The following is a 286,239-nucleotide window of genomic DNA, read 5'->3' as shown; positions in this document are numbered from 1 at the left end:
CCAGTGTGAGAACACCAGCCCTGATGCGCCCCCTGCCCCAGTGTGGAGAACACCAGCCCTGACGCGCCCCCCCTGTCCAGTGTGGAGAACACCAGCCCTGACGCGCCCCCTTCCCAGTGTGGAGAACACCAGCCCTGACGTGCCACCCATTGTGGAGAACACCAGCCCTGACGTGCCCCCATTGTGGAGAACACCAGCCCTGACGCCCCCCCGTGTGGAAGAACACCAGCCCTGACGCCCCCCCAGTGTGAAGAACACCAGCCCTGATGCCCCCCCAGTGTGGAGAACACCAGCCCTGACGCCCCCCCCAGTGTGGAGAACACCAGCCCTGACGCCCCCCAGTGTGAAGAACACCAGCCCTGCCCTGACGGCCCCCCAGTGTGGTGAACACCAGCCCTGACGCCCCCCCCCAGTGTGGAGAACACCAGCACTGACGCCCCCCCGTGTGGAGAACACCAGCCCTGACGCCCGCCCCCCCAGTGTGGAGAACACCAGCCCTGATGCCCCCCAGTGTGGAGAACACCAGCCCTGACGCCCCCCCTGCCCCAATGTGGAGAACACCAGCCCTGACGCCCGCCCCCCCTAGTGTGGAGAACACTAGCCCTGATGCCCCCCCAGTATGGAGAACACCAACCCTGATGCCCGCCCCCCCGTGTGGAGAACACCAGCCCTGATGCCCGCCCCCCCAGTGTGGAGAACACCAGCCCTGACGCCCCCCCCCCAGTGTGGAGAACACCAGCCCTGACGCCCGCCCCCCAGTGTGGAGAACACCAGCCCTGATGCCCCCCAGTGTGGAGAACACCAGCACTGACGCCCCCCCTGTGTGGAGAACACCAGCCCTGACGCCCGCCCCCCCAGTGTGGAGAACACCAGCCCTGATGCCCCCCAGTGTGGAGAACACCAGCCCTGACGAACCCCCTGCCCCAATGTGGAGAACACCAGCCCTGACGCCCGCCCCCCTAGTGTGGAGAACACTACCCCTGATGCCCCCCCAGTATGGAGAACACCAACCCTGATGCCCGCCCCCCCGTGTGGAGAACACCAGCCCTGATGCCCGCCCCCCCAGTGTGGAGAACACCAGCCCTGACGGCCACCCCCCCAGTGTGGAGAACACCAGCCCTGACGCCCGCCCCCCCAGTGTGGAGAACACCAGCCCTGACGCCCGCCCCCCCAGTGTGGAGAACACCAGCCCTGACACCTCCCCCAGTGTGGAGAACACCAGCCCTGACGCCCCCCCAGTGTGGAGAACACCAGCCCTGACACCTCCCCCAGTGTGGAGAACACCAGCCCTGACGCCCCCCCAGTGTGGAGAACACCAGCCCTGACGCGCCCACCTGCCCCAGTGTGGAGAACACCAGCCCTGACGCGCCCCCCTGCTCCAGTGTGGAGAACACCAGCCCTGATGCGCCCCCCTGCCCCAGTGTGGAGAACACCAGCCCTGACGCGCCCCCCTGTCCCAGTGTGGAGAACACCAGCCCTGACGCGCCCCCCTTCCCCAGTGTGGAGAACACCAGCCCTGACGTGCCACCCATTGTGGAGAACACCAGCCCTGACGCGCCCCCATTGTGGAGAACACCAGCCCTGACGCCCCCCCGTGTGGAGAACACCAGCCCTGACGCCCCCCCAGTGTGAAGAACACCAGCCCTGACGCCCCCCCAGTGTGGAGAACACCAGCCCTGACGCCCCCCCAGTGTGGAGAACACCAGCCCTGACGCCCCCCAGTGTGAAGAACACCAGCCCTGACACCCCCCCAGTGTGGAGAACACCAGCGCTGACGCCCCCCCCAGTGTGGTGAACACCAGCCCTGACGCCCCCCAGTGTGGAGAACACCAGCCCTGACGCCCCCCCCAGTGTGGAGAACACCAGCCCTGACGCCCCCCCCAGTGTGGAGAACACCAGCACTGACGCCCCCCCCAGTGTGGAGAACACCAGCCCTGACGCCCCCCCCCAGTGTGGAGAACACCAGCCCTGACGCCCCCCCCAGTGTGGAGAACACCAGCCCTGACGCCTCACCCAGTGTGGAGAACACCAGCCCTGACTCCCCCCCAGTGTGGAGAACACCCGCCCTGGCGCCCCCCCAGTGTGGAGAACACCAGCCCTGGCGCCCCCCCAGTGGGGAGAACACCAGACCTGGCGCCCCCCCAGTGTGGAGAACACCAGCCCTGGCGCCCCCCCCAGTATGGAGAACACCAGCCATGGCGCCCCCCCAGTGTGGAGAACACCAGCCATGGCGCCCCCCCAGTGTGGAGAACACCAGCCCTGACGCGCCCACCTGCCCCAGTGTGGAGAACACCAGCCCTGACGCGCCCCCCTGCCCCAGTGTGGAGAACACCAGCCCTGACGCGCCCCCCTGCCCGAGTGTGGAGAACACCAGCCCTTGACGCCCCCCCCATTGTGGAGAACACCAGCACTGACGCGCCCCCCCAGTGTGGAGAACACCAGCCCTGACGCGCCCCCCAGTGTGGAGAACACCAGCCCTGACGCGCCCCCCCAGTGTGGAGAACACCAGCCCTGACGCGCCCCCCCAGTGTGGAGAACACCAGCCCTGACGCCCACCCCCCCCAGTGTGGAGAACACCAGCCCTGACACCCACCCCCCCCGTGTGGAGAACACCAGCCCTTATGTGGATGACATTTAAATGCAGCTGAGGTTATTGGGAAAAGTGTGTGTGTGCTGAAAAGACTGTACTCCCTGTCCATGTAGCACAGTATGATCAGGCAGGAAGGCGAACACCAGCCCTGACTCCCCCCCCCAGTGTGGAGAACACCAGCCCTGACGGCCCCCCAGTGTGAAGAACACCAGCCCTGACGCCCACCCCAGTGTGGAGAACACCAGCCCTGATGTCCCCCCCCAGTGTGGAGAACATCAGCCCTGACGCCCCCCCCGTGTGGAGAACACCAGCCCTGACACCCCCCCGTGTGGAGAACACCAGCCCTGACGCCCCCCCCCCAGTGTGGAGAACACCAGCCCTGACGCCCCACCCCCAGTGTGGAGAACACCAGCCCTGACTCCCCCCCGCCCAGTGTGGAGAACACCAACCCTGACGCCCGCACAGTGTGGAGAATACCAGCCCTGACGCCCGCCCCCCCTCCCAGTGTGGAGAACACCAGCCCTGACGCGCCCCCCCCCCCAGTGTGGAGAACACCAGCCCTTATGTGGATAAATTATTTAAATGCAACTGGGGTTATTGGGAAAAGTGTGTGTGCTGAAGAGACTGTACTCCCTATCCAATGTAGCACAGTATGATCAGGCAGGAAGGCGAACACCAGCCCTGACTCCTCCCCCCAGTGTGGAGAACACCAGCCCTGATGCCCCCACAGTGTGGAGAACACCAGCCCTGGCCCCCCCAGTGTGGAGAAAACCAGCCCTGTCGCCCCCCCCAGTGTGGAGAACACCAGCCCTGTCGCCCCCCCCAGTGTGGAGAACACCAGCCCTGTCGCCCCCCCCAGTGTGGAGAACACCAGCCCTGACGCCCCCCCAGTGTGGAGAACACCAGCCCTGACGCCCTCCCAGTGTGGAGAACACCAACCCTGACTCCTTCCCCCAATCCCCCCCCAGTGTGGAGAACACCAGCCCTCATGCCCCCCCAGTGTAGAGAACACCAGCCCTGATGCCCCCCCCAGTGTGGAGAATACCAGCCCTAACACCCCCCCTCCCAGTGTGGAGAACACCAGCCCTGAAACCCCCCCTCCCAGTGTGGAGAACACCAGCCCTGACGCCCCCCTCCAAGTGTGGAGAACACCAGCCCTGACGCCCCCCCTCCCAGTGTGGAGAACACCAGCCCGGACGCCCCCCCTCCCAGTGTGGAGAACACCAGCCCTGACAACCGCCCCCCAGCACCAGCCCGGATGCCCGCCCCCCCCCGTGTGGAGAACACAAGCCCTGACGCCCCCCTCAGTGTGGAGAACACCAGCCCTGACACCCGCCCCCCCGTGTGGAGAACACCAGCCCTGACGCGACCCCCCCCAGTGTGGCGAACACCAGCCCTGACGCCCCCCTGCCCCAGTGTGGAGAACACCAGCTCTGATGCTCCCCCCCCAGTGTGGAGAACACCAGCTCTGACGCGCCCCCCCCAGTGTGGAGAACACCAGCTCTGACGCGCCCCCCCAGTGTAGAGAACACCAGCTCTGACGCGCCCCCCCAGTGTAGAGAACACCAGCTCTGACATGCCCCCCCAGTGTGGAGAACACCAGCCCTGACGCGCCCCCCCCATGTGTGGAGAACACCAGCCCTGACGCCCGCCCCCCCAGTGTGGAGAACACCAGCCCTGAAGCGCCCCCCCTATTGTGGAGAACACCAGCCCTGACACACCCCCCCCAGTGTGGAGAACACCAGCTTAGAGGCGTCCCCCAGTGTGGAGAACACAAGCTCTGAAGGCGCTCCCACAGTGTGGAGAACACCAGCCCTGACCCGCCCCCCAGTGTGGAGAACACAAGCCCTGACGTGCCCCCCCCAGTGTGGAGAACACCAGCCCTGACGCGCCCCCCCAGTGTGAACACCAGCCCTGACGCGCCCCCCCCAGTGTGGAGAACACCAGCCCTGATGCGCCACCCCAGTGTGGAGAACACCAGCCCTGACGCCCCCCCCAGTGTGGAGAACACCAGCACTGACGCCCCCCCAGTGTGGAGAACACCAGCCCTGACGCCCACCCCCGCCCCAGTGTGGAGTACACCAGCCCTGACGCCCCCCAGTGTGGAGAACACCAGCCCTGACGCCCCCCCAGTGTGGAGAACACCAGCCCTGACGCCCCCCCAAGTGTGGAGAACACCAGCCCTGACACCCCCCCAGTGTGGAGAACACCAGCCCTGACGCGCCCCCCCAGTGTGGAGAACACCAGCCCTGACGCGTCCCCCCATGTGGAGAACACCAGCCCTGACGCGCCCCCCCAGTGTGGAGAACACCAGCCCTGATGCGCCCCCCCACTGTGGAGAACACCAGCCCTGACACGGCCCCCCCGTGTGGAGAACACCAGCTCTGACGCGCCCACCCAGTGTAGGGAACACCAGCCCTGACGCCCGCCCCCCCAGTGTGGAGAACACCAGCCCTGACGCGCCCCCCCCCAGTGTGGAGAACACCAGCCCTGACACGCCCCCCAGTGTGGAGAACACCAGCTAAGACGCGTACCCCAGTGTGGAGAACACCAGCTGACGCGCCCCCCCAGTGTGGAGAACACCAGCCTTGACCCGCCCCCCCAGTGTGGAGAACACCATCCCTGACACGCCGCCCCAGTGTGAACACCAGCCCTGACGCGCCCCCCCCAGTGTGGAGAACACCAGCCCTGACGTGCCCCCCCAGTGTGGAGAACACCAGCCCTGACACGGGCCCCCCGTGTGGAGAACACCAGCTCTGACGCGGCCCCTCCGTGTGGAGAACACAAGCTCTGACGCGCCCCCCCCAGTGTGGAGAACACCAGCCCTGACACGGGCCCCCCGTGTGGAGAACACCAGCTCTGACGCGGCCCCTCCGTGTGGAGAACACAAGCTCTGACGCGCCCCCCCCAGTGTGGAGAACACCAGCTCTGACGCGCCCGCCCAGTGTGGAGAACACCAGCTCTGACGCGCCCCCCCAGTGTGGAGAACACCAGCTCTGACGCGCCCCCCCAGTGTGGAGAACACCAGCCCTAACACGCCCCCCCCAGTGTGGAGAACACCAGCCCTGACGCGCCCCCCTAGTGTGGAGAACACCAGCCCTGACACGGCCCCCCCCGTGTGGAGAACACCAGCTCTGACGCGCCCCCCCCAGTGTGGAGAACACCAGCTCTGACGCGCCCGCCCAGTGTGGAGAACACTAGCTCTGACGCGCCCCCCCAGTGTGGAGAACACCAGCTCTGACGCGCCCCCCAGTGTGGAGAACAACAGCCCTGACGCGTCCCCCCCCGTGTGGAGAACACCAGCCCTGATGCGCCCCCCCAGTGTGGAGAACACCAGCCCTGACACCCACCCCCCCAGTGTGGAGAACACCAGCCCTGATGCCCCCCCCCCCCAGTGTGGAGAACACCAGCCCTGACGCGCCCCCCCCCAGTGTGGAGAACATCAACCCTGACGCGCCCCCCCCCCAGTGTGGAGAACACCAGCCCTGACGCACCCCCCCGTGTGGAGAACACCAGCCCTGACGCACCCCCCCGTGTGGAGAACACCAGCCCTGACGCGCCCCCCCAGTGTGGAGAACACCAGCCCTGATGCCCCCCCCAGTGTGGAGAACACCTGCCCTGACGCCCCCCCAGTGTGGAGAACACCAGCCCTGACGCCCCCCCAGTGTGGAGAACACCAGCCCTGACGCCCCCCAGTGTGGAGAACACCAGCCCTGACGCCCCCCAGTGTGGAGAACACCAGCCCTGACGCCCCCCAGTGTGGAGAACACCAGCCCTGACGCCCGCCCCCCAGTGTGGAGAACACCAGCCCTGACACCCCCCCTAGTGTGGAGAACACCAGCCCTGACGCCCCCCCCCAGGGTGGAGAACACCAGCCCTGACGCGCCCCCCCCAGTGTGGAGAACACCAGCCCTGACGCGCCCCCCCCAGTGTGGAGAACACCAGCCCTGACGCGCCCCCCCAGTGTGGAGAACACCAGCTCTGATGCCCCCCCCAGTGTGCAGAACACCAGTCCTGATGCGCCCGTCCCCGTGTGGAGAACACCAGCCCTGACGCGCCCCCCCAGTTTGGAGAACACCAGCCTTGACGCGCCCCCCCAGTGTGGAGAACACCAGCCCTGACACGGCCCCCCCAGTGTGGAGAACACCAGCTCTGACGCGCCCCCCCCAGTGTGGAGAACACCAGCTCTGATGCGCCCCCCAGTGTGGAGAACACCAGCCCTGACTCATCCCCCCCAGTGTGGAGAACACCAGCCCTGACGTGCCCCCCAGTGTGGAGAACACCAGCCCTGACACCCGTCCCCCCGTATGGAGAACACCAGCCCTGACGCGCTCCCCCGTGTGAAGAACACCAGCTCTGATGCGCCACCCCAGTGTGGAGAACACCAGCCCTGACGCACCCCACCGTGTGGAGAACACCAGCCCTGATGCGCCCCCCCAGTGTGGAGAACACCAGCCCTAACACGGCCCCCCCAGTGTGGAGAACACCAGCCCTGACGCCCCTCAGTGTGGAGAACACCAGCCCTGACGCCCGCCCCCCAGTGTGGAGAACACCAGCCCTGACGCCCCCCCTAGTGTGGAGAACACCAGCCCTGACGCCCCCCCCCAGGGTGGAGAACACCAGCCCTGACGCGCCCCCCCCAGTGTGGAGAACACCAGCCCTGACGCCCCCCCCAGTGTGGAGAACACTAGCCCTGATGCCCCCCAGTGTGAAGAACACCAGCCCTGACACCACCCCAGTGTGGAGAACACCAGCCCTGATGCCCCCCCCAGTGTGGTGAACACCAGCCCTGACGCCCCCCAGTGTGGAGAACACCAGCCCTGACGCCCCCCCCAGTGTGGAGAACACCAGCCCTGACGCCCCCCCCAGTGTGGAGAACACCAGCACTGACGCCCCCCCAGTGTGGAGAACACCAGCCCTGACGCCCCCCCCCAGTGTGGAGAACACCAGCCCTGACGCCCCCCACCAGTGTGGAGAACACCAGCCCTGACGCCTCACCCAGTGTGGAGAACACCAGCTCTGACTCCCCCCCAGTGTGGAGAACACCCGCCCTGGCGCCCCCCCCAGTGTGGAGAACACCAGCCCTGGCGCCCCCCCAGTGGGGAGAACACCAGACCTTGAGCCCCCCCAGTGTGGAGAACACCAGCCCTGGCGCCCCCCCCAGTATGGAGAACACCAGCCATGGCGCCCCCCCAGTGTGGAGAACACCAGCCATGGCCCCCCCCAGTGTGGAGAACACCAGCCCTGACGCGCCCACCTGCCCCAGTGTGGAGAACACCAGCCCTGACGCGCCCCCCTGCCCCAGTGTGGAGAACACCAGCCCTGACGCGCCCCCCTGCCCCAGTGTGGAGAACACCAGCCCTGACGCCCCCCCCATTGTGGAGAACACCAGCCCTGACGCGCCCCCCCAGTGTGGAGAACACCAGCCCTGACGCGCCCCCCAGTGTGGAGAACACCAGCCCTGACGCGCCCCCCCAGTGTGGAGAACACCAGCCCTGACGCGCCCCCCCAGTGTGGAGAACACCAGCCCTGACGCCCACCCCCCCAGTGTGGAGAACACCAGCCCTGACGCGCTCCACCCCAGTGTGGAGAACACCAGCCCTTATGTGGATGACATTTAAATGCAGCTGAGGTTATTGGGAAAAGTGTGTGTGTGCTGAAAAGACTGTACTCCCTGTCCATGTAGCACAGTATGATCAGGCAGGAAGGCGAAAACCAGCCCTGACTCCCCCCCCCAGTGTGGAGAACACCAGCCCTGACGGCCCCCCAGTGTGAAGAACACCAGCCCTGACGCCCCCCCCCAGTGTGGAGAACACCAGCCCTGATGCCCCCCCCCAGTGTGGAGAACATCAGCCCTGACGCCCCCCCCGTGTGGAGAACACCAGCCCTGACACCCCCCCCCCGTGTGGAGAACACCAGCCCTGACGCCCCCCCCCAGTGTGGAGAACACCAGCCCTGACGCCCCCCCCCCAGTGTGGAGAACACCAGCCCTGACTCCCCCCCGCCCAGTGTGGAGAACACCAACCCTGACGCCCGCACAGTGTGGAGAATACCAGCCCTGACGCCCGCCCCCCCTCCCAGTGTGGAGAACACCAGCCCTGACGCGCCCCCCCCCCCAGTGTGGAGAACACCAGCCCTTATGTGGATAAATTATTTAAATGCAACTGGGGTTATTGGGAAAAGTGTGTGTGCTGAAGAGACTGTACTCCCTATCCAATGTAGCACAGTATGATCAGGCAGGAAGGCGAACACCAGCCCTGACTCCTCCCCCCAGTGTGGAGAACACCAGCCCTGATGCCCCCACAGTGTGGAGAACACCAGCCCTGGCCCCCCCAGTGTGGAGAAAACCAGCCCTGTCGCCCCCCCCAGTGTGGAGAACACCAGCCCTGTCGCCCCCCCCCCAGTGTGGAGAACACCAGCCCTGTCGCCCCCCCCCAGTGTGGAGAACACCAGCCCTGACGCCCCCCCAGTGTGGAGAACACCAGCCCTGACGCCCTCCCAGTGTGGAGAACACCAACCCTGACTCCTTCCCCCAATCCCCCCCAGTGTGGAGAACACCAGCCCTCATGCCCCCCCAGTGTAGAGAACACCAGCCCTGATGCCCCCCCCAGTGTGGAGAATACCAGCCCTAACACCCCCCCTCCCAGTGTGGAGAACACCAGCCCTCAAACCCCCCCTCCCAGTGTGGAGAACACCAGCCCTGACGCCCCCCCTCCTAGTGTGGAGAACATCAGCCCTGACGCCCCCCCTCCCAGTGTGGAGAACACCAGCCCGGACGCCCCCCCTCCCAGTGTTGAGAACACCAGCCCTGACAACCGCCCCCCAGCACCAGCCCGGATGCCCGCCCCCCCCCGTGTGGAGAACACAAGCCCTGACGCCCCCCTCAGTGTGGAGAACACCAGCCCTGACACCCGCCCCCCCGTGTGGAGAACACCAGCCCTGACGCGACCCCCCCCCAGTGTGGCGAACACCAGCCCTGACGCCCCCCTGCCCCAGTGTGGAGAACACCAGCTCTGACGCTCCCCCTCCAGTGTGGAGAACACCAGCTCTGACGCGCCCCCCCAGTGTGGAGAACACCAGCTCTGACGCGCCCCCCCAGTTTAGAGAACACCAGCTCTGACGCGCCCCCCCAGTGTAGAGAACACCAGCTCTGACGTGCCCCCCCAGTGTGGAGAACACCAGCCCTGACGCGCCCCCCCATGTGTGGAGAACACCAGCCCTGACGCCCGCCCCCCCAGTGTGGAGAACACCAGCCCTGACGCGCCCCCCCCATTGTGGAGAACACCAGCCCTGACACACCCCCCCAGTGTGGAGAACACCAGCTTAGACGCGTCCCCCAGTGTGGAGAACACAAGCTCTGACGCGCTCCCCCAGTGTGGAGAACACCAGCCCTGACCCGCCCCCCAGTGTGGAGAACACAAGCCCTGACGCGCCCCCCCCAGTGTGGAGAACACCAGCCCTGACGCGCCCCCCCAGTGTGAACACCAGCCCTGACGCGCCCCCCCCAGTGTGGAGAACACCAGCCCTGATGCGCCACCCTAGTGTGGAGAACACCAGCCCTGACGCCCCCCCCCAGTGTGGAGAACACCAGCCCTGACGCCCCCCCAGTGTGGAGAACACCAGCCCTGACGCCCACCCCCGCCCCAGTGTGGAGTACACCAGCCCTGACGCCCCCCAGTGTGGAGAACACCAGCCCTGACGCCCCCCCCAGTGTGGAGAACACCAGCCCTGACGCCCCCCCAAGTGTGGAGAACACCAGCCCTGACACCCACCCCCCCCAGTGTGGAGAACACCAGCCCTGACGCGCCTCCCCCCAGTGTGGAGAACACCAGCCCTGACGCCCCCCTGTCCCAGTGTGGAGAACACCAGCCCTGATGCCCGCCCCCCCCAGTGTGGAAAACACTAGCCCTGATGCCCCCCCAGTGTGGAGAACACCAGCCCTGACACCCGCCCCTCCAGTGTGGAGAACACCAGCCCTGACGCCCACCCCCCCCAGTGTGGAGAACACCAGCCCTGGCACCCCCCAGTGTGGAGAACACCAGCCCTGATGCCCCCCCCAGTGTGGAGAACACCAGCCCTGATGCCCCCCGTGTGGAGAACACCAGCCCTGACACGCCCCCCCAGTGTGGAAAACACCAGCCCTGACGCGCCCCCCCAGTGTGGAGAACACCAGCCCTGACGCCCGCCCCCCCAGTGTGGAGAACACCAGCCCTGACACCCCCCAGTGTGGAGAACACCAGCCCTGACGCCCCCCCCCCAGTGTGGAGAACACCAGCCCTGATGCCCCCCCGTGTGGAGAACACCAGCCCTGACATGCCCCCCCCCCCAGTGTGGAGAACACCAGCCCTGACACGCCCCCCCCAGTGTGGAAAACACCAGCCTGACGCGCCCCCCCCAGTGTGGAGAACACCAGCCCTGATGCCCCCCCCGTGTGGAGAACACCAGCACTGACACGCCCCCCCAGTGTGGAGAACACCAGCCCTGACGCGTCCCCCCATGTGGAGAACACCAGCCCTGACGCGCCCCCCCAGTGTGGAGAACACCAGCCCTGATGCGCCCCCCCACTGTGGAGAACACCAGCCCTGACACGGCCCCCCCGTGTGGAGAACACCAGCTCTGACGCGCCCCCCCAGTGTAGAGAACACCAGCCCTGACGCCCCCCCCAGTGTGGAGAACACCAGCCCTGACGCGCCCCCCCCAGTGTGGAGAACACCAGCCCTGACACGCCCCCCCAGTGTGGAGAACACCAGCTCTGACGCGTACCCCAGTGTGGAGAACACCAGCTCTGACGCGCCCCCCCAGTGTGGAGAACACCAGCCCTGACCCGCCCCCCCAGTGTGAAGAACACCATCCCTGACACGCCCCCCCAGTGTGAACACCAGCCCTGACGCGCCCCCCCCAGTGTGGAGAACACCAGCCCTGACGTGCCCCCCCAGTGTGGAGAACACCAGCCCTGACGCGCCCCCCCCAGTGTGGAGAACACCAGCCCTGACGCCCCCCCAGTGTGGAGATCACCAGCCCTGACGCCCACCCCCCCCAGTGTGGAGAACACCAGCCCTGACGCCCCCCCAGTGTGGAGAACACCAGCCCTGACACCCCCCCCAGTGTGGAGAACACCAGCCCTGACGCGCCCCCCCAGAGTGGAGAACACCAGCCCTGACGTGCCCCCCCAGTGTGGAGTACACCAGCTCTGACGCGCCCCCCAGTGTGGAGAACACCAGCTCTGATGCGCCCCCCCGTGTGGAGAACACCAGCCCTGACGCGCCCCCCCAGTGTGGAGAACACCAGCCCTGACGCGCCCCCCCAGTGTAGAGAACACCAGCCCTGACACGGCCCCCCCGTGTGGAGAACACCAGCTCTGACGCGGCCCCCCCGTGTGGAGAACACCAGCTCTGACGCGCCCCCCCCCCCAGTGTGGAGAACACCAGCTCTGACGCGCCCCCCCAGTGTGGAGAACACCAGCTCTGACGCGCCCCCCCAGTGTGGAGAACACCAGCCCTGACACGCCCCCCCCAGTGTGGAGAACAGCAGCCCTGACGCGCCCCCCTAGTGTGGAGAACACCAGCCCTGACACGGCCCCCCCCGTGTGGAGAACACCAGCTCTGACATGCCCCCCCCCCCAGTATGGAGAACACCAGCTCTGACGCGCCCGCCCAGTGTGGAGAACACCAGCTCTGACGTGCCCCCCCAGTGTGGAGAACACCAGCTCTGACGCGCCCCCCCAGTGTGGAGAACAACAGCCCTGACGCGTCCCCCCCGTGTGGAGAACACCAGCCCTGATGCGCCCCCCCAGTGTGGAGAACACCAGCCCTGACATCCCCCCCCCCAGTGTGGATAACACCAGCCCTGACGCGCCCCCCAGTGTGGAGAACACCAGCCCTGATGCCCCCATGTGTGGAGAACACCAGCCCTGACACGCCCCCCCCAGTGTGGAGAACACCAGCCCTGACACGCCCCCCCAGTGTGGAAAACACCAGCCCTGACGCGCCCCCCCCCAGTGTGGAGAACACCAGCCCTGACGTACCCCCCCATGTGGAGAACACCAGCCTTGATGCGCCCCCCCCAGTGTGGAGAACACCAGCCCTGATGGGCCCCCCCAGTGTGGAGAACACCAGCCCTGACACCCCCCCAGTGTGGAGAACTCCAGCTCTGACGCCTCCCCCCCAGTGTGGAGAACACCAGCCCTGACGCGCCCCCCCCCCCCAGTGTGGAGAACACCAGCCCTGACGCGCCCAACCCCAGTGTGGAGAACACCAGCCCTGACGTGCCCCCCCCAGTGTGGAGAACACCAGCCCTGATGCCTCCCCCCAGTGTGGAGAACACCAGCCCTGACGCGCCCCCCCCCAGTGTGGAGAACATCAACCCTGACGCGCCCCCCCCCCAGTGTGGAGAACACCAGCCCTGACGCACCCCCCGTGTGGAGAACACCAGCCCTGACGCACCCCCCCGTGTGGAGAACACCAGCCCTGACGCGCCCCCCCAGTGTGGAGAACACCAGCCCTGACGCCCCCCCCAGTGTGGAGAACACCTGCCCTGGAGCCCCCCCAGTGTGGAGAACACCAGCCCTGACGCCCCCCCAGTGTGGAGAACACCAGCCCTGACGCCCCCCAGTGTGGAGAACACCAGCCCTGACGCCCCCCCAGTGTGGAGAACACCAGCCCTGACGCACCCCAGTGTGGAGAACACCAGCCCTGACGCCCGCCCCCCAGTGTGGAGAACACCAGCCCTGACGCCCCCCTAGTGTGGAGAACACCAGCCCTGACGCCCCCCCCCCAGGGTGGAGAACACCAGCCCTGACGCCCCCCCCAGAGTGGAGAACACCAGCCCTGACGCGCCCCCCCCAGTGTGGAGAACACCAGCCCTGACGCGCCCCCCCCCAGTGTGGAGAACACCAGCCCTGACGCGCCCCCCCAGTGTGGAGAACACCAGCTCTGACGCCCCCCCAGTGTGCAGAACACCAGCCCTGATGCGCCCCTCCCCGTGTGGAGAACACCAGCCCTGACGCGCCCCCCCCCAGTGTGGAGAACACCAGCCTTGACGCGCCCCCCCAGTGTGGAGAACACCAGCCCTGACACGGCCCCCCCAGTGTGGAGAACACCAGCTCTGACGCGCCCCCCCAGTGTGGAGAACACCAGCTCTGATGCCCCCCCCAGTGTGGAGAACACCAGCCCTGACTCATCCCCCCCAGTGTGGAGAACACCAGCCCTGACGTGCCCCCCAGTGTGGAGAACACCAGCCCTGACACCCGTCCCCCCGTGTGGAGAACACCAGCCCTGACGCGCCCCCCCGTGTGAAGAACACCAGCTCTGATGCGCCACCCCAGTGTGGAGAACACCAGCCCTGACGCACCCCACCATGTGGAGAACACCAGCCCTGATGCGCCCCCCCAGTGTGGAGAACACCAGCCCTAACACGGCCCCCCCAGTGTGGAGAACACCAGCCCTGACACGCCCCCCACAGTGTGGAGAACACCAACCCTGACGCGACCCCCCAGTGTGGAGAACACCAGCCCTGACCCCCCCCAGTGTGCAGAACACCAGCCCTGACGTGCCCCCCCAGTGTGGAGAACACCAGCCCTGACTCACCCCCCCAGTGTGGAGAACACCAGCCCTGACGCACCCCCCCCAGTGTGGAGAACACCAGCCCTGACGCCCGCCCCCTCCACATGGAGAACACCAGCCCTGACACCCGTCCCCCCAGGGTGAACACCAGCCCTGACGCCCCCCCAGTGTGGAGAACACCAGCCCTGACACCCCCCCCAGTGTGGAGAACACCAGCCCTGACGCGCCCCCCCAGTGTGGAGAACACCAGCCCTGACGCGTCCCCCCATGTGGAGAACACCAGCCCTGACGCGCCCCCCCAGTGTGGAGAACACCAGCCCTGATGCGCCCCCCCACTGTGGAGAACACCAGCCCTGACACGGCCCCCCCGTGTGGAGAACACCAACTCTGACGCGCCCACCCAGTGTAGGGAACACCAGCCCTGACGCCCGCCCCCCCAGTGTGGAGAACACCAGCCCTGACGCGCCCCCCCCAGTGTGGAGAACACCAGCCCTGACACGCCCCCCAGTGTGGAGAACACCAGCTAAGACGCGTACCCCAGTGTGGAGAACACCAGCTGACGCGCCCCCCCAGTGTGGAGAACACCAGCCTTGACCTGCCCCCCCAGTGTGGAGAACACCATCCCTGACACGCCCCCCCAGTGTGAACACCAGCCCTGACGCGCCCCCCCCCCAGTGTGGAGAACACCAGCCCTGACGTGCCCCCCCAGTGTGGAGAACACCAGCCCTGATGCCCCCCCCAGTGTGGAGAACACCAGCCCTGATGCCCCCCCAGTGTGGAGAACACCAGCCCTGACGCCCACCCCCCCCAGTGTGGAGTACACCAGCCCTGACGCCCCCCAGTGTGGAAAACACCAGCCCTGACGTCCCCCCAGTGTGGAGAACACCAGCCCTGACTCTCCCCCCAGTGTGGAGAACACCAGCCCTGACACCCCCCCCAGTGTGGAGAACACCAGCCCTGACGCGCCCCCCCAGAGTGGAGAACACCAGCCCTGACGCGCCCCCCCAGTGTGGAGAACACCAGCCCTGACGTGACACCCAGTGTGGAGAACACCAGCCCTGACGCGCCCCCCCAGTGTGGAGAACACTAGCCCTGACGCGCCCCCCCAGTGTGGAGTACACCAGCTCTGACGCGCCCCACAGTGTGGAGAACACCAGCCCTGATGCGCCCCCCCCGTGCGGAGAACACCAGCCCTGACGCGCCCCCCCAGTGTGGAGAACACCAGCCCTGACGCGCCCCCCCAGTGTAGAGAACACCAGCCCTGACACGGGCCCCCCGTGTGGAGAACACCAGCTCTGACGCGGCCCCTCCGTGTGGAGAACACAAGCTCTGACGCGCCCCCCCCAGTGTGGAGAACACCAGCTCTGACGCGCCCGCCCAGTGTGGAGAACACCAGCTCTGACGCGCCCCCCCAGTGTGGAGAACACCAGCTCTGACGCGCCCCCCCAGTGTGGAGAACACCAGCCCTGACACGCCCCCCCCAGTGTGGAGAACACCAGCCCTGACGCGCCCCCCTAGTGTGGAGAACACCAGCCCTGACACGGCCCCCCCCGTGTGGAGAACACCAGCTCTGACGCGCCCCCCCCAGTGTGGAGAACACCAGCTCTGACGCGCCCGCCCAGTGTGGAGAACACTAGCTCTGACGCGCCCCCCCAGTGTGGAGAACACCAGCTCTGACGCGCCCCCCAGTGTGGAGAACAACAGCCCTGACGCGTCCCCCCCGTGTGGAGAACACCAGCCCTGATGCGCCCCCCCAGTGTGGAGAACACCAGCCCTGACACCCACCCCCCCAGTGTGGAGAACACCAGCCCTGATGCCCCCCCCCCAGTGTGGAGAACACCAGCCCTGACGCGCCCCCCCCCCCAGTGTGGAGAACATCAACCCTGACGCGCCCCCCCCAGTGTGGAGAACACCAGCCCTGACGCACCCCCCCGTGTGGAGAACACCAGCCCTGACGCACCCCCCCGTGTGGAGAACACCAGCCCTGACGCGCCCTCCCAGTGTGGAGAACACCAGCCCTGATGCCCCCCCCAGTGTGGAGAACACCTGCCCTGACGCCCCCCCAGTGTGGAGAACACCAGCCCTGACGCCCCCCCAGTGTGGAGAACACCAGCCCTGACGCCCCCCAGTGTGGAGAACACCAGCCCTGACGCCCCCCAGTGTGGAGAACACCAGCCCTGACGCCCCCCAGTGTGGAGAACACCAGCCCTGACGCCCGCCCCCCAGTGTGGAGAACACCAGCCCTGACACCCCCCCTAGTGTGGAGAACACCAGCCCTGACGCCCCCCCCCCAGGGTGGAGAACACCAGCCCTGACGCGCCCCCCCCAGTGTGGAGAACACCAGCCCTGACGCGCCCCCCCCCAGTGTGGAGAACACCAGCCCTGACGCGCCCCCCCAGTGTGGAGAACACCAGCTCTGACGCCCCCCCCAGTGTGCAGAACACCAGCCCTGATGCGCCCGTCCCCGTGTGGAGAACAACAGCCCTGACGCGCCCCCCCCAGTTTGGAGAACACCAGCCTTGACGCGCCCCCCCAGTGTGGAGAACACCAGCCCTGACACGGCCCCCCCAGTGTGGAGAACACCAGCTCTGACGCGCCCCCCCAGTGTGGAGAACACCAGCTCTGATGCGCCCCCCAGTGTGGAGAACACCAGCCCTGACTCATCCCCCCCAGTGTGGAGAACACCAGCCCTGACGTGCCCCCCAGTGTGGAGAACACCAGCCCTGACACCCGTCCCCCCGTATGGAGAACACCAGCCCTGACGCGCTCCCCCGTGTGAAGAACACCAGCTCTGATGCGCCACCCCAGTGTGGAGAACACCAGCCCTGACGCACCCCACCGTGTGGAGAACACCAGCCCTGATGCGCCCCCCCAGTGTGGAGAACACCAGCCCTAACACGGCCCCCCCACTGTGGAGAACACCAGCCCTGACGCCCCTCAGTGTGGAGAACACCAGCCCTGACGCCCGCCCCCCAGTGTGGAGAACACCAGCCCTGACGCCCCCCCTAGTGTGGAGAACACCAGCCCTGACGCCCCCCCCCAGGGTGGAGAACACCAGCCCTGACGCGCCCCCCCCCAGTGTGGAGAACACCAGCCCTGACGCCCCCCCCCAGTGTGGAGAACACTAGCCCTGATGCCCCCCAGTGTGAAGAACACCAGCCCTGACACCCCCCCAGTGTGGAGAACACCAGCCCTGACGCCCCCCCCAGTGTGGTGAACACCAGCCCTGACGCCCCCCAGTGTGGAGAACACCAGCCCTGACGCCCCCCCCAGTGTGGAGAACACCAGCCCTGACGCCCCCCCCCAGTGTGGAGAACACCAGCACTGACGCCCCCCCAGTGTGGAGAACACCAGCCCTGACGCCCCCCACCAGTGTGGAGAACACCAGCCCTGACGCCTCACCCAGTGTGGAGAACACCAGCTCTGACTCCCCCCCAGTGTGGAGAACACCCGCCCTGGCGCCCCCCCCAGTGTGGAGAACACCAGCCCTGGCGCCCCCCCAGTGGGGAGAACACCAGACCTTGCGCCCCCCCAGTGTGGAGAACACCAGCCCTGGCGCCCCCCCCAGTATGGAGAACACCAGCCATGGCGCCCCCCCAGTGTGGAGAACACCAGCCATGGCCCCCCCCAGTGTGGAGAACACCAGCCCTGACGCGCCCACCTGCCCCAGTGTGGAGAACACCAGCCCTGACGCGCCCCCCTGCCCCAGTGTGGAGAACACCAGCCCTGACGCGCCCCCCTGCCCCAGTGTGGAGAACACCAGCCCTGACGCCCCCCCCATTGTGGAGAACACCAGCCCTGACGCGCCCCCCCAGTGTGGAGAACACCAGCCCTGACGCGCCCCCCAGTGTGGAGAACACCAGCCCTGACGCGCCCCCCCAGTGTGGAGAACACCAGCCTTGACGCGCCCCCCCAGTGTGGAGAACACCAGCCCTGACGCCCACCCCCCCAGTGTGGAGAACACCAGCCCTGACGCGCTCCCCCCCAGTGTGGAGAACACCAGCCCTTATGTGGATGACATTTAAATGCAGCTGAGGTTATTGGGAAAAGTGTGTGTGTGCTGAAAAGACTGTACTCCCTGTCCATGTAGCACAGTATGATCAGGCAGGAAGGCGAAAACCAGCCCTGACTCCCCCCCCCAGTGTGGAGAACACCAGCCCTGACGGCCCCCCAGTGTGAAGAACACCAGCCCTGACGCCCCCCCCCAGTGTGGAGAACACCAGCCCTGATGCCCCCCCCCAGTGTGGAGAACATCAGCCCTGACGCCCCCCCCGTGTGGAGAACACCAGCCCTGACACCCCCCCCGTGTGGAGAACACCAGCCCTGACGCCCCCCCCCCCAGTGTGGAGAACACCAGCCCTGACGCCCCCCCCCCCAGTGTGGAGAACACCAGCCCTGACTCCCCCCCGCCCAGTGTGGAGAACACCAACCCTGACGCCCGCACAGTGTGGAGAATACCAGCCCTGACGCCCGCCCCCCCTCCCAGTGTGGAGAACACCAGCCCTGACGCGCCCCCCCCCCCCAGTGTGGAGAACACCAGCCCTTATGTGGATAAATTATTTAAATGCAACTGGGGTTATTGGGAAAAGTGTGTGTGCTGAAGAGACTGTACTCCCTATCCAATGTAGCACAGTATGATCAGGCAGGAAGGCGAACACCAGCCCTGACTCCTCCCCCCAGTGTGGAGAAAACCAGCCCTGATGCCCCCACAGTGTGGAGAACACCAGCCCTGGCCCCCCCAGTGTGGAGAAAACCAGCCCTGTCGCCCCCCCCAGTGTGGAGAACACCAGCCCTGTCGCCCCCCCCCAGTGTGGAGAACACCAGCCCTGTCGCCCCCCCCCCAGTGTGGAGAACACCAGCCCTGACGCCCCCCCAGTGTGGAGAACACCAGCCCTGACGCCCTCCCAGTGTGGAGAACACCAACCCTGACTCCTTCCCCCAATCCCCCCCCAGTGTGGAGAACACCAGCCCTCATGCCCCCCCAGTGTGGAGAATACCAGCCCTAACACCCCCCCTCCCAGTGTGGAGAACACCAGCCCTGAAACCCCCCCTCCCAGTGTGGAGAACACCAGCCCTGACGCCCCCCCTCCTAGTGTGGAGAACACCAGCCCTGACGCCCCCCCTCCCAGTGTGGAGAACACCAGCCCGGACGCCCCCCCTCCCAGTGTGGAGAACACCAGCCCTGACAACCGCCCCCCAGCACCAGCCCGGATGCCCGCCCCCCCCCCCCCCGTGTGGAGAACACAAGCCCTGACGCCCTCCTCAGTGTGGAGAACACCAGCCCTGACACCCGCCCCCCCCGTGTGGAGAACACCAGCCCTGACGCGACCCCCCCCCAGTGTGGCGAACACCAGCCCTGACGCCCCCCTGCCCCAGTGTGGAGAACACCAGCTCTGACGCTCCCCCTCCAGTGTGGAGAACACCAGCTCTGACGCGCCCCCCCAGTGTGGAGAACACCAGCTCTGACGCGCCCCCCCAGTGTAGAGAATACCAGCTCTGACGCGCCCCCCCAGTGTAGAGAACACCAGCTCTGACGTGCCCCCCCAGTGTGGAGAACACCAGCCCTGACGCGCCCCCCCATGTGTGGAGAACACCAGCCCTGACGCCCGCCCCCCCAGTGTGGAGAACACCAGCCCTGACGCGCCCCCCCATTGTGGAGAACACCAGCCCTGACACACCCCCCCAGTGTGGAGAACACCAGCTTAGACGCGTCCCCCAGTGTGGAGAACACAAGCTCTGACGCGCTCCCCCAGTGTGGAGAACACCAGCCCTGACCCGCCCCCCAGTGTGGAGAACACAAGCCCTGACGCGCCCCCCCCAGTGTGGAGAACACCAGCCCTGACGCGCCCCCCCAGTGTGAACACCAGCCCTGACGCGCCCCCCCCAGTGTGGAGAACACCAGCCCTGACGCCCGCCCCCCAGTGTGGAGAACACCAGCCCTGACGCCCCCCCCCAGTGTGGAGAACACCAGCCCTGACGCCCCCCCCAGTGTGGAGAACACCAGCCCTGACGCCCCCCAGTGTGGAGAATACCAGCCCTGACGCGCCTCCCCAATGTGGAGAACACCAGCCCTGATGCCCGCCCCCCCAGTGTAGAGAACACCAGCCCTGACGCCCCCCCAGTGTGGAGAACACCAGCCCTGACGCCCCCCAGTGTGGAAAACACCAGCCCTGATGCCCCCCCAGTGTGGAGATCACCAGCCCTGACGCCCCCCCAGTGTGGAGAACACCAGCCCTGACGCCCGCCCCCCAGTGTGGAGAACACCAGCCCTGACGCCCCCCCCCCAGTGTGGAGAACACCAGCCCTGACGCCCCCCCCAGTGTGGAGAACACCAGCCCTGACGCCCCCCAGTGTGGAGAATACCAGCCCTGACGCGCCTCCCCAATGTGGAGAACACCAGCCCTGATGCCCGCCCCCCCAGTGTGGAGAACACCAGCCCTGACGCACCCCACCGTGTGGAGAACACCAGCCCTGATGCGCCCCCCCAGTGTGGAGAACACCAGCCCTAACACGGCCCCCCCAGTGTGGAGAACACCAGCCCTGACACGCCCCCCACAGTGTGGAGAACACAGGGCTGGTGTTCTCCACACTGGGGGGGGGCGCGTCAGGGCTGGTGTTCTCCACACTGGGGGGGGCGTCAGGGCTGGTGTTCTCCACACTGGGGGGCGTCAGGGCTGGTGTTCTCCACACTGGGGCAGGGGGGCGTCAGGGCTGGTGTTTTCCACACTGGGGGGCGTCAGGGCTGGTGTTCTCCACACTGGGGGGGCGTCAGGGCTGGTGTTCTCTACACTGGGGGGCGGGCATCAGGGCTGGTGTTCTCCACATTGGGGAGGCGCGTCAGGGCTGGTATTCTCCACACTGGGGGGCGTCAGGGCTGGTGTTCTCCACACTGGGGGGGGCGTCAGGGCTGGTGTTCTCCACACTGGGGGGGGGGGCGTCAGGGCTGGTGTTCTCCACACTGGGGGGCGGGCGTCAGGGCTGGTGTTCTCCACACTGGGGGGCGGGCGTCAGGGCTGGTGTTCTCCACACTGGGGGGGCGTCAGGGCTGGTGATCTCCACACTGGGGGGGCATCAGGGCTGGTGTTCTCCACACTGGGGTGGCTTCAGGGCTGGTGTTCTCCACACTGGGGGGGCGTCAGGGCTGGTGTTCTCCACACTGGGGGGGGCGTCAGGGCTGGTGTTCACCCTGGGGGGACGGGTGTCAGGGCTGGTGTTCTCCATGTGGAGGGGGCGGGCGTCAGGGCTGGTGTTCTCCACACTGGGGGGGGTGCGTCAGGGCTGGTGTTCTCCACACTGGGGGGGTGAGTCAGGGCTGGTGTTCTCCACACTGGGGGGGCACGTCAGGGCTGGTGTTCTGCACACTGGGGGGGGGTCAGGGCTGGTGTTCTCCACACTGGGGGGTCGCGTCAGGGCTGGTGTTCTCCACACTGTGGGGGGCGTGTCAGGGCTGGTGTTCTCCACACTGGGGGGGCCGTGTTAGGGCTGGTGTTCTCCACACTGGGGGGGCGCATCAGGGCTGGTGTTCTCCACACGGTGGGGTGCGTCAGGGCTGGTGTTCTCCACACTGGGGGGGCGGGCATCAGGGCTGGTGTTCTCCACATTGGGGAGGCGTGTCAGGGCTGGTATTCTCCACACTAGGGGGCGTCAGGGCTGGTGTTCTCCACACTGGGGGGGGCGTCAGGGCTGGTGTTCTCCACACTGGGGGGGGGGCGTCAGGGCTGGTGTTCTCCACACTGGGGGGCGGGCGTCAGGGCTGGTGTTCTCCACACTGGGGGGGCGTCAGGGCTGGTGATCTCCACACTGGGGGGGCATCAGGGCTGGTGTTCTCCACACTGGGGTGGCTTCAGGGCTGGTGTTCTCCACACTGGGGGGGCGTCAGGGCTGGTGTTCTCCACACTGGGGGGGCGTCAGGGCTGGTGTTCACCCTGGGGGGACGGGTGTCAGGGCTGGTGTTCTCCATGTGGAGGGGGCGGGCGTCAGGGCTGGTGTTCTCCACACTGGGGGGGGTGCGTCAGGGCTGGTGTTCTCCACACTGGGGGGGTGAGTCAGGGCTGGTGTTCTGCACACTGGGGGGGGGTCAGGGCTGGTGTTCTCCACACTGGGGGGTCGCGTCAGGGCTGGTGTTCTCCACACTGTGGGGGGCGTGTCAGGGCTGGTGTTCTCCACACTGGGGGGGCCGTGTTAGGGCTGGTGTTCTCCACACTGGGGGGGCGCATCAGGGCTGGTGTTCTCCACACGGTGGGGTGCGTCAGGGCTGGTGTTCTCCACACTGGGGTGGCGCATCAGAGCTGGTGTTCTTCACACGGGGGGGCGCGTCAGGGCTGGTGTTCTCCACACGGGGGGACGGGTGTCAGGGCTGGTGTTCTCCACACTGGGGGGCACGTCAGGGCTGGTGTTCTCCACACTGGGGGGGGATGAGTCAGGGCTGGTGTTCTCCACACTGGGGGGGGGGGCGTCAGAGCTGGTGTTCTCCACACTGGGGGGGCACGTCAGAGCTGGTGTTCTCCACACTGGGGGGGCCGTGTCAGGGCTGGTGTTCTCCACACTGGGGGGGCGCGTCAAGGCTGGTGTTCTCCACACTGGGGGGGGGCGCGTCAGGGCTGGTGTTCTCCACACGGGGAGGGGCGCATCAGGGCTGGTGTTCTGCACACTGGGGGGGGCGTCAGAGCTGGTGTTCTCCACACTGGGGGGGCGCGTCAGGGCTGGTGTTCTCCACACTGGGGGGGGCGCGTCAGGGCTGGTGTTCTCCACACTGGGGGGGGGCGCGTCAGGGCTGGTGTTCTCCACTCTGGGGGGGGCGTCAGGGCTGGTGTTCTCCACCCTGGGGGGGGCGTCAGGGCTGGTGTTCTCCACACTAGGGGGGGGCGTCAGGGCTGGTGTTCTCCACACTGGGGGGCGGGCGTCAGGGCTGGTGTTCTCCACACTGGGGTGCGTCAGGGCTGGTGTTCTCCACACTGGGGGGCGTCAGGGCTGGTGTTCTCCACACTGGGGGGCGTCAGGGCTGGTGTTCTCCACACTGGGGGGGCGTCAGGGCTGGTGTTCTCCACACTGGGGGGGCTCCAGGGCAGGTGTTCTCCACACTGGGGGGGGGCGTCAGGGCTGGTGTTCTCCACACTGGGGGGGGCGCGTCAGGGCTGGTGTTCTCCACACGGGGGGGTGCGTCAGGGCTGGTGTTCTCCACACGGGGGGGTGCGTCAGGGCTGGTGTTCTCCACACTGGGGGGGGGGCGCGTCAGGGTTGATGTTCTCCACACTGGGGGGGGCGCGTCAGGGCTGGTGTTCTCCACACTGGGGGGGAGGCATCAGGGCTGGTGTTCTCCACACTGGGGGGGGCACGTCAGGGCTGGTGTTCTCCACACTGGGGTTGGGCGCGTCAGGGCTGGTGTTCTCCACACTGGGGGGGGGGGCGCGTCAGGGCTGGTGTTCTCCACACTGGGGGGGAGGCGTCAGAGCTGGAGTTCTCCACACTGGGGGGGTGTCAGGGCTGGTGTTCTCCACACTGGGGGGGGCCCATCAGGGCTGGTGTTCTCCACACTGGGGGGGGCGCATCAGGGCTGGTGTTCTCCACATGGGGGGGTACGTCAGGGCTGGTGTTCTCCACACTGGGGGGGGGGGCGCGTCAGGGCTGGTGTTTTCCACACTGGGGGGGCGTGTCAGGGCTGGTGTTCTCCACACTGGGGGGGGGCGTGTCAGGGCTGGTGTTCTCCACACATGGGGGCATCAGGGCTGGTGTTCTCCACACTGGGGGGCGCGTCAGGGCTGGTGTTCTCCACACTGGGGGGGGTGGATGTCAGGGCTGGTGTTCTCCACACGGGGGGGGACGCGTCAGGGCTGTTGTTCTCCACACTGGGGGGGGCGCGTCAGAGCTGGTGTTCTCCACACTGGGGGGGCGCGTCAGAGCTGGTGTTCTCCACACTGGGCGGGGCGCGTCAGAGCTGGTGTTCTCCATACTGGGAGGGGGCATGTCAGAGCTGGTGTTCTCCACACGGGGGAGCCGTGTCAGGGCTGGTGTTCTCCACACTAGGGGGGGCGCGTCAGGGCTGGTGTTCTCCACACTGGGGGGGGCGTGTCAGGGCTGGTGTTCTCCACACTGGGGGGGCGCGTCAGAGCTGGTGTTCTCCACACTGGGGGGCGCGTCAGAGCTGGTGTTCTCCACACTGGGGGGGGGCGCGTCAGAGCTGGTGTTCTCCACACGGGGGGGGCCGCGTCAGAGCTGGTGTTCTCCACACGGGGGGGCCGTGTCAGGGCTGGTGTTCTCTACACTGGGGGGGCGCGTCAGGGTTGGTGTTCTCCACACTGGGGGGGCGCGTCAGGGCTGGTGTTCTCCACACGGGGGGGCGCATCAGAGCTGGTGTTCTCCACACTGGGGGGCGCGTCAGAGCTGGTGTACTCCACACTGGGGGGGCGCGTCAGGGCTGGTGTTCTCCACTCTGGGGGGGCGCGTCAGGGCTGGTGTTCTCCACACTGGGGGGGGTGTCAGGGCTGGTGTTCTCCACACTGGGGGGGGCGTCAGGGCTGGTGTTCTCCACACCAGCCCTGACGCCCCCCCAGTGTGGAGAACACCAGCCCTGATGCCCCCCCGTGTGGAGAACACCAGCCCTGACACGCCCCCCCAGTGTGGAGAACACCAGCCCTGACATGCCCCCCCCCAGTGTGGAGAACACCAGCCCTGACGCGCCCCCCCCAGTGTGGAGAACACCAGCCCTGACGTCCGCCACCCCAGTGTGGAGAACACCAGCCCTGACACCCCCCAGTGTGGAGAACACCAGCCCTGATGCCCCCCCCAGTGTGGAGAACACCAGCCCTGATGCCCCCCCAGTGTGGAGAACACCAGCCCTGACATGCCCCCCCCCCCCAGTGTGGAGAACACCAGCCCTGACACGCCCCCCCCCCAGTGTGGAAAACACCAGCCCTGACGCGCCCCCCCCAGTGTGAAGAACACCAGCCCTGATGCCCCCCCGTGTGGAGAACACCAGCACTGACACGCCCCCCCCAGTGTGGAGAACACCAGCCCTGACACGCCCCCCCCAGTGTGGAAAACACCAGCCCTGATGCCCCCCCCAGTGTGGAGAACACCAGCCCAGACGCCCCCCTTAGTGTGGAGAACACCAGCCCTGACGCCCCCCCCCCCCCCCCCAGTGTGGAGAACACCAGCCCTGACGCCCCCCCGTGTGGAGAACACCAGCCCTGACACGCCCCCCCCCCAGTGTGGAGAACACCAGCCCTGACGTGCCCCCCCCCCAGTGTGGAGAGCACCAGCCCTGATGCCCCCCCCGTGTGGAGAACACCAGCACTGACACGCCCCCCCAGTGTGGAGAACACCAGCCCTGACACGCCCCCCCCCCCCAGTGTGGAGAACACCAGCCCTGATGCCCCCCCCCAGTGTGGAGAACACCAGCCCTGACGCCCCCCCGTGTGGAGAACACCAGCCCTGACACGCCCCCCCGTGTGGAGAACACCAGCCCTGACACGCCCCCCCCCCCCAGTGTGGAGAACACCAGGCCTGACGCGCCCCCCCCCAGTGTGGAGAACACCAGCCCTGATGCCCCCCCGTGTGGAGAACACCAGCACTGACACGCCCCCCCCAGTGTGGAGAACACCAGCCCTGACACGCCCCCCCCCAGTGTGGAGAACACCAGCCCTGACGCCCCCCCAGTGTGGAGAACACCAGCCCTGATGCCCCCCCAGTGTGGGGAAGAGCTAGAAAGTCTCTCATTATGTGATTACTGAGAGTTTGGGTGCATGTTGAACTCAGGAAATGTCTGACATCACCACCGTGTGTAGCTGGAATAAGAATGTGAGGTGTAACATTTGCATACAGAGCGGGAGCTTGTGTACGCTTTGAAGAGGAGGGCTTAGGAAACTTCCTTATTTCTTGCCAATTACATAGTGACCTGGGTGTTTTGTAAAATGCTGATTAGGCCAGTGCTGACAGGTCCTACTTTAAAAGGCATCTTTCAGGATAAAAATACAGGATCTTGCACTGCCAAATGGCTTTTAAAATAAACCTTTTGCAAATGTGAATAATTGTTGGTGAACACATGAAGAATCGCATACACTGGGAATATGATCCAGAAATACAGGCAGCAGATCTCCTCCACTTCTTCTGTAATTGGCCCCAAACCTTTTCCTCCTGATTTCCCCTCCATCTCTTCCTGAGCTTGGATTGGCTGATTACAGAAAGCAGTAGTACTACACTACATGGTTCCTTGTATCCACAGCAGTTATGGGTTTTTCATATTTCAGGAACACAGAGGCTGTATTGGTAAACAAAATCATCTCAAGAGATTGATAATGGACAATAGCTCCCCAAATCTGTCAATAACCAGACTTGTGTCCTGTTAGCTGTTTTATATCTATAATACTTTGCAGAAGTAATAAAAGATTGAAGAGAGAGAATGTTAGAAACACTGCACAGCCTATGGAGAGCAACACGGTGTACTGACTAAATAGAAGTGAGCTTATTCAGAATCATCTTTCATGCAGCCTGTTCATTCTAAGTTGCTCTCCTACAGATGCATTCAGGGAGAAGTGCAGACATTCTTGGTGTAGGGAAAACCGCCTTATAACTGTATTCTATGTAGCCATGTCTGCTATATTATTCTCTAACTCTTGTCATTATACAGAACTCGCTCTGATAAAATCACTAGTTTCAGGCTGGGTTCACACTATTGCGAATTGGATGTTGGTTTGACCGCATCCAATTCGCATAGCGGGAGATTGTGACCGGCTCTCTATGGAGCCGGTTCACACATCTCCGCAGTGGCTCCGGTGCGAATTACCAGGAGCCCTTTTGGTCCATTTCAGGTCTGAATTCAGCCAAAAATCCGAGCTGAAATGGTGAATGGAGACGCTCCGGACCCCTGCTGTGAGTCGCTGCGTTCTTCAGTGTGAACCCAACCTAAACGTTGTAATCATTCATGTCATGTTCCCTTTAAGGAACTTTTTTTTTTTTTTTTTTTTAATTTTGATGGTTTTAAACAACTGCAAATGTATTGATGAACTGGAATCTGGAAATCTCACTAATGGAGGTGGTTTAGGTCAGTGGTCAAGGAAAAATTCTTCTCTGAAAGACAAACAATTGATAAAGCTATTTTATTTGATGCCGTCAGTCTCTGATGTGTCAGAAGGTGGCTCAGAGCTATCGACGTCCACAGGGTGAAAAATTGACGCTCGTCACTTCAGCGTGATTAGAGATTTACATGATACTGTTTAATGCCATGCCGTAAATCCCATTTTATCACTGCTCTGCTTTTTTTTTTTTCCCCGTGAAGGGTGGAGTAAGAGTGTTGCCATCATGCCAGTCACTAATCTTAAAGGGAGATTAAACCATAACTGCATGACCCTGCAGCTTTAGTGGACTACAAGCCACCCTTGATGTAGCCATTTTGTGACCTAAAGTAATATTAAACCTTTGTGTTTTTTTGTTTTTTTTTTTAAGCACTTTCATCAGCTGATTTAATCACTGGCTGAGTATGCAGCTTCTTTATATTTTAATCCTTGCCTATGTTCCAATTTAAGCTGCTGCCCCAGGTTTCCTGTTTCAGGGTGGCCCCTTTCTTTTGCAATGTCCTATGGAGTCACCCTTGCATTCCTCTCCCTACATTATGTGCATCAAGACAATTCTAAAGGCTGAAGGTTTTTACTATGCATGGAGGTTAAAAAAAAAAAAAAAAAACTGCATGCCTGCCCCCCCCCCCCCCATACGTACCTGAACCTGATCTCAATCAAGCGATGTGCACAAGAGCAGTTGCTCTCCTGGCTCTCCCTCCACATTGGGTCAGACACAGCAGCGGGAGCCATTGTGTCAATCATCAGTGCTATGTGTCAGTGGACACACAGAGCCGGCTTAAGTATGACATGTTTGGGAAAATTTCCTTTGATATCACTTTAAGCCTGAAATATGTATCAATAGGCAAAAGGCGTCAGAATGATGGGCTAAGTCTCAGTAGGTGAGTACTATAGAATACAGCGTTCTCTGTCTCCTCCAGGCTCCTAGGTGGGAGTTTGAATATTCCGGTGTACGTGGTTATTAGGGTTTATCCAACCAGATGAACTCAACGCTCACCTTCAGCAACCATGAGTGAAGCATAGACCCTGGAGCCTTATGGGAAAGGGACACATGAGTGGGAAGTTTACTTAAATGATAAAAGTTACTACAAATATGAGAATGTAGTCTGATATCTGGTTATGTTATCCAGACAAGAATCTAATGAAATGCATGCCATGCTGAAAATCCTTTTAGCTGGAATTGGACATCTTACCAAATGAAAGGCTTTTCCACTTTGTGGCTGATGTGACACACAATGATCAGACCACCCGTGGTATGAATGTGTTCTGGGGATGGAGAGTGAGTGGCACATGCTCTGGATTTATGCAGTGTTAAAGAAGACTCTGGTACATACGGCCACCAGACCATAGACTGGCCTATAAGGTTTTCCTTCTTTTTTTGTTTTCTTTTTGTTTTGGGTGACTTCCTACAAGAACCAACCCTGTATATATTGTTTTATTTATTTAGGCAATCTAAAAACCCAAATGAAATACAAATTTGAGCTTTTTAACCTGGAAAAGGTTTTTTGTATCTTTATCTTTATCTATCCAGTTCTTACACTTAGACTTACACAGCAAAGCCCTGCCTGTTCTCTGATACAGCCAGTACCACGTCTTTTTAGCCATGCTGCTGGGCATTTCATGGATATATGTTCAAAGTAAACTTGCTATAGCTGTCTTTATGAAAATGCCAAGAGCCTGGCTGTTTTACTGACTTTCTGGCTTCGATTACCTCTGTATTGCTTACTTATAACTATGCAGCCCCAGCAGGAAAAGGAGAAGTCAATACTCTGGATCTGCATACTTTGTGAATCGGTGTTTCCAGAAATGAATTAAATCAGCCCAACAAAGCCAGACAGCGTTTTTCGATGGCGATGTTCTCAATGGCTTTCTCTGCAAATTTCTCCCAGCACGGGTTTCTTTTTACCTCAAGTACCTCTATTGTGTGCGAATTTATTGACGGCACGTTCCAAAGGTATATTCGTTTCCAAGCAACCTGCTGTGTTTTTTTTAACAATGAACAAGCATCCACCTGATGCTCTGCATTGCATAAAATTTATCAACTGAAAACGTGGATCTGTTAATTGAAGGTAGTTTTAAAGGGAACCCGTGAAATCACCAAATGCATCCTTTGGAAGTTTCCGGCACCAACTGACCTCCTGTCCTGTCCAGGCCCCACAAGTTAGTTCTGGAGCACTGATATCACTTGCAGTGATGCTGATGAGGTTTAGCACCCAATCCATGGAGTCAATATGTGACTTTTTACATGGGTGATGGATTTCCTTTTAAAACACACTGGAAAAGTCATGTCAAATATGGGCCCCATGCATCCATCTTTCTTTCTCTGTGGCCCACCACGGTTAAAGGATAGGAAAAAAATGCATTTTTTTCCATTCCTTAAATCATTTTGCAGCTACATAGAATGTCTTATGATAGGTTCACACCTATGCATTTTTGTGGGCTGCATTTGCACAGGCATGGCAGCCCATTCAAAAACGCAGCTGCAGGGAAATCACATGGTCTTTTTTTAGAATGAATGGGAGCTCTGTGCGTTTTCAATGCAGCAACCAAGTCATAGGCCTCGTTCACACAGGAGTATTATAGCATAGGGCAGGGTTTACCCACACAGATATGCACAAATCTTCTGTGCAATCCCATGTAGACAGTCACTCATTTCAACTAAGATGCAAGCGGCTGCATCATCACCCGCACAGCTGTCAAATTGGGAACAGCAGCTGTGTCTTTGCAGCTGCTGCGTCCCAATTGCCATGAATGGGACTGTCTGCATGGGAATGCACAGCCCTTGCACAGGTGTACACTGTAGTTCAAGGTTTTATGCCCCTTTCTCTGAGATTAAATACGTGACTTTTTTTATACTATAACGTGATGTTCCGAAGTGCCCTAATCTTTATCTGGAAAGAAGTCAGTGTGGCCCTCAGTGGACATAATGTGCCCTTTGAAGCGTTAGTCCTGCTGGGCCCACTCTGTCCTGTAAGTGTGACATGCCTGCTGTAGCCATCACTTGGTCATTTTTTTTTTATTAGCCGTTTTAAAGGTGAGCACAATATAACAAGTCAGTGATGCTATCCTATGGTAATACGGGTAACTGTTAGGAGATCAGACAAGAAAGGTCATCCTGAGATTTTCAATTTTGCCACTGCTGGAAAAATGTTCTGCAGGACTTGGTACCCCCAGGACCCCCTCTGACAACCTGTCCCCCTATAAGAGATGCTGCACATGTGCTCTCAGAGGCTGATGGAGGCAGCTTTGTGTTTTTTAGAAAGCTGCTGTTTGATGCAAGAATTTAATCATAGCCAGGCAGGTAATCTAATTTACAATGGTTGTTATAAAATCCTAGCTCGTTGGTACATCGGCTTTGCCCATGTGTTTCTAGCAGGAGAAAGGGTTAATGATCTGCCTGAGCTGTAAGGATTTGAGTTTAAAGCTGAGGCTAAGAGCTGCTGTAATCCATGGGGGGCAGGGGCAGGCTGAGTCTCACAACTAGTCACATCCTTTGTGTCCTGTACACCTGGCCTTGACCTGAACAAGACCCAGTCACTGTGCATACTGACATTCTGCCCATCTTTGACCTGAACTTATCTCTGACTTGTTCCCACCCCTGATATGTACTCCTCTCTGACCTGTTCCCATCCCTGACCTGTACTCCTCTCTGACCTGTTCCCACCCCTGATCTGAACTCATCTCTGTTCTATGCCCATCCTTGACCTGAACTCATCTCTGACCTGTTCCCATCCCTGATCTGTACCTGTGCCTGACCTGACCTGTTCCCATTGCTGACCTGAACTCATCTCTGACCTGTTCCTATCCCTGACCTGAACTAATCTCTGTTCTATGCCCATCCTTGTCCTGAACTCATCTCTGACCTGTTCTCATCCTTGATCTGTACTCATCTCTCACCTGTTCCTATTCCTTACCTGAACTCATCTCTGGCCTGTTTCCATCCTTGATCTGTACTCATCTCTCACCTGTTCCTATCCCTTACCTGAACTCATCTCTGGCCTGTTTCCATCCCTGACCTGTGCTCCCCTCTGACCTGTGCCTGACCTGACCTGTTCCCATTCCTGACCTCAACTCATCCCTGATCTGTTCCCATCCCATTTCCTGAACTCATCTCTGACCTGTTTCCATCCTTGATCTGTACTCATCTTTCACCTGTTCCTATCCCTTACCTGAACTCATCTCTGGCCTGTTCCCATCCTTGATCTGTACTCATCTCTCACCTGTTCCTATCCCTTACCTGAACTCATCTCTGGCCTGTTTCCATCCCTGACCTGTGCTCCCCTCTGACCTGTGCCTGACCTGACCTGTTCCCATTCCTGACCTCAACTCATCCCTGATCTGTTCCCATCCCATTTCCTGAACTCATCTCTGACCTGTTTCCATCCTTGATCTGTACTCATCTTTCACCTGTTCCTATCCCTTACCTGAACTCATCTCTGGCCTGTTCCCATCCTTGATCTGTACTCATCTCTCACCTGTTCCTATCCCTTACCTGAACTCATCTCTGGCCTGTTTCCATCCCTGACCTGTGCTCCCCTCTGACCTGTGCCTGACCTGACCTGTTCCCATTCCTGACCTCAACTCATCCCTGATCTGTTCCCATCCCATTTCCTGAACTCATCTCTGACCTGTTTCCATCCTTGATCTGTACTCATCTTTCACCTGTTCCTATCCCTTACCTGAACTCATCTCTGGCCTGTTCCCATCCTTGATCTGTACTCATCTCTCACCTGTTCCTATCCCTTACCTGAACTCATCTCTGGCCTGTTTCCATCCCTGACCTGTGCTCCCCTCTGACCTGTGCCTGACCTGAACTCATCACTGATCTGTACCCATCCCATTACCTGAACTCATCTCTGACCTGTTCCCATCCCATTACCTGAACTCATCTCTGACCTGTTCCCATCCTTGACCTGTTCTCATCCCTGATCTGAACTCATCTCTGACCTGTTCCTATTCCTGAACTCATCTCTGACCTGTTCCTATTCCTGAACTCATCTCTGACCTGTTCTCATCCCTGATCTGAACTCATCTCTGACCTGTTCCTATTCCTGAACTCATCTCTGACCTGTTCCTATTCCTGAACTCATCTCTGACCTGTTCCTATTCCTGAACTCATCTCTGACCTGTTCCTATCCCTGACTTGACCTCTACTCATCTCTGACTTGTTCCCTTCCCTGACCTATAACACATCTCTGACCATCCATGTTCTGTGCCCATCTCAGAACTTTGCCCATTCATGATCTGTACTCGTCAGTGATCTGTGCACATCCCTGCTCTTTGATTGTCCCTGACCTGAGCCCACAGGGGGTGGTGAGAGGGCTCAGCACATGCTTTATCTATTCCCAAGGACAAACTCAGCCAGAGGTGCTGGACTGTGGGGGGTGATGTTTCCATGGTAACACCTAACCGTTCTGCATCTCAACATCACTTAACCCCTCCCCTGCCAGACATCCACAGAGCCCCCTGCACCCAAACAGTGTGACAAGCTGCACAGAGACACCCTTTATCCCATAGAGCAAAATAGTATTTTCTATGGTAATTCATGTCAAGACACTTTCTCATTGTGGGAGCCCAGATTTTGTGGTATAAACTGCCTGTATATCACTATACTAGGGTCTTGCCAGAGCCACAAACACACTTTCACCAGCAGAGTGCAATGGAGCACCACTTAACCCTTTTTATTTACCCTATACCTGCCCTAATCTGGCATAGCTAATTACCTAGACTAAACCCTTCCTATGCTGCAGCACAGAACAATCCCCCCTTTTACCTGTGTATACATGGCTGCCCCTAGACTAAGCACTCATTGTAATCCAATACAAAACCCCTTCCCTGCCAGAATCCAACACAGTATCATTAAAACTGCCTCTGCTAGAGCCCAGCACCCAACACTTACCCCTCTCACCTGCAGAAGCCCAGCACCCTGGTCCTCTCTGCCATCAGAATCCAAAAAAGCAGTTTAACCCATCACCTGTCGTAATACAGCACTGTGATGACAATACAGACTTGGCACCTCAAAACGCTGTGTGAAAGGGCAAAGCCGCCATGTTGTTCAGAATTCCTAAGTCAGCTGTGACAATAGGAGACACATAACAGCAGTGATCCCCTTTACATCATCCCAGGAAGGTGTCTTGTTAACAACCTTTTAGCTGCATTCCAAAAACCCTTATCACTACTTATCAGGATAGGATTAGCAGAATGTCTGATCCAATACACATCTCACTCTCTGCCCCTCATGAAACGGTCAAACTTTCAGGCTTGAGTAACTAGAAGCTTAACAGGCATCCCTAGGGTTGCCACGTTTTCTGCAAGCCAAACCCGAACACTTTACTGGCGCACAGCAATTTCTTTTGTAGTATACATTGTAAAAAACCTTGGACACTTTTGGGTGGCTTAAATCGGCTGCCTGAGGAAGGGAGAGTATTGAGACCTGTCATGTGAAATCGATGTATACCAGACTGGCTGATTTTAATAGTGGGGCCTTCACTCTCGCTAGCCTTCTTGGGATCCCTTAGGAAGTCTGTGTTCCAGGAATTCATCCCTGGGCACAACTAAGTACTGCACAGTGCACCACCCAGCCCCAGCAGTTCTCAGCCTCTCATAGAGTTTGACAGGCAATCTGCAGTGGGGTTGGTTGGCACATCTGTGCCCGATACCCACAGCTAAATGTCCAATGTGCACGGCGCCTCAAACTACCTTGGAGAACCCTAAGGATACCCCCAGCTGATAGTGAGCTGCTTGAAAATTTACATCTAAAGTCAGATACTTCTTGCTTTGGGTTCAGCACTCTACCAACACCCTGACTGTCCAGAATAAATACCAAAGGCAAAATTAAAGTGGCAGCAGGAAGGATAGGGGGGTAGAGGGGTGGACTAGGGGGCAGCGGGATGGACAGGGGGACAGTGGAGTGGACTGGTGGCTAGCAGGATGGACAGGGGAACAGTGGGGTAGACGGCAGCAAAGGGGTGGACCAGGAGACAGTGGAGTCGTAGGCAAAGGATGGACTGTGGGGCAGCGGAGTGGACTGGGAGGCAGTAGAGTGGATAGGGGAGCAGTGGGATAGACTGGGAGGCAGCGGAGTGGACAGGGGGGAAGTGGAGTGGACTAGTAAGCAGCGGGATGGACAGTGGGGCAATGGAGTGGACTTGGGGGCAGCAGAGTGGACAGAGGGGTAGCATGATGGACAGAGTGCAGTGGGGTGGACAGGGTGGCAGCGGGATGGACAGGGTGGCAGTGGGGTGGATGGGGGCAGAGGGGTGAACGGGTGGGCAGCAGAGTGGACGGGGCAGTAGAGTGGAGTGGGAGGCAACGGGATGGACTGGGGGGCAGTGGAGTGGGCTGGTAAGCAGTGGAATGGACAGGGGGGCAATAAAGTGGACTGGGGGGTAGCGGGATGGACAGGGGGGCAGCGGAGTGGCCAGAGGGGTATCAGGATGGAGAGGGGCAGCAGGGTGGACTGGGTGTCAGTGGGGTGGAAAGGGGAGCAGCGGGATAGACTGTGGGGCAGTGGAGTGGACTGGCAAGCAGCGGGATGGACGGGGGCAATGGAGTGGACTGGGGGGCAGTGGAATGGACCGGTAAGCAGTGGAATGGACAGGGGGGCAATAAAGTGGACTGGGGGGTAGCGGGATGGACAGGGGGGCAGCGGAGTGGACAGAGGGGTATCAGGATGGACTGGGTGTCAGTGGGGTGGAAAGGGGAGCAGCGGGATAGACTGAGGGGCAGTGGAGTGAACTGGCAAGCAGCGGGATGGACGGGGGGCAATGGAGTGGACTGGGGGGCAGTAGTCAGGTGGACAGTGGGGTGTACAGTGAGAAGACAGTGGTGCTCAGTGGTAGATGTATACCTGTCTCCTGCTGTCTTGGTCTGTAGGTTGTGAGGAGCTGCCATTACAAGCAGTGAGTGATGGGCTGCACTTGCTGCTCCTTCTACTGGGCTCCTGTGAAGCTGGACGATCCTGTCAGCACAAGGAGACACACAGACAGCGAGAAGAGGGGTCCTTTAGCTGCCGGTGGTCTGTCCTGAGAGGCGCCTCCTGTTTTTGGACACCTAAAGCCTTGAAGTGTAAACTCTGAAGTTCGGTGAGGGGGACAGAAGCCAGCAGTAGTAAACAGAGAAATGCGTGTTATCACTGGACTGGGAACAGAGATGAGGGGAAGACACATTGGTGGCAGGCACTGGGGACATCTCACTGACAATTATGCTGTCAGAATAATGTATCCGAGTGTCTGGCTGTTGGAAACCCGGACACATGATACAAAAACCAGACAGGTGGCAACCCTAGGCATCCCTCTTCCTAAGGGAATCAGATTTATCACCTGTCATAGTTTAGCTGGAGTAGGTGACGAATACACATTACTGTCTATCTTTTCTGGCAGAATCAAAACTTTAGGGTATCTCCTAACTCCTGAGATAACAGTACAACCGGGATAAGGACATACTGTATTTACCCCTATCAATCAATTAGCAGCCTTTTAAGGCCAAACACCGCTATGCCAATTGGACACATTAAATCTCCTAGGTAAAATAGCCATCTGATACTCATATTTAGATTCATTTAAAGGTAATTTCATGCTGGACAATAATATACAAGTTACTAGACTGTAACCCATTTATATTTAAAGATATTAATACCTACAGAAAACTGTATCTTTAGGAGGGCAGCTGCATGGTCATCAACACTGTGACATCCTATTGGCCAAGGAATCAGCCAAGATCTATCAGAGCTATTGATCTATGTTACCTATTGACTGGACTTTTTTTCTGTTGCATTATTGACTCTTTCGTTTGTAGTAACTTAATTCTGTAAATTCTTTTGTTTGCACCAGTTTACCTGCTTACTTATTGAACAGTATTTTTTTCTGTAAAATTATCTCTGATGGACTAATGCAGAACTTGCCGACCAGCCATTGTCAGTATACTGCGGCAAAGTGGCACGATCCCGCAAATCGCCGTAGGTGTACGTCGGCTCGGGAAATCGCTTTTGTGGGCGCGCGCCCCCGCCGGAGGCACGCCCGCACTCCCATTGGCCAGCGGGGGGGCCAATCAGCGGGTCCGGCGGACTCGATGTCCACTGGCCACCCGCAATTGTTCCCTGCAGTGACAGAATGGGCATCTGCCTCTGTAAACAAGGCAGATCTCCGTTCTGACAGGGGAGATTACACCTAAGCAGAAAGATGGATCTGTGTGTTTCCCTAGTCACACAGTCCCCCATACAGTTATAAAACACCTGCAGGGAACACATTTAACCCCTTAATCGCCCCTGATGTTAACCCCTTCCCTGCCAGTGTCATTAGTACAATGGCAGTGCAATTTTTTTGCACTGATTACTGTAATAATGTCACTGGTTCCCAAAAAAGTGTCAAAAATGTCAGCTAGGTATCCGTTCTGTCTGCTGCAATGTCGCAGTCCTGCTAAAAATCACTTTTTTTTTTTTTTTTTTTATGTTTTATAGCAGAAAGTAAAAAAATATTGTCACTTCTTTTTTGTTTATAGCGCAAAAAATAAAAACCGCAGAGGTGATCAAATGCCACCAAAAGAAAGCTCTATTCTGGGAAAAAAGGACATCAATTTTGTTTGGGTATAGCGTTGCACGACCACACAATTGTCAGTTAAAGCGACGCAGTGCCGTATCAAAAAATGGTCTGGTCAGGAAGTGGGTAAATCTTTCCGGGGCTGAAGTGGTTAAAGAATCTTGAAGAGCACTGCTATATGGGAAATCTCTGGATATGCCTGTCCTTGGTGACATCGTGTATTACAGACCTTTATGTAAAGTTATAATTGCCAATATTGTGAATGTTTGATATTTTATGATAAAAACATTTGGTGGCATGAAGGGTTACTTGCTTAGTTACCAAACCCAGGGACAATCACGCTCAGTTGGCTGGCACTTGATTGTGGCCCCACAAACTGGAAAATCTTTCTGCAGGGTGAGGCTAAAAGTGTCATTGTCACGTACCAGTGACAGCGTGGCATGCGTTTATCCAGCCTTTTATCACACATTGATGAAGGTGGCTGGGATCTGTCGCCACATCCATCACAAGCAATTCTGGCCATACCATATACAATCTGATTGTACAATCTCATTGAATCTCTATTCACACCTATGTACGCCAAGGGAATTTGTACAATTTTGCTTGTGTTTCTGCAGCGCACAAATGTGAACAGAGCTAGGCTAGGTTTACAATATTGTGTTTTTTGGGGACGTGTGCAGAATCGCACATGCTCCTGACACCCGAGAGAAACAATCTGCTCTTTAGCAGACGTGTCGAGGTGTTGTTAATTCTTAATTGCACCCCCATGCACCAAAAAAACTTCTGCGTTTTTGCGTGTGAAACCACAAGGTGCCGCAGCACCATGAGGTTCTGTGCAGAATGGTTTTATTAAAAAGGGGGTCCGGGGCTTGCTGGTCATCCTTATCTGTCAATATCAACGAGGAATTTCTTAGATCCCTTTCACACTGGGGCGGTTTTCAAGTGCTTTAGCACTGGAAATAGCCTCTGCTAAGTGCCTGAAAACCGCCTCCTATTCATTCAAGTGTGACTTTACACACTCGGGCAGTACGCTTGCTGGACGTTACGAAAAATCCTGAAAGCAGCATCTTTGGGGTGGGTTGGGAGCACTGTATTTAGCGCTCCCTAAACACCTGGCCCACTGAAATGAATGGGCAGTGCTTCCGAAGCGCGGCAACACACAAGTTTTTACCCCTTCTTTGGGGTTAAAAGCACCCCACTAGTGCCCAAAAAGCACTGCTTAACCACTTGCCGACCGGGCCATAGTCGAAAGACGTCTGCAGCGCGGTCGGCTAGTTCTGGGTGGACGTTCATGGACGTCCTCCCAGAATACTGCTCTCGCGCGCCCCCTGGGGCGCGCACCCGAGAACTTCCGTGACCGCCGGGTCCATAGGACCCGGCGCATCACGGATCACGGTAAACGGCCGCTAATCGCGGCCGTTTACCATGTGATCGCTCCGTCAAATGACGGAGCGATCACATGTCAACAGACCGGCGTCATGTCATGACGCCGGTTCATCCCTCCCCTCTGTGTACCGATCGGTACAGTGTGAGAGGAGAGGGGGAGGGATCGGATGGCAGCACCGCTGTGGGCTGCATGTGTAGTGCCCACAGCGGTGCTCAGTGACAATTGCTGTCACATCCATCCATCCCTCCATGCTCAGCCATCCCTGCAATACTCTGCATAATACTCTGCATAATACTCTGCATAATACCCTGCAATACTCTGCATAATACTCTGCATAATACCCTGCAATACTCTGCATAATACCCTGCAATACTCTGCATAATACTCTGCATAATACTCTGCATAATACCCTGCAATACTCTGCATAATAGCCTGCAATACCCTGCAATACTCTGCATAATACCCTGCAATACTCTGCATAATACTCTGCATAATACTCTGCATAATACTCTGCATAATACTCTGCATAATAGCCTGCAATACTCTGCATAATAGCCTGCAATACTCTGCATAATACCCTGCAATACTCTGCATAATACCCCGCACTACTCTGCAATATACCCGGCACTACTCTGCAATATACCCGGCACTACCCTGCAATATACCCTGCAATACGCTGCAATTTTTAACCAGTTCCCGCCCACAGTCATATGACGTCCTTGACTTTGAGCGGGGATATCTGAATGATGGTTGCAGCTACAGGCATCATTCAGATATCAGCTTTTTCAGCCGGCGATTTCCTACACCATAAGAATGATCATAGCAGCTGTTCCACTGCTTGATCGTTCTTATGGGAGGCGAGAGGGGACGCCCCCCCCCTTCCCGCCACCCTCCGGTGCTTCTACCGACTCACCGCTAGATCGAAGCCAAGATCGTTTTTTTTTTTTGTTTTTTTTTCAGGCTTCCCAGCCTAGAGGTGAGATGTGGGGTCTTATTGACCCCATATCTCACTGTAAAGAGGACCTGTCATGCCATATTCCTATTACAAGGATGTTTACATTCCTTGTAATAGAAATAAAAGTGATCAAAAAATTTTTTGGGGGGAAAAAAGTGTCAAACTAAAATAAATAAAGTAAAATAAACAATAAAAAAAAAAAAAAATTGTGCCCCTGTCCGTGTGCTCACATGCAGAAGCGAACACTTACGTAAGTCCCGCCCACATATGAAAACAGTGTTCAAACCACACATGTGAGGTATCACTGCGAACGTTGGAGCGAGAGCAATAATTTTGACCCTAGACCTCCTCTGTAACTCAAAACATGTAACCAGTAAAAAATTTTAAAGCGTCACCTATGGAGATTTTTAAGTAGCGACGTTTGGCACCATTCCACGAGCGTGTGCAATTTTGAAGGGTGACATGTTAGGTATCTATTTACTCGGCGTAACTTCATCTTTCACATTATGCAAAAACATTGGGCTAACTTTACTGTTTTGTTTTTTTTTAAAGCACAAAACTGTTTTTTTTCCCCAAAAAACGCGTTCGAAAAATTGCTGCGCAAATACCGTGTGAGATAAAAAGTTGCAACAACCACCATTGTATTCTCTAGGGTCTTTGCTAAAAAAATATATATAATGTTTTGGGGTTCTATGTAATTTTCTAGCAAATAAATGATGATTTTTACATGTAGGAGAGAAATGTCAGAATTGGCCTGGGTGCTCCAGAATGCCTGAAGGTGCTCCCCTGCATGTTGGGCCTCTGTACGTGGCCACGCTGTGTAAAAGTCTCACACATGTGGTATCGCCATACTCGGGAGTAATAGCAGAATGTGTTTTGGGGTGTCATTTGTTGTATGCATATGCTGTGTGAGAGAAATAACCTTCTAATATGACAATTTTGTGAAAAAAAAAAAAAAAGAAAAAAAAAAATCTTGATTTTGCAAAGAATTGTGGGAAAAGATGACAATTTCAAAAAAACTCACCATGCATCTTTTCAAATACCTTGGAATGTCTTCTTTCCAAATAGGGGTCATTTGGGGGGTATTTGTACTTTTCTGGCATGTTAGGGTCTCAAGAAATTTGATAGGCCGTCAGTACTTCAGGTGTGATCAATTTTCAGACATTCGCACCATAGCATTTGGACTCTCTAACATTCACAAAGACCAAATAATATACACCAAGTTGTACTTATTTTTACCAAAGATATGTAGCAGTATAAATTTTGGCCAAAATTTCCAAAGAAAAATTACTAATTTGCTAAATTTTATAACAGAAACAAAGAAAAATTCATTTTTTTACCAAATTTTCAGTCTTTTTTCTTTTATAGTGCAAAAAATAAAAAACCCAACGGTGACTAAATACCACCAAAAAAAAGCTCTATTTGTGTGAAAAAAAGGACAAAAATTTCATATGGGTAAAGTGTTGTATGACTGAGTAATTGTCATTCAAAGTGTGAGAGCACCGAAAGCTGAAAATTGGTCTGGTTAGGAAGGGGGTTTAAGTGCCCAGTGGTCAAGTGGTTAAACAGCGGTAAACCATCGCTTTACAGTGAATGCGGCCACGGCCCCAGTGTGAAAGGGGTCTAAGCCTTTCTCCTACCAGAATCCCCCATCTGCTAAAGCCCAGCACCACTAGGCCCAACTTCCCAACAGAATCCAGCAAAGCACAACGTAACCACTCGCCTGCTGGAGCCCAGCACAAAACCATTTAACCCCTCATCAGCCAGAGCCCAGCACAGTTCTACTTTACCTCCTACCTGCCAGAATCACGCACCTGCAGGGCTCTAATGAAGAATTGGCAGGTCTGCATCCTTTTAGACGTCATTTCCTTTTAGAGCCCTTGCACACTGGGGCGGTTTGCAGGCGCTATTGCGCTAATAATAGCGCCTGCAAACCGCCCCAAAAGTGCCGCTGCTGTCATCCCAGTGTGCAAGCCCCGAGGGCTTGCACACTGGAGCGATGCGCTGGCAGGACGGTAAAAAAAGTCCTGCCAGCAGCATCTTCGGAGCGGTGAAGGAGCGGTGTGTATACCGCTCCTTTACCGCTCCTGCCCATTGAAATCAATGGGACGGCGCGGCTATACCGCCGGCAATGCGCCTCTGCAGAGGCGCTTTGCGGTGGTATTTAACCCTTTCTCGGCCACTAGCGGGGGTTAAAACCGCCCCGCTAGCGGCCGCATACCGACGGTAAAACGCCGCTAACAATAGCGGCGTTTTACCGCCGACGCCACCCCCCGCCCCAGTGTGCAAGGGCTCTTAGGAGTATCTCACCAAAAATGACATATTTGTTGCAGGGGATGCCAAAAATCTGACTTGTATCTTAGTGCAGACGCCTGGGAAAATAAGTGAGCCAATCACACAAGCAGGAAATGACAATTCTGGGGGGCGTTCTTTATACCATCTGGGTACAGAACACCTTCAGGTAGCCATATTGCATTTTACAGAAAATGACAGCACTACAGATTGAAAAGGAAAGGTCATTTTTAATAACATTCAACTACAATGATCTGAAAATGCCCTAAATTAGTCCGCTAAACTAGTAAGATCCCGAGAAACCCCCTTGTGTGTCTGCTGGGTGCCCTGGAAGAGGAATCCCTAATGGCACAAGCTCACACTGCGGTTCTTAGACTGCTGTACACTGCTCGGAAATCGATTGCCCAATATCGGATTGTCTCCTGGGGTACCTACCAGACGGCAATGGGTGGAACAAGTAAATCATTTGTTAATACGTGAAAATCTATCAACGTAGAAATGTCTCCCGCAAATTCTACACTATGTGGCAGCCGTGGTTAGATGTCCCTGGCCTTGCACCCCCCCAACTGGTTATAGATAGACTTCTTCAGGGATAGGTTCCAGACAGGGACTGCAAGACTTTCAATGATGGTTCTGATCCAGGTATTGAAGCTCCATACTACAATTGTCCAAATGGGTCGCTCTTTGTTTTTTCATTCTTTTCTTCTTTTTTACTGAAGTAAATAGGAACATGCTTGGTTTTGTTCTTTTTTAGTACAGGTTACTTTTTTCATGTCATTTTGTGTATATTACTATTTTTTTATGTCAGTTTGAGATACATGTATTTACGTCAATATTGTCTCAGTTTGTAAAAAAAAAAAAAAATGTAAAAATGTTTTTGTGATGTTTCTTGTATTTACATACTTCTGTTTGGCATTGTTATTTACTGACACGTACAGATATATGCAATAAACATACTTTTCTTGATTAAAAAAAAAAAAAAAGCAAAAAACATTCAATTACAATATGACTTGTGTCGCAATTGTATACGATATATTTTTTTTTCCTCACACAACAGTTACCCTTTAACACACTCTCATCTGCTACACTACAATGTGATAATGAATGTTAATTGTTTTCATCACTTACAGCAACTGATTTGCAGAATAGCTATTCAATGCAGTTCTACCGCACCTGGTGTGATCACTGTGACAGGTTTGCCGTCATAGGGTGGCCCCTTTCTTTTTACAGCATCCTATGGAGTCACCCAGAGCCTAGAGTTGTGTCTTCCCACATTGTGTGCATCAATAGAAACACACAGCCCCATAGCCTACCATGGCAAGGCACATTGCTGCTCCTGTCAAACAAAACCAAGGAAAATTCCCAGCTCAACTCCCCGACCAGCCTGCAACCAACCAAATAATCATAACAGGGGTTTAGTTTGCACACATTTGCAAATACATGCGTAAGCTGCAGAGGCACTCCCCGGTACCCCAGTATAATCTGCAGTCCTAACTCTAGGGCCAGTTCACACCACATGTAGTTCAGTGCATTTTTTTTCTGCATCAAAAATGCATGGAAAGTAGGTTATATAGTTTCCAATGGCATAGTTTGCACCAGTGTGGTCAGTTCCAGAAGAAAAAGTAGAAAGCGCTGCATTTTTATTGCACTAGACTCTACAGAAACGTGGAAAAACACATCAATAATGCACTGGAATGCATCAAAAACACACTGGACTCCGGTACAGTAAAAAAGAAAAACAGGATAAACAAAGAAAAAAGCATCAATAATGCGTTAAAAACATGCATGCAAAAACGCATCCGGAATGGATCTGGGGTGCGTTTTTGTGTTGTGAACCAGCCCTAAATTTTGAGAGCCTCCACCATGGAAGCACATTCATTATAATGGATAGGCAGAGGGCAGGTGAGCCTAGAGGGAGCCCACCCAGGGGCACGCTGGACACCCCAGCATATAGCACAATGGCAGTGAAGGGGTCCAATGCGTCCCGTCATCAATATTCCAACAGTACAAATAAATGGCCCCTGCCCCCCACCTATAACTGACCTTCCCAGCAAGGAGCTTATGGAAGGGCGATGCATGTCAAACAAAACCAAAGATAATTCCCAGCTCAACTCACCAATCAGTCTGCAACCAACCAAACTATCCTGACAGTTTGTGTCAAAAACAGGGGTTTAGTTTGCTTGGTGTCCAGTGCGCCCCTGTGCCTTTAAGGAGGGGTGGCGATGTTTAACCCATTACCTGCCAGTTAGAGGTAGGGGTTGTGGCCATTTGTTTGTACATTGCTGCTCCTCCCTTCTCCAAGCTAACAGAGCTCTGTTCACACGTGCGATTTCACATGTGACCTGTGTGCGCAATTTTGGAAAAGGTTCCCGTACTACTTTGGGGTGATTCCAACGTGATTTGGGCTCTATAGAATATGTAACCACATCCAAGTTACACTACATAATAATCACACTGAAAATCAGATAGCGGCAGTGTGAGCCTAGATACTGCCTGTCCACTGTTAACTCTTTCTTGTAAAGACCAGAATTTATGGGAAGCAGCACTGAGGGAGCAGAAGCCAGCAGCATTGAAAGCTGTAAACTGCAACTGCTGGGGTAAGAATTGTATCAGTTTACCGGAATATTTATTTTATTGTACTTGGTGTGTTATAGTGAAAACACTGAGGGTTTAATACTACTTTAACCCTCACCTGTCATAATCCAGCACAGCAACCATCCCTGCTGGAGCCCAGCACTTCATCTCTTAATCCCTCTCCTGTCACAATCCAGAATATCACAATTTAACCCTATAATCAGAAATATAACCAGAATCAAGATCACCGCCAGCTCTCTTCTCCTGTGTTCTGCCAAATCCCAACACAGTACCATGTAACCCCTCACCTGCCAGGATTCAGTACAGCATGATTTAACCCCTCACCTGCCAGGATCCAGCGCAGCATAATTTAACCCCTTACCTGCCAGGATCCCTCACAGCATGATTTAACCCCTTAATTTCCAGGATTCAGTACAGCATGATTTAACCCCTCACCTGCCAGAATCCATCACAGCAGGATTTAACCCCTTAATTTCCAGGATTCAGTACAGCATGATTTAACCCCTCACCTGCCAGAATCCACCACAGCAGGATTTAACCCCTCACCTACCAGGATTCAGTACAGCAGGATTTAACCCCTCACCTGCCAGGATTCAGGACAGCATAATTTAACCCCTCACCTGCCAGGATTCAGTACAGCATGACTTAACCCCTTACCTGCCAGGATTCAGTACTGCAAGATTTAACCCCTTACCTGCCAGGATCTCTCACAGCATGATTTAATCCCTTAATTTCCAGAATTCAGTACAGCATGATTTAACCCCTCACCTGCCAGAATCCATCACAGCAGGATTTAACCCCTCACCTGCCAAGGATTCAGTACAGCATGATTTAACCCCTCACCTGCCAGAATCCATCACAGCAGGATTTAACCCCTCACCTACCAGGATTCAGTACAGCATGATTTAACCCCTCACCTGCCAGGATTCAGGACAGCATAATTTAACCCCTCATCTGCCAGGATCTAGTACAGCATGATTTAATCCCTTTCCTGCCAGGATCCAGGACAGCATAATTTAACCCCTCACCTACCAGGATCCATCACAACAGGATTTAACCCCTCACCTGCCAGAATTTGGTACAGCATGACTTAACCCCTTACCTGCCAGGATTTAGTACTGCATGATTTAACCCCTTACCTGCCAGGATCCAGCGCAGCATAATTTAACCCCTCACCTGCCAGGATCCCTCACAGCATGATTTAACCCCTTAATTTCCAGAATTCAGTACAGCATGATTTAACCCCTCACCTGCCAGAATCCATCACAGCAGGATTTAACCCCTCACCTGCCAGGATTCAGTACAGCATGATTTAACCCCTTACCTGCCAGGATTTAGCACAGCATGATTTAACCCCTCACCTGCCAGGATCCATCACAGCAGGATTTAACCCCTCACTTGCCAGGATTCAGCGCAGCATAATTTAACCCCTCACCTGCCAGAATCCCTCACAGCATGATTTAACCCCTCACCTGCCAGGATTCAGTACAGCATGATTTAACCCCTTACCTTCCAGGATTTAGCGCAGCATGATTTAACCCCTCACCTGCCAGGATCGATCACAGCATGATTTAACCCCTCACCTGCCAGAATCCATCACAGCAGGATTTAACCCCTCACCTGCCAGGATTCAGTACAGCATGATTTAACCCCTTACCTGCCAGGATTTAGCGCAGCATGATTTAACCACTCACCTGCCAGGATCCATCACAGCAGGATTTAACCCCTCACTTGCCAGGATTCAGTACAGCATGATTTAACCCCTCACCTGCCAGAATCCATCACAGCAGGATTTAACCCCTCACCTACCAGGATTCAGTACAGCATGATTTAACCCCTCACCTGCCAGGATTCAGGACAGCATAATTTAACCCCTCGTCTGCCAGGATCTAGTACAGCATGATTTAACCCCTCACCTGCCAGGATTCAGGACAGCATAATTTAACCCCTCATCTGCCAGGATCTAGTACAGCATGATTTAACCCCTCACCTGCCAGGATCCAGCGCAGCATAATTTAACCCCTCACCTGCCAGGATCCCTCACAGCATGATTTAACCCCTTAATTTCCAGAATTCAGTACAGCATGATTTAACCCCTCACCTGCCAGAATCCATCACAGCAGGATTTAACCCCTCACCTGCCAGGATTCAGTACAGCATGATTTAACCCCTTACCTGCCAGGATTTAGCACAGCATGATTTAACCCCTCACCTGCCAGGATCCATCACAGCAGGATTTAACCCCTCACTTGCCAGGATTCAGCGCAGCATAATTTAACCCCTCACCTGCCAGAATCCCTCACAGCATGATTTAACCCCTCACCTGCCAGGATTCAGTACAGCATGATTTAACCCCTTACCTTCCAGGATTTAGCGCAGCATGATTTAACCCCTCACCTGCCAGGATCGATCACAGCATGATTTAACCCCTCACCTGCCAGAATCCATCACAGCAGGATTTAACCCCTCACCTGCCAGGATTCAGTACAGCATGATTTAACCCCTTACCTGCCAGGATTTAGCGCAGCATGATTTAACCACTCACCTGCCAGGATCCATCACAGCAGGATTTAACCCCTCACTTGCCAGGATTCAGTACAGCATGATTTAACCCCTCACCTGCCAGAATCCATCACAGCAGGATTTAACCCCTCACCTACCAGGATTCAGTACAGCATGATTTAACCCCTCACCTGCCAGGATTCAGGACAGCATAATTTAACCCCTCGTCTGCCAGGATCTAGTACAGCATGATTTAACCCCTCACCTGCCAGGATTCAGGACAGCATAATTTAACCCCTCATCTGCCAGGATCTAGTACAGCATGATTTAATCCCTTTCCTGCCAGGATCCAGGACAGCATAATTCAACCCCTCACCTACCAGGATCCATCACAATAGGATTTAACCCATCACCTGCCAGGATTCAGTACAGCGTGATTTAACCCCTTACCTGCCAGGATCTAATGCAGCATGATTTAACCCCTTACCTGCCACGACTCAGTACAGCATTATTTAACTGCTCACCTGCCAGGATCCAGTATAGCAGGATTTAACCCCTCACCTGCCAGGATCTTGTACAGCATAGTTACCCCTACCCTGCCAAATCTTACACAGCACTGCTAAACTCATCATCTGCCAGAATCCAGCACTACTTTAACCCCTCATCTGCCAGAATCCAGCACTACTTTAACCCCTCATCTGCCAGAATCCAGCACTACTTTAACCCCTCATCTGCCAGGATCCAGCACAGCCCAGGACTGCAGACATTAAGACCTAACCCTCTTCTACAAGAATCCAGGAGAGCAATGCTTAACCCATTACCTGCCATAATGCAGCACTTTTCCCTGCACCACCTAACCCTTTCCTCCCTTGTGCCCAGCACACCTTAACTCTTTCCAGCCCAGTACTAGATCTTACAAACTCCTCTCCTGGCAGAATCCAGCAGAACATATTTTCTCCCCAGTGCCAGAACAGCCCAGGGTGGGATCCCTTCATTCCGCTGCCCAGCCGATTAACCCCTTAGCTCCCAGAGCCCATCACATAACCATGATCCCCCCATTGCAGAACATACGCTGCCCATTCACTCCCCAGCATAGACATGTGGCAGCGCTCTGCTGGCATCTGTGAGCAGCGCTGGCGGCTCAGTGCTGCCGCTCTGTGGGGAGAGGAGGGTAGAGCAGGCGCTGTGTCGGGTGGGGGGGCAGCCGAGTATACGCATTCTCTCACTCTCCTCCCTCCTGCTTGCTCTCACCTCTCCCTCTCCCTTCCATTCAGTATCACACTTTTCAGCACCTCCTGGATTCTCCTCTTCCTTCCTAAGATGTACCTGTGCCCTCATCCTCTGCTCTGACACCTGTGCCCTTCCCTGCCCACCTGCCTGTGCCCACCCTGACCTTTGCCTCACCCTCTACCACCCACCAGGCTGGCATCTTCAGCTGCCAGGACCCGGGCTCAGGTAGGTCAGACTGTCACTCCAAACTCTTTCCTACCTGGAGGGTTGGCTCTGGGCTCCTCTGATCCACTCACAAGTGATGATGAGCTGTGGCTGGGTCCATGGACCAGCAGGGAGAGGTTCTGGATCCACATACTTTATGTCCTGCACAGTCCACAGCAGGTAGATACAAGCGATGTAGGTCAGCCTCAACGTGCTCAGATCATGCTCTACAGGTTGTGGACCCAACATTGGAGATTGAGGCTCTGCTGGGTCTGGATGTAAATGAAGTGCTTCAGGTTCTGCAGCCTTCGGATCTGTAAGAATGTTCTTCATGTTCTCAGTCCAGCCTGGATAGAGGAAGGGTGTTCTAATGTTCTGGACCACCCACAGGAGAATTGTGTTCTCCAAGTTTTACATTCGAAGTAGGTGGATGTTGTTAGCTGCTAACACATGCAGGAGATGATGTGCAGTTGCATATCCACAATGAACAGAACATTCTCTGCAAGGTCTGTATGCACATCCTAGGTAAAAAACTGTTTTCAGGTTTTGGATCTGAAAGTTCTGGACCCTCTGTGAGTAAGTAGCAGGTTCTGATCGTTGTTAGAAGCTAGATAACTGCTCTGTCCTTATTAAAGGGGAACATCATCTGCAAGTTCTAAACAGATGCTGCTATGCAGGTGCAGGTTCAGTCCAGATAGATGACGCTTTGCATGTTCTGTTCCAGTCTAAATAGAAAATGCTCTGCAGGTTCTCTTCCAGTCTAGTTAGGTGATATTCTTTAGGCTCTTCCAGTCTAGTTAGATGATGTTTGCAGATTCTGCTTCAGTGCAGGTGGATGCTGCTCTGCAGGTACTGGTTCCAAGCTAGGTAGATGATGCTCTGCCAGTTTTGTTCCAGACCAAGTAGATAATGCTCTGCAGGTTCTGTTCCAGTCTATGTAGTTGATTCTTTTCAGGTTCTGTTCCAGTCTAAGTTGATAATGATTTGCAGGTTCTGTTTCAGTCTAGTTATATGAGACTTTGCAGATTCTGTTCCAGTCTATGTAGATAATGTTCTGCAGGTTCTGTTTCAGTCTAGGTAGATGATGCTCGGCAGATTCTGTTCCAGTCTATGTAGATAATGCTCTGCAGGTTCTGTTTCAGTCTAGGTAGATGATGCTCAGCAGATTCTGTTGTAGTCTATGTAGATAATGCTCTGCAGGTTCTGTTTTAGTATAGGTAGATGAATGCTCTACACTACAGGTTCTGTTCCAGTCTAGGTAGATAATGTTCTGCATGTTCTCCTCCAGTCTGATTAGATGAAGCTCTGTAGGTTCTGTTCCAGTTTAGGTACAGTAAATGGTACTATGCAGGTTCTGGTCCAGAATAGATAGATAATACTCTGTAGGGTCTGGTCCTAAATTAGGTAGATGAAGTTCCGAAGGTTATGGTTGCAGTCTAGGTGGCAGATTATCTGCAGGGTCTTGTTTTTGTGTAGGGTAGATGCTCCACAGGTTCTGGTTCTATTCAAGGCAGATAATATTCTACAGCAGCCATTCTCAACCAGGGTTCCGTGGAACCCTGGGGTTTCTAGGGGTTCCTTGAGCGGTGGCTGATGAACCACCTTTTGATGGTGCCTACAGAGTTCAAGGTTCAATATCACTTAGCAAAGCCAGCAGCATGACACAAAATATCTTTTTAGCTGTCTTTAAGGGTGGCATTCTGAGCACCACTTTAGGGGAACGTTCTTCCTATTGACCACCAGTATAAGGAACATTTTCCCTATTGACCCCTAATGAATTGGTTTTAGTAAGGGTTCCTCGAGACCTGAAAATTATTTCTGGGGTTCCTCTAGGGTTAAAAGGTTGAGAAAGCCTGCTCTACAGTTTCTGCTTCCAGTCTAGGTAAAGCTCTGCAGGTTCTGGTACAGACTAAGTAGATCATGCTCCACAGGTTTTGGTTTCAATCTAGATAGATGGTGCTTACAGGTCTGGTTCCAGTCTAGATAGATGATGCTTTGCAGGTTCTAGCTCCATTCTATACGGATCATGCTTTAAATGTCCTGGTTCTAGACTATGTAGATAATGCTCTGCAGGTTCTGTTTCAGTCCAGGTAGATGATGCTCTGCAGATTCTGTTCCAGTCTATGTAGATAATGCTCTGCAGGTTCTGTTTCAGTCTAGGTAGATGATGCTCAGCAGATTCTGTTCCAGTCTATGTAGATAATGCTCTGCAGGTTCTGTTTCAGTCTAGGTAGATGATGCTTAGCAGATTCTGTTCCAGTCTATGTAGATAATGCTCTGCAGGTTCTGTTTCAGTATAGGTAGATGAATGCTCTACACTACAGGTTCTGTTCCAGTCTAGGTAGATAATGTTCTGCATGTTCTCCTCCAGTCTGATTAGATGAAGCTCTGTAGGTTCTGTTCCAGTTTAGGTACAGTAAATGGTACTATGCAGGTTCTGGTCCAGAATAGATAGATAATACTCTGTAGGGTCTGGTCCTAAATTAGGTAGATGACGTTCCGAAGGTTATGGTTGCAGTCTAGGTGGAAGATTATCTGCAGGTTCTTGTTTTTGTGTAGGATAGATGTTCCACAGGTTCTGGTTCTATTCAAGGCAGATAATACTCTACAGCAGCCATTCTCAACCAGGGTTCATTGGAACCCTGGGGTTCCTCCACAGGTTTCTAGGGGTTCCTTGAACTGTGGCTGATGAACCACCTTTTGATGGTGCCTACAGAGTTCAAGGTTCAATATCACTTAGCAAAGCCAGCAGCATGACACAAAATATCTTTTTAGCTGTCTTTAAGGGTGGCATTCTGACCACAACTTTAGGGGAACGTTCTTCCTATTGACCACCAGTATAAGGAACATTGTTCCTATTGACCCCTAATGAACTGGTTTTAGTAAGGGTTCCTTGAGACCTGAAAATTATTTCTGGGGTTCCTCTAGGGTTAAAAGGTTGAGATAGCCTGCTCTACAGTTTCTGCTTCCAGTCTAGGTAAAGCTCTGCAGGTTCTGGTACAGACTAAGTAGATCATGCTCCACAGATTTTGGTTTCAATCTAGATAGATGGTGCATACAGGTCTGGTTCCAGTCTAGATGATGCTTTGCAGGTTCTAGCTCCATTCTATACGGATCATGCTTTAAATGTCCTGGTTCTAGACTATGTAGATAATGCTCTGCAGGTTCTGTTCCAGACTAGGTCAATTATGCTCTGCAGGTTATGGTTCTTGTCTATCTAGATAATGCTTTGAAGGATCTGCTTCCAGATGAAGCTTAGCATGTTCTGCTCCAGACTAAGTAGATGATGCTCTGCAGGATCTGGTTACAGTCTAGATAGATGGAGCTCTGCAGGTTCTGGTTCCAGTCTAGATAGATGATGCTCTGCAGGTTATAGTCCCAGACTAAGCAGAGGATGCTTTAAATGTTCGGGTTCCAGACTAGGAAGATGATGTTCTGCAGGCTAATGTTCCAGTCCTCTAGATAATGCTCTGCAGGTTCTGTCCCGGTCTGGCTAGGTAATGTTCTGGTTCCAATCTAGGTATGTAACACTCTGCATGCCAGGGATTCATTCACTGAATAATGCTTTTTAGACTTTCAGCACTTTCATCTAGCTGCATTCACATTAGTGAGAAGATGCTAATGTTAAATATAGACCAGCTGTGAAAGACTCTGGAGTCCCTGAGTCCAGGACTGGATCCAGAATTCATGGTTAATGCTCTGCAGCACCTGGGTGAATATTAGATCTCAGTATGGATTTGCAATAGTGGAGAAATATGTGACAGGTCTATGAGCCTCCAAATGTTGGGTAATGTTCTGCATCTGTATGGTAATGTTCTACAAAGCCTGTACCTACTCATAAGATAATAGCTTGTGCATTGCCAATAGATGAATAATGCTGTGCTGGCCTCCAGCACAGATGATTTGGTTCTGCGGGTTCTGGATCTGCAATAATTGCCTGTTCTGAAGCCAAACCATGATAGAAATACAATGTTCTGCAGTTTGTAGATAATTCTCTGCATTTTGTCTATTCAGCCTTGGTGGACACTGTACAACTGATTCTGGAATCATGTGGATTAGATAATACTCTGGCCACACAAATCACAAGCAGATCATACAATCTAAATTCAGGCAAAATGATACAGAAATCTCCATTTGTGTAGAGACACATCACATCCAATCCTAAAAACGGAATGAGGTTTCGGGACCAAGGCTGGTCATACACATTATACAATTTTCTTGTACAATTTTCCTTTAGATTTACCAAAACCATATAATAGGAGGTCAACCCTAAACACTTTCAACTTGTAAGCAATCAGGCAGGCAGGCTGCATAGTTGAAGGTAAATTTAAAGGAAATTGATCAAGAAAATTGTATAATGTATGGCCAGCTTAAATGCCCGTACACACGCTTTGATTTTCGGACATCAATTGTGTTACAATGACCAATCGTCTGCAAATTTTACTGTTAGTACCATGCTTTCGATAGCCAATTTCACTTTTTTTGTCAGACAAAAGCTGGATGTGCAGACTATAAAATTTTTGTCAGATGTGAACTCAACGTCTGATTTTCGTTTCATTAGTACGGTTTTGGTATGAAAAAAAAAGTGTAAGAGCAAGACTACGCATGCTCAGAAACGAAAGAATACATACAAAACTATTCAACACGTGACGTCACTTCTGACGTATTCTGTCAAACAAAAATTCTCGTATTGTTAGTAACCTTTTCACTATCGACAAAATACCGCAAAAATCGGACGTTTGGTCATCCAAAAATCAAAGCATGTGTACGAGGCTTTAGACAGGAAAATCTGGGAAGATATTTGTTTGTTCTAAGCAGATTGTATTGTGTGTGGTGTTCTTGTACAACAAAATGCATCAGGGTTGTGCATTCAGAACCTTAATGTGTGTGGGACAATCTTACATTCGTTTATGTGTAGTTTCCACTGATATGTATCATTAGTTTTAGGGCCTTGCATGAAAATTGTGCATGAAAAGACTCCACGATAAAAAAAAACAATTGTAAGAAGAGATAGCGTGTGATCAGTTTTCTACTCAGGTTACAGAAAACCTCTTCTTTGTGTTTCCATTCCTGTGTTTCCCTAAAATGGGTCAAATACTTCCATATTTGTTTCCATAATCTTCCCTGGCAGAAGGAGTTCTGTTCATATTTTTATTACAGGTATTTATATAGTGCCAACAATTTATACAGCACTTTACACATTGACATCAGAGTCCCTGCCTCAAGAAGCTTACAATCTAAAGACCTTAAATCACATGTATTCATACACATACTAGGGTCAGGTTAGACATCAGCTAAATAACCTACCAGCATGTCTGTGGCATGTTGGAGGAAACTGGAGTACCCAGAGGAAACATGCAAACTTCATGCAGATAGTGTCCTGGCAGGGATTTGAACCGAGTACCTGAGTCAGGAAGAACATGCAAACTTCATGCAGATAGTGTCCTGGCAGGGACTTGAACCGAGCACCTGAGTCAGGAAGAACATGCAAACTTCATGCAGATAGTGTCCTGGCAGGGATTTGAACCGAGCACCTGAGTCAGGAAGAACATGCAAACTTCATGCAGATAGTGTCCTGGCAGGGATTTGAACCGAGTACCTCAGTCAGGAAGAACATGCAAACTTCATGCAGATGATGTCCTGGCGGGGATTTGAACCGAGTACCTGAGTCAGGAAGAACATGCAAACTTCATGCAGATAGTGTCCTAGCAGGGATTTGAACCGAGTACCTGAGTCAGGAAGAACATGCAAACTTCATGCAGATAGTGTCCTGACAGGGATTTGAACCGAGTACCTGAGTCAGGAAGAACATGCAAACTTCATGCAGATGGTGTCCTGGCGGGGATTTGAACCGAGTACCTGAGTCAGGAAGAACATGCAAACTTCATGCAGATAGTGTCCTGGCAGGGATTTGAACCGAGTACCTGAGTCAGGAAGAACATGCAAACTTTATGCAGATAGTGTCCTCGCAGGGATTTGAACCGAGTACCTGAGTCAGGAAGAACATGCAAACTTCATGCAGATAGTGTCCTGGCAGGGATTTGAACCGAGTACCTGAGTCAGGAAGAACATGCAAACTTCAGGCAGATAGTGTCCTGGCAGGGATTTGAACCGAGTATCTGAGTGCCACAAGACAGAAGTACTAATAGACAACGATCTGGTCACTGATTTATAAGCTCTGTTCAATACAGATCCACATGTATTAAATAATTCTAACTGCACTCTGGCTAAATTATTTTTTAAAATATAAAAGCCATCTTTGGGCTAAATATTTTTTTAAAGCTGCCCCATGAGTTAAAAAAGAAAAAAGCAGCTCAGGCTACAGTATTCACCTTCCCACCTGCTGCTATGTCCTGCAGTGATTCCATTTTGCCACAAGATGTCCTCAGTCTTTTGTGTTGAATAAAGCCCAGTGTCACTCTACCCAGAAGACTGAGGAAATCCTGTGAGTACAGGGCATCATGGTTCCTACCCTGGAGGTGGTGCCACCATGGCATCCTGCACTCACAGTGTAAAGATCTAAAGAGTGGCTCTGACATCACCACCACGACTGTAGAAGATCTAAAGAAAAAGATGACCCAGCTCATCACATGACTAACTTGAATACATATGGAATAGGTAATTATTGAGAAAAAAACATTACACACATGGGGTGGGGCATCTATGGTCAAGTGGGGGGTGTCAAAGCACAGAGTTTAGCTTTAAGAATTCCAATGCAATAGCAAGGTAGATCAGGCACATGATAGGGTGAGCCACTAAAAAGGGAGAGAGGGGAGGACTGTAGGTTCTGGTAATGGGTGGAAGTGTTGTTGCTGAAGGGGAGGAGTATATTAAGACAACAAGGGATCAAAACGAGCATTAAAGGAACTTTGCCCCCACCCCCCACCTTATTTCATGGGTTAGAATTTGTTGGGTTTGCTGTCATACTGGTCAGTAGGAATTGGATTTTGGGTGACGAGTTATTGTATACAACCACCACATAAACTATGCTTGAGTTTCATTGGAGTTGAAGGAGGACTGTCATAGTATGGCAAGGTTTTGTCAGTGTGGTGTGTGCCCACTGAGCTGGTGTACAAAGGCTGGCGGCTGGTAGGGGGGTACGGGTGACCAACGGATCATCATTTTGGGGACACTGTCAAAGACCTGCTTCATTAGATATAATGGGGGGAATTTAATAAAGCAGCTGTGCTACTTTTCTGGTTTTAAACTCTCTTGTTCATACATTGCGCTAAATTCATGAAGCTTTTCAGACACTTTTGGTTCTGACAGCGACTCGTGCACTGAATTCAGGTAGCTCTAAAATGCGCCACTTTTACCTTGTGTTGCATTAAATGCGACAAAATCAAAATAAAATATTGACAGTTCGTCTCTAACGAAAGTGAAGCTAATCAAGACCTTCTTTTGACAAACAGAGAGAGAATCAGGAGCAGAAAGATTTTTCAAAAGTGTCTTGCGTGCGTTCTAGAAGTAGCACAGCATGTACCACAATCAATTTTGGCTACAGGTACATGGATTTAGTGTATGACGCATCACTTTTAGAACGCACGAGAGACACTTGTAAAATCTGATTGTGCCTGTCTTTAAGAATTCCAGGGAATGTTTTTTCTTTGATGTTTTTGTGTTCGTTTTGTGATGTTAATATCTTAATATTGGGACATGTGAACCTTATTTCTTGTATTAAAGCCATGACCAAGAAATATTACGAAGAAATAATCTGTTTGTGTTCATTTATGGAATATTGTTGGGGTGGTTCCAGTGGGGTGGAGTTGATAGTTTTGATACCCAACTCTTGGTATTCAGCCCTACCCAAGTCCTTTGAATAAGGATACAGTAAAACCTTGGTTTGAGAGTAACTTGATTTGAGAGCGTTTTGCAAAACAAGCTAAATTTTTAAATGCATTTTGACTTGATATACGAGTGATGTCTTGATATACAAGTAGTGTGATGTCACAACTAAGTATAAAAGAGAAGAGCGGCGCCTCTAAATTTAGCAATATGGTTACATTTAATGAAGGTACAACATTTAGCAACATATTGCTACACTTAGAGGCGCCTCTCTTCTCTTTTATACTCTGGAGCTCCTGCTGGATTTTTCTTCTACCTTCTGGAGGCTTCCATATGTAGATGGACATTTTATGGTTAGACAACCTGATCACATTGCTATAATCTTTTTATATGGACTATAAACTGAAGGACTTATGAATAAATGGTTGTGGAAGGAATCATTTGAGTTCCATTATTTCTTATGGGGAAATTTGCTTTGATATACAAGTGCTTTGGATTACAAGCATGCTTCTGGAACGAATTATCCACACAATCCAAGGTTTTACTGTACAAAGGATACAAACTCAATTAAAGCCCATATCCAGACAAATGTTTAATTCCCATGCAGTGGAGCTGTGCCAGCACTGCATGGGTCAACTGCTCGTTTTTTCTAGGGGTGAGCACAAATTTTATACTCACCTGATCCGCCTATCCTCCGGGAAAACCGCACTCCCTCATGGTCTACCGGTGGACTGTTCCTGTCTATGGAGCGTGCTGACATCAGGAACAGTCTATTTTTTAAACCGCTGGAACGCAATGGTGCCAGCTAAGTCTTCGGAGGATTGGTGGATCACGTATATCAAGTATATCTCCGCTGTCCTCTCCCCTAGAATAAAACAAAGACTGGGTAAAGCTGAAAGCGCCTGTCAGCGGTGACAGCACAGCGATGGAAGGCTTCGCTTTAAGGTAAGTATTTCATAATGTGCTAGTATGTGATGCACATTATGCCTTTACCTTGCAGAGTTTAAAAGAAAAAAAATAGGTGAGGTTTACTACCGCTTTAAAGCTGAAAAGCTGTCCAGGCACATCACAGTCAGGGCCAGAGCTACCACTAGATAAACTAGGCAGCCGCCTAGGGTGCACTACTGCCTAGGGCGCCCAACCACTGGTGTTCCTACTCTCTTCTCTCTGCCCCTCTCTACTGGAACAAAGGGGAATATTATAGAAAGCTCAGAGTCAGCTCGCATGCAAGATGGAGATGTCCAGCAACAGTCTAAGGCAATTTGGATGTTTACACAAGGGAGGCTTTTCCAGGTATAATTATAGAAATAAAATATGGTAAATGCACATATAATCTTATGGGAAGATTATTGTTGAAATGGATGGTCAGTTGATAGGGGCTCTTTAAAGTAGGTTAAAGTATATGTAAACACAATCACTAAAAATACCATATAAGCTTTAATATATTAATGTTTTTTTCAGCGTTTTTTTCAGCGTTTTTGAGTCAGCAGTTTTCATTAAAATAATGGTGATCCTGCCACGAAAGTCCTTATTTAGGAACTTCCTGTTATGGAGTGACAACACTCTGCTCTTGTCTCTCAATTATTTTCCTTCATTGTCACCTGTCACATGTCCACCTGATGGAGATTATAAGTAAACATGCCAATGCAAACTGCGTGGGCATGTTCTGCCATAGTCACCAGCAGTCCTCCCTGTTATTGTTTTGAGGAGGGGGGGGGGGTTATGCTCGTCCATCACCCCCCCCCCCCCCCATTTCCTGGAAAATCCTGCAATTAATACATTTGATGTCTTTGGGTGACTACGCTCATTCCTCCATTGTATCCATGGAGAGAGCCATGGCTGTTAACACAGGCACTCCATTAGCTTTAGTAATTGACCACTGATGCTTGATTGAGGAGAACCTGTCTCCTACAAGATACAAAAAGAAAGTTTAGTGGTAAAAAAAAGTTTTTTAAAAAAAACAAAGTTACATCCAAGCACCTACCCCCCCCCAAAAATTTTTTTTTTAGCCCCACCCTCACACACATACAAACTTAAACACGTGTGCCAGGGACGCCACATACCAAAACACCTATTGTGCCACACATTACATATTGCCATGTACATCAGAATGAGAGTAATAACTCTAGGGCCACGATTCACAGATAACAATAAACTGATGACCTGTAGGGGCTTTTTAAATTGTCTCCTATGAAAAATTTAGAGTACCGATATTTTGTCATCTTTTCACTGGCACACGCAATTTAAAGCTTGACATTTTGGAAATCTATTTCCTTGGCACAACCTCTTCTTTTATATTTTACAAAAAAAAAAAAAAAAATTGGGTAATGTATTGCGTTTTAACTTTTTTACTGAAATGTTTGTGCTTGATAAACATTTGCACTAATATTGTGACTTAAAAAAATGGAAACTATCACCATTTTATTCACCAGGGTGTCTGCTTTTAGAAAATGTATAATGTTTGGTTATAAGTAGGGCTGAAACAACTAATCGATTAATCGACAACTAATCGATTATGAAATTAATCGATTACTATTTTCATAATCGATTAATCGGCCAGTAACATAATGGGGTTAAAAATAATAAAATTAGCCCTTTATAGTACAAAAAGAGCAAATAATCGCTACTGTAAATATTACTTTCACAGTTCTACAGTAAAAAAATCAACCCCTTACAGTAGTGATCATTTGCTTTTTTTGTACTATAAAGGGCTCATTTTAGTTTTTTTTAACCCCATTATGTTACTAAACATTTTAGACCTGGTTTACATCTTTGTGTTTTTAGGTGCTTTTTGCAGAAACACACTACAGTTCATTTAACATGGTTTTCTATGGGACACGTTCACAACTATACTTTTTTTCAGCCGCTGCGTATTTGGAAAGGGTCAGGGACTTTTTTTTTTTTTTTTTTTTTTTTAACGCAAAACGGTGCTTTTTTGGTTCAATATACTTCAATGGAGAAGCTGCAGAAAAGCATGTAATTCGTTTTTGCAGCAATTTGTATTTTTTAATCTGCCCAACAACAAATTGGCCAAAAAACTGTATTTCTCTTCTAATAGTGTATATATAGTATATCTCTTCTGTCTGTTATTCTCAGAGTGGATTTAATATTTTGCTCCCTAACCATATAGTTGGTTATTTATATTTACCACTGCATAGAGATATTTAAGAATACATTGTTTTTTTTAAAAAACTTTACATACTAACTAAATTACACACCACACTTTTTTTTAAGGTTATTAACCGATTAATCGATTAATCGAAACAATAATCGACCAACTAATCGATTATGAAAATAATCGTTAGTTGCAGCCCTAGTTATAAGTCATCTTCAGAACTAAAATTATTTTTTTTAAAACATGTCTAAAAAAAAAAAAAAAATGCAAAAACAGTCCAGGCAGCGAAGGGGTTAATGGCACAATTACACTTCTGCAGTGTGATAACGCATGGTAATGCACAGTACATGCTTTGCTGCTTGTTGACATTCATTGAATGGGTCCCTAATGCACAAAGGTGATGCACCTACATTATAACATGGAGCAACACATTGGGGTTGGTTTACTAAAGGCAAATCCACTTTACGCTACAAGTGCACTGCAAGTACACTAGTAAGTACAGTAACTGTAGATCGCTGTAGATCTGAGGGGTAGATCTGAAATGAGGGGAAGTTCTTCTGATTTTATCATCCAACCACATGCAAGCAAAAATGTTGTTTTTTATTTTCCTTGAATGTCCCCCTCAGATTTACAGCGACTGCACTTCTACGTCCACTTGTAGTCCAGAGTGGAGTTGCCTTTAGTAAATAACCCCCATAGTGAGTAGAGCCTTGCTGTGTGCTGTGCTAGAAAGAAATGGTCACATTTGATCTTCAGAGTGTATTGGCAGCCCATTCATATCAGTGGCCGGTCTTAACACATTGCACATTAACGCACTACAATTAAACGGGCTCTGATTTTAGTAGCTTTGCCTTAATTTTAAACCAGTATCCAGCTTTAGACCTCATAAATAATGTGTTGAAATTTTGAATTGTTAATTTCCTGAATTCTCTGTGACTGCATTTTCTACTGTAGCTTTGACTTTTCAGCAGCTGCTGTAACTTGTAGTTCTCCAACAGCTGGAAAAGCACAGATTGTCCCGGAGTGTTAATTTTTAATAGCATGTAATTCCTCTCCCTGCATGTAGGAGGCACTTTATTCTCCAGAAGACACTGAACCATCTCCCTTCTGGAGTGGTCGGCTTCTCTTCTGATCAATATAAATTGCCTCTAAAAGGTTTCTTTAGCAACTTATGATTGATTGCAAGACTAATAAAAGAGACTGGATGAGTAAGATTATACTCAGCGCATAATTTATCTTAACGGATATCAAACAGAGCTTTAATAATCACTTTCCTGGAGGGCATCTAAGGCAAGAATTTATCAGTGTCATATGATAAGCGGACAGAATATCTGCATTCCGTGAACAGCAGCCAGGTCTCATTCCTGAAAACCATCTGATTGTATTATTAAAGGGTCACTCCATCTAGAAGTGATATCTCTGTTAGGTTGAGTTCACCTGCACATTTAAATCCTAGCTTGCTAACGCTAATCTAAAGAGCTTCACTTATGGGGAGATACTTGGTTGTAGGTGAGAGAGTCTGCCCAAAAGTGGCTTTTGTGTACTTCTCACCCATCCCATCACTGACTCAATAATTGAAAGCTCAGGTGAACATTCAGCAGAAAATTGTGGCAGGAGGTATCGTTACTGGCTGCAAGTCTGATTCTTCAGCTTGAAGCCTCTATTGTCGTATGACCAGGCGTCTGATTTTTGTCAAAAGCGTGTGTGCAGGATTTTGTTTAGCATACTAACTATATGCAAATTGTCGTTCGACAAACACGAACGTAGTGACCTACTACGAGAGTATAAAGAGGAAGTTCATTTCTCGAGCGCCACCCTTTGGGCCCCTTCTGCTAATTTCGTGTTAGTAGAAGTTTGGTGAGCTTTGATTCGCAATTTTCAGATCGTTCCTGATCTTCAAATGAAGTCCTGCCAGGGAGGACTCGGTGCGTGATTTACCCAAACACTATTTGTATCTAAAGAGAACCCCTTGACTTGACTGCGATATGTTCATTTGCCACCACTAAATTAGCAGCATCTTCGAGTTCAATCCCACTTACAAACCTCCAAGTTCTCTATCCTTACATCTTCTCTTGGGAAGCCCTGAAAAGCCTAGGATACTACAGAAAGTGCTCCAGGTCTGGCTCTCCTCGGGACCCTACCAGAGATATCTTGTTTTTGTTTCTGTGCAGACGTCATCTTCGTACTTGTACTTATGCACATATATGCGTGTATATTTATATCTCTGCCAATTTACTGGCAATTTTTAAACGCAGACCTCATTGAATTGGTAAGTCTTTTCTCAAACTGATCTACGATGCTTATTTCATGTCTCAGGCTTTTTTGATTCTTAGGCCCCTTTCACACTTGTATGACTACGACTTGGGACTGCAAAGTCGCATGACAAGTCATTCCCCATGATTTCCAATGACAACAATTCATATTAAGAAGGAAGAAGCAAGTGGGTGGGACTTTGAATGAAGCTTTCCCCAGGTTATCTTTTTTAGTCCTTATTAATTGATATCAAGCATTCAATTTAATTCTGTTTTTTTAATTTTGCATATTCGTCAGGCACCTTATAATGTTTTAACTGTGCACATGATGGCGTATGTCTTGGTTTGTGGTGTCGCCCGGATCTCGTCCACTTTCCCTCCTTCGCCTTCTTGGCACTCGGGGGTTCAACGTGCCGTCACTGCGCATCGACGTCGCGTCCTATGCGCCGGATGTACGGCGTCCTTGTGGCGCTGCTCCACCGGTGGGATTTTCCATCTCCATGAGCAATAGAGTGAGGTTGTGATGGCGCAGATTGCCGGGCAAGTGGCCCTCCAGGTCTCAGCGCCTCCCCCTCATTCTGCTCGTGTGCGTGATGTTGGGGGTTGGTCTGGTTCTCCTGTACACTTGACTCCATGTCTCCTTCAGGTGTGGTCTTTCTCTCCCCCTCTTCAAGCACCAGGTAACCACTTGAACCTTCCAGTCACACCTCTCCCCTGTTCCCCCATTCACTTTAGATTTCAAGTGTCCTGGTGGTAACCTCTCGCCATGGTTTTTCACCTTCACCCCTGTCTAGTCACACTATCATTAGTTTATATTTCTTGCACACTTTATCCCCATCATTCAGTCTTCACTAATAACCACTTAATTATTTACATAGTCTTCACACTAGGTTACTTGGTTTATTTGCTGATTACCAATATCTCTAACGCTCACACCAGGAGTGCTCTGTATGCCCAGATCCGCCCGGATTGTTGCCTATGATGGTTGCCGTCACTGATCATGCCACTTCAGCTCCCGATACTGATGCCCTCGGGTGGCCCACGGTCCTTGACATTGCGCCATCAAGTGCACATATACCTGTGATCTTTAGAGGGGTTGTCACTGATCTATCCTCCCCTTTATTGATACAAGTTAGCTTACCTAGACAACATATTTTCCATTTCAGATACAACACGTGCTTGCTCCTGAAGAGCGGCTTAAAGCCGCGAAACGTGTCGAGCTATCAGATTACGGTGCCAATACACATATACTTTATATATCGTGACAGGAATTAGAAAGATCATAGACCATGCAGAAGCTATTGTACAATATATGTATATCCAATCATGAATTTTGGTGGAATTCTTAACTTTATCATGCGATTATTTTTTAATCATATTATTCAGTTACCACTGTTTTAGAAATTGACAATATGCAAATGTGCATTTCTGTGTATATGGTTATTAACGTATGTAAATATGTGTTTATGGAATATTAAATAATTTTATACCCACCACTGTACTCAATTGCTACCACGTGCTTCATTCAAAGTCCCACCCTCTTGCTTCTTATATTGACAGGGATGGAGGCACATGACTTTACCAGGCCATGGCTTCATATAAAGTCCCAATTTCCCCCTTTCCCCAAATTATAGTAACCATTCATATTAGTCTGACTTCAAGTCGTGCCAACTTCAAAGTAGTCTCTGCACTACTTTGGTCCGACTTTGATCCTACTTCAGCCCATTGACTAAGTTGGATCAAAGTCGGATCACCGTCTTAACTGATCCGACTTTGGCATGCGACTTGTGCTCTGATGATCTTGCAGGGGAACTCCACGTCAAATTAAAAAAAAAAATGGCATGGGTTCCCCCTCCAAGAGCATATCAGGCCCTTCAGTCTGGTATGGACTTTAAGGGGAACCCCACGCCGAAAAAACTGGGTGGGGGTACCCCCAAAATCCATACCAAACGCTTATCCGAGCACACAGCCCGGCAAGGAAAGGGGGTGGGGATGAGCGTGCGCCCCCCCTCCTGAAGCGTACTAGGCCCCATGCCCTCAACATGGGGGGGTGGCTGCTTTGGGGCAGAGGGGCCCTGCGCCCCCAACCCCAAAGCACCTTGCCCCCATGTTGATGAGGACAAGGGCCTCTTCCCGACAACCCTGGCTGTTGGTTGTCGGGATCTGCGGGCGGGGGGCTTATCAGAATCTGGAAGCCCCCTTTCACAAGGGGGCCGCCAGATCCCGCACCCCCCATCATATGTGAATGTGTATCAGGTACAATGCTGAGTGTGCCACTACCTATATTGGCATGGGGCGGGGTCACCGGGTGACGTCATTCAGAGGCCTGCCCCTTATGATGTCACCACCCGGGGCATGATGGGCAGTGATGTCATAAGGGGCGGGTCTCCGGTGACCCCGCCCCATGCCAATATAAGTAGTGGCACACTACGCACCCAGCATGAGAGCGGGAGAGAGCATCCAAACAACATCAGAAGAAGAACAAAGGGAGAAGACAGCGGAGAAGACCCGGCAGAGGCAGAAGACAGAGGACAGAGGGAGAAGAACCGGAGAGTACTAGAAGACATCAGCGGAGAGCGGAGAAGACCCGGAGAGGGGAGAAAAAAATCGGAAGCTACGCCGGAGCTGATTTAATAAATTACTTTAAAAACCTAGATTACGAGTGGTAGTTTACAAGACTGAACTATTTCAGGTCGTTCCTTGATTCCGATCATGCGTGTTTGTACTTACGACTTCTGTGTGACGATTTCTGTACTGATCATCCGAAAATCGGACGTTGAGCACTAGTCTGCTCATCCAGCTTTTGTCTGAGGAAAAAGTGAAATCGGCTGACGAAAGCACCGTACTAACGATCCGAAAATCATCAGACAGCTCGTCGTACGAATTTTCCCATCTGATTTTTTTGTATAGCTTGTACGGGCCTTGAGAGTCGGGGTCAGAAGCCACCTTAAATTAAACCCATGTTCAGAATATGCACACAAAAGAATTTACATATTCTAAACAAGTAGTGAAAGCACTTAAAGTAAGCCCTTATTCACCTCTGTAGCTGTAGGCAGTGTGAAGAAATTTGTTTTCAAATTTCACAACAAAGGCACTGAAATGTTAGCACTTTACCTTTTTATTGCAGCATAATCTTGGTTGCCTGCCAAATATAAACAGGCAGCAGGTGTTTCTATGTTGTTAGAAGAAACCAGTTTTAGAGTTGGATACACACTATACAACTTTTGTTGTTAGATTTCCTTTAGATTTAAGCTGGATACACACTATACATCTTTTTTTGTTAGATTTCCTTTAGATTAAACCTTCAACTATGTAGGTGCAAGGGCCTGCCTGATTGCATACAAATTGAAAGTGTTTAGGTTTGACCTCATATTATATGGTTTTGGTAAATCTAAAGAAAGTTGTATAGTGTGTATCCAGCTTTAAGCCTCGTACACACGCTTAGATTTTCGGACGACAGAACGTCCATTTTTTGTGGCATGCTAGTCGCTTGTCGAAAGTGAAGTGGTTACTCACAATACGAAAATTTTTGTACGAAAGAAATCAACGTCGGAAGTGACGTAATGTGTTGAATAGTTTTGTATGTATTCTTTTGTTTCTGAGCATCCATAGTCTTGCTCTTACAAATTTTTTCATACGAAAACCGTACTAGTGAAACGAACATCTGACGCAGTGCTCACATCCGACAAAAATTTTATAGTCTGCACATCCAGCTTTGTCAGACGAAAAACCGGAAGTGTCTGTCAAAAGGACCATACTAACGATCCGAAAATCGGCAGATCGTTCATCAGATAAAATTTTACTTCCAATTTTCGTATCGTGTGTACGGGCCTTAAGCCAACTCTAAAGTTGTGCAATTTTAAGTGCACCTTTGTATTTCGATTTTGAGGTGACTTTGATAAGACTTTTACACTCTCTGGCATTGTTCCGTGTCAAAGTCAGATCAACGTAGTGCAGGAACCTTTTCTGAAGTAGAAGCGACTTCAGTAGTGTTAACTGGAACGGCTCTCATAGAGACACGTGGCATTTTAGATGTCCTGCGACTCTGGGTCTCACAAGTCGGATCCTAAGTCACAGGTATGTGAACCGAGCCTCACTGATATGATCTTTAAAGCCCTACCCTGCTCCTCAGTCTTGATTCCAAAGCCCTTTTTCTAAGCCATGCTGTGCAGTAATGGATAATAGGTAACCGTTTCCCCTATGAGCCAAGCTAATATCCTTCTAAAGACCAGATATTTTCCCCTGCTTGTTATCTTCTTGGGCTCTGATCCCCTCACCATCACTGTGAGTTCTCCTGCCCTTGGAGCTTATGAGAGAGGACCTGGCAACTAGAAGTGTCTCCTCCACCAACAGGAGATGTCCACATTATGCAGGCACCTGAAGAAGGACCCCATGAATTAAACAGAAGAGAGAACTATCATGTGACCGTGGCTTAAGGTATGTAAAATTGGCATTTTGTTCATGCCAGTGGTTTGAGGGTGCTCACTAAGAAGATGGAAATAGTTTAATGTTCATATTCTGGGTGCAGGTGCACTACAATTCTAACAGATTCTGCTCTATAAATTGTATGAAAGTAGGTGCCACTACCTCCCAGTATTATAATGCGGATTTTCTGTGCTTATTCTGCTCTATCAGTGGCCTAACCTTACTGTCTTCCAGCTCCTGAATGTGCAATACAGTGCCCAATATTTAACATTCTTCTTCTAGGCTGTCATTTAATAATGTTAAGCAGAAGGTAGGTCACAGTCTGAGGATCTCTGACCCCCAAGCTAACAAGTCATACTTAGGACAAGTCAAGCTGCATAAAAGGCCAGTTCTGAAAAATACAGTCAGGTCCATAAATATTGGGACATCGACACAATTCTAATCTTTTTGACTCTATACACCACCACAATGCATTTGAAATGAAACGAACAAGATGTGCTTTAACTGCAGACTTTCAGCTTTAATTTGAGGGTATTTACACCCAAATCAGGTGAACGGTGTAGGACTTACAACAGTTTGTATATGTGCCTCCCACTTTTTAGGTACCAAAAGTAATGGGACAGATTAATAATCATCCATCAAACTTTCACTTTTTAATACTTGGTTGCAAATCCTTTGCAGTGAATTACAGCCTGAAGTCTGAAATGCATAGACATCACCAGACGTTGGGTTTCATCCCCGGTGATGCTCTGCCAGGCCTCTACTGCAACTGTCTTCAGTTCCTGCTTGTTCTTGGGGCATTTTCCCTTCAGTTTTGTCTTCAGCAAGTGAAATTCATGCTCAATCGAATTCAGATCAGGTGATTGACTTGGCCATTGCATAACATTCCACTTCTTTCCCTTAAAAAACTCTTTGGTTGCTTTCGCAGTATGCTTCGGGTCATTGTCCATCTGCACTGTGAAGCGCTGTCCAATGAGTTCTGAAGCATTTTGCTGAATATGAGCAGATAATATTGCCCGAAACACTTCAGAATTCATCCTGCTGCTTTTGTCAGCAGTCACATCATCAATAAATACAAGAGAACCAGTTCCATTGGCAGCCATACATGCCCACACCATGACACTACCACCACCATGCTTCACTGATGAGGTGGTATGCTTTGGATCATGAGAAGTTCCTTTCCTTCTCTATACTCTTCTCTTCTCATCACTCTGGTACAAGTTGATCTTGGTCTCATCTGTCCATAGGATGTTGTTCCAGAACTGTGAAGGCTTTTTTAGATGTTGTTTGGCAAACTCTAATCTGGCCTTCCTGTTTTTGAGACACACCAATGGTTTACATCTTGTGGTGAACCCTCTGTATTCACTCTGGTGAAGTCTTCTCTTGATTGTTGACTTTGACACACATACACCTACCTCCTGGAGAGTGTTCTTGATCTGGCCAACTGTTGTGAAGGGTGTTTTCTTCACCAGGGAAAGAATTCTTCGGTCATCCACCACAGTTGTTTTCCGTGGTGTTCTGGGTCTTTTGGTGTTGCTGAGCTCACCGGTGCGTTCTTTCTTTTTAAGGATGTTCCAAACAGATGATTTGGCCACACATAATGTTTTTGCTATCTCTCTGATGTTTTTTTTTTTTTTTTTTCAGCCTAATGATGGCTTGCTTCACTGATAGTGACAGCTCTTTGGATCTCATATTGAGAGTTGACAGCAACAGATTCCAAATGCTCCTTGTAAATGGGATAATGAGGGAATAACACGCAGCTGGCCATGGAACAGCTGAGCAGCCAATTGTTCCATTACTTTTGGTCCCTTAAAAAGTGGGAGGCACATATACAAACTGTTTTAATTCCTACACCGTTCTCCTGATTTGGATGTAAATACCCTCAAATTAAAGCTGAAAGTCTGGAGTTAAAGCACATCTTGTTTGTTTCATTTCAAATCCATTGTGGTGGTGTATAGAGCTAAAAAGATTAGAATTGTTTCGATGTCCCAATATTTATGGACCTGACTGTACATAAGCTGGGGTTTACCTTTACATATATCAAAATGATCCATAGATTCTGAGATCTAAGCAGTTAAAATCATATGCAAACTTCAACTTTTAATGTAAAAACTGAGTTTGGAGTTACCCACTTACTGGACTTGTATAAAAAAAAGACATCAGGTGTCTCCTTATTGATCATATAGTCCAATCATTGTATTAGGGGTTCCCCTCCTTACTGATTATGTAGTCTAATCCTCACATTAGCTGTCACCCCTGTTTATTAATCATGTCTAATCATTGTATTAGGTGTTACCCCACTTTATTGATCATGTAGTCTAATCAGCGTATTAGATGTTCCTCCCCCTCATTGATCATGTAGCCTAATCATCATATTAGGTGTTCACCTTCCTTATAGATCTAGTTTAGTAATCCTCACATTAGGTGTTACCCCTCCTTATTGGTCATGTAGTCTAATCATCCTATTAGGTATTACCCCTCCTTTTTGGTCATGAAGTCTTAAGCCTAGTACACACGATAAGATTATCGGACGAATGATCGTCCGTTTTGTTTTTTGCATGCTAGTCCCTATATCAAAAACGAATAGGTTACTAAAGTACGAAAATTCTCGTATGACAGAATAAAAATTCGGAAGTAATGTAATGGGTTTGTATTGTATTTTTGGACTAAAACTGTACTGTTTAAACAAAAACCATACGATCTGGTATTGTACAAGAAAAATTTTCGTGTTTGTCTCTTCGAAAAATTGCAGATGAAAGCTGTGTACTAACGATCAGCTTATCATACAATCGCGTCAAAAGCGGTATTTTTTGTACAATATTCTGATCGTGTGTACGAGGCTTAACCGTTATACTAGGTATTACCCCTCCTTATCGGTCATGTAGAATAACCATCACCCTTGGGTGTTTCCCCTCCTTATTGGTCATGTAATCTAACAATCGTATTAGGTGTTAGACCCCTTTCACACTGGGGCGGTTTGCAGGTGGTATTGCGCTAAAAATACCGCCTGCAAACCGCCCCTAAACAGCCTCCGCTGTTTGTTCAGTGTGAAAGCCCGAGGGCTTTCACACTGAAGCGGTGCGCTGGCAGGACGGTGAAAACAGTCCTGCAAACCGCTTCTTTGGAGCGGTGAAGGAGCGGTGTATTCACCGCTCCTAAACCGCTCCTGCCCATTGAAATCAATGGGACAGCGCGGCTATACCGCGGCTATAGCCGCGCTGTACGAGTGATTTTAACCCTTTTTCGGCCGCCAGCGGGGGTTAAAACCGCACCGCTAGCGGCCGAATACAGCTGCAAGAACGACGGTACAGCAGCGCTAAAAATAGCACTGTTGTACCGCCGACGCCCCCACTGCCCCAGTGTGAAAGGGGCCTTATCCTTCTTTATTGATCATGTAGTCTAACAATCGTATTAGGTGTTATCCTTCTTTATTGATCATGTAGTCTAACAATCGTATCAGGGGTTATCCTTCCTTATTGATCATGTAGTCTAACAATCGTATCAGGTGTTATCCTTCCTTATTGATCATGTAGTCTAACAATCGTATCAGGTGTTATCCTTCCTTATTGATCATGTAGTCTAACAATCGTATCAGGTGTTATCCTTCCTTATTGATCACGAAAATCCAATTGCCTCTCTGGGATCAGGAAGGAATATTTTTCCCTGCTGTAGCAAATTGGATCATGCTTTGCTGGGGTTTTTGCCTTTCTCTGTATCAACTGTTTGTGAAGGATTGTGTATATGGGATTGTATGATATTATTTTGTCATTTATTTATTTATTTTTATGGTTGAACTGGATGGACTTGTGTCTTTTTTCAACCTGATTAACTATGTAACTATGTAGTCTAACAATTGTATTAGGTGTTGCCCCTCCTTATTGATCAGGTAGTCTAACAATCGTATCACGTGTTATCCTTCCTTATTGATCATGTAGTCTAACAATCATATCAGGTGTTATACTTCCTTATTGATCATGTAGTCTAACAATCGTATCAGGTGCTATCCTTCCTTATTGCTCATGTAGTCTAACAATCGTATCACGTGTTATCCTTCCTTATTGATCATGTAGTCTAACAATCGTATCAGGTGTTATCCTTCCTTATTGATCATGTAGTCTAACAATCGTATCGGGTGTTATCCTTCCTTATTGATCATGTAGTCTAACAATCGTATCGGGTGTTATCCTTCCTTATTGATCATGTAGTCTAACAATCGTATCGGGTGTTATCCTTCCTTATTGATCATGTAGTCTAACAATCGTATCAGGTGTTATCCTTCCTTATTGCTCATGTAGTCTAACAATCATATCAGGTGTTATCCTTCCTTATTGATCATGTAGTCTAACAATTGTATTAGGTGTTGCCCCTACTTATTGATCATGTAGTCTAACAATTGTATTAGGTGTTGAACCTACGTATTGGTCATGTAGTCTAATGCCCCGTACACACGGTCGGATTTTCCGATGGAAAATGTCCGATCGGAGCGTGTTGTCGGAAATTCCGACCATGTGTGGGCTCCATCGGACATTTTCCATCGGATTTTCCGACACACAAAGTTGGAGAGCAGGAGATAAAATTTTCCGACAACAAAATCCGTTGTCGGAAATTCCGATCGTGTGTACACAAATCCGACGGACAAAGTGCCACGCATGCTCAGAATAAATAAAGAGATGAAAGCTATTGGCCACTGCCCCGTTTATAGTCCCGACGTACGTGTTTTACGTCACCGCGTTTAGAACGATCGGATTTTCCGACAACTTTGTGTGACCGTGTGTATGCAAGACAAGTTTGAGCCAACATCCGTCAGAAAAAATCCTAGGATTTTGTTGTCGGAATGTCCGAACAAAGTCCGACCGTGTGTACGGGGCATAACAATTACACTGAGAGGCCAAAAGGTTGACTCAGAGAAGAGGAATCAGGGCTAGGTTCAGCTTTTCCAGGAATATTTTCCAGGAGCGGAATATTTCCAGGATAAGCATATGACTTTAGCTGTTTATATCTCTGGATCTGCTAATCGTTCTGAAAAGCGGTTTTCAAAAAGCGGTTTTCACTGAAGGTCACCTCTGCTTATGTATTTTTTTCATCATATGCTCAGTTTGAATTGCCCAGGTTTTGTGACAGATTTACCTTCAAGCTAGACATTCAAAATCCTACAAAGATCATTTGTGACGGGCTCTCTTTAAGGGTCATGCATTTCCTAACAATGCTAGTCAGTGTCAGCAGGGGGCTACAATGCAAAGGTATTCCTCCCCATAACATTAAGATACAAAATAGCTTTGGGAAGTATCACATGTTACATACAAAAGAGGAGTTTTCCTTTAATAGTTCACCAAATGACTAATTGTCACCTGGAGTTACTCCTTAATTAGCATTAGTCCGTCTTCGTTAGCGATCAGAAATCACCGCATGCTCAGGTGTCATTGTGCCTCTTTACGAGTCTTGCACAGCAGTCAGGTCTCGCTCGGTGACATCTCTTGCTCTATTCACTCAATTAACCTGACTCAAGCAACCCGCGTTATAGACGACGCTATCAGCTAATTAGTGACACTACAGCTACCTGATATTTGTAGCGCACTGGAAAGTGACAGGCCATTAAGACACTGGGAGACGAGCTATGTGGTAACTGCTTTAGCTGAAAGACTTAAACAGCAATAATTGACTCGCTCTGTGCCTTCGTTATAGTGGCATTTAGATAAAAATATAAATAAAACACGATTCTGACAATAACGGTCCTTTTGAATTTTTAACTATCTGTGCCTTATTTATCAGAGCAATATAGTTACAGTGTAACATCTGCCATGGATTGTCTTCAGCAAGACAGTTTTCCAAATTAGGAAAAGATCAAATGTGATACATATAGCACAACTGTCACTTTTCACTATGTATGTTTTGTTACTCTTAACTCATGGGCAGGGGTCCTAGCACTTCAAAAAGTCATGTCGATCCTTTATGCCCAGGGTGGGCAACCTTAAGCACCTTAATACAGGGCAGTTACACCCCCTTCCTGCCCAAGACAATTTTCAGCTTTCAGCGCTATCGCTGTTTAAATGACAATTGCGCAGTCATGCTACACTGTACCCAAACAGGATTTTTATCATTTTGTTCCCACAAATAGAGCTTTCTTTTGGGCGTATTTGATCACCTCTGCGTTTTTTATTTTTTGCTAAACAAATAAAAAAAGACCTAAAATTTTGAAAAAAAAAAAAGTTTTTCTTTTGTTTCTGTAAAATTTTGTAAATAAGTAAGTTTTCTCCTTCACTGATGAGCATTGATAAGGCGGCACCGATGAGGTGGCACCAATGAGGTGGCACTGACAATGGGCACTGATAGGCGCCACTGATGGGCACTCATGAGTAGCACTGGTAGGCACTGATAGGCGACACTGTTGAGCACTGAAAGGCTGCACTGATGGATACTTTTGGGTGGCACTGATAGGCAGCACTGATGGGCACTGATGGGCACTGATATGCGGCGCTGATAGATGACATTTTTAGGCATCACTGATGGCACTGGCAGGCATTGGGGATGGGCACTGATTGTCAGCTGCCTGGGCACTGACTGGCATTTCCCTGGTGGTCTAGGGTGGCATACCTGGTGGTCCAGTGTGGTGGCCATCCCTGGTGGTCCTGGCGGCATCCTGGTGGTCCTGGGTGGGCGTCCGAGGGGGGGCTGCGCTGATAAACAATCAGCACAGACCCCCCCCTGTCAGGAGAGCAGCCGATCAGCTTTCCTCTACTTGCGTCTGTCAGATGCGAGTGAGGAAAAGCCAATCAATGTCTTTCTTGGACACGACTGATCACGTGTTAAAGAGCCTCCATCAGAGGCTCTTTACTGAGATCGATGTAGCAGTGTGTCAGACTGACACACCAGACCACGATCGCCGCGATGTGCGCCCCCATGTGCGAGCGACAGTGGTCATTCTGGGTGGACGTCATGTGGCGGCCTCCCAGAATGAGAGCCGCACCACCCAGCCGTCATTTGATGGGCGGCGGGCGGGAAGCGGTTAAAGAGGTGAAGATCTACCTGAACAACATGGGAGAAGTCAAGGGGCACAGTGTCACCTTCTCTCACCTGATTTAAACCTCTAATTGTCATACTACCATGTCACAGTTGTGTGCATTGCATGGCAATCATGGGTTTAAATCAGGTGGTGAGGAGGCACCATACTGCGACATGTGTACACCCCTGGCCACTGTAGCTAAAGGGGATGCGGTTGGGGCATGGGTGGTAAAAACACATCTTAACTATGAGGTTTTAGCACCAACCAAACTACAAATGTAAATGAACCCTTACTGTTCTGAGCCCCCTATAAGACTGCTTTCACACTGATGTGCTGCGGTTTACCTGCACCACAGTGCATCTGCGACTTTCCAGGGCTAATGCGCTTTGCCATAGACTTCTATTATATCCTGCAGGTGTGGTGCTCTTTCTTAAAACGTTATACTAGGTCAAATACACGGCTTGCAATTAAAAAGGACGCTTAAAAGAGAAATGTGATAATCAAAAATAGTCATACTCACCTAGATGGCTTCAGCACCGATCCCAGCTGCAGCTGTCCCCCGCCGCCTCTATGCCAAGAACTGAGTGATCAAAGACTGCGGATTGCTCAGTTCTTGGTGTTCAGTCTGCAGAGAGCCAGTGGCTGTCAGTCACCGGCTCTCTGCTCTGCCCCTCCAGCACTCATTGAAAAGCTGAGCTGTGGAGGGGGTGGGAGAGGCTGGCTCATTCTCCCAGCAGCTCCCTGAAAAGCTGAGCCAGCTGCAGGTCTGGGCATCTGAGTGGATCCCAAATGTAAAGTCAGAATCGATCCAGAACCTGGACCAGGGGCGGATCCGGGGGGGGGCAACAGGGCAATTTCCCCTCCCGCCCAAAAATACCACACTGACATGTCTCTGCCTCTGCCCGAGTCTCTCTCTCTCACATCAGCCGATCAGCAGCGCCGAGAAAGAGACTTGTCTAGTGTTATTACGGCTACGCCGCAATGACCAGGAGCCGGAGGAGGTGGGTGGAGCCTCTTCCCTGCACTCGTTGCTAGCACCTGGGCCGCCTGGCGTCTAGCAACGAGTGACATTAGAGTCATGTTGGACTCGAGTCTCAGACAAGTGACGTGAGTGAGTCAATTCGGACTTGAGTCTCAGAGCCGACGTGACAGGAGCTGGAGCCATAAATAGGGGAACAGTTGTTGCTGCAGACCTGCAGTTTAGAGTTTAGACAGACTAGTTAAAATGTCCAGCGTCCACTGTCAGTGGCAGAGCGCCAACATTATTCCTTCTCCGCCCCCAATTTGTGGCAAGTGACAATCTGCAATGTGTGGCAGGTGACGTGGCAAGTCGACAATCCGCAATGTGTGGCAAGTGGACAATCTGCAACATGTGGCAGGTGACGTGGCAAGTGGACAATCCGCAACCTGTGGCAGGTGACGTGGCAAGTGCACAATCCGCAACGTGTGGCAAGTGGACAATCCACAACGTGTGGCAGGTGACCTGGCAAGTGGACAATCCGCAACATGTGGCAAGTGGACAATCCACAACATGTGGCATGTGACATGGCAAGTGGACAATCCTCATCGTGTGGCAGGTTGATTGAAGCTCCAACACCAGCCATTTCCCAGATAAATTGCCCGCAAAAAAAAATATATTTTTCTGGCAGTGCCCCTCCCGAGACTGGACTCTGGATCCGCCCCTGACCTGGACTGGTTGAGTGGCATCAGCTGACAGCAGACTTTAGCCCGCTGTCAGCTGAAAGCGGGTCACAAGAGTACAGAACCAAGTGCACGCCTGTGACCCACAGGAGAAGTATAGCCAAAGTAGCTTTGTCCCTACTACTCCTCTACGGATGTATTCATGATCATGGTATGGAAGAGCCCTGGGGCCATCCTAATATTTTTTAAACATAATTCTAAATTTCAAAGTCAGATTTCTGAGATTGAAACTCAGCATTGTGTTTACATTTTTTAGAATGGCCCCAGGGCTCTTTCATAAGTTTTCCCCTACTCAGCTAATTATCAGAATTTTTATTGCTGATTTTCCCTTATTTTTTGTGGTATTCCCAGAACAGAAAATGAGGGGAAATCTCTCTGCAATAGGATTTTTAAGCCTTCTCCACTCTATCCAAAACTAAAAAAAAATGAAAATGGTTAGGTATACAAATTATCAAAAAGAAACATAATTAAAATAAAATGTTTCTAAGTACAAATTGTTATCCACTGATGTTAGCGGTCTCCCACAATGCAGGAGGAGGGGGGGCGGGGCCGAGCCGCAGCTCTGTGTGTGAATGGACATGCAGAGCCGTGGCTCCGGAGCAAGCCTGCTTGGGTACCTCCATTGCAAGCTGCTTGCTGTGGGGGCACTTGGCAGGAGGGATGGGCCAGGAGCACCGTCGATTGACCTGGGAAGAGGAGGATCGGAGCTGCTCTCTGCAAAACCGACGCACAGAGCAGGTAAGTATAACAAACTTTAAGTGTATTGCTACATTGCATTTTTTAAATGTAATTGTAGTAAATCAAAGGTGTGACCTTTAATCTGCATATGTCATCAGTTAAATTACCCCTCCTAATTTAAAGTATGGCCAAAGCTCTTTTGACCATACCTCTCCTGTGCAGAACTACTATAAGTGCCCTCCTGTGACCTAGATTCAACTGACAGCAGGCTTTGCTGTCAGCTGACATCACAGAGCTGGCCCAGGCTCTGCAGGGATCCTGGCAATAATGTCAGGGACCATCCATATGCCTGACCGGAGGCTGGCTCAGCCCCTCATCGTGCCACTGAGAGCCTGAGTCAGCCACTCCTGTCCCTTCACAGTCCGATGCTCCAGTGAGTGCTGGAGAAGCTGTGCTCAGAGCAGACCTGAAAACTGAGTAATCAGCCATCTTTAATTGCTCAGTTCTCAATGTAGAGCCCATGGGGGACAGCTGCAGCATTGGATCGATGCTGCAGCTATTTAGGTGAGTATGTATATTTATTATTTTGGTTTCCCACATTTCTCTTTTAACCCCTAGTAAACCCTAATCAGCTCTAATTAACTTTTTCCTCCCCTTTTCCCTTTAACTATTATAGGAAGTGCCGGTTCACACAGGGGCGGCACGACTCACCGAGGCGACCTGCACACGACTTCAGCGGCGACTTGCACAACGACTTCTGTATAGAAGTCAATGCAAGTCGCCTGAAGTCGCCCCAAAAATACTACAGGAACCTTTTTCTAAGTCAGAGCGACTTGCATCGCTCCTATTAGAACGGTTCCGTAGTACAGAATGGGAGGCGACTTGTCAGGCGGCTAAGTGTGAACCGGCACTTATGCTTTTTTTTTTTTCTCAATTTTTTACCATTAATGTGACACTCAAGTTTGTTTACAAAATTTTTTTATTAACCACTTGACCCCAGGAAGATTTACCCTCCTTCGTAACCAGGCCATTTTTTGCACTACGGCACTGCGTTACTTTAAATGACAATTGCGCGGTCCTGCAACGCTGTTCCTAAATAAAATTGATGTCATTTTTTTCACACAAATAAAGCTTTATTTTGGTGGTATTTAATCGCCTCTGTTTTATTTTTAATTTTTTGCGCTATAAACCAAAGAAGACCATCAATTTAGAAAAAATCTAATTTCTTCAAAAATTTAGGCCAATACGTATGCTGCTACATATTTTTGGTAAAAAAAAATCCCAATAAGTGTATATTGATTGAATTGTGCAAAAATTATAGCATCTACAAACTATGGCTAATATACTGGAATTTTTTTTATATACTAGTAATGCGATCGCGATCGGCGACCTATAGCAGCACTGCGATATTGCGGCGTACAGTTGGACACTAACTGCCACTTTTGAAACCATTGACACTAATACAGTGACACTGGCTGGGAAGGGATTAAACATCTAGGGCGATCAAAGGGTTAACTGTGTGCCTAGCCAGTGTTTTAGTGTACTATGTGAGGTGCTTTTACTCAGGGAAGTAATGGATTTTATTCCCTACTTTGCAGGAACACAAAATCCATTCCCCCCCCTGTCAGAATGTAGATCTGCCTTGTTTACATAGGCAGAGCTCCATTCTGTGTCTCTGCCTGATGATTGGCAGGTGCCAGCCGACATCCAGTGCTCGGGACCTGGAGATCAGCTGTGAGTAATCCCAGCAGAATCGGCCTGCCAGCGGCGCGCGTGTGCACCGTCTAGGCGGAAATGCAGAATCACATATATATATATATATATATATACACGTGATTCTGCACAGGAGGACCGCCCTGTAGCAGAAAATCTGCTATAGGGCAGTCCTTAATTGGTTAAAGTATGTACTCTTAATTAATGAGAGTACCTTCTACTGCTTTCAGCCTCCTCCAAATCCCTTTTTTTTTACTACTACTGTGATTCGGGTTCCTGTTTGTTCTCCATGGTCCCACTGTATGTAGGGATGTTTTGCCCCGGTTCACAGAGCTGCGACTTATCATGCAACTTACGACACATAAAGTCACATGACAAGTCAAAACACCTTCATTTCAATAGGTGCTATCTTAATCAAAGCAACTCAAGTCACAGGGATATAAAAAGGTACCTGCGCTACAATATTTCTGCGGCTTTGGCGCGACTTGAGTACCATTGACTGCAATGTTGAATCACAAAAGTCACAAGGAAGTCGCAGGCAAATCACGTGACTTTGGGGTTGCAGCCTTAGGCAGGCCATGAATTATGCGATTTTCTTTCCTGCAATGGGTTGCAGGAAAGAAAATTGCTTGAATCCCGCATCAACACTGTCTCTCCTGTGGAGCCATTGTGTTCTCTTGGGAGGGGGGGCATGGGGAGTTGTCCCTGCCAGGTGAGCACAGTGATTATTGCTGGCGTCTATAGCCGCTGGCAATAATCGCATGTGAAAATCCAACATGCTGGTTGTACCCAAGTCAACCAATGGATCGACTTGGGTGCAATCAGCCTGCCCATAGATGGTTTGAATTTCGACCAGTCCCTGCGGAAACGACCGAGATTCAAACCAACTATGTCCGGCTTTAGTGTCACTTTAATTTTTACATTTTTTTAGCGTTCCCTTTGTTTTGTTTGTTATTTTTGTCAGTGTTGCATTAGAAAAATGTGCATAATTAAAAAGAAATACATTTTATATTTGCAAATAACTTTGCCATGCTTTGTTACAGAATCATCATTTTAGGGTATTTTTGCAAATTTTTCCACCCAGGACCCGAATATCATTCACCCAGGATCCACACATTTTGTAATTGAACCAACAAGTACATAAGTACATACCAATACTCCAACAGTTCGACACCTACAGTACGAGGTCTCTTGTCGGCATCTTCTCCCCATTTTCTTCTGGGTAGCAGCTATTTTGATTGGCCAGTGTGGGTTGGCGTCACTCACTGTACGGGAGATAAAGTCATCCCAGCATGCTGCCAGTGTGCCAAAAATGCAAACTGAGCTGCACATGCACAGCTCAGTGTTCATTCTGCAGGGGATTGCAAACAGGCAGGTAAGTGTATTTTATTGCAGAAGAGACATTACATGTCCCTTCTTCACTGCTTTCGGACCGCCCCACACACATATACTGCGGCAGCGTGGCCCTTCAGCGCGAAATCACGTACCTGTACATGTGATTGGACACAGCGGGAGCCAATCAGCGGGTCCGGCGATCGTTTCCAAGAGAGGCAGAACGGTGGTCTGCCTATGTAAACAAGACAGATCGCCGGGAAGATGGAGATCTTGTGTTTCCGCTAAGCAGGAACACAGATCTCTGTCTTCCCCCAGTTAAAGCATCTCCCACACAATAAGCAAGCACTCCCAGGGAACACATTTAACCCTTTGATCGCACCAGAAGTTAATCCCTTCGCTGTGTCATTAGTACAGTGCATTATTTTTAGCACCGATCACTGTATTGGTGTCACTGGTTCCCAAAAAGTGTTATGCCGCGTACACACGAGCGGACTTTATGGCAGACTTTGCCCGGCGGACGGGATTTGGTCGGACGATTAGATCGTGTGTGGGCTCCAGCGGACTTTGTTTTCTCAAAAGTTGGACGGACTTAGATTTGAAACATGTTTTAAATTAATCCGTCGAAATCGAGTCCGGTCGAAAAGTCCGCCGTCTGTATGCTAGTTCGACGGACATAAACCCACGCTAGAGCAGCTATTGGCTACTGGCTATGAACTTCCTTGTTTTAGTCCGGTCGTACATCATCACGTACGAATTCGACGGACTTTGGTGGATTGTGTATAGGCAAGTCCGTTCATTCAGAAAGTCCGTCGTAAAGTACGTCGAAAAGTCTGCCGTAAAGTCCGCTCGTGTGTACGCGGCATAACTTAATGTCAGATTTGTTTGCCGCAATGTCGCAGTCCCACTTAAAATCGCTGATCGCCATCATTACTAGTAAAATAAAAATAAAAAATTCCATTAATCTATACCATAGTTTGTAGATGCTATAACTTTTGCGCAAACCAATAAATATAGGCTTATTGTACCAAAAACATGTAGCAGAATACATATTGGCCTAAATTGCTGAAGAAATTACATTTCTTACATTTTTTTTAATTGAATTTGTTTTATAGCAGAAAGTTAAAAAGATTGTTTTTTTTTGTAGTTTTTTTTTTTATAGTGCAAAAAAGAAAAAACACAGAGGTGATCAAATACCACCCAAAAAAAAGCTCTATTTGTGGGGAAAAAAAGGACATACATTTTATTTGGGTACAGTGTCGCACAACTGCTCAATTGTCAGTTAACCACTTCAGCCCCGGAAGGATTCACCCCCTTCCTGACCAGGCCATTTTTTGCAGTACGGCACTGCGTTGTTTTAACTGACAATTGCGCGGTTATGCGTCATTTTACACAAACAAAATTTATGTCCCTTTTTCCCCACACATAGAGCTTTCTTTTGGTGGTATTTGCTCACCTCTGCGGTTTTTTTTTTTTACGTTATAAACAAAAAAAGAGCGACAATTTTGAAAAAAAAAAAAACAATATTTTTTTACTTTTTGCTGTAATAAATATCCCAAAAAAATGTAAAAAAAACAAATTTCTTCATCAGTTAGGCCAATATGTATTCTTCCACATGTTTTTGGTAAAAAAAAAATCGCAATAATATATTGATTGGTTTGTGCAAAAGTTATAGCGTCTACAAAATAGTGGGTATATTTATGCCATTTTTATTATTAATTTTTTTTTTTACTAGTAATGGCGGTGATCAGCAATTTTTAGAAAGACTGTGACATTGCGGTGGACCAATCGGGCACCTTTGACACTTTTTTGGGACCAATGCCATTTTGCTAGTGATCAGTACTATAAATAACCACTGACTACTATATAAATGTCACTGGCAGGGAAGGGGTTAACACTAGGGGACGATCAAGGGGTCAAGTGTTTCTATTTTTTTTTTTTCAATACTTTATTTTTGCAAAAAGAGAGAGAAGGGAGGTGTTTCTAACTGTGGAGGGAGTGTACTGACAGGGAGTAGAGAGAGATCGCTGTTCCTGATCAGGAACAGCAGATCTCTCTCTACTTCCCTGACGGAACAGGGATCTGTCTCTTTACATTGACAGATCCCCAATCTGGCTCTCTGAGGAGCCATCGTGGACGCCGGTCATGCGCATCGGTGAGGCGCACATGCCCCCTATAGCTCTTAAAGCAGCCGACGTACATCTACAGCGGTTTGCGCAGCCGTGCCAACCTGCCATAGTATAATAACGGTGGCTGGTCAGCAAGAGGTTAAAGTAACGCAGTGCTGTGTATCACAAAAATGGCCTGGTAATGAAGGGGGGTAAACATTCTGGAGCTTAAGAGGTTAAAGAACCTGTCTGTTCAAAATTTTTTAATCTTTTACTTTCAGTTCCAATTTAAATTCACAATCCACGGCTCCCCTATTTTTCCATTTGCTGCCAGGCGTAAAGAGAAATACCTGGTCATTTCGGGTATGTAGTGGCATGTTACTCTCTACCCTTCCTCCCCCTGGCAATTGTCTACTCAAGAACCAGCATTGTGATAGGCTGAGAGTCCTCAACCTTGTGTAAGCTCTGACTAGGATTGGCTTGTAGTTTATAAAGGGTCTCTTCTGATGGGACAGGTAAGTGTAGCACTTACCCCCGAAGGAGCTGCTGATTAGATATTATATCCGTAAATCACGTTTTCCACCTAGCCCATCGCAGCCCATAGAAATAGAAACAGTCCATTTTGTACTTTTCTCTTGCTTTATTAATATAACATAACTGGGATAGGAGAAGGGTTTGCTGAGATGCTCTTTTGCTGCTTTATAATCTTTTCTTTGCCTTCTTATGCAAAGACTTAGAACAATGAGGACTATAAGAAATCACTCTCAATGATTTCTTCAGTGGGGAAGACGGAAGTAGATTTACTAGAGAATATATGGTAAAGAGTCACTCTGAATAACTTCTTCAGCTGCAGAACTTTTTAAGAACAGTCTGTATCTCTACTTGTGCTGGGAGCTTTACTGCTGCCTTTTGACCACTACTTCCCATGTGTATGGTGCTTCCAAGTTGAGCTAAAGAAGAGATTACTCTGAATAATTCCTCCCGCCTGACTGATTGGAATCCCGGGGTATTGTTGAACCCAAAGTCACAGGCCATCTCCACCTGTCTCACTGACTTGCATACCAACATCCCTCAGCCTCTAGTAGTACCCTTCCCCTGGGCTTTCACTCACTTGATCAACAGTCCATGTGCCACTCATAAACGATCGATCGCCCAGTTGTCTTCTGCTTAGTTGCTACTTCTGAAATGGCTTCTCCATCCCTTCCCTCCGGTCTGGCACGCTCCCTTCCCCGCAGGGGCATCCAGTGACACCAGCGCCTACATGCTGTCCGGTGTCATTAACTTTTCTGCAGGTCCCGGTCCCCCCTCCCTCTCCCCTTTCTGGGCACCAGACTGGACTACGCTCTAACCACGTGACCCCAGCTTTTATGAGAGTCCCGCCTCCTGCCAAACAAATGAATGATTGGCCAGAACTCACACACAAGCTGCCTGTCACTCAGATCCCAAGTTCAACCTCTCTTCCAGAACCATGTCACTGAAAGCAAGAGGAGGCATCTCTGGGTCCAAGTCCAAAATAAACAACCAGGCCTGTTATAATAGTACAAGCCTGCCTAAATTTTACCTGAAACTGCACTTTGTAATCTGAACACAGAAAAAGGTCACCTCCATGAAAGTAGGTGGCCGCTACATAAGTATAAAATTGCCAGCTTTAAAGTGAACGTGTTGCTTTAAAAAAAGCTTTAAGGCATGCAGAGGAAAGTCTCTCTCCTATTTATTCCTCTTTACAAAAAAAGGAAGTTGTACAACAATGCGTAGATTACACAGCTGGCCTGGCGCGTTGTGTTCCTGCGCTCTGTGTTGGTGCCCGTCCCTTGGTATTTGGGCTCTGATTTCCAGATTATTGTTTTAGATTGAGCTAGATTATTTTCCACCTGTTGCTGTCCCCCCAAAGGTCTTGGTGTCTCTTATCTGCAATAATCTAATTATAGAATGTGATATGTTAGAAAGGAGACAAGGAATTTTTGTTCATTTTGTGGCGGCAGAAGAGACAGTCCTGCACATACTAATTGCTCCCCGGTGGCCGTAGGTAAATCATGAGAGTGAGATCGAAGCTTCTTTCAACTGGAGCTGAAAACATTTCTCTAATTAGAGCAAGTGGGAATTGAAAGTCACTGTAGTTTATATGTTACTATATGCGGGAGAAGGACACAGCGTTCTGCCCATCCAGTCTAATGACATTTGCCTTTTTTACATTCTGCGATGTGCTTTTCATTTCAAATTATGATCCCGCATCTAACCGTCTTCTCTGTTCCGGGGGTAATTATAGAAATGTAGAGGAGGGTGCTGGAACTTATGTTTTATCTATCTGGGTCTTAAAGGTATCTGATACCCTGATCACAGTATTTTCAATGATGGATAATGTCTTTTTTTTTTTTTAAAGCCCAACTTTGGGCAGAAAAACAAACCTCCTCCCACCAGTCCTTCCTACTACACTTTAGCTCAGGGATATGCAATTAGCGGACCTCAAGCTGTTGCAGTCCCATGAGGCATATCAAGACTCTGACAACCACAAGCATGACACCCAGAGGCAAAGGCATGATGGGACTTGTAGTTTTGCAACAGCTGGAGGTCCGCTAATTGCATATCCCTGCATGTAGCTAAACACTGGAATACAAAAAAAAAAACTTTCTATCTACCCAAACCTGTGGTCAAGTGACTTTTGGGTCTTGATCCTACACTCTTTTTCTGTTTTCTTCCAGCGGGGAGGTTCTTTAGGTGTACACATCACTACTCACATCAGTGGTTCTCCTGTCCTCAGGACCCACTAACAGGCCAGATTTTAAGTACAGTAAAACCTTGGATTGCGAGCATAATTCATTCCAGAAACATGCTTGTAATCCAAAGCACTTGTATATCAAAGAAAATTTCCCCTTAAGAAATAATAGAAACTCAAATGATTCGTTCCACAACCATTTATTCATAGGTCCTTCAGTCTATAGTCCATATAAAAAGATTATAGCAATGTGATTGTGTTTTATGATTGTGGTTGTGTAACCATAAAATGTCCATCCACAAATGGAAGCCTCCACAAGGGGATTAGAAGCAAAATCCAGCAGGACCTCCAGAATATAAAAGAGAAGAGAGGCGCCTCTAAGTGTAGCAACAGGACCATAGATAATTTTTTGTGCTGGGGGGGAGGGGTTCAGCAGCAGGTACTAAGTAAAAGTATTTTTGAATAAAATAAATTGTGCCAAAATTATAAAGACTGGAAAAAGGAAAAACAATATGTGCTGCCCCTAGTAAGCAATCACATCCTTAATTGTATTTTATCAGGTTCTTTAGAAAATCAAACCTGATTTCAGTTTTTTCCTTCTTCCAGTTTTGACTGTTGGCTATTGTCCAGTATTAGGCCCCTTTCACACTGGAGTGGTTTTCAGGCGGTATTGCGCTAAAAATACCGCCTGAAAACTGCCCCTAAACAGCCTCCGCTGTTTGTTCAGTGTGAAAGCCCGAGGGCTTTCACACTGAAGCGGTGCGCAGGCAGGGCGGTGCAAACCGCTTTTTTGGAGCGGTGAAGGAGCGGTGTATTCACCGCTCCTTCACCACTCCTGCCCATTGAAATCAATGGGACAGCGCGGCTATACCGCGGTAATACCGCGGCTATAGCCGCGCTGTACGAGGGATTTTAACCCTTTTTCGGCCACCAGCGGGGGGTTAAAACCGCACCGCTAGCGGCCGAATACCGCTGCAAGAACGACGGTACAGCAGCGCTAAAAATAGCGCTGTTGTACCGCCGACGCCCCCACCGCCCCAGTGTGAAAGGGGCCTTAGTGTCCAAACTGAATAGGTGCAAAGTGAGTGTGCTGATTTCACTGCCTAGAACAGGATGGTGCACTGTAAATGCCAATCTTTCTGGGCAGGTACAAAGGGCACCATCTTGTGGAAGGCAGCACACTCATTGTGTTCACATTAGCTTCATTTTCAATTAATCACAGAATGAAAAAAAAAAAAACAATCAACTAAAAAATTACCAGCCTTGAATACACTGACTTGTCTTTAGGCTAGGTTCACATCTAAGCGGGTGTGAGAAGGTGTGTAATTGCACACCTTCCTACACTGGCAGAGGATAAACACACTACTGCACACTACACACTAGGAGATTTGTGGAGGTACACTACAATGCGGGAAATCCTCAATCCACACATGTTTCATGCACCTCATTCAAATCGCACCCCCCTTGCAATCTGCAGTGGGTGTCAGTGTTATCTTAAAGTGGTTGTAAACCCCCCCAAAAATAAAAACTTGCAAGACAAAGACATAATGAGCTAGTATGCATAGCACACTAGCTCATTATGAATTACTTACCTTAGATTGAAGCCCCCGTAGCGGTCCTCGTACACCGCTTCGGCCGGTGACATCGTTCCCAGAGTTACTTCCGGGTATCGCGGGCTCCAGCGCTGTGATTGGCTGGAGCCGCAATGACGTCACTCCCACGGGTATGCGCACGGGAGCCGCCGGTAACGGCACACTAGGTAAAGTAATGGCACGGACGTGCTATTGCTTCAGTGCGCATGTGCCGATGACATCGGCACATGCTGATACAGGGGATATCTTCTAAACTGTGCAGGTTTAGGAGATATCCGGGGTAGCTATAGGTAAACCTTATCATAGGCTTACCTGTAGCAAAAAGTGGTTGTAAAGGGTTTAATACTTTAACGACACCCCAAGATAAGGTTGCAAAACAGTGTGTTTGCCTGACAGATCGCATTCACAAAACGACCATGCAAACCGGTTGCAGTGCAGTTCCAAAATTGGTGCATGCATGACTTTGGTGCGATTTGAGCTAATTTAAAATGAATGGGCCTTGATTGCACCGCAATCAGCACAGTAAGCCTGGTTTCACACTATAGTTTGCATGTAAATCGCACAGGAACTGCACCGCATTCCTGTGCAATTCACATGAGATTCTGTGTGGTGTGATTTGAGCCCATTTTGAATGGGCTGAATCGCACCGCATCGCACCAAAGAAGTGCAGGCACCTTTTTTTGAAAACCAACATTGCAATCTGGTTCAGACTGCATTTGTGACCTTCTTTTGGTGAGTTGTTAACCTTGAATTGACACCTGCAACAGATTTATTTATTTATTTTATTTATTTCAGGTACTTATATAGCGCCGTCAATTTACGCAGCGCTTTACATATACATTGTACATTCACATCAGTCCCTACCCTCAAGGAGCTTACAATCTAAGGTCCCTAACTCACATTCATACATACTAGGGACAATTTAGACAGGATCCAATTAACCTACCAGCATGTCTTTGGAGTGTGGGAGGAAACCGGAGTACCCGGAGGAAACCCACACAGGCACAGGGAGAGCATGCAAACTCCAAGCAGGTAGTGTCGTGGTTGGGATTCGAACCAGTGACCCTTCTTACTGCTAGGCGAGAGTGCTACCCACTACACCACTGTGCCGCCCCTATCAAAAACACAGTGTGATTGTAATGCAGTGCGGAAACGCACAGGGAGCAGAACGTTTCCTGTACCACATATGTATGAACCAGGGGTAAAACAGGGCCAATGCATGCCACTGAGGAAAGCAGAAAGTCCAGCCTGGCTCTGGCATTGGCAAACATGTTGTGGTGCCAACTGATGAATCAGTAAGCCGGTGAGCACCACAACAAGCTTGACAGTGCCAAGCTGGACTGTCAGTAACACAAGCAATAGAAAACTCAGCTTAGCCTCAGTCAACTGTCAGTAACACAAGCAATGCAAAGTTTAGCCAGCCAGCCAGCCTCAATCACATACTTTGCCAGTTACCACACAGAATCACAGAGTCTCTCACTGACTCACGATTACCTAGTATGAACAGCAGAATGCCAGCAGCAGCAGCACAGCAGTCTGAGCAGTGGTAAGTCTGAGGACACTCTCTGAGACTAGGACAGGACAGCAGCATTTCATCAATGTGGGGGGCCGGCGGCTACACAGCACTTTACAATCACTCTGCGCTCCAGGGCCCAGGCAAAGCTCCTCTCCCAAGCCCAAGGTGGGAGTGGCACTGCAAGCCAACAGGAATACATGGTGTGCAGTGGGCAGGACTACACGCACCACCGGCTCCCACTGTGCTGCCTGGTGATAGATCTGTCAGCCTTCAGCCGAGCCCGATAGGCCGGCCTGGCGGTGTACCACAACATGCGTACGGGTATGCCTAATGATCTATTACACTTGCTGCAGCGGCATTATTACACTCTGTGTGCCACTGACTGCAGTGCTGCCTGTCACTGGTGCCATGTGCGGCTGCAGAGCAGGGACACCATACATTTCATTTTGGCCCTGGGGGGGTTTGAACACCCCAGACCCCCCCTTATCTACGCCCCTGTTTAGCAATATGGTTACATTTAATGAAGGTACAACATTTAGCAACTCACATGGTTGATGATTAAAACAGGCACATCTAAGTATGCAGGCATCCGGGGTAAAGCTGTCCACATAGACCATCCCCCGCACCGCCGTCTCTCACCGCGGTCAGTCTGCAATCATGACCAGGAAGACTACCCTGCAACAGAGCGATCTGAAAGCGAGGCTTGAACCGCTCGTGGAGTGCAGCGTGGAAGAGATGATGAGGATGGCAGTGAGGAGGATGGTTTATGTGGACAGCTTTACCCAGGATGCCTGCATACTTAGATGTGCCTGGTTTAAGTGGGAGATGTACGATACTCTGGATCAGTGGGAGATGTACAGTACTCTGGATCAGTGGGAGATGTACAGTACTCTGGATCACTGGGACGTATGGTGTACCATAGGTCACTGGGACTTGTTGTGCACTCTGGATCAGTGAGAGATGTATTGTACTCTAGATCAGTGGGATATGTTACAGTCATGTCCATAAATATTGGGACATCAACACAATTCTAATCTTTTTGGCTCTATACACCACCACAATGGATTAGAAATTAAACAAACAAGATGTGCTTTAACTGCAGACTTTCAGCTTTAATTTGAGGGTATTTACATCCAAATCAGGGGAACGGTGTAGGAATTACAACAGTTTGTATATGTGCTTCCCACTTTTTAAGGGACCAAAAGTAATGGGACAGATTAACAATTATCCAAACTTTCACTTTTTAATAGTTGGTTACAAATCTTTTGCAGTCAATTACAGCCTGAAGTCTGGAACGCATAGACATCACCAGACGCTGGGTTTCATCCCTGGTGATGCTCTGCCAGGCCTCTACTGCAACTATCTTCAGTTCCTGCTTGTTCTTGGGGCATTTTCCCTTCGGTTTTGTCTTCAGCAAGTGAAATGCATGCTCAATCGGATTCAGGTCAGGTGATCGACTTGGCCGTTGCATAACATTCCACTCCTTTCCCTTAAAAAACTCTTTCGTTGCTTTCGCAGTATGCTTCGGGTCATTGTCCATCTGCACTATGAAGCGCCGTCCAATGAGTTCTGAAGCATTTTGCTGAATATGAGCAGATAATATTGCCCAAAACACTTCAGAATTCATCCTGCTGCTTTTGTCAGCAGTCACATCATCAATAAATACAAGAGAACCAGTTCCATTGGCAGCCATACATGCCCACGCCATGACACTACCACCACTATGCTTCACTGATGAGATGGTATGTTTTGGATCATGAGCAGTTCCTTTCCTTCTCCATACTCTTCTCTTCCCATCACTCTGGTACAAGTTGATCTTGGTCTCATCTGTCCATAGGATGTTGTTCCAGAACTGTGAAGGCTTTTTTAGATGTTGTTTGGCAAACTCTAATCTGGCCTTCCTGTTTTTGGGGCTCACCAATGGTTTACATGTTGTGGTGAACCCTCTGTATTCACTCTGGTGAAGTCTTCTCTTGATTGTTGACTTTGACACACATACACCTACCTCCTGGAGAGTGTTCTTGATCTGGCCAACTGTTGTGAAGGGTGTTTTCTTCACCAGGGAAAGAATTCTTCGGTCATCCACCACAGTTGTTTTCCGTGGTCTTCTGGGTCTTTTGGTGTTGTTGAGCTCACCGGTGCGTTCTTTCTTTTTAAGGATGTTCCAAACAGTTGATTTGGCCACACCTAATGTTTTTGCTATCTCTCTGATGGGTTTGTTTTGTTTTTGCAGCCTAATGATGGCTTGCTTCATTGATAGTGACAGCTCTTTGGATCTCATATTGAGAGTTGACAGCAACAGATTCCAAATGCAAATAGCACACTTTAAATGAACTCTGGACCTTTTATTTGCTCCTTGTAAATGGGATAATGAGGGAATAACACACACTTGGCCATGGAACAGCCGAGCAGCCAATTGTCCCATTACTTTTGGTCCCTTAAAAATTGGGAGGCACATATACAAACTGTTGTAATTCCTACACCGTTCACCTGATTTGGATGTAAATACCCTCAAATTAAATCTGAAAGTCTGCAGTTAAAGCACATCTTGTTTGTTTCATTTCAAATCCATTGTGGTGGTGTATAGAGCCAAAAAGATTAGAACTGTGTCGATGTCCCAATATTTTCGGACCTGACTTTATGTACTCAGTGATCAGTGGGGACAAGCTGTAAACCCAGGAACAGAAAACTTTTATCTCTGTGTCATTTATTTTGCACCCCCTTCCTCTGCTGTCCTTGATTTTATTTATTCTTCAGTAAGAATTTATTTTCTCCGATCTTTTCCCGTATCCTTTATTGTTCCTGTGTGCCTCCCCTCTCTCCTGTCTGACATTGCGCAGTCCTCCCGGGAGAGTGGAAATTGCCTGAAGCAAAACACTTCTTCCACTCGGAGAGGCTGCAGCTGCTCCACCCTAACACCGTACAGTGCCGGAGACACAGACCAGGGAAGAGGGGGCTGCCATACTCCATTCACTGGTTGCTTCCTTATAATGGGAATAATGTATCAACACAGCAAGCTGCTACATATACTGTATATATTAGATATACACTGGTTATTAACAGGCCAATGTTGTATGATGTTACTGAACGTTTAAAGTATAACTAAATTTAAATATTAAGATTTGGATAGAGTAGTGAGGGGTTAGAACCCCTGGCAACTTTTTGTTGCTGTCTGTGCCCTCATAAGAGGAGATTCACTCTCCCTAATTGCCCTGATTACCAGTGTTACCAGAAATAAAAATGGCAAATCCAAAATTTTAAGTTGATACCAGAACAGGAATTGGGGAGGAATCTTCCACTGGGGGATTTGTTGCCATGACAACTGTCTAAGAAAGGACTTCCATCACATTGGAAAGATATCTTCTCTTTTCCTGTAGCATCTTCATGACAGAAACTGATTTGAAATCTCCCCAGTGAGACACAAATAAAAAAAAAAAATATTGACAGTGGTTTAAACCCTTCTAAACTCCATCCAAAATGAAAAAGGATTTGAACAATAGTAAATCTCCTTTATACTGCGAATGTATAGACAATTGAAAGGGTTTTGTTATAGCTGTGGGCAGAAAAATGCCAGTTAATTAGTGATGGGCCAAACACCCCCTGACCCGAGCTGTGAACTCTATTAAAGTCAATTGGACCCGAACTTAAAAAATCAGAAGTCCCCATCTTGAGGGCTTATGTACAAGTTATTGGTCATAAAAAGGCTATGGGGTTCCAGGTACTGCCATGGGGACATGTATCAATGCAAAAAATGTTTGTTTGTTTTTTTTTTATGTTTTTAACCACTTGCTTACTGGGCACTTAAACTCCCCTCCTGCCCAGACCAATTTTCAGCTTTCAGCGCTGACGCACTTTGAATGACAATTGCGCGGTCATACAACACTGTACCCAAATGACATTTTTATCATTTTTTTCACACAAATAGAGCTTTCTTTTGGTGGTATTTAATCACAGCTGGGGTTTTTATTTTTTGCTAAACAAACAAAAAAAATTGAAAATTTTGAAAAAAAAAAATCATGTTTCATAGTTTGTTGTAAAGTTTTGCAAACAGGTAATTTTTCTCCTTCATTGATATGCGCTGATGAGGCTGTACTGGTGGGCACTGATAGGCTTCACTGATGGGCACTGATGGGAACAGATAAGGAGGCACTGATGGGCACAGATAAGGAGGCACTGATGGCCACTGATAAGATGGCACTGATGGGCTCTGATGGGTCGCACTGATGAGTGGCACTGATGGGCTCTGATAGGTGTTACTGATAGGTACCACTGATAGATGGCACTGATGGGCACTGACAGGTGGCACTGATGGGCACTGGTAGGTGACACTGATGGGCACTGGTAGATGACACTGTTGGGCAGCACTGTTGATGAGGCACTAATTGGTGACACTGATAGGTGGCACTGTGGGCACTGATGGGTGGCACTGTGGGCACTGGTAGGTGGCACTGGCAGGTGGCACAGATGAGCTGGTGGCAGCTCTCCTTGACTGGGACCGATGTCCCTCTGAGAGCCGCCGGTGGTCGGCTTTTTCTTTTTTGCTCATGCTATCAGCGCGAGGAGAAAAAATAGCTGATTACCGGCTCTGTTTACATCACATGATCAGCTGTCATTGGCTGACAGCTGATCATGTGGTAAGGGGTCAGGATCAATCTGTGATCAGTGAATCTCATAGACTCGCTGATCACAGAGTGCGCCATTCACGCCCTGCAGGGGGCGCGCAGGCCGCATGGGAAATGGGAGGATGTCTATTGACGCCCTCCTGGCAAAGTAGGTCCGCGCTGTAGCCGTCATTCGGCTATAGCGTGGATCTGAAGAAGTTAAAGGAGCAGTAATTTTAATGATGCTTAAAGTGAAACAATAAAAGTGAAAAATTCCTTTAAATATAGTGCCTGGGGGTCCCCTTAGTCTGCCTGTAAAGTGGCGCATCTGTACTGTTTAGTAAAGAAAAAAAGACATTTAAATTGACTCGTGGTTGCAAGTTATTGTACTGTATTATACAACAAAAAAAAGGCATGGGGTCCCCCCATGCAAGTAAACACCAAGATTAAAGAATAAAAAAACCTGTTGGGTCCCCCCTCAAGATCCATACCAGACCCTTCTCTGAGCACGCAGCCTGGCAGGCCAGAAAAGGGGGGCTGAGTGAGCGCCCCCCCCCCCCCCCCTCCTGAACCATACCAGGCCTTATCCTTCGTCACGGGCAGAGAATTTCTTGTTCTTTTTTCGGGTCCGGTGGTGTGACTGACAATGGATCTACATCGGGGGACATCTTAGCATAGGGTTGTTGGGAAGAGGCCCATCAACATGGGGACAAGGTGCCTCGGGGTGGGGGGGCAGAACCCCCCTGCCCCAAAGCACCCCCCATGTTGCGGGCATGTGGCCTGGTATAGTTCAGACGGGGGGGCGCTCACTTGCCCCCCCCCCCCTTTCCTGGCCTGCCAGGTTACATGCTTGAATAAGGGTCTGGTATGAATTTTGGGGGAGACTCCACACCAATGTTTTTTTTTTTTTCATTTTGGCGTGGGGGTTCCCCTTAAAATCCATGCCAGACCCAAAGAGCCTGGTATGCATGGGGGGCCCCGCGCTGTTTATTTTCCCTTTTTTTTTTTTTTTTAGTATTGTCGGCAATAACTTGCAGCTGGGAAAATCTATTCAATTGCATTTTTTTTTTACATATGTCAGTTTTGCTGCAGCAGGTTCTACACAGATGCACCCCCAGGCACTATATTTAAAGGAATGTTTCATTTTTATTGTTTCACTTAAAAAAAAAAAAAATATATATATATATATATATATATAGTTTGTAAAGGTGATTTTAATGTTGCTTAAAGTGAAACAATAAAAATGAAAAAAATTCTTTAAATATAGTGCCTGGGGGTCCTCTTAGTCTGCCTGTAAAGTGGCGCATCTGTACCATGTATACAACCTGCTGAATCAAAACTGGCATATATAAAGGAAAAAAAATGACATTTTAAATTGATTTGCCCGGCTGCAAAAAAACCCCAAAAAACATTGCTGGCAATAGATAAAAAAAATGGCGTGGGGGTGCTCCACAATTTAAAAAAAAATATTGTGGGGTCCCCCCAAAAGTTATACCAGACTCTTCGGTCAGGTATGGATTTTGAAGGGAACTCCCATGCCATCATTTTTTTTTTTAAATGGCGTGGGGTCCCCTTCAAAATCCATACCAGACCCTTATCCAAGCATGCTGCCTGGCAGGCCTGGAAAGAAGGCGGGGTCAAGTGAGCACCCCCCCTCCTGAATTATACCAGGCCACATGCCCTAAACATGGGGGAGGTGCTTTGAGGCGGGGGGCTCTGCCCCCTCCCACCCCAAAGCACCTTGTCCCCATGTTAATGGGGACAAGGTCCTATTCCCAACAACCCTGGGAGGTGGTTGTGGGAGTCTGCGGGCAGGAGGTTTATTGGAATGTGGAAGCCCCCTTTAACAAGGGGGCCCCCAGATCCCAGTGCCCCCCCTATGTGAATGAGTATGGGGTACATTGTACCCATACTCATTCACCAAAAAAAGTGTCAAAAATAAATAGAGGAGGCAGTTTTTGACAATTCCTTTATTAAAAAAATGTAAAAAAAATGTCCCCTTGATGTAGAGCCATCGTCAATCACGACGCCTGCTGCACCACCAGTGCTAAGGTTAACTGTCGAATACCTGCTCTGCCCTGTGACAGTTCTTAAATAGGTAAGGGGCAGGGCCACCTGGTGACATCACAAGGGGTGGTGTCACCAGGTGGCCCCGCCCCTTGTCTATTTAAGAACTGTCACACAGCGGAGCAGGCATTCGGCAGTTAGCCTTCATCGTAGGCGAAGCTTCTTTTTTTTTTCGGGTTGGTGACGTCACAAGGGGCGGGAAAAAAAATGTCTTTTTTTTTTTTTTTTTTTTTTAATATTCCTACTTCGGCAATGTTTTGTTTTTTTTTTACATTATGCTGTCAGCGGGAAAGCCCCCTGACAGCTGATGACTCATCTGTTGTTAAGGATGAGGCAGCCGGCTTCCCTGCCCCGCTGCTTAGCAACCTATTGACTGTGCGCTCCACAGGTGAACATCCCGCCAAGCGCACAGAAAATTTGGGTGTTCGGCGAACAGCCAAACAGGCAATGTTAGGGCCAAACTTATGCGTGGCCCGAACCGTTCGCCCATCCCTACAGTTAATCATCTCAGAAATTCAGAGCTGCCCGGTGTTATCTTATGATGAGTAATTAGGCCTTCCAGTTCTTATCTTGAATTACAGAGCAAATAGACCTTATGTTGTGGAGATGAGGACAGTGGGAGGGATTAAGTAGTTTACCAAAAGACAACTAGGCAGGGCTAACACCACTCAGTCCACAAAATCGCTGTGTGATGTCAGCCCACAACAGGGCTTAGGATTGAATTCCTTCCAAATCAACAGATATTTTTCTGTACAAACAAATGCTAATGCACCATCCACATGAGTTAGCCTCTACCCCTCTAACTAGATTGTGAAGATACGCTTGTGTGGCTTGGTAGTTCATAAAACGTTCATATGGAGTTCATAAAAATCCCATAGGAAGGGTGTTGTACTGCAGCAGGCAGCTCTACATGAGACAGGAACAAATCTCTGAAATTACAAAAAAGGAACACAAGGGGATGCCAGCTATATGCAGCATCAGTAGGTTTATTATCGATTAAAAAGTCTAATGCAAACTCACAGGTAATATAAAATCAAAATGCTTATCTTCAGCCATGCCACAATAGATGGAAGCTGTCCACTGAAAGAGCCAAACAGACAGCAAACAGCGCGTTGTCAGCTGGGAAACAAAGTCCAGTGTTCCAGGAAGTGAGGAGAGCCACTGTGGGACACAAAGCAGGATGTGATGTCAAACCATTCATGGGTTGAGAAAGGAGCCAATTGGAGTTCAAGTGTTACCATAGCAACCAGCCCATCCCATGTGTGACATCACAATCTGCCTTGTGTCCCACAGTGGCTCTGTTCACGTCCGGGAATGTTGGACTTGGTTTCCCCACTGACAACACACTGTTTGCGATTTGCTCTTCCGGTGGACGGCTTCCATCCAATGTGGCATGGCTGTAGATAAGCTCTTTGATTTTATATTTCTGTGAGTTTGCATTAGGCTTTTTAATTGTAATAAACCCATTGATGCTGCACTTAGTTGGCGCCCCCTTGTGTTCCTTTTTTTTTAATGTTTTTTCTGTACTTGCAGGCTCTTTAAAGTGTAACTAAAGGCAAAACACCTGTAAAGTCTTTATTGTTGTCTGTGCCCCCATTAAGGAGATTCACACTCTCTATTTGTCCTGGTGACCGTTATTGCTAAAAGTGAAAGTAAAAGAAAATCCCAAATTTTGGGTTTTCTTCAGAACAGGAGTAGTGGGGATATCTTCAAATGGGAATACTAGTTCTGGTGACACCCCAGGATTCCCTCAGCGTGGAAGGATTTTCTCTCACTTCCTGTTTTGGTTATGGGACAGGAAGTTAAGGGAAATCTCCCCAGTGGAACACAGATGGAAAAAATAAACCTTACAGAGGTTATAACCCTTTCCTACTGTATTGAAAATGAGAGAAAAAAAGTTTTGCCTTTAGTTGTGTAAATGTAAGTTCAGAAAAAAATGAAAAGGTGAGCTAACACACTACACCTTTCAAAACCCCTGGTCCCTGCTGTTCTTAACCCTTTAGGTCAGGGATATGCAATTAGAGGACCTCCAGCTGTTGCAGAACTACAAGTCCCATGAGGCATAGCAAGACTCTGACAGCCACAAGCATAACACCCAGAGGCAGAGGCATGATGGGACTTGTAGTTTTGCAACAGCTGGAGGTCCGCTAATTGCATATCCCTGCTTTAGGTGATTAGCTATCATTACCCAGGCAGCCAAGGTAGCATTCCGGGGAATGAAAGTCCTAGCTCTTCTTCCTTTTCTTTTTGTAGTGCCTCGGGACTGATCTAAGCCATTCTGATTGGTCAGCGCCAGCATGTGACCGCATTGACAAATCAGGATTGCTCTGATCCGTCCCGGAAGGCCTACAGAAAGAGCAGGGGGGATTTCAAGTTTTTAAAAACTGCGGACAGTCCGCTTTCAGATAAAAGTGATCTCTGCGGCAGATTTGCCACCAGATCACTTTTATCGGCAGCGGGAGACGTGCCCATCCCCCTCCCGCAGCACCCCGGTCATCTTCGCCGCTTACCGGAGCCATCAGTAGCGGTGCAGACGATCTGGTCCTTTCCCCTCAGAGGCCGGAAGCCGAGAGAGGGAATGATGGCCCCCACTTGAATCCAAAAAGTGACGTCACTTCCGCCCAATGGTCTTAAAGGAGAAATTTTATTTAATTGAATAAGAATGTAAAGTGCCCCGTCCTGCCGTGCTCGCGTGCAGAAGCGAACGCATACATAAGTCACGTCCACATATGTAAACAGTGTTGTTATCTAAAGCCATTATGCATACTTCCTACTAATCCAGGGATAGTGTTGGAGGTCAGGAAGCTGAGAGGGCAGAAACTGTCCCCTGACTCACAAAATCTTCCCATTTGACTGGAGTCAAAAAAATAAAAAAATAAAGGAAAACAAATATTACAAAGATTACTCTTTCTAAAAAAAATGAAAACATTTAGGAGCAAATACCTTTTTTCCAAGTCTGTGCTGAAAAAAGAAAATCTAGTTAAGCAACAGAAAATCTATTTTGCACACCAGCAGTTCACTTAAGCCTTATAAAAAGCGGCGTCACTAAACGTTTACAGGTCTCGCCATCAAGCCAAACCTGAACACTTAGCGGCCTTGTAGGTAGATATTTATAGGAATGATGGGAAGAGACAATTTATTGTGGGCGTCACGGTTAAGCTGTCATATCCTGGGCGCAGAGAGACTTTCATTGCTAATTGGAAACGTTGCACAGCTGGACAGAGTTTTAATAGCGGATTTTAGAAATTGATTAAAATAATCAGGTATCGTGTACAAACAGTTTTCAACTTGCTGGCTGAGCCTGCTGCTAGCACTGCGCCTAACGAGCCGGGAACGCAAATCTGAGTGTGAATAATGATGGAGCTGTGTGAGAGAATGGAGTGGGAACCATTGTGCTACATAAAACGTGGCTCTGATACATGAAAGCTAGGATAGATATGGTACCCGTTAGCATGTCTTTAAAAGCGCCGTTATCTCCCTGAGAATGACAGGCAGGAATAAATCTTCCAAAGAGATGCATGAGCATCGGAACCCATCAGTGGTGGTAAAAGCACGTGTCCTACTGCGATCCTTTCCTCTGTTCCCAATCGCAAGCGCTCGTTATCATTCTTCAGAGTGCAGAGAAGGCGCAGTATAAGTGATGTTTGTAATCATTGGACCACCTATTTCCACCATTCCTCCAGGAAAGACAACTTAAAGTGTAACTACAGGCAATATTATTTTTTAGGTTTCAATAGTGGAGAGGGATTAGAACCCGTCAGGTTTTATTGCTATTTGTGTCCCAGTTAGAGAATTTCACCCTCTCTATTTGTCGTGGAAACACCAAATATGAAAATGAATGAAAATCACACGTGCTGGTGCACTGAGTCAGATTAGATACAGATCGGGGACTCTCTTTTCCCCAGTTCTATCTGATTGTCAAGAAGAAGGCATCAGGGATCTAATAGACCTTTCATCAAACCAAAAAAAAAAATATTAAAAAATATAACTCTCTTTTCAGATCCTTCATATTCCTTTACTGCACATACTCCCCCATGTTGGGCCATTGGACCTTTCCCACTCCTCTTCTTTGCATACTGCCCACCCTCATACCTCCCCCACTCCTCTCCTGTACATACTGCCCACCCTCATACCTCCCCCACTCCTCTCCTGTACATACTGCCCACCCTCATACCTCCCCCACTCCTCTCCTGTACATACTGCCCACCCTCATACCTCCCCCACTCCTCTCCTGTACATACTGCCCACCCTCATACCTCCCCCACTCCTCTCCTGTACATACTGCCCGCCCTCATACCTTCCCCACTCCTCTCCTGTACATACTGCCCACCCTCATACCTCCCCCACTCCTCTCCTGTACATACTGCCCACCCTCATACCTCCCCCACTCCTCTCCTGTACATACTGCCCACCCTCATACCTCCCCCACTCCTCTCCTGTACATACTGCCCACCCTCATACCTCCCCCACTCCTCTCCTGTACATACTGCCCGCCCTCATACCTCCCCCACTCCTCTCCTGTACATACTGCCCGCCCTCATACCTTCCCCACTCCTTTCCTGTACATACTGCCCACCCTCATACCTCCCCCACTCCTGTCCTGTACATACTGCCCACCCTCATACCTCCCCCACTCCTGTACATACTGCCCACCCTCATACCTCCCCCACTCCTGTCCTGTACATACTGCCCACCCTCATACCTCCCCCACTCCTGTCCTGTACATACTGCCTACCCACATACCTTCCCCACTCCTCTCCTGTACATACTGCCCATCCTCATACCTCCCCACTCCTGTACATACTGCCCACCCACATACCTCCGCCACTCCTCTCCTGTACATACTGCCCGCCCACATACCTTCCCCACTCCTCTCCTGTACATACTGCCCACCCACATACCTCCCCCACTCATCTCGTGTGCATACTGTCCGCCCACATACCTCCCCCACTCCTCTCCTGTACATACTGCCCACCCACATACCTTCCCCACTCCTCTCCTGTACATACTGCCCACACACATACCTTCCACTTGTTTTAGTATACACTATAGGATTGTAACAGACCTGGGACGCCTTTGGGCACTCCAAAGAGAAGAGTAATGCGGTGCACATAGTGCCCCCTAACTCTCCTGTCAAGCCCTGTTCCAAGCCACATTCCTGCCTGAAAAATGTGTCTGGGTTTCAGGTGGACTGAAACCCGGACACATGATTCAAAACCCGGACTGTCCGGGTGAATCCTGGACAGGTGGCAGCCCTATCTTCCACACACCTGTCCTATACATACTGCCCACCCTCATACCTTCCCCACTCCTCTCCTGCATATACTGCCCATACCCCTTGAAATGTTCCACATTTTGTCATGTTAAAAACCAAAAACGTAAATGTATTTTATTGGGATTTTATGCGATAGGCCAACACAAAGTGGCACATAATTGTGAAGTGGAAGGAAAATGATAAATGGTTTTCAAAATGTTTTACAAATAAATATCTGAAAAGTGTGGCATGCATTTGTATTCATCCTCCTTTACTCTGATAACCCTAACTAAAATCTAGTGGAACCAATTGCCTTCAGAATTCAATTTAGTTTAGTAAATTAAGTCCACCTGTGTGTAATTTAATCTCAATATAAATACAGCTGTTCTATGAAGCCCTTAGAGGTTTGTTAGAGAACCTTAGTGAACAAACAGCATCATGAAGGACAAGGAACACACCAGACAGGTCAGGGATAAAGTTGTGGAGAAGTTTAAAGCAGGGTTATGTAAAGTGACTGGTGCTATGCAGCTACTAATAATACAATAACTACATAAACATCTGAATATAACTGCAACAAATGGTAAAAATCAATGAAATAGGAAGTATATAAAAATATATGAAACTTCAGTGATAATAATGATAGCTTGTCAAAAGTGAAAAAAGTATCTTGTGCAAAATACAAATATCAAATTGACATATAAGTGGGTGTCTTTTCTTTCTTGTGTGCTGGGTGGCCTCTCACCTTACAGCTGTAAGGTAACATCGTGTAGAAAACAATAGATGTCCTGGATGATGTAAACAATCTTGGGAGTTCCAGATAGTGTAATAATGTAAAAAACAAATATACTTTATTCAGCTTAAAGCTGTTGTACTCACATGAACAAAGCAAGTTAAAAGCATGTATACTACGAGCAGCGAGCTTGTGCATATAACGTCACCTCCGGTGTGCCTGTCTGTCCCGAGGCGTAGGCCGCCGCAATACATTCTACGGAGAGCTACAAGAAAATGGCTGCCCGACTAATTCCATAGCCTGTTTAAAGACACTTTCGGTGCTAGTCTTTATCCCCTGATGAAGTCACATGGGCGTGAAGCTACGCGTTGGGACAGACAGGCACACCGGAGGTGACGTTATGTGCACAAGCTCGCTGCTCGTAGTATACATGCTTTTCCTTGTCAAAAGACGTTTATTGAGTATACAATGTTATAAAGATACATAAAGTAAGTTTACAAGGATCTATAAAGTAAGCTCATTGTTTTACAGGAGGGTTTATATAGGTAAATATCATGAAATTTCAAATATTAAACATTGGGTTCACGTAAACCTAAATTAAAGATATATATCATTTCCTTAGTTACTTTTGTAGGTATTTAAATGATTTATACCTACTATACATATTGTTTACAAGTAGAGTGTATATAGGTCAAATAAATTCTGATAATGAGCTTTAATCGTAAGGTGGAGAAAAGGAAAGAGAAAGAAGAAAAAGGGTAGAAAGGCAGAGGTATGGTCCACAAGGTTGTCCCGCTCGTCAGTTTATTATTCTTTTTAGTTCTCTTTGAAGCCTTAGAATGGGTGTCTCTGTAAGTTATTTAATCTGTTACCATGGAAACAGGACAGAGTCATTGAAGTTTGACAGGAACTGTTGTTTTATCCAAGGATGCCAAAGTTTTTCAAATTTTGGAATTTGATTTTGATCGATGGCTACCATCTTAGCATGGGACATTGTATTATAGTATACATGCTTTTAACTTGCTTTGTTCATGTGAGTACCACAGCTGTAAGCTGAATAAAGTATATTTGATATTTACGTTATCACATCTGGAACGCCCTTTTCTTCCACATATCTACATGGGTGAACCCGGGAGGGGTACCTAAAACATACATTCGATTTAAGAAGCATACCCTTATATTCTATCTCTGCAGGGATTTTAGATTAAACGCCACCCTGAGGAAACTGTTGATATCTACCCATAAAGGCTTGTAACAAGTTTACATCATCCAGGACATCTATTGTTTTCTACACGCTGTTACCTTACAGCTGTAAGGTGAGAGGCCACCCTGCACCTAGGCGTCACGGCACAAGAAAGAAAAGACACCCACTTATATGTCACTTTGAGGCTTTTTTCGCTTTTCACTTTTTATAAGCTATCATTATTATCACTGAAGTTTCATATATTTGTATATATTTCCTGTTTCATTGATTATCCCCATTTGTTGCAGTTATATTCGGATGTTTATATATTTATTGTATTATTACTAGCAGTGCAGCACCAGTCACTTTACATACACAATTTTTTGGTCACAGATTGCTCAATCGATGACTGCAGTAGCTACGGCTCAACTCAATTGTTGACAATGCGGGAATGTCACTTTATTTATTACAGCAGGGTTAGGTTATAAAAAAATATCCCAAGCTTCGAACATCTCACGGAGCACTGTTCAATCCATCATCTGAAAATGAAAAGAGTATGGCACAACTGCAAACCTAGCAAGACATGGCCATCCACCTAAACTGACAGGCCGGGCAAGGAGATCATTAATCGGAGAAGCAGCCAAGAGGCCCATTGTAACTCTGGAGGAGCTGCAAGGATCCACAGCTCAGGTAGGAGAATCTCTCCACAGGACAACTATTAGTCATGCGCTCCACAAATCTGGCCTTTATGGAAGAGTGGCAAGAAGAAAGGCTTTGTTGAAAGAAAGGCATAAGAAGTCCAGTTTGCAGTCTGTGAGAAGCACAGCAGGGGACACAGCAAACATGTGAAAGAAGGTGCTCTGGTCAGATGAGACCAAAATGGAACTATTTGGCCTAAAAACAAAACACTATGTGTGGCGGAAAACTAACACTGCACATCACCCTGAACACACCATCCCCACCGTGAAACATGGTGGTGGCAACATCTTCTTTTGGGGATGCATTCCTTTAGCAGGGAAAGGGAAGCTGGTCAGAGTTGATGGAAAGATGGATGGAGCCAAATACAGGGCACTCCTAGAAGAAAACCTGTTGTTAGAGTCTGCAAAAGACTTGAGACTGGGGCAGAGGTTCACCTTCCAGCAGGACAACGACCCTAAACATACAGCCAGAGCTACAATGAAATGGTTTAGATCAAAACATATTCATGTGTTAGAATGGCCCAGTCAAAGTCCAGACCTAAATCCAATGGGGAATCTGTGGCAAGACCTGAAAATTGCTGTTCACAGACCATCTCCATCCAATCTGACAGAGCTTAAGCTATTTTGCAAAGAAGAATTGGCACAAATTTTACTTTCTAGATGTGCTAAGCTGGTAGAGACATCCCCAAAAAGACTTGCAGCTATAATTGCAGCGCAAGGTAGTTCTACAAAGTATTGGCTCGGGGGGCTGAATTTACATTTGTAAAAAATTTTGAAAACCATTTATAATTTTCCTTCCACTTCACAATTATGTGCCATTTTGCGTTGGGCTATCACATAAAATCCCAATAAAATAAATTTTCATTTTTGGTTGTAATACAACAAAATGTGGAAAACTCCAAGGGGTATGAATACTTTTTCAAGGCACTGTACATACTGCCCGCCCACATACCTTTCACACACCTGTCCTATACATACTGCCCACCTTCATACCTTCCCCACTCTTCTCCTGTATATACTGCCCGCCCACATGACTTCCACACACCTGTCCTATACATACTGGCCACCCTCATACCTTCCCCACTCCTCTCCTGTACATACTGCCCACCCTCATACCTTCCCCACTCCTCTCCTGTACATACTGCCCACCCTCATACCTTCCTCACTCCTTTCCTGTACATACTGCCCACCTTCATAAATTTCCCACACCTGTCCTATACATACTGCCTTCCCACATACCTTCCCCACTCCTATGAACATATTGCCTGCCCACATACCTTCTCCACTCCTCTCCTGTACATACTGCCTGCCCACATACCTTTCACACGCCTTTCCTATACATACTGCCCACCCTAATACCTTGCCCACTCCTCTCCAGTACATAGTGCCCACCCTCATACCTTCCCCACATCCCTCTTGTACATACTGCCCGCCCACATAACTTCCACACACCTGTCCTATACATACTGCCCACCCTCATACCTTCTCCACAACTCTCCTGTACATACTGCCCACCCACATACCTTCCACACACCTTTACTTTACATACTGTCCACCCACATACCTTCCCCACTCCTCTCCTGTAGATAATGCCCACCCTCATACCTCCCCCACATCTCTCATGTACATACTGCCCACCCTCATACCTTCCACACACCTTTCCTATACATACTGCCCACCCTCATACCTTCCCCACTCTTCTCCTGCACATAATGCCCACCCTCATACCTTCCCCACACCTCTCCTGTAGATAATGCCTACCCTCATACCTTCCCCACATCTCTCCTGTACATACTGCCCACCCACATACCTTTCACACACTTTTCCTATACATACTGCCCAGCCTCATACCTTCCCCACTCCTCTCCTATACATAATACCCACCCTCATACCTTCCACACACCTCTCCTGTAGATAATGCCCACCCTCATACCTTCCCCACATCTCTCCTGTACATACTGCCCACCCACATACCTTCCACACACTTTTCCTATACATACTGCCCACCCGCATACCTTCCCCACTCCTCTCCTGTACATAATGCCCACCCTCATACCTTCTCCACAACTCTCCTGTACATACTGCCCGCCCACATACCTTCCACACACCTTTCCTATACATACTGCCCACCAAATAAACAGGAGAAAGGGAATGTGAGACTTTAAATTAGGTAGTTGACTCGTAGAGGTAAGTGTGTGAGATCAAGTTTTAATAATCTAGTAAAATTATAAATGCATAACAATAATACAACTCATGTAAAAAAAGTAAATAAATAAGTAATATCATATTTATACATATGTATATTGATAATGACATCATATTCATAAATATATACATAATCAGCACATAGCAATGATGAATAATATTGTAGATTCAACTTGGCAGCATCACTATCACGCATCTCAATGTAGCAATGTTGCCAACCCCCTAAAGTGAAATTTACTGGCAGGATGCCAAAATTTACAAACGGCACTAACTTTTTTTACTGACAGAGCCATTTTTTTTTTTCTACTGACACTGCAAAAAAGTACCTAAAATGGCCGTTTTCGGTGCTCATATACAACCTCTGGATATGACGCTGAGCACGTGCACTCAACTGCTTTGGTCGACCATGGCGCGGCCTGTTATTATTATTTAAGGTACTCATATAGCGCTGTCAATTTACACAGCGCTTTACATATACATTGTACATTAACATCAGCCCCTACCCTCAAGGAGCTTACAATCTAAGGTCCCTAATTCACATTCATATAGTAGGGTCAATTTATACAGAAGCCAATTAACCTACCAGCATGTCTTTGGAGTGTGGGAGGAAACCCACGCAGGCACAGGGAGAACATGCAAACTCCAGGCAGGTAGTGTCGTGATTGGGATGTTCTGAGTGGAACCTGTCCTGTTAAACTGCTGTATGGTCTTGGCCACCATGCTGCAGCTCAGTTTCAGGGTCTTGGTAATCTTCTTATAGCCTAGGCCATCTTGAACTTCCAGTGACCTGTATGAGAGAATGAAAGTGATAACACCAAATTTAACACACCTGCTCCCCATTCACACCTAAGACCTTGTAACACTAACAAGTCACATGACAACGGGGAGGGAAAATGGGGCACTCTTTATGTCTAGAAGAAAAAAGATTTCATCTCCAAATATGGAAAGGTTTCATCACAGTAAGAGCTGTGAAAATGTGGAATAGACTCCCTCCAGAGGTGGTTCTGGACAGATCAGTAGATTGCCTTAAAAACGGCTCCTAAATGTACATATTATAACTGGGTACTGACATTTATAGGTAAAGTTGATCCAGGGAAAATCCGATTGCCTCTCGGGGGATCAGAAAGGAATTTTTTCCCCTGTTGTAGGGAATTGGAGCATGCTTTCCTGGGGTTTTTCGCCTTTCTCTGGATCAACTGTGGGTGAAGGATTGTGTATATGGGATTGTATGATTTTTTTTTCTTGGTTGAACTAGATGGACTTGTGTCTTTTTTCAACCTGACTAACTATGTAACTATATACCAGACTAGATCTTCTGCGGACAGCCTCCCCTCAGTCAGCTTTCTTTACTTTCAGGGTCTCAGCATCCAGGCCTTCAGGTTGCCCAACTAGGACATTACAACAGCAGCAGCAGATATAACAGCAGTGCCTGGGAGGGCAGAGTGCCCCCTCCAGGTGTTAGCGAAATTTGGTTGTACGCAAAGCACACAGCCAAATTTCCTGTTTCTAATCATAATAACAATTTCGTCTAAATGATATAATACCATCTCACCTTTTGATCGTATCCATCCTCTGGTGTGTGCCCCAGCCATCCAACAAGACAAAACACATGGTTCTTACATTCTCATCTCAGCAAGACTGGCCTTTACAGCTCTGTCTGCCTCCTTTATTCAAAAGACCACCAAAGCAATCACAAACAGGAAGCCCTGGCCCCAACAGCCAATCGTTTCCTTCACAGGGTGTGACCTCAGCCTCACAGGATGTAAGTGACCATATAAGGATTTAACAACAGAATACAAAACAACCAATGAACAATGACTACAGGACATGATACAATATACTAAATGACGATGACTAAAGTTCCTCGTGCATGGGAGATTATCTGCAGGTATACGTCATGGCACCCCAAACATGTTGATCAGGCATACCAGGGGTGACAAGAGCAAAACACCTCTAAACCGATAATGTCTTTGCAGAGTGAACGCATTCCCACCAGACGATCGTTCTGTGCATTGCACAGGGGCCCTTTGCTGGCGGACATGTCCTCCCTCCGCAAACACTTCTCTCCAAACACCAGGAAGTTTTCCACTACCTAACAGGTCTCAGCCAGCATCGGACTGCTCCAGTCAGTTCTTTAGAACGGGCTGTGGTTGATCAGACACTGGGAGATTTATGACAATACATTAATATAACATTTTCCACAACACAGGCTGGACCAATCCATTCTGGGAAAAGACCCTGAGCTCAGTGTGCTCACAGAATATTTACAATCTCCCAGCATGTCATCTGGGATAGGCTGGATCAATATTAATGCTGTCATCTGCATAGCTCTACACCTATCATCCAGAAACTCATCAAGTTCTCTAGATGCAGAGGGAGCTATTAGACCAGACTGGCAGAAGATGAGCACACTGGGCAGACCTAACTAATTAATCACAGCTTCACTGAGCACAGTGAGCAAACTATGTTTTTACCTAACAAACATTACAGCCACACTGACTACAGTGTGGCAACTAAATTTACCTGTCAAAACACATTCATCGGGTCGCCATTTCCTAAATATCTTGCAGGACAATTTCATGAGTCAGTTGATGAATGCACCAACAAGAGATGAAGCATTACTAGACCTACTGATTACAAACAACACTGATCTGATCACAGTTGTGGAAATACGGGGCAACCTAGGAAAACAACGATCACAAGGTAATCAGTATAAATCACAGGAAAAGGAAACACAAGAGTAACACAAGTACACTGAATTTCAAAAGAGCAAAATAAACTGCGCTCTATACTACACAATATTAAATGGGATAAAATCCTTGGAATATGGAACATTGAGGAAAAACGGGAGTGGTTTAAGAACATATTAAACAAAGATAATATACAGTACGTTCCAATGGATAATAACTATGAAAGAGCTAAGATTAAACCTGGGTGGCTAAACTATAATGTAAACATGCATATAAAAGAGAAAAAAAGGGCCTTTAACCACTTCCCGCCCGCCCTATAGCGGATTGACGTCCTGGAAGTGGTTCTGTTATCCTGACTGGACGTCATATGACGTCCAGCAGGATAACATGCCGCCGCGCGCCCCCGGGGGCGCGCATTGCGGCGATCGGTGGAGCGGTGTGTCTGCCTGACACACCGCTACACCGATCTTGGTAAAGAGCCTCCGGTGGAGGCTCTTTACCACAAGATCAGCCGTGTCCAATCACGGCTGATCACGCTGTCAATGGGAAGAGCCGTTGATCGGCTCTTCCTCACTCGAGTCTGACAGACTCCTGGCAGGGGGGGTCTGCGCTGATTGTTTATCAGCGCAGCCCCCCCTCAGATCACCACACTGGACCACCAGGGATCGCCACTAGGACCACCAGGGAATGGGCAACATGTGGATGGCCAGGTATGTACCCCATGGCCATCCACATGTGCCCAATGTGCCCAATCTGTGCCAATCAGTGCCCACAAATGGGCACTGATTGGCACCATTATGTCCAAGATCTGCCCAGCAATGCCCCCAATGTTTTATCAGTGCCACCTGTCATTGCCCATCGGTGCCACCTGTCAGTGCCCATCTGTGCCACCTGTCAGTGCCCATCTGTGCCCATCAGTGCCCACCTATCAGTGCCCATCAGTGCCACAAATCAGTGCCACCCATAAGTACCCATCAGTGCCACCCATATGTACCAATCAATGCCACCTACGAGTGCCCATCAGTGCCGCCTACGAGTGCCTGTTGGTGCCACCTATGAGTGCCCATCAGTGCCACCTATCAGTGCCGCATACCAGTGCCACCTATCAGTGCCACCTATCAGTGCCCATCATCAGTGCCCGTCAGTGCCACCTCATCAGTGCCACCTCATCGGTGCCCATCAGTGCCGCTGTATCAGTGCCCGTCAGTGCAGCCATATCAGTGCCCATCATTGAAGGAGAAAACTTACTTATTTACAAAAAAATTTAACAGAAACAAATAAAAACTTGTTTTTTTTTGAAAATTTTCGGTCTTCTTTTATTTGTTGCGCAAAAAATAAAAACCACAGAGGTGATCAAATACCACCAAAAGAAAGCTCTATTTGTGGGAACAAAATGATTAAAAATCTGTTTGGGTACAATGATGGATGACCGCGCAATTGTCATTCAAATTGCAACAGTGCTGAAAGCTGAAAATTGGCCTGGGCGGGAAGGTGTCTAAGTGCCTGGTATTGAAGTGGTTAAAAAATATACAGCTGAGATGTCATTGTCAGCATTCCAACACTACAAGGAACGCAATAATAAATCTAGATAAAGAGCGCATTTAGGGCTGCTAAAATAGACCAAGAAAGGCACATAGCATCAGAGTGTAAAAACATTTTTTAAATATGTAGCAAGGTCTATTACCTCTTTGGTCTAATGAGGACCTCCAAGGCCAAAGATAGCTGACATCCTTCAATATGTGGTGGGTTGTGAGGCATAGTGGGTGCAAAGATGGTGAAAGTCATGGGGCGCCAGACACTTCTTGGATGTAAAAGAGATTTTATTTCTTTTGACAATCCTTTTTACATATTTTGGGGATAAGAGGGTTAGGGCCAGGATACCCATATATATATAGTTGCAAACTCAATTAGCAGACTCAGAGACTTCAATAGGAGGACAGCCGTGCAGGGAAAGGCCCCAGCAAGAAGCCACATCTGCACTTGCAGGAATGCTATCTTAAATGGTAACAGTTCTTTAACAGTTCCTAACTCAAACGTAACAGTTCTTTCAGCTCCACTACAACTGCTCCTTGTAGTTCTTCAATACTGAGCTCCTGGACTCTCACTGGACCCTCTGATTCACTGACTATGAATCCCTTGAGCTCCTCCAAGGATTGTGGTGGTATACCCTCAAGCATCACCCCACTTCTCTGCTGGGTCCCTAGCTTGGCACTCCAGATACTTCTCAAGCTTCACCCCTGCTAACCGGCTCAGTTACTCACTGTGGTCCCTGGTAAAGGCGATTGGGCCCTTCATGGCGACAGCTTCCCTTCTACCTCCGACCACTGACAGGTTCTCCGGCCAGAAGAATAGTCACTTCTGGTTGAACTGCAAGCCGCAATCCAAACACTGCGCTGCTCTCTCACTTCTGGATAGGCCCTCACACAGCCTAGGAGCCAGATGCCCCCGGATAGGCCCAATCTCTGGCTTAGCAGCCCGGGGCGTATGACACACATCCACCCAGACAGCTGTCCAGGTGGCACAGAACATAGATCACCTGACCTCACCCGAATATATAGGCTCTCCCAGCAGTCTAAGGGATTCAAGAAAACACCTGCCCATTGGCTGAGATACTCCATATACCCATAATCTGACCTTGGTTTGCCCTTCTCATATCTAGCACCACCAAGTACCCGGCCACCTGGTGGCAGAAGAGAAAAGTGCAACAAGGCCAAACTTAGGGAGAAATCAAGAGATCTCTATCAATCGACCAAGATAACTACTCTTGGCAAGTCAATTTGTGAGGAGCTCCCTGAATAAACACCATAATGCTACAAATATATTAACAGTAAGAAACTGAGGCCAGAGCATATTGGCCCCATAAAGGATGGTTACAAAAGACAAGAAAAGGTTTTAAATGCATTCTTCTCCTCAGTTTTCAGAAAGGAAAAGGGGGGGGGATATAGTAACCAAGACTGTAATGCTAATAAAATATCACAGAATGTACCTTTGTGGCTAACAGAAATCAATGTCAGAAATAGACTTGAAAAACTTAACATAAATAAATCACCAGGACCAGATGGCTTACATTCAAGAGCCCTTAAGGAACTCAGCCAGGTTATAGCTTGAACGTTGTTCCTAATTTTTATGGACAGTTTACGGACTGGAATGGTACCAGGTGAGAAAAACCAAGGTGGTACCAATTTTTAAGAAGGGGCAGAGACATATACCTGGAAACTACAGGCCAGTCAGTCTAACATCAATAGTTTGTAACTTATTGGAGGGGGTGATAAGGGACTATATCAAAGAATTTGCTGATGAAAACAGTATCATTAGTAGTAACCAGCATGGATTCATGAAAGATTGTTCTTGCCAGACCAATCTGTTAACATTCTCTGAAGAAGTGGGCTGCCATCTAGATAAAGGTAGGCCTGTGGATGTGGTATATCTGAATTTTGCAAAGGCACTTGATACAGTTCCCCATAAACGTTTACTTTACAAACTGAGGTCTGTCAGCATGGACCATTGGGTATGTACCTGGATTGAAAACTGGTTACAGGGGTGTGTCCAAAGAGTGGTGATAAATAGTGAGCACTCAGAATGGGCTGATGTGGTAAGTAGGGTCCCCCAAAGATCTGTCCTGGGACCAAATCTGTTTAATTTATTAATAAATGATATAGAGGTTGGTATAAATAGTTAAATGTTAGTATTTGCTGATGATACAAAGCTCAGCAGGGTGATAACTTCACAACAGGATGTCCTGTAAGTACAGGAGGACCTCAATAAAATAATGGATTGGGCAAATACATGGCAAATGAGGTTTATTGTTGAAAAATGTAAAGTAATGCATTTGGGTGCTAAAAATATGAATGCAAGTTACTTGCTAGGGGGAGAACCTCTGGGGGAATCCAGGATGGAAAAAGATCTGGGGGTCCTAGTAGATAACAGGCTCAGCAATGGCATTGTCATGGTTATGCAATAGAGTTTTGCCTGTCAGCTTACCTGTCTCCATGTGTTCATCTGTAGAGACCAGCTGACTCTCAACCTGACTGCTTTTATAATCTCTCCTCTAGCATGGCTCCACCCCAGCTCTTATCGGAGAACTCTATATTAACCTCTGCACTGCAGGCCAGCCCTGCTAAACAACATTTGTGTGTTTGGCTTCCTGTTTCCTGCCTGCCGTGTGCTCTACGTTTGTTTCTGTTACCGACCTTGGCGTGTTCGCAACTATTCCTGTCTGCTCGTGACCCTGACCTTTGGGATGTCCCCGACTATCTCTGTTTGCCTGGGACCCTGAACCTTTGGCGTGAACTCTGTTGTCCTTTTCTGCTTGTGGCCCCGACCTTGGCTTATTTCCTTACTATCCCTATCCTCCTGTTGCCTACTGTGGGTGTGAGCTGGGGGACCCTGGGGGTCACGACCTGGAGCCAGTTGCAGCCCAGTCCATCCTCATCACTAGAGGCTCTGGTGAACACCTGCTGGCTCTTAGACTCCACGCCCCAGGGAATCTTTTCAATTTTTTTTACAAATAAATATCTGAAAAGTGTGGCATGCATTTGTATTCAGCCCCCCTGAGTCAATACTTTGTAGAACCACCTTTCACTGCAATTACAGCTGCAAGTCTTTTTGAGGATGTCTCTGCCAGATTTGCACATCTAGAGAGTGAAATCTTTGCCCATTCTTCTTTGCAAAATAGCTCAAGCTCTGTCAGATTGGATGGAGAGCGTCTGTGAACAGCAATTTTCAAGTCTTGCCACAGATTCTCAATTGGATTTAGATCTGGACTTTGACTGGGCCATTCTAACACATGAATATGCTTTAATCTAAACCAGTCCATTGTAGCTCTGGCTGTATGTTTAGGGTTGGTGTCCTGCTGGAAGGTGAACCTCCAATTCCTAGCACCTACCTTAGAGGGTGCTACATCTATTTCAGGGGTCTCCAAATATTCTAAACAAAGGGCCAGTTTACTGTTCTTCAGCTTGGAGACAGACCATGGTCAGCGGAAGTAGAAAATTACCTGGCGTCAGTGGCAGTAAAAAATGACCCATCTTGGTTTTAGTAGAAGGAATAGTGCCACATTGTTGGTATCACTGGGAGGAATAGTGCCCCATCATAGGTGTCAGTGGATGGAATGGTGCCCCGAGGGGCCGGATAAAGGCAAGCTAAGTGCCACATCCAGCCCAGGGCCTTAGTTTGGAGGCCACTGCTCTATTTGTATACAACACTGAGATCTCCCCTACCTGTATATAACAATGGGCTGTCCTCTTCCTGTATATAACACTGAAATTTCCTATATCTGTATATACAACTGAGGTCTCCTGTACCTCTATACAACACTGGGCTCTCATCTACCTGTTTGTAACACTGATATCTTCTCTACCTGTACAGAACAGTAAGATAAGATGAAGCATTTATATAACAGAGGAGGAAGGCCCTTGCACTGGCCTGTAGCACGCAGCTGTCCTGCTGATCTGGGCTCACCTGTGGAAGTCATCTACCCCCTCAGGGTCACTTCCAGCATCCTTCATGCAGAGTGAACACATCACATGAGTGCTCAGCACCCTCTTCCCCCCTCTCAGTCAGCTTTCCTATAGCAGTCAGGGCAGATGGCAAGGAAGCGATGCCAGCATATGCGAAGCTGAGTGTTTGTAAATGTTTCAATGTGTTTATGTATGCACATGTCTGTCTGTTTATCTACATTAATTGTGCATTAACTAGCTGCTACTCACTATACTCCGGGGTACGTGAAGTGGATACACAATGTACATCTTGCAAAACCAGGAGCATCCTTGTTGCTTTCTCTCACATACAGAAAACCTAATGTATCAAAATGTCAGGACTAAAGCCAAGAAATAGAAAACTCATCTGATTCTGGCTGAAACGTTGTTAAATCCTGATTGCCAGCAAGAGAGAAACCGCAGAGCAGACTGTTTGCTGCCCCCCCCCAAAAAAAATTACCCCGGCTGCCACTGGTAGCAGGGTGTTAGGACCCCAATATATTTGCACCTAGGCACTTCTAGATTTCCACAAATGTTCACAATTAATTTGTCTAGCAACTTTTTTTATAGGAAGCCCAGCATAGAACGAATGTGTCCTCTGCTGTGGGCTCCAGGTGCCATCTTCAAGAGGTCTGTGTCGCAATTAGACACTGCACCCGCAATGAGATTACAGTGCTCGTTTTAGTTCGGATATGGTATATAAATACCATGTGATGTGTAGTGCTACCCTCAGGCCGCTGGATTTTTGGGTCCTCCCTCGCGTACGCAGCTAGGCATCAGGAATTTTCCAACACTTGTACATACTTAAAGAACCAGTCCAGGGTGTTTTGATTTTGGTTTATTAGGGGATGAACTTGGATTGGTAGGGGAAGGCATGGGATGCCAACGACTGTAACTTGATGGCAAACTGAGGACTTGCTATCTCGCTATGGCTGCAAATAGTCACTATGTTGTCCTCCAGTAGGATAAACGAATCAGCTCAAATAATAGCAAAAACGTTCCAAACACTGAATGCAGATGCTCTTTCACTGTACAAAATGCTGATGCACCTGGCTGTTCCTTAGATCCCCAAGCTTTACTGGCTTTAAGAGGCTCTAAGCTGTCCCTTGGTAGTAAGCAAACTGGGTATTGCACCTTGCTGCTTCTCCTCTATCAGGCTCTGGGGTGTAAAGGTTGAAGTTGCTCACTAAGGCTGGGTTCATACTTATGCTGCATGCGGCTTGCAGCAGGGGTCCAGTGTGCCCCTGTTCTCCATTTCAAGGACGAATCAGGCCCGAATTTTAGTCTATATTCGGACAGAGCCAAAGATGCACAGGGCTCCTTTGCAATTCGCTCCACAGCTGCTCTGGAGATGCAAGTCATGTCATGCAAATTGGACGCGGGCATAAGTGTGAACTCAGCCTCAGTCCCCTTGGAGATTCCTCAAGCTCAAGCGACTACTGAACCGACCTCCTGCTGAGCAGGTCCTGACCTTAGTTTTCAAGATGGCTTCAGCTAATCCTAGCCGAGGCTGGAAAGGGAGATGAATCTTCAGCTGCTTCTGACTTTTTCTCTCTCGCTTGTTCACCTGCTCTGTCTTCTGCCCAAGGGCAGAGCACCCCCAGCACAGGGATCCCCTCCGGGCAACTGGACTCTGCCCCCATATGGCCAGGCTCCATAAATATTCAGGCCTAATCTCTGCTCCTTCTCCCTCAAAGTTCTAGAACCCTCCAGCAGTTTCAGAAGCCAGGGGAGGTAACAGAGACTCAGCCCTTGGATCTTTGCCAAGACTCAAAACCAATTTATACCCGGCTCCTCTGCCTCCAGAGGAGTCCAACTAAATTTTCCTACCCTGTACACAGAGGGTACTACAACTGCATCACAAAAGAACAATCCTGGATAGGAAAGCAGAGAGATTAGCCACCATTATAAAAAAATGAGAGTTTGCTTCATTTAGTGGACCCTTCCAGGAAGTGAGTCTGTTTCCCAGCAAAACTAGAGCCTTTTTATAGAGAAGAGAGTGAGACTAGAAGCCACGTAGCAAGGTCTCTGGCCTTGTCCAGTCTAATGAGAACCTCCAAGGCCAAAGATAGCTGACATCCTTCAATATGTGGTGGGTTGTGAGGCATAGTGGGTGCAAAGATGGTGAAAGTCATTGGGCGGCAGACACTTCTTGGATGTAAAAGAGGTTTTATTTCTTTTAACAGTCCTTTTTGTATTTTTGGGGGGAAAGAGGTTAGGGCCAGGACACCCTTAGGTAGTTGCAATTTCAATTGGCAGACTCCGAGACTTCAATAGGAGGACATCTATGCAGGAAGAGGCCCCAGCAAGAAACCACATCTGCACTTGCAGGATTGCTGTCTCCTATGATAACAGTCTTTATCCGTTCCTAATCCAAACGTAACAGTCCTTTCAGCTTCACTACAACTGTCTCTTGTAGTTCTTCAACACTGAGCTCCTGGTCTCTCTCTAGACCCCTTGATTCACTGACTTTGAATCCCTTGAGCTCCTCCAAGGTTTGCGGTGGTATCCCCTCAAGCGTCACCCACGCTTTCCTGCTAGGTCCCTAGCTTGGCACTACAAATACTTCTCAAGCTTCACCCCTGCTAACCGGAGAGGTCCCTGACTAGACTCACAAGGCTGCTCTGCAAGCGTCTCCTCCACAGGCCAAGTCCCTGACTTGATCACCGCCTGAAGTTTCCCGATTCTCCACTGTGCCCTTTCAGTGAGAATGTGGTTCCGATACTTGCTTCAGTTACTCACTGTGGTCCCTGGTAAAGGTGGTTGGTCCCTTTGTAGTGACAGCTTCCCTTCTACCTCCAACCACTGACAGGTTCTCCTGTTCTCCTCTTTCTTCTGGATAGGCCCTCACACAGCCTGGCAGCCAGCTTCCCCCCGGGATAGACCCAATCTCTGGCCTAGCAGCCTGGGGCGAATGACACACGTCCACCCAGCTAGAAGTCCAGGTGGCACAGAACACAGATCACCTGACTCCACCCGAATATATAGGTTCTCCCAGCAGCAGGCCAAGGGATTCAATAAAACCCCAGCCCGTTAGCTGAGATACCCCTTATACTCATAACATGACCTTGGGTTGCCCTTCTCGTATCTAGTACCACCAAGTACTCAGCTCCCTAGTGGTAGAAGGCCACAAACCACAAACTTAGGGAGAATTTAATAGATCTCTATCAATCGACCAAGAAAACTACTCCAGGAAACTACATTTGTGAGGCGCTCCTTGACTAAACTCCAGGGCTGCTACAGCAATATGTGAGGTTCCAGTGTATCATACAAGTACACCAGAAAAGAGCCTGCAAAGTGCTGTGTGTACCCATACTGGAAAGAGCTTTACCTTTAGGATGAAAATAGATAATCATCTGTTGTCATCCGTTTTTCCATTGGAATACATTGATGTCCGTTTTTCGTCATTGGATGGATGAAAAATGGACAAACAGAGGGGGGCAGGAGGCGGAGCCTAGCGGAGCAGACATGCATTGTTAGAGCTCCACACCGCTGAGGAGAGAAGAGAAGGACAAAGCGGAGCCTGCAGGCTCAAAAGGTATCCATTTGAACCTTTTTGCCCCAGGGAACAAACTGTGAAAGTTTGGGCAGGAAATATGGTACTGGGAGGAAACCGTGGCAGAAATAAAAATCACCTCACAAAGAGCTCACAGGCACTCACTGCAGCTGAAGCAGCTCCAGTCACCTCACAAGATACAGCATCAGGGCGCTCTCACAGACAGAAAATGTCACAGCAAGACTCTCCATTTGAGTCAGATACAGAACAAATCCTCTCACAAACTTCTCCACAAGCCTCCTCAGTATCCCCAGTAATATTATTACAATTTGAAAAGATGCTTCATAAGGCTTTAAAACAAACCTCAGACCAAATAACAAACAGCCTAACCAAAGAAATAAGAGAGCTGGGAAACCGCACCGCAGCCTTAGAAATAAAAATGGATGAAATTGAAATTACAACCCAAGAAAATATAACAGAATTGGAACAATTAAAAAAAGAGAATTTAATACTTCAAACTAAGCTCGAAGATTACGAAAATAGAGCCAGACGTTCAAACTTGCGCATAAGGGGAATACCTGAAACTGTGACAGACCTGCAATCTACTATTACTGCTCTATTACAAGAACTAAAGCCAGATATCCCTATTGAACGTTTAGAACTGGACAGAGTACACAGAGCCCTCACAGCCAAAAAGAAAGATGGACCCCCACGTGATATAATCACAAAATTTCATTATTACAGAACGAAAGAACAAATACTAATTGCTGCAAGAGAAAAAAAGGAACTTAATTTTCAAGGACACAATTATCAAATTTTTGCTGACCTATCCCAACTTACTATTACTAAAAGACGATCCATGAAACCCCAACTAATGGAACTGCAACGCCACAACATTATGTATCAATGGGGCTTCCCCTTTTCAGTCAGATTTAACTACCAAGGTACAATTTACAGAAGCAGATCAGCAGATGAACTACAACAAACCCTTTTAAAATTAAATCTGACAGAACCCACAAGCAGCAACACTCCCACACGCAGAAGAATGGCATCATCTTCACCTTCAGGCAGCACCCAGAAAATTCCAGAACAAAATGGGAATCATCATTCTCACAAAAGAGGCCGTTATGCCACATCATCCATGGACCAAGAAGATTCAATGGACTGACATCCTAATTCCTGATATCTCTTCATTTATTATACTAAGAGATGGTTCTCTATAAAAAACCTATATTTATAACTGAATGTAACTGCATTCTGATAGTCACACACTGTGTGGGATCATGTTACATTCCAGTTATATTTCTTATTACTTCTGATTCATATAGCCTTAGAATATATAAGTGAAATAAGGAAATTCTTGTTCAGTTATATATTATCAGGTAATAACAATAGATTTATTACTTTTTAGGACAAATATGTTCAATAATCCAGAAGTAATGGAAGCTTTTTTTTTTTTTTTTCTTTCTTTTCTTAAAACAAATATATTATTACCTAACTAGTTCCTAGAATTATGTTTTTGTTTATTCTAATCTGAAGCAATACAACCTCAATTTTATGAATTAACATATCTAAACAGTTACATATGAATAAAATATGTAATTGTTTACTCTAAAAGGGTTAAAATCCCAAAATAATTCAAACTATCTTCATCAATACCAAAGTTATTAACAGTACCTTTCTAAATGAATTATTTAGCCTAGGGCAAGACTAACCATATACAACCACCCTGGAATAAATAATTTCAACAAAAACTATATTTTGCACTCCAACTAATGAAACATCATTTTGATGTCTTTTGACATAGCACTTCTCTCCTGTAAGCGGAAGATCCGTGTACCCCCATTAGCCCTCCTCATTCTCCCAACCATATTATGTGGGAGTGTGACGAAGGCACTTATTCCCCTGAGAGAGATATTTATTCTCTTTCACGGGTAAATTGTGATTACTTGCAAAAAATAATTTATACAATGTATCATCTAATCTCATATGTTTTTTGTTTACTCCTTACTCCAGAATTCACTGGTTTCTTTTCTATCTATTCATCTCTTCAGTCCACACAGGTTGATCTGCGCAGTCAGCTCTGCATAACAAAAAGTAAGTCAAAACTATTTGATCTGTTGCCATGGCACCACTGAATATACTTTCCCTGAATGTTCAGGGAATAAATGTCCCTCAAAAAAGGACCAAAGCCTTCCGTACTTTCCATAACAAGAAGGCTCACATAGTATGCCTCCAAGAAACACACTTCACCAAAGATTCTACTCCAAAATATATTTCTCCTTTTTATCAACAAATTTACACGGCTTCTGCCTGTACCAAGCAAAGGGGAACTCTAATTGCATTTCACCGATCCACACCATTCACCTTATCATCAGAAATTAAAGACCCAGAAGGTAGATACCTGATACTCATGGGTTATATAATGGATACAGCAATCACGGTGATTTCCTACTACGCTCCTAACAAACAACCTACACCATTCCTCTCACATATATTACAAGTGATTAATACACACAAAATAGGAACAGTGATAATGTGTGGGGATTCGAACCAGGTCCTCCTCCCATTTCTAGATAAATCACCTTTTACACCATCCAAAATAACCTCTAGATTACCTTTTTCTCAACTTCTTTCCAAATACAATCTGGTAGATTCATGGAGAGAAAGTAACCCAATGAAAAAGAAATTCACTTATTTCTCGCACCCTCATCAAACCTTCACCAGAATAGATCATATTTTTCTAACAATAGGAATGATACCAGAAATTATTGCATCAGATATAATTCCGATTCCGTGGTCTGATCATAATGCAGTATACACTACTATAGCCTCAGCCATACCAAAAGCGCATGACCCAACGTGGTACTTACCGGACATAATGCTCAAACACCCACTACATCAGATGGCCATTGAACAAGCTTTAAAGGAATACATATCAATTAATAATACAACAGACATCTCCCCAATAACACTGTGGGAAACTCATAAGCCTGTCTTGCATGGTACAATACAAAGACAAATGGCACTATTTAAACGGGAACGCAAAAATCTAGCAAAAAAACTAGAACTCAATTTTAATGCAGCCTACATATCATTTCAAGATAATCCATCTCAGAGTACAAAATCTCATCTGGAAAAATCTAGATTGGAATACGATCTATTTCTCACTGAGTCAGTTGATAAATCCCTCAAACGCTCCAAACACAATTTCTACATGAATACAAACAAACCAGGTACATATTTGGCTCGGGCATTAAATTCAACTAACAAATCTTTCAAACCAATACGTTTGAAATTATCAAAAAATGTTTACACTTGTAATCCAGTTAAAATAGTCCATAAATTTCACTCTCATCTCGCAACTTTATACAAGACAAACAATGAATTTAATCCTACAGAGGCTGAATCCTTCTTCTCAAAAATAACCTTACCTGAGTTATCTCAGAATCAAAAAAGCAGTTTGGATGAGCCTATAACTATAGATGAAGTTGCTAACGCCATAAAAGACCTAAAACTTAACAAAAGACCAGGCCCAGACGGCTACTCGGCTTTATACTATAAAACATTCTCAGAAATACTCTCTCCCATTCTCACTGAAACTTTTAACAAACTTCTAGATGGACATTCTTTTCGGCAAGAAACACTAATGGCAATTGTTTGTATGATCCCAAAACCCCTTTCTGATGATACTTCCTGTGTGAATTATCGGCCTATCTCTCTGTTAAACCTCGATATTAAATTATTAGCAAAAAATAATAGCAAAACGCCTCAATAGCATTATAGGAAAATTAATACATAGAGATCAAGTAGGCTTCATGCCAAATAGACAGGCAGGCGATAATATACGCAGGGCAGTGTTATCGGCACATATTGCTAAAAAATGGAAAATCCCTTTATGTTTTCTATCTCTCGATATTAAGAGGGCATTTGACACAGTATCCTGGCAATATATGCAATATTCATTACAAAAATGGGGTTTTGGACCCCACTTTTTAACATGGATCAAAGCATTATATAATAAACCCAAAGCCTATATAAAATATGCTGGATACAAATCTGAAGCCTTTAATATCGAAAGAGGTACCCGACAGGGTTGCCCATTATCTCCCTTATTATTTGCCCTTATACTCGAACCCATGGCCCAATATATCAGAACAAACCAAACTATAACTGGCATTGAAGTAGGAGGTATTACACACAAATTATGTATATTTGCAGACGATATATTACTTTTTCTATCATCACCACAGGTCTCTGGTCCTAACTTAATACCAGCTCTTGATGGATTTGCAGCCCTATCCGGCCTTATGATTAATCCTAAGAAATGCCTAGTGCTTAATATTTCACTCACAAACATGGAATTGATCCCGGCTAGGGCTGCACTCCCATTCACATGGGCAGAAAAATCAATCCCATATCTTGGAATTCATTTAACAGCCTCTCATTCTGACTTATTCTCAACCAATTATCCTCCTGTATTAAGACAGATCACAAATCTAATAAAACAATGGTCGCAACTTCCTTTATCCTGGATGGGGAAGATTAATGCAATCAAAATGACTATTCTACCCAAATTGCTTTATCTATTCAGAGTCCTCCCTATTCCAATTCCTTCCTATTTTTTGAGAATAGTACAAAAAAGAGCAACTTCGTTTATATGGGGCTCTTCTAAACCACGTATACCTATACACACACTACAGCTTCCCAAAAATAAAGGAGGCCTGGGATACCCTAATTTTACTAACTACTACAGAGCGGCACATTTGGCCAGTCTGTCCAAATACCATGCAAAACAGGAAATCCCATTATGGGTATTTATAGAGGCTTCAGAAAATGACCCTCTATTAATATCAAATTTATTATGGCTTGATCCTAAAGACCGCTTTAAAATTTATAATCCCATAACTAAACACTTCTTATCTCTCTGGGATAAACTAAAAACCAAATATCAGTTACAATCTCCACACAATCCTCTCCTTTCTTTTATCAGAAATCCGGCCTTTTATCCGGCATGGATCTACCCAAATTCTTTTAAAGCTTGGACAACATCAGGCATTCAGACACTAAATGACTTCATAGCATCTAAATCATTCCTTTCATTCCCATCGCTTAGAGAAAAATATGATCTACCAAACTCTGAGATATTTAGATATCTCCAAATCAAAAATTTCTATACACCATTCCTAAAGGGGGATACACCATTATCCCAATTATCCATTTATGAATCAATCTGTACAAAAGATCCATTTGCTAAAGGTACAATTTCATCACTTTATAATCAATTATATGGAGTACCAAATCTTAATAGACCCTCTTACGTTCAGAGGTGGGAGGAGGACCTGGGACGAACTTTAGAAGACACGGACTGGTCTAACATATGGCTCACATCTAAGTCATCTTCACCCAACATCTTAGCACTGGAGACAAATTATAAAGTCCTAACTCGCTGGTACCTTGTACCCGCTAGAGTGGCAAAATATTCACCTAATACCTCAGCTCTTTGTTTTCGAGGATGCCCAGAAATAGGCACATATTTACACATATGGTGGACGTGCCCAGTAATCCAAACCTTCTGGAAGGAAGTCTTCGTGATTGCATCTAAAATATTTAAAAAAATAATACAACCAGATCCATATTTAACTTTACTTAATCTAAAACCGGAATGGTTAACACTCTCTCAATTCAAACTTATGATCCAACTAATAACGGCTGCAAAACAAACAGTGGCCAAGGCATGGAAATCTCCTACATTGGTACTAGCAGAAACAATTCACAGAATGAATAATACAATGTCCCATGCTAAGATGGTAGCCATCGATCAAAATCAAATTCCAAAATTTGAAAAACTTTGGCATCCTTGGATAAAACAACAGTTCCTGTCAAACTTCAATGACTCTGTCCTGTTTCCATGGTAACAGATTAAATGACTTACAGAGACACCCATTCTAAGGCTTCAAAGAGAACTAAAAAGAATAATAAACTGACGAGCGGGACAACCTTGTGGACCATACCTCTACCTTTCAACCCTTTTTCTTCTTTCTCTTTCCTTTTCTCCACCTTAAGATTAAAGCTCATTATCAGAATTTATTTGACCTATATACACTCTACTTGTAAACAATATGTATAGTAGGTATAAATCATTTAAATACCTACAAAAGTAACTAAGGAAATGATATATATCTTTAATTTAGGTTTACGTGAACCCAATGTTTAATATTTGAAATTTCATGATATTTACCTATATAAACCCTACTGTAAAACAATGAGCTTACTTTATAGATCCTTGTAAACTTACTTTATGTATCTTTATAACATTGTATACTCAATAAACTTCTTTTGACAAGGAAAAATGGACAAACAGACAGCCTGTGTTAAAAGGACCTTAGTGTTGGAGAACCTTTTGGGGACAGACAGGACAGAAGTTCCATCTTTTAAGAGACTAACTGAGCACCCATGACACTGTAAGCACCTGGATACTAGCAATCCTGAAATATGTCTATTATACTGGAAACGCTTCTTTGTGAGCAAAAGATTGTTTATTAACAAGTTATGTTAAAGTAAAGCTGTTAAAAAATGTAATCTGCATTTGCATCTGATATTTTGTGTGTGTAATGGACTGGGATGAAGAGTAAGAGTGAACGGGAAGTAAAATAAGGTATTTGACACCATCATAGGTTCTGGTTTCGAATGGGATATGTATCACCAAAGAGATCCCTCCAGTAGCTTAACCCCTTCCCACCGCTTCCTAGGGACCCTTTAACTCGGCATTAACACTGGGAGGGGGCATCCCGATTACATGGTTGGTTCTTAAAAGGTTACTAGATCAGGAGCCTGACCAACTGGCCCCCAATCACAAACAGAGATAGAAAGCTGTCAGCAAAAGCTTGTTCACTGTGCACAACACACAACCTCGAACCCCCCATGAACGCGTATGTGCGGCAGCTGGACATTAAGGCTCACCCACCCTGCTGTTTGCCTTATGGCAGCAAGTTAAGGTTAACAACAACAACCTAGTGGAAGGGGCGGTAACATGTTTGCAAAGTTGTATCTTAGCCAATGGTGGAGCTTAACCGCTCACACAACACCCCTCCATCTCACATGTGAACAGCTCTCTGGAAGCTGGCTGCAGTGAAGTACCTAAAACTCAGACTATGGTGAACTGAGTGGACTTTATGACTTTAGCCCAGCTGCAATGTTTCTTGTGTAGCATTACTATCTCATTAAATTTCAGCAATGTTCCTTAAGATAGCTTTTTAAGTACTGCCTCAGGAGGCCAACAGGCTAAAAATGCTTTGGCTAGCAGCATACGCCAAAATCATACGCAAGCAGAATCCATGCAAGGAACAATAAATCTGAGCAAAGAGTACAAGATCTAATAATGTTGAGACCCGATAATGTTGCCCGGGAGGGTCTGGCACAATGTAAAGTCATTAAGGACATTTGCAGAACCTGGAAATTGACATAGGAAGGTGTGAAATAAATAGCAAACAGATGATTTACAGTGCTCATTAATCCATAAAAAACAGACTTCACTTCACTATTAGAGTCTGCAGAAGCCCATTTCTGACTGGTAATTATTTGTTTACTTTATTCGCCTATATATTCCTCCCCATCAGCTGCAGAGGAAGAAGAGCTTGCAGTCTAATGTCAGAACTGCAGCCTCATAGATACACATACATGCAGTATAGGGCCGTTTCTTTTAACCTTACAGTATGTTCTTGGGTTGTAAGTTACTGCGCTCTGGCCATCTGCATTGATCTCTGCCCCCTTTTATTGAATAAACCGCGAGAGGTAGATTGCTGGTTTGCGGTAAATATCATTATATAACTTGTTTTCCTTCAGCTGAGCATTTCCTGATGTAATTAGCAGTACAGTGGTCACTAAGGCAGATTTCATGTATCCTCGATTGTTATAAGAGCTGTAAGCCATTATATGGAAGACAGGAGCTACTGTGTTCAGCATGGAATAAAGAAGACTTAATTTATCCTGCTGTACAGTTATTCCACACCTTCCCTTATTAAGATGTTTGCTGTGTATCTGCCAGGGCCAGATGTGTTTGTAGTGGCGGGGAGCCTGGAATCATATCTGTTAGTCAGAACATCATTTGGTTGAGGGGGGATTATAGTGTGGGGTTGTTTTTCAGGGGTTGGGCTTGGCCCCTTAGTTCCAGTTAAGGGAACTCTTAAAGCGTCAGCATACCAAGATATTTTGGACAATTTCATGCTCCCAACTTTGTGGGAACAGTTTGGGGATGGGCCGTTCCTGTTCCAACATGACTGCACACCAGTGCACAAAGCAAGATCCATAAATATATGGATGAGCGAGTTTGGGATAGAGAAACTTGACTGGCCTGCACAGAGTCCTGACCTCAACCCCCTAGAACACCTTTGGGATGAATTAGAGAAGAGACTACAAAGGGCCACAGGGGGCTTAAACACCTGTGGCCCTGGCAGATGACGAGAGGTGATAGTGGACATCCTTGTCTGGTTCCACAAAATAACAAAAAAAAAACAACACTCTCCCGTTGATTCGAACAAAAGCTCTAGGACATATAAATGCTTAATCTAGTTGCAAAAGGTATTACCAACACCAAAGCACCTGAGCACCTCCCATTCTATGCTGTCAAATGCCTTGGCGGCATCTAGAGACAGTATTACTCTGTTCACTGAGTTATCAACCGAGATTTTGATAATTTAAAAAGTATGTGTTATATTCACAGCAGTCGAAGAATTGGGCATAAATCTGGTTAGTTTTATTCAGCCTATTGGCTTAAATTTTAATATCTGAAGCAAGCAGTAAAATTGTTTTTTGAGATTCAGGAGATAATAGATCCTTTCCCTTCTTAGGTTGTACTACAATAGCAGCTTCCATCATGGACAAAGGGAGACTGCCAGTCTCCAAGGCTTCATTAAAGACCTGTAACAGAAGAGGTCGAAGTATATTGCCGTATTGTGTATAAACGTCATTTGGGAGACCATCCCTCCCAGGAGCCTTCCCTTTAGAAAGGGATGCCACGGCAGCCTCAAGCCCCTCCATGGTCATAGGTGTGCACAGCCTCTTGCATTAGGGTGTGCACCCCAAAGCTCAAATACATATGCATGTGTATATGTACTGATGGTGTCAGTAGGGCAGTGGACAGTGTAATTTTGTTAATTTTCTTTTCCAAAAAATTTTTTTGTTTTGTAACATTTTTTGGGGGGATGAAATATCAGTGGTCTAAACAGGGGGGAATATGCACCACACAATGCAGTTAGGGTGTGCCCAGGCACACCTGGCACACCCTGTGCACACGCCTATGTCCACGGTTATAGGAGCATCCAACAGATGGCTATCCGATAGAGATACAGCGGTAGGATTAATATCATCTAAAAATTGAGACAAGTCAGCACTAGTATAAGTTGCCTTGTAAAGCTCCTGATAAAAAGACTTGAAGACTGCCGTTATATAAGGAGTTTTAGTTTGTGAATGGGCAATAGCAGCCAGAAGTTTACCTGCCCTCGCCCCTTCTACCCAAATGAGATGTTTGGAAAAAAACTGTTCGTTTTGTGTTCTTTTCTGCATTAGGGATTTAAGTTGAGATTGTGCTTCTACCCAGGTTGAATAATTTGCAGGAGTTGGATCTAAAACATAAGCGGTCTCAGCCACAATCACTCTTTCAGTTACTTGATTTATCTCTCTCCTGCTGTCAGATTTAACCTGACTATTTTTTTTTTTAAAAGGAGACCTCTCAAATAGAACTTCATGGTGTCCCACACCATCGTAAGAGAAGCAGTATTTAAATTAATTTCCAGAAAAGATGTCACAGCATATTGTATAGATTTATGGGTATTAATTATCCTTATCCTTTGGTGTCTCACTAATACAGGAGATGTGTTACTGGCCAGATCACCAAGGCATTGTCAGGGGAAGTGCGATGTGAGAAGTGGTAAATACTTGAAGTGTTACACTTACACAAAGTGTATGTAAAACTATACCAATGAACTTCTCTTATTTGCTCTCTTTTGATCTGCTAAACATACTATTGAAAGAATTCTGTTTTATTCTGTTTTATCTGATCATTACCACTTGCAGACCACACTATAGCCTGATGGTCAGTGCCCTGATTATGAGTAACTGTGCTCTGTCACAGGATTGCCGGTTATTGGCTTTCCTTTCCTCAGACAGTGACAGTGCTAAGGAAAGGAAATGCTGATAGCCGGTATTTGTTTACAAGTGATGAGCTGTGATTGGACACAGCTAATCACATGGTAAATGTGTGCCCATTACCTCGATAAAAGAAGACAGTGGTCTCAGCATATCCTTCTGACGCGTTTCGACTTAGAAGTCCAGATGATGACTTCTAAGTCTAAAACGTTTCAACTTAGAAGTCCAGATGATGACTTCTAAGTCTAAAACGCGTCGGAAGGATATGCTGAGACCACTGTCTTCTTTTATACAAGCGCTTGATTTTACTGCTAAACACGTGAGTATATTTCCTTTGCTTTTCATGTATTAAAATTTCCATACGGAGTTACGCTATATGCTTTCCTCTTTCTTTTAATGGTGGGGCTGACTGCCTATATCTACTGAGTCCATCCATACCTTACACCTGTTCGGAGGTCCATCTGGAGGTCATATCTGGATAGAGCATCTGATCCCCTTGGTATATTATACCACAAAGCTTGATTGACTCTCTAGGTGTACACCTATTTGAGTTCAATCCCTCTGGTTATCAGCTTCTGGTGTCTTTGGTGGTGGATCTACTATCAACTGTTATTACATCATACATATTTGAAGTATAAGACTGTCACTATATTATATCCACATGTGGTTGAGGATTATCATCACACATGATTGAAGCTTGTCACTGACTTTTTTCTTTTTTGGACATCACACGTCCAAGTTCCTCTGTTTATAGACATCACATGTCATAATAGAGGACTGCTTGGAGTATTTTTGAGCACATCATTTATTATTCACGTTTTTTGTACTCATATTATTTGTTATGGTTTTTATGATCACATAAGCGCTGCACATTTCACCCAATTTGTCATTTTTGCAACTTTATCCACTGCTGTGCTGGCTGCATTAGTTCTTTTTTTTTTATTTCTTTTATAGACAGCGTGGTATATATTTGTTTATAATTTGCATCAGTGCAGCATACCTGTGTCAACTAGTGCAGCATATCAGTGCCGCTTATCGGTGCCCATCAGTGCAGCTTATCAGTGGCCATCAGTGCCGCCTCATCATTGCCCACCAGTTCAGCCACATCAGTGCCCATCAGTGCAGTCTCATCAGTGTCCATTAGTGCGGTCTCATTAGTGCCCATCAGTGCAGCCTCGCCAGCACACATTACAAAAGAAGAAAAATTACCCATTTGCAAAATTTTATAACAGAAACAAATAAAAAGTTTAGTTTTTTTTCAAAATTTTTGGTCTTTTTTTATCTGTTTAGTAAAAAAAAAAGAAAAAAAACCTGTGGTGAATAAATACCACCAAAAGAAGCTCTATCTGTCTCAAAAAAATGTTAAAATGTCATATGAGTAGAGTGTTGCATGAGCATGCAATAGTCATTCAAAGTGCGACAGCACTGAAAGCTGAAAATTGGCCTGGGCAGGAAGGGGGTGAAAGTGCCCAGTAGGCAAATGGTTAATGGAAATATTACCTGTAGATTCTGCCAGAAATCCAGTGAGCGCAAAACTTCTTGTGGACTCTGCCTGTGCAGTTATCATCAGCTATTGTTATCAGTTTTCTCTGTTATGGAGAAGACGGTGGGGGGTGTTCTGTAATTCTAATACTGCTACTGCCCTAAGATGATAGATACAACACAGTGAGTGATTCCTTCTGAAAATGCAAGTTGTCTGGCTGTCATGCTGATCCACTTTCTGAGATGTAGACCCAGATGGAGAGTACAGATCAATAGTTTTACTTCAAGCCATCCCACTGCATACTCATAGCTCCCAACTGTCCCTGATTTCGATGGACTGTCCCTGATTTGGAGCAAAGTCCCCCTGACCCTCATGCCTCCTCATTTGTCCCTCATTTTGGTCTGATCTATATAGTTGTATATATAATGCACTTTTTATCTTTCAAAAGGTGTTTTCCAGTGCTAAACCTTTCATACAGTTTCAGATTGGTGCATTTTTACATTTCAAAACCCAAAATTAAGGAATAATAGTGGTAAAAAAAGCACCTGTGGGTTTAACTAATCTTTTTTTTTTTTTTATAAGTCCCCTTTAAGTGGGCGTGGCAGAGGGTGTGTCCTATACCTACATAATTTTGGTAATAGGTGTCCCTCATTCCTATCTCAAAAAGTTGGGAGATATTCATTCTTGTTCCTGGTTAGTGAGTCAAAGTATTAGGCTGGGTTCACACTAGTGCGAATTGGATATGGAGAACCCGCATCCAATTTGCAATAGCAGGAGATTGGGACCGGCTCTGCTGTGCGTCTTTTGGTCCATATCAGGTCCGAATTCAGCCAAAAATTCGGGCTAAAATCAGATCTGAAACAGTGAACGAGGATGCACCGGACTCCTGCTGTGAGCCACTGCATGTTCTAGTGTCAACCCAGCCTTACAGGGGTCCTGTCACAAAAAGAATTAAGTGGACTCCCTTCTCCTTGTAAAAGAAAACTCTAAATACTCACCTACTGGTGCTCACGTTGCCAAACACTGTTCCTTTCACAAGTTCTTGTCTCTCAAAGTCTGCACAGAAATAGAGTCTCCTGTTTATCTCCTTAGTTCCTCCTCAGCTCTCACTGGTTCCCCCCGACCCTCTCATTGATAGTGTGCCTTCTGGAGGTCAGCGGGAGGTACCCACAAGAGCTGCTGGGGACCTAGGAAATTGACACACCAGGAAGTGTCAGTTTCCAAATAGAATTCAGGGGATGGGAAACTCTTTAATGGAGCGGTGTTTGGTAATGCCTAATGCCGGAACAAGGAAAGGTGAGTATTTACAGACTTATTTTACAACTAGAAGGGGGTTGCCTAAATAATATTTGTGGGAGGGCCATTTTAAAGCCAGAGACTGCCAGAAGGAGGACAACATGCTTTAATGTGTGTGTGTATCAGCTGAATAGAAGAGTTTGTGTGTTTGTGCACTGACTGTATAGTACAAGCTGTATGCGTGTCTGTGCAGTGGCTAGATGAAACAGGCTGTGTGCACTGAGCTGTACTTAGTCCATCTGTTCCACACTTGCTCATACTGTGCCACATCAAGCTTTTGGTTTGAGCACCAGATCTGAAGCTGCAGTAAATATCATGACAACTGCTGCTCACTCTTCCTGCTCAGCAGATACATATACTCCCAGCACATCATCCATCGCAACCCTCAAGGCAAGATCAGCATGAGCAATTTGTCATGCCATATTATCTGATATGACATAACAATATTGTATCAGACATCTGAAAATCTTTGTGTATCCTGGGTGGTATTTATTACTGATGTCAAAAGACAGCGGAGGCATGTCAGAAGGGTCATTGAGGATCTTAAAGAAAAATATCACTTTAATTTATTTTTTTTTAAAAGCCTACCTACAGTTTCACAACCATATTCTAGTAAGATTCAGGCAAGTGTTAAAGCAGAATTCCATAGCTCCCACCTGTCCCTGATTTCGAGGGAGTGTCCCTGATTTGGAGCAATGTCCCTCTGCCCCTCATTCCTCCTCATTTGTCCTTCATTTTGGTCTGATCCATATAGATGTATATAAAATGCACGTTTTATCTATCAAAAAGTGTTTTCCAGCGCTAAAACTTTCATCCAATTTCTAAATTGCTGCATTTGTAAATTCCAAAAGCCAATATTAAGGAATATTAGTGGATAAAAAAGCACTTGTGTGTTTAACCAATCTTGTTTTTTTGTACAGTTCTCCTTTAAGGGGGCGTGCCAGCGGGTGTGTCCTATGCCTGCATACTTTTGCTGATAGGTGTCCCTCATTCCCATCTCAAAAGGTTGGGAGGTATGGAATTCCAGGCATAAAACTTTCATTTGAAGTATAACTGAAGGCAAAACTGTTTTTCTTAGTTTGGATGGAGTGGATAGGGATAAGAACACCTGCCAGGTTCTATAGCTGTCTGTGTCCCCATTCAGCCTCTCTATCTGTCCTGTTTACCATTATCATTGAAAGTACAAGAAAATCCCAAATTTTGGGGTTGTCCCCAGAAAAGTAATAGAGGGGAAATCTTCCAATGGGAACACTAGTTCTGGTGACCTGGGGGTCCCCAAGAAATTCCCTTAATTTTCAGGGATTTTCTCCCACTTCCTGTTTGGCTATGGGACAGGAAGTGAAGGGGAATCTCCCCAATGGGACAAAGATGGCAAAAATAAACCTTACAGGGGTTATAACCCTCCCTTACTCTATCCAAAATGAAAAAAAGTTTTGCCTATAGTTTTACAGTGAGGGAAAAAAGTATTTGATCCCCTGCTGATTTTGTACGTGTGCCCACTGACAAAGAAATGATCAGTCTAGAATTTTAATGGTAGGTTTATTTTAACACTGAGAGACAGAATAACAACAAAAATATCCAGAAAAACAAATTTAAAAAAAGTTATAAATTGATTTTAATTTTAATGAGTTAAATAAGTATTTGATCCCATATCAATCAGGAATATTTCTGGCTCCCGGGTGTCCTGCAGGATTTCAGTCCTTCACGGCGTATTGTGTTACCAGTTGTTTTCTTGGTGGCTATGGTTCCAGCTGCCTTGAGATCATTGACAAGATTCTCCCGTGTAGTTCTGGGCTGATTCCTCACTATTCTCATGATCATTGAAACTCCATGAGGTGAGATCTTGGATGGAACCCCAGACCGAGGGAGATTGACAGTTATTTTGTGTTTCTTCCATTTGAGAAAAATTGCACCAACTGTCGTCACCCTCCCACCAAGCTGCTTGGCGATGGTCTTGTAGCCCATTCCAGCCTTGTGTAGATCTACAATCTTGTCCCTGACATCCTCAGACAGCTCTTTGGTCTTGGCCATGGTGGAGAAATGGCAATCTGATTGATTGCTTCTGTGGACAGGTGTCTCCTATACAGGTAACAAGCTGAGATTAGGAGCACTCCTCGGCTCATTACCTGTATAGAAGACACCTGGGAGCCAGAAATCTTGCTGATTGATAGGGGATCAAATACTTATTTCACACATTAAAATAAAAATCATTTTATCACTTTTTTGAATTGCGTTTTTCTGGATATTTTTGTTGTTATTCTGTCTCTCACTGTTAAAATAAACCTACCATTAAAATTATTATATTATATATTATTATCATTTCTTTGTCAGTGGGCAAACGTACAGAAGAAGCAGGGGATTAAATACTTTTTTCCCTCACTATACTTTAAATATATTCCTGAATAATCACAAAGAATATATATACAGATTGTGTGCACCAAATGCCTTTTGCAAACCCAGTTATTACTATATAAAGCATTGACATCATCACTGTGCAGTACACAGCCTGTGCAGACAGCAGAGCTATGGGAGGGACCCAGCAGACCCCACCCAATACAGGCTGCCTGCAGAAAACTACATGAGGGGGTGGAGACAAGACCAGTCACCCTGCAAAACCTTTAATGACCAATCATCATTACAGGAAGCTCCTGCACAGAGGAAAAAGTTCACACTGGATTGTTGCACGGATCTGGAAGAAAAACACAAAGCACATTGTAATTCAAGGAAGAATAAGCATGACTCTTGTATTTAGACAATATTTGTTTATCCTGGAGTTCAGCTTTAAGGCCCCTTGAACTGTCCTTATATACAGATGAAAACCTTTAAAGGGTTTGTAAACCTTCGTGTTTTTTCACCTTAATGCATTCTATGCATTAAAGGTTGTCTCTCTGCTTGGGGTTCTCCGCTCTTGATTGGATAGATTGATAGCAGCACAGCCATTAGCTCCCGCTGCTGTCAATCAAATCCAACGACGCGGGGGGGGGGTGAGGCCGGGGCCGAGTCCTGCATTCGGCCTCTATGGGCGCCGAATGCTGGACTCGGGAGCGTGCCCGCAAAGTAATCTCCTAGCGCTTCTCCTAGGGGGTTATCTGATGTGGGGAGGAGCCGCAAGAGCCTCTGGGGGACCCCAGAAGAGCAGGTTCAGGGCCACTCTGTGAAAAACGAGCTGCACAGTGGAGGTATGATATGTTTGTTATTTAAAAAAAAAAAAAACGAACTCTAAGCGCCGGTTCACATTAGAAGCGGCACGACTTGCAGGTCGCCTCACCGAGGCGACCTGCACACGACTGCCGCGGCGACTTGCAAGACGACTTCTGTATAGAAGTCTATGCAAGTCGCCCCCAAAGTAGTACAGGAACCTTTCTTCTAAGTCGGAGCGACGCAAACGGTTCCATTGTACAGAACGGGAGGCGACTTGTCAGGCGGCTAGGTCGCCTGACAAGTCGCCCCCGTGTGAACCGGCTCTTACAATCACTTTAATGTTTCTGTCTTTGTAATATGGCATACCCCACAATGCAGTGTTTCAGTAATGGTCAGGTGTGCATGCAGTGACTGTCAGTTCAGAGACAAGCTGTAGAAGGAAAGGTGGAGGGAGAAGACATGTGGTCTACAGGCAACAGAGAAAAACATAAAAAATTGCCACATCAGACCTCAACATTTTATGGAAAGTTCATCAGAAAACACAGGCAATTTATGTGCTTCATAAAAGAGAAAAAACATATGCTCTTGTGGTCAGATGTCCTATTGCCCCCCACACCATCAATCCACTGCCAACCTGCACTTTGCTTGAAAACAATTCCTCAAGCGCTGGTAAGTCTCTTTTTTTAATGAGCATTGCTTCAGAACAAGAGACGGCTCTGTTGTGCCTAGAGGCAAGATGCTACTGAAATACGTTCTACCTGTTTCCACACGTTGCCAAAGTAACAAAGGCTTAACAAAAAATCACAGATACAAAATTTATACTGCCCAATTTATATCATAAGGCTTACACTGTCCTGTTCAGCCCTTCAGGTACCCAATTTAAAAAAAAAAAAAAATCCTGTAAAATGTGACCTTTTTCTAATTTTATAAGCTTAGTGGATGATTAAACGACAGACAACAGAAGAAAATATGAGACAAATAAAAGGAAAATGCTGTTTATTGTGTACAGGTGATGCATAAAGAGTTGTAACAGTCATTGGGAACCCTGAATCATGGGCCCAGTAGCGATTGTCCCCCCAGTACACCTTCCTCCCCCAGGGTTCCTTCTCCTCTTCTCTCAGATTTCTTCATTTCTTTCTAGTGCAGCTGCCATGCCTTTTGGATGCATCAGTGTCCGCAATGAGAAAACCTACAACTGTTTCTCTGACATCACAGACAAATATGAGATTGGCCAGCTTCTCTGTGCGTGAGTATTGTGTTTCCTTCGGTTGTCATTGAGTGTGGTTTGCTGTCTTTACTCTGTATGGGCCTGTGAGGTGTAGCACAATAATGTTTTCACATTGCGCAGGAAAGAGTTCTGTGAAATCTGCTTGGCCCGGGAGATGCAGACCGATCGTCTCTACGTCTGCAAAAAATTTCTGAAGAAGGATGGCCGAAAAGTGAGGAGGGCGGCAAAGAATGAGATCATGATTCTAAAAATGTAAGTAAATAGCAAAATAGCAATCTTTTGTAGCAGCCTAGCAGCTGACCCTGAGTTCTGCTGAGGTTCAGGGAGGAAACTCAACAGCAACAGCAAGGTATTCTAGTTATAATTGGGAAATGGTAGCAGGGTGTAAAAAAAATGAGGAAACCGTTATTTTTTGCTGTTCTATTTGTTTACACAAAATTGAAGATTTGTAACCATCAAGTTTCATGAAAGTCGTAAAGTAGTGGTTACAAATCTGCACCAACCACATGCTGTAAAAACACAACTGAGATATCAACTGTGATGTATGGGTCATCATTGATGATGAGCGCTTTGGAGCATTACTAATATTTGTTGCCGAACATAGAAATTTTCATCTAATTGCAGATTGTTTCCCCTTTTGTGGGAAGAAAAGTATGAAACCTTTACCAAACACTTAACATATGTTCACCCAAGTCTGGAAAATCCTTGTTACCATGTGGACTTAAAAATATCCTTCACCGACTGGACAATCATCCCCTAAATTGGATTTAAACTCAAATTTTTTTTTTAATTAAGGCTTGCACCTTGTACAGGATAGGATTTCATGTAATCTGTGCCCAGTTGGGCCACAAAGAGTTAATCCAGCTCTGAGCAATCCTTCAGTGAGATAAAAATGGAGAGACAGGGAAATAGGAGTCCATTTCTCCCCTTGCTGTGAGTGACAGGTGATTTACATATCTCATGCACAAGCCTGAGAGAGACATTCTGTGTACATCAGATCCCCTCCTCCTTTCTTCTCCAGCTCTCCCAGGATTGGGTGCTCCACCCCTCAGCATGACTGGGCATGCTGAACTCATGTGGTGACTTTTCTGGGTTTTGACTGGATGTTAGTGATCATAGCAGAAGTTCAGTGTAAGAAATACACAGGAGAAAATGCATGTTGACAAAGGGAGTGTAGAGGTGGGCGGGGAGTCTACTGACATCACAACTCCACCCACCGAGCTCCAGACAACAGAGCCACCCACAGAATTTGCATTTTTTCGGGTCTCATAACAGACAGAGGGGAGACATTTGACAGGCAAGGATATGCAGGAGGCATGTATATCCTTATAGATAACCCCTATGGCAGTAGTTTAGAAGGGATGAGAATGGGTTTACATCCACTTTAAGCTGCCATGCCCAATAGTTGTAATAATGAAACCACTAATAATGACCACTGGAGCCAAGGATTCTATGGGAAACAGCTTTGGGGGGCATTAAGAGCACTGTATACATTGTTGTTGGCCCCACCCAACTTTTTGGAACAGACTTCTTGTTTTCCAGAGGATTTTTCAAGGTCTGTTTTCATCAGCTGTTCAAGAAAAATATCCCAGTAGGTTGCAGTGGAGCAAAAAATTGAGGGCAGATCTTTTACTATCCTCAGTGACAGATCAGTGACAGATCTGTCCATGGATGAGGCAATGAAACTAAATGCTGATTGGCCGTTATGCCTTTAAATAGGTATTCTAGCATTGTGCATACCTGGAATACCCGTCTGTCGCCTTCCTGGGTGTTAAAACCCATATGGTGGCCTTGCTGGTTTAGTATCCTGAAGGATTCCTCAAGGTTTGGGGACCTTGGAATAACTATTTCTTCTTCTCTCAGATTTTCGCCAGCAATGGTAATTTATAATTGTTGCCTTTGCCGATCCCGAGTCTGTGGTCTTTTTTGCACTCTTCCTTTTCTTTTTACGTTGTTAGTTTATATATATATATATATATATATATATACCTCTGGGGGTACTGTTGCCCCTTAGAGGACTGCCTTGCAATGATTGGAATATATAATCTGACTTCCTTGCTGGTCCTCCTTACTTTTGGACTGAATTCCTGATGTTTTGACTATTTCTGATGCCTGTCTTCACATGAGAATGTTTAGCTCAGCCCCTGCATGGGCTGACTGTGTGCTTGTTATATTTTATCAGAAACCTGCAATAAACATATTGAAACAGATTTAGGGATGGTAACTTTTAGCATGTTAGTAAAAACCTCTTGATGAGTTTGATGGAAGTATCTGTCTCCAGTTATACCGAAAGCCTGCTCCAGAAAATGATATTCTTTGTTTTACAGATTAACCTTTTAAAGTACCCAAGGGAAACCCCTTCTGCTTGGAAAGTTGATAATATTGACTAACACATCATTTTTTATCTGTTTTAGTAGCAATATAAGCTCTGAGCTGAAGCTGAGAAAATAACAGGCTCAGGGTTTCTAAGTCAACCCTTGAGAAGATTGGATTATGGTCAGTTGAAAACCAGACGGCATTATAATGTGTTGTGCTCTGAAGTCCCGTGAGTTTAGCTGTTATAGATCTAATAAGCCTGGTAGCTTTAATAAAATGCTACCATCTTCTTGCTCGTAAGGGTAGGTTTTTCTTTATAAACAATAGATGAAAATATTTTTTGTATGGAGAAAAGGCAACGACAGTGCCTATATACGGGCAGAGAGAATGTATGTATCTACATCCTAAATGCAGTCTTGCTGGAACTTTTCTTTACCTTTTCTTTACTCACAGTGACTTATCACTTCAAGAACAAAAAAAAGCAAAAGATGAACAAGGCATGAATCAAAGAAGTAAATCCTGTCTACTCATACCAGTACAGTTCAGTCATATAGCCTCAAAGCATACTAGGAAAGAATAGACTTTCTCCCCAGCCCAAAGAGAGGAGAAAACCGAAAAGAAAGGCTGTAAATGACTGAGAGTGTGGACCGCTCAATGAATATTAATAATAAGGTTTAATCAAAATTAATTATCTAAAATCATGTTGCTGCTTGACAGCCACAAGTGTGGGGAAACATAAAATCTGCTAGACTATGCAGGGTAATGCACGCTAGTTGTGTCAGGGACACACAACCACAAACAGGGTACAGGAACATGTAACACAATGTTACATGTTGCCATTCTTGGGTCATTCATGGTCCAAAATGGCCAGATCTATGTTGGAAATAGAGAGTTTTGTCTAAAGGAAGAGTGGAAGATGACTCAACTTGCCTGACCCCTGGAAACAGAACTAGAGTACATCTATAGAATAAATAAATTGTTACCCCAGCTCTACTGCTAATGTGGAATTCCATGAACTTTGATCTGGTGCTCTAGCCAGGGCATTCAGGTCCCATAGGTAAAATTCTTGAATCAGGAAGGCTAGCAACTCAGATACTCTTAAATAAAAGTACTTTATTTGTTACATGGGTACAAAGGTACAGGCTATATGTTGACACGTTTCGGCTATGGAGCATTCATCAAAGCAAAAAAAAAAGAAAAAATACATCTATAGAATATCACACACAGTGACAATCCTGCTTCAAAACTAGCAACACTAGGGAATGGACCAAGGCAGCTTTCATTGCTGGATGGAAGCTTCGGTTGTGACAATCATCTAGACAAGTTTCCTTTAAAATTACAGAATGGCAAATGAAGCCATAAAAGCTTAACATTGCGTTGTGACTAATCATTGTCAGGTCTGACGCTTTTATGGCTTGGAATGAGATTGATTAAACTATATGCCACAAGAGAGTTTTGTATGTTTCATGGATTATGGATCCCATAAGGGAATGTCAGTCCTGATCCATATAGTGACAGAAGATCCAGATAGGTTCGTTTCTAGGCAAAGATAGTGGCTGTAGGGGTATGGATGGATCCTGGGATGATGTTCTTACATAGGAGGCATGGAGTCAGAAAGCCTCACTAAAGCTGCCAGGTGCAGGTAAGTCTTCTGTGGCTCTTCTGGGAATAGCCCCCATGATCAGTATATCTCTCTGACTGCAACTGCAGTGATGTCCATCACTCAATGATGATTAGATGAGTAGCAGGTCAGGTAGGAGGGGTATGTGGGTATCAGCCTGGGGAGAGCTGTGGGTTAATATTATCACTTCTAGAACCCTCCAGATGCAATGTCCATTAGCCAGGACATGAATGCAGGAGGGGACGTCAAAGTAAAATAAACACACTATCTTGGTTTATTTTTAGGGTGTCCCAGGGGACCTAATATGCATATTCTGACCAGAGCCTGGACTAATAAGGTCTGCCTCATCCCTAGTATTATCTTTGGGCTATTAAGTTGATGACCTCAGGAGTCATTATGGAGGTGAACGAGGGCAGAACTTTGCAGTTGTGCCATACTCTTTCCATTTTCGGATGATGGATTGAACAGTGCTCTGTTAGATGTTTAAAGCGTGGGATATTTTTTTTATAACCTAACCCCACTTTAAACCTCTCCACACCTTTATCCCTGACCTGTCTGGTGTGTTCCTTGGCCCTCATGATGCTGTTTGTTCACTAAGATTCTCTAACAAACCTGTGAGGGCTTCACAGCACAGCTGTATATATACTGAGATTAAATTACACACAGATGGACTCTATTTACTAATTAGATGAATTCTGAAGGCAATTGGTTCCACTAGATTTTAGTAAGGGGCATCAGAGTAAAGTAAAATACAAATGCACACCACAATTTTCACATATTTATTTGTAAAAAATACATTTATGTTTTTGGTTGTAACATAACAAAATGTGGAAAATTTCAAGGGGTATTAATACTTTTTCGAAATATTGTACCTGGGGTGCTGCGATGTTATAACATCCTAAAATTAAACACAGGTTTGCTTTAAGATTGCAACCTCAAGTTGGCTTTGGTGCTATAGAAGTGAAATAACAGTTGCCATATACAAGATGTATGGAACACACTGCAGAAACTGTGACGTGAGGGAAGCAGATTGTAACTGCATGAATGGCCATGCTCTCAAGGCTGTGGAAGCTATAAAGCAGACATCACAGCCCTATAGCCTATGTCCTGTCAAGCTTTTTATCCTGACCTCACTATAAACTGAAACCTATTTGCTTTTGGGTACAGCATGCATTATCGTTTTGAACTCCACTCTATGCTAGGGGTTACCATCCTCAGGAGATTATGTACGTCCTTCCCAGCAAATGTTAGAAATAGAGGATGAAAGGGAGAATCTGATTGGGTGACAAGAGTAACAAGAAGTAAATAGAAGTAAAGGCAACAAGAATGCTTCTTTCTCATGTTTCTGATCTATGGTTGTAGTTCCAAAACATCCAAATATAAATGTAATATAACAAAAGACAAAATATATTGACCACAAAAATGGTTTTTGCACAGTGACGTGTGTGCATTCTTGTAAGTATAGTTTCAGTACATTTCTCAAAGTGGTCCAGGTATCCATACCTAATGGTCTTAAAGTGCTAATCAGTCAAATAGACAGTGGGTAGAAGTGCATGAATATTTCATAGCATTCAGTAGTCTGTAGTCTGCTTCCTTTTCGGTAAAAGCGCTTGTGGCCATTTTTTAGCCCACAACGACTGCCTTCTAAAAGCAAATTTCATTCTTCAAGCAAATAGTGCCAACTAGCTTTCCGGAACAAACTTTAACATATTTCTCCAGTATGAAGGATTTCAAGAAGGTAAACATATCATTTTGGACATTTGCCCATTAGGGTTGCCAACTCATTCCTTTTTAACTGAATGTGTATGAATAGCACAGTAACTGGCTGATTAAATGTCGGTAAGGTGCTGAATTAATCTCATTACCACATTAAAGGGTATGCAGTCCCTATCAATGAGCTTCTCCTATTTACTCCCTTTTGGTCTGTTAGATACACAGATAAAAGTGTTTCGTTTTATCTGCCTGATAAGTGTAAAAAATGTGCTTTTGGACCTGCCTGAGATCTTGTGAGCTGATAACTTCCTATCCTTTCTGCAGTGTTTTCACAAGCAGTGTTATCAGCGCCGCCCATGTCACATATTGAACTACAGAACACCTCCACCATATGTATTGGTATTGAAGAGAGAGAAAGGTGCTCTATAGTCCTAACATACTTCCTGTCTTAGGGTGACAACACTGCTCTTCCATAGGTACATTACAGTGAGTGAGTGAGTGTTGTCACCCTAGGAAAGGAAGTGTGTTACTGGCAGAATCACCAGGTGAAAATAAAGGACTTCAAGATGGCGGACATCATTTTTAGGATATTTTCCCATTAGAGATGCCAACCCATCTCTTTAATAATGAATGTGTATGAACAGGGACAAGGGGTGGGCAGGAAAGGCGGCTGCCCTGAGCACTCTGGTATCATATGAGGTGAGGTGGAGGGGGGGCAAGACATGGAGATTGGGGGGAGGGAATTTGTGCTGGGAGGGGGAATTTAGGGGGCGGTGTCAGGGGATAAGAATTATTCTAGGAGGGAAAATTTGAAGAGGTGTGCTAGGAGTGGTGATTTGGGGGGGGGGGGGTTGTGTTGGGAAGGGGGATGGGTGAAGAGGATTTGAGCTAGGAGGGGAGATTTCAGGGATTTGTGCTAGAAAAGGTAATATGGTAGGGGGGATTTTTCCTAAGATCGTACATTTTTTTGTGGGGGGGGGGGGGGTTGTGCTAGATGGGATGATTGGGGGGTATTTGTGCTAAGAGGGGACATTTGGGGGGAATGTGTGCTAGGATGGGAGATTTGAAGTGGCAGGGAGGATTTGTTCTCACAGGGAAAATTTGAGGGGTAAAGGATTTGTGCTAAGATGGGGACATTTTTTTTTTTTTGGGGGGGGGGGGATTTGTGCTGGGGATATATGGGGAGAGAGAGGATTTGAGCTTAGGGGAATGGGGGGGGGGGGCAAAGATTTTTTCCAGGAGGGGGTTTTCAGCAGGGGGCAGACTTGTACTGGGAGGAAGGGGGGATTTATGCTTAGAGGGTAAGCATGCAGATTAGTGCTTAATCTTTTTTTTTTTGGGGGGGGGGTATTTTTGCTAACACATACATCTTTGGGAGGGGGGTACAATTTGGCTCTGGGCTCTAGATGTCCTTGTCCCTGCACTGTAACTGGCTGATTAAATGAAGGCAAGGCAATAAATCTTATCACCACGTTAAAGGGTATGCAATCCCTATCAATGAGCTTCTCTAATTTGCTCCCTTTTGGTCTGTAAGATATATAGATGAAAGTGTTTTGTTTTATCTGTCTGAAAAGTGTAAAAAAAATTCCTGCTGACTCTGCCTGAAATCTTGTGAGCTGATGCCTGCCTGCCCTCTCTGCAGTGTTTTCTCAAGCAGTGTTATCAAGCCCTGCCAATTTCATGTATTTGAACTACAAAACACCTCCACTTTATGTTTTGGGATTGAAGAGAGGGGAAGGTGCTCTGTGGTCCTAACACACTTACAGACAACACTGCTCCTCCATGGGTACAGTTCAGTATAAGTAAGTGAGTGTTGTCACACTAGTATAGGAAGTGTGTTCCTGGAGGAATCACTAGTTGAAAATAAAGGAAAGAAAGCCCAAAATTAGAAAAAAAATGCAGCCATCGAAGGACTGTTAAGCTGCAATATAATACATTTTGTTCTTGGGTTTAGATACACTTTAAAGGAGAAGTTTGGGGTACAAAAAAAACCCAAAACTGTCAGTAACCACCCTCTGCTCTGCCCCTTCAGTGCTCACTGGAGCACCAGGCAAGAGAAGGGATGAGCTGCACTGAGAGTCACAGCCAGCTGTTAGTCAAGCAGCTGGGTGGATCCTGACAATACAGTCGGGATCCTTCCAGAGCCTGGAGCGGCTCTGTGATGTCAGCTGATAGCGGGCAGTAACCAGCTATAAGCTGACTTTGGGTGACTGGAGAGCACAAGTAAGTGCATTCCTGAGACACATAAGAGAAGTATGGCCAAAAAAGGTTTGGCCATACTTCTCTTGAATTAGCTACAGATCCAAAGAAACTAATTTGATATTAAAGGTATTCAGTGGAAGCCCCGCTTCTCCTTAAATGCCCCACTCTCTTAAATGAAGCTTCTGAGCATTAAGGAGTCTCTGCAAGCAATGTAAAATTGGGGACAGCAATTTCCATTTTTGGGTCATTCATGGTCCAAAATGGCCAGATCTATGTTGGAAATAGAGAGTTTTGTTTAAGGAAGCAAAAAACGTTCAGTTTGTTCAGTGGAAGATGACTCAACTTTCCTGACCCCTGGAAACAGAACTACAGTACATTTATAGAATAAACAAATTGTTACCCCAGCTCTACTGCTAATATGGAAGTCCATGAACTTTGATCTGGTGCTCTAGCCAGGGCGTTCAGGTCCCATAGGTAAAATTCTTGAATCAGGAAGGCTAGCAACTCAGATACGCTTAAATAAAAGCACTTTATTTGTTACATGGGTACAAAGGTACAGGCTATATGTTGACGCTTTTCAGCTATGGAGCCTTCATCAAAGCAAAAAAAGAAAAAATACGTCTATAGAATATCACACACAGTGACAATCCTGCTTCAAAACTAGCAACACTAGGGAATGGACCAAGGCAGCTTTCATTGCTGAATGGAAGCTTCGGTGGTGACAATCATCTAGACAAGTTACCTTTAAAATTACAGAATGGCAAATGAAGCCATAAAAGCTTATCATAACGACTAATCATTGTCAGGTCTGACCTGAAAAACGCCCGCTTTTATGGCTTGGAATGAGATTGATTAGACTATATGCCACAAGAGAGTTTTGTATGTTTCATGATTACGTCTTCAACAGTGGAGCTGTGTTTGTCAGTGAGCGATCTGAGGCTATTCTCGGCACCGTGACCATTTTCTGCGTATCGCTGTGACACACCACCGTGATCAGCGGGGAGTTTTCCTGTCATACATATTTATCAGCTACATTGCCCCAGTTTACTTTATGACATGGTGCCCAATTGTCTCTCTGCGCGCTGGAAAATCTGCTGACAGAAGCAGTTAAGGAAGGTGGAACAATGGTGTATATGGAGCAGATTAAATAAAGTTTAACTGGAGGAAACTTTTGAAGTAGGTGCTGGAATTATTAATGACTGACACTGGTTATATAACACATACCTACATGCAGACATGCTTGCCAGCTGAATATGTAATAGGTCAACACTCCATGCAAACAGCCTAATACAAATTCTTATAATATGAATATTATTTTGTCTTTAAATTATTTTTAATTCTGTTCAGTCACTTATGTGGTTTACAAACCCCTGTAATGCTATATAGCCAGAGGGCGAAACTGGTTTTTAGAGCTCACGGCTCCTGCGTGCTTGTTGGGCTAGAAAAAAACATTGCCACGTTGGTGAGGTACTCCATTGCTTTTTTCTGTCTTATATTCTGCCTAAATACCATCCCATTCCATCTCCAAGAACCCAAAACATGTTTGGATGAGAATGCAATAGAGCCACTTTCTTAAGTATTTTTTGCTAGGACTAATTACTTAGAACCCCCACACATTATATATATATTTTTTTTAGCAGAGACCCTAGAAAATAAAATGGCAGTTGTTTTTTTGTTTTTTTTTGTCACATGCTTTTTGTCCAGCGGTTTTTCAAATGCATTTTTTTTTTTGGTGAAAATACACTATAATAAATTAAAAAAGGAAAATGAAACATAATATATACCCCATTTTTTTTGTATAATATGAAAGATGATGCTACACCGAGTAAATAGATATCTAACATTTAAAATCTCTTGGAATGGCACCAAACTACGGTACTTAAAAAATCTCCGGTTTAAAAATTTCTACAGGTTACCAGTTTAGAGTTACAGAGAAGGTTCTGTGCCAGAATTATTGCTCTCCCACTGACATTCGTGGCGATACCTCACATGTGTGGTTTGAATACCGTTTACATATGTGGGCGTGATCTACGTATGCGTTCACTACTGCGTGAGAGCACGTGAGGATAGGGGCGCTTTAAAAATATATATTATTTATTTATTATTTATTTTATTCCATTTTTTTTTTTTTTTACACTTTTCCTTTAATTTTTCATTCTTTTTTTATTACTTTTATTGTTGTCGCAAGAAATGTAAAGATCCCTTGCGATAGCAATACAGCATGACAGGTCTTCTTTATGGAGAGATCTGGGGTCAGTAAGACCTGGGGTAATTTCTCCTTTACCTTTAAAAGTAAAAGATGTTTTTTAAATCTTTTGCTTTAAGAAAAAATAAAAGCCATGTTTACATGGCCTGGAGAACCGGAAGTGACGTCACACTCATCACTTCTGTGGGGATTACTTTTAACGAAAAGTCTGACTCCTGAGGGAAAAGAAAATACCGGGGTTATGGAACCTAGTTGCAGCCATAACCCCCCAGTATTTAAAGTCAAACAAATGATACATTTTCCCAGTTAGGTGGTTGGCAAGTGGTTAGGAGGAGAATGAAAAGCTATATGTCCTTGGGAAGCCACAACCCATATCACATGTACAACCCCAATTCCAAAAAAAGCTGGGACGCTGTGAAAAATCTACATAAAAACAGAATGCAATAATCTGCAAATCTCATAAACCCATATTTTATTTATAATAGAAAACATATCAAATGTTTAAACTGATAAAATGTACAAAGAAAGAATTTTGAAATTAATGACAGCAACACTTCTCAAAAAGTTGGGACTGGGCAACAAAAAACTGGCAAAGTAAGTGGTACTAACAAGGAAGAGCTGCAAGAACATTTTGCAACTAATTAGGTTTAAGTGGTATTAAAGGTTCTGCTTTTTGAAATGGCAAACAACAAACATGTCATACTTACCTGCTCTGGGCAATAGTTTTGCACAAAGCAGGTCTGATCCTTTTCTTTTCGAGTCCCCAGACCAGTGCTCCTGGCTTCTCCCCCTTGACCAGTGCCCCCATAGCAAGCTGCTTGCTATGGGGGCATTGATGTGTGCTCACTCCTGAGCCCTGCTCTATGCGTCCATTAGACACATAGAGCTGTGGCTCGCCCCTAACCTTCATGCATAGAATGCATGAAGGTAAAAAACCTTCAGCCTTTACAACCACTTAAAATGGCAACACCTCACTAACATGACTGGGTATAAAAAGAGCATCTTAGAGAGTCAGAGGGGTTGATTTACAAATCCACTTTGCACTACAAGTGCACTTGGAAATGCAGTCGCTGTAGATCTGAGGGGGACATGCAAGGAAAATAAAAAACAGCATTTTTGCTTGTACATGATTGGATGGTAAAAATCAGCAGAGCTTCCCCTCTTTTCAGATCTTCCACTCAGATCTAAAGCGACTTCACTTCCAAGTGCACTTGTAGTACAAAGTGGATTTGCCTAGTGAATTAACCACAGAGTGTCTTATGCCCCGTACACACGGTCGGACTTTGTTCGGACATTCCGACAACAAAATCCTAGGATTTTTTCGGGCGGATGTTGGCTCAAACTTGTCTTGCATACACACGGTCACACAAAGTTGTCGGAAAATCCGATCGTTTTAAACGCGGTGACGTAAAACATGTACGTCGGGACTATAAACGGGGCAGTGGCCAATAGCTTTCATCTCTTTATTTATTCTGAGCATGCGTGGCACTTTGTCCGTCGGATTTGTGTACACACGATCGGAATTTCCGACAACGGATTTTGTTGTCGGAAAATTTTATCTCCTGCTCTCCAACTTTGTGTGTCGGAAAATCCGATGGAAAATGTCCGATGGAGCCCACACACGGTCGGAATTTCCGACAACACGCTCCGATCGGACATTTTCCATCGGAAAATCCGACCGTGTGTACGGGGCATAAGAAGTAAAGAGAGGCAGAGCCTAATCAATCTTTGAAAAGCTGTGTCTACAAACGTTCAAACAATTTCAGAATAATGTTCCTCAACTAAAGATTTCAAAGACTTTAAATACTGTATATCATCACCTATAGTACATGGGCGGCACAGTGGCGCAGTGGGTAGCACTCTCGCCTAGCAGTAAGAAGGGTCGCTGGTTCGAATCCTGACCACGACACTACCTGCCTGGAGTTTGCATGTTCTCCCTGTGTCTGCGTGGGTTTCCTCCGGGTACTCCGGTTTCCTCCCACACTCCAAAGACATGCTGGTAGGTTAATTGGATTCTGTCTAAATCGGCCCTAGTATAGGTATGAATGTGAGTTAGGGACCTTAGATTGTAAGCTCCTTGAGGGTATAGGGACTGATGTGAATGTATAATATATATATATGTAAAGCGCTGCGTAAATTGACGGCGCTATATAAGTACCTGAAATAAATAAATAAAATAAATAAATTATATCATCAAAAGATTCCAAGGATCTGGAGAAATCTCTGTGCACAAGAGACAAGGCCGAATTTCAATATTAGATGCTCGTGATCTTCGGCCCTCAGACGGCACTGCATTAAAAACACGGATGTTTCTGTGATGGACTTTACTGTATGGGCTCAGGAATACTTAAAAAAAAAAAATACTGTATGTGACAATTCGCTGTGCCATCCAAAAATACAGGGTAAAGCTCTATCATGCAAAGAAGAAGCCATATATGAACATGATCCAGAAACCCTGCCATCTTCTCTGGACCAAAGCTCATTTAAATTGGTCTGTTGCAAAGTGGAGAACTGTTCTGTGGTCAGAAGAATCAAAATTTGACATTCTTTTTGGCAACCTCCGGACTAAAGAAGAGAGGGAACTTCTGGTTTGTCACCAGCACCCAGTTGAAAAGCCTGCATCCCTGATGGTATTGGGGGTGCATTAGTGCGTATGGAATGGGCAGCCTGCACATCTGGAAAGGCGCCCTCAATGCTGAAAAATATATGCAGGTTTTAGAGCAGTGTATGCTCTCATGCATTAAACATTTGATATGTTTTCTATTGTGAATAAAATATGGGTTATGAGATTTGCAAATCATTGCATTCTGTTTTTATGTAGATTTTATACAATGTCCCAACTTTTTTGGAATTGGGGTTGTACTACATTTTGTCTTTAAATACTGAACTCCAAGGAAACAGCTAATACACAGATGAAATACACATATGTGAACTATCTTGTGTACCAAAGGATTTGTATTTCTGTTCAGACACTTTTGTGATTTATACACCTCTGCCAACCAACAGGGTGAGACACCACTTTGTCTAGAGTTAAAGTGATTGTAAGGGTTTTTTTTTTTAAATAACAAACATGCCATACTCACCTCCACTGTGCAGCTCATTTTGCACAGAGTGGCCCCGATCCTCGTCTTCTGGGGTCCCCCGGCAGCTCTTGCGGCTCCTCCCCACATCAGTTAACCCCCTAGGAGAAGCGCTCTCCCGGGGGGTTACCTTTCGGGTGCGATCCTGAGTACAGCTCCCGGCGTCCATAGCTGCCGAATATATGACTCGCCCCTGCCCCCGCCACCCGCATCATTGGATTTGATTGACAGCAGTGGATGCCAATGGCTGCGCTGCTATCAATCTATCCAATCAAGAGCCAGGATAAAGTTCCAGGGCTCAGGTAAGTAAGACAGGGGGGGGGGGGCTGGGGGGCCAGTCACAGCCAGATGTTTTTTCACCTTAATGCATAGAATGCATTAAGGTGAAAAAACACGAAGGTTTACAACCATTTTAAGGAATACAGTGGTGGTATCGCCTCTAGCCCTCAGCCTGCTGACAGGACCTTGAAAGAAGACCTGAACACTCCAGACGTCAAGTCTGCTCATTCCGGTCTCTTCTGTCAGCACGGTTCGGTCATCACGTGTGCATACAGCACAATCCGATTGGTTCTTCATGCGTGCTGCTCCCTCGTCTCCTGGCCTATAGTACAAAGGAAGGCATGGGCCTAATATATAGACAATTTAAGTTACCTATGCTATTTGTATGTAAAAACCGAAATATTTCACATGAACACACATCAATAAGTGGTGTCTTTTCATCTGCCTGGAGTTCAGTGTTAAGTGAATGTGTCACACGTGAAGCAAAACCACATTTGTGTAGAACAGAAAGCAGAAACAAGTTTTCCCTTTTCTTCTTTATTCCTTCTGCCTATAAGGTGGTCAAGATACAGCATTGATGCCTGATCACCATCAAGTGGTGCGGTGGGGTGGAGAGTAGCTACAGAATAAAGACATCCTCAGAATCACTTTAGCTATGATTTCCCCAGATGATCCTTGTCTGACAATCCTGAACTAGCCAGAAAAGCAGAGATGTCTATTTTGGTATAACACCGGAGGCACAGCGCAGGGCCTTCTGCAGTCAACTTAGAATGAATGTATGAGGATAGAAGAGGTAACTGTATGTCCCGTGTTTGCCAAGTATGCTGTTAGCAACTTCCTGCATCTGCTATATCCCCAAACCACACCTCATTTCACATGCAAATTTTGACCTTCCATGTAGGTCACCATACCCTATAGGCTCAGCCCCTACAGCTGCCTATAACACAGCGCTTCTGTAGGTTCGCACAAGCTGTCAAGTACTACATCCTTGCAGGATGGTCCATGCAGCACGAAGGGACTAGCTCTGACTGATGGCCCAACTGTAGCACAACACTGCATAGTAAGAACAAAGGTGGCAGTGCCCAAAACCAATATCTTCCACGTAGGGCAGTAGATCTGCCCAATGTTATGTTCGATAAAATTGCTAAAAGAATGACACTTTCACAACGTTTTCAATATGGGGAAGCCAGGCATAGGTTTCGTTTAAAAGGAAAACAGTGTTTTAATAGAGCAGGTTCCTCTAACCACTTCAGCCCCGGAAGGATTTACCCCCTTCCTGACCAGAGCATTTTTTGCGGGTCGGCATTGCGTCGCTTTAACTGACAATTGCACAGTCGTGCAACGTTGTACCCAAACAAAATTGACGTCCTTTTTTTTTTCCTCAAATAGAGCTTTCTTTTGGTGGAATTTGATCACCTCTGCGGTTTTTGTTTTTTTGCGCTATAAACAAAAAAGAGTGACAATTTTGGAAAAAAAACTATTTTTCTTTACTTTTTGCTATAATAAATATCCTCAAAAATATATAAAAAAAAACAAAAAATTTTTTCCTCTGTTTAGGCCGATATGTATTCTTCTACATATTTTTGGTAAAAAAAAAAATCGCTATAGGTGTCTATTGATTGGTTTGCACAAAATGTATAGCATCTACAAAATAGGGGATAGATTTATGGCATTTTTATTATTCTTTTTTTTTTATTAGTAATGGCGGTAATCTGCGATTTTTTGCGTGACTGCGACATTATGGTGGACACATCGGACACTTTTGACACTATTTTGGGACCATTGTCATTTATACAGCGATCAGTGCTATAAAAATGCACTGATTACGGTGTAAATGAAACTGGCAGTGAAGGGGTTAACCACTAGGGGGCGATGAAGGGGTTAAGTGTGTCCTAGGCAGTGATTCTAACTGTGGGGGAGAGGGGCTACTACTCACATGACAGCGAGAGCAATGATCTCTGTCCTGTCACTAGGCAGAATGGGAAATGCTTTGTTTACAAAGGCATCTCCCTGTTCTACCTCTCCGTGACACAATCGCGGGCACTCGGCGGACATCGAATCCGCTGGATCCGCGGTCATGGAGAACATGGCACACAATGCCGCTTCTTAAAGGGGACGTACCTGTATGCCCCTTTTGCCCATCCGTGCCATTCTGCCAACGTATATCGTCGTGCATCAGTCGGGAAGCGGTTAATTTTTTTGTAAACCTTTACATATACCCAGTGAAGTGACTAATATCTCTGTATCACCTGAGGCTAAACAAATGCTCCTACATACCTTGTACCCATTTATCTGCTGCCCTCTCTTCACTATAGCCCTTCAAAGAACAGAATTTAGACAGCATTTCTCAGCTTACAGAGGCAGGAGGGATCTGATAACACACACTGCACTGCATAGAGCAGAAAACTGAGTGTAATCTGAGACCCGATTGAAGGAAAAGGACACACCTCTCTCTCTACAGTCTCAAATAGGAACATTCACAGCTGAGGCTGTCAATCTACTGCAGTGTGCTGGAGAGGGGGCAGGGTGTTCTCTCAGGATTGTCTGGTGCCCACATAAACTGTCAGAAGTGTCTCATGCAGATAGCAGAGGAATGAGAGAGCAGATAGAAATCACACTCAGTGCTTTGGATAGAGGCAAGTACAAACTATAGAAGGATATTCTTTGTTCATTTTCATTTCAGAGGTTTGCAACCACCGTAAAAGGGAAGTATAGACTTTTTTACATATGTGTTGAAGAGTTTAGATTCATGTTGATAATTCCTATCAGCGTGTATAAAAGTATTAAAACCTTATTTCCACATACAATTTGTAATTATATATGTACACAAGGACAAACTTGTTTGCTTTTTGCATATCTAGGTTTTGTTTCTTGCTCAGTAGCACCGCACAAAGGTTGTGCCTTGAAGGTCCTCCTGTTTTGGTCTAAATCTATCAGATACAATATCCCTGAAAGAAATCTATGGACTCTCTGCAGTCTCTAACAACTGGAAGTGCTTCTGATAGCCAGAGACCTCGTGATCAGGTTTTAGGTCACACGAGGGAGCTCAGGAGCTTAAAGTGATTCTAAAGGTTATCCGCTTGCCGACTGCCGCACACAGATGTACAAAGAAGATATTTGGGGGGCACACCCTAAAAGATGCATTAAAGATGGTTGTTTCTAAAGGTTGTTTTTTTTTTTAATAAAAACTTGTTATTCGCTTACCGATGAACATCGTCAGAATGGCACAGGCAGGCAAATGGGCATACCCGTACGTCCCTTTAAATTTGCCGCCTATCAGGCGCACGCGCCCGCCGCACACTGTGGTAGCATGCCTGCGGGTCCCGGGAACGCGCTGTTCGCCGGTGGCCCGCAGTTGCAGTGTGCAGAGGCAGAACGGGGAGATGCCTATATAAACAGGGCATTTCCCTGTTCTGCCTAGTGACATGACAAAGATCTACTGCTCCTCGTCATTGAGAGCAGTGATCGCTGTCATGTCAGTGGTAGCCCACCCCCCTCACAGTTAGAATCACTCCCTAGGACACACATAACCCCTTGATCGCCCCCTAGTGTTTAACCCTTTCCCTGCCAGTGTCATTTACACAGTAATCAGTGCATTTTTATAGCACTGATCGCTGTATAAATGACAATGGTCCCAAAATAGTATCAAAAGTGTCCGATGTGTCCGCCATAATGTCGCAGTTGTGATAAAAATCGCAGATCACCGCCATTACTAATAAAAAAAAATATTAATAAAAATGTCATAAATCTATCCCCTATTTTGTAAACGCTATAACTTTTGCGCAAACCAATCAATATACATTTATTGCAATTTTTTTTTACCAAAAATATGTAGAAGAATACATATCGGCCTAAACTGAGAAAGAAATTTGTTTTTTTATATATTATTGGGGATATTTATTATAGCAAAATATTGCTTTTTTTTTTCAAAATTGTCACTCTTTTTTTTTTTTATATTGCAAAAAATAAAAACCGCAGAGGTGATCAAGTACCACTAAAAGAAAGCTCTATTTGTGGGAAATAAAGGACGTCAATATTGTTTGGGTACAACGTCACATGACCGTGCAATTGTCAGCTAAAGCGACGCAGTGCCGAATCGCAAAAAATGCTCTGGTCAGGAAGAGGGTAAAATCTTCCGGGGCTGAAGTGGTTATACTTACCCGCTCTGTACAATGATCTTGAACAGAGCAGCCCTGATCCTCCTCGTCTTTTTGGGTCCCCCACCTGGTTTCTTCCCCCTGCCTCTTGCTATGGGGCCACTCAAGCAGGCTCGCTCCTGAGCCATGCTCCTGTGAATAGACATTGTCTACTCACACACAGAGCGTGGCTCGGCCTCTCCCGACTCCTCTCATTGGCTCACTGGCTGTTATAGCTGTGTGAGCCAATGAGGTGAGAGAGACCTGGGAGAGCCGCTGCTCTCTTGCACATCCCTGGATCAACATGGGGCTCAGGAAAGTGTGAGGGGGAGCTGCACCCAAAACCCTTCTGCTTTTAGAAACACTTTAAAATAAATCTGCCCTGAAGGAAATAGAGAGGCTGGCATTCCTGACCTTCTGTAAATGCAAATTCCCCACCTATTATGCTGGTCCCAAGGCTTCAGTGCTTTCTATGTTACCAGCTCAGAAAAAAATATGAAGATAAGGAGTTTTGACTACTTCCCGATCTAAATGCTTGTTCTGGGCCAGTACTTCAAAATAATAAAGCCAAAGACAGCCAGGCAACTCGTTTTTTTCTGAATGAGGTCAGGCATGGTGCAATCTGTATTTCTATAAGTACAGGTTTCCTTTAATTTCACTGTAAAGTGCATTTTCTATTCTGCTTCCTTGTAACCCTTTGTTTACTAAGCCTTTCACACTGTATTTGTTTTATGTCTCCCTTTTCTTGCCCAGGGTCAATCATCCCAACATCTTGCAGCTAATCGATACATTTGAAACCAAGAAGGAATTCTATATTATTCAAGAACTGTAAGTTTGTGTTGCTAAGAATATACCGGACCTGTGCTGCTGTGCGTAGACAAAGAACAGGAGAATAGAGATTAGGGTCAAACTCCACGGGAGATTTGCAGTTATGCAACTAAAAATATTCTGTGATTGAGTGCAGATTTCCACAGTCATTATCTAAAAACTGAACACGGTTCTTTCTTCTGCATTATTCATCGTGGACAATTGGCAAAACCTTGCAACCGCTGCAAAAAAAACTGAGCAGATCTTAGTTATTGATTATAGGAAGCTGCAATCAAAAATTTATTTTATTCACCTGCTTGTAAAGAAGATTCTTTTGTTAAACTGACCCTACAGCTGGCAATTTTCCCACAATTTCAACCACTTTCGATTGAGTTGATGGGATGGGATTGAAATTGCCTTGATCGAACCCTATGGCAAATTTCAATTACTTTTGACAAAATGACAGCTGTCAATTTATAGCCCAGTTCAAAATTATTGATTGATTATGTGAGTGGTAAATTGCTTGTTTTCACAAAAACACTTTCAAATGTATGCTCGAATCCTGGTCAATCCAATTTACCCTAAAGTTGCTACATGTATGGCTAGCTGTTTTGGCCATACTTCTCCTATGGGTTACAGAAGCGCACGTAATTCTTCACTCCTGTGCTAAAGCCCGTCTGACATCACAGAAACCATGCAGGCTCTGCAGGGATCCTGACAATAATGTTGGGATCCACCCAAACGCCTGACCAGCAGCTGGCTCACCCTCTCAGTGCACCTGTGAGAGCCTGATCCAGCTGCTGCTCCCCCCCCAGCTCCAGCCTGGCGCTCCAGTGAGTGCTGGAGGGGCAGAGGAGAGAACAGTGACTGACAGTCTCTGCTGTCTGCTCACTGAAGACCAAGAACTGTGCGATCAGTAGTGATGTGATCTTTAAGTTCTCTGTTTCAGAGCCAGCAGGGGATAGCTGCAGCAGCCATATAGGTGAGTATACAGTTTATAGGCAACTCACAGCGCCTGAGCCCGCGATCCCAGAAGAAAGGGCGGGAGAAGATGTCAGCCCTCTCAACGGTGAGTGGACGCCGCTGAGAGGGCTTCATTCTAAGGTGGGTATTTCATACTAGCACATTATGATAACAGAGCAATGAAACAGCATAAAGACAGGGGACTTAGTGGTTTGGAGAGAGATAAGAAAACACTACAGATATATGTGCTTTGGTCAAATTTCATTAATCGGGCTTACATCTACTTTAAGGTGCCCACTTTTCAGTTTACCGTCTTTTAATATTTGGATCAAATCTAAGAAAATCAAGACATAAATAGTCTTTTTTAATCGTATACAATACATTTTTAAGATCAATTTGAAGAAGCAAATGGACAGCCAAGACAATTCCAATTTATTTTAGTTAGGGTTTTAACAGGTATGCGTAGGCTGCAACTGTGCCTTATTTGGAGGGACTCGCAATGTTTTGGAACCAAATCCCTCTGTATTTTTTTCCACCTAAGTTGTCTGATGCATAGACACTAGGGTTGTCACCTGTCCAGGATTCACCCGGACAGTTCGGGTTTGGAATCATGTTTCCGGGTTTCAGACTGCCTGAAACCCGGACACATTATTCAGAATGGACTATGGCTTCCCAGCAGGGTTGCTGGCTGCAGTTGTCTAAGCTGAGAGTGTCTGTTACACCTCTTCACACTGCCCAAAGCCAGCACTAACAGTCCCCCCCCCGCCCAAACACACACACAGACGGGAGAGGAGAGAGGGCTCAACCTGCACCCCTTCCCCCCATCCCTACCCCTGTTTCTGCCCACACTCCAATCCCCAGTGCTGTGCCTTTAGAAAAGGAAAGTGGGGACGGGGACAGCAGCCTCAGATAGATCTGGATGAGAGGTGCTAACTGCCAAGGGGTGAATGAGCTCACCATCCATCCCTGTCTGTGACTGAAGTCTCCCCCCTTCTCACTCCTGCCTCTGAAGTACACTAAGGTAAATCAGGGTTCTCAGAGCACCCCTTACATCAGAGTTCCCCTTTACACCAGAGGCCACAGTGTTTCCCCTTACTTCAGAGTCTTCTCCCTGCATCAGAGTTCTCAGTGTTATTTAATAGCAAAATATATGTATAGTTTATACAATAAAAAAAGATTGCTGTGAGCTGCTAAAGTGTTCAGGTTCGACTTGCAGAAAAGGTGGCAACCCTAATAGGCACCTATAACAATGTTTAGCAGCCAAGAGTATCATACTGCACTAAAACATCTTAATGTGTGCATTTATCATTTTGAAAAACCAATATAAAAAGAAACGTAGTGGTTAAAAGAAGCTCTTGTCGGTTGAACCATTAATTGTTTCTATATTAATTCTTTACAGGTCATGTAACTGGGGGTGTGTCCATTATCTACATGCTTTGCGCAAACAGATATCCCTCTTTTCACAAAAATGGGAATATTGGTGTGATCAAACATTTTAACTTTTAGACCATGCACAGGCAAACTAATAAAAATTGTAGTATGTTTTACAGCAGCTTTTGCTGTTGTCTTGTAACACAGAGGTACATTTCCTACTGTGAACTGTATCATCCAAAGGCTTGTATCTGTGCGGGTTTCCTCTAGGTATTTAGGGAGACTTTTTCCATATGCCATTCTGTCTAAATGTCAAGCCCTCCACGAGTGTTGTGACTGGAAGCGTTGCTCAGTGCCTGAGTTGTGATCTGAACAGACAGACTTGGTGCCTTGGTGACTTCGGGTATCACATTTTATCTTGTAGAGCCACAGGAGGAGATGTCTTTGACTGGATCCTGGAGCAAGGATATTACTCTGAGAAAGATGCCAGTAATGTGATCCGCCAGGTCCTTGAGGCTGTGGCTTATCTGCACAATCTCCACATTATTCATAGGAACTTAAAGGTAAGATGACAGGCTACGAGAGAGACATTGATGACATTAACAGCGAGCAGCGACAGATACATTGGCTAAAGGGACCTGTAGACATCGTATGGCAGCCAAAAGTGATTGACTGAGTGTGCATGTTTATACCTGTAGAAGAGGCAGGGTAAAGAAGCAGTGTATCCTGAGAACTTTGAACTTGAGGCACCCAGTGGAAGAAGAAAGGAGAATGAAATAAGGGATTCCAGGAACCACGTAGGAGTAAAAATGGTAAATTAGGTGGGTATCCCAGGCACCTTGTGGAAGAGAGTGGGTGAAAAAATGGAGGCAATGCCAGGCATCCTGTGGAAGAGGCAGGGCGAAGATGGGTATGCCAGACACCCTGTGAAAGAGGAAGGACGAAAGAAAAATGTATTCCAAGACACCTTGTGGAATAGGCCGGGGGGGGGGGGATGCTCTACCAAATACCAAATCCTGCATATCAGTTTTGGGTGGATTAGTCCTTTAAATGGCAAGTCCACTCATTCAGATGTAGCGTTAAATTTCACATCACTGATGTGTGATAGCTGATAGCCCTAGCCAAGGCATATAATACAACACTATCTTAATTTTTACAGGTAATCATAATATGCAAAGATTCATTATATGATTGGCATCACAGCATGATGTGAATATTACTTGCAGCCTAGTGCAGAAAATACAAAGTCTACTGCAAAGGGAGAAGGATGGTAGCTAAAATAAGATAAAATCTTAATGTCCATTGAGGGACACGGGAATTTAAAAACATTCAGATTATACTGCCACCTACAGGAGATTGGGACACTGGCAAACAGGGAAGTTGTAAACCAGTCCCAGTATAAATGTGTCCCTCAATGGACTCAAAGAAAAAGATTTTACAGTAAGTACAAAAAAATCAATTTTCTCCATTACTATGTAACATTATCTATTGAGGAACACAGGAATTCAGCGACAGTTGGGACATCCAAAAGCAGTCCATCTGAGGGGTGGCAACATCCACTGACAGGCTCCAACAGTTTTGAGAACCAACATCAGCATTTCAGAGGTATCTGAAGGATTAGTGAAGGCAGGTGAACTGTCACAAATAAAGGGAAGACACAGAGGATCATCCTGGTGCTCCAGACCAGGACAGTCACCAGCGAGGGGAAACTTCTCCCTTAAGGAATAATGAGCCTTCACCAGCAAGAGACTGGAAGACCAAGCAACAATCAACCAAAAATAGGTGGAAAGAAACACACTACCCCATCGTGAGGAAACTAGACCAACAATGACGTGGCAAACAAAAAAATTCACTGTAAAGTTCCAGTAAAAAAAACAGACCTGTAGAGGCAAGTTTGGACAACCAAAAATAAGTCCAAAACAAAAAAGGATGCCAGCAGAACTTCGAGGCTCAAGTTTAGCATGCTTAATCCTTGGAATTTTAGGAAAGGCGGATCCACGATGAGGCAGGGAGTTGGTAGATCAGACAACCGATCTTGCAATAGGATCTCAATATGTAATAATAATCCCCTGCACAAAATCAAGATTTATAACCAGAGCTGCATGTCTTATAAAAAGCTGGCTAGATGAACAAAATATGATGACCAACTGCGCTCCCACAAAATCCATAAAAATATTATAATCCACAAAAGCAGTCCCTATTAGTGAAATGCCTAAATAAAAATTTTAAATGCTATAAATTCATGAATAAATATAAGTTCCCAAATCTTCCTATGCCCCGTACACACGGTCGGATTTTCCGATGGACAATGTCCGATCGGAGCGTGTTGTCGGAAATTCCGACCGTGTGTGGGCACCATCGGACATTTTCCATCGGATTTTCCGACACACAAAGTTGGACAGCAGGAGATAAAATTTTCCGACAACAAAATCCGATCGCGTCAATTCCGACCGTGTGTGGCCTGTTCCGACGCACAAAGTGCAACGCATGCTCAGAAGAAATTCCGACACGGGACAGCTCGTTCTGGTAAACTTAGCGTTCGTAATGGATAAAGCACTTTCGTCACGCTGCAATGTTCAAAATGGTTTAATACAGCGCACTCTCTTCTTCTTTATAATGTGACAAGAATTAAGTCGTTTTGATGCTCATATTCACACACACTTCTCACAAACTTTTTTCGTTACTATTTATCGGGAGTCCCTCAATATATTTTGATTTCTCACATCTGACAACATATTTTTTTTTTTTTTTACTTTAATGTAGAATCTTTTTTTGTGTTTCTCTTTTTATTTTTTTTTTTTTTGGTGATTTTGATTTGTACTCCCGAAAATGTTTGTGTGTTTTTTGTGACAAGTTCCCACAACACCATTGATATGTTGTTCTATTTAATCTGTAGGAGGAGATTGTTTGGTGTTGTTGTCCCTTGTTAATTTCACATTGTACTTTAGAAATGTACCTGAATACTCACCAACAAACTGTCCTTTTTGGATGAAAACACACACAGGAGAGTAGAATTTACCTAAAAATATTTTATTAAGGGGTCACAACTATAAACCAAGAGGGAGGCAACGCTGGAGAAACTGCAGAAGTGGGCGAAGCCTTGGACTCCCAGGGCAGACATCAATTATTTAAAAGCAAAATTGGTGGCCTGAGGAGTCCATATCTAAGGGAGGGCAGTCTGGTCCAGAAGTCCCAGAGATCCGGAAAGCAGCAGATGACATCTGTGTCCCCAGGCTGTGGTCATACGAGAGACTGCATCTTCTGTCAGACCAGACTGAACCCAGGGCAATCACTCTTTGGTCTTCCTTCCACGCTTCCTTCCAGCCTTTGGCTGTGGTGGTGGAGTTGTGGCAGCAGGAGGAGGAGGAGGATGGTCCATCTCAATGACATCCGTCTTGGGTGTCAGTTCCCCACTCTCCCCCTTACGAAGGACTTTATAAATCAGGTCCTCAGAAATCTTGCGTTGGCCCTCCTGCATGCCCTGCAATTTGGTGGCAGCCATGCAGGCAAAGGCCTCTTCAGGACTGGGGAAGGCTCTGAGGGACGCCGAAGCCTCCTGGATCAGCCTGTACGCTGAATCCTGCACAGGACTGGGAGTGGCCTTCCTGGCCCTTTTATATGGCAGGCGGAGGGGAGGGACCTGAGACTCAGTCAGGCTGCGACTTGTCCCTGGCTTCTCTTGGCTGACACTTAGCCCCGCCTCCTCCTGGCTGCCACTAATCCCCGCCTCCTCCTGACTGCCACATTCCACAGCCTCCTCCTGGCTGAGGTCTTCCTGTGTATGAAAAAGGGACATAGTTTTAGTATTGTTTTCATCAATCACACACAATTTTCACCTCCTGACTGCTGCAAATTCAATGTTAACAAATATAACAGACTATCCTTCTGAGCCCAGCATTTTGCATTCTTGTCCCAATTTTGGGTGCCCACTACTGTGTATTGATATGTAAAACACTTTCAAGCAGCAATTAGTGATCAATAATAACATCTAGTAAACATCATTTCTTTATTGCCCAGAAATCTGTAGAAGAATGCTATACCTGACTCCAGCCTGGCAGGCCTAGGTTGGACATCAGAAGCCTCAGCTGGTGTGGAAGGAAGCGTGGAAGGAAGAGTAGAGAGGGATTCCCTGACTTCAGTGTGGTCTGACAGAAATCGCAGTCTCTCATAGTACCACAGCCTGGGGACATAAACGTCATCTGCTGCAGCTCCGGACCTCTGGGAATCTGTGACCTTCTTGCGCTCCCTAAGATAAGTGCTCCTCAGGCCACCAATTTTAGCTTTTAAATAAGGGATGGTTGCTGTGGGGACCACCGGCTTCACCAACTCCAGCAGTTTCTCCAGCGCTGCCTGCCTCTTCTGTTTGTGGTTATAGTGGGGGTGTCTGACCTGCCACAGACAGGGCAGCTCTCTGTACTTGTCAATAAACAGGGGCAGGAAATTGTGGTCGTTGAACCCATCCATTTTCTCTGCAAGACACAACACAAGACAAACCCTAATGTCAGGCCAAACTCCCCTAATCTTGTTACAATATAGGCTTCAATTTCGAAGCAGTATAGGCCCAAGTTTAGATCCTACCTTCGTTAGCACGATCGGCGTCTCCGATGCTCCTTCCTCCACTCACAGATCGTACGTAAGACGCGCGCGTTACGATTTATACACACTGCGCATGCGTATAACTCCGCCCGCCCCTGACGTTCTTTCTATTCCCCGCCCCTTTTTGTTCGGCGCAGTGGAGGAAGAGCACATGGCGGATAGACAGCAGGATCGTGCTAATTACAGCAACGAGGAGGAGGAGGAGGAGGAAAGGCCGGAGCCTGAAACGTCCCGATCCAGAAGGAGATTAAAGGACTCAAATATGTCCTTTGGGGAGATGTTGGAAATGGTGGACATCCTGAAGAAGGCCGACTATGATGGAAAGTATGGGCCTTACCCCAACCACAATGTCCGAAAGGCCAAGATCATGGCGAAAGTGGTCAGGAGTCTGCACCGGAAATTCGGGGTACGACGATCGAAAGATCAGCTCAGGAAGCGGTGGTCGGACCTGAAATTACGAGAACATGAGCAGTACAGAAAGATCCGGAGAGTGCTGCAAAAAAGTAAGTAGTTGTGCTGTGTTCCTATTGTTCTTGTGTTTATTACGTTCGTGCTGCTCCATGTGCTTTTAGGAACTGTTGTACAGTTTAAAATGGCAACTTTCATGTTCATGGGCACATTATTCGTTCGGATCACACATTTTTTTTTCGGACTATAAAATACCATTGTTTAGCCCATATGCATTTGGCCACCATTTTGAGGCCCTATACTTGTCTTCAAAGAATTGGGTTGTGTAGATGGCTTTGTTACTAGAATGAAATGCAAACTAGATTGTGTGTAAGGAGAGGACACTGAGCAGCTGTTTTCACATCTGGACACTGGAGCACTAGTGTGGGACCCCAGAACACCCTTTTTATTAGGGGGACCACACAGGTGCTCCAGTGTATACTATAGGGGGGTCTCCACCTGTGAAGCTTGTACAAAACAGGTAAAGTATTGCAGCTTGACAAAGGACACTAAAAAAGCTACATCTTGGAACTCTGCTAAAATAGACAATTGTACCCCACTTCCAAGCAATGTTTCATCTTTAGAGTTCTGACATCAAATATCTGTGTGCTAATTATACCATTTTTGTTTTACATAGGGGAGAAAAGACACGGAGGACACCCCTCATCCGAGGAGACCAGAGCCCCCCCCCTCTGGAAGAAGGGGAAATCCCCCCAACACAAGATGAGCAGGAGGATGAAGACGTGGTGGAACTAGTCACCACAACAGGTGAGTGTCTGCGACCACAGGCTCAGATAAGAGATGGATGGCGGCATTTTTTTTAGACCTAATTTATTTTGGGTTTCCTTTCTTTTTAGGTGATCCTGAGGTTGTGGATGAAGATCCTTTCACATCCGAAAGTGCCCAGATCCTGATCGGGGAGATCATGGGGTGTAATTTACAATTGGAAAACATCAAGCAAAACATCAATGATGTTATTCCAAAATATAAAAACATCATTGATGTTTTGGGGCGAGTTTAAAGCCCCCCAAAATCACTTTCTTCTTTTGTCTGCTACAATGTGCGAAATGTTTTTGTGATTTTTCCCAAAGCCAAATTTGGAGGATGCACACAGTGTGCCAACATGTGCTATCTGCCATCACGGGAGATCAATGGACGCGTTTTGGGGGTGCAACCCCTTCCTCAATAATAAAGTAACGGTGAGGAAGGGCTTTCTCCCCAAAAACACGTCCCTTCATCCCCCGTGATGGCAGATAGCACATGTTGACATTGGGAAATTTGTGTGCATCTTCCAAATTTGGCTTTTCCAGGGGTGATTTCCCCCCATCTGAACGCAATATCAAACACAGTTCCTAAATACTCATGTCTGATATTGCCTTCAAGTTCTACCAAATGTGAACTTTGTAAGATCAAGATTTGTGTCTTTCTTGTGGGTTTTACACAGGCCTGTTTTCTATAAAATGCACATTTTGATTTTGGATAATGACACCACAAAAATTGTTATACAACAAACATGTTGGTTTGTCAGAAAAACCTTTGGTAAATGCACATGTGATTGTGCTGGTATTAAAAAGATTGTTCATCAAGAATGTGTGGATTATTGTCTCAACGCTACAACACTTTTGGGGTGATGTAATTGTTGTTTGATGAGAAAATGGGGGTAATTTCCTAAGGGCAAATCCACTTTGCACTACAAGTGCAGTTTCAGTGCAGTTGCAAGTGCACTTGTAGTGAAAAGTGTCTTTGCATTTAGTAAATAACAGCCAACAGTGCTTTGTATAAGGTTACACAATCACGACATTTTCTGGACTCCACACATTCCTGTCAGGGTCAGCTAAAACAAACACAAGCAGTAAATGTCCACAAAGAAGAGCCTGGGGGGAGATGCCTGTCGAGAACTTGAGGTCCTGCAGGCTTCTCCCTGTCGCCAAATACCGCAGGGTAGCGACCAACCTCTGCTCCGGAGTGATGGCTTGCCTCATGCAGGTATCCTGCCTGCTGATATAGGGGGTCAGCGAAGCCAACAAACGGTGAAATACGGGGTCAGTCATCCTGAGAAAATTCCTGAAATCACCAGGATTATTCTCACGGATCTCACGGAGCAAAGGCATATGACAGAACTGGTCTCGCTGAAGCAACCAATTCTTGGTCCATGAACTCCTCCTCGCCCTGTTCATGGACTGGACTTGTGTCAAGGTCAGGACCCCAACACCAAGCCCCCGCACAGCACGAACTGTACGAGGAGTACGCATACGAAACATGGCTAGAAAACGGTCGGCTGCTCAGAACGAAGTAACAGAACGCACTGAAGAACAGCAAGGCCTGTGAAGAGCGACCTGAAAAACAGCAACGAGCGGACAAGATCGCACAGAAAACTCCGATACGAACTGACTGCACGCACTGAAGAGCAAATACAAACCCACAAGCACAAACTGAACGGCAGAAAACGATCTGAAAGCCACGAGTCTGAAAAAGCGCGAATCGTCTCTCACCAAACTTTTACTAACACGAGATTAGCAAAAGGAGCCCAAAGGGTGCCGCGCTTGGTTCTGAACCGGCCTTTTCTAGTCTCGTCGTACGTGGTGTACGTGACCGCGTGGTTGTCGATCGGAAATTCCGACAACTTTGTGCGACCGTGTGTAGGCAAAACAAGTTTGAGCCAACATCCGTCGGAAAAAATCCTAGGATTTTGTTGTCGGAATGTCCGAACAAAGTCCGACCGTGTGTACGGGGCACTAGAGTTGAAAGCCTCAAGTAATGTTCAATAGAGAGCAGATCAAAATACCAACTCACAGAAGGAACCTCCAATGAATGGGGAACTGCTTGTTCTGGGGAACCAGACAGAAGACCTTAGCAGGAGGATACACCCATCAGAAAGTTCCTTTCATTGTGGGGGTCTTCCAGAGACCTTTAGATTGTACCCAGAAGTTCAGGCTCCCAGACAGAGGAAAAGGCTGAAAAGGACAGAGAGTTCACATGACCAGAAAAAATCATACCAGAGAGACATCTTCCAACCACCTTACAAACCCCAAGGTGGTAAGGCAGGATTTTTTTGTGACAAATGCTTAAAGTGGAACTATAAGCAAACTTTTTTTTATTTTGGATAGAGTAAGGGAGGATTATAAACCCTGTCAGTTTTATTTTTGTCATCCGTGTTCCATTGCGGAGGTTTACCTTCATTTCCTGTTTCGTAGACAACACAGGAAGTGAGGTGAAATCCCTGCAAATTAAGGGCATCCCCTAGGGCCCCCAGGTCACCAGAACTAGTTTCCCCGATGGAAGATTTCCCCTCTATTACTTTTCTGGGGACAACCCAAAATTTGGGACTTTCTTTTATTTTCATTCTTTCATTTTCAATGTTGACGGTAAATAGAACAATTAGAGAGGGTAAATCTCCATAATGGGTGCAGAGACAGCACTGACAGGTGTTCTAATGCCTCCATACTCTTCCCTATAGTGACACTTTAAGGGATTGAATCTCCATAAGGAACTTTTTATCCCAAAGTTACACCTAGACACCTGGGAAGATATTGGGCCTAACAGAAAGGCTTTGAAGGGCCAATGGGCACAGGTTGTCTTAGGGATCCAGAAGGGTCAGGGATAGACACTGTCAGAGTTGGCACCAGAGCATGCCTAGAGCCTCTGTGAGGAGATGTTCATGTGCATGGAAGGCTTTGACCCCAGCTCATGAAGCAAACCAAGCGATCCCTGAAGCAAAGATCGATCCAGCAATGCTAAGGTTAAATAGCACCCAATGCTTCTGCGTGACCGGCCTTACTCTTGTAGTGAGCCTTCACCTACTGGGTTACACCTGAGGCTGTGCCTTGACTCTGGACTCGGAAAGCGCTCTGTGGCTAACACACCCAGCACACTCAGGTCTGGAAGGTACCACAATCCATAGCCCTGTGCCCCAAGGTCACATTACAGGCTAGCTCCGCAATTATCTAGTGCAGCGGAGTCTCGGTACAACCTCCAAAGTTATTGCTGAGGATGTGCTGATTTGCATAGTTGTTAGGTAGACACTAGCTTCAAGCAGCAACATGGAAATCTTGATTGAAGTCACGAAGGAAAAAATATCAGCTGTTTCACAAGAACTTTGATTTAAGTCACTAAGGAAAACATATCATGAAGATCGAATAATAGCAAAAAACAAATTTACTTTTTTTCTGCAGAGCTGAAGAAAAAATCTGTAACTTCCTAGAACAGTAGCAAAAAGCTGATTCATGAGCCATACGATTTGTCAACTTTATGTTCATATATTCTGGCACCTTTTCACCTAGGCTTCTAATATCCCTATAAACCATGAGAAAGTGAATTTTTACCTAAATGTATTAAAAAATAGAACTTCAAGGGCTACACCGGAAAACAGAGTTTTGAATGATACATTAATTGACTATTTTGTATCTTGTTAGAACAGGACAGGGACTCTGCAACACAAGTGAATACAAATATAATTCCCAGACATACAACCCTCTTTGGTAAAATCTAGGTTGCCAGTCTAGGCCTCAGATTTTTCATATCCTCGCAGCAGGAGGCGTTAGACTTCACTGGCTGTAGAGGTGTAGAATATCGGTCATACAGATATTCTTAGAGAACAGAGAGAGATCTATGAGAAGCCTGCGGATGATCTAATATAATGCGTTTGTGTGATTCTCACTCCCCCAGCTGGAAAACCTCATGTATTACAATCAAAATAATCACTCCAAAGTGGTCCTGCGGGATTTCTACTTGTCCTGTTTTGAGAGTGGAGAAATTACAGAGCCATGTGGGACTCCAGAATATCTGGGTAAGTATCTGGAAAAACAGTCTTAAATGTAAGATACAAATGGACTCAGAAGACAGTCTCTAGTGGTTATAGAATTCATATTGTATGTCTTGCTAGCTTAAAGAGAATCTGTCATGTCCATCTAAGTGTATTAACTACCATTGATGGTAGAGTAGAAATGCTTTCAAGCACCGTCTTCAGCTAAGTTTCATTTTTTTGCCTGGGAAGGTGCCTGAATCTTTGACCTTGGCAGTATACCTGACTATTACCAAGATTTGACCCTGCCACCTCATGGCACTAAGTACTGCCCCCTCCGCTGTCATTACCTGTCAAAGATCAAAGCCTCTGTAGCTAAAGGAAACTCTGACATGTGATAGGGGATGGGCATATTCCAGACTTAGTGAATAGTTGAAGCCTTCCTTCCCTGGTAAACAAATATCTTTTGATGTAATTATTACGCTAGAGTTTGGTTTAGTCAGTGCAGGGAGAGGTGCTGAGTATTATCCTTCTAAAATTTTCAAAAGGGTATATCTAATGTAAAAAAAAAAAAATAAATCTTGGTATATACCCATAGAATGTGCAGGGAATAGGGGGAGAGATATTAGAGCAGAATTGAGCCTGGTGGAGGATCATTTTTTAAAATAGATAATTTAGTATTAGAAAACAGTGATACTAATGAATGTAACTAGCCATATCATAAATAAGAATTACAATGTTAAAGCTTGAATTTCCCATTGAAGAATGGAAGCGCAGATACATGGTGAAAATCAGCAAATATCACTTACTTGTGGCATGGAATGATCATCAAAACAACCATGTGCAGTTTTATAAAAAATTTCACTTAAGAAATGATTGGGAACATCTGCTCCCTTCTTTCTACATTGTTTTTATCAGCGTTTCCTACCAAGGCAGAGATATTGGTAAAGTGCAGTAACCCTCAGCAAAGCCGCCTGAAAGGAAAAATCTGGTTGCTTGCTAGCTTTATATATCAACATTTTTTCCACTAATGCCAGAATTATCTACATCTTTATGTCACCAGCTCCAGAGGTGGTATCACGACACAGATATGGTCGACCTGTGGATTGCTGGGCCGTCGGCGTTGTCATGTTCATTCTGTAAGTAGAAGAGTTACTAATAGGAATTCTGTTTTTTTTTGTTTGTTTGTTTGTTTTTTACTGATACCCACTTTCTCCTTTCAATAGAAATGTTCCTTCTACTTTAAACCTTCGTTATCTGTTGAACATACTACCAATACACTATTTATATGGCAAAATAGATTGAATTTAGGTGTTTCCAGTGAAGGGTACAATTAATGTGACAACATACAAAGACATTTTAAACAATTGCACTTGCAACCTTGTGGCAACAGTTTGGGGAAAGGCCTATACCTGTTGCAACATGGCTGTGCCCCTGTTATGAGTTTGGTGTAAAGGAACTGAAATGGCCTGCACAGAGCCTTGACCTCAGCCCTACTGAACACCTTTGCTAATAACTGGAATGTCAATTACAAGCCAGGTTTTTTGATTTAACATCAGTACCTGACCTCACAAATGCAATTTTGCAATAATGTCCACACTTTTGGATTGGGACATTCAACAAGCTCTAATGCCTGGTTCACACCTATGCAGGTTGCAGTTTGCATATTCCAGGTGCATTTTGCGTTTTTCAATACACATGTCTGATCTATTGAAGCCTATGGAACCAAAAAAATCCATAAAATGCACAGATGTGAACATGACCCATAAGAAACCATGTTAAATGGACTGTAGTGTGTTTCTGCAAAACTGAAAATGCACTAAAAAATTCATAAGTGTGAACCAGGCCTTATAGTGTAATGGTCAGGTGTCCACAAATGTCCACATAGTGTATTTAAAGTGGCAGTAAGGCTGGGTTCACACTATTGCGATCACAGACATCGCATGTGACCGCATTGCTGTGCCGGTCACATGTGATGTCTGTGCGATGCGAATTCAGCCATACAGATTGTATCGCATTCGGACCAAAATGGTGCAGGACCCTTCTTTTTGGTGCGCACCGGAATCGGATTGCATGGGTGTTCACACTCATGTAATCCGATTCCTGCACCATTTCACAGTTTGCACTGCGATCTGCGAACTGTCTTGGGGGCTTCATTAACTTTGTATTGACACTAGGGATGCCACCTCATCCCTTTAAACCCGAAAACATATGAATTACACAGGTTCTGAGACTAATTTAAAGCAGATAAGGCACCAAGTGAGTTTAATTACCACCTTGATCAGTCACAGAACCTGTGTTATTATGTGTTCGGTTTTAAAGGGATGAGGTGGTAACCCTAAGGGTCGGTTCACACTGAGGCAGCACGACTTACAGCGCGACTGCCTCAGGCGACCCAGGACACGACTCAGCGGCGACTTGCAAGACGACTTCTGTATAGAAGTCAATGCAAGTCGCCCCGAAAGTCGTACAGGAACCTTTTTCTAAGTCGGAGCGATTAGAACGGTTCCATTGCGCAGAACGGGACGCTACTTGTCAGGCGACTAGGTCGCCTGACAAGTCGTCCCAGTGTGAACCGGGGCTAACTGACACCCGCAGAGGTTTGCATAGCGCACAGGAATCTTGCTGGTTCGTGCATCACAATAGTGTGAACCCAGTCTAAAGCCTCATACACACGATAGGACTTTGTACAAACTTTCCCGTGGATTTTTGTACAAAGGGCGTTGGCCATAAGTTTGTATTGCATACACACAGCAGAACTTTTTCAGCCAACTCTCACCAAATCACGTGGTTTTTCAGCTCTTTACCACCACCCTTTGGTCAACTTCTGTATTGTCTGATATTGTGTCAATCTCGCCGATTTTATCAGCGAGATTAACACCTTGCAAGCCGGGTTCACACTTGTGCGGGGATCCGACTTTATCCCTGCCAATGCCAGGCACTGTGTTTGGCATGAATCATGAGGGGGAACTCCACGCCAAATTTTAAATAAAAAACCGTGATGGGTTCCCCTCCAGGGGCATACCAGGCCCTTTGGTCTGGTAGGGATTTTAAGGGGAACCCCCTACGCTGAAAAAACAGCGTGGAGGTCCCCCCAGAATCCATACCAGACCCTTATCCGAGCACGCAGCCCGGCCTGTCAGGAAAGGGGGTGGGGACGAGCGAGCGCCCCCCCCCCTGAACCGTACCAGGCTGCATGCCCTCAACATGGGGGGTGAGTGCTTTGGGGGAGGGGGGGCGACCTGAGCCCCCCCTCCCCCAAAGCACCTTGTCCCCATGTTGATGAGGACAAGGGCCTTTTCCTAACAACCCTGGCCGTTGGTTGTCGGGGTCTGCGGGTGAGGGGCTTATCGGAATCCGGGAGCCCCCTTTAATAAGGGGGCCCCCAGATCCTGGCCCCCACCCTATGTGAATGAGTATGGGGTACATCGTACCCCTACCCATTCACCTAGGGAAAAAAGTGTCAATAAAAAAACACACTACACAGGTTTTTAAAGTAACTTATTAGGCAGCTCCGGGGGTCTTCTTCCGACTTTGGGGGTCTTCTTCTGACTTTGGGGGTCTCTCCGGCCTCTTCTCCCGGTGTCCGGTTCTTCTCCCGCTCTCCGGTTCGCTCCGGTTCTTAAATGTAAAAGGCATTTCCCCGTTCTGCCTTGTGACATGACAGAGATCACTGCACCCTGTCATCGGGAGCAGTGATCGCTGTCATGTGAGTAGTAGCCCCTCCCCCTACAGTTAGAATCACTCCCTAGGACACTCTTAACCCCTTGATCGCCCCCTAGTAGTTAACCCCTTCTCTGCCAGAGTCATTTACATAGTAATCAGTGCATTTTATAGCACTGATCGCTGTATAAATGACAATGGTCCCAAAATAGTGTCAAAAGTGTCCGCCATAATGTTGCAGTCATGAAAAAAATTGCAGATCGCCGCCATTACTAATAAAAAAGAAATTAATAATAAAAATGCCATAAATCTATCCCCTATTTTGTAGACGCGATAACTTTTGCGCAAACCAATCAATATACGCTTATTGCGATTTCTTTTACCAAAAATATGTAGAAGAATACATATTGGCCTAAACTCAGGAAAAAATTAGTTTTTTATATATATTTTTGGGGGATATTTATTATAGGAAAAAGTAAAAAATAATGCGTTTTTTTCAAAATTGACGCTCTCTTTTTTTTGTTTATAGCGCAAAAAATAAAAACCGCAGAGGTGATCAAATACCACCAAAAGAAAGCTCTATTTATGGGAAAAAAAGGACATCAATTTTGTTTGGGGGCAACGTCGCATGACCGCGCAATTGTCAGTTACAGCGACGCAGTGCTGAATCGCAAAAAGTGCTCTGGTCAGGAAGGGGGTAAAATCTTCCGTGGCTGAAGTGGTTAAGGACCGAGCCTCTTTCTGAGATTTGTTGTTTACAAGTTAAAAACTGTTTTTTTTTTGCTAGAAAATTACTTAGAACCCCCAAACATTATACATTTTTTTTCTACCACCCTAGAGAATAAAATGCCGGTCGTTGCAATAATTTCTGTCTCACCGTATTTGCGCAGCAGTCTTACAAGCGCGCTTTTTGTTGAAAAAATACACTTTTTTGAATTAAAAAATGAGACAACAGTAAAGTTAGTCCAATTTTTTTTATATTGTGAAAGATAATGTTATGCAGAGTAAATTGATATCCAACATGTCACACTTCAAATTTGCGTCTGCTTGTGGAATGGTGATAAACTTTTACCCTTAAAAATCTCCTTTAAAAAATTCTACAGGTTGCATGTTTTGAGTTATAGAGTAGGTCTAGGGCTAGAATTTATGCTTTCACTCTACCGATCACGGCAATACCTCATATGTGGTTTGAACACTGTTTTCATATGTGAGCGCTGCTCAATTATGCGTTCGCTTCTGCATGCGAGCTCGGCGGGACGGGGCGTGTTTAAAAATTTTTTTTTTCTTATTTGTTTTACCTTTTATTTTTCATTTTTACACTTTTCTTTAAAAAAAAAAAAAAAAAAAAATTGTGTCACTTTTATTCCTATTACAAGGAATGTAAACATCCCTTGTGATAGAAAAAAAGCATGACAGGACCTCTTAAATATGAGATCTGGGGTCAAAAAGACATCAGATCTCATATTTACACTAAAATGCAATTAAAAAAAATGAAATGTCATTTTAAAAAAAAATGTTGCTTTAAAAGCTATAGCTATGAGCGGGGGCCATCTTCGCCTCACTCATCTCCATACCAAGCCAGCGAGAGGACCCGATCGCCTCGGCCGCTACTGACGGCTCCGGTAAGTGGCGGAGGGCACCGGAGAGCAGCAAGAGGGGGTGCCCCTCTCCCACCGCCGATAAAAGTGATCTCGCGGCAAATCCGCCTCAGAGATCACTATTATCGGAAACCAGACCGCTCACTGAAGAAGAGGATACCAGGGTTATGGCAGCTAGCTGCTGTAATAACAAAGATATCCCTCTTCAAAGTGCTGATGTATATCGGCGTGAGCCGGTCCGGAAGTGGTAACGAATAGCTGTTATCAGAAAAAAGGACAAGTATACTGTATACGTGTTAAAAGCAATATGTGAAATGACGAATTTCACACATTGTATATATATATATATATATATATATATATATATATATATATATATATATATATACACACTATATTGCCAAAGTATGGGGACCTCTGTCTTTACAGACATGAACTTTAATGGCATCCCAGTCTTAGTCCGTAAGGTTCAATATTGAGTTGGCCCACCCTTTGCAGCTATAACAGCTTCACCTCTTCTGGGAAGGCTGTCCACAAGGTTTAGGAGTGTGTCTATGGGAATGTTTGACCATTCTTCCAGAAGAGCATTTGTTAGGTCGGGCATTGATGTTGGATGAGGCCAGTCAAGTTCCTCCACCCTAAACTCGCTCATCCATGTCTTTATAGACCTTGCTTTGTGCACTAGTCCAAATCATTTGGTGGAGGGGGAATTATGGTGTGGGGTTGTTTTTCAGGGGGTGGGCTTGGCCCCTTAGTTCCATTCAGGGAACTCTTAAGGCGTCAGCATATATTTTGGACAATTACAGTACATTCTCCCAACTTTGTGGGAAAAGTTTGGGGACGGCCCCTTCTGTTCCAACATGACTGTGCACCAATGTACAAAGCAGGTCCATAAAGACGTGGATGAGCGAGTTTTGGGTGGAGGAATTTGACTGAGTTCTGACCTCAACCCGATAGAACACATTTGGAATGAATTAGAGCGGAGACTGCGAGCCAGGCCTTCTTGTCCACATCAGTGCCTGACCTCACAAATGCACTTCTGGAAGAATGGTCAAACATTCCCAGAAGCCTTCCCAGAAGAGTTGAAGCTGTTATAGCTGGAAAGCGTGGGTCAACTCAATATTGAACCCTACGGACTAAAGCCTCGTACACACAGTAGGATTGTTGGCAGAGGATTGTCTGTTGGCAGACTGTTGTCCTAAAATCTTACCGTTAGTACGCTCCTTTTGACAATTGTTGTCCAACTTTCGGCCAACAAATATTGGATGACAGGCTAGTAAATTTTTGGCGAACAACGGTTTGACGTCAGATTCTCATATGGTCAGTACACAATCAGTCAGACAAAAGTCGAAAGTACAAACACGCATGCTCAGAATCAATGCTCACCAAACATGAAATTAGCAGAGGGGGCCCAAAGGGTGGCGCTCAAGAGCTGAAATTCCTCGTAGTACGTCACTAGGTTTGTGTTTGTTGCACGACAATTGTGTACCGTTAGTATGCAAGACAAGATCCTAGCACACGCCCCTTTGACAAAAATTAGACGCTCGGTTGGCCAACAATCGTACCGTGTGTACGAGGCTTAAGACTGGAATGTCGTTAAAGTTCTCGTGCCTGTAAAGGCAGGCGTCCCAATACTTTTGGCAATATAGTGTATGTTTCTATTGGTTTTGAATTTTTTTTTTTTTTTTTTTAATCACATAATTTTTTTATTAGGTTTTTTTCTGATGTACAACAAAAACACATTACAACATAAAGCATTTCCAACAAATATCCCATTTTTAATTTTAAAAAATATATATATTTAATACTTTAATAATAGCATACCTTTAATCTTGTCCTTCTAGCCTTTCTGGGAACCCTCCATTCTATGATGAGAATGAGGAAGAGGACAGCGAAAGTCACAACAGGAAAATTTTCCGTAAAATTCTGGCTGCTGAATACGAGTTTGATTCTCCCTACTGGGATGTAATTTCAGCATCAGGTATGTTATCTCTATGCTAGTACAAATGCCATTGCAAAATCATTAACTCTATATTGATATTGCTCCCTGCCACTTCCCTGTCTCCTCCTGTATCCCAGTGATCGGGCTGTCCTAATCAGTGAATAATTCCAGAGACAATCAGTATGGCTTCTGCTGCAGAGAAAGTATTAGTTTTGTTTTATTCTCTCTTTTGTGGATTGAGCTAGGTAAAGGTTAGTGATAGATATGATACAAAGGTTTTGAACAGGGTTTCTCAACCAGTGTTCCATGGAACCATAGGGTTCCTCCAGAGGTTGCTAGGGGTTCCTTGAGCAATGAGCAGTTTTTGCCTCTCAGATAAGTTCCCACTAACACCAATGATCTTTTTGGCTATCTACAAGGAGGTAATTCTTCTCAATGACCATAGTTATAAAGAGCATTCTTCCCTATGACCATCACATTAATTTATCATGCGTTAAAGTTATATGAGTTAAGTTAGATAAAGTAATTTTTAGCAGGGGTTCCCCGAGGCCAGAAAGTCATTTCAAGGGTTCCTCTGTGTTGAAAAGGTTGAAAAAGGCTGGTTTTGAATATGGTTATGTTTAGAGTGAGCCTGTCACTAGATATAGTGCTACAGTCTTGGTAAGTCTGCTTATTATTGGACACTGTGAGCTGCCCACACAGGATCCTCTAAAATGTCAGATACTTTACTCTCTTTAGTTAATGACAAGCTCAATTCAAGGCTATGGTTACTGATTCTAGGGATTTGGGGAAAAATTAAAAAAAAAAGCCTTCACATTTTTAATTTTTTATTTCTTCTTTCCTGACATAATAATAATGAATATAGTAAAATTAATTTTGATATGACTCATAGATACAAGTGTGGGAATATGCAAACCATCATTGTTTGAAAAAATGATGATGTCTTGTTGGCCAGGACATGTCTAGAATTAACAGAAAGTCCTGGCATATCAATACCAGTGTTAACTTGGCCAACTACTAGCAAAGCTAAGGCCTCATGTACACTGCTGCTGGTAAACGGACATTTAGGAGCAGTTGGGCATTTTTTTCAACTGCTCCTGAACTCTCCTCTATGTTATCTCATCAGTACATGTACACAGGGTCGTTTATAAAAAAACAAATTTTCGAACGCGGTTAAACGGCCGTTTTTAGACACCAGTTTCTAGCTGTCAAGTTAAATCGTTCAGGAGAGGTTGAACAACGTCCCGTGTACATGAAGCCTAAAGCCCTGTACACACGACCGGTATTTGCCGTCGGAAAAAGGTTTCTCCGACAGAACTCTGGCGGAATTCCGCTCAAGCGGTCTTGCATACACACGGTCACACGATAGTGTAAAAGATAGTGAAGAGGAAGTCACTCATCTGTCAGATTCAGGCTCAGAATACGATCCTGTAGAGGACAGCGGCTCCATGACAGATAGCTCTGACGACGGAATTGTGGTCCCTGCCAAGGTCAGGCATACCAGACCCCGAACTTCTTCTTCTGTCCTTGATGTGCAAGAACCGCAGGTCCCTCGTATGGAGCAGGGAAGTACTAGCACCGCTATTCCTTCTGGTGAACTGGCAAGCACCAGCGGCCTAGTACACCCTGGTCGTACATCCAGCACTGCTGTAACACTTGGTGACGTGGCGAGTCCCATAAGTGCAGTTCAAGCTGGCGAGGTGGCAAGCACAAGTAGTGTCCCGCTGCCACCAAGAAGACGAACACAGGCCCATTGTGCCCATAGTGCCCTTCCTGCTGCATTCGCCAATCCGAATTGGGAACCCACCACTTCTGCAGCACCCGTACTTCCCCCATTCACTGGCCAACCCGGCATTCAGGTGGAAACAGTCGATTTTAGGTCACTGGATTTTTATTCGCTGTTTTTCACCGAAGATCTCTATAGATCTGTTGTGGACCAAAGCAATTTGTACGCTGGTCAACACATCGCCACTATTCCCCAGTCCTCCCTTGCCAGAGATTGGAAACCAATTACGGTTTCCGAATTTAAGATCTTTCTGGGCCTTTCCCTCAACATGGGCATAAATAAAAAGAGTGAGTTGCGGTCATATTGGTCCATTGACCCAATTTACCATATGCCCGTGTTCTCTGCCTCCATGGCCAGGGCACGATACGAGCAGATTTTGCGGTTCATGCACTTCAACAACAATGAACTCTGTTGTCCTCGTGGAGACCCTGAATACGATCGGCTCTACAAAATTTGGCCCCTCGTAAACCACTTCAACCAACGTTTTGCAGAATTGTTTACTCCCCATCAAGTTGTCTGCGTTGATGAGTCCCTGATTTAATTTTCTGGCCACTTGTCATTCAAACAGTACCTTCCCAGCAAGCGTGCCAGATACGGGGTCAAGATGTATAAGCTCTGTGACAGGGCCACAGGCTATACATATAGTTTTATGGTTTACGAGGGCAAAGATAGTCACGTAGAGCGGACAAACTGCCCTGACTACATAGGAAGCGCTGGCAAGATTGTGTGGGACTTGGTGTCACTCTTATTCGGAAAGGGGTACCACTTGTACGTGGACAATTATTACACGAGCGTGCCACTTTTTAGTCACCTGTTTGATCATCAAATTGGAGCATGTGGCACCGTGCAATCTAATCGCCGGGCTTTCCCCAGCGGCTTGTAGATTCCCATCTTAGGCTGGGGGAGAGAGCCTGCTTGAAGTGTAATAACTTGCTCGCTATGAAGTGGAGGGATAATAAGAATGTTTTCATTCTTACCTCCCTTCATGCAGACACGACGGTCCAAATTACTACGGCGACTGGTGTTGTGGAGAAACCCCTCTGTGTCCACGAATATAATCTTAACATGAGAGGGGTGGACCTCAACGACCAGTTGTTGGCGCCGTACCTAGTTGCCCGTAAGGCTAGACGCTGGTACAAAAAAGTGTCTGTTTATTTATTTCAATTGGCTTTGCTGAACGCTCATGTGCTATACAGAGCTTTAGGACGGACTGGATCCTTCCTTAAATTCCAGGAAGAGATCGTCAGAGCCCTTCTGTTTCCAGACGGTGCTGCACCTCATCTTCTCCAACCAAATGCAGTAAGCCGGCTGCATGAGAGGCATTTTCCGTATGTCCTCTCGAGGACCCCTACCCAACGAGCCCCCCAAAGAAGATGTCGTGTCTGCAGCAAGCACGGATATAGGCATGACACCTGTATTATTGTCCCTCCTGTCCTGACAATCCTGGTCTTTGCATTGGTGAATGTTTTGAACGCTACCATTCACTAGTTGAGTATTAGCGTAGGGTACAGCACTGCACAGACTAGGCACACTAACATAGGGTCTCCCAAGATGCCATCGCATTTTGAGAGACCCGAACCAGTTACAAAAGTTATAGTTACAAAAAAAATTGTAAAAAAAAAAAGTAAAAAAAATAGAAACACAAAAAATAATAAAATAGTTGTTGTTTTATTGTTCTATCTCTCTCTATATTCTCTCTCTATTGTTCTGCTCTTTTTTACTGTATTCTATTCTGCAATGTTTTATTGTTATTATGTTTTACCATGTTTGCTTTTCAGATATGCAATTTTTTTATACTTTACTGTTTTTTGCTCCCACGATGCATAAAGCCGTGACTCCAGCGCTGTCAGAGGTGATTTCACCACCACAGTTACATACTTCAGCATATATGCCGAAGCATGGGGGCAGCAGAGGGCGGAGGAGCAATTTACTCCTAACTTTTGCGGGAGGATGCCCCCATGCTTCGGCATATATATACGGTGCATGTATGCCCATCATTAGAAGTGGGTGGATGAAGGGAGGTATTCTAATGGTGGGCATACCCACCGATCAATCTCTTTTTTTCGTTCAGCCCACAGGCTGCATGAAAAAAAAGTTTACAATATATGCCCAACAAGGATCAGCAACGTACTGGTATGTTGCTGGACTTTGAGTGGTTATATAAGAATGATGCCTGGAGGTTTAGGTATCATTCTTTTGAGCCAGCGGTCGGCTTTCATGTAAAAGCAATCCTAGCGGCTAATTAGCCTCTAGACTGCTTTTACAAGCAGTGGGAGGGAATGTCCCCCCCCATCATCTTCCATGTTTTTCTCTGGCTCTCCTGTCCCAACAGGGAACCTGAGAATGCAGCCGGTGATTCAGCCATTTCTATGGCCTAAGAAACCGGAAGCTACGAGCATTTCATGACTTAGATTTCGCCGGATGTAAACAGCGCCATTGGGAAATTGGGAAAGCATTTTATCACACCGATCTTGGTGTGGTCAGATGCTTTGAGGGCAGAGGAGATATCTAGGGTCTAATAGACCCCAATTTTTTCAAAAAAGAGTACCTGTCACTACCTATTGCTATCATAGGGGATATTTACATTCCCTGAGATAACAATAAAAATGGTTTAAAAAAAATGAAAGGAACAGTTTAAAAATAAGATAAAAAAGCAAAAAAATAATAAAGAAAAAAAAAAAGCACCCCTGTCCCCCCCTGCTCTCGCGCAAAGGCGAACGCAAGCGTCGGTCTGGCATCAAATGTAAACAGCAATTGCACCATGCATGTGAGGTATCACCGCGAAGGTCAGATCAAAAGTAAATCTAAAGTGGTAACCTGTAAAGGCTTTTAAAGGCTTTTAAAAATGTATTTAGTTTGTTGCCACTGCACGTTTGTGCGCAATTTTAAAGCATGTCATGTTTGGTATCCATGTACTCGGCCTAAGATCATCTTTTTTATTTCATCAAACATTTGGGCAATATAGTGTGTTTTAGTGCATTAAAATTTAAAAAAGTGTGTTTTTTCCCAAAAAAATGCGTTTGAAAAATCGCTGCGCAAATACTGTGTGAAAAAAAAATGAAACACCCACCATTTTAATCTGTAGGGCATTTGCTTTAAAAAATATATAATGTTTGGGGGTTCAAAGTAATTTTCTTGCAAAAAAAATAATTTTTTCATGTAAACAAAAACTGTCAGAAAGGGCTTTGTCTTCAAGTGGTTAGAAGAGTGGGTGATGTGTGACATAAGTTTCTAAATGTTGTGCATAAAATGCCAGGACAGTTCAAAACCCCCACAAATTACCCCATTTTGGAAAGTAGATACCCCAAGCTATTTGCTGAGAGGCATGTCGAGTCCATGGAATATTTTATATTGTGACACAAGTTGCAGGAAAAAGACACATTTTTTTTTTTCCATAAAGTTGTCACTAAATGATATATTGCTCAAACATGCCATGGGAATATGTGAATGTACATCCCAAAATACATTCTGTTGCTTCTCCTGAGAACGGGGATACCACATGTGTGAGACTTTTTGGGAGCCTAGCCGCGTACGGGACCCCGAAAACCAAGCACCGCCTTCAGGCTTTCTTGGGGCATACATTTTTGATTTCACTCTTTACTGCCTATCACAGTTTCGGAGGCCATGGAATGCCCAGGTGGCACAACCCCCCCCCCCCCCCAAATGAACCTATTTTGGAAAGTAGACACCCCAAGCTATTTGCTGAGATTTTTTCTTTTCCTTCTTTTTCTTCTTTAAAAACAAATGAGAGCTGCAAAATACTCACCATGCCTCTCAGCAAATAGCTTGGGGTGTCTACTTTCCAAAATGGGGTCATTTCGGGGGGGGGGGGGGGGTTTGTGCTATCGTGGCATTTTATGGCCTTCGAAACTGTGATAGGTAGTGAGGAGTGAATCAAAAATTTACGCCCTTAGAAATTCTGAAGGCGGTGATTGGATTTCGGGGCCCCGTCTGCAGCTAGGCTCCCAAAAAGTCCCACACATGTGGTATCCCCATACTCAGGAGAAGCAGCAGAATGTATTTTGGGGTGTAATTCTACATATGCCCATGGCATGTTTGAGCAATATATCATTTAGTGTCAACTTTGTGCAAAAAAAGAAAAAAAAAAACATTTGTCACTTTCCCGCAACTTGTGTCAAAATATAAAACATTCCATGGACTCAACATGTCTCTCAGCAAATAGCTTGGAGCGTCTACTTTCCAAAATGGGGTCATTTGGGGGGGGGGGGGGGTTGTGCCACCTTGGCATTTTATGGCCTTCAAAACTGTGATAGGTAGTGAGGAGTGAAATCAAAAATTTACGCCCTTAGAAATCCTGAAGGTGGTGATTGGTTTCGGGGCCCCGTACGCGGCTAGGCTCCCAAAAAGTCCCACACATGTGGTATCCCCGTACTCAGGAGAAGCAGCAGAATGTATTTTGGGGTGCAATTCCACATATGCCCATGGCCTGTGTGAGCAATATATCATTTAGTGACAACTTTGTGCAAAAAAAAAAGTTTGTAATTTTCCCGCAACTTGTGTCAAAATATAAAATATTCCATGGACTCAACATGCCTCTCAGCAAATAGCTTGGGGTGTCTACTTTCCAAAATGGGGTAATTTAGGGGGGGGGGGTGTGCCATCTTGGCATTTTATGGCCTTCAAAACTGTGATAGGTAGTGAGGAGTGAAATCAAAAATTTACGCCCTTAGAAATCCTGAAGGCGGTGCTTGGTTTTGGGGGCCCCGTACGCGGCTAGGCTCCCAAAAAGTCCCACACATGTGGTATCCCCGTACTCAGGAGAAGCAGCAGAATGTATTTTGGGGTGTAATTCGACAGATGCCCATGGCATGTTTGAGCAATATATCATTTAGTGACAACTTTGTACAAAAAAAAAATGTTTGTAATTTTCCTGCAACTTGTGTCAAAATATAAAATATTCCATAGATTCAACATGCCTCTCAGCAAATAGCTTGGGGTGTCTACTTTCCAAAATGGGGTCATTTGGGGGGGGGGGGGTGTGCCACCTTGGCATTTTATGGCCTTCAAAACTGTGATAGGTAGTGAGGAGTGAAATAAAAAATTTATGCCCTTAGGAATCCTGAAGGCGGTGCTTGGTTTTCGGGGCCCGTACGCAGCTAGGCTCCCAAAAAGCCCTACACATATGGTATCCCCATACTCAGGAGAAGCAGCTAAATGTATTTTGGGGTGCAATTCCACATATGCCCATGGCCTGTGTGAGCAATATATCATTTAGTGACAACTTTTTGTACATTTTTTTTTTTTTTTGTCATTATTCAATCACTTGGGACAAAAAAAATAATATTCAATGGGCTCATTATGCCTCTCAGCAATTTCCTTGGGGTGTCTACTTTCCAAAATGGGGTCATTTGGGGGGGTTTTGTACTGCCCTGCCATTTTAGCACCTCAAGAAATGACATAGGCAGTCATAAATTAAAGGCTGTGTAAATTCCAGAAAATGTACCCTAGTTTGTAGGCGCTATAACTTTTGCGCAAACCAATAAATATACGCTTATTGACATTTTTTTTACCAAAGACATGTGGTTGAATACATTTTGGCCTAAATGTATGACTAAAATTGAGTTTTTTTTTTTTTTTTTTTTCCACTTCAGCGAAAATTTTCCAAGAGACATTATTTCAACTTTATGTGTCAAACTTTATCTCTTCTCCTTTTTCACATCATTGTGGATTGTTTCCGTCACATCTTTATTATTTTTCCCTTCTAGGATATTCTTAAATATTTTTAAAAACCGGCGACAAACCGCCTTCTATAATTATAAACCCTATTATTATCTTATTCTCTCTCAGTTCCTCTTATTTCCCCCCACCCCCCCTCCCCCTCCCCTGTGTCTGGTCCGTTCCTTTATGTTATTTATTTATCCACTTGGCTCTGCACCTGTTCTTTCTTTTATCCTATCTAAATAAATATCCGAGACTTTGTAGTTTTTCCAACTTTCCCATCTACTATTATCCCCTTTCTCTCCTCCTTCCATTTTGTAGTGATAATCTATTTCCTTTAGCCAGTTTCTAATGTCTGGTTTTCCACTTTTTAGCCAATTCTTGGGAATTAAGGCCTTGGCCGCATTCAGGAGGTTAGGTATTATTGATTTTCTATATTGTTTCTTAGGTTTATTGTAGATATGGAAGAGGCATGTCCAAATATTTTGTTCTATTTCTTCTCCAGTTATTTCCTTTATGTTGTTTAACACTTCCTTCCAGTACTCCATTATTATTGGGCATTCCCACCATATGTGTATGATCGTTGCTATTTGGCCACATTTTCTCCAACACAAGGAGGTTCTATCTTGATGGAATCTGTGTATTCTTACTGGGGTCATATACCATCTTGATACTAGTTTATAATTCATTTCTATGGTCTTCATGTCCCAGGCCTTATTATATCCCATTTCTATCATTTTTTCCACTTTTTGGTTATCTATTTTTAAATTCATTTCTTTTTCCCATTGATTTATATATTCTGGTCTTTCTTGTGCTTCCAAATCTGTCAGTATACTATAAATTTTTGATGTTCCGTTTTTTAATGGTGTTTCATTGCTACATAGCTTTTCCAGTGCAGTTAATTTTGTTTCATCTCTCAGTGGGTGTGGTATTGTGCTTACTAGGTGCCTTATTTGAATATAATTCCATTCATTCATCTTCCATCCATTCCTTTCCTCTATTTCTACTCGTGTTCTTATTTTGCCATTTCTAGTGATATCTTTCAGTCGTGGGTTACCTATTCCTTGAATTTCAAATATTTCCCTCCCAGGGGTGAAGAGATTTGATCCTGTGAGTGCTAATAGTGGTGAATTATATTTCCATTCATTCTTTAAGTGAATGGTGTCCCAAATTTTAAATACATTTTTTGTTATTTCGTGCGTGTCGGTGTCCAATATTCTATATTTCCGTGGAATCCAAATATTCTTATGTAGTGTGGCTCCACTTATTGTGTTTTCCATTTCCACCCATTTTTTTTCATTTTTCTCATTTGTCCACTCTAACATTCGTGTTAAAACTATGGCTTTATAGTACCTACTTATATCTGGGACGGCAAGACCCCCATGCTCCTTTTTCCTTGTGATCAGCGTGTATTTAATTCTTGGTTTTTTATTAAGCCATATGTATTTTAGCAGGATTGTTTTAATTATTTTAAAAAAGCTCTGCGGGATTTTTACTGGTAACATCTGTAATCTGTAATTTATTTTAGGTAATATCGTCATCTTAAACATATTTATTCTTCCAATCCATGAAAGTGGCTGTATTCTTAACTTTTTCATTTCTTCTTTGACCTCATTGATCAGTGGAATAAAGTTTGCCTGATAAATTTTTTCGACTCTAGGAGTTATTTTAATTCCAAGGTAATTGAGTTCTTTTACCCAAGTGAATGGGAATTCTTTTTGTAAAAACTGAACTTCCTTTTCCTCTAGACCTATGTTTAATATTTCCGTTTTTATTGGATTAATTTTGAAGTTTGACAGTTCTCCGTATTTTTTAATTTCTTTCAGTATGTTTGGGAGTGACACTCTTGGGTTGGATACGTACATCAAGATGTCGTCCGCGTAGGCAGCGATCTTATGCTCTTTTCCTCCTAGTTTCGCTCCTTCTACCTCTTTGTTATTCCGGAGTGTTACTAATAGTGGTTCTAAGGCCAATACATATAATAGTGGAGACAGTGGACAGCCTTGCCGTGTTCCATTGTGCATCTTAATTTTTGGAGAGAGTCTACCGTTTACTTTTACGACTGCTGTCGGGCCATTATACAAATTTGTTATCCACTTCATCATTTTTGTCCCAATACCCAAGTGCCGCAATGTATCCATCATGAAACCCCAGTCTACCCTGTCAAATGCTTTTTCTGCATCCAATGACAGGAATAGAACTGGGGTCTCATTCTGCACCTTCTTGTGCAACATCAATAATGATTTTAGGCTGTTGTCCCGCCCCTCTCTCCCCGGGACAAAACCAGTTTGGTCCGGGTTGATCCACAGTGGGATTAGTTTTTTTATCCTAGTGGCCAGGATCTTGGAGTACAGCTTCGTATCAGCGTTCAATAGGGCTATTGGCCTGTAGCTTGAGCAGTTAACTTTGTCTTTCCCTTCTTTTGGTAGTATTGTAATATGAGCTAATAACGATTCACTTCTTATTTCTTCATCTTCCCCTAAGGAATTCATATATTCTAATAGTTTTGGAGTCAGCTGTTCTTCAAATTTTTTATAGTATTTGACCGTAAACCCGTCTGGTCCTGGGCTTTTTCCTACGGGAGTTTCCTTTAATGCCAGTTTTACCTCTTCATGCGTAATATTTTTTTCCAATTCTTCTAGTTGGTCTATTTTTAGTTTTGGTAAGTTTGCTTTTTTTAAATATTCTTGTATCTTCTTTGTTCTTGTATTCGCTTCTTTCCAACTTTCCTGTCCTTTTATTGCATAAAGGGAGCTGAAGTACTTTTGAAATGTTATCGCTATATCTGTGGTTTTATTTACCACTTCTCCTTTTTCATTTTTGATCTTCTCAATGTAATTCAAAGACTTCTTTTTTTTTACCAGATTTGCTAGGTATTTTCCTGGTTTATTAGCCCATTTATATTTTTCTTGTACTACTCTGTTGTAGTCCTTCCTTTCTTCTTGTTCCATCCAGTCTTTTAATTGCTCTCTCTTTTGAGATAGTAGGCCGAAGATTTTGTGTTTTCGTTCCAATTCATAAATTTCTTTAATTATTTGTTGCATGTTTGTTTTCCTTTCCTGTTTTTTTCTTGCCCCTATAGCTATTAACTTGCCCCTAATAACAGATTTATGCGCCTCCCATATTGTTGCTTTCGATACTTCTGGTGTATCGTTTTCTTCAAAATATCTTTTAATTTCTTCTATGATGCTTATTTCGGTCTCACTGTCTTCTAATAAAGTTTCGTTGATTCTCCATGGACCCCTTTCAAGGACTTCTCCTTTTATTTTCATTCTCAAGATTACTGGGCTGTGATCTGAGGCGGTTATTATGCCTATTTTTGTTTCTTCTATTTCTTCCAAGTTTCTATGTTCGACCATGATGTAATCCAATCTGGAGTAAATTTTGTGTACTGTTGAGTAGAATGTGTAGTCCTTTGTGCTGGGGTGCTGAATTCTCCAAGGGTCTATTAGTTGTTGTTCATATAATGTTCTTTTTAATTTCTTTAGTTGATTTACCTCTTTGTCCCTTACTCTTGAGGTACTGTCCATTTTATTATCCATGCTGAAGTTGAAGTCTCCAGCTAGTATTAATTTCCCTTGCTTGAATTCCATTAGTATTTTAATTATATCTATCAAATATTTTTTAGGGTTCTTATTAGGACAGTAGACATTGGCCAATGTATATTTTACCCCATGTATAGTTCCTGTAATAAAAAGATATCGACCCTCCGGGTCTATTTTCCTTTGATCTATTAGAAAACGTACATTTTTCCCTATACCGATGGCTACTCCTTTGGCCCTTCTTATTGGCGAGTCTCCTTGATACCATGTTGGTATGTTTCTTGAATAAATTTTGGCACTTGAGTTTTGGGTTATATGCGTCTCCTGTAGGAAAATTATTTCTGCTTTACTTTTTTCTAGTTCTCGGAGGATGATATTTCTCTTCCCTGGGGAATTTAGTCCTCGGACATTGTAAGAGATTATTTTTATGCTGTTTACATTTTCCATTCTTGTGCCTTTTCTTCCCCGCCCGTCCTCCGGCCCTCCCCCCCACGCGGTCCCCCTAGGAGACCGGATGGAGGGGACACCCAGCGGACGCACGGGGTCTCCTCATCTCTTGTCTCAGAATAGGTGTGCCTATGTAACCACTCATGTGACTCAGACCTCTCCCTCCCCACCCTCCCTCCCCCTCCCCTCCCTCCTCCCACCCTCCCCCTCCCTTTTTTCTGATATGGGTTTTTTACCCCCATATTCTCTAGAGCTGAGAGCATTTTACTTTGTTTTGTGGGGCACGCTCTGCCCCCTCTGCTCTATTTATTGTGAGGCGGAGCTCTGTAAGACACCCTATTACCCCCCTGCCTAAGCACTAATAGGGCGACCCCCTGTCCACTCCGTGAGTCCCTGTCTCCCTCTCCCTGCGTTTTTGTTGTGTTTTACCAATCCTTTCACTTTCCTTTTTTTCCCATCCCATCAACCCCAGCCCCCCCCCCCCCTTTCCACTCTAAGGCCCCTTGCACCGTTGTGTGGTATTTTCTTAGATATTAATTTCCTCGAGAGTCCACATCTTGATGTCTGATCCTTGAATTTACTTGCCACTGTAGGTCATCTCTTGCCGTTATTCGCTCCTGACTATTTGCGTATTTTTCCAGTTCTGGGGAGGGGATTTCTAGTTTGTTGCAAAAGTCCGGAATCTCCTCCACATGTCTTAGCCTCGCACTTATTCCGTTTTTCCTTGCTATTAGACATGCTGGAAAACCCCAGTTGTATTGAATTTCTTGCTCCCGGAGGATTTCTAATAATGGCTTTAGTATCCGTCGTCTTTTCAACGTTTCTTGAGATAAGTCTTGAAATATTTGTAATTTACCTCCCGCAAACTCTATTTGTGTTTTCCTCTTTAGGTTTATCCAGATCTGTTTTTTTTCTTCCCATTTTTCAAAGCGTACGATTACATCTCTAGGTGTTTCCCTTGCAAACCTTTGAGGTTTTTTTACTCGAAAGACACTTTCTATTCCTATTGTGTTAGTTGTTTCCTTTCCCAAGATTTGGTTGAAGAGATTGTTCATTTTTTCTATTAGATTTTCTGCTTGTTCTGTTTCCGGTAACCCACGTATTCTCAAGTTTTTCTTTTTATCTCTATTTTCTTGCTCTTCTATTTTATATGATTGTTCCTGTTGTTCCCGTTTTAATTTCTTTATTTCATCTTCTAGTTCCTTTATGTTTTTTTGATGTAGGTCTACTTTGATCTCTACTTCTTCCACTCTGTTTAACATATATCCCATATCTTTATGGAGTGTTGACATCTCTGCTTTTAGGGAATTCTCTAGTGCCGCAAACATTTTTTCCATATCCTGTTTTGTTGGCAACTGTGGCCCTTGTTGTCCTTCCTCCTTTCCTCTGTCTTCCTCTCCCATTTCTGGCTCCATTCTGGGTTCTGAGAGGTGGCTGGTTTCTGTTTGTACTTTATACTGGCCTTTTTTATCCTTGTTGTCCTTCTCTTTTGTATCTATTTGTCTGCCCTTTGAACCCACTTGTTTCTCTCCTTCTCCGATTCCTTGCTGTATATACCTGTTCATAGGGCCTGGACTTGGGCCTAGGCTGGTCCTAGGTGATTTCGGTATTGCTCCCGCACTTCTTGTTGTTTTCCCCTTCATGTTTGTTTCTATGGCTGGATTTATAAGATCTTCAAAGCTGCCTTCCAGAATACCCCTTGATTGGGATTTCTTAATGATGAAAAAATCTCCCAGCCTTTTTAAATTGACTTATTTTTACTAATATTTCTTTTATTCCGTTCTCATACCCGGCATCCTCCCCACAATCCAATAATAGAAATAAATTAATGAGATATGAGTGGTCCCCGTTTTCCAGAAGTTATGTTACTACCTTAAATACATTAAGCATTCCTTAGTGCTGTTCAATTGTTTAAGCGTTCTTAAGCTGGAAAAAAAAAAAAAAAAAAAAAAAAAAAAAAAAGGCTCAAAAACGCTCAAAAACGCTATTGCAAAAATGCTGAAAAAAAGCTGGAAAAAGTTAAAAAAAAAAAAAAGTCACTGCAAAGACACCGGCGTCTTCACAGCGCTTTTCCAGCAGCCCGTGTGCATGGGGGCCCAGGTGCTCAGCAAAATAATTCAAATGTTTTAGCGATATAATGCAATCTAATTCAAGTATTCAGCAAGATGATTTATATATTCAGCAGTATAGTTCCAGTATAAGCTTATTTGTTCCACATTTTGTTACTATGGAATTTCTTCTTATTCTATAGTTTGTACTATCAAGCCTATAATTAGTACCCTTTGCAAAAAAAAAAAAAAAAAAAAAAAAAAAAAAAAAAAAAAAAAATTCACAAGAAAGGGAGATACTGCAGCAGCAGCAGCAGCAGCAGCAGGCAGGTGGGGGCTGGGAGACAACTCTTCCGTTGGCTTGTCTTTCTTTCACCTTCTCCTTCTCTTCTCCCCTGTTCCCCCCCCCTGTTTTTATTGTTTTTCTTAGCTCACTTGATTCTACTTTTTCAGCTCTTTCGCCTTTTCCCCTGCTTGTTCACTTCAAGACAATTGCAATAGAAGAGCCAAAAGAGGAGGAAAAAACAAAAACAAAAAAAAAACGCTCCAAAAACGCTCAAAGACGCTATTGCAAAAACGCTGAAAAAAGTAAAAAAAAAAAAAAAAAAAAGTCACTGCAAAGACACTAGCGTTTTCACAACGTTCTCCCAACAGCCCATGTGCATGAGGGCCCAGGTGCTCATAAAAATAATTCAAATGTTTTAGCGGTATAATGCAATCTAATTCAAGTATTCAGCAAGATGATTTATATGTTCAGCAGTATAGTTCCAGTATGAGCTTATATGTTCCACATTTTGTTACTATGAAATTTCTTCTTATTCTATAGTTTATACTATCGAGCCTATAGTTAATACCATTTGCAAAAAACAAAAACAAAAAAAAGACCAAAAAAAAAAAAAAAAAAGGATCACAAGAAAGGGAGCTACTGCAGCAGCAGCAGCAAACAGGTGGGGGCTGGGAGACAACTCTTCCGTTGGCTTGTCTCTCATTCACCTTCTCCTTCTCCCCTGTTCCCCCCCCTGTTTTTATTGTTTTTCTTAGCTCACTTGATTCTACTTTTTCAGCTCTTTCGCCTTCATTTACTTTCGCTTTTTATTCCATTTTATTTCGTTTTATTTCAATATGTTCTTTCCCTTTCCCTTTCTCTTGCTCCATTACTTTTCCTTTGCCTTTTCACTTCAAGACAATTGCAATAGAAAAAAAGCCAAAAAAAAAAAAAAAATACGGTACTTATCTTTTAGTTGTTGTTGAATTTGGGACAAAAAGGGACGCTCACTACAGCTTGTTGCAGTCAGACTCAGGTACAAACTTCCTCTGGCTTACTCCACAAGACAGCTCAGTGAGTGATGAGCAGGGGGGGCGGGGAGGGAAGCTACCTACACCTTCTCATCAGGCCGATCATTCCTCTCAGCTGCAGGGAGAGGGTTCTCAGGATCCTCACGCCGTGCACAGAGCCATTACCAGGCTCCTCCCTCCCTCATGGCTCGACTAAAATTGAGTTTATTGGATTTTTTTTATAACAAAAAGTAGAAAATATAATTTTTTTTTCAAAATTGTCTTTTTCCGTTTATAGCGCAAAAATAAAAACGGCAGAGGTGATCAAATACCATCAAAAGAAAGCTCTATTTGTGGGAAGAAAAGGACGCAAATTTCGTTTGGGTACAGCATTGCATGATCGCGCAATTAGCAGTTAAAACGACGCAGTGCCAAATTGTAAAAAGTGCTCTGGTCAGGAAGGGGGTAAATCCTTCTGGGGCTGAAGTGGTTAAATAAACGCTCCTAGACGCAAACGTGGCAAAACGCCGCTAAACGCGGCATGCAAACGCGGCTAAATGGGCGTTTTTAAATGCCGGTTTCAAGCTGTCAAAAAAAACATTCAGAAGAGGTTACCTAAGCGTCCTGTGTACATTTGGCCTAATGGATTCCACATCTAATCTTCACATGACAGTTTGTTGATGTGTTTTTTCTTCTAGCGAAAGATCTTGTTTCCCGTTTGATGGAGATGGACCAGGAACAGAGAATCACAGCTCAGGAAGCACTGGGACATACATGGTAAGTTCTCAGAATTCGGTTCTGTCTCATATCTTTTAAAGGGAATCTCTCACAAATCATCTCTCACATGCCTCTGATGGAAGCAGACATTCCCTAGCCCATGGGACACATATTAATTCTGGAGCTGTGAAACACAATCATTTTATCTTCACTGCAAGTGACTGAATCAAGAAATAGCAGCTTCCATCAGAGGTTTTTCGAAAAGGTATTGATTGCAGGTTGATACATTTTAACGGGCACATGAACCTATCATGACTGCACCTATGCAAAAATGTGAATATTCAGTCTTAAATGCTAACTGTGAAGGCTAATCTCGGCCAGTTCAACAGGAACTGGCTGAGATTCAAACCATGTATGGACAGGCTGATTGTGCCCAAGTTAATCGATCGACTTGGGTACAACCAGCCTGTCCGATTTTACATTCAATTATTGCTAGCCACTAGCAATAATTACTGTGTTCACCTGGCGGAGATGGTTTCACTGACTGTGTTGATGGGGAAATCAAGCAATTTTTGCTCCATCTATTGCTGGCTTTGCTCATGAAATATATTTGTTTGCCTCCTAATTTAGTTTAACTTACTTTGAGTCTGATTCTCAGAGGTCAGCTGAAGTCTTAAGCCAGCCATAGATTTTCTTTCCTGCAACCATGGGTCAGTGTTGATAGAGGAATCCCTCCTGCAGAGCTATTGTGTTCTCCCAGCGTGGGGGGTGGGGAGCTGTCCCCGCTGGGAGAAAACAGTGACTATTGCTAGCCGATATTACAACTGCTGACAATAATCACATGTACAATCCGACGAGCTGGTTGTATCCAAGTTGGTGGATCGATTGATCTACTTGTGTACAATCAGCCTGCCCATACATGGTTTGAATCTCGGTTCCTGCTGAACTGGCCAAGATTCGAACCTTCTATGGCTGGCTTTATAGTTGCTGCCCTATTTTCTACCTGGCCCTAACACAATGTTTCAGCTTCTGAGTTTTCATAACTCTTTCAATCAACAAGTTGTTTACCATCTTTAAAACTATAAGTCCCTGTTATTTGACACAGTTATGCATTGGAGTTGCCAAAACGAGTGTCAGGCCATTCACTGTACAGCAACGTTTAGATGTTAGATGACCTTCGACCCCTAAATCTCAAGCTGAAGAGTCAGACCAAAATAAAGTACATTCAAAAAATGGTGGGTGTATAGCAGTGTTTTTTTTTTTTTTTTTTAAACGTGGCCGGCATAATTTTAAGACAGGATATAATGCTGCAATGGAGCAGTGTAGGACACCCTATGTGTTTCCTCTGGGTATGGTGAATTTATAAAATATTGCATTTACCACTTCATCTTCTTCAAGTGAACCTACTTATTGCTTGACTACTATTATGGAAACACAGCAAGGGTATGTTTTAGGAGGGTTAGGTGTTCTAAAGCTCAAAGCTATAATGACCCTGTTTTTAGAAATGACAGATGAAAAAAACAATCATTATAGCGGATAACGTTACATCTTAATGAATTTAACTGTCTGTCATTCAGCTTCTTCTTTGCAGCAGTCGTATGCAAAAATGTTGGAGCTTAGGCTCTATTCACACTATTGCGTTTTTTGATGCATTTTGCATTTTGCAGAAATGCATGGGAATTTTTTAACATGGGTTCCTATGGAACATGTTCACATCAATGCATTTTTGTGCCCCTGCATTTTTGGAAAGGGTCTGGGACTTTTTTTTCATGCAAAATGCAGCTTTTTGCATGTAATAGAACTCATTGGACCCACATCCAAAAACGCAAGTACTGTATTTATACCGCGTTTTGCGTTTTTTTTTCTTTCTTTTTTTTTTTTACACTGTATACAGTATTAAAAAAAACACTGCAAAAAAAAAAAAAAAAACGCAGCAACAACGCGGCAAAAACGCATGTTCAAAAACGTGGCAAGCACCGCAAAAAGCACTGCAGAAACACTCAAAAGCAACATGCATAGATGGGGATCGAGCTTGGACTTTACGGCATACTTTGCCCGGCGGACTTTTCGACGGACTTTACGACAGACTTGTCTACACACGATCAATCAAAGTCCAACGGTTTCGAATGTGATGACGTACGACCGGACTAAAACAAGGAAGTTCATAGCCAGTAGCCAAATAGCTGCCCTAGCGTCGGTTTTTCTCCGTCGGACTAGCATACAGACGATCGGACTCTTCGAACCGGACTCGAATTCGTCGGATAGATTTGAAACATGTTTCAAATTTAAGTCCGTCAAACTTTTGAGAAAACAAAGTCCGCTGTAAGAATGAAGGCTAGTGGCTCCATCACTTCATGTGTGTTTTTTTTAACACCTAACCAAAATGAGTTGTGAAGGATATTTCCTTTGTAAAATAATAATTCTAGAATCATTTGGTTGTTGTAATTTTTCAGAGATTCTTTTCCTACAATTGCCTATATCTTTTCCCTTGAAGGGTCTCAGGAAATGCTGCTTCAGAAAGGAATCTCAAAGAAGGTGTTTGTGCTCAGATCGAGAAGAACTTTGCTAAAGCCAAATGGAGGGTAAGTAACATACACTGAGACGTGGAATTATTCAATTATAAAAAATAAAAAAAACATGGTGCAAATACATCACATCAAGGTCAGGTTTCATCATTTAAATGAAGCAAGTTTACTGTGGATAACCTCTGGTTTTCCTTGCTCCTGTCTTGGATACATGTTATTTCATATGAAAATGGTAGGCTGTTGTTTTAATGGGATTTCACTTCTTTTCCCACCACAGAAAGCCATACGGGTCACCACATTCATGCAACGACTGAGAGCTCCAGAGGGCACTGCTGGGCGCCTCCCTGTCACGCCGAGATCTTCCATGAGTGTGTCACATGAGGTCACTGTGGAAGCCTGCCCTTCGTCTCCAAAACAATCCCCTTCCCAACACAGTATTCCTAAGCCTGACTGGAATCCGAGCAGGACCCAGCAAACCTCTGAATGTGAGGACCACTCGTCTGAGAATCCAGAACAGAGTGGGCCATAATGTCTTGCTTCTTCCTCCAACCAAAAGGACGACCACACAGAAGGACAAATGATCTGCTTGCAAAACAGGAACAAATAAATCTGGTCACAAACACTGGCCTAGATAGTGATCCCATTGTGGGGGAGACCTAACCTACCAGATAAATGTGTTGAAAGGGGGGAAAGAAAGACCTAAGGTCACTATCAATATTTAAGGCCTAGATGTAGAAAGAGGGATTATGGGACTTGATGGGATAAACCTTATTCTTGGAGCATGAAAACTGACCCTGGACAAATTATTTATAGTGTACATTTTCCTAAAAATTTTTTTTTTTAAATAAATAGATTACATACTGACCCTCTGACATAAAAAAAACAGTGACATTCCTTAATGAAAGAGGGTGATCTACATATAATTTAACATTTCTCAGAAGCTAGCAAGCAGGTTTAAGGTCTCTGGTAGACCTGTTCTTCAAGCTAGGTTGCATCATACAATATCTTCCAAACTGTTTCCAGGTGTGTAGCCTTTTGCATGTCATCTGCATGTTTACACGTTTTAGTTTGGAGTGTATGCCCTTACTATGCCACAGAGGCCGGTACCCCTGGCAGTAAGGAGATTTAAAACTAATAAAGGAGAACTAACTATCTACAACCATTTGTTCCTTCTTGTTAGCTCTTATATCCCCCTATAAGAAGAAAAGGGAGTAGCAGTTACTCATAACTGCTTACACTACTTCATGATATGTTTAAAACTGAACTCCAAGCAAACAGTACACAGATAAAATACATATAACCAAGCTGTTTTACCTGCCAAAGAATTTGTATATATCTGTACATCCAGTTATGATATTTTTCTCTGCAGCAGTTAGGGCACACCTATATGTCTCCTCCTCACTCCAACCCTGTGACTGGACAGTGAAATGAGAAGCAGCAGACTGATGAATTTAACTTTCTGTCACTCTGCTCTCTCTTCCTGTCAGAATGCTACTTTCACTGCAGCACAACTGATTGGCTCCTTATGCTGCTACTCCTTTTCCCATTCTAAGCTTTGCTGTACAAGGAACAAGAGGCTGATACCATGTCAAATTCTAGTAATTACACAGCTTGCATTTAAAAAAAAAAAAAAAAATTAACATTGAACATTAAGGACTTATTAATGAATACCAATTTGAAATAATTTTACTTTTATCTGCCTGGAATTTAGCTTGAAAGTGGTTGTAAGCCTCAGACATGAAATGTGAACAAAGAAAATCCCTCTATAGTGTGTACGTGTCTCAATTAAGAGCACTAAGTGTAATTTCTCTCTGCTGCCTTGTTCTTCTATTAACTGCCCAAGTCACTTCTGATTAGTTTTTCTGACACCAAGAGAAAAAAGGTGATGGGGAGGGAGTTCCAGCATTGAACTGATGTAGAAAGGAGAGGGCAGCAGATAAACAGATACAACTTATGTAGGGTGATTTGTTTAATTTTTATATCTCCTGAGGCCAGTCACTTCACTGGGTATATGGAAGGGTTTACAACCACTTTAAATAAAGCGTCTAACACATTAATTCCCACAGCATGAGCTGGCAGAACATCTGTACTGCACCTATAAGTAACTAAAAGGGCAACCTTTGTCAAATAGCGACATTTACAATACATTAGTGACACCCATATATAGAAACTGTATTGCCCGTCAAAGGATGCACACAGTAAAGCAAATATTCCTTACGGTATTCTGTAGCTATGTATAGAGGGTTAAAATTTTCTCCAAAACAGTCCCAACACAGTGTTTGCAAAAGGAGTGTTAATACTCTTAAATTATCTTAAAAATATTGTATATTCCATGTCAGTGCTCCACCTCCTGCTTGCTCTTTGGGCTACTCATGAATATTACCACACTACTTTGGGATTCTTTTTCTTCTGTATGCCCAACTAAGTGTCTTCTCTCCTACCTAGATGCTTCTGCATTCAGAACATTCAGCTGGGGTGTGCCAGATAGCGACAAGCTGATTAATTCATTTGAGACCAGCAGACATTTGTGAATGTTAAGTGGAATAAGAGAAAGAAGGGCACTTTTGGATAGCTGTATCTGACCAGAGAAAATATCCTCAAAGGGTGAATATAGTTCTGGCTGATGGACGTCTGTGTAGGGCACTGAGACAGCACTTCAAGAGTAAAGCAACAACTCTAAAGGAAAAAGGATAAAAAAGAAGGCGCCTCTAAGTGCAGCAGCATTAGGACTTTTAATGCGCCAAAGGATTAAAAACACTTACTAGAGGTAGAAGTTAAAAACTCATGTGTGTGTAAAGCCGCGCACACATGAGCGGAATGTCCGACAGAAAAAGTCAGACGGAGTCTTTTCATCGGCTATTCCGATCGTGTGTAGGCCTCATCGGACTTTTTTTTCCCGAAAATTCTGACCGACCTAGAAATGGAACATGTTCTAAATATTTCCAACGGAACCAATTCCTATTGTGAGAACCACTCGTCTGTATGCTGTTCAGACAGACCAAAAACGACGCATGCTCTGAAGCAAGTACGAGACGGAAGCTATTGGCTACTGGCTATTGAACTTACTTTTTCTAGTCCCGTCGTCTGTGTTGTACGTCTCCGCGTTCTTGACGGTCGGACTTTGGTTTGACCGTGTGTAGGCAAGATCGCTTGAATGGAATTCTGTCGGAGTTCCATCGGAGAAACCTTCGGAGTTTATTCCAAAGGCAAAACCGGTCGTGTGTACGCGGCAAAAGAGTCCAGCTTGGGGGGTGGTCCTTGGATGATCAGGTCCGCAGTTGGTGTTGTTGATCCCAACTGTCCAGCAGAGGGAAACCACGTGATCAGAAACCAGGAGAGATGGCTGTGTTGAAGTATACTAGCATAGGACGCTGGACTCATAGGTGACGTCACCGGAAGTGCTTCCGAAGCCAGCGTGTGCCGGAAGTGACGTCTATTAGGCAGGACGCATTTCAGAGCATCTGATAGGCTCCTCCTTCATGCCGATGGAGATGAGTCTCTGCCAAACCACCACCCATCCTCTCATTGGCCACAGGTGTAACCCGCTTGACCCTCATTCACACGCACACACACACATGAGTTTATAACTTCTACCTCTAGTAAGTGTTTTTAATCACTTCAGCCCCGAAAGATTAGGCTGCTCAATGACCAGAGCACTTTTTGCAATTTGGCACCGCGCTGCTTTAACTGGTAATTGCAATGCTGTACCCAAACTAAATTTGCATCCTTTTTTTTCCCCACAAATAGAGCTTTCTTTTGATGGTATCTGATTGCCTCTGCGATTTTTATTTTTTGCGATATAAACGGAAAAAGACTGAAAATTTTGAAAAAAATAATATTTTCTACTTTTTGTTATAAAAAAAAATCCAATAAACTCAATTTTAGTCATACATTTAGGACAAAATATATTCAGCCACATGTCTTTGGTAAAAAAAAGTCAATAAGCGTATATTTGTTGGTTTGCGCAAAAGTTATAGCGTCTACAAACTAGGGTTCATTTTCTGGAATTTATGCAGCTTTTAGTTTATGACTACCTATCTCATTTCTTGAGGTGCTAAAATGGCAGGGTAGTACAACCCCCCCCCCCCTAAAAATGACCCCATTTTGGAAAGTAGACCACCCCAAGGAAATTGCTGAGAGGCATGTTGAGCCCAATGAATATTTTATTTTTTTGTCACAAGTGATTGAATAATGAAAAAAAAAAAAAATTACACAAAGTTGTCACTAAATTATATATTGCTCACACATACCATGGTTATATGTGGAATTACACCCCAAAATACATTCTGCTGCTTCTCCCGAGTATGGGAATACCACATGTGTGAGACTTTTTGGGAGCCTAGCCGCGTACAGGACCCCGAAAACCAAGCACCGCCTTCAGGATTTCTAAGGGCGTACATTTTTTATTTCACTCCTCACTGCCTATCACAGTTTTGAAGGCCATAAAATACCAAGATAGCACCCCCCCCCCCCAAAATGACCCCATTTTGGAAAGTAGACACCCCAAGCTATTTGCTGAGGCATGTTGAGTCCATGGAATATTTTATATTTTGCCACAAGTTGCAGGAAAATTACAAACTTTTTTTTTTTTTTTGTACAAAGTTGTCACTAAATGATATATTGCTCAAACCTGCCATGGGCATATGTGAAATTACACCCCAAAATACATTCTGCTGCTTCTCCTGAGTACAGGGATACCACATGTGTGAGACTTTTTGGGAGTCTAGCCACGTAAAATGGCGATTTCACTTCCTCACTACCTATCACAGTTTCGGAGGCCATGAAATGTCAAGCTAGCACAACCCCCCCCCCCCCCCCCCCCCAAATGACCCCATTTTGGAAACATGAAGAAAAGAGAAAGGTCTGGTATCCCCAGTAACACACTTCCATCCCTATAACATATAATAAAACTAAGGATACGCCCTGGGACTTTAAATGAAGTGGGTACCGTTTCCGCCAGTAAACATAACAGTAGTAAATACAGTATATGGTTTATTCAAGTAAAATTGTTTACATGCATAGATAACACCAACAGTTGCCAATTAAAAAAAGATATATAAACAAGAAATATTGGTACATGGATGTAATAGCAGTCATAGTACACGGGCATCATACTACCCAACTAGTTTCGCGAGATCCAACTCGCTCTTCAGGGGTGGATGTGTGTAACAATGTAACAGATGTGGGACCCCATCTGACTTCGCCCCCTCAGCTTCCTGGTGAGGCACCTGCTGCCGCTATCTTTGAGCCGCACACCTGTAGCCATGGTCAAGCTCAGTGGTGAGTATGGGGACCCATTAACCCCTCCTACCCTGTGCCTTTATAACTAATACTGCGCCATTTTGCCAAATATATACTTTTTTTTAATCTTAGGTACATTGTTACACACATCCACCCCTGAAGAGCGAGCTGGATCTTGCGAAACTAGTCGGGTAGTATGATGCCCGTGTACTATGACTGCTATTACATCCATGTACCAATATTTCTTGTTTATATATCTTTTTTTGATTGGCAACTGTTGGTGTTATCTATGCATGTAAACAATTTTACTTGAATAAACCATATACTGTATTTACTACTGTTATGTTTACTGGCGGAAATGGTACCCACTTCATTTAAAGTCCCAGGGCGAATCCTTCATTTTACCGTTTTGGAAACAAGACACTTCAAGCTATTTGCTGAGAGGCATGTTGAGTCCTTGTAATATTTTATATTTTGCCACAAGTTTCTGGAAAACTATTTATTTATTTTTTTTACACAAAGTTGTCACTAAATGATATATTGTTCAAACATGGCATGGTTATATATGGAATTATACCCCAAAATACATTCATGTGTGGGACTTTTTGGCAGTCTAGCCACGTACAGGACCCCGAAAACCAATCACGGCCTTCAGGCTTTGTAAGGGCATTAATTTTTTATTTCACTCCTCACTGCCTATCACAGTTTTGGAGGCCATGAAATTCTCAGATAACACCCCCCCCCCCCCCAAATGACCCCATTTTGGAAAGTAGACACCCCAAGCTATTTTCTGAGAGGCATGTTGAGTATTTTGCAGATCTCGCTTTTTGTCACAAAGTTTTGAAAATATAAAAAAGAAAAAAAAACATTTTTCTTTTCTTTCTTCATTTTCAAAAACAAATGAGAGCTGCAAAATACTCACCATGCCTCTTAGCAAATAGCTTGGGGTGTCTAATTTCCAAAAAATTGGGTCATTTGTGGGTGTTTGGTGCTATCTTGACATTTCATGGCCTCCGAAACTGTAATAGGTAGTGAGGAAGTGAAATCACCATTTTATGCCCTTAGAAAGCCTGAAGGTGATGATTGTTTTTTTTGGGGTCCTGTACACAGCTAGGCCCCCCAAAAGTCTCACACATGTGGTATCCCTGTACTCAGGAGAAGCAGCAGAATGTATTTTGGGGTGTAATTACACATATGCCCACGGCATGTTTGAGCAATATATAATTTAGTGACAACTTTGTAAAAAAAAAAAGTTTGTAATTTTCCTGAAACTTGTGGCAAAATATAAAATACCGTATTTATCGGTGTATAACACGCAGCTTTTTCCCCTCAAAATCAGGGGGAAATCGCCGATCTCCCGCTGATTGTGAGCGGAGCGAGCGCCGGCTGCCAATATACATACATAGCCGAGTGTACTCGGCTAGGCTTGGCTAGTTCCGCTCACAGTCACGCCCAGTCCCACCCAGTCCCGCCCTATGATGGACATAACACAGGGACTGGGCGTGACTGTGAGTGGTGCTAGCCGAGTACACTCGGCTATGTATGCATATCGGCGGCGCTCGGCTCCGCTCACAGTCATGCTCAGTCCCGCTATTGGACGTGTGGTATGTCCATCATGGGGCGGGATTGGGCGGGACTGCGAGAAGAGCCGAGAAGAGCCGAGATACACAGGACCGCCTCTGTGTATCTCGGCTGCGCTATTTTTAAACTGTAGTGACACTGACAAGTCACTGCAGTTTAACTGCAGCCTGGGCAAGGCTGCAATTGATCTGACAAGGCTGCAAGTGACACTGACAAGGCTGCAAGTGACACTGGCCAAGCATGCAGATGGACGCTGTGCAAGGCTGCAGATGAACACTGATAAGGCTGCATTGATGGGCATTTAAATGTAAGTTTTTTTCCTTAAGTTTTTTTCCTTAAAATTCCCTCCTAAACTTGGGGTGCGTGTTATATGCCATACGTAAATACGGTATTTCATGGATTCACTACTTGGACTATTTTTCAAAAAGGGGTCATTTGGGTGGGTGGGGGGGGGGGTTGAAATGTCCTGGCATTTTAGGCACAAAATTAGAAGCTTAATGTCACACATCACCCACTCTTCTAACCACTTGAATACAAAGTCCTTTGTGACACTTTTTGTTTACATGAAATTTTTTTTTTTTTGCTAGAAAATCCTAGTCCTACAAATTAAAATGGCGGGTGTTGCAATTTTTTTCTCTTACACAGTATTATTTGTATTTTAATGCACTAAAAAACACTATATTGCCCAAATGTTTGATGAAATAAAAAAGATGCCGAGTACATGGATACCAAACACGACATGCTTTAAAATTGCGCACAAACGTGCAGCGGCAACAAACTACATACATTTTTAAAAGCCTTTAAAATCCTTTACAGGTTACCACTTTAGATTTACAGAGGAGGTCTACTGCTAAAATTACTGCCCACGATCTGACCTTCGCGTTGATACCTCCTCACATGCATGGTGCAATTGCTGTTTTTTTTTTTTTAATTAAATTTTGCTTTTTTATTTTATTTTTAAACTGTTCCTTCATTTTTTTTTTTTATAATTTTTATTGTTATCTCAGAGAATGTAAATATCCGCTATGATAGCAATAGGTAGTGACAGGTACACTGTTTTGAAAAAAGGGGGTCTATTAGACCCTAGATCTCTCCTCTGCCCTCAAAGCATCTGACCACACCAAGATCGGTGTGATAAAATGCTTTCCCAATTTCCCAATGGCGCTGTTTATACCTGGCGAAACCTAAGTCATGAAATGCTCATAGCTTCCGGTTTCTTAGGCCATAGAGATGATTGGAGCCGTTCTGGTCTCTGATCAGCTCTATGGTCAGCTGGCAGAACCACCGGCTGAATTCTCGGGTTCCCTGTTGGGACAGGAGGGCCCGAGAAAACCATGGAAGACGGTGGAAGGGAAATCACCTCCTACAGCGCTGGAGTCACGAATTTACGTATCGTGAAAGCATGTCATGCTGTCAGAATAAATAAACCCATGCTGCAGCTGAATGGTGTACCTGCTAAGCAAATGATGGTTAACAATAAAACAAAGTAACATTACAGTATAACAGTAAGACGCACCATACCTGCAAAGCAAATACAATAAAACATAGTAAAAATAAAACATTACAGTACTAAAATACAGTAACAATAGAGAGAGAACAATAGAGAGAGAAGAAAAATAAAACCACAACTATTTTTGGCTTTTTTATTTGTTAATGTTTTTGTGTGTTTTTATTTATTTATGTATTTTGCACTTTTATATAAACTGTAACTGTTCCAGATTAGGGTCTCTCAAAATGTGATGGCCATCTCATATTTCAACATCCTGTGTAAGTGTGCCCTAGGACTGTTCAATGCTGTACACTATGCTAATACTCCACTAGTGTGTGGTAGCGTTCAAAACATTCACCAATGCAAAGACCAGGTTGGTCAGGACAGGAGGGACAATAAAAGCGGGTGTCACTCCTATTTCTGTGCTTTCTACAGACACGACATCTTCTTTGGGGATTTCTTTGGGTAGGGGTACCAGGGAGGACATACGGAAAATGCCTCTCATGCATCCGGCTCACTGCATTTGGATTGGGAAGTTGGGCCACAGCACCGTCTGGAAACAGAAGGGCTGTGATGATCTCTTCCTGCAATTTAACCACTTGCCGACCGCCGCACGACGATGTACGTCCAAACTTTAAAGGGGTATATCGTTGTTATGGCAGCAGCTAGCTGCCATAATACCGGTATCCCCGTTTTCGTGTGGCGGTAGCCCCCCCTCCCGCCGCTTACCGGAGCCGTCGGTAGCGGTGGAAGCGATCGCATTCGTCTCCGTCCTATGCCTGGAGACGAGTGAGGCTAAGGTGGCGCCCACTCGTCTCCATGACACTGCTGGGCGGAAGCGACGTCAAAACGTCACTTCCGTCCACGCCTCTTAAAGGCACATTTTTTCAAATGTCATTTTTTTAAATGACTTTTTTTTTTTTTTATTGCACTTTAGTGTAAATATGAGATCTGAGGTCTTTTTAAGAGGTCCTGTCATGCTTTTTTCTATTACAAGGGATGTTTACATTCCTTGTAATAGGAATAAAAGTGACACTTTTTTTTTAAACAGTGTAAAAATAAATAAAATCATGTAAAATAAATAATAAAAATGAGATGAGCTTGCGCGCAGAAGTGAACGCGTACGCGAGTAGCGCCCGCATATGAAAACGGTGGTCAAACCACACATGTGAGGTATCGCCACGACCGGTAGAGCGAGAGCAATAATTCTAGCCCTAGACCTCCTCTGTACCACAAAATATGCAACCTGTAGAATTTTTTAAACGTCGCCTATAGAGATTTTTGAGGGTAAAAGTTTGACGCCATTCCACGAGCGGGCGCAATTTTGAAGCGTGACATGTTGGGTATCAATTTACTTGGCGTAACATTATATTTCACAATATAAAAAAAAAATTGGGCTAACTTTACTGTTGTCTTATTTTTTTATTCAAAAATATGAATTTTTTCCAAAAAAAGTGTGCTTTTAAGACCGCTGCGCAAATACGGTGCAAAAAAAAGTATTGCAACGCCCGCCATTTTATTCTCTAGGGTGTTAGAAGAAAAACCATATATAATGTTTGGGGGTTCTAAGTAATTTTCTAGCAAAAAAGCCTGTTTTAAACGTGTAAACACCTATAATCCAAAACGAGGCTGGTCCTTAAGTGGTTAAGGAAGGATCCAGTTCGTCCTGAAGCTTTGTATAGCACATAAGCATTCAGCAAAGCCAACTGGAATAAATATACAGACACTTTTTTATACCAGCGTCTGGCCTTACGGGCAATTAGGTACGGCGCCAAACAACTGGTCGTTCAGGTCCACCCCTTGAATTTGGACCATCGTGTCTGCGTGAAGGGAGGACAGAACGAAAACATTCTTATTATTCTTCCACTTCACAGTGAGCAAATTATTACACTTCAAGCAGGCTCTCTCCCCCAGTCGAGAATCTACAAGCCGCTGGGGTAAGCCTCGGCGATTAGATCGCACGGTGCCACATGCGCCAATTCCATGATCAAACAAGTGACTAAAAAGTGGCATGTTTGTGCAATAATTGTCCACATACAAGTGGTACCCTTTTTCGAAAAAGGGTGACACCAAGTCCCACACAATCTTACCAGCGCTCCCTACGTAGTCTGGGCAGTTCTCCGGCTCTACGTAAACTATCTCTTCCCTCATAAACCATAAAACTATATGTATAGCCTGTTGCCCTGTCACAGAGCTTATACATCTTGACCCCATATCTGGCTTCTTGCTGGGAAGATACTGTTTGAATGACAAGCGGACAGAAATCGTAATCAGGGACTCATCAACCCAGACAACTTGATGGGAAGTAAACAAGGCTGCAAACTGCTGGTTGAAGTGGTTTACAAGGGGCCAAATTTTGTAGAGCCGATCGTATTCAGGGTCACCCCGAGGACGACAGAGTTCATTGTCATTGAAATGCATGAACCGCAAAATCTGCTCGTATCATATCCTGGTCATGGAGGCAGAGAATAAGGGCATATGGTGAATTGGGTCAGTGGACCAATATGACCACAACTCACTTTTTTTAGTTATGCCCATGACGAGGGATAGGCCAAGGAAGGTCTTAAATTCAGAGACCGTAATAGGTCTCCAATCTCTGGTAAAGGGTCAACTGGGGATTAGCGGCGATGAATTGACCAGCATACAAAGTGCTTTGGTCCACAATAGATCTATAAAGATCTTCTGTAAAAAACAGCAAATAAAAATCAAGTGACGTTAAATCAACTGTTTCCACCTGAAGTCCGGGTTGGCCAGTGAATGTGGGAAGTACGGGTGCTGCAGAAGTGGTCGGTTCCCAATTCGGATTGGCAAATGCAGCAGGAAGGGCACTATGGGCTCGACAGGCCTGTCTTTGTCTTCTTGGTGGCTGCGGGACACTAGTTGTGCTAGCCACCTCAGCAGCTTGAACTGCACTTATGGGACTCGCCACGTCACCACGTGTTACTGCAGTGCTGGATGTACGACCAGGATGTACTAGGCCGCTGCTGCGTGCCAGTTCACCAGTAGGATGAGCGGCACTAGTACTGGCTCTCTGCTCTATATGAGAGCCCTGCGGTTCTTGCACCTAAACAACAGCAGGAGAACGCTTGACCTTGGAAGGGACCACTACTCACTTGTCAGAGCTATCTGTCAGGGTGCCGCTGCTGTCTACCAGTTCGTATTCTGAGCCTGAATCTGACAGATGGGTGAGTTCCTCTTCACTCTCATCTGTCATGCTCAGAAAAGTGTAGACTAGTGTAGGTAGGTACTAGTGTAGTGTAGTGTAGGTACTAGTGTACCTTCGATTGGACATTTTGGCCTCTAAATTTACTAGTACACTAGTGCGACTCACAGGCAAAAAGAGCACCCGACTGTCAGTGACTGCTTCAAACGCTACCAAAAAACTGTTAGCGTTCACAGGGATCAGACCCGACTCTGCGAATGCTGTAGTTATGTGTTTAGTGTTTTGTAAGTGACAGTGATCGATTGATACTGCACTTGGGTGGGCTGGGCGAAGGTGCTAAATGCAGGTGCTAGCAGGTATCTGGGCCGATCCCGCTAATGCTGCGTTTTTGGGAACCCTAAACTAATGGGGACGCTAATATAGTTCTGATCAGATCAAAGATATCGATCCGTTCAGACGCTATACTACTAAGGGAGGTGTATGGTGCGTGTGTGGGTGTTAGCGCTACTGGCACTAATCTGACGCTGCCTGGGGTGACGCAGACCCTAACTGACGCTAAATCCTAACTGATATCACCCGCCAGGTGATTAGGGGGTTAAACCTTTATTGGGTAACATACGGCGGGTGCCCTGACGCTATAAAAAACAAACTAACTAACCAGCGTCACCCGTATCACTATTACAGTAATCACTGGTGACGGGGGTGATCAAGGGGTTAAATCTTTATTAGGGGGGGTCCCTAGACCTATCTGGGGCTACTACTAAGTATCCTAACGCTGATTAGTGTCACAAATGACACCAGTACAGTGATCAAAAAAAAAATATGGAAACTGCACTGAGTCACACAGTGACAGGGAGTGAAGGGGTTAACTGGGGGTTGATTGGGGGGTGAAATGTGTGCCTATGTGTACTGTGTCAGTGTAGTGTTGGAGCACTTCATGTTTGGATGTCCTCTCTCTGGAATGGAAAAGAGTTCCACAAGGGGAGATTACATCACTTCCCCTGCCTGTGTTTACACTTACACAGGCAGGGAAGGATTTCATTTGTCAGAACTGATCAGCAGGTCCAGGTCAGAAATCATTGGCCTGGGCCTGGAGACTCATTGATTCTGAAACTAATCCGATCCTTGCGGCCAACTTAAGGTAACGGCGCTTCACCCACCCGTGCCATTCTGCAGTAGTAAAACTGCGGCGGCTGGTCGGGAAGCAGTTAAACCTTTGGCGAATTAAAAGTCTTAATGCTGCTGCACTTAGAGGTGCCTTCTTTTTTATCCTTGTGAATATTAAGTGCCTGTTCACATATACATACCTCCCAACCATCGCCGGGACCGTCCCGGGATTTGATGTAAGTCCCGATGAATCAAGGTTGAGTCCTGGATTGGAGCCCAGTGCCGGGACAAGTTTCATCACTTGGTTCCCGTGACTTCTCCGGTGGGGGTGCACTAGTGCAAGCACTGGTTGCCTCTGCCCCGCAGCTTGTGCAGGGTGTATGGGGTACCATCAAGTCTCTGTATTGCAGCTAACATCTCCCCGCCAGCTGTGGACCCCCCCCTCCCAGGCTGCTCTGGAGGCTGTGCGGGGCTAAGTCCTGCTGACTAGCCTGCTGCTGCATCGCCTCTTTGCGGAGCTCCCGAGGCTCATGCCCTGCATCTCTTAACTAGTGCGCCAGGTGCAGACACCACGTGCCGGCAATCTTTACTGTACTGTAATGAAGAAGTGGGGAGAAAAGAGATGTGGAGGGGGACGCAAAGGTAAGCCATGGACAAGGAGGCAAGGGTGAGCTAATCCGCTAATGAGCCGTGGACGGGGAGGCAAATGTGAGCACAGAGATGAGCTGTGGATGGGAGACGTAGAGGTGAGCTATGAAAGAGGGGTTCAGAGGTGAGCATTGGATGGTTTTGGAGGTGTTGCTTAAGGAAGGAGAAGTTCACTCCCCTACCAAAGCGCCCCACCCCCCAGCACTTATCCAGTCCCCTCTTCTGCCCCACCTTTCAGCACAAGTCCTCTTCCCTCCCAAAGTGCCCACCCAGTACATATCTGACCCCTCCTCCACCCCACATTCTAGCACACACCATCTCCCCTCCCAAAGCCCCTCAGCAGATACCTGACCCCCCCCCCGCCCTGCCTACTAACACAAGTCCTCCACCCTCCCAAAGCACCCCACCAGTATGCATCTGTCCCCCACTCTACCAGACATTCTAGCACAAGTCCTCTATCTCCCAAAGCGACCCCTTTGGGGAATTTTATCGCAGCACACAGGAAGGCACCGCATCTCACTGTACAGCAGCGCAATGCACTGTGCTGCTGTTTGGTGGCATGAAGCGGTAAAACATGTATTACACTACCCCCTACCGCTAGAACAAAAAGCTGCCCGCATACTAAACCACTGCAATTTAGTGTGCGGGCAGTGTGAACTGGCCCTAAGGCCTGATTCAGACTTATGCAGGTTGCAGTTTGCATATTTCAGGTGCATTTTGCGTTTTTTAATACATGCTTTTGATCCGTTGAAGTCTAAGGAACCAAAAGGAAAGGAGATGCCGCTCACAAAGCTTCCGGACCTTAAGCAACTGCTCCCGCCCTACTGTGAACTTGATTCAGGTGCCGGCTCTGCACAAGTTAAGTGAGAACGAAAAAGTCCTGGATGGCCACACTCCGAAAGAAAGGCATCTTTATTGTAAAGCTTTAAAAAATCCAATATACAGTCACATAAATAGAGACAAAACAGGGAACAATCACTAACGCGTTTCACATCATAAGATGCTTATTCATAGCTAAAGTAGGCAAGAATAAAATGTGTATATATAGGCAGAAGGGTGGGGTGGAGAAAATACTAAAACCACCAATCAACGCCTCACAGATGGGCTAACACCCCTTGCACACAATTAAAACCTATGATCCCAGAGATAGAAAACACCTGTGAGTCGGGAGAAAGAATGAAAAAATAAAGAAAATGAAATAAAAACTTTTCTTTTTATGCCACATTTGGTTTAAGACCATACACAACGACATATAGTTAATGAGTGATAATTAAACATGGTAAGTACTAAGAAATCCCGTCATAGTATTTAAATCTAAATGGGATCATGGGAATAAACAACACCAAAAAAGAAAACATCAGCGCATGAATGGAATGCATATACCAAATATCCCTATGCGAGAACAAAATATATGTATATGGTAGACATAAAATTGATAATGTCAAGATTAGACCAAAAGAAAAAAATCATATCAACATATAAACATATCTAGTGGACACAGGACAATAAAGTCCCGTGTTCTCTATTGTAAAATCTCTGAATGGTTATAAAAATTGTTTGAAAAGTGTTGTTATATATCCCAAAAAATAAACTATTCACCATGATTAATACCAAACCCTGATTACATGTTGTATCATATTTGAAAATAAATGAAAAAATAAAAAAGGGGGAGATTTACTTTATCAAATCAAGATATTATGGTGCCCCAATCAAAAAAGAAGAGGGAAAGGTATATATCAGGTAAATAAGTGTGAGAGCAGTATTATATAGCCGGTACCCTAGCTTCTCTAAACTAGGAAAGAAATGAACATACATAAAGATAAGGAATCAAAATCTGAATGAAAATAATATGAATCCGAATTGAAAAGAAACGACCTAATCTCGAGACAAAATAAAATGAAACAAAAGAAAACCTGATTTATTTCTTTTGGTCTAATCTCGACATTATCAATTTTATGTCTACCATATACATATGTTTTGTTCCCGCATAGGGATCTTTGGTATATGCATTCCATTCATGTGCTGATTTTTTCTTTTTTGGTGTTGTTTATTCCCATTATCCCATTTAGATGTAAATACTATGACGGGATTTCTTAGTACTTACCATGTTTGATTATCACTCATTAACTATATGTCGTTGTGTATGGACTTAAACCAAATGTGGCATAAAAAGAAAAGTTTTTCTTTTCTTTTCTTTATTTTTTCATTCTTTCTCCCGACTCACAGGTGTTTTCTATCTCTGGGATCATAGGTTTTAATTGTGTGCAAGGGGTGTTAGCCCGTCTGTGAGGCGTTGATTGGTGGTTTTAGTATTTTCTCCACCCCACCCTTCTGCCTATATATACACATTTTATTCTTGTCTACTTTAGCTATGAATAAGCATCTTATGATGTGAAACGCGTTAGAGATCGTTCCCTGTTTTGTCTCTATTCATGTGACTGTATATTGGATTTTTTAAAGCTTTACAATAAAGAAGCCTTTCTTTCGGAGTGCAGCCGTCTAAGGAAACAAAAACCAGAAAAAAGTCCCTGTCAGTTTCCATAAAATGCACAGATGTGAAATACATCCATAGGAAGTTATGTTTAATGGACTGTAGTGTGTTTCTGCAAAATGCTCTAAAAAATGCATAGGTGTGAACCAGGCCTTAGTGACCTTACCTGTCTATTGCCACCTGAACAAATTCTTCAGTTCAGACATTAGACCTACTACTAGCTGAAATGAAATATGGTTTGTAATTTTTGCAGAAACATATACTATGGGGTTGGATGATTTTATACAGTTGGCTGGCGTCTTTCTGTATCACTGTACATTCTTGACTAATTTAAAACAGGAAATCAAGGCAATGAAGGCATCAACTTCATGTTCAGCGAGGAATGTTTTCACTTCCACAGTTCTTCATTTCCTTGATGACAGTGAGCAAAAACTAACATTTTGTTACTGAGTCACTGACTGCTGATATACACCAATTCCTTAGACACAAGCCTTTTGGCAAGGCAAAGAAGAATTTTGATAATTTCACCAGAAAAGCCAATATTAGGCAGGCGCTCGGACAGACTAGTCTGTAGGAGAGAGTATCCTGCCTGCCATTCAAGAATCATCAGACTAATTCTGCTAAACTGAGCTGGCTGAAAAGCAGCCACTGTGCTATCAAACTAATAAATGTCAGTAAGAAGAAATATACCATTTTTTTTTCCATTTCCTTTATGCTAGGCATGAAATTCACTCAGGAACGCAGATAAATTGACTCATTCATCTAAATCATAGCTAATAAGACTGAACATTAATAAACCATTACCGCTCAAGTGCTTGCACCTGATTTTACCTCTGAGACATTATGAAGGCGTACAAATGAGCTACAAACGTCATTTAAACATACTGGTTTGATGGCTTGCTCTGTGAATATTAAAGTGGTGGGTTCCTGTGGCAGAATCTTCCCGAGAAGAGCTTTTTGTCAGCCTGCTGCACGGAAATATAACTAGGTTAATTTAATCACTATATTCATCCATACATACTCATATCAATTACTGGAGAGAGAATCAAACCCTACGCTGAAGGGGAAACTCCACTTATGTTAAAAAATTGAAAGAACATATAATTGCTATATAAGCTATTTAATATTTTATAGAGCATTCCCAGGCAATAAGTGAAATAAATCAGTAAAGTGCAATTGCTAGACAGGAAATATTTTAGACATGCTATAACCCACCTTATGTAGCCTAAAGCTCTGATTACACCTATGCAGGTGGTGCACGCATGATTTTGTGTGATTTTACATGTCGCGTTTAGGGCAGCCCATTCATTTCAATGTGTGTGAAACACAAAAGAAGTGCAGTACCCCTTTTTTTTTTTTAAATTGTGCCACACCAAAATGCATGGTGCTTTTTTTCCATGCATTTTGGCGCATTCAAAAGCAAATGCATTAGGGTACCATTAAAGAGTAGCTCCACTTTTGTTGAGAAAAAAGCATTCCCCTCTGGGTGATCAATGTGCATTACAGGGATTTTGACAGATTTTGTTGAAGATTCCTACCTTTTGTTATTCTGAAGAAATCCCTGTGTGTTTGTCTGTGCCCATGTGCAAACGTGAGTCTAATGGGAGTGGTTTTATAATTATCAATCAGCTGCTGCACCTGCAGGGCTCTAATGAGGAAAAATGCAGGGTCTGCATCCCTTTAGATGTGATTTCCTTTTGGGAGTATCTCATCTCACCAAAAATGACATTTTTGTTGCAGGGGATGCCTGAAATCTGACTTGTATCTTAGTGCAGACTTCTGGGAAAATCAGTGAGCCAGTCACAGAAGCAGGAAATGACATATCTAGGGGGCGTTCTGTACACATTCTGTGTACAGAACTTCTATAGGTAGCCATATTGCATTGTATTTCACAGAACATTACAGAGCTGCAGATTGAAAAGGAAAAGTAATTTTTAATAACCTTCAATTACAATATGACTTGTATATGCTATATTATTTTTTCTTTATTTGCTATTTTTTTCCACGAAAGTAGAGTTACCTTTTAAGTATTAATGCCACTGCTAGGCGCCTGCACAAGGGATGAGCATTTTTTGTGTGTGTTGCAGGACCCGCAATGCACACATGTGAACCTAGCCTAATCTAAACTCCCCATAATCCAAAGAGCTCTCACTTGTGAAATAGGTGGGTATACTTTTCTGAAGTCAGTGCAACACTCCGCCTAATGTATCTCCAAATAGATTAAAATCCCAAAGGCACATTTAATTCTTGCACCCAAGGAGTGAGATGTGGACAGCCTGTGAAAGAGGGCTGAACTCTGCACACTGTAGCACATCCCTAAACTCTGAACTCTGTACACAGCGCACCCCTGAACCCTGCACTCAGTATGTAGTGCACCTCTGAACTCTGTATATAGTGCACCCCTGAACCCTGCACTCTGTATGTATCGCATTCCCTGAACTCTGCACTATGTACGTAGTGAACCCTTGAACTCTGTACGTATCGCATCCCTAAATTCCGCAGCTTGTACATAGCGCATCCCAGAACTCGGCACATAATGCACTCCTGGTATTTACTGCCCCTTTACGATCCCCCATTGGTGGGGCAATGTGGCCACACCCACTGTTCGATGCAGCTTGGCGGGGAGGGTGTGGTTGAGTTCCTGCATAATATACTTTTAATAAATTTGGTTTTAAAACGATAAAGTACTGTGTAGCTTATCTTTTATATATGTATCGAGGATAATACCATTGAACAGCTAAGGATCCTGCAGAGTCCATACATCACAGAGCCCAGGGGTGGTTCAACTGCGTTATCAGACCAAACTTAATTGTGCGGTCACACGCCCTCAGGTGAGGATAATCACATGGCGGGGGGGGGGAACAAGTTTGCTGGCACTTTGGATAACTTTGGAGCACCATCACAAGGATCCAACTCAACTGAAAATTCTTTAGGGATACTGATTGATGGACTTATATTATTGAGCACTATAATACATAAGAGATTGAACGCTATAAATAACTGTATTGATATATGTATTGTATACATTGTTTGCACGTTAGCACTTTAAGCTACGGTATTATAGTGTATTATTCACTTTTTTGATTAATAACAAACACTGGATAAAATATATTGCACACATTCACAGGAAGAAATTTTGTTTGCAGCACATAGCGTGGCACCTAAGTTTAATTAAATATTTAGCACAACAATATGGGAATGTGATCAGTGCCAGCAGCTGGAAAATGACTGCACTTATATACAGTATCTCACAAAAGTGAGTACACCCCTCACATTTTTGTTATATCTTTTCATGTGACAACACTGAAGAAATGATACTTTGCTACAATGTAAAGTAGTGAGTGTACAGCTTGTATAACAGTGTAAATTTGCTGTCCCCTCAAAAAACTCAACACACAGCCATTAATGTCTAAACCGCTGGCAACAAAAGTGAGTACACCCCTAAGTGAAAATGTTCAAATTGGGCCCAAAGTGTCAATATTTTGTGTGGCCACCATTATTTTCCAGCACTGCCTTAACCCTTTTGGGCATGGAGTTCACCAGAGCTTCACAGGTTGCCACTGGAGTCCTCTTCCTCTCCTCCATGACGACATCACAGAGCTGGTGGATGTTAGAGACCATGCGCTCCTCCACCTTCCATTTAAGGATGCCCCACAGATGCTGAAAAGGGTTTTGGTCTGGAGACATGCTTAACCAGTCCATCACTTTTACCCCCAGCTTCTTTAGCAAGGCAGTGGTCATCTTGGAGGTGTGTTTGGGGTTTTTATCATGCTGGAATACTGCCCTGCAGCCCAGTCTCCGAGAGAGGGGATCATGTTCTGCTTCAGTATGTCACAGTACATGTTGGCATTCATGGTTCCCTCAATGAACTGTAGTTCCCCAGTCCAGGCAGCACTCATGCAGCCCCAGACCATGACACTCCCACCACCATGCTTGACTGTAGGCAAGATCAGTGCTGGGACAAGGTTATCTAGAGCCCAGGGCAAACATGTCAAATTGCGCCCCCCCCCCAATTATGTATGAGCATTATGTGTCAGCAAATATTCCCCCCCTCTCAAAAAAATTGATCACTATTCTGCATGATCACCCCCCAACCACCCAGCCCAAATCCTCTCTCTCCCCATATGCCCCCAGCACAAATCCCCTTCCCCCCAAAAAATGAATCCTAGCACAAATCCTCTACCCTTCAACTTTCCCCACCAAACATAACATCCCCCCACTCTAAACCCCCCCTTCCAGCATAAATTTCCCTCCACCAATCCCCCATCCTAGCACAAATCTCCCCCCCCCCACAAACTTCCCCTTCTAGCACAAATACCCCCAATCACTCCTACTAGCACCCCCCCCAAAAAAAATCCCCTCAATCATATTACTTCTATAGCACAACCCCCCCCCCCCAATCCCCCCACTTAGCACAAATCCTCTTCCCCCATCCCCCCTCCCAACACAAATCCCACCAAATTATCATTCCTAGTACATCTCCCCAAATCTGCTCTTCTAGAACAATTCTTAACCCCTACCACCCCCCTAAATTCCACCACCCAACACAAATCCCCTCCCCCCAATCTCCTTGTGGTGGCCCCCCAACCCCACATAATACCACAGTGCCCAAGGCAGTCGTCCCTCCTGCCCACCCCTTGTCCCGGCCCTGGGCAAGACACACTTGTCTTTGTACTCCTCACCTGGTTGCCTCCATTCACGCTTCACACCATCTGAACCAAATAAGTTTATCTTGGTCTCATCAGACCACAGGACATGGTTCCAGTAATCTGCGTTCTTAGTCTGCTTGTCTTCAGCAAACTGTTTGCGGGCTTTCTTGTGCATCATCTTTAGAAGAGGCTTTCTTCTTGGACGACAGCCATGCAGACCAGTTTGATGCAGTGTGCGGCGTATGGTCTGAGCACTGACAGGCTGACCCCCCTACCCCTTCAGCCTCATCAGCAATGCTGGCACCACTCATACGTCTATTTCCCAAAGACAACCTCTGGATATGACGCTGAGCACGTGCACTCAACTGCTTTGGTCGACCATGACGAGACCTGTTCTGAGTGGAACCTGTTAAACTGCTGTATGGTCTTGGTCACCGTGCGGCAGGTCAGTTTCAGGGTCTTGGCAATCTTATTATAGCTTAGGCCATCTTTATGTAGAGCAACAATTGATTTTTTCAGATCATCAGAGAGTTCTTTGCTATGAGGTGCCATGTTGAACTTCCAGTGACCAGTATGAGAGAGTGAGAGCGATAACACCAAATTTAACACACCTGCTCCCCATTCACACCTGAGACCTTGTAACACTAATGAGTCACATGACACCGGGGAGGGAAAATGGCTAATTGGGCCCAATTTGGACATTTTCACTTAGGGGTGTACTCACTTTTGTTGCCAGTGGTTTAGACATTTTTTTTTTTTAAAGGTGTTTATTTTTGGATTTTTATAATAAAAGGAATACAAAACAATAAAATAATATAAGAACCAATAATACAGACTGCTCTACATACATGTATGTCATAGACATTTAGATTAATGATGATATAGCAGAACTCATGACGTAGTACAGCTGTATAAAACAATAATGCCCCAAACAGAACAAAATCACACCATTCATACACGCACTCATTCACACAGCTGTCACCCACGACCCCGATTAATACAGCACAATTCCCGCACGCCTTGTGGAGTAAACTCTTATTAGAGCGTATGCAAATTTCCATCCACATTGATATATATATCAAGTAATGTTTGCTAAAACACATCCTTCCATCTCCTCACTGAGATAATTGTGAAGAGAGGACATCCCCCCAGAAGTCCTTTGAAACATCCAGCCATGGCTGCCAGATCTTGGTGAACTTCTTAGGGCATGCCCTACTCTTATATATCAACTTAAATTTTGTGAGGGTCCCATGAACAATACGGAAGAAGGCTTGGGCTGAAGGGGGGTCAGTATCTTTCCAATGCAATAAAATTGTCTTACGTGCATAAAATAATAAGATACGTATCAACATTCTAGCATAAGCACGAGGAACAATATCATTTACTACCCCCAGAAGTCCGACCTCCGGAGTTTGCGGCAGCGGTATATGTAGCTTACGGTTGAAAAAAGAAAATACATCTTTCCAGAATACTGTAAGTCCAGGACATGTCCAAAACATATGAAAGAAATCGGCAGCAATCCTTTTACATCTAGCACATGCAATATCTCGACCCAATCCCATTGTAACCAACCTAGCGGGTGTGTAATGTAAGTGATGTATAAACTTAAATTGTATCAGGACATCAGCCGTACTGATGATATCCTGAAAGCATATTTCCACTGCCTCCTCCCAGTCCTCTTCAGAAAGCTCAGGCATAATCCTTTGCCATTTACAGTGAGAGTTCTGAAAAGGATCCGCGCCCATCACCTGAAGGCGCCCATAAAAGGTCGTCACAAGTTTGTTTATTTCTGGAAATGACAGAAGGTCCTCCATGGAGGATTCCTTGAGCTCTATGGTCAATGAGCCAAATTGTGTCTTAAGGGCATGTCGCAATAAAAGGTATTTGAAGAAGAATTTGTTTTCGATGCCATATTTGAGTCTAATGGATTCAAAGGGCAATAGTGTATTCTCCTCAAAAATATGCGAGAGATGTGTGATCCCAAAACGGGCCCACCACGCCGAATCTGGATGACCATAGAGCTCAGGAATATTCGGATTCCTCCACAGGGGAGTCTGTGGCGAAATATCGACTTGGGATTGTGTCAGTATCTTTCCCCCTTCCCTCCAGGCCATAAAGCAAACCTCAACGGGAGAAAATCTGGAACCGCCCGTTTTTTTTGACCTATGTAGTTCGTCCTTCAAGGAGGTAGGGGATGTAAACAAAGATAATAGAAAAGCCGTGGAAGGAGTTTGGGGATCAGAGTGCAACCAATCATGGATATAGGTGAGCTGGGAAGCGAGAAAATAGTTCCTTAAGTTTGGGCACGCCAATCCGCCTACAGGCTTGGCCGCCTGCAATGAGGATTTGGCTATACGAGGTTGGCTACCGTTCCAAATAAAAGTAAACAGGGCAGAGTCAAGTTTTGCAAATAATTTTTTGGTGAGAAAAACCGGGGAGGCCCTAAAACTATAGAGAAATTTTGGCAGAAAGATCATTTTAAATATATTTATGCGACCAATTAAATTAAGGGGCAATGACGACCAGGTACGGAATTTCTCCGTCATCTGTTGGACTATAGGGGTGACATTAAGTTCCTCGTACCTAGGAAGGTCGGCATGTATCTGGATACCAAGGTACTTAAGGGAGGGCGTCAGTTGAATACATGACCTCTGCAGATAGTTGTAGGGAGAAGGGGGACCGATAGCCAAGGCCTGCGATTTTTCCCAGCCCACCCGGAGTCCCGAGACCGCACCAAACTCCTCCACCACCTGCATTAATTTAGTAAAAGAGCTTTCCCTTCCATCTAGATATGCCAGGGCATCGTCTGCGTATAAAGAGATTTTTTCCTCTAACGGGCCCGAGCGGATGCCCCCAATCTCAACTGTCTGCCGCACAGCCAGAGCCAATGGCTCAATGGGTATTGCGAACAGCAGGGGAGAGAGAGGGCACCCCTGCCGAGTACCCCGCCCTAAGGAAAATGATGCAGAGATATCCATGTTTGTGCGAACCCTAGCCCTCGGGTCTGCATATAGTAATCGAACCCAATGAATAAAAGTTGGGCCAATACCCATCCGTGCCATAGCTTCCCATAGAAAAGGCCAACTCACAGTATCAAAGGCTTTTAGTATATCTAGGGACAGAACTAGCCCAGGTCTCCCCGCACGTGCTGCCTCATGAACATGTAGGTATAACCTTCAGATATTATCAAATGTACTCCTGCCAGGCATAAAACCGGATTGATCTGGCGGTATAAGGGCCAGGATGACAGACTGGAGTCTAAGGGCGAGAATTTTTGCTAAGATCTTTACATCACCATTCAGAAGTGAAATAGGCCTGTAGGATCCGCAATATTTACTATCCTTACCGGGTTTGGGTATAACCACAATAAGTGCTTCGTTTAAAGAGTCAGGAAGCTTCCCTAACTTAAGGGAGTCCTGAAACAGTTTGAGGAGCCTAGGAGCCAGTACCTCTGCATGCGCTTGGTACCACTCCGAAGGAAGCCCATCCAGGCCCGGAGTTTTATTAGAGGGAAGGAGGCTTATGGCCTTGGTGACCTCCTCCAGCGTGATGGGTTTGTCTAGGAGGGATTGCTGAGAGGTGTTGAGTACCGGGAGGTCAAGGGATTCAAAGAAGCCCATAAAGTCTGTTTCTGGAGGAATTTCCGTGCCCCTATATAATGTGGCATAGAAGTCCGCAAAGGTTTTATTAATAGTCAATGCGTCGGATGTAATCGATCCATCAGGTAAGTGAATTGCAGCAATCGTGGCTCCCTGACAGTCCGCGTGCGCAAGATATGCTAGGAGTCTGCCATTTTTCCCACCATGCTCGAGTATACGAGCCGAGAGGTACAAGTGTTGCTTTCTGGTCAAGTCTATTAAGTGCAACTGCAGCGCCCGGTGGGCCTCCGTCAGCATGCCTCTGGTTTCAGAGGAGGGGGCGCCCGCATGACGGGCGTGGGCCTCCTCCAAAACCTTCCGAAGCTCATCCTGTGTCCTCCTTCCGGCAGATCTGTGGCTCTTGATTCTAGAAATATAGGAACCCCTTACCACAGCCTTAAAGGCATCCCAAACAGGACCCACAGGAGCAGAGTCAGTGTTAAGGGACCAATAAATAGTCATGTCAGTCGGGATGCCCTCAGCTATCTCTGGAGTAGAGATCCAAAGAGGGCTGAGTCTCCAAGTTCAAAACAGCGGTCTATGGCCCATAGTAAGACCCACCTGTATCATAGAATGGTCAGATTCCGTCTGGGGGAGATACGCTATGGATTGAACAACCGGTAAAAAATCCTTCATGGCGAGAGCAAAATCAGTTCTTGAAAGGGCTGCATAGGACCTAGACTGGCAGGAGTACATTTTGGCCTCTGGAAATTTCCAGCGCCACAAATCCACATATCCATAGGTATTACACCACGCACGGAGTAACCCAGACTCGGACTTCAAAGGTTTTAATCTATCTAGGTCAGGTTGCAGGACCGAGTTGAAATCCCCAAGGATAAGCATAGGACAGCTAGGCAGGTTTGCAAACTGAATATTAAGATCAGAAAACATTGCAGCCGTGACCGGAGGAGGGAGATACACCGCCACCATAATAAGGGGTGTGCCATGTATCGATACATTAAAATAACATACTGCCCCTTGGGATCTAGGAAAACTTGGTGACACACGAAGGGCAATCCCTTACATATTAATATAGCTACGCCCCGGGCATAATTTGAGTAGGTGGAGTGATATTGGTTGGCCACCCAGTGTTTTTTGAGCGCCATCACCTTGGCCCCCATTAAATGAGTCTCCTGAAGACACAGGATATGTGGTTTACTATGTTTCAGGGCCGCAAAGATGGATGCTCTTTTAAATTTAGAATTCAGCCCGCGAACATTCCACGAGCAAACAGTTACGTTAGACATGGAGTTAATAATATGGATGCATATGGGTCAGGGGGGGTCTGAAAGAGAATCCCTCCCCCGGTCACGGCCACGTATAGAATTAAGGGTCGCAGTGCCAGACATCCATTCAACCATGCATACATCATACATACAATCATACAACAACAGACATTATCACATTCAATACCCAACAGGGGTATTAATTCCCCTGCCCAGCTCCAAAAAAGGGGAGTGGGCCTATACTCTAAACTTGTACCATGCCTGGGGCACATGGCCCGGAACAGGAGGCAGGAAAAAAATATAAGCTTAAGAGCAACAAAAAAAGTCATTAGTCAATTATAATGTTTCAAAAGAAAATAAAATAAGGGGACTGAGCCCCAAGGCAGCTCGGGCCCGGTTATAAACCGGGACTTGGTACTCTCCCTCCGGAGACAAGTAGGATCCTCCAAGGTCAGCATATGTCAGTAACGAAACAAAAACTTCGCCATAACCAAAAAAGCAAAAAAAAGGGGGAGAAGAAAAAAAAAAAATAATAATGCAGGCAAGGAGATCCCGGAGAAGAGAGGAAACTTCTGTTAAAGCCGTGGAGCCATCAAAATGTGGGGATCCGCTTCAGGCAGGAGGATTGGGAAGGCGGGGTATTGCTTTCCACCAGGACATGGCATCATGTGGGGATTGAAATAAATGAGCTTTCCCTTGATATGTAACCCGAAGGGTGGCAGGAAATAGCATGGAATACTGAATATCTTGCTCCCGGAGCTTCTGCTTGATCCGTTGATAGCTGGCTCTACGGTTGCGGACTGTCGCTGAGTAGTCTGGAAAGAGTGACACCACGGCATTATTAATGCGGAGACTTCCTTTCCGCCTGGCAGCCCCCAAGATGGAATCGCGGTCTCTGTAATTAAGGAGACGAATCACCATCGTGCGTGGGGGGTGACCTTCTGGTAAGGGGCGCCCGGGGACTCGGTGGGCCCTCTCGATCACAAAACAGGGGGATAACTGTTCTCGGCCAAACTCTTGCTCAAGCCAGCTCTCTAGGAAGGCTACAGGGTCAGACCCCTCCACCCGCTCCGGAAGTCCAAACAGGCGCAGGTTGTTCCTGCGTAGGCGGTTTTCAAGGTCATCGACCTTGTCCTCCAAAGTTGTAATCTTTCCCCCATATGTATTGAGTCTAGGTAAAATGGGAGCAATAGTGTCCTCCAAATCACTGATACGTAACCCGGCCATGCAGCTTGTGCACATCTTGCCACATAATGGTTAAGTCTATCTTAAGCCCATCCACCTTCCCCACCAGGTCTGCATGGTTTACCTTGATAATAGCCAGGACATCTGCCAGGGTAGGCTCCTTGGTGCCATCCGCGACCGCCGGTACTGAGGGGATGGCTGCAGGGTCCGGAATCTCGGGGGAGGGTGGTGGGGATCCGTCCAGGCCGTCACCGAAGAGATCCGGAGTAGAGGCTGGAGATGAGCTAGGCCCGTGGACAGTATGGCGGCGGCCATCTTGGCAGGAGCGTGTGGCGATGCTCATCTTTACCGGAGGTTGTTTCTTCGTACGCCGCTTTCCCATCAACCAAAATGCCCTCCAATGATGTAGAAGACACACCAGAAGGGATTAGGCAAAAAATAAATCAGGTGCTGACGATGGATGATCAGGATGGAGCAGGATTGTATAGGGAGAGACCGGAGCTACACAGGAACACGTCCGATCACATCCTGAGCCAGGCCACGCCCCCGGTTTAGACATTAATGGCTGTGTGTTGAGTTATTTTGAGGGGACAGCAAATTTACACTGTTATACAAGCTGTACACTCACTACTTTACATTGTAGCAAAGTGTCATTTCTTCAGTGTTGTCACATGAAAAGATATAATAAAATATTTACAAAAATGTGAGGGGTGTACTCACTTTTGGGAGATACTGTATATATATAAAAGACATTCAAAGTGATTATTTCTGGTAGCTCGCAAGACTTTTTTCCAGTAAAAAAAAAACCCTGCATAACTTTATATAGTCTTCCAGATACAACTGGCCCTTTGAGGACAACCATAGAGCTGATGCGGCCAGCAATGAAATTGAGTTTGACACCCCTGAACTAATGCCTCAATATCTGGTTCTATGGATGAAGTAGCAATTCTCACTGAATTCTCAAGGTGCTCATCAGATATTTTGGTTCTAATTTTTCTCTTTGTATGCTTCATCCTTGAAAATAGTTGCACACAAATATAGGTGTTGCTGAAAACTGTTAACGTGAATAAGGTGTGATTGTGAAAAGTGGGATATTTTTCTTTGGGAAGATAAAACTTATAAAAGTCCAGCAAATAGACACTGTCAAATTTTTGTTCGGCCGCATGTTTTCACTAAGTGTAAACACATTGTTACAAAAAATTTCAAAACAAAAAAAACCTTTTTTTTTTTGTAATTTTATGATTTTATGTTGGGCTGCATTCATAGCCGTCTTGAGCCGCAGGTTGGACACATCTACTTTAAACCTAGTTCAGTGGGGTCATGGATCAACAGGATTTGCATTTTAATGGTGACATTAATGCATTTTGAATGGACATTTATTTATGGACATTTGTACAATTATTCTTTGATTTCACATACCGGTATTTGTTTTTTTGGTTGGATTTCACACTACCAAGACGCTGTTGGAATCTCTTATATACTTACTCTTACACTGTTTTTATACTATTATGTTTGATTGGGTTTAAAGGATAGCACAACAATTACTGATTTCAGTTTATTGTTTATAATAATATAATATAATATATATAATATAATATAATATATATAGTTTATAATATTTTGCACTAAGTGCAGATTTCTATTTGTAAGTTAATATTACACATTGCCTTTCCATTCCAATCTGCTGTCAACTACAATTTTTTAGAGGCAAACATGTTTGTCATTTTATAATAATATCAACACTGCTTTACGAAGATTTCCAAGAATTCTCTACCATCTGCTTATTTCTCACCTCTTTTCCCAGAACTCTGCACAGAGCTTGAGGTCAAATTCCAGCTATCCCCAGACATGTCATTAGTTTTACTAAAGTGAGTCTCTTACATTTGACCTACAGTATCTGGCAGTGACAAGAAGATAGGGTTTCCTGTGACAACTCAAAGACTGATCATGTGATATTATTAAAAGGCAGAATTCCCACTTACACCACGTTGTACTCATCTTCATCAAGTGCACTGGCACTGTAAAGCAGAAGCATGGAAGAAACTGAAATCAGGTTTGTTAAAACCCTCGAGCTTGGACATTTAGCAGTTCACTAATTAGATAAAGTATCATGCCTCTGTGTGTCTGCCATTGACATCAATGTTATAATGTTAAACATTATGCCATGTTCAGTAACCATCGGAGCTGCTTAGTCTCTTCTGCTTTGTGCAATAGAAGAGGAGGAAAACTGGTATTTTTACACTGCTTAGTCAGCAATGACAGCAGGAATTTTAAAATGATAAATATGAGAGCAAAGAAAATGGTGTTAAGAAAAGTCCCGCAAGCAGCATCTTTGGGGCAATTTGGGAGGGTTCCCAAAACGCCCTGCCCATTGCAATGAATGGACTTCACTTCCAAAGCGCCTAAAAAACAGGGATTTTGGGTAAAAAGCACCCTGCTAGGGGCCAAAAAGCAACGCAAAAGTGCCGCTAAAATGAACGGTGCTTTACCGCTAACGGCCGGGCACTGCCAGTGTTGAAAATAAATGCTGTGCTGCCCTAAAAAACTATGAACTGTAAATAATGAAGTCCATATATAATGTGCATGATTTGGCATATTGTCCAGTCTGCAGTCAGGCTCGGAGACCAGTAGCTATAGCAGTGGAGCAGCACCCACCGACAAGAGGGACAAGTATACGAGCAGGTCACCCTGGCTGATGACATGGGCTCACCTGAGGTGCAGGGTCTAAGTACAAACTGGTATTCACTAGCGCTCCTGATGGTGGAGATGGGTTTTGCTGTGTGTAAGTACCAGGTCATGGTCCTCAGGATCGCCCGACCAGGAGGTGAGCAAGCCAGGGTTCATTAGCAGAGGTCGTAACGAATGGTTGCAGGTTGGGATTAAGCAGAAGCGTAGCCAAGGAACAAGCCAATGGTAGGTAACGAATGGTAGCGAAAATACGGGCGGCAGCAGGAGAATCAAAAGCCAGATATTGGCTGGAGGGAGCACAATAATCTGGCAAACAGGAAGTGCAGAGACATTGCTTAAAACCTGAAGTTCATGGGATGAGGGAAAAAGAGTTCAAGGTTTAAGACAAACAAGATTCAAGGCAGGATCATCTAAGGAATTGTCCAGGGAACTGTCCAGTATTCCAGGTGGCTCAGCGAGCATTGCCAGACACAGCAGAGGTCCCAAGTCCAGGCCCTGACACATATACATCACTGCAAGTAAGTGCCGCAGATATGTTCAAGCAGAAATCCTCCACCGCAATAAAACCTGCAAACTCTCACTCTCCCCAAAGTCAGGTGACTCCCTGATGACATCATTTTGACGAAATGTGTAGGGTGATGGCCGAGGTAAAGGTGTAGGCTTCATGGCACTGAGTGAGAGAGCAAGCTGACAGTAGGAGGTTTTACGTTGCAAATTTCTATCCATGGCAATCTGTCATGATGCTCACAGATGGGAGGTTTTTAAAGTGATATGTGCCTTTGTATATATCACCTTATTACACGTGAGTAGCTTTTAATTTCTTGCTTTTAATAATAAAGTAACAGTGAGCACTGTATGCTCACAAAACATATACGTTTTTTTATATTATACTCAATCATCCATTACCCACCTGAGCGGCTGAGTTTTTTTTCAGAGAGTCTGAACTTGTTTGTTAAAGTGGAACTACATTGCATCTGAGCACCTTAAACCAAAAATGCAATTTAATACATTTTTGTTATTCAAAGAAAACTCACTTATCCATCAATGTCTCCATGCTTTATTTTGCTGAGAAATCACTTTAAGAAACACCTTTACAGCATTTCTGGCTGTGGCCCTCCTGAGTAAGGGTAGATGATTCATGTAGCATTTAGTTCCTGGAATCCATCCGCCCTTACCTCAGGCATGCATGCAGGAGGGTGTGCTTAGCTGAGAATACTCCTCCTCCCCGCCTGAAGATTCCTGGAATGTATGGCATCATTTGCCTAGGCCTGGAAACCTGGAAGTAACCTATGACATGTCAAAAAAAGAAAAAAAAAAGGTTTAAACAAGTAAATGAGATATAATTGTATATCCTATCTACTTACTATTTCTAGCAGCATAAGGACTAAAAATAGTTAGTTAATTGAGAGAGTGATGTTCTCCTTTAAGGAAGGAGTCCATCTGATGATATAAGAGTGTTTTTATTGACCTTTGTTGTGGGGGTCAATACACTGAGGGGAGAGTTTTCTTCTAAGGGTTTTATTGTGATGGAGGTTTTCTGCTTGCACATATCTGTGGCACTTACTTGCAGTGATTTATATGTGTCAGGGCCTGGACTTGAACCTGGGACCTCTGCTGTGTTATATATCACATGGTGCCCAGGAATTTTTGTTCACATTATACGTATATGGACTTCATTATTTACGGTATTTCTTGAGATTTATGTTTTTGATTATTTAATTATTGTAAAAGTATTCAATGCCAGTTTGCTGATTGTCACACACAATCGTTCACTGTTTTTTTAAGGCCACACAGCATTTATTTATTTATACAGGTGCATCTTAAAAAAATAGAATATCATCAAAAAGTAAATTTATTTCAGTAATTCAATTCAAAAAGTGAAACTCGTATATTATATAGATTCATTATACACAGAGTGATATATTTCAAGCAGTTCTTTCTTTTAATTTTGAAGATTATGGCTTACAGCTAGTGAAAACCCAAAATTCAGTATCTTAGAAAATAAGAATATTACATAAAACCAAGAAAAAAGGTTTTTAATACAGAAATGTTGGCTTACTGAAAAGTATGTCCATGTACAGTATAAGTATGCCCTGAATACTTGGTCAGGGGTCCTTTTGCATGAATTACTGCATCAATGCGGCGTGGCATGGAGGCAATCAGCCTGCTGAGGTGTTATGGAAGCCCAGGTTGCTTTCATAGCGGCCTTCAGCTCATCTGCATGTTGGGTGCTGTGTCTCTGATCTTCCTCTTGACAATACCCCACAGATTCTCTATGGGGTTTAGGTCAGGCGAGTTTGCTGGCCAATCAAGCACAATGATACCATTATCATTAAACCAAGTATTGGTACATTTGGCAGTGTGGGCAGGTGCCAAGTCCTGCTGGAAAATGAAATCAGCATTTCCATAAAGCTGGTCAGCAGAGGGAAGCATGAAGTGCTCTAGAATTTCCTGGTAAAGGGCTGCACTGACTTTGGACTTGATAAAACACAGTGGACCAACACCAGCAGATGACATGGCTCCCCAAATGGAAACTTCACACTGGACCTCATGCAACTTGGATTATGTGCCCCTCCACTCTTCCTCCAGACTCTAGGACCTTGATTTCCAGATAAAATGCAAATTTTACTTTCATCTGAAAAGAGGACTTTGGACCACTGAGCAACAGTCCGGTTCTTTTTCCCTTTAGCCCAGATAAGATGCTTCTGACGTCTCTGGTTTAGGAGTGGCTTGACACAAGGAATGTGACAGTTGTAGCCCATGTCCTGGATACGTCTGTGTGTGTGGTGGCTCTTGAAGCACTGACACCAGCCATAGTTCACTCTTCGTGAATCTCCTCCGAATTCCTGAATGGCCTTTGTTTCACAATCCTCTCAAGGCTGCGGTTATCCCTGTTGCTTGTGCACCTTTTTCTACCACACTTTTTCCTTCCACTCAACTTTTCTTTAATGTGCTTGGATACAGAACTCTGTGAACAGCCAGCTTCTTTACCAATTACCTTTTGTGACTAACCCTCCTTGAGGAGGGTTTCAATGACTGTCTTCTGTCAAGTCAACAGTCTTCCCCATTATTGTGTAACCTACTGAACCAGACTGAGAGACCATTTAAAGGCTCAAGAAACCTTTACATGTGTTTTGAGTTAATTAGCCTATTTAAAGTGGGACACCATGAGTCTACAATATAGAACTTTTTCACAATATTCATAATCATCACAATTAAAAGAAAGAAATGCTTAAAATATATCACCATGTGTAATACATCTATATAATATATGAGAGTTTAACTTTTTGAATTGAATTACTGAAATAAATTAACTTTTTGATGATATTCACATTTTTTGAGATGCACCTGTACATGATAAATATATGACAATTTAATGGGACCCTTTCTTGTTTCAGCAGAAAACTACATCATTTAATGCTCCTATTCCAGATTGAGCAATCCTATTATAAACAGGGATCTTATACATGCCATAAACACACAATAATACACATAGCAATGCCCAGACAGCCTCATTGTTCCTCTATGGGCACCAGAACTTCACAGCATAAAATATCTGCTGCTAATTGTTTGCAAGAGAACCATAGTAAGTAACAGACAAGATAAACACATGAGAATAAGCTATTTTTATTGTCATTCCTCTTTAGAAGAGATTTTCCAGTAACTATACGGAAACGTCCATCTAAAATGTTTTTTATTTTCTTGTGACATAAACATCGGACTCATTCTCATGGCTGATGTCTGTTTCACTGGAACACAGACCAGTCTGATACAGGAAGGTAGGTGTTAAAGGAGTTGTGACATGCGGAATATACAATTTTATCTTCGGATTTCATCTGGCGGTGGCTATCATATTAATTCCAAGAGTGAATAGTGAGTATACAGTCTCCTCAGCCTGAAACAAAAGTAATTTTACTAAAATTTTAGTGAAGTACAATGAAGGGTAGGTTAACTCAGAATGAACAGTTTGTATGCTAAATAAGGATGAGCTCCGGCGTGTTCGCACAGGCCACGCGCAGAGCCCGCCAGGAAGTCAGCACTGCACTAATCACAGGCAGTGAGACATTGTCCCGATGCGCAGCTGCAGAGATCATGAAATGTCTCACTGCCTGTGATTAGCGCAGCACCGTGCCGACTTCCTGGCGTGCTCTGCACGTGGCCTGTGCGAACACGCCGGAGCTCATACTTAATGCTAAAGCAAGCAGTTCCCAGTCTATGGCAGCCCTCTGTGGGACTCACTGTGCTCCTAAGACGACAGGGTTTCTCTATAACTTCCATCTTCTTTCTTTTTTTGACCGTGTTGCAGTGGGGTTTATTTACTAAAACTAGAGAGTGCAAACTCTGGTGCAGCTGTGCATAGTAGCCAATCAGCTTCTAACTTCAGCTTGTTCAATTAAGCTTTGACAAAAAAAAAAAAACCTGGAAGCTGATTGTTTTTTTATGCACAGCTGCCCTAGATTCTGGACTCTTCAGTTTCAGTAAATAAACCCCACTGTGTTGTAGGCAGCGGAAAGACTACAATGGTGCTTATAGTTGAATAGATCTGTGTGAAGAGTTTATAATGGGTATTGTTGAAACAGCACAAACACATACCTCTAGCCAAAATCTGATCAAGACTGTTCATAAAGTTTGTCTACGAAACGCTTTTAAGAGCTTAGTTGAACAGTGATAAAGTGACAAAGGGATAATACAGAATATGGAATACTGACATAAGCAGCCAATGCAAGGTGGAAAAAACATGTTTCTTTTTTTTATTATTACTGCAGTACCCTTAGCATCCTGTGGGAGTGCTATATGCTGTTTTATTATTTAACACGACAAATTGCATTGCTGGCGCAGCGTGTTCATAAAGTCCTATGTGCCGGAGGCCATGTGCAATTCAGCGAAACAACCTTTAGCGTTATCAATAACGTTTGATTTACAACGGTTATAATATCCATGGAGAAAGCTGTAAAAATAAAGGCAATTTTTTTCCTTTATGTGACAGGACCAATATGTCCATGGCATAAATGATTGTGGATAGATGAGAGGCTAATAAAATAGGTGAGTAATTTCTGAGCAAATGTAGAAACCTTAACTAATGCTATTCTGGTTTCCAGCAAGCTGGTAGAAAGGATGCTGTATGTTTGTAAGGCCTGTTTTAATAAAGGGACAAAGTACTGGAGGTTTGATTCTAAATGCTGCAATCACAGTCATATCCCAGCCTCCTGCTTCATAAAAGACAATGGGCGGGGGGGTTATGGGGGGGAGATTTTCTAAAACAGGTGCACACAGAATCTGGTGCAGCTTTGCATAGTAATCAATCAGCGTCTAGGTTTTAACCACTTGATCTTGTTCATGACCAGGCCACTTTTTGCGATACGGCACTGCGTTACTTTAACTGACAATCGCGCGGTCGTGAAACGACGTACCCAAATAAAGTGTGTCATTAAAATTTCTCCCAAATAGAGCCTTATTTTGGTGGTATTTGATCACCACTGTGTTTTTTGGGTTTTTTTGCGCTACAAACAAAAAAAGACCGACAACTTTGAAAAGAATAAACAATATTTTTTACTTTCTGCTATAAAACCTATTCAATTAAAAAAAAAATCCAATTTTTTCATAAATTTAGGCCAATATGTATTCTGCTACATATTTTTGGTAAACAAGATCCCAATAAGCGTATAATGATTGGTTTACACAAACGTTATAGTGTCTACAAACTATGGGATAGATTTATGGATTTTTTTTTTATATACTAGTAATGGCAGCGATCGACTTATAGCAGGACTGCAATATTGCGGCAGACAATCGGACAGTAACTGACACTTTTGACACTTTGTGGGAACCAGTGACACTAAAAAAGTGATCAGTGCTAAAAATATGCACTGTCACTGTACTAATGACACTGGCTGGGAGGGGTTAAACATGAGGGGTAATTAAAGGGTTAACTGTGCCTAGCCAGTGTTTGTGTTTACTATGTGTGCTGCTTTTACTAGGGGACAGAGATGAGTTTTAGTTCCTCCTTTGCAGGAACACAAAATTCATCCCTTCCCCCCTGCCAGAAGAGAACCCTGCCTTGTTTACATAGGCAGAGCTTTGTTCTGAGTCTGCTCGACAATCGGTGGGTGCCTGCCTGACAATTGGTGGGTGTCTGCCTGACAATCGGTAGGTGCCGGTAGACATCGAGTGCCCGGCACCCACAGATCAGCTTCTGTTTTGAATAATCACAGCAGAATCGGCCGGCCCGCCGTTGGAGCACACATGCCCCCTGCAGGCAGAAGTGCAGGATTACGTATATATAGTCAGCAAGTGGTTAAAACATAATTGAACAAGCTGAAGTTAGAAGCTGATTGGTTACTATGCACAGCTGCACCAGATTATGTGTGCACCAGTTTTAGTAACGCTGGGTGCACACCATTTTGAATTGGATGTACAATCTTCGCATCCAAATCGCAATAGTAGGAGACTTTGACTGGCTCTCTATGGAGCGTTTTGCACAAAAAAGGCGTCTTTTGGTCCATTTCAGGTCAGAATTCAGCCCAAAATTTGGGCTGAAATCGGACCTGAACTGGTGAACCAGGATGTACCGGACCCCTGCTGTGAGACGGATGCGGTGATGGTGTGAACTCGGCCTTAATCTCCCCCCCATGTCTGTTTTCAGTTCATTGAAATGACCGCATAGGTAATCTATCAAGCCTGAAATACAGAAATACAGGAGCAGCCACTGCTGACTTGTTTTTTTTAAAGTGGACCTAGTTAGCCTCAGCTATATTTTTTACATTTATTGTATGCAGGCTAAGTAATACACTTACAGGAAATAATAACCATTTACAGAGATCACAGTACTACCCCTGACAATGCATTCATCTGCTTTTCTCTTCAGAACAATAGAACTATCTTTGTTGCGGCATCATCCAAAGTCAGAATCTGTTGCCTGGATTAGGATGATGACTTAAAGATGACACAGTCGTGTACATTCTTTGTTCACAAATGTCTGACACAAATCAGCCCCTGATGTAGCCTTTCACCTTGTGACTTGCTACAAACTTACAATACAGTACAGTGAAGGTTGGGTAGGGAAGAGGCTGAGGAAATGCTGCCTTCTGTGTGCAGCATATTGATGTAATCTTAGCCTAGGCAAAAATCACTTGGTTTAAAAATAATAATAATAACACTGTTGCTGTATATTGTCAAATGTCAATAGTTTATTCATGCAGACTTCCTGTCACCGTATAGTGCTTGTTTATTACCTCTCTTCCTCTGAAAAACATACTGTAGTTGCCTGTGTTCCATCAGATATGGCGGCCCATCAGAATTGGTAACAGAAGTGACGTTCCATCGCCGCCATCTTGTTACACCCTGTACTCCTCCACAGTAATGATACACTGAGAAGGCAGCAAGCGGATATCTTGTTACACCCACCGGAGTTTTGGCATTTCACTTATTTTATTAGGAAATTGAGCTTATAAGGTGAAATACAGTAATTAGAAATCCAACTGTTTAGATGTTGAATTTTAAAAGCAATGGCAAGCCTACTGATCTCACAGGTTTGCTAATCTGACAGAACACTGCTGATTTTAAAATTCAACATCTAAATATTCAGACGGAGTTCTAAGTACTGTATCTCACTATATAAACTCACTTTACTGTTAAAAAAGTGTAAAATGCAAAACTCCGGTGGGTATAACAATATGTCCGCTTGCCCCTGTAGCATCACATATGGCGACCCATCACATTTCGCTACCCGCTGGATTGCGCATGCACGACGTCGCCATATGCTTTCCAACACTTTTACAACAAAACTCCACCCATGTCCACGTTCAAGTCTCACCATCCAAGTGGACATAGAGTTAGAATATAATTATGCCGAGCGAAGCCAGGCCATGCCCGAAACGTGGCTCGCGAAGGGTGTCGAGTTTTGTCGTAAAAGTGTTGGAACGCATATGGCGGCATCGCGCATGCGCACTCCGGCGGGTAGCGAAATGTGATGGGTCGCCATATGTGACACTAAACCCCCTTCTCAGTGTATCCTTACTGTGGAGGAGTGCGGGGTGTAGCAAAATGGTGGCGACAAAACGTCACTTCTGTTACACATTCTGACGGGTCGCCTAATCTGACGAAACACCTGCAACAGCGTAGAACCCACCCATATTGTGAAGTTGCCGTAAATTGCAAACATTTTTGAAAAATAATTTCCAGCCCTATTATAAAATGTATCTACAGAGATAATAAAAACACCCAAAGTAGCTTTGTTGTCCATGCTGTCAAATCCCTTAAAGTGCATCAAAAATTATGAACTCAGACAGTGCCTAGTTGCAGCAACAAATCCCTGGAGGGAAGTTTGAACATTAAAAATCCAAATCAAAGACCATCCAGTCTAAAAGAGAAAGAAGGCTGAAACATTGTACTTTTTACCCTGGAAACAGGGAATTAGGTTAAATGATAGGGAAAGGACCTGCGTAGTCAGGCACCAATCTTGTGGCAAGATAACAAAGTTGTGAGAGTTCCCACAATATAACATCACATTGAATAGACCAAGAGAAGAAAAAGGACCAGGACTGCAAAGGACCCCAGGGGAACCAGCCATGAAGTCACCCTAAAGGGCAAGGTAGAATGAGTGAGTGAGTGGAACTTTTAAGAAAGAGGGGATAAGCAGGACCAAGGGTATCTCACAATCCAGCTTGTGCACCAAAACACCCTACCTGAAGGGTGAGCATAATTCCTTCCACTCAGCATCTAGCATATACCTGAAGATTGACAAATAACACTGCATACCTGCTTAACTGGTTCTGCCATACATGATTCTAGTGATTCTAGAAATCAACAACCCTGCACAAACCCCATTTCACACTCCCTACCCAGATGTGATGGACAAGCATCTCAGACCCCATACGAGAGGAATTCACATGGCTGAAAGTAGGAATGAGGAAGGAATTCAATGCCACAGATGAAGGACCCAAATCCTGGTGATCAGATCCCACGTCTCTGGACTTAAATCATCCCCAACAGGGGGCCACTTACAACAGGATCCACCAGCTGACAAGATTAAAAAACACACAGTGGCACTAGATAGCTATATGGTATAAAATGTACTCTAGAAATAAAGGACAAATAAAAAACATATAATATGTAACGTCCATAAAAATTCCATAGGATTTTATCCATTAGCACTGGCAGACTGCACCCTTGGAGTGAAGCAGATAACTGTAGATAACCAAGAACAAAAGGGGGCGCCAGGCTGAGTGCAGTATTGAAGTAATTTATGGTTAAAACCAATTTAGTAACTCACAGGGTAGACAGTTGTTACAGGCATAAGGATTGTCAGGCATAGAGTCTCTCCAAACAGTCCTGGTCACCGCTGAGGCTTTGGACACTGATTGTGTCAAGATGTTTCTCAAAAGCAGTGCCTGGCGATCCTTATGCCTGTAACAACTGTCTACCCTGCGAGTTACTAAATTGCTTTTAACCATAAATTACTTTTAATACTTCACTCAGCGTGGTGCCCCTTTTGTTCCTGTCCACCTGCTGACAATCCGGAGGAGCACAAGCAAGAAAAGTGGGGCACACAGGTGCTGAATCCTCACAACTTGTTGGGTAGGTCACCAGCTGAGGAGATACAGAAGGTGATATCTTGTCACCAGTAGAACCAGTGTGGTCAATAGTGATGCGTTCAATGCCATCTATGGGAGAGTTCCCAGGTCTTCCAGGGGAAAGGGTTCTGTAGCACTCAGGAGATGTCCAATGGAGGTCCAGCCAGCACACTCACAGAAGGATCTTCCAACGAAGTGGGAATAGTCTATCCTGGAGAACCAGACAAGAGCTTTGGGTGTGAAGACACGCCAGGCAGAGAAACATTCCCAGGATTACAGGAAGGCACAACTCACAAAGTAGCACCTGGGACTGTTACGGGCAGGAGTTTGTATCCACTAGGAGCAGACTGGCCAGGAAGGGGTACTAGTTAATTGGAAATACGTGGAGGCGCAGGCAACAGAGGAGACACTGAAATGTACTGGTTCTCCAAAGGTCACCAAGAAACACTGGTAGCTTGGGCCTCAGAGTTACAAAAGACAGATGTGACACTGGATACAGCATACTCCCAGGACTCGGCAGAAACAGGACTCAGGGTGCCAGCATGTTCAGGAGTGGTGTGACCCCTCAGAAAGACTGAGGTGCAGAGTCTAAGAAGCAAGGACTTTACTGCTTTACTGCTGATGGCTCATAGAATGCGCTCCTCTGACTCACTCAAACAGGCAGCTACTTAGAAGGAAACAAGGAACACAGATGTGAGAGTCACTGGGAGCACTAAGGTCCTGGGATCACAAGCGAGAATCTCTGGGAAACTGGGATCACAGGAGTGAGAGTCCATAGGAGTACAGGGGAGCTGGGATCGCAAGAACACAGGTGAGATTCTCTGGTAGCACTAAGGTGCTGGGATCATAAGGAACACAGGATTGAGAGTCTCTGGGAGTACTGGGGTGCAGGGATCACAGGAACGCAGGTGTGAATTTCTGGTGATCACAGAAACAAAGGGTACAAGGGTCACTGGATGCTTTAGAAGTCACATGCATGTCACATACCCAATGAAGGGTTTCTGCATGGCTCTGAAGCTTTGCTTTCTGCTGTAATGATGTGATTGCTTATTTAGGCTTTGGACCCATTTTAGAGATCTTGGTGTGCTGGTGACATTACTCTCTCTGACTATTCACGGTTCCAGCCGGTGGTCACTTCAGCACCCACTTACAAATACAGCCATTTCCACAGGAACATGTGCATTGAGTATAGTGCGATAGAGGTGCACAGGGGTCACAGAAGATGCTGGAAGCATAAACACTGGAGACACAAGAGAACACCAAGGTGCTTAGGGATCACAGTGGATAATTGGAAGCAGGAACACTGGAGACCAAAGGAGCACTAGGGATTACAGGGAACACCAAGGATGCACGCAAGGATAAAGTCAGGGCAGGTGCTTGTTGGCACAGTGGGCCTGGCAGCCAGTGTGTTGATGCATTGCTTGCAACATGCCAACTAGCACTTTAAGATATGAGCCCTGTTCTGGGATTAACAGATTGTCTCTGAAGGCAGGCCTTGTCCAGGAACTTGACACAATGAGCCATGAAGTCCAGAGGACATGGAGGTCCTTGTAAACACAGGGAATGCTCAGACCCACCTGACCAAGCTACAAGAGACATCAACAGTGGCAACCTTACAACAAAAGGGGTCTTAGGTTTTAGATTGCAGGCACTGGTTCTTTTTGGTGATACCGAGTGAATGCTCTCAAAATAAAAGAGTTGTCTGTGCATCTTTGTAAAGATATGTTACGCTAACGGTAAGCAACTAGACCCAACATGAGGCAAAGTCATAATACTTAAAAAGTTGGGCAGATTGTGCAGATGAGGAGTTTAGGTGGCAGGAAGTGACTACTACTATCTATACGTACATAGACTCCTCACATTCAGCCCATGAGCTAAACAAAATAAATTGAATATATTCCTCCCTCCATGCTATTTAGGCTGCCAGCTATTGTATTTAGACAGCCATAGTGCTAGCATCTTCCTGAATACCCCAACAGTGACTGTATTTGATATGATGCAGCCACTGTTCTGCCAACTATTTTCAGAGACAGGGTCACACCTGGGGCTGTGCCACAGCTCTAGACCAGGGAAGCATTCCCCATTTAACCTAGTACATTCAGGTATGAAAAGAGCCACAATGCAGAGCCCAGTGGCTGAAGGCCACATTCTAGGCTAGCCCCAGTCATCCAGTCCAGCAGGATTTAGGTGCTGTTTCCAAAGCTAGTGCTGAGGAGCTGCCGATCTAGACTGTTGCTACGTGGACAGGGCCAGGTTAAAAGCATTATGGGCCTGGTGTTGAGGATTCTGGTGGGCCTTATGGGCTGTGTGTCGACATGTGCCCTGAGGTGAAAGGGAAAGTGAAAGGGTGCAGCGGCGTAGGCCCAATGCTATGACAGACATCCCAACCTGCAAAAACTCATTTCAGGGAGGTGGTGAACTAATTTCAGGGAGGTGATGCTTCGCGCTGACCCCCCCCCCCCATGCAGCCTTACCAGTGCCAATGAAATGCAGCCTTACCGGTGCCCATGGAATACAGCCTTACCAGTGCCCATGGAATGCAGCCTTACCAGTGCCCATGGAATACAGCCTTACCAGTGCCCATGGAATGCAACCTTACCAGTGCCCATGGAATACAGCCTTACCAGTGCCCATGAAATGCAGCCTTACCAGTGCCCATAAAATACAGCCTGATCACACAGAGCTCTGAAACGGATTCGCTTTGAATAGCCCGGCAGCAACTGTAACAAATTCCCGCCTCCTATGATACATTTCACACTGATTTAATGCATCATTGGATCAGTGTTCCATCTATCTAGGAGGCGGGACTTTGTTACAGTCCTCCACCTCGCACAGACTGGCATTCCCTGGCGAGGACGTCATCACATCCGCCTGTCACTCAGCCACAGACAGAAGACAGAGCAGCCGAGTGGTCGCTGCGGCTATACACCATTTGGCCATTAATGCTGCTCTGTCTTCTGTCTGTGGCTGAGTGACAGGCCATAGGTGTGCCTTGTAATAAGGGACCACCGATTTCTGGTAAGCGGCAGTCCTTTCTGTGGTGGAGGATATCTTTTCACTTGTCACTCTAGTGTGGAACCTCACGGCACATCACTTTTGGATTACCATCATAATTGGACCTCTTCTTATGTTTTATTTTGTCCACTTCTCTGCAATATGGATTGATTTTTGTTTTTTTCACTTTCATCAAGTCATTGGACAATTTCCAATCACTTTCTGTTATTATATTTCTTTTATTGCATTTGTATTTCTTTGTTACACATGTACCTACATTTATATGTTTGATGCACTATATATTCTGTCTATCATATAGTTTGATGCGCTCATTTTTTGCACTTCTGCTTTGGGTCTATTTAACTCAATTTTATTTTACTCAGTGTGACCTTTGGCATTTATCGTTGGGAGCATATGTAATTTTGTTTACTATTCCCATTATCTAGCACGACTTTTTGCTCTGTAATTCTGTTTAGTGTCGTATAACACTTTTTAGTTGCAGCTTATCACATTGTACACTCTATAGCGCAGAATTCTTTTTTACCTATAGGTGTGCGCTGCCTATTACATTAGGGTGTGTGCCCCGAAGTTCAAACAAGAGAGGGGGAGTGTATGACAGTGGGTAGTTTGTACAGGAGAGGAGTGTGGAGGGTATGAGAGTGGGTAGCATGTACAGGAGAGTAGTGTGGAGGGTATGAGAGTGGGTAGTATGTACAGGAGAGGAGTGTGGAGGGTATGACAGTGGGTAGTCTGTACAGGAGAGGAGTATGGAGGGTATAACAGTGGGTAGTATGTACAGGAGAGGAGTGTGGAGGGTATGCCAGTGGGTAGTATGTACAGGAGAGGAGTGTGGAGGGTATGAAAGTGTGGGGAATGTCTGTGGGTGGAGGTGAGTCTGTTGGGGAAGGATGAGGTTCAGTGGTGGTGTCTGTGGAATTACTAGGGAGGGATGCTGGGGAGGTGGGAGATAAAAAGTGACTATAGAATAACGTCTGTCAATTAGGGGGTAGGAAGAAGCTGGGAGTAAAGGCTGTCAGCAGAAGGTATGGAGGCCTGCGGTGTGTATGCATGCCGGGGGTGGGAATTGGTTGATGAATGAAATATGTCATCTGTGGGTTGGGAAATAGTTGGCCATTTATATAAGTTGGGGGGGTGTTTAATGGGAAGTGTCTGGGACAGGGGCGTACACAGAGCATTTGGCACCCGGGGCGGATCCTATATCTGGCACCCCCCAGGTGGCGCATGCAGAATGCAGGACCGGTCAGGCCAGGGGAGAGTTTTCTCTGTTGGCTCATTGCAGCCTTTTTTTTTTGGGGTGGCTGGGCCCAGGGCTTTTCTTTTCAGGGAATAGATGCAGGAACCCCCCCCCCCCTTTCATGTGGGGGAGAACACCACGTCATAAGGTGGGTGTGGCCAAATTGTACAGTGGGAGGGTCTTAAAGGGGCACTGTTCAATAAAACTAGGAATGCATAACACAGGATTCAGGAGAGCGTAACATACAGAGAGCTGGGTTAAGGAGACCGCAATACACAGAGCACTGGGTTCAGGAGAGCATAGTACACAGAGGGCTGGGTTTAGGAGAGCGTAATACACAGAGCGCTGGGTTCAGGAGAGCGTAATACACAGAGCGCTGGGTTCAGGAGAGCGCAATACAGAGTGCTGGGTTCAAGAGAGCGTAACACACAGAGCACTGGGTTCAGGACAGCAAAACACACAGAGCACTGGGTTCAGGACAGCGTAATACACAGATCATCAGTGCCCAGCCATCAGTGCAGCCTTACCTGTGCCAATCAGCTCAGCCTCACCAGTGCCCATCAATGCATCCTCAAGCCACCAGTGCCCATCAATGCAGCCTCAAGTCACAAATGCCCATCAATGCAGGCTTATCATCAGTGCCCATCAATGTAGCCTCACCAGTGCCCATCAATGCAGCCTCATCACTACCCAGCCATCAGTGCCCATCAATACAGCCTCATTAGTGCCCAGCCATCAGTGCCCATCAATGCAGCCTCATCAGTGCCCATCAGTACAGCTTAATCAGTATGGATAATAATCAGTGTAGCGCTGGACACAAATGATAAATAGCGATGTAATAATAATGCTAAAAAATTATGAGAAAATATTAACCACAAAATATGTTATACACAATTCATGGTATTAATAGATCTCCAATTGGTGAGATATCATCAGTGAAGAAAAGTATATCAAAACAAACAATGCCGCACTGAACTGGTGATACGATACACATATATATTATGAACACATGTGAATTATTGACCTAAACTTATTTCGTCATAAAATAAAATTGGTGAAAATCATATAAGTGATAATAATTATTAATGTGAGTCCGTACCCTGAAAGGGTGTATACAAAGAAAAAAACACAAGTGCAGAATGAAACATATAGAATGTAAAGTTCATAAGTGCAAAATAGGCTAAAGTTCATGAGTGTCACAAATGAAGAAATGAATCCAAAGAAATCCAGAAAAGGCTATTGCAGGGTTTGGGATTGCATGATCCACCTTTAGTGCAGCCCACCACCACATGGTAAAATTAGAGGCCTACCAGAAAGCCTGCGACCGCCCTTACTCAGGGGGGGTCAATACAGGCTTAGTAGTGGAAAATATCCGAAGATGATAGGTTCCCTAGACTGTTCTCCCGCTCTCCTCGCCAAACAGATGGTCCGCAGCAACGGGGACCCCAATATGGAAGAAGTGCTCCCAGGGATTCCTTCAGTACTTCCTCCCGGATGGGCCAGGCACAAATAAGCCACAGATCCTTTTGTGTCACTGGGGAAGGAGGGAAGATAAATCTTTCCAACGGGACCGAATATGTTGGATCTCAGATTATAGAGATCTAAAAGGCTTGTTGCATTTGCCTGCCGGCTTCTGTGATCTCCACCTGGGTAACACTCCAGAAAGCTGTCCTCTCTTCCTTTTCTGGATTTCTTCATTTGTGACACTCATGAACTTTAGCCTATTTTGCACTTATGAACTTTACATTCTATACGTTTCATTTTGCACTTGTGTTTTTTACTTTGTATACACCCTTTCAGGGTATGGACTCACATTAATAATTATTATCACTTATATGATTTTCACCAATTTTATTTTGTGACGAATAAGTTTAGGTCAGTAATTCACATGTGTTCATAATATATATGTGTATTGTACTTGAGTACACTATGCAAGGATTGTGAATGGTTTCAGTATATTCAGTAACGATGTTGAAAAGCCACTACTACTGCCTCATTATTGATCATGTATGCAAGAGAAGCCATGTAATGTGTTTAAAGGGAATTCTATCGTACAGCCGAGGGAAAGACAGGTAGAGTGCAAAGCTGAAGAAATACCGTGCTTCAAAGTGTAAAGTCCACAAGTTGGTGGTGACTAGGGAAAGCGGTAGCCCTAGTGACAGGTGGCTTGGGTCCTCATGTCTCATAGGCCTCAGGTGTTTGACTAGATCTACAGAGCCCTAACCTGCAAGTGTGCAGCCAGTTAAGTATTAAGACACCTGATGTGCACATTTGATCTGGGTCAATGAATTACCCAAATAATAAATCCAACAACAGAATGAGAGCCCACAGCCTGGATTTTAAAAACAAGTCAGCAATGGAAACCTCATTATTTTTATCCTTACAGATAACTTTCAAAAAGGAACTGATGGCAAAAAACACCCATTTTGTTTGGTTACATACTCCTTAAAATATGATTTAATGTATTTTAAAACAATGCTAGTATACATTTTTGAAATGTATTGAGACTGGGAGATCATACACTGAGAACCAAAGAGCCTTTTTTGCATTGCACCATGCTGTCAGTCTAATATATTTCAGGCACTGGGTGCCTGGAAAGAATCCCTTAGATCCCATGAGGAATTGTCTAGTAGTTTACAATAGATTGAAAGCACACAGACCTCAGAAAATGTCTCTCATAGCAGTTTACAGTGTTGTCCGATTTAAATGAATGACTGAATGGAATTACAAATATTATATATATATATATAAACAAAAAAATATATATATATATATATATATATATATATATATATATATATATATATATATATTTATATTTTTTTTGGGCATTTAATAGTCCGGCTTGCATTTTACCTGACATTTTTATACAGTATGTTATACAGAGTTCATGATCTAAACACCAACATTTTTCTCCCATCACAGCTAAGATATGTCATTAAACAATCCAGAATGTAAGATATTAACATATTAGGATTTTAGCAATATGTTTACAATGTGAAGGCTAAATCTTCTTTAGACAGTGGTATGCCCTGTACACACGATAGGATTTTCCGACAATAAAACCATGGATGTTTTTCCGATGGATGTTGGCTCAAGCTTGTCTTGCATACACACGGTCACACAAATGTTGTCGGAAATTCCGACCGTCAAGAATGCGGTGATGTACAACACGTACGACGAGCCCAGAAAAATTAAGTTCATTAGCCAGTGCGGCTCTTCTGCTTGATTCCGCATCTGCGGAATTTTGTGCGTCGGAATTGCGTACACACGATCGGAATTTTCGACAACAGATTTTGTTGTAAAATTTGAGATCCAGATCTCAAATTTTGTTTGTCGGAAATTCAGACGAAAATGTCCGATGGAGCCTACACATGGTCAGAACAACAAGCTCCCATCGAACATTTGTTGACGGAAAATCCTATATTGTGTACAGGGCATTAGGCTGGCCATACATTATACAATTGTCTTGTACAATTTTCCTTTAGATTGAGAAAAACCATATCATATGAGGTCAAACCTAGACACTTTCAATTTGTATGCAATCAGGCAGGCCATTGCACTACATAGTAAAGGTAAATTTAAAGGAAATTGAAAAGGAAATTTGTATAATGTATGCCATGCTTCAGTGCTAGTTCACACCAGATGCAGTGCACTTATTGGGGAACCACTAGCGTCATAAAGCAGCCCAGCTGAAGGTGTTAATTTATTAAAAGAATCATGACTTGGTTTTTTATGAGGACGTTTAGTGTTTTGTAACTCTTTGCTTAAATGAATAAAAATAATTTAAAAACTAAAGCAGCCCAGCTTACGGTAGTGGAAGAGGAGATAAGAGATGATATGATAATTTTTGACAGACTGGCGATTATGTGATACCACATAAAGCTTTGGCAGTAAAAAAATAAATAAAAGCATGTGGTGATGCCAGGGCAAGTCCTGATGAATATGGTTCCCCCTAAGGATATAGCAACAGAAGAGTTAAGTTCTGCTGTGCATAATTCACTCAGTAAAAAAGGAAAGTGATGTTGGGTATGATTTGGGGAAAGTGAAAAATTTATAGGCTAATGAGGAAAATGAGAATCTAGCACCTAAACTTCTGGTGGGCACAATTCACTTCTAGTGATGCTAGCCTTCACTGTGATGAGAGGACACCTCAGGGGTCCCACACAGTTCTGTCAAGGGAAGGGTTAGAATGGTACTGTAAACACAGGAAGAAGGGTAATAAATTCATTCAAAATGGTTCTGCATTATGGGTTTTCAGTTGCTGTGCAGAACTTTCTGTGTAAAGAGAATGGATGATGCTCTGAACTCTGGAATTTGGGCGGTTAAAGGATACATTCTAAATTTCTATCAAGGTAAAAGATGATGGCCAGAATTTCTGGATGCACTGCACTCATGCAACTGTCAGGGTAAGAAATGCAGGGAGAGGGGTGATTTTTATTCACTTAATAAAATCAGCAGGATTATATGGTTTAAGTAAAATGTAATAGGGGGTCAATTATGGAATGAGAGAGGCAAAATTATGAATTATGTTGAATGGTGGCAGAATAAATGTTGGTGTACCAATTTCTGACAAGAGCAGGGTTAACTAATCTGCCATGCAGGATCCTGACAGGAGACTTCTTTTGGAGATCAATTACAATATCCTTTGAACAATAACAATTCTGTTAAGAAAAGAGTCAGGTAAGATACTCTCAGATGAGTTTTTTGAGAGTTTTGTGCATTGTGTCATGTTGACGATTCCCACTCTGGGCGCCTCCAATATGCCTCGGTGAAGAACAAACACGCTGATGTATGCTTCAAGTGGTGGAGCTCAGGGACATCCTGAAGTATATAATTGTTTGCAAAACAACCAGAGGTGATGACCCATCAAACCTGTTGGTGGAGATACAGTAAGCAATGTCATCACATCTTTACTTATTGCATCTTTCTTTACAGTTTATTAAAATCTGTTTCCAATCATTACCTATATGCAAAAATCAGTTGGTTTTTATCCCAAGAACAAAGCATTGCTTATTATTGACACAAGACTGGGTAGTTCAAGCGCTGATACCAGGAAAGGATAGTCCAGTATATTCAACGACAACAAGGTGTGTATGGATTTTAAGGGGTTAAAACAGTGTAAAAGCCTGGAAACTGAACAACCATTTTAGGTTAGATTATTGTAAGCCTGTCCTTTTTAAAAATAATAAAACAGCAAGCATGTAAAGATGTGACAGATACATCAAAAATTACTTCCCTGTAAACTTTACAATAAGAATCAAAATATTCTGTATACCCACTGATTATGCACTAGAATGGATCACATTTGAGTCTAGAGGAACAGCAAAGAATATCATCTTCAATGACAGAGGTCACACAAGCCTTCCCTGTTTTCATAGGTGATTGTTCCTTTTCCCTTGATCTCAGACATGGCTTCCACTTCTACTTCAAATATTTATCAGAGTGTAAATAGGGCTGTGAGTGCTTTCATACTATTTCCCCAGTCACAGGTATGAGCGGGAGTGGGACCATCTTGTCGAGGTTTTTTCAGCAAAGAAGCTGTGGTTGCTAGGCAACTGGTTAAAGAGCGCTTATGAAGTTGGAATTTTTCCATACTCTTGAAGACCAGCAAAAGCCTGAATGTGGTCTTTGTAAAAATTTGTACGCCACGTGGGACTAGCTCTACAATCTCGAACTGGGATTTTTTCTGTAATTAGTGAAATTACACAGATTTATTACAAACGTCTACATTAGCTCATAGCAGTTCAGTTTCCATGCACTGGCTGGGTGAATCCAGGTACATCTGCATATATGAATTTGCAGTATCTTATATCAGGTTTTTACTGCTTTCCCTCAGTTCTTGTGTCAGGAGCCAGGGAGCGTCTCCGCTTGCCGGGCTCCGATGCGCATGCGCGCGGGACTGGAGCTTCGCCGCACACCCGTCCGCGGCCTGATGGAGCGGCGCGCGCGGGTGCACGACGGTCCCCGTGTGCGCGCCGTCGCCCGTGCGGGTGCCCAGTAGCGCGTCACACTGACGCGCTCGCCGGGCAGGGAGACTATTTCTGACGGCTCCAGCGCCCAGGCTCCAGCTGGTTCGTCGTCAGCTCTCCCTGATTCCCTGTGCCTGTGATACCCTGATCTCTGCCTGTCTCTGTGTACTGAACCTTGGCTTGTTAACCACTACTCTGCTGGATTGCCCCATTATCTGCTTGTCTCTGTGTACTGAACCTTGGCTTGTTAACCACTACTCTGCTGGATTGCCCCATTATCTGCTTGTCTCTGTGTACTGAACCTTGGCTTGTTAACCACTACTCTACTGGATTGCCTGATACCCTGACCTCTGCCTGTGTAACGGACTTGTCTCCACCCGATTGCCTGATACCCTAACCTCTGCCTGCATTAACGGACTTCCTACTGTTTTATCTGCCTGCTACACACCTGACCCCTGCTCATAATTACAGTCCTGCCTCTGCCTATACTCAGTCCTTATCTCTGGTCCCTCCTACAGATCCCAAAGCACCCGCTTCCAATCTCCGGACCTCCTACCTCCCGGAAGCCCGTGCCTCCGCGTGCCCCCAGCTCTCTGTACCCACTTCAGGGGTCTGGGTGCGCGTGGTTGTAAGGGCGAGCCGCTCTCGGCATCTCGGCCTCAGTGAGTATTAGTCCGTGACAGTACGAACCAGCCAGATGTCCGAGGCCGGCAGAGCGCGCTCTTCTCTGGAGATCCTGTGCCAACAGGTGTCTACTCTTGCTGACTCAGTACAGAAATTGCAGGAAGGTTATACCCAAATTGATAACCGTCTTCAGCAGATCACAGGGTCACTACCCCCTGCAGCCGCAGTTCCCGCACCCAGCAGTGGGGGTCCGCTCCCTCAGGCTTCCGCCAACCCTACTGTTGTCATGGCACTTCCGGAACCCAGGGTTCCTACACCTGAACGGTTCTCAGGGGACCGTAAGAAGTTTAGGGCCTTCAAAAATGCATGCTCCCTTCGCTCTCCAGCCAAGAACCTTTTCTTCAGAAATCGTTAAGGTGGGATTTGCGATTTCCCTACTATCCGAAGAACCCCAAGCTTGGGCCCACGGCTTGATGGAACAGAGCAGTCCTGTTTTGAACACCATCGAGGCCTTCTTTGGGAGTATGTCCCAGCTCTACGATGACCCGCAGCGTATGGCTACAGCTGAGGCCATCCTGCACCATCTGTCCCAAGGAAGAAGACCTATTGAGGACTATACTGTGGAATTCCGTAAGTGGGCGGCCGATACAAATTGGAACGAGCCGGCCCTACGCTATCAGTACCGCCAAGGCTTGTCCGAGTTACTTAAGGATGAATTAGCTAGGATGGAAACCCCTGCTTCCTTGGAAGAACTCATTCAAGCAGCCACGAAACTAGATAGGCGACTGCGGGAGCGACGTTCAGAGCGTTTCCAAGGTCCACGCCCCACCTGGGCGTTACCAAGACCCCACTCCGCACAGACCCCGACCTCAACTTCGGTTGCTGCTACACCGGTCCCTGAGGTCGAACCCATGCAGCTCGGCCTGGTCCGGGGCCCACTAACCTCCGAAGAGAAGCAACGCAGGCGACAGTCCAACCTATGTCTCTACTGCGGAGGAACCGGACATTTCCTGCGCAGCTGTCCGATCAGGCCCAGTAAGTCTCCTCAGCCAGATGTGTTAAATTATCCAAACAATAATATTCCCAAGACTTATGTGATGTTGTTTATCTCCCTACAGCTTCCGGAAGGGGAGACCCGCTTGCAGGCCATCATTGATTCCGGAGCGAGCAGTTGCTTCATAGACTCTGCCTTGGCACACAGCTTGAATATTCCCATACAAACTAAAGTTCAAGATTTACGGGTGCACCTGGCCAACGGATCCCTTCCTAGCTCAGGTCCCATCACCCAGGAAACCCAACCTATTCCGGTAACTACTGATTCCGGCCACCGGGAGTTCTTACGGCTCGACTTGATTCATTCACCTATCTTTCCCGTCATACTAGGCTTGCCCTGGTTACAGGTTCACGATCCACAGATTAAATGGAGCACCAAGGCAGTATCCTTCTCCTCTCAGTATTGCTCTCAGCATTGTCTGCTCCCGGCTCCCAAAGTTTGTGCCACAATGGCTGCGCCATTGGGCAACCTCCAACATGTTCCCTCCAAGTACCTTGAGTTTCAAGAGGTCTTCAGTAAACAGATGGCTGACCGCCTACCACCTCATCGGTCCTACGACTGTCCGATCGACCTCCTTCCCGGATCCGAGATTCCATTCGGTCGGATATTCCCTCTCTCAGAAACCGAGCTAGAAGCTCTTAAACAATATATAGACGAAAATCTCAAGAAGGGCTTCATCCGTCCTTCATCTTCACCCGCCGGAGCGGGTATCTTTTTAGTTGGGAAAAAGGACGGTTCCTTAAGACCCTGTGTAGATTATCGACAGCTCAACAACATCACGATTAAGAACCGGTACCCGCTACCACTCATTCCTGAGTTATTTCAGAGGTTCCGATCAGCTAAGGTGTTCTCTAAACTTGATCTCCGGGGGGCCTACAATCTTTTCAGGATCAGGGCTGGGGACGAATGGAAGACTCGGGCATTTTGAGTACTTAGTGATGCCATTCGGACTCTGTAATGCCCCGGCCACCTTCCAACACCTGGTGAATGACATATTCCGAGAATACCTGGATGACTTCCTTGTTGTATACCTGGACGATATTCTTATCTTCTCCCCCACGCTAGAGATACACAAGAGACATGTAAAGAAGGTTCTTACCATACTTCAACAGCACAAGCTATACCTGAAAGCTGAAAAGTGCGAATTTGAAAAATCAACCATACAGTTTCTGGGATTCATCCTTTCAACCAATGGGGTCGCAATGGACCCACAGAAGATTCAGGCAATTCAAGAGTGGCCGGCTCCATCTAACAAGAAAGGGGTACAGAGGTTTATAGGGTTCGCCAACTTCTATCGAAAATTTATTGTTGGATTCTTGGCCATCGTGGCACCTATTACCCAATTAACCCGTCAGCACAGTTCTTTTCAGTGGTCCTCAGCCGCTCAAGAGGCTTTTCTAACATTGAAGAAGTTGTTCAGTTCCGCCCCGATTCTCTGTCATCCTGACCCGACTCAACCCTTCGTATTAGAGGTAGACGCATCGGAGATCGCAACTGGAGCAATTCTCTCCCAGAGACAGGGACCTAAGGCCATTTTGCATCCGGTAGCTTTCGCCTCTAGGAAACTCAGTCCACCAGAACTCAACTATGATGTGGGTGACAGGGAGCTGTTGGCTATAAAGTTCGCTTTAGAGGAGTGGAGGTATTTGCTGGAGGGTGCAATACACCCGGTCATGATCTTTACGGATCACAAGAAACTAGAGTACCTCCGAACAGCAAGACGACTAAAACCCCGCCAAGCCTGTTGGGCCCTCTTCTTTTCCAGTTTCAACTTTCATATAGCCTACAGACCTGGAGCAAAGAATGGGAAAGCCGATGCTCTCTCTCGGATGTTCTCCGCAGACTCTCAAACGTCAACGCCAAGTACGGTCCTCTCTCCACAAACTTTCTTGGAGTAACTCAGGCGGATTTAATGTCATCCATTAGATCCTCATCTAGCTCGTGCACAGAACTAGTAGTGCACTCCTTGAGGAAATATGAGGACCTTTTTTGGATTAAAGGAAAAATATTCGGTCCTTAGCCCTTAAGATGTGTCATGACCATAAGATGGCAGGACACTTCGGGAGTAAGAAAACGTCTGAACTACTTTCTCGTTCTTTCTGGTGGCCAGGATGGAGACGGGATTGTAAAGAGTATGTGTTCTCTGTGCCAGCGGAACAAGGGCCAAAACACTAGGTCCTGGGGCCTGCTCAAACCTTTGCCCATCCCGGAACGGCCATGGGCTGATGTGTCCATGGATTTTATTGTCGACCTACCTACCTCGGAAAATTTTTCTACCATCCTTGTCATTGTCGATCGCTTCTCTAAGATGGCCCATTTCTTGCCCATGAGGGGCACTCCATCTGCTGTAGACACAGCCAATGTCTTCCTAAAAGAGGTCGTGAGGCTCCATGGTATACCAAGAAGCATTGTGTCGGATAGGTGTGTACAATTTACGTCCAAATTCTGGAGGGAACTCTGCAAGTCCCTGGGCATCAACGTTTGTCTCTCTTCAGCTTATCACCCCCAAAGCAACGGTCAAATGGAGAGGACAAACCAAACGTTAGAGCAATACCTCCGTTGCTTTTGCTCAGGTTCTCAGGATGATTGGGCGAGTCTTCTCCCCTATGCTGAATTTGCATACAATAATTCAATTCATGCCTTTACCAACCAGACACCCTTCTGGGCAAATTGTGGGTTCCATCCCACGTCCTTTGCTAACAACATTCCCGAAATGACAGTCCCCGCAGTTCAGGACAGGATAACCTCGTTGCAATTCAACTTCCAGAAGATCCAAGATATGTTACACAAGGCGCAGGAAGACTACAAGAAACAGTATGATCGGGGCAGAAAGGCGAACCCAAAGTTTGACTTAGGAGAAGAGGTGTGGTTGTCCACCATTAATCTTAGATTACCATTGCCATCTCGAAAACTTGGACCCAAGTTCATCGGTCCTTTCCAAATCAAGAGGATCATTAACCCTGTGGCTGCTGAGCTAGCACTCCCCAAGACATATCGGATCCATCCTGTTTTCCACGTGTCATTGTTGAAGCCTGTGGTGCCTAGCCCTTTTCCGGGAAGAAGAGAGCCTCCTCCTCCGCCAGTCAGAATCGATGGCGAGAATGAGTTCGAAGTGGAGTCCATTCTGAGCTGTAGGAAGAAGGGCAGGCAGCTACAGTATCTGATTCAGTGGAAGGGTTACCCACCTGAAGATAATTCTTGGGAACCCGCTAGGAACCTGCATGCTCCACGGCTAATCCAAACTTTCCACCAAGATCATCCGGAATTGATGGCTAGCCTAGGCGTCCAGTGTCCGCCCATAGGAGGGGGGCACTGTCAGGAGCCAGGGAGCGTCTCCGCTCGCCGGTTTCCGGTGCGCATGCGCGCGGGACTGGCGCTTCGCCGCACACCCGTCCGCGGCCTGATGGTGCGGCGCGCGCGGGTGCACGGCGGTCCCCGTGTGCGCGCCGTCGCCCGTGCGGGTGCCCGGTAGTGCGTCACACTGACGCGCTCGCCGGGCAGGGAGACTATTTCTGACGGCTCCAGCGCCCAGTCGGGTTGCTGGTTCGTCGTCAGCTCTCCCTGATTCCCTGTGCCTGTGATACCCTGATCTCTGCCTGTCTCTGTGTACTGAACCTTGGCTTGTTAAACCACTACTCTGCCGGATTGCCCCACTATCTGCCTGTCTCTGTGTACTGAACCTTGGCTTGTTAACCACTACTCTGCTGGATTGCCCCATTATCTGCTTGTCTCTGTGTACTGAACCTTGGCTTGTTAACCATTACTCTGCTGGATTGCCCCATTATCTGCTTGTCTCTGTGTACTGAACCTTGGCTTGTTAATCACTACTCTACTGGATTGCCTGATACCCTGACCTCTGCCTGTGTAACAGACTTGTCTCCACCCGATTGCCTGATACCCTGACCTCTGCCTGCATTAACGGACTTCCTACTGTTTTATCTGCCTGTTACACACCTGACCCCTGCTCATAATTACAGTCCTGCCTCTGCCTATACTCAGTCCTTATCTCTGGTCCCTCCTACAGATCCCAGAGCACCCGCTTCCAATCTCCAGACCTCCTACCTCCCGGAAGCCCATGCCTCTGCGTGCCCCCAGCTCTCTGTACCCACTTCAGGGGTCTGGGTGCGCGTGGTCGTAAGGGCGAGCCGCTCTCGGCATCTCGGCCTCGGTGAGTATTAGTCCGTGATATCTTGTGTGGTAACTGGAACAGTAAGAGGGCCGGAAATCAACTCAATGGAGACAAAGGTAGCAATAATAACCGGACAGGGGTTATTACCTTTACTTACTTTATCCAAAACTCAGTGTGTATACCAACACAGAGAGAAATTGCATACCTCCCAACTTTCTGAGATTGGAATGAGGGACACCTATTAGCAAAAGTATGTAGGCATAGGACACACACCCTGCCACGCCTCCTTAAAGAAGAATAGTATAAAAAATGATTGTTTAAACCCACAAGTGCTTTTTTTTTATCACTACTCTTCCATAATATTGACTTTTGGAATTTCCAAATGGAGCAATTTAGAAGTTGGATGAAAGGTTTAGCACTATAAAACACTTTGTGATAGATATGTAGTGCATTTGTATATACAACTATATATATCAGACCAAAATAAGGGACACATGAGGAGGAAAGAGGGACAGAGGGACTTTGTTCTGAATGAGGGACAGTCCCTCAAAATCAGCGACAGTTGGGAGCTATGCAATTATCCTTATGGCATTTTGCAATACAGGCTCCATTCATGTAGTCTATAAACAAAACTTTAGTGTGCACAAAATCTAGTGGTTTTCACTGTCTGAATTTGGGTGTGCAGAACAATGCCACACATCTGTGGATATTAAACTGCTCTAAACATTGAATTTTGCAGTCAACTTCAATGTATAGATGACTAAATACAAACTGCACCAAAAAGGTCTTTGCTACTGCATGAACCAATCGCTTATAAGCTTTCTTATTCTAAGCAAGCATTTGAAGAAAATGTAGCAAGCTTGCAAGTGACCGCTTACCTGGCTCTGCCAGAAAATAATTCAGATTCCCTTATGATGATAGGTCTCCCTGCTAATGTTTATACTAAGATTATCATTCCAATTGATACTGAAGCCATATAAAGACCCCCTTGACCCGGGCTCATATAGGCCTATTTCCCTTCTGCAAAGTGATGTAAAGATTTTGGCAAAGGTTTTAGCTTTACGTTTACACAAAGTAATTTCCACAATTATTCACTCGGACCAATCCGATTTTATGCCCCAAAAGTTGACTGTTATCAATCTGCGTAGACTCTTCCTTAATATTCAATCCCCAGCGGATAACAAAAGGGATTGAGCGCTACTGTACCTTAATGCCCACAAGGCTTTTGACAGCATTGAATGGGAATATCTCTGAGCAGTTATGCAGAGATTGGCATTGCCCAATCCTTAGCTCTACTACTTAGCCTCCCAACTGCAACATATAGTGCGGGCTGTGCGACCACTGCAGGATTTGGAACTAAATTTACTAGACTCCTCCGCCCAGCTACTTAGTTTCATGACTGGTAGGGGGGAGGCGGATGGCTTGGAAGCCTTATATTTTAACGTATCTAACAAATTATACCCTACTTAAGCCCTCATGCAGAAGATTTGGAACAAGGTCAGGATGATGCAAGGTGTCAAAGGGTTTACTAAATATAATCCCATATGGGATAATAATTATTTTCAGGAAATAGCGAAACTGCCCTATGGCGTGAAGTGGAGGCAGTTTGGTATCTCACATATGACCCACGTTTTCAGAGATGGTAAATTGAGGCCCTTTTCTGAGCTCTGCAAGAAGCTTAGGCTCCCTGCATCTATGCACTTTTATCACTTGCAACTACATACAGCATGTAGTCAACGCCCAGAGGGGAGTGGATCAATGGTCCTTAGATTCTACTTCTGTCTTCAATTATCTGTTTGAGGTTACCACATACAAAGGATTTATGTCTTGCTGCTATGCTATGCTGCTTAATCTTTTCCTACAGTGCTCATCTCTGAAGGATCTTGTCCCAGTGAGAACAAGATGTTGGGGCGTTCAAGAAAGAGCAGTGGGAAGAAGCCTTGCAGGCAGTTCCCCAGTGTTCTTTGAATGTGGCCCAGCGTAGAGTACATTACACACCGGTTAGGCTGGCCCATATGGGAGTGAGACCTGACTCTTGGAGATTCCAGAATGAAAAGGTTGAGCACCTGTAGTCTACAACAAACAGAATACTGAGACTATCTTATTTCTATAAATACCTTTGATTTAATCACTTGCCCTCAGGCAGACTCTTCTCAGGCGGTTTGCTTTCCCCGTTTTGCCGCTCACTGTTTTTCTGGGACAGGCGAGTGGACATAGTGGCTGCTGTCGCCACAGCCTTGAAGCTTCGCTTACGTTTCTGCACATTTTGCTCAGGGTGGAGAAGTATGATGTAAACCTTGGGCACGTAGAGCATTCCAAGCGAGACAGAAGCACTCAGGCTCATCGATACTGTCAAGGTGGTGGTCTGGATATAGATCTAAGTGGGTGAAGTAAAAGAAGACAGTTTGACTTCACTGCTGAATGAAGAACAATGGGAACTGTGAAATGACTCCAATCAATGGAAACACACTGGATAATGGCTCATGAAATTGACATGACCTGCAGAATGAAGATGGATTTCAAACATGGGGTTTTCCACAGAACACAGGTTAATGAACACGGGCATTAACTGAAGTGGTCATATGAGATGATGGAGTTCCAGTTGATAGCACAAAATGAGTTGTTGGCAGGAATGAGTGTAAAAAAAAAGGTGCAGTCCAGGTAATTTTCTTCACCTTCTCAGCAGACTGTGCGGTGCCAAAAAAAATGGGTACAAAGGCCAGCCAAACAATACAAGTTGTGTACATAGTGAAACCAATTGGTTTGGCCTCATTGAAGTTCTCAGGCACGCCACGGGCCTTCACTGCATATACAGTACATGTGACCATGAGGAGGATGGAGTACATTAAGCAGCTGACTAAGGACAAATCAGACAAGTCACATTTCAGCACCCCCCTAGCTAGCTCGGGGTTGGGTGTTCGCTGTTCCTCATAATCAATCACACTGTGTGGAGGAAGCACTGCTAGCCAGATGGCTGTGCCCAACAGCTGTACAGAAATGAGGCTGAAGGTGATGACCAGCTGCGAAGCTGGACTAATGAATCGAGGAGGAGTCACTGAACGCTTTCCCTGCTCAAAGATGCGGTATATCCTATTGGTTTTGGTTAAGAGGGCAGCATAGGAAATACACATGCCAAGACCAAGGAAAAGGCGCCGAAGAGCACAAACTGCCACTCCAGGTTCTGCCATCATCAGGAAGGTAATGGCATACATTAAAAATATTCCAGTAAGCAAAACATAACTTAGTTCTCGTCCAGAGGCCCGCACAATTGGAGTATCATTAAAACGTATCAAGGTGCCGACCACAAAGAGGGTACTCAGTATACCCAAGATTGACAAAAAGAGAGGCAGTATGGCCCATGCTGAATGCCACTCCAGTTTTACAATTGGTGTTGGGCGACAAGCAGTTCGGTTGAGATTGGGCCGCATGTCAAAGGGACAAGCCTGACAGTTGAAGTCATCCAGCTGAAACTGGTACCCATCACACAGTTCACAGTGCCAGCAACATGGCACCCCCTTTACCATCTTCTTCCTCTCTCCAGATTGGCAGGGAAGGCTGCATACAGATGATGGAATGTCAGGCTGTCCACCATACCACTGCATCTCCTCAATCTGTAGCAGGAAAATTAAAAAATACACATTAGTCTTAAGTGCACATAATTAAAGAACAGCATATTGTGGCTGTATATACATACTGTACATCTGTGGTATTTGCATTTGAAAACTTTAGTTTAGCTATGACAAAGTTTTTTGGTGCTTTATACAGTGTCCCAAGGATAGATCAAAGGTAAGGAGAGGGGCAAGAAAAGAGGGGGGGGGGGGGGAACCTAGAAATATAAACATGAAAAACAAGTTGTAAATTTTACTCAACTTCTAGAATATGGACAATTCAGTTAACTGAACTCAATATACTGTATATCAGCTATAATAGCTATGACTTTACATTAAATATAATTTCATTTAACAGGGTCATTCTTACATTAATTCGTAGGTACTCTGTCCATTGTCCAATCACTCTGTAGGATGGAGCAGAAGCATTGGTCATCTGATACTGGAAAATGTCATATCGTCCTGGGGCATCTCCATTTTCATTGAACATGACAGGAGTTCCGGCACTTCCTAAACAATAAGAAAACAGCCTAAGCTATTTGCTAAATTTCAGCGCAGCACTTCATAGTTTAAAACTAAGGAAGCTTTAATTTGAAGGTAAAAGGTATCTTAAAAAGCACTCATGTAAATATTCCTAGGATTCCCAAAATAGCCCTAATCCAAAAACTGGACATTGAGAGGGCTAGAATTGCCATAGCTAGATGTTGGAAGCAGTCAGTGACTTCATTAGTTTATGTTACATAAAAATCTAATTGGATAATGATTAACCAATTGCTGCCCGCCCTATTACCAAATGACGGCGGCAAAGTGGTTTGATATTCCTGACCGGACGTCATATGACGTGATCAGGAATATCGAGCCGCTGCGCGCCCCCGGAGGCGCGCATCGCGGCGATCATTGTTGCGGGGTGTCAGTCTGACACCCTGCAACACCGATCTAGGTAAAGAGTCTCTGACGAAGACTCTTTACAACATGATCAGCCGTGTCCAATCACGGCTGATCACGATGTAAATAGAAAGAGCCGGTGATCGGCTTTTCCTCACTCGCGTCTGACAGACGCGAGTAGAGGAGAGCCGATCGGCTGCTCTCCTGACAGGGGGGGTCTGTGCTGATTGTTTATCAGCACAGCCCCCCCTCGGATCCCGCCCAGGACCACCAGGGAAGCCGCCCAGGACCACCAGGGAAGCCATCCGCACTGGACCACCAGGTATGCCCCTAGATCCCCAGGGAAATGGCACTATATGCCCAGGCAGCTGCCAATCTGTGCCCAGGCAGCTGCCAATCAGTGCCCACTCCAATGCCTACCACTGCCAGTGCCACCAGGGATGCCCATAAGTGCCTCATATCTGTGCCGCATATCAGTGCCCATCAGTGCCACGTATCAGTGTCCAGCAGTGCCGCCTATCAGTGCCCATCAGTGCCGCCTATCAGTGCCCAGCAGTGCCGCCTATCAGTGCCCAGCAGTGCCGCCTATCAGTGCCACCTATCAGTGCCACCCTATCAGTGCCCAGCAGTGCCGCCTTTCAGTGCCCATCAGTGTCGCCTATCAGTGCCCATCAGTGCCAACCAGTGCCACCCAGTGCCACCCATAAGTGCCCATCAAGGCCGCCTATCAATGCCCATCAGTGCTGCATATCAGTGCCACCCATCAATGCCGCCTACCAGTGCCCATCAGTGCCGCATATCAGTGCCCATCGTCAGTGCCCGTCAGTGCCCGCTCATTGGTGCCATCACATTGGTGCCGCCGTATTAGTGCCTGTCAGTGCCACCTTATCAGTGCCCATCAGTGAAAGAGAAAACTTACTTATTTACACATTTTTTTAACAGAAACAAAAGCAAAACTTTTATTTTTTTTCAAAATTTTCGGTCTTTTTTTATTTATTTAGCAAAAAATAAAAACCGTAGAGGTGATCAAATACCACCAAAAGAAAGTTCTGTTGGTGGGAACAAAATGATAAAAAATTAGTTTGGGTACAGTGTAGCATGACCGCACAATTGTCATTCAAACTGCGACAGCGCTGAAAGCTGAAAATTGGTCTGGGCAGGATGTTGTCTAAGTGCCCTGTATTGAAGTGGTTAATGACAAACTCTTGTGTGCCCCTAATAACACCCGGTTGAAATTTGACAAAACCTGACAGTCATGGCTTTGATATCTCAAAATGGTGTAGTGCAATCTGGGGACTTTATCTCTCTCTACACTTCCCTCATTTTTCTTTTCCCTCCTCTGGCAATGATGTTACATCTCACATTTGCTTTATGGTTTGAATTTCTGTAGACACTTGGTGCAGGAAAAAGTCTACAGGGGAGAATATGGATTGTGAAATATGACTTTATTGGATTTTGTTTGTTTTCATATCATCCAAGCACATATCAAATTACACTTTTTTTGCTCTCATTACTTAAAGTGGTTGTAAACCTGAAAAAAACAAAAAAACAAACCCAGTAAGACAAAGGCATAATGAGCTAGTATGCATCGCATATTAGCTCATTATGAAATACTTACCTTAGATCAAAGCTGTTGCAGCTGTCCCCCGCACACCGCTGTGACTAGCGACGTCTCCTGGGGTTATTTGCGGGTTTGCGGGCTCCGGCGCTGTGACTGACCAGAGCCGTAATGACGTCACCCAGTCACGGCACGGCTGCTGAAGAAACGGTACGAGCGGGCCATGATGTCGGGGCAAGCCTACATGGTAAATATCTCCTAAACCGTCCAGATTTAGGAGATATGTACAGTACCTACAGGTAAGCCTTATTATAGGCTTACCTGTAGGTACAGGTGGTGTAACTAGGTTTACAACCACTTTAAGTGAACTGTTCCAATAGGACAATCTGTTGTAACACTATTGTTGACTATACCCAAGTGCCTGATTTGCCTTCTACTCCCCGCTAGGGGAGCCCTCTTTGGTATTTAAACTCAATAAAAAGATTGAAATAGAAAAAGCACTCCCTGTTTAGGCTGGGATTATTGCTAGAATCACTCTTACCATTGAAGTTTACTCTACGTATATACTGTAATAGCAGTCGCCCGTCCATAGGATCCATCTTGTCACAGACCCCAAGGCTTCCTTGGCAGAGATCAATATGCATGCTGTGTAAGGCATGAGCCATTGCATATACTGCATCAATGACAAACTGCACTTTTCCCTCTTGTTCATACGGTGAGTCTCTGCTAATCCTTTCCTCTCCTGTAATAAAAAATTTAAGTTAGCATGGCCTAATACAGGCATTGCATAGCCATAAAAACCATTACCTAATACAGGCATTGCATAGCCAAAAAAAAACATTAGGCCTCTTGCATACAATACTCCTGTTTGAGCATCTACTTTTTCTAGACGCTTTTTTTTAATGCATTTTTGCGCATATGCGTTCACGCAATTTCGCACACATTTCCACGCATACATAGAAGGTTGTTCTCAGGTTGTCCATGTCAATGGACAATCTGTGCGAATATGCGCGCAAACATGCACGAATGCGCGCATGAGGCGTAAATTACTGACCAAAAATGCTAATTTCTCTATATTTTTTTGTACTGAAGAATACACGGCGCTTGTCTACGCACCTGTGTGCATAGGCACATTACAATTAATGGGCTGTATTTTAGCTCAGTAAAAAAAAAAATACTGTACTGAGCTTTTTCAAGCTGCAGTGTGCAAGAGGTCTTAGATCTAAACAAAACCTATTATGTAAAACAATGGCTTACAACGATATCGATTTTTTATTCAATTCAGCAGCAAACATTGTCATTACCGTAGCCTAATTATGTTATACCTGCAAAGTCAGTATTCCAGGTTCCACACTTAATAATGTGTATTTTTAGGCAGAAGTGGACAGGAATGTGGTTTGGTAATAATGTGATCCCATGGTGCACAGCAAACTCAGGTAATTTAGGGTAAAAGAGGGTAATTTAGAGAGATATGTCTCAGCAGCAAGGGTTTTCTGGGAAGTAAATCATATATAAAGACTGGTACAGGTCATATAGCAAGGAAGCAAACAATTGGACAAGCTGAAAGGTAAAGAAACTCTACTAAACAACACCTTATTTCTAAAATTATTTTTTGCGGACAGGTTAACTATTAAGGTTCACTCTAGATAAGCTTGAAGTTTTACATGAAACATTTAGCACAGAAATACATGCAAGGAGCCCTATCTACCTGTCACAACTAATTTAATATAATTCAAAAACAAAAATACAACCTGAATCTGATCAGCTTTATGTTGATTACAGGAATATGTATTTAAGTCTAGAGCACTTAAAAAGACATTGCGATTTCTGAGGTTTCAGTGGGGTTTCCAGGAAATGCATCTTCCACATTTGCTACTAAAACACATCAACAATACATTTAAAATGCATGAAAAACCACAACAATTGAAAAACAAACCAACCAAGCACATCTATCCTGTGCAGTGGCAGCTAATATACATACTGTACTTATATCTGCAGCATTGGAAGCACAAGTCAGTTCACAATCTTCTGTATACATTGTAAGCATACCGGTACACTTTCGCCTGGAATCTTCTTGTAAGGATGCAGATCTGGTCAGTTTGCACTTAAAATCGTCTTCCCAAAACTCTGCAAACCAAATGTTGCGCCGGTTGTTTTCCAACGTCCGGCTCATAAAATACTGGTCAAACCCTAAAATGTAGATAGATACAGCTGTAAATTGTTGAGAACTATAGCTTTGACTAACAAGATGTTTACAGCAGACCAACTCACCATCAATTGAGGCTCTTTTTGGCAAGATAGTTACAGCACCTTCTGCAACTTCTTCCAGTCCCAAAACAGGGGAAGTCTTGGATCCCCAGCTGTCAGACCCCACCCACAAGAAATGTCCTGTGTGGTTGGCTCGATGGGCTGCTTCTAAAACTCGCCTACCGGCATGAAGAAGATTTGCAGTCAAGAGACATTACACATATAACAAATAGCATTTAGATACAATAATTTTGATGAAATCATCACAAACTATTTTGTGTTACAAAATTATATAACACATATGACTTCTGGCCTCATCAGTCATTTTGTAAGTCAGTGTTATTAACAATTAACCAATGAACAACTCTATATGTGTAAGAGGGAGAGAGATTTGGGGGAGGAATTGTCTTTGGTGGTTTGGCAAATCATATGGTCCCAGGTGGCTAAAAGTCAGATTCACACCCTCTATAAGGAAAACCTATATAAAATGATGTATTACTTTATCACTAACCCAGAACTCCTTCACTCAACTGACCCAACGGTCAGTGATTATTGTTGGCAAATTAAAAAAGAGCAAGGCTCTCTTTACCCCTTCTTTTTTATATTCCAGAATTGCCTTTACTCTTAAAATTTTCTTTTCAGCTTGCCTCAACTAGCCTTTGCCAAAACTACTATTACATATTTTTACTGTAGCTAGATGCCTGGTGGCACTCGACTGGAAAAAAATTGAACCCCCATCCCTTCTAGCACTACATGCTAGAATTAGAGGTGCTGCATTTATGGCGACTTTCACCGCACATTATACATTTACATGATACCCTTAAACAACATAATAATATATGGTAACTGTGCCATACTAAAGAGGATCCAGATCTTAGATTGCATCCCTAGGTATAGTCCTATTTTGCTGGGCTGCTCAATGGATCTGAGGGTGGAGAAACTGGTATTCTCCTTAATGCTCTTTTTCTTTTCTTTTTCTTCTTTACTTTGCTACCTCAATCTATACACTTTGAAAATTGTTTGATATTATTACATAGTGCAGACTTTGTATAAGGATGTCTGGTATACATATTCATGGTATTCAGAGGACTTGGTTACCTTGTTTTGACTTGAACTGGACTGACTCCCTCTGGTGTATGTTCTGTAATGTTACCCTAAGCAAAGTCACTCATACATTCTACACGCTATTGCATTTGTATTCTTTGCAAGATCTCGGAGAATACTTAGTAGCTTTGCAGGTATTGTTTCCTCTCACAAAATAACTCCTGGACCTTTTCTTACACTACGAAGTGCTGTACAAGTTATTGTATGTTGAGCAACTAATAAAATTGTTATTTATATAAATTAACTAATGCATCTATTCATAGAAAATTGCCTAACATTTTATTATGAAGCCGGATTTTTAAAACTGTCACACAAAAAATGAAAATGTCACTTTGTGCAAACTTTCTATCCAACTAGCCCCGTAGCTGGAACTTTGTTTTTCTTTGAGGTCGGCAAAGAGCATTCCTGTACTAGCATGAATGTCTAAAGGAAATGGGGTGGCTCAATAAGATGATGTAAGTATTGCAAAGGCAGATTTTCCAACTCTAGCTAAGCAAGTTCATTGGGATGACCCATAATAACGTTTTTTAAAATCCTGAAGTTTCACTTAAAAGGTTGGTTTAAAGAAAAAAGAAAAAAGGTGGGGCAATGTTTCCTTTTAATGGCTAATAAAAAGGAACCAAAATATTAAACGTTGGAAGAATAGAGCAAAAAGCTGTATGCAAAAATATGTGAACTGAAAGAAAATTTGCAAAGTTTTCTCACTTTATGTCATCCTCATTGGCAAAGATAATGATGCCACGAGCATTGGGAGTCTCTAGTAATCTTCTTATCACCTTATCGAACTCTCCAGGACGTGGCTCCCGAGGGATCTTAATAGACTGGGCAATACACACTCCTCCTACAAATAGAGAGTAACATAATAGACAGCACGTATATATTTAAGATGACTGGTCATAACAAGAATGTCTAAACTTACGTCAAGTGTACCACAGATTTTAAATTAAAAAATATATATATATTTTTTTTATATTATTTTTTGCTACGGCTGAAATACAAAACCCACCAGCTTCCCTGGAAATCTGTACAAAAGCTTCAACTCCACTCTCTCCATAGTTGCCCTCAGATGCCAGTGTGGACACATAATTCCATCCAAGAGCTTTGACAATATCCACCATGGCCTGCGCCTGGTAGGAATCCGGTGGTACCACACGGGAAAAGAAGTCATACCGGTTGTTGTCACTGAGTTCCGGGGCTGTTGAGGCGTAACTTATCTGAGGAATCTGAAAGGCATAAAGGTTGCCAATAAGTATCTATAATCAGATAATACCAGATATTGAAACACTTTCATGCTACAATAGACAATCAACCGCTGACAGTAAATATACTTGCACACAGAAAATATTGGAGGAATGAATATAACAATACTTTATACAATTATCTTTATTCCAGCACATGAAGGCAAGAACCAGCAGTGCCATATAATAGATTGCAGGTTGCAAGTACCTAAATAGGTTATTTAAAGCAGAATTCCAGACTCAAATTTTTTATTTTGTTTTTTAAGTCAGCAGCTACAAATACTGTAATGTAGCTGCTGATTTTTAAAATAAGGACACTTACCTGTCCAGGGATCCCGCAATGTTGGCCATCACCTTGGGTGCAGGCGTTGGCAGTGCAACTAAGGGGAAGCAGCAGTGAAGCCTTCAGGCTTCACAGCCGGTTTCCTATTGCGCATGCACGAGTCGTGCTGCACTTTCTGAATGGCCCCGTCGTCTTCTGGGACACACACAGGACCCAGAAAGCAGCAAGTGGGGGGGAGGGGGAAAGGAGGAGGGGCAATGCAAATGCGGAGATTACGTACCTCGCCGCGGCTAGAGAACAACAAAAATGGTACTGAATTATTATTTTTCTAAGAGACTCTAATGGCTTAATTTGCCCACAAACTAGTAAAAATTTCAAAACATTAAGCAGAACTCAGTAAGTGAGGTAATGACCTAAGTGCAAATACAGTACAAATTTCCTCAAAAATCCCTACATTTTGGTAGACTTTTTGTTGTAGATCAAGCCAGTGTTGCCAACCATCAGTATTTTTACTGGCAGCCAATAAAAAATGAGCACTTTTCTCCTGCCAGTAAATGCCAGTGACAGGAAAAGGTTGCTAGTAAAAAATATGGCTGTGGCGCTCGACTCATCCGAGTGCCTGCTACAGTGTGTTTGGGTGGCATCGGTGGGTAGCGGGTCTGGTGGAGGCAGTGCCTGAGTGTGTCGTGTTGTGTTGCGTTTGTTAAAAATATGATTTTTTAAACTCAATCAGACATAACATTACACAATAGTGGTTGCTCATAGATTACTGTCTTGGCTTGAGTATACAATGGTTTACATAGATACCATTGTTGTATTCAACTGACAGTTTTCAACAGTCCATTGTTTCTACAGCTACAGTAAACAACTTGTTTGAGATTCTTTCAGCTCTCAAAATTGAAAGAATGACTGTTGTTTGTCGGTTGTTATGGAAACAAGTTTGTAACCATTAACTTTTGGTAACAAACTTGTACAAACAAAAAGGGATGAGTAGAGACAGGGACACACACATCATCATGCAGTAACATCAGAAGCCACTCATGATAGAAGAAAGGTGCCTGATCCTCCAGAAGAATCGTTGCCAAAGGAGATCACGAACATACAGTAACAGAAGATAAGTAACTTTTAAGTGTATTTCCACTATTATATACCATAGGCTGTTCACTTGCTAGGCATTTTTCTTGTTATAGATATCTGTCAGTCTTGTATTGTATTCCTAAGATTGTAATAGTTTTGTATGTACAACATCTTTGTATAGTAAAAGCACAATTACACACTGCAGAAGTTCAGCTTCCTTGCTTATACCACAAAGTAACCTTGCTAGATAGACGCAAGCAAAACATTTGAGGGCTTGTGCCGCGAGCTGTGCTATAATTTAATTGAAGCAGACCTGTTTTTTCTGTAGTGTGTTGTGTAGTTTGTGCTAGGTAAAATGTTGCGTAAGCTGTTTAGGAAAAGCAAGGCTGCAGAGTGTTCTGGTGGCCAGAAGGAAGTGTGCAGCTTACCAATCTGGGCCAGAGACAATGAGTGGGAGCCTCTTGCTAAAGAATTTGTGAAGTATACTTCTCCCTTGAAGCTGACTTGGGGTGATAAAGTCTCAGATTATTTTATAGATTTTAGCCTTAAGGGGTTGGATTTAAGTAAAAAAGAGAAGAGGACAGTGTCCACAGTGGGTTGGCACTTCCTTAATGCTATTTATACCGAATCACATAGAAGGGAGAAGGCAGAGGCAGAAGTTAAGGTATTAAAAGACCAGCTAGCAGTTGCTTCAGAGTGTGTACATTCAACTGCTAGTCGGGGTGATGCTTTGCAAGAGCGGTGTGCAGCCCTCATGACCAAATCAATTAATGCCTTAAGGAAAAGGAAGGGCCGTAAACCTGTTAGTAAAGCCAGGATACGTGCCATTGTCACATCCCAGAATTGAGATTGTGAGGATGTGCTCTCCTCAAATGATAGTGAGGATGAGGAGATAGAGTTTGATATTATGCATGATGATCTGCTAGTGCGAAAGAAAAAGTATGCCAGACCTCTCATTACTAAGCATAGGAAACGGCAACATGATAGAGAAGGTATGGCAGATGGGGAGGTACATTATCGCAACCCCGGAGATGTTGAATTTGAAGTACGGGAATTTACACAAACTGAACTCCATGAGTTTACAAAACAATACAAACAAAGGTATAGGGAACCACTATTGAGTTGGCTCCTACGCTTATGGGATGAAGGGGCGGACAGTGTTGTTTTGTCAGGTAAGGAAGCAGTGACTATGGGAGTGTTAACCAATGATCCACAATTGCGTCAGGCAATGCGAAAAGCCCGAGAGTTTAGCGTGAATTTTTCACTGTTAGACCTCGTGAGAGATGGAGTAGTCCGAGTATACGCTATCCTACTGACCTGGAAAATACATACTCCTGGAGAGCAATAGGAGAGGGTATTTCCAGTTTAGGTGAGACGGGTTGTATAACCGGATTAAATACAGAATGGATGGGTCCAGATATGGAACCCTTTACGTCTGCTCTGCGCTCTAAGCTGATGAAGTCTGCGCCATTTAATCTCAGGGCTCCATTATTGTCCTTGTTGGGAGGCCTGGGATTAAACAGCAACATTCATGAAGCCACGACCCTTTTAAGCCAGTTGGGGGAGCTTGAGGAGGCTAAAACAAAACCTGTCAGGGCAGTAGTTACGGTCAAGGCCAGATAGGAGGAATACAAACAGAAAAGAACAGAGAAGAAAGGAAATGGGGTAGATACGACAGGAGGTGAAGAGAAAACCAGGCTAGTTATTTCTAGGAAACAAATGTGGGTGGACCTATTAAAGGCAGGAGTACCTAAAGATGAGATAGATGGCATTTCTACTGCAGAAATGCTGAAGAGGTGGAAACATTTAGTAGGGAAAACTGTCAGGGTTAGAAACACTACTCCTAGTGAAGATAACATCAGCCTAGACTTAGAGGAAACAGAACAGACCCCTCCTGTTAGCCCCAAACCAATTCCCAAAACTGAACATGAACCCAAACCCAAATCCCTTTATCCTGGGGAGGAGTTAGAGAGACTCAGAAAAGGCGATTGGGAGGTTCCTTATCCTTTACGAAGGGAAGGTGAGTCTCCTGTAATAGCCGTGAGGGCAGTGACAGCAGGAGACCGACACCCATATGCACCTGTCACTGTATGCTGGGGGGAGTCATCTTCTCCTACACATGTAATGGCTTTAATTGATAGCGGAGCTAAAGTTACACTTTTGCAAGGAAATCCTTCCCATCACAAAGGAGAATTGATTTATGTAGAAGGTTTGGGAGGGCAAACTACACCAGCAGTTAGGATACGAGTGAAATTGGCTATCGGCAAGGGATCAGGATTTATGACAAATGTTTTGGTATCAGAGTTACCTGAAAATATTCTTGAGATTGATGTACTTCAAGGTCAGTCAGTTCAGACTGAAAGAGGTACATTCACATTCGGGTATCCTGATAAAGCGTATCTGGTAAGGGCGGTGAAGGCTGTGGTCAGAGGTCATGCAAAATGGACTCCTGTTTACATTCCTCCACCAGAGAAGCCAGTCTGTCTCAAGCAGTACAGACTTCCTGGAGGCCAGAAAGAAATTGGGGAGACTATTCAAGAACTGTTGAGAGTAGGGATCCTTAGACCTGCTGTAAGTCCTTTCTCGTTTCCGGTGTTCCCACTAAAGGAACCTAATGGGACATATAGAATGACTATAGATTACAGAGGTCTAAACAAAGTGGCACCTCCATTGAAGTCAGCTGTACCAGATATGATCTCAATTGTTGAGAAAATTGCTAAAGATGCAGGAGAATATTATGCTGTGATAGACCGGGCTAATGCTTTCTTTTCAATTTTGATAGACCCAGAGTGTCAAGACCAGTTTGCTATGGTGTGGGATGGCCGCCATTACACTTTCACCGTGCTTCCTGAAGACTATGTTTATTCTCCAACGATTTGTCATGGACTGATTGCCCAAGATTTAAGTACCCTGAGTTTGAAAGTCACTGTGTTCCACTACATTGATGACATCATGATCTCTGGAACAAAAGAAGATGTAACTGAAGCACTGCACCTGCTGATACATCACATAGAGAACAGAGGGTGGGCTATCGACAAAGACAAAGTCCAAGGGCTCGGCACAGAAGTGAAATTCCTGGGAATGATGTGGACTGGGCTGCAGAGGAAAAATCCAAAGACAGTTGTGCAAACTATCCAGGCTCTGTCGCCCCCTACTACCAAAGAGGAGGCACAGAAGTTCATTGGAGTTGTGGGGTTCTGGAGATCGTTCATTCCACATCTTGGACTGATTCCGAGGACTATATATAATGTCACCAGAAAAAAGACTGAGTTCTCATGGGGTTCAGAGCAGCGAACTGCATTCCTGGCTGCTAAAGAAGCTATTTTGCAGCATCAGGGATTAGGACCCGTGAGACAAGGATTATCATTTTAGCTGGATGTAGTGGAAAAGAATGGTACCATATCTTGGAGTCTGTGGCAGCCAAATGAAAAGAAAGGACTGAGAGCAATACCCATTGGATTTTGGTCCAAACAACTATCAGGGGCACAGAAGATACACGCCCCTAGAGAAGTACCTGTTTGGGGCCTACACAGCACTTCAACATGTAGAGACCATTACAGGAAAGGACACAGTTACCATCCATACTGCATTGCCAATAGCAGGATGGGTGAGAGATAATGGACTGACCACTAGGACAGCTGTAGCTCAGAACCAGACACTGATGAAATGGAAGTGGTACCTTCAAGAAAGAGGGGGTTATGCAGCTGGGGATGTTAGAGACATTTCAAAACAGTTGGCAGGGCTTGTTACTTTTACCAGCACCCGGCCAGAAGAAGAAAATCCTGTGCTGCAGTCATCCCCCATTCAAGAGGCTCCACCCTTTGAGTCTCTGTCAGAAGACATGAAGGAGTCAGCGTGGTTCACTGATGGTTCAGCCATAGTCACCTCGTCTGGGCGTAAATGGACAGCAGCAGCCTACAACCCAAGTACAGACACAGTCCTGCAGGAGACCGGAATTGGAGGGTCCAGTCAGTATGCAGAGTTGAAAGCTGTAGTGATGACTCTTCAGGAGGATCCTTCTTCCCATGTCACTATCTACACTGACAGCTGGGCGGTTTTTAAAGGACTGACAACTTGAATGCCCATGTGGAAGTCCAATGAATGGATGATTCATGGAAAGGTGGTGTGGGGAGGCAAGGAAGTATGGGAATACATCTGGAAGGAAGCTCACTCTCGCACCATAAAAGTGGGGCATGTTGATACACATGTGCCCCTAGTCCCAGACTTTGAGAACTATAACAGAGTTGCAGATGAAATCGCCAAAGTGAAGGCGGTTGTGCCAATTGATCCTGTCTTGATGAACTTGGCCAACTGGGCCCACAAGCAATCTGGACATTTGGGGCAGAAAACAACATATGAATGGGCACAGCAGAGAGGATTGCCTATATCCATGGACATGATAAAGACCGTAATAGGGAACTGTACAGTGTGTGGAGAAGTGCGACAATGGCCATTGCAAAAGTACTCCATCGGGTCGATTAAGAGGGGTGAGAGGCCTGCAGAGATCTGGCAGATTGACTTCATCGGTCAGCTGCCCCGGGGAAACAATGGACTGAGATATTGTTGCACTGCAGTGGACACCTATTCAGGACTTATGCTTGTTCATCCTTGCAAACGTGCAGATCACACCGCAACGCTTCAACTGCTCCAGAAACTTGTCGTTGCTTATGGTTGTCCCAAACGAGTCCAAAGTGATAATGGCTCACACTTCACCGGATCAACAGTACAGCAGTGGGCCAAAGATTCTGTGTAGGATTGTCACAATACCGATACTAGTATTGGTATCGGCACCGATACAGAGCATTTGCCCAAGTACTTGTACTCGGGCAAATGCTCCCGATGCTTCCCCCGATACCTGGACTGTCAGCGGTGATCGGCGCGTGGGGGAGTTACAAGCTTCTTCCCCCGTGGCTTTCAGCTGCTTTAGTGACATACAGCGGTGATCGGTGCTTGTAACTCCCCCACACACGATCACCGCCGCTGACTGTCACTGCATCCTCCTCCATGCCCCCTCCATTCCTCTGTCCCCCTCCGCTGTCCCCCTCCGTTCCGCCGTTCCCCTCTCCTTCTCTGTCCCCTCCGTTCTGCTGTGCCTCTCCGCTGTCCCCTCCGTTCTGCCGTTCCCCTCTCCTTCTCTGTCCCCTCCGTTCTGCTGTGCCTCTCCGCTGTCCCCTCCGTTCAGCCGTTCCGCTGTCCCCCTCTCCTTCTCTGTCCCCTCCGTTCTGCTGTGCCTCTCCACTGTCCCCTCCGTTCAGCCATTCCGCTGTCCCCCTCTCCTTCTCTGTCCCCTCCGTTCTGCTGTGCCTCTCCGCTGTCCCCTCCGTTCTGCTGTCCTCCTCCTCCTTCCTTTGTGAATGGACAGAGTCAGCTGACTCAGTCCATTCACATAACTGAAACATTGTAATCTCTTGTGATTACGATGTGTCAGTTTTTGAATGGAGAGGAGTACTTGAAAAAAAAGTATCGGTACTTGTACTCGGTCCTAAAAAAGTGGTATCGGGACAACCCTAATTCTGGGCTGTACTGGTTGTGTCACATCCCATACCATCCACAGGCAGCTGGTTTGATTGAAAGATACAAGGTGCTATTGAAGGACCAGATACGCAAACTTACACCCACACATACACTAAGGGGGTGGGATCGGGTCCTCACACAGGCAGTCATGTTGTTAAATTCTAGGCAAATAACCAAAAGCACACCATATGAGAGCATGGTAGGGGCTGGGGCACAGATTCCACAGCTGGAATGCAGAGTTCAGTATTTATGTAATGTTCCTGAAAGAACAGGGCTTAACAGATACCATGTTACTGCTTCCCATGACATAGAAACCAAGAGTGATGTATCTGAAGCTGAAGCCTATCTAGGAATGAGAGGGAATCTGGCAGGAAGATTTGAAGTTATATTTGCATTGGCAGATGAGCTTCAAGACAGTGGCTGGGACTCTGACTGGTTGGTGGACACTTCTCAGCAAGAGTGTAAAGCGCGGCTACATAACATCAGACCTTCCAAAATAAACAACAGTGATCTTCTGGGAAATATCAGTATATTTCCTCTCCTCCCTATTGATGTTCTTTGGGGGGGTCAGAAGTGGGTACAGGCAGGGGGAAAAGTGTTATTCAGATATCCAGGCAAGAAGCCATTTAGAGGAGAGATTGAAGCTGAAGGGCTTGGATCTACTGTTTATGTATTATTAGAAGGAACAGATAATCTGCTTTGTTTTCCACTCCACAGGCTGGCTCCGATTTGATCAATAGGACAGGATGGAAAGAGTGACGGAAGATCGCAAGAACTGTGGAGAGCAAGGCCTTTGATGTATTACACGCCTGGAATTGTTTCTAAAGAACTTTAGAATGGACTTTCTAATGAACAATCAGCTAAAGACTGAAACAACTTCTCAATGACAGAAATATGGGAAGTGTTGCATTCAAGGAAAATGAATGTTTAGAATCTGTTTTCTTATTGATGAAGTTATTTTCTGTATGGAGTCTGAAAGGATAAAAAAAATCTAGGGTGGAATGTGTTGCTTTTGTTAAAAATATGATTTTTTTAACTTAATCAGACATAACATTACACAATAGTGGTTGCTCATAGATTACTGTCTTGGCTTGAGTAGACAATGGTTTACATAGATACCATTGTTGTATTCAATGGACAGTTTTCAACAGTCCAGTGTTTCTCAGCTACAGTAAACAACTTGTTTGAGATTCTTTCAGCTCTCAAACTGAAAGAATAACTGTTAATAGGGTTGTTATGGAAACAAGTATGTAACTATTAACTTTTGGTAACAAACTTGTACAAATAAAAAGGGATGAGAAGAGACAGGGACACACACACATCATCATGCGGTAACATCAGAAGAAAGGTGCCTGATCCTCCAGAAGAATCGTTGCCATTGGAGATCACGAACATACAGTAACAGAAAATAAGTAACTTTTAAGTGTATTTGTACTGTTATATACCATAGGCTGTTCACTTGCTAGGCATTTTGCTTGTTATAGATATCTGTCAGTCTTGTATTGTATTCCTAAGATTGTAATAGTTCTGTATGTACAGCATCTTTGTATAGTAAAAGCACATTTACACACTGCAGAAGTTCAGCTTCCTTGCTTATACCACAAAATAACCTTGCTAGATAGATGCAAGCAAAACACATGTGCGGTCATGGTGCAAGGGAGCCGAACGGAGCTGAGTGTGCGTGTCTACCGGGATGGGACAAAGGCAAGCCGGGAGTCGGACTGTCAGTGCTGTTTGGACTGGAGTGGACCACCTGGTGTGGAGAGAGACTGTCACTGTGACTACGGAGGACGTGTTGTGCCGGTGAGGTGTCATCATCAGCTGTGCTGCTGCACACTGCTGTTAGTGTCACTGTGAGAGTCAATTTCATTTATGTGTGCCTGCCCATTCTAATTTCTTGACCTCCCTTCTTGAGTTTCTTGAGTTCTATCCCTGAGCTACTTTCTTACTCTATCGAAAATAAACTAAGAAATATGTTTTTTTTTTGCCTTAATATCTACCTTAACCACTTCCGGACCACCGCACGCCAATATAAGTCCTAACTTTGAAGGGGGATATCTTTGTTATGGCAGCATCTAGCTGCCACAACCCTGGTATCCTCTTCTTTGGCAGGTGGACCGGTTTCCGATAATAGTGGTCCCAGCAGTGGATTCACAGCAAGATCACTTTTATCAGCGGCTGTAGAGGGGGGGCCCCCCCACCGCTCTTTAGTGCCCTCCGCCCTAACCGGAGCCATCAGTAGCGGCGGAGGCGATCGGATCCTTCCTGGGTATGGAGACGAGTGAGGGGAAGATGGCCCCCACCCGTCTCCATACCATTGCAGGGCGGAAGCAATGTCAAAACGTCACTTCCGCCCATATATCTTAAAGGGCCATTTTTTTTTTTTTTATTGCATTTTAGAGTAAATTTGAGATCTGAGGTCTTTTTGACTCCAGATCTCATATTTAAGAGATCCTGTCATGCTTTTTTTCTATTACAAGGGATGTTTACATTCCTTGTAATAGAAATAAAAGTGACACATTTTTTTTTAAAAAGAACAGTGTAAAAATAAAAAATAAAAGGTAAAATAAATAAGAAAAATAAAATAATTTTTAAACGCGCCTCGTCCCGCGGAGCTTGCGTGCAGAAGCAAACGCATACGTGAGTAGCGCCCGCATATGAAAACAGTGTTCAAACCACACATGTGAGGTATCGTCGCAATCAGTAGAGCGAGAGCAATAATTCTAGCCCTCCTCTATAACTCGAAACATGCAACCTGTAGAATTTTTTAAACATCGCCTATGGAGATTTTTAAGGGTAAAAGTTTGTCGCCATTCCACGAGTGGGCGCAATTTTAAAGCGTGACATGTTGGGTATCAATTTACTCGGCGTAACATTATCTTTCACAATATTAAAAAAACGGGCTAACTTTACTGTTGTCTTTTTTTTTTAATTAAAAAAAGTGTATTTTTTTTTCAAAAAAGTGCGCTTGTAAGACCTCTGCGCAAATACGGTGTGACAGAAAGTATTTCAAGAACCGCCATTTAATTCACTAGGGTGTTAGAAAAAAAAAAGTATAATGTTTGGGGGTTCTAAGTAATTTTCTAGCAAAAAAAAACAAAACAGTTTTTAACTTGTAAACAACAAATCTCAGAAAGAGGCTCGGCCCTTAAGTGGTTAAAATACATTGCTACTTGCATATTGTACTTGTTTGTAGCCTAAATACTGAAATTTCCACTTAAAACTAGTTTTGTAACGTTTGGGAATGCCAGTAAAATTTGGTTGTTGTGTCAGTAAATTTCAATCTGGTAAGTTGGCAACACTTGATCAAGCCCTCTTTTGCTATGTTCATTACACTATTTGCTCCAATACCGATACTGGTGTCGGTGCCGATAGTAGGCATTTTCGCGAGTATCGGTACTCGCGAAAATGCTCCAATACCCTAACCCCAACTCGTTCAGGATACTAGCTGTGCTAGGATCGGGTCTTTTTGATACCTTGTCTCCCTGAGTACAGTGCAGTGACAAGGGAGATGCTGGCGTCCCAGCTAGTGCGGTCAGGGGTGGGGGGCCTTGGAAGGTAAGCTGCACTTTCTCTGACCTGACCCTGATGCCCGGATGCCGATGCCCCTGGATGATTTGGCTGCAGAGAGGCAGCGCTTGCAGTGGGGGATGTCTGTGCAAGAGCCAGCCAGATACATTAAATTAGCACAACAACGATCAGTAAGGCAAGTGCATGATGTAGCTTTTAAGGGAGGGGGGAGAAGATGAAGTCAGTAGAGGAGGTGTGAACATGAGTCAGGGCTGAGGAGGGGTGGATGGGGGATCATGTGGATGAGAATGCAGTGGAAAGGAGTGATGGAGGAGAACTGAACCCTGCACTCTGCATGTTCTGTGCCTGAACCCTGCACTCTGCCTGTTCTGTGCCTGAACAATGCACTCTGCCTGTTCTGTGCCTGAACACTGCACCCTGCATGTAATGTGCCTGAACCCTGCATGTAATGTGCCTGAACCCTGCACTCTGCATGTAATGTGCCTGAACCCTGCACTCTGCATGTTCTGTGCCCTATACCCTGCATGTTCTGTGCCTAAACCCTGCACTCTGCATATAATGTGCCGGAACCCTGCACTCTGCATGTTCTGTGCCGGAACCCTGCACTCTGCATGTTCTGTGCCTGAACCCTGCACTCTGCATGTAATGTGCCTGAACTCTGCACTCTGTATGTAATGTGCCTGAAACCTGCACTCTGCATGTAATGTGCCTGAACCCTGCACTCTGTATGTAATGTGCCTGAACCATGCCCTCCTAACCCCCTGTACTATGCCCTCCTGTGTTGCATCCTCATTCCCTCCACCAGCTGTCACCTCTGCCCCCATGTCTCCCAATGACCCTCCTATCCCCACCCTCTTCCCACCAGCGATCTTTTCCATCCCAACTCTCCCACCTCACAATCCCTATTTCACCCCATCCTCAATTACCCTACCCTCACTAACGCCTCTACTCCCACCCTGCCCTCACCACAGCCTTACTCAACTCCCTAACAACCCCCCCTCCCAACCTACTCTTCCTAGGTGATAGATATCGGTAATTGGCATCAGGGAGTACTTGAAAAAAAGTATCGGTACTCATACTCTGTGTTAAGAAAGTGGTATTGGTACATCCCTAGTTTTATGTTCAACCTTTGAGTCTGAAGTGATTTTTATTCTTGTACAATAATGTTTATTGAAATTTTGAATAAAATACAAAACAAGAAATAAGGAAACAATACAAGTACATAAACATATACACAGTTATATGAATTTATAGTATCATCTCAAATGCCATAGAACAAATACCAAAAGGCACATGAAAAACAATGGGGTAGCTTTACTAAAGGCAAATAGACTGTGCACTTTGCAAGTGCAGTTGCACTAATTTTCTTTAGAGCTTAGTAAGTGTAGTAAAGCTCTGCTGATTTCCAAAATTCAATCATGTGCAAGCAAAAATTCTTGTTTTTTTATTTTCCTTCCTTTTCCATGCACCTAATTGGGTATTCTTTACAAAGTGAAGCTTTACTGAATTTACTAAGCTCTGGAAAAATTGAGGGCAACTGCTTTCACATGGATCAACTCCACTTGCAAGGTGCACAGTTTATTTGCCTTTAGTAAATACACCCCAATGTATTTGTTACAAGGTAATATCATGAAGGCCCTCCCGTTTCAAAGCTGTTCCATAAGCTAAAACAGTGGGAGTAGGCAAAAAAAAAAGGGAGGGGGGCAGGATCCCATTCCATGCGTATGTAAGTGAGACTGGGGAAGTTAGTAAACAAGAGGAGAGAAGTAAAAACTAAGAAGAGGGAAGACAGAAAGGGAACACAAGAAGATCAAAGGCAATTTTTTATGTCACATGATTTTTATGTGCCCAGGGAGGTGAGGTTGCTTTTACATTGTTTTTAATTATAATTAAATTTATTTTAAGACTTTTTTTTTATTTAACTTTTTTTTATTCAGAATTTTTTTATTAAAGAATTTTTGTAAAGAAATACAATCACATTTAAAATATGACATGTAACCCAGACAACAAAACAAAAACAACAATGAAGAAAGAAAGGGAAAAAAACACGGGGCGTGGCCTGACCTGGCATGAAGATGGCTGCTTAACTCAATAGCTCCTGCCATCCGACGACCTTTCATCTGCTTATCGGTGACACGGACACCCCCAGCTCGGATAAAACATGGGGACAGCATCCCGGAATACCTCGACCTCCCGATCCCGCTCTCCTAGGGAACAATCGGGCACCACAGGACACTCCAATATCCCTGAAATGTTCCGGTCGGGCAGAGGCAATATGGCGCCTACACGCCATAACACCTCAGAGGCCATGATCTCCTCACAACCGGGCCCTATACCACAGCCCTTACCGTCTAGCCAGGCGAACGGGAACGTGACGGAGGACCGTCCAGTACCTCAGCTGAACATTCAGGATTTAAGAATGATAGCCGCAGACATCAAAGACACTCTCTCTGCCGCTATCTCTGAGTTACGCATTGACATCCGTGCCCTCTCTGACAGAGTACAGGCAGCGGAACAAATGGCGGACCGTCAAGAACTGCAGCTACGCAAAACAACGAGGCATGTCGACACTCACACGCTTCAAATGAGGGAAATGCAGAGACACCTCGAGGATCTTGACAACCGCGGCAGACGCCATAACTTGAGGGTCAGAGGAGTGCCCGAATCCATCGAAGGCGACCAGATTGCTCAAGCTACCATCAGCCTATTCAACGGCCTCTTACGCAGACCATTACAGACGCCAATTGACTTGGAGAGGATCCACAGGGCCCTGCGGCCAAAAGGGAAAGACACTGATCCCCCTAGGGACATCATCTGCTGCCTCACAGACTTTCGAGTCAAAGAAGAGATACTTAAGCAGGCCAGAGGTGTACCACAGATCATACACGAGGGGAAGATTGTTCAAATATACCAGGACCTGTCGGGCATCACCCTCCAACACCGCCGTGACCTGAAACCCCTGCTAGATGCTCTACGCGCCAACATCACCTACAAATGGAAATTTCCATTTTGCTTAGCTGCCACCTCACATGGCCGCACAGCTTACCTTAAAGTTCCTGAGGATCTCCCGACCTTCTGCGACACTCTGCACATACCGAGAGTAGAGGTACCCAACTGGTATGCAGATTTTCGGCGCTCCGCAATCCGCAGAGAACATCCAACTGAGGAACCCATGGAAGCCTCTAACGCGGGCCTACGGAGAAGAAGATCTCCCTCTAACACACCGCCTCATGGTGCGCACCGTTCAAACCATCGCGATCACAGCCCCCACTCTCCCACCTCCAGGAGAGCCAGGAGGGGACGCTGATGCTCTCCATAGTAGGCTGTGACCGCCTGGGCCCTACTGCCTGTCTCTCCCCCTGGATGGCCTTTACAATTGATGACCCAGACACAGCTTTTTTTTTCACCGTTCTTTTATTCAGTTGTTTTTTGGATTCTAAGGTTTTTACGTTTTATTTTCTTCTCGCACTGCCATACCGGGCTCTTTGCCCCCCCGGAGCAACGTGACAGGACTATTCACCCTGTTTCCCAACCACCATGCTCGTGGGTTGCTACCACGTAATGTCCTCATTCTCACCACGGAGGTCAGAAGCAGACTTGACTTACTACAACTACCAGACTGCACCGCGATAGCGAGAGCCTTCTAGTACCTGGGCGTGACCTTCCGGGTAGCACACTAGTTTCCGGCACCTCATGCACCTGTCATCATCGCCGCGCCGGATGCTGAGGTTTGCGGACGACCCGTTTTCTCCACCGGACACGGATCACTACCTACCAGACACCATCGGTCCTCACACCCGGCTCATCGCAAGACCCCTGCAGATCTGCAGCCACTCCTCAGCCCCGGACTTCCGACGGCAGGGATTGATGCGACTTGAACGGACACTCCTCGGCTTGACAACACCCTGCTGCTCACCAGTGGAACTCTTACATCGCATACTGCACGCCCTTTTGTGCAAGAACGGAGCTCAGATGCGATACCGCCGCACAATCTTACGAGAACACACCAGGCTCGCTGATGCAATCGAACCCCCCGGGCTGGAAACACCTACCGTCCAAGCCGGACACCACCTACCTCGACGGGAGGTTTGACTTTCCCACACCACTCAGGTACTCTGCTCTGACGCCTGCACCCCCTTTCCGTGGCTCTGCTGATGGCTCTGCAGGACACCGAACTCTTTTGCATGCACCCCCTGCACGTTACTTAATGTGCACTTTACCTCCACATTGACTTTTCTTTTTCTTTTTAAGAATTAAGTTTTTGTTATGTTTTGCTTATGGGTAAGTTAATACCTCAGGTTATCTATTACAAACTGTTTGTAATGTTTTACACAGCCTACTGCAATACAGGGTACTGGGCATTGACTACAGTACATTCGGGTCTGTTTGACCCCTACCCCACCATGCACCACAAATGGCCCTCTCAGGTGGCCTTACACCCAAGCTCTCCTATTACACCCCTGAAGGAACATTGAGATAGGCCCTGCTATCTACGGTCACCTATATAGGAGACCGAACTGGAAGACAGGACTTCAGTGTCCGACCGATGGAAGCACTATTACTAAAGTGGTTGTCACGATTCCTAGACGAGCGTTCTAGGTATCAATATATATACACAGACGCACTTCTCGCTCATAGACCCCTGCCTTGATCCTACTCTACCTCCTAACTGGACCTCATACGCTCCGCCGAGATCTTGACATACATCAATCACCACCTTACTCAAACTCCACTGGTCATAGGATGGCAGGCTACACCTGTCTCCATACCTTAACAACCCGTTAAACCACTTGTGCCAGATCTTCGCCAACCCCCACACAGTTGCGGTGAGGTTCGCCAATCCGGATTCCACGGATTGGAGACCATCAGTGCTCTGTACCTGTCCGAATACATTATCCCTACGAGACAGCAGACTCTACTGATCCCTCTGCTGCCTCTTCGGTTTCTCCCCTGTGCCACGTTTGAAACGATTTAAGCTACTGTTGAAACTCTGAATAGCGCACCCCCTCACCACTTAATCCCTAAGTGCATACCCACCCCTACCCTGACGGAGGTCATGGATCACGCTGCCTACACCGCGACACAAGCTCCTCTACACTCCACACTCACATTGCGCTCTATGAACATAAGGGGCCTTAACACACCCGAAAAACGGTCTCTTCTACTCACCTCTTTGCAAAAATCCAACACCCACATTGCGCTCATCCAAGAAACACACTTTAGATCCGATGCAGTCCCCAAACTGCAGAACAAACACTTCCCAACTGTATATCACGCAACCAATGATGAAGCCAAATCGAAAGGAGTATGCATCCTCATATCAAAAAACTGTCCATTCGTTGTCACTGATATACACCGAGACCCTTTGGGGAGATTCTTGTTCCTCAAGGGCTCTCTGCACAACAAGACCTTCACCATTGCTAACCTATACGCTCCAAACTCCCAACAAGTACCGTTCTTCCGCCGTACACTACAACTCCTCACAACTTTTAGCACAGGCAGCCTTATAGTAGGGGGCGATTTCAACGTCCCTCTCGATCCCTCCCTCGACACATCCAACGGCACCTCATCCTCTACCTACAGGGCTTTACGTGCGATCAAAACACAATTCAGAGAACTATTACTGCACGATGCCTGGCGCACACTTCATCCCACAGTTAAGGACTTTACCTTCTTCTCCCCACCACACTCAAAATATTCCAGAATAGATTATTTCTTCATCTCCCAATCCGATCTTCCTGCACTCCACAAGTCCTCAATTGAACCGATGATACTTGCAGATCATAACCCGATCTCTATAACCCTACACGTTCCTAATCAAACTGCCCGCTCTCACATATGGCGCCTAGACAACTCCCTACTCACAGACACTGAAATTTCCCACAAGATTTCCGAACACTTAAATAACTATTTCTCAGAAAACGGTCGGGACGACACTGCTCCAGAAATAGTCTGGGCTGCACACAAATGTGTCATAAGAGGCACATTCTTGTCACAGGCCGCGCACAGAAACAGACTAAGGAAAGCAAAACTGGAGGACCTAACCACACGTATTTCCGCTTTAGAACGTAAACACAAGGCATCTCTAGCTCTAGAAGCGCTGTCTGAACTGACACAACTACGAACCGAACTCCTAGACGAATTACACAACAACATCAAGAGGAAATACATGCTTACACAAAAATGCTTTTACGAATACAGCAACAAATCAGGGAAGATGCTGGCTAGAGCACTACAAGCGAAAAAAGCGGCCCACACCATACACTCCATCGTAGACCCCTCGGGTAAAACTATGGTAAAATCTGATGACATAGCGGAGCAATTCGTGCGCTACTACACCAACCCGTACAACATTCGCACCCCTCAATCATCCTTCACTCTGACAGACCGGAATGAGGCAATCCATAACTTCTTATCACAATACGCTCCCTCGCCCATCCGGATCGAAGACTCCGCATCTCTTGACGTCCCCTTAACGGCGGAAGAGATAACTCTTGCACTAAAACAGATGAAACCGGGCAAAAGCCCCGGTCCAGATGGGCTGACGGTCGGATATTACAAATCATTCCCTGATATACTTTTGCCTCAACTGGTCACGGCCTTTAACAACCTCTCCCCTACCAATACGGCCCCCACAGATCTCTTAGAGGCTCACATCACCCTTATCCCCAAACCAGGGAAAGATGACAAATTGGTCTCTAATTACCGCCCCATTTCTCTACTTAACGTAGACGTTAAGTTATACGCCAAAGCCATAGCAAATCGCCTTCTACCCCTGATCCCAAATTTAATCACCACAGACCAAGTAGGTTTTGTCCCCGGCAGAGAAGCTAAAGACAATACTACCAAAGCTTTAAACATACACCATTGGCTGACTTCCACTAGTACTAAGGGCTTCTTTCTATCCTTGGACGCGGAGAAGACGTTCGACAGGGTGGCATGGGATTTTATGGAAGCTACCCTACATTTCGTAGGCCTCCCGTCGAGACTCATCAATATGATTATGGTCCTCTACGCCTCTCCCACAGCCAAAGTCCGAGTGAACGGTGGACTGTCGGGCGCCTTCTCCGTGTCCAACGGTACTAGACAGGGATGCCCATTATCCCCCTTGATCTTCATACTAACAATGGAACCCATGCTGCGCAAAATTAGAGAAAACCCTGACATCAAAGGCGTCCAAATCAATCAAACACACTACAAAGTAGCCGCCTATGCAGATGATATTCTCCTCTTCCTTACAGAACCGACCACTACCATCCCGAATCTACTCAAAGATTTTGCCCTCTTTAAATTCTTATCGAACCTACAAATAAACTTCTCCAAATCCAAGGCACTCAACATCTCATTAACACAAGAAACGGTCACACAATGCAAACATAATTTCCCTTTTGGATGGGAAACGCAAGCCATAAAATACCTTGGCATTAACATACCCACTGCTTTATCAGATTTGTTTAGGCTTAACTTCTTGCCGATCCTACAAGCCATCGAGGGTGATCTCCAGAGGTGGCAGACTGGACCATTCTCGTGGTTTGGAAGGATTGCCATCTTGAAAATGAACGTTCTACCTAGATTGCTCTACCTTCTACAAACCATACCAATATTGCTCCCGCACTCCTTCTTTGCCTCGTACAAAAAGATGTGTAGAAAATTCATCTGGCTATCCAAACAGCCCAGATTGAATTGGCACAAACTGACAACCTCCAAATTACAAGGAGGACTGCAAGTTCCTGACCTACAAATCTACTATCAGGTCTGCCATCTAGTTAGAATTGTGGATTGGCACGTACACGGCAAAGAAAAAGACTGGGTGCAGTTGGAAAATGCTTTTACCAAAACCCCTTTGAAACTCCTCCCTTGGATCAACCCAAAATTTGTCCCGCAAACCGCCACTGCGAATCCCTTAATCAACTCCACCCTAATCAACTTCACGAAATCATGCAAAATTGTCAAGTTCCAACCCGCGTCGGGACCAATGACACCTATCGAAGATAACCCGGAATTTACACCGGGCGTCCACATAATCCACCCAACCTAGGAACCACATAGACCCCGTCTTCTAGCGCAACAGCTATGCCACCAAGGAACTCTATTACCATACTCGGAGCTGACCACTAAATTTCCAGAATATCACATCCCCTTCTACAACTATTTACAAATCCGTCACTTCTTGCAAAGCCTCCAACACAAAGACAACATTCATAGGGAACTTACACCCTTCGAACAGCTCTGCTCCAGAAACGAACCCCAAAGACACCTCATTTCGACCATCCACACACTTTTCTCCACTCATCCAAACATCACAAATGTTGCTCTGCTAAGTCAATGGGAAACTGACCTGAACACAACCTTAACCACAGATGATTGGAGAAATGTGCTCTACCATATTCACAAAGGTTCCGGCAACGTAGCGACACAAGAATGCAGGTTCAAAATATACTCAAAATGGTACAGAACTCCCGATAAAAGTAACAAATTTCTACCTACAATATCCCCAAATTGCTGGAGATGTAACGCAGCCCGGGGTTCCCTTCTTCACATATGGTGGGAATGCCCACTCATTCAATCCTATTGGGCCGCGATTCACAGCCTAATCACCCACATCATAAAATACACCCCTGACTACACCCCAGCGCAATACTTACTCCATCATACTTCGATCCCCCAACGTGTATACAAGAAGTCACTGACTCTCCATCTTATTAATGCGGCAAACCTATGCATCCCTGTACATTGGAGAAGCACATCACCCCCCTCGATCCCAGAGTGGATCCGGAGAGTGGACAGGATAGCTGACATAGAGAATCTCATACACCAAGCATCCGACTCACCATCCAAATACACTGATACATGGGCATGTTGGACCCATTTCAGGAAATCACATTCCACAGGTACGCAAACCAACCCACCTACTATTACCTCAGGAGACGACACCGGCCGGATAGCCCACTAACACACTAATTATATCGTCCTGATCCTCCGTCTTACCACCCCCCTATCCCCCCCTTCTCTACCTCACGTCAGCTCAGGCATACTGCATAGCCTATTCCCTTTTATACGCCACCCATATTGACATTTTGGTGATTCGCACTCTACACAATGCACATTACCGACATGCCCCAATATTAAGCAAATTTCTGTACCTACACTGGGCACAGTTAGTACCCTATAGGGGTGCCCAGGATTGTGGGTAACACTATTACCGTCGGTCCAGATCTGCTACAATAACAATACTTTATACCACGCTAGTAACTGAAAATTACCTTACAACCCCTTGCGACTACTATAGAATCCACCTCACACCTGGTATGCTCAATACATGGAACCAGAGAATCCCATGTTAAACATTGGAAATGTCCTTGCTCTCTCTCATTTGTACCCTTGTAACATGCAATATACTTACTAACACACTATTACTGTAGACCTCTGTAATTCTGTCTGAAAAAATTTTCACTCACTTGGTACCGTATAGTTTACTCTTGTTATGAAACTTTATGTAGATCGTGGAATACTTCTTCTGTGTAAATCCACCACTGTACTGCCTTTTATACTTTATGAAAATCCAATAAACTGTTTAAAAAAAAAAAAAAAAAAAAACAATCTTGTCTAATACAGCTCAAGTACAATCAACAAAATGCTAAATAGTAGACCTAATTATAAAATATAAGTAAGCACCTACCTAACCCGATCAATTATAACAAATATATGAAAACAAGTACAAAATACAAGTGGTACATTACAGAACTTTCAAATTTATAGTAACTGACCAGCATTTCCAAATACCATCAAATTTAAGCATAGCATTACACAAAAAATATGTATGCTTTTCATATGCAATGCGCCTATTAAATTTCTTTACCCATTCTACTATCGTAGGAGGGGAGATTAAAATCCATTTAACAACTAACATTCTACAGGCAGCAAAGAGTGACCTGGAAATTACCAGAAACGTACACTTGTCTAAAGAGGATAAGTCAAAATATCCCGGGATACATGTCGAGGGATCTACAGTATAGTGAGTGAGGAACCCATTATAACATTAACAATAAGAATAACATCAAACCAATACCATTTAAAGTGTTTGTTAACCTAAAAATTTTTTTTTTTTAAATTGGATCCTATTCCCTTAAAGCATGTTATACACATGATATGTGTGCTGTGTCATTTGGCCCCCTGTATCACCTGAAATACCTGGCTGATCCTGCCTGTTTATATCCTCCCCCTGTAAACTGACCACGGTTTATCATGGCTGCTGAGCCCTGACATCATGGACAGTTTATGTGCCTCCGTCATCTGCAGTCCTGCTCTCTGCTCTCCTCTGTGCTCCTGTGTCCTCCTCCCCTCTGTGCCTGTCAGTTTGTACCAGTGCCCGTCCCCCCTTCCTGCTGGTATCATAACCTATTGTTACTACAATCCCCTCTGTTATAATAAATGCTGTGCTCCACTGTATGTGTTTTCTAAAAAGCCAGTTATAAATAACTTATTGCCAGCCCGGCGGTCACGTGACCGGCCGTCTCTCTCCTCCTTTCCTCCTCCTGGCTGACGTCAGTGGGGGTTTCTCGGCTCTGCCCACTTTGCTGTCAGACCTGGATAGGGGAGAGATGGCCGGTCACGTGACCGCCGATTGGCGCTATAAAATAAGGTATTTATGGGCTGATTTTTTAGAAAACACATACGGTGGGGCACAGCATTTGTTACAACAGAGGGGACTGAAGTAACAACAATAAGTGGGTTAACAACCACTTTAGGTTTTGGACATTGCCACAGCAAGTGTATCAAGTCTCCATGAGGTTGATTACAATTGCTGCAGCAAGAATCTTGGCATAGGCCTATCCTATAAAGAAATTGTCCGGTACTATATGCACTATGTATAATAAATAATTGTGTGAGCATATGCGAAGGAGAAAGAGAAATGGAGGGAACTACTTGTAGAATCTCTTTCCAAACATTCTACAGGTTGCATGTTTTGAGTTATAGAGGAGGTCTAGGACTAGAATTGTTGCTCTCACTCTACCGATCGCGGCGATACCTCACATGTGTGGTTTGAACACCGTTTTTATATGTGGGCGCTACTCACGTGTGCGTTCGCTTCTGCGCGCGAGCTCGGCGGGACGGGGCGCGTTTAAAAAACTATTTTTTTTTCTTATTTATTTTACCTTTTATTTTTACACTGTTCTTTAAAAAAAATGGTGTCACTTTTATTCCTATTACAAGGAATGTAAACATCCCTTGTAATAGAAAAAACGCATGACAGGGCCTCTTAAATATGAGATCTGGGGTCAAAAAGACATCAGATCTCATATTAACACTAAAATGCAATTTAAAAAAAAAAAAAAAAGTTGTTTTGACGTCGCTTCTGCCCTGCAATGATATAGAGACGGGTGGGGGCCATCTTCCCCTCACTCGTCTCCATACTAAGCCAGCAAGAGGACGCGATCGCCTCCGGTAAGCGGCGGAGGGCACCGGAGCGCGGCGGGGGGCCCTCTCCCACCACTGATAAAAGTGATCTTGTGGCGAATCAGCCGCAGAGACTACTTTTATCTGAAAGCTGATCGCCCGCTTAGGAAGAGGATACTGGGTTTATGACAGCTAACTGCTGCCATAACAATGATATTCCTCTTCAAAGTAGCGATGTAAAATGACGGCTGGCGGGAACGTAAGTGGTTAACTATATCCAATAAGGTGCAGCAACAAAGCAATGGTATTTCTTGGAAAGGTTGATGCGACAGGTGTGTATGTACAGTGTTCAAATAGAGATGCAGTAAAGTGTTTCCCCAGGGTAAAGCTGTCTGTGCACAGTGTCCCAGTGAAGCAACAAAAAAAAGGTTTGCAATGCCTTCTGAACAGCGGTTCCCGAAGAGGCGTCCTTGCAGTGGGTACGCTCGCGACAATCATCCGATGCAAAGCACAAAGCACGGGTTGTGATAGGTCCTTCTCGGCCAGGTTGGAATGGTTGGAATGTCGTACACCGCGTGGTAGGCCATGACCTCACCTTCTCAGAACAGAGAGGTCCGTCACACACCAGGCCCAGGATGAAGAAAGCATGGGGCGAGTCTCTGGCATCTTTTATCGCTCTTCCTAGTATTCTCTCTGATGGTAGCAAAGATCCCTGGGATATGTAGTCCTGGTGCGTAGTCATACGGAGCAATTGCCATTCTGAGGAACTACTAATCCCACAATCCCTTTGATCTGGCTCACAGATATGATGTCAGTTACTGGCGCTGGGCACTACATTTTGGACAATTTCATGTTCTCAACTTTGTGGGAACAGTTTGGGGATTGGCCCCTTCCTGTTCCAACATGACTGCGCACAAAGCAAGGTCCATAAAGACATGAATAAACGAGTTTGGTGTGGAGGAACTCAACCAGATAGAACACCTTTGGGATGAATTAGAGCCGAGACTGCGAGCCAGGCCTTCTCATCCAACATCAATGCCTGACCTCACAAATGCTCTTCTGGAACAATGGTGAAACATTCCCATAGACACACTCCTAAACCTTGTGGACAGCCTTCCCAGAAGATTTGAAGCTGTTATAGCTGAAAGGGTGGGCCAACTCAATATTGGACCCTACGGATTTAGACTGGGATGCCATTAAAGTTCATATGCTTGTAAAGGCAGGTGTCCCAATAGTGTATTTCAGAAATAAGCCTGTTTGGATCCTGTGCCTTAAAAACTCAAATAACAGGGAAGGAACCATTTTGGGCCAAGAGGGCATTTCTGAGTTGAAGATATTGATAGAAGACCCTTTCATCTAAAGCAAATTCTACTTGCAGTTGCTGAAATTATTTAAAAGATTGATTAATGCACAAAGGAGAATTTGTCAGAATGGCTGCTTTGGCCCAACTATGGAATCCCTGCAACTTCCTAAGCTCAGGGAGTAAATCAATAAACCATATAGGGGTAATCCTAGTATAACCAGTGATTTCTAATAGATCTTTGGCAGAAGCCCAAATACATCCTATCATGTTTACAGTGGGAAAACAATGAGGAGACTTACTATTATTATTATTATTATTATTATACAGGGTTTATATAGCGCCAACAGTTTGCGCAGTGCTTTACAACATGAGGGCAGACAGTAAACTTACAATACAAATCAATACAGGAGGGATCAGAGGGCCCTGCTCGTTAGAGCTTACAATCTAGAAGATAGTAGGGATGCACCGAAATTTCGGCCGCTAAAACGCCGAAGCAATTTGCCGAAAGAGAAAAATGGAGCCAAAAATGTGGCGGGGCTCCGCCCCTCCCCTGGTCCCGCCCATCACAGGGGTGTCCTATAGCGCAGAAGAGAGAGGAGAGCCGCCGCCGACTGGTTGATTAGAGCGCCGGGAACTTTGATAGACAGATCACTCGTCCCAGGATTGGACGGGTGATCAGTCTATCAAAGGGGCCGGACAAAGAGGAGGGGCTGTATGTGACGGCACACGGCGGGGAACACACAGCTATTGAAATGAAAGCTGTTATGTTCCCGGCGCTCTAATCAACCAGGCGGCGGTGGCTCTCTCTTCCCTCTCTTCCCCTGCACAGGCTGGCTGCACTGGGGACACAGACTGGCTGGCTGCACTGGGGACACAGGCAGGCTGGCTGGCTGGCTGCACTGGGGACACAGGCTGGCTAACTGGCTGCACTGGGGACACAGGCTGGCTAACTGGCTGCACTGGGGACACAGGCTGGCTGGCTGGCTGCACTGGGGACACAGGCTGGCTGGCTGCACTGGGGACACAGGCTGGCTGGCTGCACTGGGGACACAGGCTGGCTGGCTGCACTGGGGACACAGGCTGGCTGGCTGGCTGCATTGGGGACACAAGCTGGCTGGCTGCACTGGGGACACAGGCTGGCTAGCTGGCTGAACTGGGGACACAGGCTGGCTGGCTGGCTGCACTGGGGACACAGGCTGGCTGGCTGGCTGCACTGGGGACACAGGCTGGCTGCACTGGGGACACAGGCTGGCTGGCTGCACTGGGGACACAGGCAGGCTGCATCTGACGGGCACTGGTGAGGCTGCATTAATCTCTTGTATTATGTCTGCAGTCTCTGACCATCTCCTGTACCATGTCCACAGTCTCTGACCATCTCCTGTACCATGTTCCCAGTCTCTGACCATCTCCTGTACCATATCCGCAGTCTCTGACCATCCCTGTACCATGTCCCCAGTCTCTGACCATCTCCTGTACCATGTCCCCAGTCTCTGACCATCTCCTGTACCATGTCCCCAGTCTCTGACCATCTCCTGTACCATGTCCCCAGTCTCTGACCATCTCCTGTACCATGTCTGCAGTCTCTGACCATCTCCTGTACCATGTCTGAAGTCTCCGACCATCTCCTACACCATGTCCCCAGTCTCTGACCATCTCCTGTACCATGTCCCCAGTCTCTGACCATCTCCTGTACCATGTCTGCAGTCTCTGACCATCTCCTGTACCATGTCCCCGGTCTCTGACCATCTCCTATACCATGTCCCCAGTCTCTGACCATCTCCTGTACCATGTCCCCAGTCTCTGACCATCTCCTGTACCATGTCCCCAGTCTCTGACCATCTTCTGTATAAAATATTTTTAAAAAATAAGTTTCAGTATTGGTTTCGGTTTTCGGCCTAGTGTATTTTTCATTTTCGGTATCGGTTTTGGCACCAAAAAACCCATTCGGTGCACCCCTACTTAATAGGTGCAGAAGACTCCAAATTGGAAAGAGAACATGTCCCCTTGAAGAGCCATCTAATCAACTTTTTGAGGAGGGACAGCAATCCCTGCCAGTCAGATGTTGCAATTGCGCAGCCAAAAAGTCAGACCAAGGATTTGGTGCTGCAAGACCGCCCTATCTCTAGGATCCTGAAGAAGTTCTAATCCAATTCTTAGTATTTTCATTTTTCACACAGGTTCTCTAAAAATACCAGTGAACACTTTAAAGAATTTAAGAGGAATCCACCAGGGAGAGTTCTGCAAGAGATATAATAATTGAGACACCCAGATCATCTTGATCAAATTGGTGCCTCCCACCATAGAAATGGGCGGTTTGAGCCAAGAAGTGGACTGTGACCTAAAGAGTGAAATCAATAAGTCAAACTGATTTTCCCGAAGCGGGGCTGAGGACGTGACGCCGTTCGGTTGGGGGAGGAGCCTGACCATGACGCCAGACAGAAGAGGCTCTGGGCGGACCAGCTGGAGGCAAACGGCGTGAGAGACTGGGAGAAGCTCCACGGATGACAGCCCACAGTTGCACCTGTATGCTGGCTGAAGGACAGGAGCATTAAGCGGAAGGAGAGTCTGGAGGAACACGCTTGAAACCCTGCCCGGGCCGCCTCGGCCCCTCCTGTATCCCCGTGCCCCACCCCCCCATTGCTTTGGGACCCAGAAAGGATCCTACAGGAGGAGAGGTGAGCAAATAACAAATGGACAAACTGTATGCTGACCTATCAACCCTGCCTAGGTACTGGTTAACCTTCCCAGGTAGAAGGACTATATGGTGTCTATGAAAGTTTTTAAGCAAATGTCTCTAGATAAGCAGGTTGGAGGAAAAACAGAGAGAATAAACCAGTGAAGAGGGGAAAGGGTAGTGGTTAAGATGTCCGAGAGTATGCCGGTATAAACACCTAAAGGAAGCCACGATAGATTGCAGTGTAAAGCATTTAACAAAAAAAAGGAAAAAAAACGGAGGAACGGTATAAGCTTGAGCGGAGGCATTATTATAAACACATTGCATAGAACATGTGAACCGGAGAGGAGGGGTTAAGCACTACTGGGTGATCGGGATACATTTTAGAGACTTTGGACATATGTATATTCCCCCCTCCACCAAACTAGACGAGGGAATCTTAGGTGCAGGGTTTTAAACTGCACACTGGGCGCTGCGGGTGCCCAGGGACTGGCGAGTGTCTGTGACCAGCAACTGGGGAGCAAGGGGACTGAGTGCGACATAAAGTCGCGGGGAAAATCGCATATAAAAGTCAACTAAGGAAGGTCTAAATGGAATGCCTATAAAAGAGCATAAAAAACCTTGGATTATTCACGCTAGCCCAAGTGTATCCCTTAAACTGTGTGCTGAAAAATACTTGCCAACTAATGGGGAAATCAGAGTGATTAAAAGCGCTATGTATGTGTAACTTATAAAGAAAAATGGACTCTCTTGTTACTGTGAATTTAAAAGCATAACCATTGAATGCTACATAAACTGGAAGAGCACTGGGTTTTATAAGCAACCCGCTGGACCAGACATAGAGGCAACTCAAACACGCAGAGGAGCTTCTACAACTGACGGCGGATTATAACACCCACAGACCAGTTGGGTAGACCGGGGATTGCCCCCCCACCGGTATCCAGTGTACAGCTGAATACTGAACATTATCTAGTTCAATGAGAACTCAATGCTGAGTGGTTGGGGGAAGCTGAAAAGCAGTTGTGGTGTTGACCTCCTTATGAAGACTTTGCATGATCTTATGAAAAGTTTCCTCTATACTGCCTAGGGGGAAAACGGCTGGTAGAAAGGACAAAAGAGGAACCTGGATAAGAAATAAAGAGAGAAGAAATAAGTGCCACATAAGGAATTGCTGGGGTACTGCACAGCGGGCGCTTAAAGAAGCCGGTAAGAAGCAAAGTACAGTTGAAGTAACTACGTGTAAAAGGAGAAATCAACCTGGGGAGGAAAAAAGTAGTAAATAAAAATACTAGTATGAGAGGCAGAACTATAAAAAGGACAGAACCCAAAACCCCAAAGGAGAGCTTGAATACGAGCACGATCCAGAAATACTTAACAAAAGAAGGAAGCCCAAAAAGCTGGGATCTGAAAAACAACAACAGGGGACTAAAGAAAAGAAAAAAGACCCTGAGAAAAAGAAATGAGATACACAGGACACTACGACAGAAAGTGGAGCTGAGATAAGCAGAATGGAGGAACAAAGTACCAGCGCCCAAATGCCAACTACAGCGGAAATAATAGATATGTTTGTAAGTCTAGCAAACTCTATTAAAACAGAAATTGCAATAATGCGGGCTGACCTGGGTGAGCTGCTGAAGAGGGTGGAGGAAACGGAGGAAAAGAACAATAAGCAAGCCTTAGAGATAAAAGAGCTAAAAACGCAGGTCAAAGCCCTGCAAAGGGGAAAGAGAGAAATGCAATAAAAACTTGAAAATCAAGAAAACCAAAGCAGACATCAGAACTTAAGGATCAGAGCGCTTCCATAAAATAGAGGAGAAAAGTTGAAAAAAATAATGAGCAAAATATTTAACCCCCTCCTGGTAAGAAAAAAGGAGGAAGAATTAGGGATTGATTGAGTACACAGGATTAGGAAACCCCCAAACTTAAATGCTGAAGTACCAAGGGACGTTATAGTAAGATTCCAACTATACGAAGATAAGCAGAGATATGGAAAAGACTGAGAGACCGGCCACCTCTGAGGTACGAGGGGGAGGCCCTCCAAGTATTTACAGACCTATCAGTAGAAACCCTGGCTAGAAGACTCCTCAAATCACTATTGGAACAAATGAGAGCGGTTAACATCAAGTATAGCTGGGATTTCCCGGCATCTTCAGTAGCCCAGAAAGAGGGCAGATCTGTGAGATTAAAATACCCTGAAGACTTGCAAGATTTTTGTAGGAAACTGAATATCCCAACAGTGGATATCCCAGGATGGTCGGAAGTTGGAAGACCTGTGGGAGAAGAAGGGCAATGGCAGAACTCATAGGAAGCCGCAAGAAGAACTTAAAAGTTCAAAGACAAAGAGGAGACTGTTCGAGATGGTTCTGGGGAGAGGGGCAAGGGAGGAAAAGGAAGAAAAAAGAGAAGTGGCACTAAAATACTGGGAAACCTGGACTGTCTCCGGGGCGACCTGTCCGTGAGCATGGGGGGAAGAGGGGGGCGTCCATGGTCAGATCAACACCCTAGGATGGGAGATTCGCAGGTGAGAAATGGAGAGGGACTCCACTTGCGTCAGGAGCTTGGAGGTGGCTGGGGGGAGGGCAAAGAATGGGGGGAGGGGGAAGGGGGGTAGGAGGGAGGACAAAACTTAGACCCCATAGAAAACAGCTGTAAATATAGACATAGATCCCGTCTCCATGAAAATAGGGGGGAAACTAGCCAAACATGACAACAATTAATTTTCTGACGTACAATGTTAGAGGGCAAAATGCACCAACAAAAAGGCATAAAATACTGAAAGAAATTGAGCATTATGGGACAGGAGTGGCTTTCCTACAAGAGACACACCTTTCCCATGAAACAAAAGTGAAACTGTACTCTCCACAGTATCCAGAGTGGTATTATGGTGACTCGATGACATAAGCCAAAGGGGGTTGCAACTGGAATATGTAGAGGTGGGGACTAACTGATCCTGAGGGAAGGTTTCTCTTCCTCAAGGGGAAGTTATTAGGAATGGAGTGTACATTAGCGAATATATATTGTCCAAACAGAGGTCCAACAAGCTACTTAGGAGATGTCCTGAGAAAGCTGTGGGAATTTAAAAAAGGACAGGTGATTATAGCAGGAGACTTGAATTTCTGTATGGATCCGAAACAATATAGCACATCCCATGTGCAGGGTACGAGAAACATCCAGTTAAAGGCGATAAAACAGAAATTACATCACCTTCAGTTAGCAGATGTGTGGAAAATACAACATCCTAAGATACGGGACTTTACATTCTACTCCCCTGCGCACGGGACGTACACGAGGATTGATTATTGGTTGATTGAACATAGGATGCTAGATATGGTAATATCTACAAATATAGAAATAACCTTATTATCATATCACGCTCCAATGTCCATGAAAATAAAGATATCAGAAGCCCAGAAACAGCCGTATTCATGAAGGCTCAATGAGGACCTTCTAGATAAGCAGGGGGAGGAAATAATAAAAAAGGAGTTAGAACAATTTTTTTCTTTTTAATGAAACTAATGAGATTGCGGATAACACCCTGTGGGAGGCCCATAAAGCCTATATAAGGGGAATTCTGATCTCATTGGGAGCCAGGAAAAAGAAGGAAAGAAGAAAAAAGAGGGAAGAACTAATAGAAGAAATATACATACTAGAGCAAGGGCATAAAAAATAGAAGGCAAGATCAGGCTCAGTTGCAAGAACTGGTATTAAAAAGGGACGAATTAAAAGAACTCTTAAAACAAGAAATAAGGAAAACTTTCAACAAAATCTCGAAAGAAAGATATCAATGGGGAAATAAAAACAGTAAATGTTTGGCAAGGATGCTAAGGAAAAAAAAATCAATACATTTTATAGAAAAAATACAAAACAAAAAAGGCGAGATGATATATAATACAAAGGATATTGCAAGGGTGTTCCGAGATTTCTATGAGCTGCTGTATTCGGTCAATCAAAACCAGAAAGACCAACAGGAAGTAGGCAAAAAAAAAAGAATTAAAGTATACTTAAAAAAAGCTAAGATTCCCCGGATAACAGAGGAAAAGACAATGGCTCTCGAAAGGCCTATAACAGTATAGGAGATAAACCAGGTATTAAAAGAATCAGCACCTGGAAAAAGTCCAGGGCCAGACGACTTTACGCAGTCATATAAAAAAAAAATTAGAGAAACATTGTCCAAACTATGTACATACTTTAATGGACTGGGAATGAGGTATGCGATGAGCAAAGAAGCCCTACTGGCCATAATTACAACTATTTTAAAAGAGGGTAAAGAAAGCACCAAGTGCTCAAACTATAGACCTATATCATTGTTAAACGCGGTCACTAAGGTGTTTGCGAAAGTACTAGCAACAAGGTTGAAAGATTTAATGTCTGAGCTAGTCCACCCCAACCAAGTAGGTTTTGTCCCAGGAAGAGAGGGAAGGGACAATGGAGTAAGAACATTCTTGTTGCTCCATAAAATAGGAGAGGGGAGAGTCCCTGGTCTACTCCTGTCGATTGATGCTGAAAAGGCGTTCGATAGGGTAGACTGGGGATTCATGATGAGCACCTCGGAAGGTATGGGAATAGGCCCAAGGATGATGCAGTGGAAACACTATACAAAAGCTCTACAGCAGCCATAAAGGTCAATGGAACACTGTCAATCCCCTTTGGAATGCATAACGGGACGAGGCAGGGATGCCCCCTGACTCCGCTACTGTTCGTGCTTGTGCTGGAACCTTTACTAGCGACGGTACGGGGCAACGCGGACATAGGGGGCTTCAAGGTAGAAGAGGAGATACACAAACTAGCTGCATTCGCAGACGATATATTATTTTATATATCCAACCCAACAAATATCCATCCAACAAATTTCCATGCCTAACCTATTGAAAGCTCTTAAGGAATATGGTGACCTCTCCAATTTTAAGATTAACCCGGGTAAATCTGAGGTATTAAATATAAATGTAATTTCAAAAGATGAACATAGTCTGCAACAGGAGTTCCCGTTCCCATTCAAAAAGACGGAAGAAAGACGGAAATAAAGTATCTAGGGATAAAGCTAACGGCATCATTGGGGAAAATATACCAAGCAAACTATATCCCATTGTTGGAGGAACTAAAAATAAAAATAAAAAGAATAGCAGTACGACCTCTGTCATGGATTGGCCGGATCAATGCCCTAAAGATGATAATATTGCTAAAAATCATGTACAAGTTTCAGATTTCCCCATATATATACCCCCAGCATATTTCAGAGTCATAAAAACTCTAATAACAAAATTAATATGGCAAAATAAGAAACCTAGAATAGCTTTAGCAACCTTACAGAAAGAAAAACTCCAAGGCGGATTAAGTGTACCAGACTTTAAAAAGTACTACGAGGCGGCCCTATTAACACGTATGGAAGAATGGGCTAAAGCAAAAAATGAGAAAAGATGGGTAAAAACAGAACACACAATGGTGGACACACAGCTAGGTAGAAATATTTGGACACCACCACAACACAGGGCACTTGGAGGAAATACACATACACTGACAAGGAATGTATTTAGGGTATGGGACTTGTTGCATAAACAAAATAAATGGGAATATAATTCCCCATTAATGGCACTAAAGGAAAATAATTATTTTGCACCAGGGAAAAGTTCAATAGGTGGGAACTGGATTAAAAAAAGACAATGTACAACTACGAGATATAACACAAAGGGGGAAAATTTGCTCACTACAAGAATTAAAAACCAAAAAAGACATGTTTGAAATTAATGAATGGCGGTACTTCCAGCTCAAGTACTTTGTAGCAGCAATACCACACCGGTGAGAGAGGAGGATGAACTGATAGCATTTGAGTGATTATGTACCACGGAAAAAGCAAGTGGAGGTATTTCGCGGATCTATAAAATTCTCACGGAGGGAAAGGAGCTGGAAGTTCCGACATATGTAAAAAACTGGGAGAGGGAAATAGGGGAGCGAGGAAAGAACCAAGATGTAGGAACAATTTTGAGACTGGTACATGGATCATCAGTAAATATTGGAGTTGTGGAAATGAACTACAAGTGTATAACTAGGTGGTATAGAACCCCAGACATAGTAGGGAAATATCAAACGGGGAAAACAATGGAGTGTTGGAGAGGATGTAAACAAACAGGAATCATGGCCAATATCTGGTGTAGTTGTCCTAAGATCAGAACATATTGGAAGGAAATATTAAGGTATATCATGGAGATTACTAGTATAGATTTGCCCGAGGATCCATGGACATGTCTATTTCATGGGGTAGAAATCACAATAAAAGAATACAGAAACTCAATGATTGTACACTTGTTGAATGCCGCAAAAAGCCTGATTCCCAAAAAAATGGAAAGAAGTAGAAAGCCCAAATATAAGAGAATAGTTTGATAAAATAGAAGAGACATATAGCATGGAAGGTCTTAGATATTGTCAAGAAGAAGGTAGAAAGGGATTTACTAAGAGATGAGAAAAGTGGAAAAAGTTCAAACTGACGAAAGAGTATAGCGAGGTAAAGAGTGCCTAGAGATGGGGGGAGTGAGAAGTCCAGGGGAGAGGAGGGGGAGGAGGGGGGAGGGTAGAGGGGAGGGGGTGGGAAGGGCCTAGTAGGGGTGGGATGGGGGTAAATGGGGATCCTTGTTTTGTGATAAAATATGTTAATGGATATCCCTATTTTCCCTTGCTGTAACAAAAAAGGGGATAAAAGACCATTTGCTCGGACAGAGACTAAAGGTTTAGCATAACACAGCTGGATCCAGAAGGAAAAATTCTTACTGAACCCAAACTTGTTAAGAACTGTCCAGATATACACCCATCCTATGCTTTTGAATGCTTTTGAAGTATCGAGAGCAAGAAGGGCTCTATTTCCAATAACATGTGTCGGAATCTGCATGTTCAAAAAAAACTAATGTTTATTGCTGTGGAAAACTGGTGCATAAATCCTGTCTGATCTGAGTGTGTAATATTAGTTACCAGATGATTAAATCTAACAGCATAGGCTTTAGCTAATATTTTATTATCAGTAGGGAGAAGAGTTCATTAACTTTATTGCTATCACACAGGGATAATAGATGGTGCAGGAGTTGGGACTGACCTGCAGTGTTAAAGTACAGGAATTGGGGCTGATTTGAGGCCTGAGGTGCAGGAATTAGGGCTGATCTGAGGTCTAAAGGTGCAGAAATTCGAGCTGATCTGAGATCTAAAGGTGCAGAAATTTGAGCTGATCTGAGGTGTGAAGGTGCAGGAATTGGGGCTGATCTGAGATCTAAAATAACATAAATTAAGTCTGAACTGAGGTCTAACGATTCAGGAATTGGACCTTATCTGAGGTCTAAAGGTGCAGAAATTGGAGCTGATCTGAGGTGTGAAGGTGCAGGTATTGGGACTGGCCAACAGTGTGAAAGTGTAGGATTTGGGGCTGATCTGAGGTGTTAAGGTGCAGGAATTTGGTTGATCTGAAGTGTGAAGGTGTAAAGGTGCAGGGATTGGCACTGATTTGAGGTGTACAGTAAAGGTGCAGGAACTGGGGCTGATATTCTGAAGTAAAAAAGTACAGGAATTGGGGCTGATCTGACTTTTGAAGGTGCAGAAATTGGGACTGATCTTTAATCTGATGGAGAAGGATTTGGGGATTTGGGGCTGATCTGATGTCTAAACATAAAACACCAGTTAATATAATACCTAATGAGTTTTACTTGCCTTTAGTGCAACTATGAGTTCAGAAATTGGAAACAAACTACAGTGTCTTGCAAAAGTATTCACCCCATTGGCTTTTTACCTATTTTGTTACATTACAGCCTTTAGTTCAATGTTTTTTTAATCTGAATTATATGTGATGGATCAGAACACAATAGTCTAAGTTGGTGAAGTAAAATTAGAAAAA

At 45.6% G+C, this 286,239-nt stretch overlaps 2 protein-coding genes across 8 annotated transcripts in view; one reads left to right on the top strand and one right to left on the bottom strand.

Annotated features, from left to right (window-relative positions):
* The first annotated feature begins 47,702 nt into the window (after positions 1-47,702).
* Positions 47,703-188,406, top strand: LOC141108427 (caM kinase-like vesicle-associated protein). Of its 7 annotated transcripts, none has more exons than XM_073600019.1 (11): positions 47,703-47,943; positions 131,466-131,565; positions 131,668-131,799; positions 149,854-149,928; positions 152,666-152,804; positions 161,950-162,070; positions 163,089-163,164; positions 169,131-169,267; positions 184,704-184,782; positions 187,217-187,304; positions 187,525-188,406. In XM_073600019.1, the coding sequence occupies exons 2-11, from the start codon at positions 131,471-131,473 to the stop codon at positions 187,774-187,776; spliced, it is 1,194 nt and encodes a 397-aa protein (XP_073456120.1). In that variant the 5' UTR covers positions 47,703-47,943; positions 131,466-131,470; the 3' UTR covers positions 187,777-188,406. The 7 variants fall into 7 exon arrangements, with proteins under 7 accessions (XP_073456120.1, XP_073456121.1, XP_073456119.1 ...); XM_073600020.1 differs by having other exon boundaries at positions 131,461-131,565; XM_073600018.1 differs by lacking the exon at positions 47,703-47,943 and adding an exon at positions 47,988-48,102.
* A 43,711-nt stretch (positions 188,407-232,117) lies between these two features.
* The window catches only part of LOC141108421 (metabotropic glutamate receptor 6-like), a 181,644-nt gene continuing 127,522 nt past the window's right edge, over positions 232,118-286,239 (bottom strand). The window contains exons 3-11 of the mRNA XM_073600014.1: positions 252,362-252,578; positions 252,061-252,196; positions 250,276-250,430; positions 250,054-250,194; positions 248,546-248,746; positions 245,932-246,071; positions 244,629-245,564; positions 244,071-244,330; positions 232,118-235,049 (exon numbers count right to left, since the gene is read on the bottom strand). Coding sequence (XP_073456115.1) covers positions 244,082-244,330; positions 244,629-245,564; positions 245,932-246,071; positions 248,546-248,746; positions 250,054-250,194; positions 250,276-250,430; positions 252,061-252,196; positions 252,362-252,578 — 2,175 coding nt within the window. The 3' untranslated portion in view covers positions 232,118-235,049; positions 244,071-244,081. The remainder of the gene's footprint in view (positions 235,050-244,070; positions 244,331-244,628; positions 245,565-245,931; positions 246,072-248,545; positions 248,747-250,053; positions 250,195-250,275; positions 250,431-252,060; positions 252,197-252,361; positions 252,579-286,239) is intronic.

The sequence above is a fragment of the Aquarana catesbeiana genome, linkage group LG09 (assembly GCF_042186555.1).
Source record: "Aquarana catesbeiana isolate 2022-GZ linkage group LG09, ASM4218655v1, whole genome shotgun sequence".
NCBI classification, from domain to species: Eukaryota; Metazoa; Chordata; class Amphibia; order Anura; family Ranidae; genus Aquarana; species Aquarana catesbeiana.
Note: the sequence above shows the minus strand (reverse complement) of the source record. Positions and strands in the feature narration are given on the sequence as shown.

Coding starts and splice junctions, on each gene's coding strand:
- LOC141108427 (XM_073600016.1), top strand. CDS start 48,020: ATGATGAGCTGTGGCTGGGTCCATGGACCAGCAGGGAGAGGTTCTGGA. Junction 48,103..131,460: donor TCCTGCACAGTCCACAGCAG/GTAGATACAAGC, acceptor ATTTCTTTCTAG/TGCAGCTGCCATGCCTTTTG. Junction 131,800..149,853: donor GAGATCATGATTCTAAAAAT/GTAAGTAAATAG, acceptor TTTCTTGCCCAG/GGTCAATCATCCCAACATCT.